General features: G+C 37.0%; 11 protein-coding genes and 1 non-coding gene across 22 annotated transcripts; 11 read left to right on the forward strand and 1 right to left on the reverse strand.

The window, feature by feature from the left end:
• Nucleotides 1-22,255: 22,255 nt before the first annotated feature.
• On the forward strand, nucleotides 22,256-32,536 carry c07h4orf54 (chromosome 07 C4orf54 homolog). The gene is made up of 2 exons (XM_058781509.1): nucleotides 22,256-27,051; nucleotides 30,618-32,536. Exon 1 carries the CDS (start codon nucleotides 22,632-22,634, stop codon nucleotides 27,030-27,032), a length of 4,401 nt encoding a protein of 1,466 aa, XP_058637492.1. The 5' UTR covers nucleotides 22,256-22,631; the 3' UTR covers nucleotides 27,033-27,051; nucleotides 30,618-32,536.
• A 2,484-nt stretch (nucleotides 32,537-35,020) lies between these two features.
• On the forward strand, nucleotides 35,021-38,879 carry trmt10a (tRNA methyltransferase 10A). Its single transcript, XM_058781516.1, has 8 exons — nucleotides 35,021-35,149; nucleotides 36,008-36,209; nucleotides 36,646-36,808; nucleotides 36,983-37,054; nucleotides 37,152-37,226; nucleotides 37,614-37,763; nucleotides 38,220-38,325; nucleotides 38,434-38,879. The coding sequence occupies exons 2-8, from the start codon at nucleotides 36,022-36,024 to the stop codon at nucleotides 38,685-38,687; spliced, it is 1,008 nt and encodes a 335-aa protein (XP_058637499.1). The 5' UTR covers nucleotides 35,021-35,149; nucleotides 36,008-36,021; the 3' UTR covers nucleotides 38,688-38,879.
• A 1,578-nt stretch (nucleotides 38,880-40,457) lies between these two features.
• nectin4a (nectin cell adhesion molecule 4a) lies at nucleotides 40,458-56,697 on the forward strand. Of its 2 annotated transcripts, XM_058781510.1 has the most exons (11): nucleotides 40,460-41,455; nucleotides 44,972-45,184; nucleotides 45,720-45,887; nucleotides 46,888-47,166; nucleotides 49,554-49,671; nucleotides 51,664-51,815; nucleotides 52,214-52,373; nucleotides 52,488-52,563; nucleotides 53,346-53,402; nucleotides 53,624-53,794; nucleotides 54,751-56,697. In XM_058781510.1, the coding sequence occupies exons 1-11, from the start codon at nucleotides 41,407-41,409 to the stop codon at nucleotides 55,189-55,191; spliced, it is 1,884 nt and encodes a 627-aa protein (XP_058637493.1). In that variant the 5' UTR covers nucleotides 40,460-41,406; the 3' UTR covers nucleotides 55,192-56,697. The 2 variants fall into 2 exon arrangements, with proteins under 2 accessions (XP_058637494.1, XP_058637493.1); XM_058781511.1 differs by lacking the exon at nucleotides 53,346-53,402 and having other exon boundaries at nucleotides 40,458-41,455.
• A 1,568-nt stretch (nucleotides 56,698-58,265) lies between these two features.
• Nucleotides 58,266-76,622, forward strand: coro1b (coronin, actin binding protein, 1B). Of its 4 annotated transcripts, XM_058781515.1 has the most exons (13): nucleotides 58,266-58,406; nucleotides 58,481-58,552; nucleotides 58,652-58,698; nucleotides 60,083-60,288; nucleotides 60,416-60,538; nucleotides 63,203-63,332; nucleotides 65,140-65,321; nucleotides 66,512-66,631; nucleotides 68,026-68,130; nucleotides 69,548-69,693; nucleotides 70,807-70,864; nucleotides 72,035-72,343; nucleotides 75,167-76,622. In XM_058781515.1, the coding sequence occupies exons 4-13, from the start codon at nucleotides 60,085-60,087 to the stop codon at nucleotides 75,287-75,289; spliced, it is 1,500 nt and encodes a 499-aa protein (XP_058637498.1). In that variant the 5' UTR covers nucleotides 58,266-58,406; nucleotides 58,481-58,552; nucleotides 58,652-58,698; nucleotides 60,083-60,084; the 3' UTR covers nucleotides 75,290-76,622. The 4 variants fall into 4 exon arrangements, with proteins under 4 accessions (XP_058637498.1, XP_058637496.1, XP_058637495.1 ...); XM_058781513.1 differs by having other exon boundaries at nucleotides 58,481-58,698; XM_058781512.1 differs by having other exon boundaries at nucleotides 58,306-58,554.
• An 869-nt stretch (nucleotides 76,623-77,491) lies between these two features.
• On the forward strand, nucleotides 77,492-81,332 carry si:ch211-119e14.1 (cilia- and flagella-associated protein 251). Of its 3 annotated transcripts, none has more exons than XM_058782459.1 (2): nucleotides 77,492-77,581; nucleotides 79,287-81,331. In XM_058782459.1, the coding sequence occupies exon 2, from the start codon at nucleotides 79,289-79,291 to the stop codon at nucleotides 79,901-79,903; it is 615 nt and encodes a 204-aa protein (XP_058638442.1). In that variant the 5' UTR covers nucleotides 77,492-77,581; nucleotides 79,287-79,288; the 3' UTR covers nucleotides 79,904-81,331. The 3 variants fall into 3 exon arrangements, with proteins under 3 accessions (XP_058638442.1, XP_058638441.1, XP_058638444.1); XM_058782458.1 differs by lacking the exon at nucleotides 77,492-77,581 and adding an exon at nucleotides 77,669-78,341 and having other exon boundaries at nucleotides 79,287-81,332; XM_058782461.1 differs by lacking the exon at nucleotides 77,492-77,581 and adding an exon at nucleotides 77,673-78,387 and having other exon boundaries at nucleotides 79,287-81,332.
• Nucleotides 81,333-81,535: 203 nt separating this feature from the next.
• trnaa-cgc (transfer RNA alanine (anticodon CGC)) lies at nucleotides 81,536-81,607 on the forward strand. Its single transcript has one exon. It is a non-coding gene; the product is annotated as a tRNA-Ala (tRNA).
• A 264-nt stretch (nucleotides 81,608-81,871) lies between these two features.
• Nucleotides 81,872-99,447, forward strand: dtx4a (deltex 4, E3 ubiquitin ligase a). Its single transcript, XM_058782943.1, has 9 exons — nucleotides 81,872-82,198; nucleotides 83,372-83,589; nucleotides 85,826-86,804; nucleotides 95,224-95,285; nucleotides 95,408-95,569; nucleotides 95,945-96,006; nucleotides 96,147-96,467; nucleotides 96,642-96,731; nucleotides 97,564-99,447. The coding sequence occupies exons 2-9, from the start codon at nucleotides 83,379-83,381 to the stop codon at nucleotides 97,789-97,791; spliced, it is 2,115 nt and encodes a 704-aa protein (XP_058638926.1). The 5' UTR covers nucleotides 81,872-82,198; nucleotides 83,372-83,378; the 3' UTR covers nucleotides 97,792-99,447.
• A 1,858-nt stretch (nucleotides 99,448-101,305) lies between these two features.
• Nucleotides 101,306-106,338, forward strand: msantd1 (Myb/SANT-like DNA-binding domain containing 1). The gene is made up of 3 exons (XM_058782944.1): nucleotides 101,306-101,577; nucleotides 104,385-104,659; nucleotides 104,739-106,338. The coding sequence occupies exons 1-3, from the start codon at nucleotides 101,317-101,319 to the stop codon at nucleotides 105,025-105,027; spliced, it is 825 nt and encodes a 274-aa protein (XP_058638927.1). The 5' UTR covers nucleotides 101,306-101,316; the 3' UTR covers nucleotides 105,028-106,338.
• Nucleotides 106,339-106,810: 472 nt separating this feature from the next.
• Nucleotides 106,811-144,221, forward strand: rgs12a (regulator of G protein signaling 12a). Of its 4 annotated transcripts, none has more exons than XR_009272128.1 (19): nucleotides 106,811-106,916; nucleotides 108,024-109,928; nucleotides 111,101-111,202; nucleotides 126,760-126,778; nucleotides 128,392-128,561; nucleotides 128,771-128,863; nucleotides 129,589-129,732; nucleotides 129,832-130,014; nucleotides 130,562-130,706; nucleotides 131,266-131,354; nucleotides 131,663-131,869; nucleotides 131,962-132,035; nucleotides 132,312-132,438; nucleotides 134,130-134,220; nucleotides 134,672-134,715; nucleotides 135,092-135,206; nucleotides 135,423-135,509; nucleotides 135,596-135,661; nucleotides 139,307-139,369. XR_009272128.1 is itself a non-coding variant. In XM_058782602.1 (18 exons), the coding sequence occupies exons 2-18, from the start codon at nucleotides 108,132-108,134 to the stop codon at nucleotides 143,800-143,802; spliced, it is 4,098 nt and encodes a 1,365-aa protein (XP_058638585.1). In that variant the 5' UTR covers nucleotides 106,811-106,916; nucleotides 108,024-108,131; the 3' UTR covers nucleotides 143,803-144,221. The 4 variants fall into 4 exon arrangements, 2 of the variants coding, with proteins under 2 accessions (XP_058638585.1, XP_058638586.1); XR_009272129.1 differs by having other exon boundaries at nucleotides 135,586-135,661; nucleotides 139,307-139,357; XM_058782602.1 differs by lacking the exons at nucleotides 135,423-135,509; nucleotides 135,596-135,661 and adding an exon at nucleotides 143,564-144,221 and having other exon boundaries at nucleotides 139,307-139,765.
• Nucleotides 144,222-145,456: 1,235 nt separating this feature from the next.
• On the forward strand, nucleotides 145,457-151,225 carry znf16l (zinc finger protein 16 like). The gene is given in 4 exon segments (XM_058783622.1): nucleotides 145,457-146,277; nucleotides 147,511-147,693; nucleotides 148,311-148,620; nucleotides 148,622-151,225. Coding segments are annotated over 4 exon segments (1,581 nt in total). The 5' UTR covers nucleotides 145,457-145,586; the 3' UTR covers nucleotides 149,019-151,225.
• An 8,156-nt stretch (nucleotides 151,226-159,381) lies between these two features.
• sstr1b (somatostatin receptor 1b) lies at nucleotides 159,382-170,308 on the forward strand. Of its 2 annotated transcripts, none has more exons than XM_058782277.1 (2): nucleotides 159,382-159,640; nucleotides 167,401-170,308. In XM_058782277.1, exon 2 carries the CDS (start codon nucleotides 168,065-168,067, stop codon nucleotides 169,178-169,180), a length of 1,116 nt encoding a protein of 371 aa, XP_058638260.1. In that variant the 5' UTR covers nucleotides 159,382-159,640; nucleotides 167,401-168,064; the 3' UTR covers nucleotides 169,181-170,308. The 2 variants fall into 2 exon arrangements, with proteins under 2 accessions (XP_058638260.1, XP_058638261.1); XM_058782278.1 differs by lacking the exon at nucleotides 159,382-159,640 and adding an exon at nucleotides 165,543-165,641.
• A 20,651-nt stretch (nucleotides 170,309-190,959) lies between these two features.
• On the reverse strand, nucleotides 190,960-194,311 carry cd248a (CD248 molecule, endosialin a). Its single transcript, XM_058783659.1, has one exon. The coding sequence runs from the start codon at nucleotides 194,095-194,097 to the stop codon at nucleotides 191,932-191,934; it is 2,166 nt and encodes a 721-aa protein (XP_058639642.1). The 5' UTR covers nucleotides 194,098-194,311; the 3' UTR covers nucleotides 190,960-191,931.
• Between the last annotated feature and the right edge of the window lie 55,769 nt (nucleotides 194,312-250,080).

The following is a 250,080-nucleotide window of genomic DNA, read 5'->3' on the forward strand; positions in this document are numbered from 1 at the left end:
TGCTTATCAAGTTACTTAAATTGATATCTATATTTAAAAGTGCTATAGAAAAAAATAGATTATTAGTATTATTTGTAATGTGCTACATACATTCTTATTCTTCTTATTAGATAGATAGATAGATAGATAGATAGGTAAAACGAGATAGATAGATAGATAGATAGATAGATAGATAGATAGATAGATAGATAGATAGATAGATGATAGATAGATAGATAGATAGATAGATAGATAGATAGATAGATAGATAGATAGATAGATAGATAGATAGATAGATAGATAGATAGATAGAATGTTACAACGAGATAGATAGATAGATAGATAGATAGATAGATAGATAGATAGATAGATAGATAGATGATAGATAGATAGATAGATAGATAGATAGATAGATAGATAGATAGATAGATAGATAGACTAAAAAATCCAATTGACAAAATTTTGGAAGGCCAAAAATATTTAACTTGAACTCATTTTATTGCTTGGGCTTAGTTTGAGAAGACATATTATATTAAGTCTGCACAAATATACAGGTGCTGGTCATATAATTAGAATATCATCAAAAAGCTGATTTATTTCAATAATTCCATTCAAAAAGTGAAACATGTATATTATATTCATTCATTACACACAGACTGATGTATTTCAAATGTTTATTTCTTTTAATTTTGATGATTATAACTGACAACTAAGGAAAATCCCAAATTCAGTATCTCAGAAAATTAGAATATTTACATTTGAGTTTCAATTGATAACCATCCCTACAGTATAAATTCCGGTTATCTCTTGTTCTTTGAAACCACATTAATGGAGAAGACTGCTGATTTGGCAATGATCCAGAAGACGAACATTGACGCCCTCCACAAAGAGGGTAAGTCACAAAGGGTCATTACTGAAAGGTGTGGCTGTTTACAGAGTGCTGTATCAAAGCATATTAAATGCAAAGTTGACTGGAAGGAAGAATTTGGGTAGGAAAAGGTGCAAAAGCAACAGGGATGACCGCAAGCTTGAGAATACAGTCAAGCAAAGCTGATTCAAACACTTGTGAGAGCTTCACAAGGAGTGGACTGAAGCTGGAGTCAGTGCATCAAGAGTCACCACGCTCAGACGTCTTCAGGAAAAGGGCTACCAAGCCACTTCTGAACCAGAGACAACATCAGAAGCGTCTTACCTGGGCTGTGGAGAAAAAGAACTGGACTGTTGCTCAGTGGTCCAAAGTCCTCTTTTCAGATGAAAGTAAATTTTGCATTTCATTTGGAAATCAAGGTCCCAGAGTCTGGAGGAAGAGTGGAGAGGCACAGAATCCATGTTGCTTGAGGTCCAGTGTGACGTTTCCACAGTCTGTGATGATTTGGGCTGCCATGTCATCTGCTGGTGTTGGTTCACTGTGTTTTCTGAAGTCCACAGTCAACGCAGCCATCTACCAGGAAATTTTAGAGCACTTCATGCTTCCTTCTGCTGACAAGCTTTATGGAGATGCTGATTTCATTTTCCAGCAGGACTTGGCACCTGCCAACACTGCCAAAGGTACCAAAAGCTGGTTCAATGACCATGTGTCAATGACACATGGTGTTACTGTGCTTGATTGGCCAGCAAACTCGCCTGACCTTAACCCCATAGAAAATCTATGGGGTATTGTGAAGAGGAAGATGCGATATGCCAGACCCAACAATGCAGAAGAGCTGAAGGCCACTATCAGAGCAACCTGGGCTCTCATAACACCTGAGCAGTGCCACAGACTGATCGACTCCATGCCACGCCACATTGCTGCAGTAATTCAGGCAAAAGGAGCCCCAACTAAGTATTGAATGCTGTACATGCTCATACTTTTCATGTTCATACTTTTCAGTTGGCCAAGATTTCTAAAAATCCTTTCTTTGTATTGGTCTGAAGTAATATTCTAATTTTCTGAGATACTGAATTTGGGATTTTCCTTAGTTGTCAGTTATAATCATCAAAATTAAAAGAAATAAACATTTGAAATATATCAGTCTGTGTGTAATATAATATACAAGTTTCACTTTTTGAATGGAATTAGTGAAATAAATCAACTTTTTGATGATATTCTAATTATATGACCAGCACCTGTATATATTAAAAACATTACATGAATGGCTATTTTCAAATCCAGTCAACATTCAGAATGCTAAATGTTGACTAAATAAAAACAAATCCAGCCAACACTGAGATTATTCTGCACGTGCACGAGCCTGAGTGACTTTGCGGGAGAAACAGCGCCACCATCTTGTCAAGTTCAGGCGTCAGGTAAGTTGCACTAAATAAATGTTTGTTTTTTTTAGACTAAATGTAACAAAAAAATCATGCAACATATTCGATTTATTTGAGTGGACATTTAGAAAGTGTTTTATGAGTTGTATATTCGAAGAAAAGTGGATATTTAAGTGTAAGTCAAGTTCAGGCATCAGGTAACTCAAGTGGCACTGAATAAATATTTGTAACGTTACTGCTGCAGTCCGTAAGTTTTGCCTCTTTGTCTCCATCTCTGTTTGAAAACCTGGAATTGCAGTTAATGTAAAATTCTTTTAACCCAAAAAGCAAACTATGCTCCCTTCGAACTGGTTGTCTTTAAAATACAAATCTTATATAATCCCAGGCTATCTGTAATCAGAAGCACATTTAAAACTGGGGGGCAGACAGGGGCCACTTGTACTGTTAGGGGGCACAATTTTAAAAGTCATCTTAACCTACTTTAAGTATTATTCATTCAGTCATTTTTCACCATGTCATGTATCACTGCAATCTCTAGAAGTAATAACAATTTCATCTAAAATGAATGTTTCATCCTGTTTCATTTATTTGACAAATAATTTTGTATTGTAGTGTCAGAGGCATCATGCACTCATTATTTTTGAGGGGGCACGAGTGAAGGGGGGGCTTGTCATGTGACACACAACAGCCACAATACCACTGTACAACTGATATGTGACCCTGGACCACAGAACCAGTCTTAAGTCGCTGGGGTATATTTGTAGCCGAAAATACATTGTATGGGTGAAAATTATTGATTTTTCTTTTATGCCAAAAATAGGACATTAAGTAAAGATCACGTTCCATGAAGATATTTTGTAAATGTACAACAGTAAATATATCAAAACGTAATGTTTGATCAGTAATATGCATTGCTAAGAACTTAATTTGGACAATTTAAAGGCGGTTTTCTCAATATTTTGATTTTTTTGGCACCCTCAGATTCCAGATTTTCAATAGTAATATCTCAGCCAAATATTATCCTATCATAACAAACCAAACATCAATGGAAAGCTTATTTATTCAGCTTTCAGATGATGTATAAATCTCAATTTCGAAAAATTGACCCTTATGACTGGTTTTGTGGTACTTTTCTTTCTCCATCAGGGTGTGGCCAAAGGTTTCATTGGTGCTTTGTCATCGGTGCAAGATTTCAGATGCAACCCAGTCAGTTCTTCCAAGGCACCAAACACAAGACCGCTCCACTGCAACTACATACTGTGTGTACCCTCAAGACTAGGAGTTTATTGTTTTCATTCCAGGTAATATGTGTAAATGTTTAGAGTTTTTACTACAATTATAATGTGTTTTATTGTTCTCAGTGGCATCTACGCTAATATTAGTCTGTTTCTTTCCTATTCTGAGGTCACTATAGCCATCAGATCCAGTCCGTATCCAGATCAGATGGTGGATCAGCACCTAGAGACGACCTCTACAGCCCTGAATGTCAGCGGAGACCATGTCAGCTAGATGTGCTCCAGAGACAGACCTCCTCCGAAGACCTCGTTGGCCACGAGAATCAGAAAAGTCCTCTGCTCAATCTGACCTGTGTTGCAGCCTAGAATTAAATCACGCCATGCTGGTTTCGTCTGGCCAGAGGAGAACTGCCCCCCGACTGTGCCTGGTTGCTCCCAAGGTTTTCTACTCAATTTCTGTCACCGATGGAGTTTTGGCTTGCTTAATTGGGGACGCTTGGCTGTTTGCACAGACATTATTGGAAGAGATCTGAACTGGATTATGTCAACACTCAATCACCAATGAACTGATTTTAACTGGAAAAATGACTTGTTATTGTCCTCTTGCAGTATTGACAAACTATTTTCCTGTTTGACTCTGTAAAGCTGCTTTGACACAATCAGTATTGTATTGTAACACCTGGTTCATTTTATTATTTTTTTTACTTCTGCCTCATTTTAAAGATGTAATTGTGAACAGTAATAATATTTGTAAATGTTTGTTTGCTAACATTTTGTTTAGCTTGTTTAGTTTCTTAGTTCATTAGAACTAGTGCAGTTGTTTTACAGATGCAATGTTTGTTAACCGGAGCTTTAAAGGGATAGTGCACCCAAAAATGAAAATTTGCTGTTAATTTACTGACTGTCAGGCCATCCAAGATGTAGGTGACTTTTTTTCTTCATTCGTGTATGTTTAGTTTGTATGAAAATGTTATAAATGAAGATTGTTATTAAATAAAGGCTATTATGTGTTATAATGTGTGTGTTTTTAGTGATTGATAAACATCAGTTAATCATTTTTAATCATTTTGTTAAACTATAAAAATATATGTTTATGCAGTTCCCCAGCAATTTCTTATGATGCCCAAATAATAAATCTTAGTTGAGGTAACATATAAAACACATGGAGTAAACGATTAAATTTTAATTGACGTAACTTGCTGTAGTTTTCTAAATGTTTGACCAATTAAAACATTTTAGTTGAATGGACTATAAAACTAGTTCAGTAAAGGTTGAGCCAACTAATAAATAACAATTCAAATAACACTTTGAAGTCAGAAATTGACTGAACGTAAAATTTCTGTGGAACTATAGTTACTAAATAATTAGTTGAAAACGCTAGAAATGTTTTACAAAATCTCAACTAAGCCCAAGCAATAAAATTAGTTCAACTTAAATATTTTTGCGCTTCCAACATTTTGTTAATTGGATTTTTTACAGTGTATAGTTAGATAGAACTTTTACTTTATTGTTACTTTACAGTTATATTTGACAAATATAATATAGCGCAAGAATGATTTTATCCCTTGACATTCTAATTTTTGAATTTGAAATCTTTGATGCATTCAGCAATCATTTTAGTGGTCACTCTGTGCTTTGATGGCTCAGAATTACCTGTAAAACCTGGTTCTGAGTCAGTGAGAGAATTCAATCCAGTACCCTGATGTTGCATGACAAATTGGATTATTTGTTGGATCTACAAATGCAGAGTGAGAAAGTGGCCATGAGAACTGCAGAAGAACTATAGACGTGTGTGAGAGAGATGGGGTGGGGGTTCTTTATAATCCATGTCATGCTGTCCCTCCCACCCAACACCTGTTCATTACTTCATAAATCTGAGCCATGAGCCAATTAAAAGACCCACAGCAAGTTAGATACCAGAGCTTTGATGGGTTTGGGCACAAAAAAAGTATGGAAAAAAATGTCCCAAGCGACATTTTGAGAGAGACAGCTTTTCTTTTGGCACCATCTGTTAACACACAGTAAAGTTATTCACTCTTCAAATGCCTTATTAGGTCAAAATCGTCTTCCTGTTGCATAAATTGAGATTAATAAGTGTCTACCTAATTTCATTATAATTTACAAAGATTAATCTTAGAGAGTTTTATCTGATTTGAAAAGTTTTTTTTCAACTGTGGCTCCTTCAAGTCCACCATAAACACTGCTCACGTTCATGGAGATAGTCTCGCACGGCAGGTAGTCTGTCTGTGTTTGAGACACACCAGAAGGAAATCATTGTGTCCCCTTCTTCTTTTCCTGAAGCCTTCTAAATGACGAAGAACAAGAGGGAGGGGAAAAAACTGCACTACTTTCAGGATCCTGGATTAACTTAAGCCATTTCACAGTGTTGGGTGGGGGTTCACAGTCAGGACGAGCAGCGGGACATCCTGTTTGAGCTTCCAAATACCATTTCCTCCTATAAAATAGAGGAGAGACCTTAGAAATCAGCTCCCACGGACATAGCAGTACATTTGTCATCTTCCTGGCACAAGTCCGAGGACCAGAGAAAAGATGCAGCAGAACATTTGAAAGGAAGTTAAAATGGCATAAACTACGTCATTACAAGGAAAGGAAGGTGATAAGTCCTACAATTCAGGATTTTACAGCTTTAAGTTACGTTTCCATTTCAAAAGCCATAAACTGATTTATGCACCAGTGTTGTGTACCGTTCATATCTGAAATTCTGAAACTTGAGATGAATTTCAATTACAGTAGCAAACACACTGACGTGTAAAGACAATTATCAATCAGAAATTCCTGGTAAATTTCACTATTAATTGCAAAGACATGGCAAGTAACATATTAAAATAAACTTGAAATTTTGAAGTAAATTTTTACAGTTAAAATTTTACAGTGCAGAATGCAAAATTTTATGTTAATCGAAAATGATAGAATTTAAATGATGAGATTTTTTATTAAATACAATTAATTATAATGAAATAAAATTACTACAATTCATGTGAATTAAATTATAAACTAAAATTTTATTATGACATTACTATTAAAATCAATAATTATTTTTAATCCAATTATTACACACGTATACATATAATTGTGGATCATGGAAAATCTGGGAACTTGAAATTAATTTCAGTTTATTCTTAATATATTATAGTCAACAGATTAGAATTTTGATGATTTTGATTAATAAGTTGTCTAAACAATGTTTTAGAGAAATATGTAAAAGAAAAAAATTCAGGTCGTAAATATTCAAAATTAGTTATTATTCATGTCCTATAATTTCTTTTGTGTGTGTGTTCTTTAGCATAATTATGAGTAGTAGTAAATTCCTCATCTCGTCTTTCAAATTCTGACGGAATATATTGATTAAAATTCCAATTCATCAGTTCAAAGTGAGACAATTGTTAAATTCTGAATTCAAATTGTTAAATTAAGCATTAAAATGTGCTTGTTTATCTCTCTGCTTTGGAGAAACTCCTTGTGAAAATTTTAACTGAAACCACATTCAAGCCTCACAGTTACACTGGAACAAAACCATAGCAAATATTTGTCCATCTGTGTAATCTGTCGGTTCGCTCTGCATGGTCGTCATGTTTGGGAGTAAGTGGTTTACGCGGGAAATTAATCGAGAGAGAAAACCAAAAAAAAGCCCCACCCCCAACTTCTTATTCTCTGAGTGATTTTGTCCGGCAAGCCTTTAATCCTCCGTTGTGCGTGAATGTGTACACAGTGACAATAATTCAAAGGTCTCCTATCATATGTTTTAGCTTAGTCATACCTGGGCCTCTTTTTCAGACGTCTGTTTGGTTTGACCTCTCTGCCACCTCCTTGTGAAGAATTCTGGGTGGCAGCTATGTCACTGGAAAGGCATACAAATTAGTTTTTTCCAAAAAATCAGATCGAGTTATATAAAGAACAAAAGTAAGCAGACTTCAAAGTGATGCAGAAAAAGGGAGGGATGTGAAAAGGGGGACGCGTCTTCGTTTAGGCTCCTCATGAGAGGATCCGAATATGGGCACGTCGAGCGTTCCCACATGACCAGGTTTCCAGACGGCTGAGGATCTGATTATTATTTGGTTATTTATTTCTTTACGTATTTCAGCCCCTGGTGAGCCCCCGATGTGGGCCGGGACCCTTGGACTTGAGCCCAATCCCAACCTGCTCTTTCATTGGGCCAGGGAGACGCTTTGTTCTCCTTGATGGAAGTTGGGCGGGCCAGTGACCCGTGACCCTCAGCCGGCCCACCCGGCTGTGAGAGTGCGCAGACACTCTCCCTCGCACACTCACAAAGCTGCACTTGCTAAATCCTCCTCAAAGGAGGGGACGGGGGGCCCTGAGAGAATGACCAAAAAAACACTTGTACGTAGACACAATCTGGTTACGATGGGAAGTAGACGGCTTTCTTTCTTTCAAAAACGCTTCACAGATCTTGCGTATGTCTGCTTTGGTTTACAAGACCCCAACAAATAGTGACATAAAAACATTCATTACACTCGGACATCAAAAGAAAGAACTGACTGCAAACTGAAAGTCAACCAAACTTACTGTGCGTTCAGAATTGAATTTAGATTTTTTTTACACTCCTGAATTTGAACTGAAAACTGAAATTCAAAGTCATGTAACTGCAAAAAGTGTCCTTTTTAACTAGAAAGGAACAGTTTGTCAAAACAAACTTTAAATAATGGCTTCATAAGTTAAATGAAAAAAAAAAAGTAGTTTGATGTTTAATAAATACATTTAAAGAGTCTTGAAGTTTAGGTTTTATAGGCCTTACAGACAGACAAACATATCTGTTTTTAAATAAATTTTTTATAAAAATGTGTTAATCATTTTACATTACCAAGTACGTTACCCTTTCAAAAGATACACCTTTGTACCATATTTACCTCTAATGGATGCATATTAGGTACATAATCCCTCAAATGTATATATTAATACCTAAATGGTACACGTCTGTTGAAAAAATGAAATGGAAAAAAAATTTCATGCTTGGTGTGTGTCACGAATCTGGTCTGCACTCCCGTTCATTCACCACTAGAGGTCACCCGCTCACCACATGGACTTTCACACCACACATCACATGGACTCCATTTCCCATCATTCATTGCACTAACGACACACACAGCTCCTTGCACTGATCACACACAGCTGATTCCCATTAGCACACAGTATTTAAGCCACGGACTTTCTCTCCCTCATCGCCGAGTATTGTATGCATTATTGCTGCCCTACACCGCCTTGCCTTGCCTTGCCTTGCCTTGCCTTGCCTTGCCTTGCCTTGCCTTGCCTTGCCTTGCCTTGCCTTGCCTTGCCTTGCCTTGCCTTGCCTTGCCTTGCCTTGCCTTGCCTTGCCTTGCCTTGCCTTGCCTTGCCTTGCCTTGCCTTGCCTTGCCTTGCCTTGCCTTGCCCCGCCCCTTTGGATACTGTTCACCGATCGTCGACCCACGCTGGTTTCTGTTTACTCTTTGTCTCGCCCATGTTATACCTGTTTGACCCTGCCTGTTTTGACCACGTCTCTTGTCAATAAAAGTCTGCACATGGATCCGCACGTCTCACGTCTCGTCAGCCCCGTAACAGTGTGAGGCTGTTTTTACACTTGCTTATTGTTTATAATCCCATAACAGTGATCACAGTTATTAAATTACAGGACCAAAAGTTTGTTTCCAGTTCAATGACACTGAGTAGGCAGTTTTATTAGGAATTAATCTCAGTATGTGATTTTGTGGTGCTCAAACCTGCACCACAGATGTTGCATATTGGCAGAAGTGCATTAGAGCAGAGTAATTTCATTATACATTTGGAGCGCCAATCGAATGCAGAAAAGTTAAAATTTATCTTTTGCTTCTTTCCAATATTAAAAAAAACAAGCTTCCTCCTTCATTTCAGGGATCCAGAAGGAAAAATCTCTTCTTTTTGGATCCCATTCAAAGCTTTTTCCCAGCAAGCTGACAAATGGCAGATCTCAAGCTCGTTCTCTCTTCATATCCACAGAGCAACAGATTTGACAGGAAAAAGCCAACCACTGCCAGTTACTCTATTGGGCGGGCTCGCTTCTTAATGAATTGAGGACATCTGTGCTCCTAGCCAGCGATGCATCAGATGAAAGTCAGCCTTGCCACCAAATGGAAGCAATCATTTCTACTGGAATCCGCTGGAAGGTACAATAATGTAGATGTGATGCACTCTGTCTGTTGTAAGAGTCATATTTCCCAAGCATGAAAGGCTGACTAGGGCAAAACTGATGGAGGATGTTTCAGTTAAGCCTGTTTGACACGCGCCATCAATCACTACAAGCACAACGTGGCCTCACGATCGCTGGTGTAAACGTCCAGTTCAGTCTTATCTTCACCCTGACCGCGCTGATATATTTCATTACAAAGTTAAGCAAGAGCACAGATTAAAGGAGGAGTGCAGTGGGATTCAATCATGTCCAGGGTTGCAACCTCTTGTCCTAGATCAGATCCACACAGCTACTAGACTGAAATGGTTTGCCTTTAAATCAAAATTAAAGTAGTGCTATCATGCATGATGATCATTTCAAAACGGATTTATCTTAGGTATAAAGCAAGCATGTTACACAAACAAAAAGCAGACTAGAACAAATAAATATTCAAATAAAATAAGCAATTGTGTGTGTGTGTGTGTGTGTGTGTGTGTGTGTGTGTGTGTGTACTGGTATTCACTACCTTATGGGGAACAAATGTCCCCCAAGTACAGTAATACTAATACCAGTAAATTTTGACCTTGTGGGGAAATGAGAAAACAAGCTTATAAGTCATACGGAATGAAGTGTTTTGAAATTTTAGAAATACAGAACGTTTTCTACAATGTAAAAAGTGATAAGTTGACTTAACTTAAAAAAATTGTAAATGATAAGTAAATAATTAAAAAAATAAGTTAATTGAATTGTCAAGTTCACTTAACTTTTAAAAAAAAAAATTATGTTCTTAATAATTTTAAGGCAACGGGTTTCCTCAATTTTTTAAAGTTAAGTCAACTTTCACTTTTTACAGTGTGTGAGGGGTAGGGTTAGAGAAGCCTAAGGGGATAGAAAATACAATTTGTACAGTATAAAAGCCATTATACCTATGGAATGTCAATTCAGAATTGTTAGATAAAAAATGGAAAATGATTAACCAATCAATCAATAAACCAATTATAACTTTTTATCTTATTCTGACTTTTTTTTTTTTTTTTCTCAGAATTGCAAAATATGAATTATTCCGTGGCGGATACAGTTTCATCTCTGGTTTCATAGCTGAATTCGTATTGCTCACCTAAAGCTGAAAAACTGGCATATTGTTGCCAAATATCGATTATAGCTAATGGCAAACTGACTCAACTAAATCAAGTTAATAAAAAGTATAACATAACTGTATATTTTCTGTTCTCTGAAATAAAACAATTTATGAAAATTCACAACGTATATTCCTCTAAAAATGTATTCCTCTGAAAATCCTCAAGGGGGCAGTGTTTTCATGAAGGCTTATCTGATTTAATATATTCATGTCAGTAATCCCTTTTGACAGTCAGCATATTGATTGCTGTTAAAATTTTCCATCATATGGATGTATTGCTGAGCTGGAAAGTCATTTTGTGAGCACGAGCTCCAAATTATATTGATCTATTGTGGCTCAAGACTGTGTCCTCAAAAATGTTGTCCCTAACTGTCCAGTCACTTCCTGCTGTCTCTCTGAAAAGCCATGAACTAATCAATAAGTACTGTTTAACAGCAGTTTGTCCTGATTAGCTTCCAAACAGATTTTCTTTTTCATTTTTTAAAGAACAATGACAAGGAAACAGTTGTAATTTGCTTAATTGAGATGTAGTATCATTTTATATTTGTTATATTATGAGGAAACTAAATAACAATAATCAATGTGTATAAGGGTGGATAATTAGTCTTGATCTCAGGCTCACTGTGTCTGAAACTCTGTGTTCTCCTCAGAGAAGTGCTGAGTCATAAAGAGGAGATGTCACTTTACTCTTGCTTAGGTTTGCAATTTATGGGGAGGGAGGAAGAAGCATATTCGTCTTTCATCTATCATTTGAGGTATGACTTAAGACTGGTGTCAACAGTCACAAAAAACTGTTAGCAATAGTATTTTTTTTATTATTATTATACAGAAAACAACAGATAAAGAGCATTTACAGTGCTTACAAAAAGAGTTTAGACACTTACAGTAAGAAACACTTAAAAATACATGCCATTGCATTAGTCAACAAAATTTTGTCTTATGTAATTCAATATCTACAACCTTCAAAAGTTTGTGTTTTTAAAGAAATTAATACTTTTATTCAGCAAGGATGCATTAAATTGATCAAACATGAAATTGAAGTTATTTACAAGGTTACAAAAGATTTCTATTTTATATAAATATTGTTTTTTGAACATTCTATATCCTGAAAAAACAAAACCACAGTTCCCACAAAATATTAAACAGCACTGTTTCCAACATTGATAATAATATCAATGACAATATCAATCACCAAATCGGCATATTAGAATGATTTCTGATAGATCAAGGAGCTGAAATTGATCAAAATTGAGCTTTGATATCAAAGGAATAATAATAAATATGATAAATTAATAAACTGCATTTTTATCCATATAATAAAAGATAAAACAGTTACTTTAAATTGTTATAATATTTCACAATACTACTGTGGTTTTGATCAAATAAATGCATACAAGACGTCTTTCAAAAACATAAAATATCTTACTGTCTGCAAACTTTTGAATGATATATACTCTCAGAACACACAGAGTATATAGATAAGAGAAAAAAAACACTTTTGGTTATTATTTATTAAGTTATTTGGTTTATTTTGATTTAAAACCCCATAAGTAAGGTATAGAAAGAACAGTCATCATGTAGCTGTAACTCTGGCAGAAGACAGTTTTTATTAAAACACATATATTCCTTTTTTTTTTTTTGTAACCCGGTTAAAGATACTTTGAAATAGAGTTATATTCATACCATTGATATACTGTATTCACCTCAGGGGCTTCTATTAATCACTAGTGAAAAGATAAGTGGAACCAGTCATGTTCCTTTGGCCATCAGAAGAAAAGTGGTTGCCATAAATACAAACCATCTTGATATCATACCACTTATTTACTGAGCGATATGAAGTTATACCCCTTGAACAAGACAGTTCAAGCCAAATTGCATCTCTAACCGATCATGTTGCCCTTTGTAAATGTAATGAATTGCAATAGCAATAAAAAAATAAAATAACAATGTGTTATTGCAAAGTGCTTCAGTAATGTATATGAAAGGGGACATTTGAGCATCGGGGTAAACAGATAAATGTTAGTGAATAGATTGAGGTTAAATCTAATTGGCTCCAGTATGAATCTGAAAGCTTCATGCCATTGGGTTTTTTGTGTATCTATCTGTTTGTTCATTTACTTAAAATTAGTGTTTGATTATTTGATTATATAATAGCACCTTAAGACTTGTTTTTATGAAATGTGTCTGATCTAATCTATGCATGCTTATATTGTACAGAAAAAAAACACGCTTTATCTTGTATCACGCCACATTAAATTTCTCCCCCAAATATGCTGACACGAATGACTTATGTCATCTCTGAAGTGTCTTTGTGGCTATTTCTGTTTGCTGAGGTAATGTAAAACAAACAGTCAGTTGTTTATTCTCTCAGTGGCTGACGTATGTGACTGCAAGCCCCCAAATAAGATCTGCAAACACTTCTGACCTTAAACAAATTAATTCCTTTATAATGACAGTCTCCCAGAAAACAAATGTTCCAGAGAAAGCAGATGGGATAAGGAAAGTCAGAAGTCATCAAGCTAGGGCCTGTAGCCTCTGTCCTCCAGACCTGCATTACAATCTCATTCTCTTATTCCTAATGCATCCCCAACCTGCACTGAGCCAATATTTCCCTGTCACTCAGGAAAAGAGCCGATGTGCCCTACGACTGCAGAACTTTCTGGCCTGCTGCTGAGTGAGTTACATCAGGTCTTGTTGCTGACTGTGGCAAATTCACTATAAGTACCTCTGAATAAAGCAGACAAGCATAGACTGTGGTAGTGAAGTGGCCTGTTAGTCAGAGAAAAGATGCAAATATCTGCATAGCTACACTCAATAAAAACTGTATATATATTGTTTGAATGTTTGGAATAATAATACCCCCCCTTTTTTACTTTCATTGTTTTTGAAAGACGTTTCTTATGTTCACCAAGACTGCATTTATTTAATCAAATAATTGAATTGGTGACCATCGTATACAAAGACAGTCATTCAGTACCATCATTAACAGTGGTATAATCCATGGAAACAGTCAAAATACTATACTTTACAGAAGGTCAGGTGGGAATGTGAACTCCTTAGGACTCGACTGCCCTCTAGTGGTGAAGTAGGAACACTATCTGTAACACCTGTCCACTATGAAATCGACAGTAAAACAGTAAATGCATACACTCTAAAAAATGTTGGGTAAAATATGGACGAACCCAGCGGTTGGGTTACTGCTCAGAAGGTTGGGTTAAGCATTTAACCCAAATATTGGTTGAAAACAACCCAGTATGTGTTCTGTCCAATATTTACCCAGCATTGGGTTGTATTTAACCCAGCATTTTTTAGAGTGTATCATTTACTGTTTTTGACTGTATTTGATATAATATTATCAGTCAATCAAAAATATGCTGTACTCTGAATGGATGCAGCTTTTGTCACATTCATTAAAAATCTTTATATATACACATAACTAAATGTACATCTCATTCTCAAAATCTGATATTCATTCATATTATATATATAACTAGAGCCCAAGCAATGCATAAACAGATGCAGATAGCCATGTAGCCAGCTGAAAGATTTTATTATTAAAGTTCTTTTTTATTATTACAGAATTAGCTGAATGATTAACTGATCTAGATTAGTAAAAGGAACAGTTCCCGAAAAAAATGAAAATTAGCATTACACCACTTACTCACCAATGGATCCTCTGCAGTGAATGGGTGCCGTCAGAAACAGCTGATAAAAACATCACAATAATCCACATGTAATCCACATGACTCCAGTCCATCATTTAACATCTGAAAAGCAGCATATTTGTAATAGACAAATCCATCATGACATTTTTAACATCAAACCATTGCTTTCAGCTAAAATACGAGTCCTCTGTCCATAATTGCTTTCTCTATTTAAAAAGTGATGCAGTCTGAATCAGGAGTGAAATATAAATGTATTTTGATGTGAGAGGACAACAGCACTTTTTCACTGGAGGAAGTGTAATGGACTTGTATTTTGGCCAAGTTAAAAGCCTTAAAGGGGTAGTTCACCCAAAAATGAAAATTCTGTCATCATTTACTCACCCTCAAGTAGTTCCAAACCTGTATGAATGTCTTTGTTCTGCCGAACACAAAGGAAGATATTTGATGAAAGCTTGTAACCAGGCTGTTTTGGGGCACCATTGACTTCCATAGTAGGAAGAAAATACTATGGAAGTCAATGGTGCAAAACAAAGACATTCATACAGGTTTAGAACTACATGAGGGTGAGTAAATGATGACAGAATTTTCATTTTTGGGTGAACTATCCCTTTAAAGTGCCCCTATTATGGATTTTTGAAAATTACCTTTCATGCAGTGTGTAACACAGCTCTAAGTGAATGAAAACATCCTGCAAAGTTTTAAATCTGAAAGTGCAACTTGTATAAAGTTATTCTCTTACAAAAGAAAGAGTCGACTTTTTAAAACGAATCCCAAGCCGTTTCGTGTTGAAGTCAACATGAAACATTAGCATAAAGCCCGCCCACTTGTTGGTCTTTTCGCGTTGGTCTGAATGAAAATGCAAATTCATTCTTTCCCACTGGTGCCGCATTTGGAGCGGTAAAAAATAGTACACAAAGCAGCATTGCCCTCACAAACACTGCCCTCACCTTGCATGCATGTCAACCTGTTGTTGGGGACTCCCAGAACCACAATATGAACCTTTCAAAACCCATAATAGGGGCACTTTAATGATCTATTTATTTATTTCTTACAAACATGCAGCTTTTCACATCACAAGATGTTCATGATGGAGTTGTGTGGGTTACTTGTAGATTATTGTGATGTTTTTATCAGCTGTTTCTGACGGCACCCATTCACTGCAGAGTGAATGTAATGCTAAATTTCTCCAAATCTGTTCTGATGATGAAACAAACTCATCTACATATTGGCTGGCCTGATGGTGAGTAAAATTTAAGCAAATTTTCATTTCATTTTCACTATTCCTTTAAAATGACCCACGATTCTACCATTTCAGTCTGACACAACTCCTAAATAGATAGATGATATAAGTCATTCCTTAATAGCAGCACAGAACTGTGACATGACATCAGTCAAGTGTGTATGTGTTTAGGTCAGATTTTGCCAACATTTTGGGGACCACAAAAATAAAACCTGAAGTCACCTATTGAGGGACAAGCCCACAAGGAAAACAGCTTCATAAATATACTAACTTCTTGTGTGAAGGTCAGTGCGAGAGTGTGTGTGTGTGTGTGTGAATAATGTCTGGGAATCAGAGATGAAGCATTCCTGCCATCATTTTGTGTTTTGATGACAGCTCACTGTATCTTTCCGTCTGTCTGTAAGAACACCCACAGGTCTTGCGTGCTTTAGCAGACCAGACACTCAGCAACATAATATCTATTTTAATTTTCAAGAAGATTATCAACAATGTGCTTTTTAATGATACCGATGTAAAAGACTAAAGGTCATTGCACACACTGAGTCCGAAATTTTCACATGTGTTTTTCCATTTTTTCGTATTTGTCATCCTTTCCTATCAAAATGCATGCTACGGATGCGAAAGACACAGAAAATCAAACCTGATCTGGTATTTGATGTATTTATTTTTTAATGTGCGAAAATTTCAGACTCAGTGTGCAATGGGCTTAACGCTTAAGGCAACAACAATAATATTTGACACTTTAATTATTTTTTAAAGTGCTAGCTGTTAATATAGCAACTAAAAGTGCCTTACAAACATTCATATGACACCTGATTTTTGCATTAGATCTGAAAGCTGAAAGGTTAGAGTGTCACTGTTTGATCATTAACTGTGGTTGACCTTTTAATGCTGTAAATTTGTTTTACAGAGCTCCAGATATACACATATAGTGGACACTCGTCTCACAGCTACTAAAAAGTTGTGAAATGTGACACTGAAAACTAGACCAGTCCGTCGACTTTACTATCACATCACAGACACATTCTGTGGCAGAGATCATTTGCTCTTTATGGATACTCATAGAATAGAGTTTCTGTGCAAACAAAGTCTCGGTTGCAAGACAGACTTAATATAGTTCTCCAGACAACCGCTGCATTCTGGCAGGAAGGCTAATGTGCAGTTGACTGCTTCAAACTATTGCATACATATGAAGGGAACCACTGACAGACAGGGCAATAGGGAAGGCCAAATTTAAACCAAGTTGTTAGGATGAATGACCACTCCTAAATGTAATAATCTGGCAGTCAACTAAACATTAGATACCTTGGTTTCTAAGGAAAAGCAAAATACAGTTTGTTTGTGCAAAATAATTAAATTTTTTAAACAATGTTACCAGTCACTTAAAAATCATTCAGTGGGCCATATTTTATAATTTTATTTTATTTTATTATTTAAAAATATTTTAATTATTATTTAAAATATTTTCATTATTATTTTTCAATAAATATATGTTTAATTTCTTTCTCTTTTTTTTTGCTAAAAATGTTAAATATTTCTAATATATTTTATTAAATATATAAAAAATGACAGCATAAATATCGTAACTATAACTCAATGTATTTAGGCTGATTTAGTGTTAAATATATCAGATAGTTGTCACGTGTCGGCCCGTCTGAGTTCCTGTTTTTCCTTATTTGGTTAAGTTCCTGTTCTTGTTTGTTAACTATCATTCATTGTCCTCACCTGATTTGAATTATGTTGTTTGCTCTTTTGTTCTCTTCCATTTATAAGTCCTCAGTTTTCCCCCTGTATTTGTCTCGTCTTAATGTTATTAAATGGAAAAGTGGGTTTATGTTTATTTCGTTCTCCAAGCCTTTTCTTTCTATTTACTAAAACCACATACCCGTGACAATAGTCTAATAAACATGTTAATAGCTTAATACTCAGTGTGTTAGACTGATATAAAATGTTTGGTGGTTACCACCGAAATAAATTTGTATTAAACTTTCAGTTACACTTTATTTTCAGGTGTCCTTGTTACAGTGTAATACCTTTAAGTATGGAGTAATATTAATTAACTACATTTACTTACTAGATGGTTAGGGTTGGGATTAGGATTTGGCTTAGGCTTACTTGCATGTAAATATGCATAATTAATTGTTATTATAATAGTACTGTACGTACATGTAACATGGAATTTGCTGAATGTTTCGCCGCCCTAGCCCTCCGGAAGCATCCTTTTTATGATTTCGCTGGGGAATTCTGCAATCTGGCCGTGGCAACGGCGTGGGATGACGCCACCTTGATTAAGCTGTTCCGGCTCAGAGCCAATCTCCACCGTCCACGGGATTGTGTTGGAGAGAGGCTGTTCGACTCCCCCTCGTCAATCGTCATCCCCGACACTCTCCAGCCCGCCGCCGTTCGCAGCCACCGCAAACCCGCCGACAGAAGTTAAGGCAAGCCCGCCAGTGCCTGCTCCTCGCAAGTGCCCGCCAGTGCCAGCTCCTCGCAAGAGCTCTCCTGTGTCTCCGCTGGTCCCGTCCAGCTCTCCTTGGTCTCCGCTGGTTCCGTCCAGCTTCGCGCCACCAGAGCGCCCCCAAGAGTCCGCGCCGCCAGAGTGCCCCCAAGAGTCTCCGCTGGTTTCATCCAGCTCCACGCTGCCAGAGCGCCCCCGAGAATCCGTGCTGCCTAAGCGCCCCCTAGAACCTGTCCCTCCAGAACGCCCACCAGACTCCTTCCAGAGGTGGAAGGGCCCTAATTTCACCCTTAAAATTTTTGGGGGATATACCCCTGAGAATCCTGCTCCGCCATGGTCGCCCAAGCTCCCAGCTCCGCCATGGCCGCCAGAGTCCCCTGACCCACCATGGCCGCCAAGAGTCTCCTGTTCCGCCCTGGATGCCTCCCCAGTATCCCTGTCCTGCACTGGCTTCCAGGGCGCCCCAACCCCCCTCCCCGGTGGTAGTGTTACGGCGCGGGACGCGCCTTCCGGGAGGGGGAGGTACTGTCACGTGTCGGCCCGTCTGAGTTCCTGTTTTTCCTTATTTGGTTTAGTTCCAGTTCTTGTTTGTTAATTATCATTCATTGTCCTCACCTGATTTGAATTATGTTGTTTGCTCTTTTGTTCTCTTCCATTTATAAGTCCTCAGTTTTCCCCCTGTATTTGTCTTGTCTTAATGTTATTAAATGGAAAAGTGGGTTTGTTTATTTCATTCTCCAAGCCTTTTCTTTCTATTTTCTAAAACCACATACCCATGACAATAGTCTAATAAACATGTTAATAGCTTAATACTCAGTGTGTTAGACTGATATAAAATGTTTGGTGGTTACCACCCGAAATAAATTTGTATTAAACTTTCAGTTACACTTTATTTTCAGGTGTCCTTGTTACAGTGTAATACCTTTAAGTATGGAGTAATATTAATTAACTACATTTACTTACTAGATGGTTAGGGTTGGGATTAGGATTTGGCTTAGGCTTACTTGCATGTAAATATGCATAATTAATTGTTATTATAATAGTACTGTACGTACATGTAACATGGGTAACAAGGACACCTTAAAATAAAGTGTTACCAAACTTTCTTGCAAGGGCTGCAAGAAGGGCTAATGAAAATTCATGTAAGTTACACTGACCTGAATTCATTTGACCCGCAGAGAGGCCTTACCTTAAACACTCATTCTCACTATCATTGACATCAATTTGCAGAACAAGCTGGAAATCCCCTGCCCTGGCTCTGATCAGCACTGCGGTGAATGATGAACGACTGCATACAGATGGTCAAACACTCAGTGTCAGGATGAGTGTCAGGGTTATCAGTGAGATACTCTTTCTAAGATCACAGGGTACTGAACTCTGCTCACACCACCTGATAAACCCTTAACACGGCTGCTGTGAACTGACTGCAAGTGGTGGTATAAACAAGGTGTCTTACCACCGTTAAGGGGTGACAGTTTTAAAAGAAGTCCTTATATTGTATGTTAACAGAATCACAGGAAAGGAGAGTCCCAACGAGTCCATGAAGAAGCTCTCAGACTACATTAGATTAAGACATTGCAATCCAATGATGAGAACTTACAGCGCACTTAAATTAATCAAAGAAAAATTGGCTGAGAATGTAAGCTGTATTCGGGTGTGTCTAACTAATCAGCTCTAAACTGTGTGAACTGACATTTGATGATTAATAGATGACATGATTTAACACCTGTTGGATTAATACAGCCACTGAATGTAACTGTATCTGAACATGCTTGAGCAGACAGGAGCCATTTAAATAGCGCACTAAAATTACCCTGTTTGTGGCAGCCCGGTATACGCATGTGTGCGTTTGTGTGGGCATTTATTCCTAAAAAATACAACAGTACATAGAATGCATGAAATATAAAATAGCAATCACTCAAATAGTCCTTCATAGCAAGCTATCCCATTTTGTCAGATGGTGTTGAGTTGGTAAAGAAGGGTGTTTAGTACTACAAACTAGGTCAGATCTCAGGCTCAGTCAGTCGTATGGTGGTCTTCTCATTCAGCCTATATACAGTTGCTGAAGGAATGTAACACGATATACCAGTCTGAAATATTTGCTAGTCTTTTCAGGTCTCCAGCAGGTCTTATTCTACTGTATGTGCTGCATAAACAAAGCAAAAGTTAGAACAAAGTTAGAATGGAAAAGCAGGTAAACATAAATTTGGAGAAGAAATATAGGGTATATATTAAAAATAATTTGTTTTAATGTTAAACACAAAGGATATAGTATCAAATCTGTTTATATATATATATATATATATATATATATATATAAACTTAATTGTAAATATTTATATTTTAATCTGCCATAAATTAGTCATAGTGAATTAATGCCATAGTGCAGTGGTTCTCAAACCTGTCCTGGAGTACCCCCAGCCCTGCACATTTTGTATGTCTCCCTCATCTATCACACCTGATTCAACTCATCAGCTCATTAGTGGAGACTGCAAGTGCTGAAGTGGGTGTGTCAGATATAGGGAGACATACAAAACGTGCAGTGCTGGGGGTACTTCATGGAGGGGTTTGAGAACCACTGCCATAGTGGACTGTAAAACCTAATTGTGTAATTGTAAAACAAATGTTATTGAGCTTCGTCGGCAGCACATGACATTGTTCTACACTACAGACATAGAATATAGCCTTCTATATTAATATTATATGTTAATTATTATTATAAATATTAAATATATTATTTCATCAAGAACTGATGACATGTGTACAATGAATGCAATGTAACATGCTTTGGATAAAATCATCTGCCAAATGTGTAAATGTAAGAAAAATCCCACACCTAGCACTGATTAATACACAAAAAAATTGACACTCTTTAATATTCAATATATGTTTTACTGTAAAACCTTCACTCCACACTACAGCAGAATAAGTAAATATTTTGATATACAGGCTTTTTTCTCAGATTTAATCTGTATGGGAAAGGAAAAGATGAATGTGAATAAGGTTCTTAGAAAACTTCAAGAAGACTTGAAATAAAATAGCCTGCCATAATATTACACAAAACAGCATGTGTCTATAAACACATTTAGCCTCTAACCCCTATAACAAAAACAACTATTTACTATTTACAGTACATATAAATCTGCATTCCTTGCGCAGGTCTATTTAATTAAATATTCATATTAGACCACTCCCCCAAACACCATAGGCAAATGAGAAAAAAAAAATCGGATTCATTTTTTTAAATCGACAAAAGTTCGTTCAAACGGAGAGAATACAAATTAAAGCACATTATTGTTTAGTTTAACTGTGAAAAATATAAATAAAATATGATAAATACATTTGGTAACACTTTATTTTAAGGTCTCTTAACTAGTTGCTAATTAGCATGCATATTAATAGAATATTAGCCATTTATTAGTAGTAATTAAGCACATATTAATGCCTTATTCTACATGACCTTATTCTACATCCCTAATCCTACCCAATACCTAAACTTAACAACTAACTTACTAACTATTAATAAGCAGCAAATTAGGAATTTATTGAAAAGTCATAGTTAATAGTTAATAAGTGTTCCTTATTCTAAAGTGTTACCATACATTTTAGAACAAATTCATTTTTGAGTGCATACTGCTGGAGGTAGGCCTATTGTTTACTTCAAAGGAGCTGTCCAGCACGACTGTGGTGCTGAGCTTGCTCCAAAAACTGTTTTTATGCATGAAAACGAAACCTTCCACAGAATTATGGCGGGGAAAAGAAATTGGTTTTATAAGAAGTTATTGGTATACGCAACACTTCATTACGCAAATTCTTCACCATCTTTGGCAAAGCACTGTGATCAACTGTATTTATCAAGGCCTCATCTCTGACTGTGAATCCATCTCATATTCGTAGCGCTGCAACTCCATTTAGAGCGTCAACATTTCCATCACATGACTGAGAGCGATTATATGGCTGTGACATATTTCTTTTGTTGGGTTAAGGCGGTGACACGTCAAAAGCGCACATTGTTGAGCGAGAAGCTTAAGTAGGATTCATTTTTAGCACAAATGTTGTGTCGGGGGAGTCAGCCTTGTCTGCTGTATGTAACAAAACACGCTGAACATAACATCCTGGTTTCTAAAATAGCCGTTTTCGCATTTCGTCATCTGCTCTAAATTTGCAGTCATATGCATTTTAAGTGACAGCGCGCGACACAACAGGCTGTGTCATGGACCTCGGGCTCCGTTTGTCTTCAGAAAAACGCCTCGCGTCGCATCGTTACGGGAATATTCATGACATATTCTACGAGAAAGTACAGTAGGCCGACAGTAGTGTGGTTTGCCTCTCTGAAACGAGGTCGCGTGAACGTGTAAAATGACGGTCTCGGGTGAGGAAGGCAGAGCAGAGCCACAACTTCACTAGGATTGGACAACAGGCAGTGCAGTGGGGATTCCTGGGGACTGGTGTCTCTCCTAAAAGACTTCAGGTTGTACAACCACGGCTTTATCCCCAACAAATCAAATGGCAGCTTCGGAGAAAACACTTATTTATCGGGAAGACACCGATTCGTTTAAAAACTTTCTTTCCAAACAGGACATGCGCCTGATAGCCGCACAAGAAGAGTCAAATTATGTGGATCTCAACGACCTGCTGGAACTAAAATTGGATGATACAAAAACAGTGAAAGTGACATTTGGAGACTCGGGTGAATTGGCAATACTTAAAAGCATTAGTGGCATGAGAGATTCACATGGAGAGCACAAACCTTGCACTGAAAAAGTAAATGAATCTACTGAACATAAATGCACACTGGAGGAATGCATGGAAAAGTCGAGCTCTTTTGAAACAGCAGCTTCGGAAATACCTCAAGCCGATAAAAACGACACGGATTGTACCGAGAAAACAGAGCAAAAGCTCAGATCCCCAAATTTGGAGACGCAGAGCCCAGGAAGCAATAACCAAGAACAATACAATGATGTTTATATGAGCAGCAACAGTTTATCGGATGATGAGGTCACTGTGGTGCTTTCTGGTCACGGCACGCCTGAAATCTGTGAAGATGAATCGCACTATATCACAACCCACGAAATCCAGCTTTTGGAGTTGGACCACGATGTGGATTACGACTTTGAGACGGGATCCAGCTGGGATATCGAGGACGATCTCCAGGTCTACTCGTTTGTCGATTATGCGTCTTTTGACAGTGATGAAACGATTGGTGCAAAAGAGGCGAGTATGGAAAGCAACCAGGCTGATACGAGCGAAGCAGTGGTCAGCAGTAAGCATGAAAGCAATCACTGTGACGCGGACAAATGTGCCAGCTCAGATGAGAGTCTGTCAAAAAAGCAAAAAGCAGCTGGGCATATTCACCTGTCAATCAAAGCAACTTCCCGCGCTGTGAACGAGCCAAGCAACATCCAAGATCAAGTAAAAGGCATAAGCCGCTATGTTTTGAGAGGAGTGGATGCAAGGGGAGACAAAGTGTGTGATAACGCAAAGTGTTTCATTGCTGTGCCGGGGCGCTTGCACTTTGGCAGCAAACTGAAAAGCAAAGATGTGAACGAGTATTCCAGCGGTGCGTCCAGCGCGGTGAGCGAGCTGGACGACGCCGATAAGGAAGTGCGCAATCTCACAGCCAGGGCGTTCAAAAGTTTGGCCTATCCATATTTTGATGCCATAAACTTTAGTACTTCTAGTGAGTCTTCTGCTTCAGATCATGGGCTGGGAATCAACAGGTGGTCGACGTTTGTTGACCTAAAGTATGGCCAGGGGAGAGATCAAAACTTAGTAGCGCATAAAGGCTCCACGTCCAATTTCCATTTCGCCAAAAAGAGTGACGGTAAGGAGATAACGGGCTTGACTTTGACCAGCATGCGAGCGCCCCCCGTTGAGATATTTGCACTGAACGGCAATTTGGTGAGCCGCAAAAACGCATCGTCTACCACAAAAAAGACTGAGCTCATGGGTAAGTTTTCACAGGGGCAAAGTGGCCTCATAAGACTGACCGAAACTCTCAATTTTCGATGCAATGTCAAATCCGGGCAGCCTGTAAACGAAAGCACTAGAAGATCACGTTCCACAGATGAAGTTACAAACACCTTGCCAAGCGCTCAAGGGAGTGAGGCCAGCAAGCGACCCTGCAATGCAGAAGAAACCATGGAAGACACACACAAGAAAGCCATATTCGCATCGAGTCTCCTCAAAAATGTCATTTCTAAGAAAATGCAGTTCGAGCAGGAGCGCAAAATGGAGAGGGGCGAGATATGCGAGGCGCACCACGCGCCCTCTCCGTGCTTCGGGACGCACGAAGCGCACAGAGAGAAAGCGGCCAAGAAAAATTCCAAAGGGCTGCAAAGGCAGAGCTCGAAATTCTCAGAAGCCGACTCCGACTTCACGATCGTCTGCGTGGACGATCTGGGCGACATAGTAGACGGTAATTCAAGCGATGCCAAAGACGACGGGCGCAAAGAAGAGCCTTTGACGAGTGCATCAGAAACTAATTTAGAGTCGGCGAATGATACTAAAAAAGGAGCATTCGAAGCATCCAAAAGCACGCTGCTTCGAAGCCAAAATAGCGCGTTCAGATCGTGGAGGGACGGCGAGCTAGAGTTTCAAAAGGAACATAAAAACGACAAAACTCCTGAGGAGAAACTGCTCCGCGAGTGTCCGGGAGAAACCAGCTTCAGCGTCGATTCGGCGAGCGGCAAGCACACTAAAATGTCACATTTGTTTGTGCCAAGCATACAGCTTCCGTCCGCGGAACGGGACCTTGGGAAACCGCCGCCGAATGTGAATTCCTCCACGCACGATCAAGCAGAGAGCGGAGCTATGAAGTGGCGTTCAAACACGCTCTATGTGTCCGACGCGACGCGCAGCGCGGTGACAGCGAAGTCGCCCGAAATCAAAATAAGTTTGCGGAGCGTTAGGGACAACAAAAGCGACCCGTTCAATATCGCGAAGCTACTGACTCCCAATTTAGGCTGCAAGACAGCTGAGGACAACAGGTGTCAAGCGCTCGCCGCGGCTTTCAAGGGTGAGTCGTCTGACAAAGTGCCTCACTTTATAGTCAGAGACATTAGAGATAACAAGGGCAAGCTACAGACCCCCATTCACCAGGTTAGAGACGTGCGTAAGCTGGTTAAGAGCTCATATCACTTTGTGTCTTTAGATAACAACGACAACAAATCCAGCCACTCGACTTATGATGGAGAGCACAAGATATTAAAGCAGAGTCCTCATCTGAACTCAGCCTCTCTTTCACCCATAGTGATTAAATGCCAGTCTGTGAATACAAATAGCAATGTGAAGCAATCTGGAAATTTAATAGACCCCCCCAAGAGACGATTTCCAGAGGATATAGTTGAGACCGACAGGTCCTCCCCTCACGTTGCTGTAGCTAACAGGCTGCCAAAGCAAGAAGTGCCAGCCGGAGTGAGAATTGAAACAAGCACACGAAAACAAGATAAATCGAGCGACACAGCCGAGAAGAAAACCGAACCCAAAATGGCCAACCAGGCCGCTTTGGAAAAATTGCAAGCTGCTGTCAAAACGATGGAGCAGCTGTATGTTTTTGACAAGAACGAGTGGAAGAGAAAAAAAGAACCACGGCCGATAACGGACAGCCATGTGCTCTCGCTCATTACTAGCGAGGAACACAGCGTGGAAGAACAGGAAAGCAATTCTAGCTCCACTCCCGCTGATAGATTGCTAAGACGAGATTCAAACTCAAACCTGAACGAGATGCCACCTAAAAAAGACGACAAGTCATCAACCACTCCGATCGCCCGGGAAGAGCGAAACGGCCCTAAAACGCTCATGCAGTTCACAGGAACACCGTGTAAAAACATCAGCCAGAAGCCATTACCCACAAAAGCACCACAAACGCACGTTGCATCACCAGCATCTCTGAGCTCCAAGGGCGTTGCAACTAAATCTCCAAAAATACCCGTTTCCCTGAAGATATCTCAGCCGAAACGTGTACTAGAAGAGAGGGAGCGGCCGAATGGCAGTGAGACCGAGTTTGCCCCACTGCAGTTCACTTCCACCGCAGATTCTGAGAATTACCTAACCATACCAGTGAAGCCTCAAGCAACGCCCGCCATAAAGCCAACCACGTCTGGATTGGGCAAAACAGCTGTTTATACAATCCCAACTGCAGGAAGTAAAACCCAAACAGCCAGTCCGCCTTCTTACCTGGTTCGCAGTGACACCAGAAGCTATCCGTCACCAAACCGTTCATCTTTTGTGATGGAGACACGGTCCCCAGATACCCCTACCGCCACTATTTACCACACACCCCTGCCTGTCCCAATGCAAGCTGCTCAGCCTCAAGTTATTTGCTTCTCCCCTGTGGTTCAACCCTCCCCCATCCCTACAGATCACTTCCAGGCAACCCAAAGAAAGATGCTGCTGGATCCCACCACGGGAAACTACTACTTGGTGGACACTCCAGTGCAGCCATCAACCAGGCGTCTCTTTGACCCGGAAACCGGGCAGTATGTGGACGTCCCCATGCCGCAGCAGCCTCCCATGACCCCCGTCCCATTGCCAATATCCCCTCTCGCTCTCGGCCCAGGAGCTTACGGCCATACTTACATGTTTTACCCGGGATACATGCCAACCACCATGATCCCCGCACGCACTATTCAGTCCCAGCTCTCTATGCAGTCAGAAGCAGATGATGGGGATAAATCCCATTTGCACATGGGACAGCAGGAGGATGGAGCTTACATGGAGAGCCCTTATTATATGCCATCTGGGAAGTCGTCGCAAACCACCTCCATGGCTCAACATGTTAAAACCAGCAGGCTGGCCAACAGCAAGCAGCCTGTCATCAGCATTACCTCCCAGCAAGGGCCAAGGATCATCGCTCCCCCCTCCTTCGATGGCACCACCATGAGCTTTGTGGTGGAGCATAGGTAAAACCTCACTCACCTACAACGTAAGTCCAAACTCTTTCTTTTTTTTTCATCATATCTGCATGCACTGAGCATTTTTTTCACAATGGTAAGGGATTTTAAAGAAATCAAAAAAACAAAAAAAACAATTCCATACATTTAAAGTGAAAATCCTTTGTATGAAAATTATCATACAAAAATACTAAATGGCAATGGCAATGTCTTACTTCCTAGCTAGACAACACGACTTTCTTTATATCCATAAGACATTTTTTGTCACTAACCTTTTGTTATAGCTTGTTTTAAATCTTTTGAATGTCATCTTTAAAATGTTTTACAGGAATAAATCAGTTACACTATCTCATACTGAATACCCTTTTGTAAGTTAAAACTTAAATATTTTGGAATTGCAGTATATACTTACACTGTATATAATTAATTCAAGCAAACCATAGAAGTTATATATCTGAATTGATTATTAAGAACTATTCCAGGTTTGGGAAATAATTTTGCTTTTATTTGATTGTTCCAGTCCAGAAAGTATTTGTATTGTTTAACACAATGTTAGGCTATGGATTATATGGGTAAATTAAAGGGATAGATAGTTCACCCAAAAATGAAGTTTGAAACTTGTATGAATTTCATTCAAAACCGAATAAAAACAAATAAAAAAAAAGCAAAATTAAATGAACAAAAAATAAATGAACAATAAATGTACAATAAATAACCACAAATTAACAATAAATATAAATGTAACAGTAAATCCTCTGATGAAAAACTTTGAGTGTGCATGTTCCTGTCACATCTAGCTACAAGTGTTTCCTTATAGAGCTCTTTTTTCTTTCTGGTCACAAGGGGTACTGTTTAATGTAATCTTAATTGCTTTTTTTAAATATAAAATGACATTGATTTGAGGGGCACCTGCTTAAGTGTCTGATTATATTACTTGCAGCTAGTAATGGCCCTCTTTTGAATAACTGTTTTTGTCAAAACAACATTAGACCCCCTTTGACTTTCATTGTATGGACATTTTTTTTAAATATTTTTTTGTTCTGCAGAAGAAAACAATGTCATACAAGTTTGGAATGATATGATGGTGAGTAAATAATCACAGAATTATAATAAATGGGTTAACTATCCCTCTTAGGTTCTCATAAGCCAAAAAAAAAAAAAAGTTTTCTAATATTTCATCTTAATAAAATAAGACTTAAGACCTGTAGACATAGCATTGCCATTTTGCTGTTTAATTTTAATTACTTAACTTCAGCAGTCAAAACTGAGATAATTAATATATAAGAATTGCCTCCCAATGACCATCTTAGAAGAAATCAATGCTTCCATTATGAAGAAAATGTATCTCCTTTTTTTTGGCCCTGTTTACATTTAGCAACTTCAGATTGAACTAATACTAACCCAGAAGCAATGAAAAAATAATGGCTCTTGCATTGTTGGAAGCTAGTAGCCATCTGCTCTTTTAGAGTGTTGGGTTTAAATTTGCATTTATGCATTTTGCAGATGATTCTGTACAAACTAACAGTGAAAGCTTACAGAATTGCAATGCATTCAAGGTTTGCATGGCTTATGAGTTAGAATCGGACACATAACCTTAGTAAGACTGTAGTGTACAGAATTTGGTGGACCCACATTGCCACAGTGTTATTTCTCTATTCACTCTCAGAAAAAAAACAGTACAAAAGCTGTCAATGGGGTCGTACCTTTTCAAAAGGTACAAATACCATCTAGGTACTAATATGCACCTTTAAGGTACTTATATGCACCCTTTAGGGGTAACTAAGGAACAAAGGTGTACCTTTTGAAAAGGTGCCACCAAGTGACAGCTTCTGTACCTTTTTATCAAGCTTTTGTACCTGTTTTATCAAACTTTTCTGTTTTTTAATGAAAGATTTGTTTTTTATTTATGAATATTTTGTTTAATGCTATTTGCATCTTATAAATAAGTTCAACTAAGGAGTTATATGCTTTACACTAATACACTCAGAAAAAAAGGTACAAAAACTGTCACTAGGGAGGTATCCTATCAAAAGGTACTAAAATGTACACTTGAGATACTAATATGTACTTTTAAAATACTAATATGCAAGTTTAAAGTACTAGCAATTTAAGGGTAAATAAGGTCCGAAGATGTACTTGTTAGCTTTTTTTTTTTTTTTTTTTTTACACTCTAAAGAGCTTTTTCTTACACTCTAAGAAAAAAAGGTACAAAAAAACTGTCACTAGGGAGGTATCCTATCAAAAGGTACTAAAATGTACACTTGAGATACTAATATGTACTTTTAAAATACTAATATGCAAGTTTAAAGTACTAGCAATTTAAGGGTAAATAAGGTCCGAAGATGTACTTGTTAGCTTTTTTTTTTTTTTTACACTCTAAAGCTGCATCCCAAATTGCGTACTTATGCACTATTTATGACGTTTTGTAGTATAAATAGTGCGTTCGCACTGAAAATTCCAAAAAGAAAAAGTGCACTTTAAATACCCGGATGGTGCACTTAAATAACTGAAAAAATGAAGTGTGGAATGTTGAACACTTCATGCTGTCGCAGCTTTAATTACGTCGCGAAGGGGGTGGGGCTATCAGACTCCGATTATTAATGACAAAATAACCTTATATAATTCATACACTACATGGTTGAGTGCATAGTGCATAAGTACATAGTGTATAAGTGCATAGTGTATAGTGTGTCATTTGGGACGCAGCTTAAGAGCAACAAAAAAAACTGTCACTAGGGAGGTATCCTATCAAAAGGTACTAAAATGTATACTTGAGATACTAATATGTACTTTTAAAGTGCTAATATGTAAGTTTAAAATATGTACTGATTAGGGATAAATAAGGTACAAAGATGTTCCTTTTAGCTTTTGTATCTCAGGGTACCGCTCCAGGGACAGCTTTGTACCTTTTTTTTCTGAGAGTGTACCATGCGTATACTGTTTTGTTTATATGAGTATAAATAAAAATGATTTTATGTTAATGTCTCCTGCTGTTAATGTCATAAAATAGCACCCTCAAAATACATGACTACTGTTCTATTTCCTCAAGAGCTACTGTATGTCTATGGTATGGATAGTGTTAAGATGGGAGGGTGGCATGGCGTCTGCCCGTGGGCAGAAGGGAAGAGGCGTGGCATTGTTGGCATAGCAGTGGGAGGAGAGAAAGGTCAGCCAGTTTGTGGCATGTGTTTGTGCTGATACAGTGTTGTGCCAGCTGCTGCTGGATATCAAGACTCCTCGTCCTGAGATGCTTGGGGCGCGGGCAGGTCACCTTTTTATAGGACAGCCTTATGTTAAAGGGAAAGACCCAGAGGCGGGCCAGAAGCTTTGCCTGAGGGATATTATACAAACAAATCAGCGGGCGTGCGATCGCACGGCGCTGGGGAGTAATATGAGATGCCAAAACTGCAAAATTTTAATGACCTATAATCCAGCTATTAGCGAGCGGATGGTTTTAGAGACACTTGGAGATCATGCTTGATTTTAAGTACGGTCTGAATAACTAACCGGTTAACTGATAACTGTGTTCGCATTGCTCACAGAAGAATGCTAGTGTTAAATTTAGTTTTTAATATCATTCTTGTTTTGTTTTATACAGGAGCCACATGACGTCATCTTTTCACTGATTTAATTTTTTTGCTGAACTCATTTATTATATTTTGGAATCTCCTTCATTATCTTCATCAAGAAATCGCACCTCCTTCTCCCATTATTATTTGTGGGCCGCTTGTTTCTGCTCATTATCCCATTTGCTTTATTTTGTGTTATTAAACTGTTCTATCTGCTTCTCAAATCTTTGTGAAAGTGGATGGATTTTTCTGCATTGGAATTTTTTTTTTTTGAAAGTGCATTTACTGTATGGGTTACTGTAAAAAAAAAAATCCCTTTAAGCACCTTTAGAATAATGTCAGTCAAATGAGAGTACAACAGCTAGGGATGCACAGATAATAAAATTCATGCTATGGATGTTAACTGATGAATAGCCAATATTACAACCTTTTTATACTATTTCATCTAAATAAATTGAAAACAAAAGACTAACAACTAAAATTGGTAACACTTTATTTTAGGGTCTCTTAACTAGTTGCTTATTAGCATGCATATTACTACAATATTAGCCATTTATTAGTAGTAATTAAGCACATATTAATGCCTTATTCTGCATGACCATATTCTACATCCCTAATCCTACCCAATACCTAAACTTAACAACTACCTTACTAACTATTAATAAGCAGCAAATTAGAAATTTATTGAGGGAAAAGTCATAGTGAATAAGTGTTCCCTATTCTAAAGTGTTACCTTAACATTTTTCATTTTAAATGCTTTAAGTGAATTTAGGCATCACACCAATTTAATATACAGTATAAATTTATATTCATTTTGAGATTTGGTAAATATTTCATTTAACAGTATTATTAAATTATGTGTGTTTTTTCAAGACTAAATTTGAGTGAGCATTAGATGATGTTTAAGGAAATGTAAAATTTCTAATGTGTGTACACAACTATATAGCCAATATTGGCTGATATACTGTATATCCAATATCAGGATATATATAAAACTGTCTCTATTATAAATAGGCACTTAAATTGATACTGTTGTTAAGGCTGTTAACAGGTTCTCTATATAAAACACACAAAATTTCTCCTGCTATCCGTCATTCCTTGACTGAAGCTCTTCTCCTGACCTTGAATCTCAGCATTCATCCTTGAGAGGTGTTATGTGAAATAAATGGATTGCATTACAATTTTATATTGTATATTTATTATTATTATTATTTACTGTTGTTGTTTTTCTGCTGGTAGTGCATAAACCACCTCATTTAAACACACAAAAATGTGTGGATAATGTGGTGAATGGGATGTTATAGGGGACTGTGTTCCTCTATTATCTCACAGTACCGGTATAGTGTGAGTGTGTGAGAGAATGCGTTTACCATTTCATTTTGATTTGGTATTACAGTTTCATCCCTTTTGGCTGCAGTGACACAGAATTAAGGTCAGGCGAATTGATTTCAGGTGAAGAAATGACAGATATTAGCAGAAATTCATTGTATTTTTAATACAGAGACTGTTATACAAAACACAGTGTACGAAATGTAGCTTTAGACAACCTGTTTGGTGTCATATCAAATCACCAGGGTATTTTTGATTTAAGGAAAAATCAACTATACCTCAATTTCAAAAGAGTAATCTGTACACGCTGAAGGGTATAAACTATTTAAACTGTTTGTTTTATTTTTTTTATTTTTTATTTCAGTCAAAGTGTAATCTGAAATCTAATATTTTGTCTTATCCTTGTTATATGCCTAAGATATATAAAATTTTCATTACAGTAATTGTTCACCCAAAAATGGAAATTTGCTAAAAATTTACTCAGGCCATCCAAGATGTAGATGAGCTTTTTTCCTTCATTGGAACAGATTTGGAGAAATTTTGAAATTTACATCCTCTGTTATGAATGGGTGCCGTCAGAACTTGTGGATTATTGTTTTTACACTGTAAAAAGTGATAAGTTGACTTAACTTAAAAAAAATTGAGGAAACCCATTGCCTTAAAATTATTAAGTAAATAATAATAAAAAAAAATAAAAAAAAGTTAAGTCAACTTGACAATTCACTTAACTTATTTTTTTTTAATGATCATTTACTTAAAAATTTTAAGGCAACAGGTTTCCTAAATTTTTTTAAGTTAAGTCAACTTATCACATTTTACAGTGTATGTTTTTTAACTTTAATTCTGACGGCACCCATTCACTGATGAGAAATGATGTAATGCTAAATTTCTGTTTTCAAATCTTTTCAATACGAGCTGACAATTTTTATAACTGACATTATTCTGAACCTTTTAATAACAGAGGCAATACATTTGGATCCACTGTTTTATCTTTTTTGATGCACATAGCTTGTTTTTAATAACTCATGTTATAGTATACTTGTGAATTCATTCATTATTTCAGCTGTTGGAGCTGCTGGCCAGTCCGTTAAGCTGTCATTAAGAAAGTTTGGTGTGGCATTGTCTTCAGATTAATAAGAGTATCATTCAGTGCATTTAATTTCAACTGAAAAAGCTAAGTTTACTCAAAGGTATTTTTTTTTAAATAAATCTGTGAAACACAACAGCATAAATATGTGAAAATGTATTTATTTGGTATGTGCTCTATGTTGGTTTTGTTTGGTCTGTGCCAAAGATGTTAAAAGAGCTCCTAGTGATGTAATCAGGAGTCGCTTAATGTCATAAGACAACATTTGAAAGTTGAATGTTCCTGTAATGGCCATTGCTTAATCATAAGCAATCACTGTTTTAAAGGCTACACCTGATAAATAATGTTTAAATGATGACAAAGTTATGTTGCAATGGTTAGAAGTATGTGTGAAGATGGATAGGCGGCATATTGGATGAGAATACGCATTACAGCGTTTTAGAAAGAATAAAGACTGAGATTCAAAACAAGGGAGAAATGTTATCTGATTTGACATTACAGGAAAAATAATAAATAAAAAAAGTTCTTGATATCATGATTTTGTTGTTGTTGTTTCTTCCTTTTATTTTTTATATTTATTTATGTATATTTTTTTATTTTTGAGAATGCTACTTGCAATATGCAATATGCACCTAATAGACACACAATTTTTAAATATAATTTGTTAATTTTCCACTGAGTGCTGTAGGTGGACGTCGTGGGCCCATATCAGTTGTTGTTACTAAGCATAATGGCATTAAAAGAATGGCTCTGGCAAACCACTCCTAAAACTGTTTGCCAACACAATCTATCTGTCAGCTGCACAAAGTATTTTTACCATCCATAGTGGAGCTAAGATGCATATTAAGAGCTCCATTTAAGCTCCCTGACAGCAATATATTTAAAAGTCTATATAAAGTGCCTACGATCAGGAGAATTAATATATGGGAAGCAACAAATCCATATGCTAATATGTGTTGCAAAGTGCTAATGTGAAAGGTGATAGTCTAGTTAAAGGTCTGTCACACATTCCTAGGGAGCAATGGGAATGTTAACTTAAATATTAGTGGTAACTCTACTCAGGAGACATGCTCTAACAGCAGTGTTCTGAATTTTAATTCACTAAATTTTAATATTATTTTCTATTAACGCATTTTTAGATGTTCTCATTACAATTTTGTTTTTGTTTTTCTTGTAGACCACAGCAGTAGGTAGCAGGTAAAACAAACAAAACTATAACGGCAAAAACATGTTATTATTAAATTAAATTTTATTTAATAATTAAATTTAAAAAATACGTTTTAATTTAAAAAATGTAATCTAAATTAAATTATCTTATTACATTTTTTTTTTTTTTAAATGCTAATTCTGAAGTTTTTGAACGACATATGTGCAGACAAATTGCATGCTAATTTTTGTCTTTTCTCTGCCATTAAAAGCACTGTTACCATGTGGCAATGTGAATGCTATAAGGATGGCAGAATATTTCAGTTAGGCCACCTGTGCATGAAACATAATCTAGTGTGACATTATATGCTAGGAGGGTATTTTGCAAGCCATGCTGTGAACAGTCACACATTCCATATCATATTTGTGTTTAAGATAAACAACAGCACAGAAAACAATATCTGCATTAGCTAGCATAGGCTAACTATTGTTGCTTTATGGTTGACACCAACCCCCCTTTTAAAAAAAAAAATCAATTTTCTTTAAATCTTAAAGGGGATATTTTTAGCATCATAAAGCATTTTCCTCAGAATATCTGTATAGCTGAACTTTATAAAATACCTCTCTGTTAAATATATGTTTCATCCTGAATGTTTTATTTCTCTGTGGAATAAAATAAACATAGGCTACTCCATGTTTCTTGTTAGATAGGCTAATAGTTTAATAAAATTACTGATCAGTATGAACTTGAAGTAAGTGTATATTTATATAGAATACACGATATATGATTATTCACATCATTATGTCAGATTCAATGCCGTTCTTTTACCGCAGAAAAACGTGAAAATGATTGCGGAGATTTCAAATGCCTAAATGCCCTTACTTGCCCTCACCAACATGGCGAGCTGTGGACGTTCCACGCTGAACGAGTCGCTTTTAAATGACGCAGCATGTGAGAGCACGAGATGAAAGCAGCACTGCAAAGACAGCAGTTTAGAGGTAGTTTACACTTTCATATATGTAATTCTGCTATTCACAGTTATCACTGTTATTTATATCAGACATTTTACAACGTATGTCGGCATGCTCGTTTAAAGGTCCCCTGATGTTTTGCCTTATTTTAATAGACGTACTCTGAAAACAGCTGATGTTTGTCAATTTATTGAGATGTAGCTATGTTACGTTAACATGGGTTGCATGTTAAGTAATATGGAAGCAGTACCTTGATACAATAACATGACTGTCAAGAGCTCATGATACTGCAGGGAAAATATTTGTAATTATACTGACAGTATCATGGGCTTTTGACTGTCTGCAGGGAAAAGTAAACATTAGGATTGAGATCTGCCGCCTTTGATAGAAAAGCTTCTTTTAGGTATCATAGTCACACATAAAACGCGCATACGGTGACTAAAGATTGTGTCAAAAATTGAACCAACCCGTGTGTGTGTCGGTGTGTAGCTGTTAACTTGTTTGTTTGAGTAGTCTTTGGAATGACGATTCATTTCAGTTACTCGAATCTTTTGAATCGGTTCACTTTAAAGATTCACTCACTGACCAGTGTGTCCCCATTTGCGTGAGTAATAGCCTATTAGGGGACACACTGGTCAATAGGTAATTGAACCATTCTCTTAAGAAGTAACATCTTATTATCCTTTATTGAAATCTTCCTACCTTCTATTATAAGGCTCCTGAAAAACGTTTAAGCATCTTCCCCCTCAAATGGCAACAAAACAAAATAACAAGCCCGAGTAAATTATGAATTTCAACAACATTGTCAGTCATTTTTATGCGTTCATTTATTTATTTATTTAAAAAAAAAGCTTCTCAACATTTGTTTCATTGTTGCTGATCCAGGATCTTCACACTAGATGGCCACCGATATGGCCGATACACTTGCTGTGCAGGAGAGCAGCCATGAATGTGCAAACAATGACAATGAATCTGCAAAGGATGAAAATGAGACCGGACAGACTGGAGAAACTGAAACACTGTCTAAAAGACAGAGGAAGAAACTTCTTAAGAGTCAACAATGGGAAGAACAGAGAGAACTTCGCAAGTAAGTTGTGTAATTTTAAAATGATTTATATACTATTATAGTATTTACTAATATTTTGAATTAGCTTTTATTTGTATATTTTACGTTTTCATTTTTTTTTTTTTTTTTTTGTATATATTTCTATATAATTTTGATTCATTTTTATTTCAGTTTTAGTCATTTTAGAACTTTACCTTTTATGTCAGTTAGTTATCAAGGCAACATTTCTAATGTAAAAAAAAAAAAACCTACGTTTTTCATGTAATATTTTTGTTTTATTTTAGTTTTGTTTCAATAATATTTGATTTATAATCACCAAAAATTATACTGCAAGTAAGAATTCAAAATGATGAAACGCATAGTAAAACTCTTTTTCTCTATTATTACATGGCCAAGCAGTTCCTGCTGATAGTCTTTTATTTAATATGTGCTTTAATTCTCACTTGTTTATGTAAAGACAGAAGCGGAAAGAGAGAAAACAGCAGAGGAAGCTGGAGAGACAAGCGCAGGCTGAAGACGGAGTGGAGTGGACAGGAAAGAAGCGTTTGTGCAGGTCGGCAGAGCCCAGCTCTCTCAGACTGGTCATAGACTGCAGCTTTGATAACCTCATGGTGCTCAAGGTAAGACGAAGCCCAGTGCTTTTTAACTGCCATTATATTAACAACGTCAACTTCAGTCATCAATTTAATAAATACATTTGCATGCTGCATTGCATTGTTTACAGAAACACAAAATTACATCATTAAAGTTCAGTCACTGAATTAAATTAAGCTTATTTTTTTCCTGTCGCCTAGGATGTAAAGAAACTTCACAAGCAGATTCAGAGGTGCTATGCTGAGAACAGACGCACATTGCACCCTGTACAGGCAAGTGTTTCCCTCAAATAGATATAATATAAATGTGATCTTTAAGATCAAACTTAAAGGTGAGCGTTCAGTTAACACTACCATCTCACATTCTCAGTTTTACCTTACAAGTCATGGCGGTCAGTTAAAGCAAGTCATGGATGAAATTAACAAAGGCTGGGTCAACTGGAAGGTAAGCTGTGAAATGACACTACTAATAATGAATATTACAAATATTTATCAAATGTAATTTGACAAAAACAATAAAACCTATCTATTATTTTTAAATAATCAAATCATACTGTATATTTTTGGCTTGTGTGTACAAAATGCATATCTGCAACTGGCATTTTCAAGGATTTACATGGATTTATAATGAATATATAATTCAGTGTTGACAATGTTTTGTACATCGTTGAGCCCTTGCATCACCCACACAAAAAAAAAAAAAACTCATTAGTTCTCCACAAATCATGAGTCAAAGTTTGCAGCACTAGAATGAGTGTATTTGAGCTATGAATGTTGGATAATGGAAAGCAATGCCTTTAAAGCATCTCTTCTAAATTTCAATGTGGTGTAGGATGTCCATTTCGAGCCTGATGCATTTCATGAAATCATGAAGAAGGAGGACCTAATCTACCTCACCTCTGATTCACCCAATGTGCTACAAGAACTGGATGAGGCCAAAGCCTATGTGATTGGAGGTCTGGTGGACCACAACCATCATAAGGTGAGTGACTTATGAGAACTAAAAGAGGAAATTTACCCTACACCATCACTAAAAAAGATACAAAACTGTCACTGGGGAGAAACCCTTTCAAAATGTATTATGTACTGTATTTTTAGGGGTAAATAAGGTACAACGATGTAACTTTTTGGTTTTGTACCTTATGGTACTGCCTCAGTGACAGCTTTGTAACTTTTTTTTCTGAAAGTGTAGGTCGGTAAAAGGTCAGCATAATATTTACTTTCAAATCATGATGTTATTGTATCTAACGAAACTACTGAACTTGCATGCCCTGCTTGCATGGAGATTAAGATTTTATTTTGAGCTTAAAATACAGTGACACTTGTCATAATTTTTTTTTTATTTATTAATTTTTTTTTTATTATAATTTTTATGTTGAGGTCATTAAAAGTTTCACCTAAGCTCTTGGTTTTGGGGAATTCAAATGCTTTATTACAGGGAATCACATTTGGTCGAGCCCAAGAGCTTGGCATTGCTCATGCTCAGCTTCCTCTGGGCAGTTTCGTCAAGATGAATAGCCGCAAGGTGCTGGCCGTCAATCACGGTGAGATTCCCTCTCTCTAGATATCCATTCAAATGACACTTCCTCTATAATATACTACTTTTAAGTTTCCTAGTGGAAATGAACCAATCGTTTCCCCCCTTGCCACAGTTTTTGAAATCATCCTAGCATTCCTGGAGAAACGAGACTGGCAGGAAGCTTTCTTTACCGTTCTGCCACAGAGGAAGGGAGCTGTGCCAGTGGGCCGAGAGGGCGATGATGAGGAAGACTCTGATGAAGACTCGGACACAGAACAGCCAATCTCAGAAAAGAGAACGGACTCAAAGGACCAATCAGAAAGCAAACAGGAAGAACACAAACCTGTGCTAAACCAGTCAGATTCCAGCGAGCGAAACACGGCTTAGAGATATGTAACATTTAAGATGTTTAATGTTCTTGGAAATGTTTTAATTGTTTTTCTGATTTTTTTTTTTTTTTTTTTTAATATCTCAGTTTGAGATTTGAGATGCTTCATGCAAAGGTTTGGACTTGAAAGTGTTTTTGTTGAAACCAATTTCATGACAAAAAAATAATAATAATTAAAAAATAAGAAATTGCCCCTTTTTTTAGCCTTTTCCATTTAAAAACCAACAACAAACAATAATGTATAGATCTTATGAAAAAGAAAATTACAAAATTTCTTATTTTATAACAATGAGCTTTTTGTTCATTGTAAATGTTTAATATTTGATCTGCTCAAAGTGTATATTTGGTACGTTCTTAAATCGCAGTCCTGTACTAAACAGTATTTTTTTTAAATGTCTAAGTAATGTTAACTAAGAACTAACTAGGAAACAGACTGTGCATATTAGCTGTCTTTGCTGTTCTGCCACAGTGGGATTTGTACTTGTGGGCCAAGAGAACAAGCTCGGACATGGTAAGACTCAGATGTAAGCCATCCAATCTCAGAAAAGAAAAAGACACAAAGGACCAATCAGAGAGAAAAAGGGAGGTACATAAAACTCAGATTCCAGTAAGAGAGAAAACAGGGCAAATCTTGATCTTAAGTAGTTTTGTACTTTGTTGCTGTCGTATGTTTTTTTTTTTTTTTTTTTTTTTTTCAGCTTTATTGTCAGGTTAATGAAATATCACTTGAGCGTTTGAGATGCTGAGGTTTTTTAAAGCAAATTTGATGAGGAACTTTCCTTTTCAGTCTCAGACATTTAGATCTTATGTAGTGATGGTCTACATACGTATTGGTTTTTACCTATTGTTAGTAATCTAATAATATGCATCAAAAAAGAAAAAAATATATTATATCAGCTAATAGACCTAAATGTAGAAGACTTTAACGTAGAGTTAAATGTTCAAATAGTGATTTTTGTAAATCATGCTAGAGCATAAGTGTGTAAACGGGTTTCTGTTTTTAAAGTTTAGCATTGTATTTGATTAAAAAAAATACTCATATAGTCCCCTAGATGTCACTATACACCTACACTTCATTTTTCATAAAAATAAAGTTTCATTTCATAAAAAAGTAAACATTAGTTTGATTAAATAAAAAGAAAAATTTAAAGGCACGATGAGATTTAATAGAAATATCTCTTACTATTCTTGAATCAGTTCAATTTATTTTCATAATATATATTGATTCTTTTTTCAAAGGGTTTTTTCTTCCCTTTAAATATTTTAGTTTTTCAAAGTTCTTAATTGACACGATATTAGCACAGCATATCACAGACTGATTTTATTAGTATTCATTTTATTTTTTTGAAATAAAATTAAAGACCAAACATTAACATTTTGGGGACTTCCAAAGCATCTTATACGTTTATAAACAGAAATGCTAATCACAGAGAGGCTTGAATAACTGTCTTTTTCAGCTCAAACCCCTTGTTTGGAACACTATTCCGTTGAACTCTTTAGAAGTGCCTGAGGCTTTAACTGTTTTCAGGAGGGAGAACAGGTTTACAGTTTTTGGTGCTCTTTCCTTTAGGCCAAGAATGCAACCAGATACAGTGCTTCTGGTAGATTCATGCAGCGTTCGTACACATGCTAGTTATGTCAACACACTTGCGAAAATGAATCAGATACGCTGTTTTGTAGTTAGTTTATCCAGAAGAGTCTTACTGGATATTGGGAAATCTTGAACTTTTATTGGAGTGATGTCTGGTTACTGGACAGTTTGAGAAAATCACAAAGTTGGCTGTAGGAGGACTTTACATTTTAAAAGATACGTAAAATCATGTTAAGGTTAATCAGAGACAAATGATGAACTATGTTCTGAAAGATCTTTTATGAACCTGTAAGATATCTTATTTGTTCATTCATTTGTTCTGTTTGATTCATTTACACAATTCTTCAGCGTTCAGTGTCTCTGATTTTATCCAGAGGTTGTGGTAATCACGTGTTATCCTAACCCTTGTGTTTTTCACAAAAACATTATGACAGGGGGGGAAAAAAAACTGTTAAAGTGAACTCGACCATTAAAGATCTCAAACGATTAAGCAATTACAGAATATTAAACCAGTAGCTAGATTGAATCATCGGATTGGGAAGAAACACCCGGATTAAAAACTGGAAAGTTGAGTTGAGCGCGTAACAACATGTGCACGACTGCGCAATGGAGAGCTGCCTTTTCCAACAGGTGTCTGTAAGCAATTTCTTCTCTCAGAGCATTTTCACGCAATTTCAACTCGAGCGTCCGAAGAATAATGGAAATACTTCGGCTTTTCTCAACATGTCGTAGATCTTAAAATAAAACGAAAACACCATAAACTGGAGTAAAACTTTTGTGCGCTCCCGTTTGGATTTACGCATGGAGAAACGTTCACTTTTTATGGATATTATCCATAAACATTCGGTTTCATTTTTTGTGCTTCAAATGAATTAATCGATAGCTACATTAATTCTGAACGAAGAGTGATTTCGTTTTTATGCGCTGGGTCTCCACCACCTGCTGTTCATGTTTGGGAGTCTCCTGTTCTCCAACATCTCCCCACTGACATCTGTGATCGACTGGATTGATTGGGAACGCAACTAGCTTTTGAGATGGACACTGTTTTCGTATATTAATAATGACCATCGCATTGAGATCGCCAAACTGATAACCTGGACTCAGCTGAAAGTCTGAACTGGTGGACGATGAAGACAGTTTCATATATTCTTGCTGCGTTGATCATCTGGAACTCAGGTGAGACATTTTATATAGCCTAGCATATCATAAATACACTGCGAGTGCAGTTGGAAACATTTTTAAAAGTGTTGCAGGATTTGGGGTTAAACGTTTAGGAAAAGGGCTTCACAACACGTTTACGGTTGTCTGATATTACAGGAAGAACTGGTTCTGATGACAAACTGCGAGTGTGATTCAGTGTGACAGACAGGCGCTCCCTGCTCACGCACACACAGTGTCTTACGCGTCTTAAGGAGTGTTTTATGGGTTGATGAAGTTGTGAGAATAAGGGTGTGATGAATTTGAGGGTGTTGTCAACGTTACTTACACTTTTGAGTGTTTTTGATGGCGTATGAGCTATTCATAAAGTTGTGTGTTAATGTATGGTCAGTGGGTCTGAGTACATGATGTAATGTGATTTATATACATTATTACATTTTGCTTTATCAACTAGATCCTAGAACATCATTCCTACTCTGATATTTGAGTTTAGGGTCAGGTTTAAGGTTATGGCCTTAAAACAATCCCGTCAAGTTATTTTGAGATTTGAGACTGATATTGTTTTAAATGACCGTTATTGTAGTTTCTAATCATTGTAAGGGTGCTTAAAGCTCAGTTTTTCCAGACAAGCATTCTTATTACTGTTAATAGATTATGACCAATTTCCAACCCTGGATATATATTGAACTGCAAATATCTATGAACATAATGTATTTCTTGTTCATAGATGAGATTTGAGACTGATATAGTTTTTTTTTTTTTTTTTTTTTAATGATCATTTTGGTTATTATTTTCTGGGAATTGTTTTATTTCTACTTTTTGACACCAGAATGACTCAATTGTCATTATAGCCTACAGCAATACAAACTGTAATGTTTTTGTTGTTGTTGTTGTTTTTAAGCTGTTAAGATAAAAATAAAGCTAATTATCCAACAACAACAAAAAAATAAAAAATAAATAAATGCATTACCAGCAAATACTTCAAATATTTCTTATTTTAAAAATTCAATTTCTGAGTTAAAAAACAAATTCAAAAGTGTCTAAAATTAACGCACTAATTACATATTAATTAGAAAAGTGTGAATATTAGTAAAAATATTAGTCAAACCAATTAAGACTTTCTCTGCCAAAATTGCCCCCTGATATTAGAGGTAGGTTTAGGCAGCAAATGGCAATCCTTAAGGATGTTGACTCAGGAACTTGTCACACTGCGATAAATCATGTTGTGTGACAGAGGATCTATGCCAGAAATCTTGTCAACAAGTTTATGTCTGAGAGGCTTGTCATTACGTTTCATTGATGTAATGCTGTAGTCTTTGCAAACTGGACAATTGGCTGCCGCGGCCTAATGGTCAAGGATCTGGGTTACTGACATAAAGTTCAAGCTAGAGATAGTGACTCAGAAACTCAAGAAAATTATGGGGATTATAGCCAAATCACTGCCCTGAACTCTGATCCCAAAGCACGTGAAAAGTGCTTAACACTCAGTTTCTCCAGGCAGAGAGTCCCATTAAGTGTACAGTTATGAATGATTTCTGCAGCTTACTTGTTACTGCAAGTAACAATAAACATAATATATTTCTTAGTCATATGTGAACCTTATCAACTTAAAGCATCCAATAGATGTCTGTACTTTTATGTATTTTTATATATATATATTGTAATTGTGCTTGAAATTGCAAATGACACATTGCATTTTATTTATATTTTTATTTTATAATTTTAATAAAACACATATTATTACATTTTTGTATTTAAATGCAATAGTTCAGCTTATATTCACTCAACTTTGCATGCATGCACTTTGTATGTGAATGTTTGCTTATGCTCATCTGCTTCCCAAAAGCAATTAGCCCTGAGACACATAACGAGTTGAGCAGCATGTCTAACTCTCGTCCACAAATGCTCTTCCAGACACCTGTTTGTCTCTCACCCCTCTTCCTTTCTTTTTTGTTATCCATATCTATTCCCATGTCTGCTTTGCCTCTCTGTTTTCTGTGCCAGTTCAATAGAATGATGAAAAATGAAAGGTTCATGTTACCACTGTACTGTAGGTAACAGATGACCTCAGCCAATGTGGTCCAAATTTTCTTTTTCTGCAAGTATATTTCATACAGGTATATTTCTCTTAAAGGTGTTATTTCTATTTTTTAAAGCACTGCTTGAACTGCCTTGGGCTGTATGATATTCATGGGATGGCCTAGAATTTATTTATTTATTTTTTGGTCTGGGCTGGCCCTTTTACTTGTGGTCACATCATGCTATTCAGTTTGTGATGCCTTAGCTATGAGCGCTACAAGGAACTTGCTGTGCTGAATTGTTCCCAACACTAAATGCAAAACAGAGCTATACATTGTAAGAAATAATATGCAAAAGCGTAAAAAATAGCTTTGTTTTACAACTGCAGGACTAATTCGGTGATGTTGTTTTAGATGTTAAAGGTTAAATTTGCTGACCCTCAGGCCACTCAAGATGTTGATGAGTTTGTTTCTTCATTGGAACAGAGAAATTTGGCATTACATCAATTGCTCTCCAGTGGATCCTCAGCAGTGAATGGGTGCCGTCAGAATGAGAGTCCAAACAGCTGATATATAATCCACATGACTCCAGTCCACGAAATAATGTCTCGTAAAGTGAAAAGCAGCATGTTTCTGAGAAACAAATCCATCATTAAACAGTCACTTCTGGTCAAAATTAAGTCTATAATAACACTTCCTCCAGGGAAAATGTCAATCCCCTGTTGTCCTTCCACATCAAAATCCACCACCATTTTTGTTTTAGAACACCAACAGTTGTTTAGAACTGTTTCGGAATCTTTTTGCTCATAAACAGATCTTGATCTGTGCATATTTCACTCCTGATTCAGATGAGATGACTTAATTGAGGAAAGTAGTAATATGGATAGAGGAATCATATTTTAGCTGGATGCAATGGTTTGACATTCAAACACTGTAATGATGAATTTAGATGAAACGCGTAGCTTTTCACTTCACAAGACATTAACTGATGGACTGAAGTCGTGGATTACTTGTCAGATTACTTGTTACATATCAGCTGTTTGGACTCTCATTCTGACGGCACCCATTCACTGCAGAGGATCCATTGGTGAGCAAGTGATGTAATGCAAAATTTCTCCAAATCTGTTCCAATAAATAAACAAGCTCATCTACATCTTGGATTGCCCGTGGTTGTCTAAATTGTCAGTAAATGTTTATTTTTGGGTGAACTATTCCTCTAATAACACTTAATAAAGGAAACTGAGCTAATACATAAGAAATAATTACATATATAGTATAATACATAATATAAAATATTATATGTACTACTCATCCACCAATTCTTTTTATAGTTGCAACATTAATATAGAATTCAAAAGATGTGATTTCTGATTTTACAAACAACCTCCAACAGAGTTCATCCAATAGAATTGATTTCTTTTATCATATTGCTGTTGCCACCATATTATAAAAGCATCTCGAGTTTCTTATTGTTTTATTTGATTTAAACCATTATCTCTCTCTTCGTGTTTTTCAGCAGCCTGTGTAAGTGGAAAAAAAGAACATTTTCTGGAGCCCTCTGAGTCCCCCTGGGCTCTGAAGTCTTTGGCAGAGGAGGAAACGCGTTTACCCTGTCGATTCAATGTATCGAACAGTGAGATTAAGGTGGTGCAGGTGATGTGGATTCGAGAAAACTCAAATGGAGTTGAAGAACAGATTATCACTGCTCATTTCAGTGAAGGCCAGACAGGTAAAACTAACTTTTTTCTTTGCCTATTACTTCACAGACATCAAAACTTAAATAGTTTCAGATTTTTCAGAATGTAATTATTATATTCTTTCATTTTACTAATATTGTCACCAGAGAAAAATAATTTTTTAACCTCTTGGTGTTACTTTCCATTTCTTTGTAATTATTTTGAAGTTTAATCACAATTACTGTATGAGAATTGTTTCAAACTAAATCCTATACCATTTTTTCCCCACTGTGGGATTCTCTAGCTAAAGCAATATCCTCTATAGGCAGCTATGAGTCATTTCAAAAATGTTATCAGTTCTGCAGGGTTTAATCTGATTTTTGGCTGTTCCTTGAATCTGGTGCTGTAACTATACTTGTGCTGTCGGTTCTGTACTCATTTAGCATTCATTTACACTGAATCATTAAGCAGATGTTTTTTTTTTCAGTTTCACTTTTCATACAGGAGCCATTAGTGCAGAATTTCTTCATTTTTATTTCTTTTGAGATGAGAAGTCTTACCGTCACATGTCACATTTCTCTCTCGCAGAAAGCCCTGCATACACAGGGCGTGTTCGATTCGCTACCAGCGACCCAATAGCAGACTCTGCTCTGATTCTCATGGCCACACGCTCTGCAGATGAGGGCAAATACATCTGCAAAATCGCCACCTTCCCCGCTGGAAACTTTGAGACCGAGATTTTGGTCACAGTGTGGAGTGAGTACATTAATCATGGCTACATGGGCGAACAGAAAACGGCAAACTTTTGTCATACAAAACTCTGTGACTGTTCATATTTTATATATTAGCACAGTGGAAGATCACCATAAACCACTTTTGATTTTCAGCATACACTCTGGTCGAGATTGTATCTCATTTTGGTCAAGAACTGCCGACTTAAACAGGAAAAGGTTGTCTGACTAAAACCTCCCCACAGACTGCTGTGAAACCATCAGTCTTTTAACTCTTGTGTTCCCATAAGAAACTTTGCGTTTGTCATGGAAGTATTTTTTCAGTGCTTTTGGAAGCAAATGTGAAGTTTCTTGTGGGAATGCTGCAATGTAAAAAAAAAAAAAAAAAGTTCTTAAAAACTACTTTCTCCCTTTTTTTGCGAATTTTGCAAGTGAATGAAAAATGTTGTACGAGACAGTGCAAAAGCAATGAAATGTAATTTTTCCTTCCATATCATATTTTTATCCATCACCTTAGGGGAGTTTTTTTGAGTCTTATGTATATGCAGTGATCTGCAGCAGTTAGCGATAAAGCCCTCAGTGATACAGGACAAGGATAACGTAAGCCTTTGATTTTTTTTTTTAGCATTACCATTGTCATTTCATTCAGCGTCCCATTCATGTACAGAGAAAACCCGTTAACCACAAAACTACCACTGCTATGATGTATACAGTTATTGTTCTCAGAATAACACACAAGCATTGTCTGCGTCAATGGGAGAGATGATGGACGTATTTACCTGACAGTGTTCATTGTTGCTGCGATTACAAGATCATATAATAGCTGCTGCTTTCTCCTTCAGAAGTATTGTTTATGGTTGTGTTCAAGCAGACTGTTAGAAACAGGGAAAGTCACTCTTTAGAAAATTCTGGTAAAATATCTAAAAGTTTGTTTAAAAATACTGTCAGTACTTCATTGTAAAGTTTAAATCCTATTTATCGTGTTTTTATTTGTGTTATTATGTATCTGTCATTTCATTTCACAGCTAAACCCATTACGTCCCTGCAACCGTTCGTCCTGGTTGAGGGCCAGTCATTCCGTCCGGCCGCTATATGCCGTTCGGTGGCTAAGCCGATGGCAGGCCTCTCCTGGGACACCGATCTCGCGGGTCAGAGTCAGAACCGTAGCTCAGATGGTGAGGTGGCCTCCATCCAGTTTTCTCTCCACCCTCTCCGTAACATGAACGGGCAGAAGCTGGACTGTCTGGTCTGGCATCCATCGCAAAAAGGCCCAGTGAGGATCTCCAATAACCTTGTAGTACACTGTGAGTCCTGATCTCATAATTTGTTTATTTTTTGTTTTCCCCTTGAATTCTTATTACTATAAAGAAAAAATGTAACGCTAATAAAAATCATCCTGTTGAAATTAGCATGAACTGAATTCATTCAGTACAACGAATGCTTTCAGTTTTACTTATAAAAGTACTTTAAGAATGCAATTTCTTTAATAATATATCATTTTATTAAAAAATAAATAAAGACATATCCATTATAGTAATTATAGTGTTTTATTATTACCTTTTCACTACTAAAAACTGGGGAGAGGAGGAATTATATCCTTAATTATCATTTATCACTTATTCAAAATATATTTTCTTATTTCGTACGCTATAAAAACATGCTGGGTTTAACAACAACTATTTCTGGGTTATTTGGCCAACCAAATATTGGACAGAACGCATGCTGGGTCATTATATAGGGTTGGGTTAAGTGTTTGACCCAAATGCTGGGTTTTTTTTTTTTTTAACTCAACAGTTGTTAAAAATTACTGGGTTGGAAATTATAAATCACACCCAGAATTACTAGAGGCAACAGTAATAATCAAAAGGTGAACATCTATTAATCAGCAAGAACACTCATGGACAAAAATATAAGACAAATTGAAAAAATGTGCATTTAAAAGTAACCTCGGACCACCGTCTCGCGTTTCACTCGTAGCTGAAAGATGTCGTGACTGATTCCATAACCTGCCCATAAACAAACTGAGATTGGAGAACATATTTTAACATCAAAATAAATTAAATTCAGTATTATAATGAATAAAATCAGTTTGTTATATCTCATCCCTGTGTGTTGCATTACATAAAATAAAATCATTTACAGCACAGTATAGACTTCACAGATGAAATAAAACATATACAGATCTTTATTTCACCAATTAGGTGGCACTAACCCAATGTCTGGGTAACACAAAGACTACACTACACTGGAAAAAACAACCCAACAGGCTCAACCTTGTGGTTGGGTAGAAAATTTTTTTCATTTTTTAGAGTGTAGTGTTACAGACATTTCTTAAATTGTATCAGTTTTTTTTTTGTTTTGTTTTTTTTGCAAGTTTCCACAAGTACTTTTTAAAGGGCAAAGAATCATTAGTGCTATAGGTAATCTATAATTCATTTTGGCACTTGATGTCAAACCACTTGCCAGGTTATAAACACAAGCTGCCAATGTGCTTTCTCTTTAGAAGAATTTTTAATGTTGTCTTTACTGCATTATGATTGATGTATTATTGCGCCACAAGTTTTGTTAGAGCCACATTTTAAACATCACTGCCTGGATATGACTCAGAATGATTGTGAATTTCAAATCTAGATATCATTCAAACAATTGTGAATTTTATCATGTAAATGTAAAACGCCTTTAGTGTTTACTCAGCTTGTGAAATTTAAATATGATGAAACTGTTGTTTCTCCTGCATGCTGTATGTAACTTCCCTCGGATGTGTTATGACATGTGGACATCTGTTTATTGTCTTAATCGATACTATGACTACATTGTTTCTCTCTGATTCGTCACTACTGCTGCGGTCATAATAATGTCTTTGCTTTGGTTGATTGTAGGAAAATTTAAAGCAATAGTTCTCTCAGAATCAAAATTCAGTCATTATTTAGTCCTCTTCGTGTGTTTAGAAACCCATTTGATGTGTCTACTTCTGTGGAACTCAGTTGGAAAAATTCTCAAGAATATCCTGGTCGTCCTTCTTCTTGTTTTTTTCCCCCAATTCAGTTACAATGAATGAAAGGATGCAAAAGCACCATAAACCAAATAGTTGAAAGTCTGAAACAATATAGTTTTGTGTAAAGAATAGCCTTACATCTTTTATCCATAATAATGAAAGAGTTAACAATGTCTGAGAATGTGCTTTTGAGTCTGAACTATACAATGAATCCATTCATTCAGTTCACAGAATTAATCTGAATGATTCATTCACAAATCGGTCAGATCTGGTTCTGTTTGCAGCTCACTGACTCAGTGATCTTCTGCAACATTTAACGTCTTACTAGAATGGAAGATTATCCGTTAAATTTATATATGCACCATTTTATGATATTTATGGTGCTTTTACGTCAATTTTAAAGCTTGAAAGCCCCAGTCCTCATTCTATATCATTCTATATCATCATTTTAATGGATCTGCTTTTGTGTTCCACAGAGGAAAGAAAGTCATATGGGTTTAATTTAATTTGAATAATTCAAACATATGCATGTCTCATGATGCCAGTAATAGAGTTTGCACGGTGTCAACAAAAGGATCAGGTCAACTTATTGGTCAAACGGGAAGTTCATCACAAGTTCAAACAAGAGGCTGAAAAGTGAATTAGACACGCCTAATTGTAAAATCTTTTCATTTGTGTGCTCTTGTGTATGTACAGACCCTCCGAATGCATTGATATCTGGCTATGAGGACAACTGGTATGCTGAAATGCAAGGAGCCGCGCTGCAGTGCAGCGGTCAAGGAAATCCAGAACCTCAGAGTCTCAACTGGACAAGGTAAAACTCCCTGTCTACCTACATATATCAGTCTGTTTGTTTGTTCATCTTCCTGTAAGCCTGTCTTGTCAGTTTAATTCTGTTTCAGTTGGCTTCTCTTCTATCAGCATGCCAGAGTAATCTCTAGGTGTGGACGAGAAGGTTGTGGCCTAAATTCATGAGTGCATTTTTAATCTACTCTATCAGATAGATAGAATCTTAAGAAGTAATACTGACACTGAGAGGTCACTGAAATACACGACAGTTGTTTTTGCATTCGTGAACAATAATTAGTCACAGTCACACACCTATTTTTCGGCATTTTTCAGTACGAGTGACTAAGGGGGTGTAGACATGGACATTTAGATGATCACGCAATTCCTGAGACAAACATTCTCTGGTTTTCTCCTCCTCTCTGCCTCGAGTGGGGAAACCTGTTCTCTGGCTGCTCGGTGTGAATGCAAAGTAAATGAAGTAACTGTGGCCTGGTGTCGTGTTGCAACTTGCGCAGCAAACAGACAGAACGCATTTTCACACGGAGGGAGAGAGCGGGGGATGAGAAATGGCTGCTGAGGGGGAGATGAGTAGGTTTATGATGATGGAGAATTTACCTGCGTGCTTATGTGTGTCATCGGATGAATCTTACCACTGTCCACATGCAAATTGCGCCATGCTGTATGAAAAACATGGAACTTATAGTTCCTGGTATAAGATGTGGACAGAGTTCTTATTGTCTACGGAAACACTGAGCGGGCCTATTTGTGGTTTTAACTAAATAAATAGGTGTATAAGCTTTTAAAAAGGGGAGAAATTCACTTGGCTGAACTAAAAACAAAAAATCTGGCAGGTGTTAACACAGAGTTTGTTTGACAGCCCTCATTCTTAAGCACTATGCAAGGTGAACAAAACAAAGCTCTTAAAAAAACTGGATCTTGATGCAAAACCAATTGAGAACTACTACTTTAAAGCACTGTACGAAATTAGTTTTTATTTGTAATTATTTGTAATTTTTTTTTTTTTTTAAACAACACTATTCTGGCTGTATTGTGGACAAAAAATGTTTTGTGAGAAAATCACTGATGAACTGAAAGTGATACAGACCAGGGATATTTTAAGTTGGCATTCATGAAATAATCAAAAATCAATTTTTATGTACAGAATTCTTCAGTAAAGATTCAGTTGTTTTCAAAGTACAGTTTGGGGTCAGTAACACTTGAAAAATGAATATTTTTATTCAGCAAGGACACATTTTATTGATCAAAAGTGACAGTAAAGACATTTATAATGTTAGAAAATATTTCTGTTTCGAATAAATGCTGTTCTTTTGAGATTTGCTATTCATCAAAGTACCCTGAAAAAAAAATGCATCATGGTTTCCCCAAAAATATTAAGCAGTACAACTGTTTTCAACATTGATAGTGATAAGAAATGTTTTTTGAGCAGCAAACCAGCATATTGGAATGATAGAAGGATCATATGTGGACCATAAAACCAGTCATAAGGGTTAGATTTTTTTAAATTTATTTAAAAAATAAGCTTTCCATTGATGTATGGTTTGTTAGGATAGGGCAATATTTGGTCAAGATGCAACTATTTGAAAATCTGGAATCTGAGGGTACAAAAAAATCAAAATATTGACAAAATCACCTTTAAAGTTGTACTTATCAAAACATATTACTAAAAGTTTTGATATATTTACAGTAGGAAATTTACAAAATATCTTAATGTAACATGATTTTTACTAAATATCCTAATGAAAAGCAATCATTTTGACCCATACAGTGTATTGTTGACTATTGCTACAAATATACCCGTGCGACTTATGACTGGTTTTGTGGTCCAGGGTCACATATTAGAATTATTTCTGAAGGATCATGTTCTGGTATTAAGGACATTTTAAGTCAGTGTTGTGTAAATAATTAAGCACAAGTCATTTGTTATGTGTAGAATCCTAGACTAAAGATTTGAGGGTTTTTGATTGAGGGATTAAATCATATTTCGTTGTCCGCACAGGAAAGATGAAGCTCTACCAGAGGGTGTGACTGTGGAAGGAGGCACGCTGCGCTTTTCCAGGCCCCTGAGCTTGACAGATCAAGGACTTTATATCTGCACCACCACCAATAATGTGGGATCTGGAAAAGCTGAGATTCAAATAAAAATATCAGGTGTGTATCCCACTGGAAACCCTTCACCCAGGTTAAAGTGCAACGTGCTGTAATGCACAGTGCTGTCATCTAGTGAAAATAATATGCAACTGCATATCTCATAATCTATCAAACTGAAAGAATATTTCATCCAAAAATGAAGAGTCTGTCACCATTTACTCACCCTCATGTCGTTCCAAACCTGCATGATTTTTATTTTTTTTAATCTATGTAATGTAGGCAGATGTTAGGCAGAATGTACAAGCTGTTCTTTTTCATAAAGTCATTGTCTAAAAGAACAAAAGCACCATAAAGAAGTCTGACTCGTTCACACAAATGATGACAGGACTGTTGTAATTGAATATAATTGTAATTGAATGTACAACAAGTTCATAAGTTTTGTTGCATGTTTCTTTCAGAGTTGCCTCCGACTAACGCATCTGTGAACTACTTGATGATGATTATTATCGCTGGCGTTGCTGCAGTGATTGTTCTCACTCTTGTCATAGTGATAATTTCAGTAAACCGCTACTATAAGCGCAAAAATCAACAACTGGCTATAGAGCTGGTTGCAAAAAAGTAAGAAGATTTGTCTTTCTTTCTGAACATAGAATAATTTACATGACTGGTCTGAATATGAGAATTCCGGCAAACCTGTGCTTCATTCTGTGTCTGTCTCACTCTCTTTGCAAGGGAGGAAATCAGCACTCTGTCGAGACAAGCCTCATTTAGGAGAGTCAACTCAGGAAGCACAGACAACAGATACTTGGTAAAAATACATATGTACACATAGAAAAATGTTTATTGATAATGCAAGGTTTGGGGTCAGTAGGATTTTTAAAATGTGTTTTAAAGAAGTCTCTTATACTCACCAAGACTGAATTTATTTGATCAATAATGCAGTAAAAACAGCAATATTATGAAAATATATATGTTTTTTTTATCTTAATATGTTTTAAAATGTAATTTTATTCCTTGATGGCAAAGATGAATTGTTATATATGCTGATTTGGTGCTCAAGAAACATTTCTCATTATTATCAATGTTGAAAATAGATTTGCTGCTTAATATTTTTGTGGAAACTGTGATACTTTTTTCAGGATTCTTTGATGAATATAAAGTTCAAAAGAACAGCATTTATTTGATATAGAATTTTCTTGTGACATTATAAATGTCTTTACGGTCACATTTGATCAGTTTAATGCATCCTTGCTGAATAAAAGTATTACTTAAAAAAAAAAAAAAAAAATCGTACTGACCCCAAATGGTATGGTAATAAATGACATGTGTGTGTATATACTGTTTTATCAATTCAAACTTTATAATCTTCCGTTTATAAAATGTTTTATTTGTTTACTGCTTGTACTATTTTGATAATTGACATTATTAAATGTAATGTCATTCTTTTTTTCTTTCTTTTTTTTTACACATGGCTTAATTATGTTAATTTCCTATATGCAACAGCATATATGTGCACCGTTACTGTATGTATATTGCAGTATATTATATCTCCCTCCCTCTCATTTCACTGTCTCTGTCTTCTTTTAAAAGGACGACAATAATCCTTTAAGAGTTGAAGGGACGATACGCACAAGTCTCTCTTCACTGGTTTGTCACTCTTTTCATGCATCATTGCAAAAAACAGTATATATACCAGTCACATTCTGCAATTGTTTGATATGATATATATACTGTATATATATACTGTGTATATATATATATATATATATATATATATAAATATAAATATTTAGGCAGAACATTTCAGAATTGAATTTCGTTTTCCTCTCTCGCACACACACCAAAACCCAAAACGTTTACTTTCACAGGATCGTCCTCGCTCCAGGGATAGTCGGTCCACGCTGGGGGGGGTGGACTCACTCGGTCGCCCTGCAATTTATAACACATCCAAAAGAGGTCGAGACAAACTGATGGACAGAACTGAAAAAGAAGCTCGGTTGATGATGGAGTCTTATGAGATGGACAGTAACGTATCACAGGTATGAGATAAGTTTCATAAGTCCGCTTGTGCGGTTGATCTATATTGCCACTTTCACCTTAAATAGACCTTAAATTTGTTGAAAAAGAACAACAAATTGTTTTTCTGTTCTTTTTCAACAAATGGTCCGTGAATGAACGCGCTTAACCTTCCAAAAGAAAATGGTGTTCATTCACATCAGAAGAAATCATCTGAAATTAAATGGACACATTTATTTTCTCTTCATTTTATATAAGGTTTGCGTTTTTGCAACCATGCTAAATATTAGTATTTAATAATTCTGGGCTAGCTAGTTTAGGACTAAATGTTGGTTAGTAGTTATTGGGAAATGTATATGTCCCATACACTACTGTTCGAAAGCTTGAGGGTTTGAAAGAAATAAATACTTTTATTCTGCAAGGATGCATTTTAGTTTATTCTTTTGTCATTTCTACTCATTAAAGAAGTGTCAAGGTTTCCAGAAAAATATTAAGCAGCGCAATCTGTTACTAATACACTGATAATAATGAGAAATGTCTGAGCAGTAAATCAGCATATTAGAATGATTTCTGAAGGATCATGTGACACTGAAGACTGGAGTAATGATGCTGAATTTTTTTTTTAGCTTTGCCATCACAGGAATAAATTATATATTAAAATATAGTTTATTTTTTTAAATGTAATAAATAAATAAATAATTTTTAATTTATATTACATATCAGTTTATATAAAATGTGCCTTTATTTCTTTCAAATTAGTAACAGGACATCAAAATGTACCCTAATTTTATGACACCTTTTCTACTGTTTTACCGCCAAATTCCATGCAAATACTCTAATATGATCTGATAAATCTAGTTCTTAAAGCTTTAGTAACTCTCAACGGTTTAGTAATGCTAACACAGTTAACATAAGCTGTATCAAATAATTATGCATGTAAAACTGCTCATAATCACATGTTTACACTTATGCTATACAGGAAACCCAACTTCTCCCTCCTCTCCACCCCTCTTCTTATTCAATGGAGCAGGCTGTTGAAATTGTCCGGTCTCGGAACGGCAGCGCCATTCTCCCAGCAGAGGGGAGGCCGCAGTCAGGAGGAAGTAACAGAGGGGGCAGCAGAGGGCATAATTCGCCCTTGGTGTCCATGTACCCGACTCTTACGGATGAGGAAGAGGAAGATTCTGTCAGCCCTGCAGATTCAGGAGTTCACAGAGGTTTAATGGAGCCTGACGGTTTTGAGAATGGCGGCAGCGAGACGGCCAGTTCTCAGATATCTGAGGCGCTATCCAGTCATTTCGAGCGCACTAACGGCACGCTACGGCCCAAGTCAAAACCCAATAACATCCTGCTCCCAGCAAACACAACACTTTTCCTCATGCCGCATAGCCCAACTATCCACAAAGCTCAGATCGTTTAGAGTGTTTATATGGAAACGTCCATATAAACACAGCCGATATTACAACAGAAGGATGTGTTCCTCTGTAATTCCACTCGACAAAAGGCTGTCTGGACAACTAACCCAAAAATGGATCTTTTGTATGAACTTTTATATGACTACATTCTCAAGATGGCAAAAACATGGACCGAATGACCATCATCTAAACTCAAACCTGAAAAACAATACCAGCATTACTCAAACAGTCCCTCAAATAATTGTGAAATCCACTGTGTAATCTGGAAATGGGACGCTTGAGTATTAAGGGTCACAACATGTGTTTCAGGTGCAGATTAACTGGAATCCGCCAAAGTTGAGCTCCTCTGTGTGACCATGGAATTAAGATTGTTTTTTTAGTTTTTTTTTATTATTGCAACCTAAGGCTTCACTTGAATTGCTGTTGAGGGAGAAAATACTACATGAACTGTTTTCTGGTCAGTTAATCCTTCACTGTGACTTTTTGACCTTGATGTCTATAATCCAGAAATGTACAAATGCTGTTCTGACTTTTTGTTTGTTTTTTTTTTTTTGTCGTTTTTTTTTTTAATATGTGTATATTATATATTTTGACTGGAAACAACCAACTGCATGAATAGTATTATGAAGTACTGCATTACCTTGTTTTGATGGCTCCTGCGTGTTCACAGAATGTCATCGTCAGTGTAGGAGTTACACTGTCGTTGTTTACAACATTTATACTTCATTATATGTACTAGTGCTTTAAATGTATTTAGTTTTAACCCTGGAGAACCCAAGAACCCTTTTCTTATTTGGAAAATTATGAACTATGCATTAAATTACTGCTATAAGTTCACTGAACACAAAAATATCCACTTTTTCAATTTTAACCCTTTATTCCCTATTTTAGGATTAGGGCCAAATTTGACCCATTGGGCTTTAGGCGTATCATTTCAAAGAATCACAATAACAAACACTGTCAATGCAAACTATTTTAAATTTAGGAAAATAATCAGTCAACCACACAGCTACATTTAACAATGGTTTTTTTTTGCTTTATTTGTTGCATGTTAGAACTGGATTTCAAATGTACAAACACTTTGGCCAATGGAACACTGTGTTGATTGGTATTCTCAACAATATTTTCCAACATATCAAGGGAAACAAAGCGTCGAAAGTAAACCAGTGGCGTGTCTGTCGTGGCATCCTGGTACGACTCAAACTGTTCACCTTGAAAGTTCACGTCAGGCAACTCAAAGCCTTTCTTTCGCCAACTGTAAGTTTTTTGCGGCACGATTTGGCTCCATCTGTGGGCTAGCAGTCTCGGCAGACGGCACATCTTCATCGCTGGACGAGTCATTGGACGAGTCACTGTCTTGGGCAGAAGATTCACCACCATCACTTTCATGCGGTTGAAACAATTCATCAGAATCGCTATCGCTGTCCAATTCAGGGCCAAAGTCACTATCATCAGCTTCAAGTTGCTCCAATACTTGTCTTACAGTGATCTTTCTCTGTTACTTTCCCTGTCCTGAAAAGGAGCGCCATACTCCTGAAAAGATATACTACTTTATTAGTCTCTGGCCCTGTACTACTGAGGTAACTTAGTAAAATATATTATACAAATGAATTTATTTCAAGGCTTTAGCCAAATACAGGACTGTCACCATTCTCCAATGAAGTCACTCAAAGAACCAAAGGGTCATTTTTGACCCCACATTTTTTAACCCATACACCCAGAGGGTCATTTTTGGCCCATTGTTTTTTTAACTAGCTCAGAGTTGCTAATTTATCCAAAAATTATATAAAACATACTTCTAGGCATTCTGCAAGCTAATACTAAATAGATTAACAAAAATACACAATTTTACCAACCGCTGGTTTGCTGAGAAGACGATTTTGTTTGGGTAGGTTTCCAGCTCAACAAAACAGCATGTGGTCAGCCATCTTGTTACTACCACTCTGGCACTTGTGAGTTCAATATTCATCCACTAGGTGTCTCTATGCAGGGGCCAGAAGTGGCACTCTGGGTTTTTGAAGTTAAATTTGACAAAAAAAAATTTTTTTGTTAATTTTGGGTAGCAGCAATTAACAGCGGCCAAATTTGACCCTGTGGGTTCTCCAGGGTTAATAAGCGGGCAGTGTTACCGCAAGCTCCTGAGACACTCTTGTGACCTTTCTATCTAACAAAATATAAAGGCATGGGTCCTGATGGTAACTTCGGTGTATTCAATTCACTGCAGTGTATGAGGGTTATTAAATCAACCCTAATTACACTGCATGTATCTATGTTCGATGAATTTCAGAAAACACAATGTTGAATCGGGACATTATTGTTTGGTGCTTTTCAGCCTAAATTCAAACAGCACAATCTGAGGTGTGATAAGAAAAAATGTACCATATCAGCCATAATTAACACCAAAATGTTTAATAAAAATGTGGATACTGTGGTATTGGCCACCATTGTCAAAAAAAAAAGAGAAGGAATGAATAGATTATAATAATTTATGATGTTTCACAATATTAACAATAAGCTCAATAACAACTGTATTAACGATGGTATTTTGGTGTAAGCTAGTACCTTGGTACATTTTTATGAACTGTCACCCACCGTGCTTGGCTGCTGGTGCAGGAAACACATCTATGAGTCATTTTAGGAACGTTTGGTTTGACTTTTATTTTGAATTTCACCCTGCATTTAAGTCACAGGATGTTAAAATTCTTTTCACACCACTGTGATTCTGCATAAACTGCATTGCAATTAAAGTACTCAAATTTACAAAAACTGCGTCTAAATTTGGAAGAAGATGAAATAAATATTTGATACCTTGGAAATAATTAATTTTGTACTCAAATACATTTTTTTCTCTCCAAAAAGGCAAAAAAAAATGTTTTTTTTAATAGTTTTTTGAATTACTATCTTTTGCAAATGGACAACATGCAGTAGACATAGGCTTTGATTAACTCTAGTATAGTATATAGTTCGTTGTTTTTAATAATAAAAAAAGAATTAAACAGTCACAAAGCGCTCAGAAGGGGACTTTTATTTCGACAACAAGGCGTATCGACGTCCATTTTGATGACTGCTCACCATGGCGAGCTTCACAAATCGCTGCTTTTAATTCTAGGCACATTCACGGAGGAATTTACCATCCATCATCTTTTCTTCTTCTGCGGTGTCGACGCTCTTCCTGATTTATTTTAAGTTCCTTAACCGTACAATTTTGTTCAAAAGCTTTGTATGTCTTTTGAAAATATACAATTGTGCATTTGTTTTCCCTGATGATATGGATTAATTTGTCGATGCCTGCAGAAATTGCCTGGACATAATTGTTCCACCTGACCATGCAGAAAACCCCGGGATAACAACACACTGCAAGGATTAGTGTAGTTCATAAAGATCACTGCGTTTTTGTTTATATATATATATATATATATATATATGTCATATCTTATACTGGAATCGCTGTATTAATTTTAACAGATTTTTCTAAGAAAAGGAACAGGAAAGGAGGAAACCCTCAAGCAGAGGTACAGTGGACTGAATGAATAGCTCATGTGTCATTTATGTCATCAGCGCATTTTTGCGTTACATTTAGAGTGTGTTTCCGCATTTATGCGCTGACGGCCCTTGATTCAATTGAATTTAACTTAATTTTTAATTTTTTAAAATTGTATTAATTGTTTAACAATGCTATATTATATTATATAGCGTTGTTAAATAATTGTACAAAATAGTAAAATCTTTAAAAACGTTTTAATTTTAATTCTCTCTGTGTGTGTGTGTGTGTGTGTGTATATTGGACCACAAAACCAGTCATAAGGGTAAATTTTTCGAAATTGAGATTTATACATCATCTGAAAGCCGAATAATTGATGTATGGTTTGTTAAAATTGCAGTGGATGGAAATATCCCATGAAAACTCGTTCCTGGAAAGCACCTTTAGACCACAGTTCACAGCTTTAGGATTAACCAAGTTGTAAGCTATTTATAGTGGGATGTTTACGGTTTGTTTTACTGTTTTTGGCATGGCTTTATTGGTTCTAGATTTATCACATTAAAGACAAAAGGTTTTTAGGGAGGGTTGATTTGTCCAAATATAGTCTCATTAGAATGTAAATGTGTAATGGAAGGTAACGAACATCAGACCTTAAATGTTGAGGGTTTGTGGTTTCTGACTTGAGCTGTGTCATGTTCATCCCTCCCTGCACAGTCACAGACACGTGAGAGCTGCAGCCTTCTAGAGTTTCATTGGACAAGAGGGGCTCTCACTTTTACCTCAATACATAAGCCTATCTGACCTAATAGCCTAGTGCTCAATGGAACTGAAAAGTAGATAATATCACATTTTATGTCAAAGACCAAATTATTGGCAGCAATTCTGAGATTATGACCAAAAATAAATCAGGGTTTATATAATTAATTGGAATAATAATAAAGTATTTTATGCTCACCATATATAAAAAAAAAAAAAACAGCATTTTTTTTAAATAGAAATATTTGTAGCATTATACATATATATATATATATTTATTAATTACTTTTTTACTTAAAACAGTGGTTGATTTTTCTATACAGTATCTTTTGCATTTAAATCTTGTTTTAAAATAAATAGTGAGTATAACATAAAGACATGATTGAAGTTTGAAAATTTCCCATTGACTTCATTGCAATGTTTGAATACTGAATTGTGATTGGTCTTTTTTCTTGCATGTATTTGCACACCAAATTGCAATTGGGTTTTTGCTCTCTTATTGTTATTATACAAATAATCATGTCAATTTAATCTTAAAGTCTGTGTTATTTTATGATTTGTTGACGATTTATTTGCTTTATACCATACTCATGTAATAATATGCCATGATTGATTGATTGAATAATGACTAACGGTATATGTCACTATTCTTCCCACAGTCATGTCCTTCAGGAGGGGTGTTGTCAGGCAGAGTAAGTTCAGGCATGTGTTTGCCCAGGCTTGGAAGGCTGAGCATTGCCTCGATGATGTCAGAGTGTCGCGCGTGACATGGGACGGTCCACTGTGCGCTGCCAATCCCAAGTTCATTGCTGTTGTCATTGAGGCCGGAGGAGGTGGAGCCTTTCTTGTGTTACCGCTCGCCAAGGTTGGCATTCGTTCTCTCGCAATAACAATGCCTTAAATATGCCCTGAGGATTTACAGTTGGTATTTTACATTAGTTTGCATAATCAAATAGTTCTGCTCACATAGTTTCTGTGTCTCTTAACACTAGAGCGGTCGAGTGGACCAGAACACCCCGACCGTGTGCGGTCACGCCGCTCCAGTGCTGGATGTGCAGTGGTGCCCACATGATGACAATGTTATTGCCAGTGCCTCAGAGGACTGCACTGTCAAGGTTTGTTTCTTTCCCTTAAACGAAACCTACACGTCAATTACTGTCTTATGAATATTCATTGGGTGAATATAGCATCCTTGGGGATTCACATGGTATATATTGTTAGTTTTGTATTGTTAGTTGAATTTGAGTGTTTTAGCAGTTGGGTAAGTATTGAAATAATTATCTAAATATTTTCAACCTTTTATATATGACTTGAAATCATGTTTTATTTTTAGGAGGAATTGTCATTTGGCCTAAATATCCAAACACCAAATATACAGGTGCATCTCAATAAATTAGAATGTCGTAGAAAAGTTAATTTATTTCAGTAATTCAACTCAAATTGTGAAACTTGTGTATTAAATAAATTCAATTCACACAGACTGAAGTAGTTTAAGTCTTTGGTTCTTTTAATTGTGATGATTTTGGCTCACATTTAACAAAAACCCACCTATTCACTATCTCAACAAATTAGAATATTTAAGACCAATAAAAAAAATTTAAAAAATTTAGTGAATTGTTGGCCTTCTGGAAAGTATGTTCATTTACTGTATATGTACTCAATACTTGGTAGGGGCTGCTTTTGCTTTAATTAGTGCCTCAGTTCGGCGTGGCATGGAGGTGATCAGTTTGTGGCACTGCTGAGGTGGTATGGAAGCCCAGGTTTCTTTGACAGTGGCCTTCAGCTCATCTGCATTTTTTGGTCTCTTGTTTCTCATTTTCCTCTTGACAATAGCCCATAGATTCTCTATGGGGTTCAGGTCTGGTGAGTTTGCTGGCCAGTCAAGCACACCAACACCATTGTCATTTAACCAACTTTTGGTGCTTTTGACAGTGTGGGCAGGTGCCAAATCCTGCTGAAAAATTAAATCAGCATCTTCAAAAAGCTGGTCAGCAGAAGGAAGCATGAAGTGCTCCAAAATTTCTTGGTAAACGGGTGCAGTGACTTTGGTTTTCAAAAAACACAATGGACCAACACCAGCAGATGACATTGCACCCCAAATCATCACAGACTGAGGAAACTGAACACTGAACTTCAAGAAACTTGGGCTATGAGCTTCTCCACCCTTCCTCCAGACTCTAGGACCTTGGTTTCCTAATGAAATACAAAACTTGCTCTCATATGAAAAGAGGACTTTGGACCACTGGTCAACAGTCCAGTTCTTCTTCTACTTAGCCCAGGTAAGACGCCTCTGACGTTGTCTGTGGTTCAGGAGTGGCTTAACAAGAGGAATACGACAACTGTAGCCAAATTCCTTGACACGTCTGTGTGTGGTGGCTCTTGATGCCTTGACCCCAGCCTCAGTCCATTCCTTGTGAAGTTCACCCAAATTCTTGAATTGATTTTGCTTGACAATCCTCATAAGGCTGTGGTTCTCTCGGTTGGTTGTGCATCTTTTTCTTCCACACTTTTTCCTTCCACTCAACTTTCTGTTAACATGCTTGGATACAGCACTCTGTGAACAGCCAGCTTCTTTGGCAATGAATGTTTGTGGCTTACCCTCCTTGTGAAGGGTGTCAATGATTGTCTTCTGGACAACTGTCAGATCAGCAGTCTTCCACATGATTGTGTAGCCTAGTGCAGTGGTTCTCAATTCCAGTCCTGGGGGCCCCCTGCTCTGCACATTTTGCATGTCTCCCTTACTTAACACACCTGATTGAGATCATTAGCTCGTTAGTTCAGTTCATGGATCTCTCTCCAACGAGCTGATGATCTCAATCAGGTGTGTTAAGTAAGCAGAGCAGGGGGCCCCCAGGACTGGAATTGAGAACCACTGGCCTAGTGAACCAAACTGAGAGACCATGTTGAAGGCTCAGGAAACCTTTGCAGGTGTTTTGAGTTGATTAGCTGATTGGCATGTCACCATATTCTAATTTGTTGAGATAGTGAATTGGTGGGGTTTTGTTAAATGCGAGCCAAAATCATCACAATTAAAAGAACCAAAGACTTAAACTACTTCAGTCTGTGTGCACTGAATTTATTTAATACACGAGTTTCACAATTTGAGTTGAATTACTGAAATAAATAAAATTTTCCACGACATTCTAATTTATTGAGATGCACCTGTATTTTATGCACAAATTAAAACAGTAATATTGCGGAATATTTTAACAATCTGAAATAACTGTTCTGTTTTAATATATTTTAAACAATTATTGGAATTGTAAATTGTAATTAATTTCTGTGATTTCAGCACCCATTACTCTACTCTTCATGTCTCTTCATGTGATGCTTCAGAAATCTTCCTTATAATTCTGATTTGTTGCTCAGTTCTTATCAATTATTATTTGGGCTAAATTATTACTAGCGGTTCTTATTATTATTAATGTTGAAACTATGTAACCTGTGATACATTTTTCAGGGTCCTTTGATTAATAAGAAGTTCAAAAGTACAGCATTTATTTTAAATAGTAATCTTTTGTAAATATCTTTTGTCATTTTTTTATTAATTTAATGCATCCTTGGTGAATAAAAGTATTAATTTATTTTCTTTTTTTTAATCTTACCCAAAATTTTTAAATGGTAGTGTATCACAATTTCCATAAAAATATGAAGCAGCCCAACTGTTTTCAACATTGATAATAATAAGAAGAAATGTGTCTAGATTTCTGAAAGATCCTGTGACACTAAAGATTAACTTATGTATCTAAAAAGACATGCACTGTATTTTTGCATAACAGATTTGGCAGATTCCTGACGGAGGTCTGACTTCTCCCATGTCTGAAGCTGTTGTGACTCTCGAGGGCCACAGTAAAAGAGTGGGCATCCTGGCCTGGCATCCTTCTGCTCTGAATATCCTGTTGACTGCAGGTAAGCTCTTCCTTTGTGTATATACAGTCATGGCCAAACATATCGGCACCCTTGGTAAATATGATTAAAGAAGGCTGTGAAAATTAATCTGCATTGTTAATCCTTTTTATCTTTTATTTAAAAAATTCACAAAAATCTCACCTTTCATTGGATAATAAGAATTTAAAATGGGGGGAAATATCATTATGAAATAAATGTTTTTCTCAAATACACGTTGGACACAATTATTGGCACCCCTAAAAATTATTATGAGTAATATATCTCTGAAGTATATTCCCATTCATATTCACAATTTTGAGAATTCCAGGGTGATTATGAACATGAAATTATCTTTCTCCTTCCTGTTTCACAGAAATATAAATAGGAGGGAAAACAAAGCCCAAATTCCCTTAATCATCCATCACAATGAGAAAAACCCAAGAATATATTTCTGATGTGCAGCAAAAGAAAATTGAGCTTCACAAATTAGTGAAGTGGCTTTAAGAAAATGGGAAAAAATTCCCATTTCCACCATCAGGGCAATAATTAAGAATTTCCAATCAACATAAAATTCTCCTCGCTCATCCAAAAACAAACTCCAGCATATTCAGTTATCAGACACGACTGTAACTTCAAATGGGACTGCCTTCTGTGGTCAGATGAAACAAAAAAATTAGCTTTTTAGCAGCAAACACTCAAGATGGATTTGGTGAACACAGGGATAAAAAGTACCCCATGTGTACAATGAAATATACTGCTGTATTTTTGATGTTGTGGGCCTATATTTCTGCTGGAGGTCCTGGACATCTTGTTTAGACACATGGCATCATGGATTCTATCAAATACCAACAGATAAAAAATCAATAAGTGACTGACTCTGTAAGAAATCTTATAATGGGCCATGTTTGGATCTTCCAAGCGTACAATAATCCAAACACAAACCTCAAAAACAACACAAAAATGGGTCACTGAGCACAAAACCAAGCTTCTGCTGGCCATTCCAGTCCTCTGACCTGAACCCTGTAGAAAATGAGTGGTGAACTGAAGAAAAGAAGCACCAACATGGAGCTGGGAATCTAAAGGGTCTGGAGTGATTCTGGATGAAGGAATGGTCTCTGATCTCTTGTCAGGTGTTCTCTAACCTCATCATGCATTATAGGAGAAAATTTAGAGCTGTTAAACTACCAAACGGAGGTTTCAAAAAGTATTAAGTAAAAGGGTGCCGTTAATTGTGGCCAACGTGTATTAGAGAAAAACATTTATTTCATAATGATATTTCCCCCCATTTTAAATTCTTATTATCCAATGAAAGGTTAGATTTTTGTGAACTTTTTAAATAAAAGATCAAAAGGATTAACAATGCAGATTAATTTTCCCAGCCTTCTTTGATCATATTTACCAAGGGTGCCGATATTTTTGGCCATGACTGTATATATACTTTGCCGGCTCACGGTGCTTGGATTAAGTCTGTTCTGGCACACTCTATTTTTGGCGTGTGCTCTAATTCTGGTGGCTTAAATCGTTTATCAAGCCCTAATTTTGTATATTAGACTTGTTTGATGGTTTCGTCCACCTTCAAAGTAATGAAAAGACAATAGAGCTGTCAATAACATGTAAAGAAGTAACATAAATAAATCTCTGATCTAAAACTGGGCCACTTGATGCACAGATTGATTTAGAGGTTTGTGCACGACCAAAGAAAGGTGGCTTTGGATTGATTTGCATTGGCATGTAAATATCTGAGATGCAAATCTTAGTTCTTAAAGTGGTAAGATGTTTTTGTTGCTGACCTTTTGGCCAACTTTGGTCTTGTTTTCCCGTGTTCTAGGATGTGATAATGTCCTGTGTGTGTGGGATGTGGGCACCGGGGAGCTGGTGTACCAGCTGAGTGACGCCCATCCAGACCTGATATACAGCGTGAGCTGGAACCGCGAGGGCAACGTTCTGTGCACCACCTGTAAAGACAAAGCCTTACGAGTCATTGATCCCAGGCGTGGAACAGTCCTTAAGGTCAGCCTGTTTATCTCTGTATCCTAAAGTTTCTTCATCAGGGTTTTCCAACCAGGGGTTTGAGAGGAAGTGCTCAGACAGATACAGTACCATTATTCACAAGTTTGAGGTCAGATTTTCAAAGTTTTTTGGAAAGAGGCCTCTCATTCTTACCAAGACTGTATTTATTTGATCCGTTTAAAAGAAATATTATTTCTAAATAAAAGCACTGTTTTCTATTTTAACATATTTTAATATGTAATTTATTCCTGTGATGCAAAGCTGCATTTTCAGCATCATTACTCTAGTCTTCATTGTCATATGATCCTTCAGAAATCATTTCAATATTTGCAGCTCCAGAAACATATTATGTTCACTATATAACATATTTTTATGATTTCCCATTTTGAAAACAGTTGTGCTAATTAATACTTTTGTGGAAACCATGATTCAGTTTTTTTAATTCTTTGAATAGAAAGATCAAAATAACAGCATTTGTTTAAAATAGATATCTTTTGTAGCATTCTAAATGTCTTTACTGTCACTTAAATCAATTTAATGCATCATTGCTAAATAAACAGATTCATTTCTTTCAAAAGAGAAATCTTACTGACCCTAAACTATTAAAAAAGTGGCGTACAAACAGCAGATTTTAGTATGGTAGTTTGGATATTCCAAGTAGGCCAAGATGATACAGGTGAACAATGTAAACATGGACATTAAGTGCACCTGAGGACTAATAGGATTATTCTAAAAATGTTTATCGAGTGGCCTGACAGCTGCTGGAAAGAAGCTGCTCTTTAATCTGGATGTTTCTGCTGTTAGTGATCTCAGGCGTCTACACGAGGGCAGCAGCTGTTTTGTCCTGGGCAGGATATTTTGTCCATGATGAGCTTTTAGCATGTGTGATGGTCCAGTGGATTTCCAGGAATTAAACTGAGAGGAAATCTATCAAAATAGAACATGATTTTAATAATTAATTGTTTTAATCATTTGAAAGCATTCATATGCATTGGAAGATTATGGCCTGCCACATGTCACTGCAGTTCTGTTTGAGATATGACAGACTTGTTGAATAGAATATTAGTGGATTAATACTTTAAATACATTTTGTGGTTGCCTCTAAACATAAAAAGTTTCCAGTTAGTTTAGGCCTTGCTCTGTCCTCGTCTTCCACATATGTGATTTTTGTTTGACAATGTCACACTCAGGTGCGGGAGAAGGCTCATGAGGGCACCAGGCCGATGAGGGCTGTGTTTCTGGCTGATGGGAAAATCCTGACAACCGGCTTCAGTCGCATGAGCGAGAGACAGGTCGCCCTCTGGGACACGGTAAGAATCACTCTTTTGTTTTGTCAGCTAGAATTATCCTTTAGAGCCTGAGGTGAAGCATTAATCTGTTAATAGAAACTTGATTGATCTTCCCACTGTATGCTTTATGGGTAATTCCTACTAAAAATAACACACTACTATTCAAGAGTTTGTGATCGGTAAGACTTTCTTTAAAATAAATGTATTCAGCGAGGACAAATTAAATTGATCAAAAGTAACTGTAAAGGTATTTTTAATGTTACAAAGGATTTCTATTTCAAGTAAATGCTGTACTTTTGCACTTTATATTCATCAAAAAATCCTGAAAAAAAAGTGTCACAGTTTCCACAACGATTTTAAACAGCATAAATGCTTGCAGCGTTGATAATAATAAGAAACATTTCTTGAGCAGCAAATCAACATATGAGAATGATTTCTGAAGGATCATGTGACACTGAAGACTGGAGTAATGATGTTGAAAATTCAGCTTTTCCATTACAGGAATAAATTACATTTTAAAATATATTAAAATATTTTAATAGTTCACAATACTACTATTTATCAAATATTTTCTATCAAATAAATGCAGCCTTAGTGAGCATAATAGATTTCTTTAAAAAACATTAAAAAATCTTACCAACCCCAAACTTTTGAACCGTAGTATATTTTGTAAACAATACCATTTGATACAGTTAAATATACTTATTTTGATTGTACTTCTTTCAATTAAAAAGGAATTTGAACTCCGGTTTGCTACCAATATTCAATTTAAATTCCACTTAGCAGAACTCTCTAGAAACCATCTGAGCAATCATGCCCTAGCTTCCACTGTCAGAACCACCCATAATGCCTTAGCAACAGCTATATTATAGTAATGCCCAAGCTCATCCAGAACACCCAAGCAACAACCTTAGCAACCACTTGCAATGCCCGAACTACTACCACTTAGCAATTGCCAGCCACTCAGAAAACTTTAGCAATGGCTTAGTAATGCAAGTGCAAGGCACATGTAACCTTCAGACTTCAAATTGCTATTCAAATTGCTTTAACTTCAGAAGTCCCAAGTGACCTTAAAATGTCAAGACTTTTTCAACTTTCAGGCAAAGTTCTGTCAAGTCATCATTCAGTGTGTCTTGACAAGCTTGCATTTTCTAGTTTTTATTTTGTGGATGTGCAAACATTTGTTAAAACTCCCTCAGTTTAGCAGCTTCAGGACACATGAATAATCAGACGCTCACAAATGATCTTAGTTGACATAAAAACATCTATATATAGAGAATCAGCCAATCAATCAGATGAGCTTTCTGAAATATTAGTTGTTGCCTGTCTGGTTCAGTTATTGAGCATGAAATAGTACTGTATGTTTTGATAACCTAGTGTATATATTACTGTCTCTGTCTGTCTTTGTATTTCAGAGGGATCTTTCTGAACCAATGGTTACTCAGGAAATGGACACCAGTAACGGAGTTCTGCTTCCATTCTATGACCCAGACACCAACATGGTTTACTTGTGTGGCAAGGTAGGATTGCCCAGCTTTACCCGATCACCTTTAACTGCTGCACGACAGGTTTCTCCAGCAGCTCTAACAGAGATATAAACTTACACAGGAACATGCAGTTTACAGAAAACACGTCTGGCACAATCACTGCCTGCGGTAGTTTTCCTTATTTACATACAGCAAACATAAACACATTACCATTCAAAGGTTTGGAGTCAGTAAGATGTTTGTTAAAATCTTCTAAAAAATAAGTCTCTTGTGTTCACTGAGACTGTATATATAGAAAATATAATATATTTTAAAATGTAATTTATTCCTGTTGTTGAAGCTGAATTTTTAGCAAAGCTCATCGTTCTGAGAAGCGTTCTGATTGGCCTGCTATCCAGTGTGTTGTGATTGGCCAAATACCTCAAGCGTGAGACGGAAATGCTACGCCCCTTACCGTATTGTGACGGCGCGATGAGACAAAAACAATAAAAACCCATTATAAACGGGTTATAAATTATAAAAGGCTACTCCCAGGTTCAAGAAATAGTCCTCCATAAAATGCGCTGCACACACTCTAATATTTGGGTTGAACTGTTCTGGAATAGTGTTGTAAATACAACTTAACCACTGATTTCTAGTTGTGTCCTCTTTTGGAAGCCCAAACAAAGTAGTTTTGCTTTCACAACGAAACACAGCGTCTCCAGGACATGGTGCCGGCGGCAGCAACAATACTACAGCGAGAATAATTATTCCGCCTTCTTTCATTGCGTGTACATTTGGGCGGTGTTTTGCAAATCTCCCCACATCTTGACGTAGACATGTGGGGACGTGTTTGAATGAGCCGTTTTAGGGGGGCGTGGACGAGTTTTAACTTTTATAAAGAATATCTCTATGTTTTTGAGACTTTAGTCTTTGCAACTTCAGGCATCTTATCTATGCAGAAACCGCTTGTAACACTCCAAAGAGAAAGGAAAACTTGAAATCGCATCATATGACCCCTTTAATAACAAATGAACAGCATTTATTTGAATTTGACATTTTTTGTAACAATATAATTGTCTTTACTGTCACTTTTGAACAATTTAATCCATCCTTAATGAATAAAATTATTCATTTATTTCAAAAAACAAGTCGGTAGCACTTTATTTTACATGTATGTACCAGGGAAGTACACGTACTGTAAAATAAAGTGCTACCCAAGTCTTACTGACCCCAAATTTTGAACAGTTTTGTAAGAGATGTTGAATATATAAGAATGAAGTGGTGGTAAATGGCACAGTGATGGAATCAGATATAATATACACAGTAAATACCGTGATACTTTGATGTGGTACCATGGTACTTGTTTCTCAAAGGCATGTGTAACAAAAGTACAACTGGTAACTGATTAAATCCAGTGTTGTCAATGAACTGTAACACAGCTGTCTATCACTGTCTCTCTCTCTCACAGGGGGATTGTACTATTCGTTACTTTGAGGTGACAGATGAGTCACCGTATGTTCATTTCCTGAGTCTGTACAGCAGCAAGGAGCCACAGAGAGGTGCTGGTTTCCTAAGCAAACGAGGAGTAGATGTCAACAAGTGTGAAATAGCAAGGTGCAAGCTCAACTACTGTGGTACTTTAAGATGTAATAGTAATCGTATTTATCATTGTTTGATTTTGATGCTTTCTTTTTAATCCCATTTGAGTGTGAATTTGATTGCATTTCATTTGCCTTAATGAATGCCCTGAAAACATGTGAGTGGCAACTCCATCTTCAGTCTTTTGCTTAGTGCAAAAGTTGTTTGTTCTGTTTGACAGGTTATTTGGCCGGAATGTTTGACTAAGAAATATGAAACTGAGCAAATGGGAAGATAAAGAATAGTTCACAAAAAAAAGAAAAAAAAAAAGAAAATGTTTTCTCACCCACATGTGATTCCATTCTTTCTTCCATGGAACACACCAAAAAAAAGGAAGAATCGTATGCAACATACATACAGTATATTACTATTTAAAAGTTATAAATATTTAAAACTCTTTGAAAAAGGCTCATACTGTAAAAAATTAATTATCTGACATATTACAATTTAAAATAACGTTTTTCTATTTTAATATAATAAAATAGAAATAATAATTTTCAGCAACCATTACTCCAGTCTTTAATGTCACATGATCCCTCAAAAATCATTCCAGTATCTCTTGATCTGGTGCTCAATGATAATTTATTCATAATATTATATAATATATTATTATTATTATTAATGTTAAGTTCAAAAGAACAGCATCTATTTTACATAAAAATAGAAATTACATTTTAAATGTCTTTAATGTTACTTTTTGATCAAATGAATGCATGCTTGCTGAATAAAAAAAATATATATTTCAAAAGAAGAATCTTAAAGAACCCACACTTAGTGTATACTTCATGCAAATATTCTCTTCCATAAAACATAGGCATATATTGATAAGATGCTTTTGAGCTTAAAAAATGAACGATAAAAGTAGTTTATTCCACTCATGCAATATAATTCCAAATGTTTTGAAGCCGTACACTACAGTAGCTTTATGTGAGTAACAAACTGAAATAAGCGTTATTTGCTAAAAATCTTTCTCTTTCATTTTTATCGTTGAGCAAGAAGTCCAGATTAGTTCACACCTGCACTGATTTTTAAATAGCATCTCTCAAGTGCTTGCATTTATCTCCATTATTCTTCATTTTATTCCTCTAGGTTCTACAAACTGCACGAGAGGAAGGTTGAGCCCATATCGATGACTGTGCCGCGCAAGGTAAGTTCAGTCTGCATGTCAGAGCGACCACTCATGCAGCTCTGAAAGTAAAGTTACTAATTGTTCAGTCATTCCATTTTGGTATCTACAAGACCTTTGGTTCTGATAGAACAGTTGAATTTCTTTTTGAAATGCTGAGACAGGAAGTTCACTGAAAATTACCATACTAATACTCTCTTACTTGGGTCTCCCCATGTTGTAAAGCAGCCATCAGCCATATTGACTTTCCAAAAAATATGTTCAAATGGTGAGGATATGCTCATATTGACTCAAGTTGACATATTGAGGAATGACATCATCTGTTTTAAAACAAAACAATGGACAGACCCAAGTATGCTGGCTGATATTTGAAAAATCCTGCAGTAATACCATTTTGAAGTGTAAAAATTGTGTAATATTTATTTATGTCACTCATCACGCAAATTTACGGATGCTGTAACATATTCATTGCCACAGAAAATGAATTTGCTCAGTTTGTAAAATTAAACAAAAGTCATACTTCCTACACTTCAATTCACTCAAAAATGAAAATTCTGTCATTTACTCGTAAGAGAAAAAAGTCATACGGCTTTGGAAGTGACATGAGGATGAGAAAATGATGACAGAATTTCCATTTTTGGATGATCTGAAAGAAAAAACAAATAAAATGGGAAACTTGCATGAATTTACTATAATTGGCATATTGCAGGTATTTTTTTATTCTGGGTAATGCCGTATTGCTGTATTTTTGGAGTTTTTGTGAAAGAGGAAGTAAGAAAATGTTTTCAGCTGCCTCTTCGCAAACTACTCATTGGCATATAGACTTCAGTCAGGGAAGCACCATATTTAAGTTTTGACAGCAATGAAATCGATACTGTGAGGGACAGAAGTACAGTGCATTCAATGGATTGTAATGTTGTTTAACAACATAGTGATTGATCAGCTGACGAAACATCTTTGTAAAAATCTTCAAGTAGACAAAAACTCTGTAAAGCAGTTTTGAAAGGTTTTAGTTTAGAGAAAATGACATGATCTAGGACTTTTATACAGTGTGTGCCACTGTAAGTCTGTCCCTCACAGCCTAGTTTTCATCCGTGTTAAGTTCAATATGGCGTCTAACCTGATTAAGGTCTATTTACCAAACTGCATCCTCTGTCTAAATGAGTATTTTTTTTCTCCACCCACAATCAGTCCGACCTGTTTCAAGGGGATCTGTATCCAGATACAGCGGGATTAGAACCCGCTTTACTGGCAGAAGATTGGATAGCAGGACAGGACGCTCCTCCAATCCTTGTTTCCCTGAGCGGAGGCTACACGGCCCCTCCATCCAAATGTGGCACGCTCCGGGGTCGACCCAAACTGCTCTCTCAGACCAACACTAGTCCCACCAGCACCACTGCGCCAGCAAACCCTATGGCGGTTGAGATGGAGAGCGAGGGGCTGGACCACGGACAAGGAAGAAGGGATGTAGATGGAGGGATAGAAAGAGTAAAGAAAGAGGTGAATGACATATTTTATAACATGTACAGGTGCATCTCAATAAATTAGAATGTCGTGGAAAAGTTCATTTATTTCAGTAATTCAACTCAAATTGTGAAACTTGTGTATTAAATCAATTCAATGCACACAGACTGAAGTAGTTTAAGTCTTTGGTTCTTTTAATTGTGATGATTTTGGCTCACATTTAACAAAAACCCACCAATTCACTCTCTCAACAAATTAGAATACTTCATAAGACCAATAAAAAAAACATTTTTAGTGAATTGTTGGCCTTCTGGAAAGTATGTTCATTTACTGTATATGTACTCAATACTTGGTAGGGGCTCCTTTTGCTTTAATTACTGCCTCAGTTCGGCGTGGCATGGAGGTGATCGGTTTGTGGCACTGCTGAGGTGGTATGGAAGCCCAGGTTTCTTTGACAGTGGCCTTCAGCTCATCTGCATTTTTTGGTCTCTTGTTTCTCGTTTTCTCTTGACAATACCCCACAGATTCTCTATGGGGTTCAGGTCTGGTGAGTTTGCTGGCCAGTCAAGCACACCAACACCATGGTCATTTAACCAACTTTTGGTGCTTTTGGCAGTGTGGGCAGGTGCCAAATCCTGCTGGAAAATGAAATCAGCATCTTCAAAAAGCTGGTCAGCAGAAGGAAGCATGAAGTGCTCCAAAATTTCTTGGTAAACGGGTGCAGTGACTTTGGTTTTCAAAAAACACAATGGACCAACACCAGCAGATGACATTGCACACCAAATCATCACAGACTGTGGAAACTTAACACTGAACTTCAAGCAACTTGGGCTATGAGCTTCTCCACCCTTCCTCCAGACTCTAGGACCTTGGTTTCCAAATGAAATACAAAACTTGCTCTCATCTGAAAAGAGGACTTTGGACCACTGGGCAACAGTCCAGTTCTTAATAATAATAATAATAATAATAATAATAATTCCTTACATTTATATAGCGCTTTTCTAAGCACTCAAAGCGCTTTATATTGTGGGGGTCTCCTCATCCACCACCAGTGTGCAGCATCCACCTGGATGATGCGACGGCAGCCATAGTGCGCCAGAACGCCCACCACACACCAGCTTACTGGTGGAGAGGAGACAGAGTGATGAAGCCAATCAGCAGATATGATATCAGCAGATAGATTCTTCTTCTCCTTAGCCCAGGTAAGACGCCTCTGACTATGTCTGTGGTTCAGGAGTGGCTGAACAAGAGGAATGCGACAACTGTAGTCAAATTCCTTGACACGTCTGTGTGTGGTGGCTCTTGATGCCTTGACCCCAGCCTCAGTCCATTCCTTGTGAAGTTCACCCAAATTCTTGAATCGATGTTGCTTGACAATCCTCATAAGGCTGCGGTTCTCTCAGTTAGTTGTGCATCTTTTTCTTCCACACTTTTTCCTTCCACTCAACTTTCTGTTAACATGCTTGGATACAGCACTCTGTGAACAGCCAGCTTCTTTGGCAATGAATGTTTGTGGCTTACCCTCCTTGTGAAGGGTGTCAATGATTGTCTTCTGGACAACTGTCAGATCAGCAGTCTTCCCCATGATTGTGTAGCCTAGTGAACCAAACTGAGAGACCATTTTGAAGGCTCAGGAAACCTTTGCAGGTGTTTTGAGTTGATTAGCTGACTGGCATGTCACCATATTCTAATTTGTTGAGATAGTGAATTGGTGGGTTTTTGTTAAATGTGAGCCAAAATCATCACAATTAAAAGAACCAAAGACTTAAACTACTTTAGTCTGTGTGCATTGAATTTATTTAATACACGAGTTTCACAATTTGAGTTGAATTACTGAAATAAATTAACTTTTCCATGACATTCTAATTTATTGGAGATGCACCTGTATATATACATAAATCGATGTAGATATACATTTTAAATTTATATTAAAATAGATTTAGAACTGTTTTCATGATAGTGGGTATGTTATGTATGTAAATGTACACACTACCATGAAAACAATAATTTTCTGAAATATTTCTGTTTTAATATATTTTAAAATGTAATTCATTTCTGTGATGGCAAAGCTGTCACTGTTTACTGTTGTATAGAAGGCCATTTCTGCCATGAAATTTAAAAAAAGGTAATTGTGACCTATCACAGTTCTGAGAAAATAGTCAGAATCGCGAGATATGAAAACAGTATTGCGCGATATAAACTCAGAATTCTGTTTTTTCTTTCTGGAGGATCAGTGAGCGTTTGAACCTTCTGTAATAGTTGCATATGAGTCCCTCAATTGTCCTCAGTGTGAAAAGATGGATCTCAAAATCATACAGTCAATGTTGGAAAGGGTTCAAATACAAAAATGCTGGAAAACCACGAATTTGTGGGACCTGAAGGATTTTTCTGAAGAACAGCAGGCAGTTTAACTGTTTTAACAGTTTAACTCATGAACAACTATCACTAAACAAAAAAACAAAACAAAAAAACCCACAGTATTAAGAATCAAGTGTATGTAAACTTTTGAACGGGGTCGTTTTTATAAATTCAACTGTTATTTTCTCTTGTGGACTATATGTAAACAAACATCTTTTATGTGAAATATCTTATTCAGGTCAGTACTAAATAAACACTAACATGCATTTTGTATGATCCCTCTTATTTTGGTAAAATAATTAACATTTTGCAGATTCTGCAAGGTGTATGTAAACTTTTGACTTCAACTGTGTGTGTGTGTGTGTGTGTGTGTGTGTGTGTGTATAGATATAGATATTAGATCCTAATTTTAATATTATATGATGCCTGTTTATGGTAAAGCCTTAATGTTAATTTTTATGCTTAAATGTTAAAGCCCAAATGTTTTTCTTTCTTGTACAGGAGGACCAATTTTCTGATATCCTGACAGAGATTCGGGCATTGCGTGCTCTGGTTCTGGCTCAGGGTCACAGGATCGACGTCCTGGAAAGGCAGCTCGCCCGTATTGAGGATGGAGAAGTGTGAAGGAAACTACAAACATATCACAACACATAGCCTTACCCAGATTCAGAAAGCTTCACTGAAGGGTTATGGGAAATATAGTTCTATTACTGTGGCGCAGAGATGCAAAGACATAATTGAGCTTTGAGCTTTATCGGTACACTTTGGGTTTAAATGCACTGATATTACTATCCTAAATGCTGCTTTTAATAGGGCTGTTACATCAGGTACTTACTACTGCTAACTACAGACTTTGAAGTCTGAATTTGGTTGGGTCAATATTTGCATAAACATGCAAGCTTTAAATGAAAAGCAGATTTGATGATCTCTTGTAGCCTCAACATTTATAAATGCTTCTGCTTAATGAAAGTAGTTTGGATCTTGAAACCTTCAGGAAATGTAATAATCCAACATGCTGAATTGATTGCTTTCTTTCACTAAAGTTTGATGGTGCTTATCAACATACGTACTTTGACCAGCACTGTTCATGGGTTTAGCTGCCCTTTCTTCCATTTGTATGTCTTAACACACGTAGCATTGACTTTGGATGTTGTTAGAGTTTAATATGTGGATATGTGAGTAGCATGTGATAGAAACTGTACTTGGTGTTGAAGGAATTTGTGAGAGTTTCCAAAATGAAATGCAGGTCTTATAGGAAGAAAAATATCCGGGTCACATTTCACCCCAAAGGCAAAAGTATAATACATTTTCACCATTGATTTAAGTATATTCTGGATATTGTAATTATAATTTTGTTTCTGAATTAATCGATTTTGCTTATATTCCTTATCATTTTTTACCATATTGCAGTAAAAAAGTTGCTTTTATTTTTTACATTTAAACCAGAGTGAATTAAAGGCAGTATAACAAATACTACTATGATACATTAATGAGTTTTACAATATGGTAATCCAAAATATGCCTTATTGTCATGAAAATGCAAAAATCAAGATTTTCTTTTCTTTAAACCATGATTATCGATATATATCATTCCTTTGATTTGGGGTGGCCTGGACATGTTCTTGGCAGGTTTGTTGAGATTCATTCTGTACCTCTCGATGAATAATTGTGCTTCATTCCTGTTTGATTGAATCTGAAAAATAATAGTAGAATTATGTGATGTTGATAGGTTTAGATGGTGTTGTTTTTGTATTTGTTTTATTTTTAGTCTTTAATCATGGGCACTACAATCAGGGATGACTCAAACCGAGGGTCGACTCATCCTCCTCTGTGAATGATTTTCTTTAAGTCTAGCTTTATCAGCTGTATATGTTGTAAATTATCTAAGTATCCATGTACTTAAAACTTAAGTGCTAACTTAATCTGTTCTTTTTAATAAACGACATTCACCCATTTCTATACTGTGTGCAAGTTGGTTTTATCATTCATCGTATTAACAAGCAAATTACAGATTTTACCATCAGGCCTGTGGTTGAGGTCAAAACAAAATGTTTGGGGCTAATTTTAGAACTGAAAGGGTACTACCTTAGTGCTAGACAGCACTTTCTACTGTAATTTCCTGGCTAATTTGGAAACTAAGTAGTAGTTAAGATTAACTAAGGCTGATCTAAATTTCTAATACCTATATTAACTAGGGTTAATATAAAAGATTATGTCACGATATGACTGCAGCTTCGGTGGTCTTGTGCAACAAAGTCTGTATCAAGGCTTTTGTTACATTGCACATTGCTTCTCTGCACTGCACAAACAGTGAGGCATTCTTGTTTTCATGGTTCATAGCATCTTTAAACTCGACATTTAGAACAGGATGTGGTCTAAGAGAGACTTGTGCTTCATCGCACAATCTCTCGCTAAAGGAAACTATGTTCCACTCAACTCTTCCTGTGCGGACTCCATATACCAGATATTTTTGCACATGCTTTCTTTTGAAATATTTGTGTTTAATAATAAAAGTTTCAAAATAAAATGATCATTCTGAAATTCAAGCCAAATTTATTATTATTATTTCTTTATTTCATTTACCTCAAGATTACCCACTAAACTGCTTTAAATTTGAGTAATCATTAAATAAGTCAATTAATTTAAAAAATAATGAAACAAAGCAATAAAGAAATATTGAAAAAAGGGTTTAAAATGTATATTTTACATAAAAATCAAAGTTGTCATCACGATCTGACAGTATAGACACCACCCACACCCTTGTAATCGCATATGACCTCTCTCTCTCGCTCTTGCTCTCTCTCTCTCTCTCTCTCTCTCTTCCCGCCCCTCTTTCCTGCCTATATGATCATGACAGATTTGAATTTTCTATTTTATGTTTTCCTGGGCTATGGGTGTAAGGGCAGTTGAATAAAGGTGAGTTATTGTTAGATTTTTAATGTGTTTTGTATTTATGATATTTATTGGCATGTGGTGTGTATGATTTTATTGACAATATTTATGAGCAGCACTCCATAAAATGTATTTTTAAAATGTATATACCGACATGCTCATAAATGACAATCACAGAGAACATGTTTTATATATATATATATATATTAATGTTCTATTTTCACTTGTGACCTCCATTGTAAATATGCAGTATTTTAGAAGCATAATATGTGTGGGTTTTAGGAAACATGTAATGCAGGTTGTTTCAAACACATAAATTTATTAGTTTTTTTGGGTATTTGTCATTTGATCCAATTTGGCACATGACTTTGGCAGATAGACGCATTTGCCTGTGCAAGAAAATTGCTGTGGTCCTTTGGGGCCGTATTTGAGCACATGCACAGCTGCATTAGTAAAACTTGTGAATAGCTGTTAAGTGCGGTTAAGAGGTTTGAAGCTCATTTATTTAGACATTAACCGGCAGTATTAGGGTGTATAAAGGTGTCACAGAGAAGTACATTAAGATTTTCTTTTGCACTGCAATAACGATGTGAAAAGTGATTTCCTGCCAATTTTTCAAAAGTAATGCAAGCTTGCTTACTTCCGTGCTACTGCACTTCTGAGGCTTTCCTTTCAAACAGTGCATGGCGGGAGCTGCTGGTCGTGTGGGCAAAGAAGCCACAGGTTATTACAGTCTGTGAAACATGTTGCATGTTGCTGAAAACCCACACTCTCAGACAAAAAGGTACAAAGCTGTCCAGGGCGGTACTCTGAGGTACAAAAGCTAAAAGGTACCTCTTTGTACTTTATTTACCCCTAAATAGTACATATAAGTATTTTAAAGTACTTATTAGTACTTTAAAAGTGCATAGTAGTACTTTAAAAGTATGTATTAGTACCTAAAGTATACATATTAGTACCTTTTAAATAAGTGCCGCCTTAGTGACAGTTTTGTACCAGCTAAAGCTCAAACACCAGGGTTATTATAGTATAAAACTAAAAACATTAAAAAAAAAAAAGTTACTTAAAATAAAAATAAATATTAATTTAAACCAAATTAAATATATACATTTTATTTCAACTACTTGCCAGAGCAACATTTCTCATTTTCATTTCATTTTCAGTTTAACAATGTACTAAAATAATTAAAACTAAAACTGAAACAAAAATTAATAAAAACTATATAGACATGTTGGGGGATCAGTAACTAAATAAAATGACAAAAACACGCAACAAATTTGCTAAAACTTAATCAAATGAAAATGGAAAGTACAAAAATAAAAACTTGTTTAAAATATTTATAGTATATCGACACTTTGCATTGCTATGTATTCTTGTACACTGCAAAAATTGGTGTAGAAACAATTTTCACTCAAAAATTGCTAGTAAATTTCAGAAATAATTGCAAAGAAATGCAAGTAACGCATTAAATGTGAAAAATTGAAGGTGAAAGAATTAAATAGTATTTTCTTGTAAAACGTATTCCAATAATCTTTATTTTCAACTTCAAAAAGCATTTTTACTGTGTACTGAGTCCAGAAATGTGCTTTTTACTTGTATATTGTGTTTAAATTCAAGTATAATTTGAAGAAATGTATTTCATATTCATATTTAATTAAATGCATCATTTGTAATTTTATAAATGTGTCATTTGATTCAATTATTGCATTAATTGTCCCTGTCTCTTTAGTCATGGGGTCAGATGAGAGTAATGTACACAATACCTCAACTGTCATCGCCCTCCTCTTCATATGGATCGTACTTGCTCTGGCTCTTTTTTACTTTTATAAAAAACTTAACGCGGACACAAATGGACAGTACACCGTCCAGCGCATGTTCTTCGCCCCTGGCGGCCTACGGGATCGATTGAGACAAGGAGTCGGGGTTGTGGAAAACAGACTCGGTGTCCGCATTTGGCCTCAACAGCGTGATGACGAGGAGAACATAGGAAGTCATGACGAAGAGGATGAGGAGGGTGAAGGCCAGGACAAACAGAATGACAGTTACACAGAGGAGGGAGAGCAACAGGAACATGATGACGACGGGGATGATTCTTCAGATGACTATTCCAGCGTCGACCTGAGGGAGAGGGCAAAGATGCAGATGGAAAAGAAAGAAGAGAAGGATGAAGCTGAGGAAGAGAAGGAGGAAAGGAAGGAGAAGGCAGCAGCAGCGAGAGAGGAGGATAAAAGTGAAGGAGTGAAGAATCCGGAGAAAGTGGAATTGCTTGTAGATCTGAAGCCGTTTACCAGTAGTGCAATTTGGTCTGAGGAGAACAAAGATGGAAATGACTTGACTGCTTTGTGAAAAGCACAGAGACATTGCTTTTGAATTTAATAGGCGGGAAATAAGGTGGCTTGGCCCAGTGAGCGGCACAAAACATTTTTATGACTATGAGTCAGTTCAACCCTGTAAAAGCCTGACATATGTTTTTTTTTTTTTTTATGTAAAAGTTTTTTGGACCTTTAGACAAGCTATTTGAAACAATTTAAAAAAAAAAAGCTTTCATCTGTGTTTTTGTTGAGTATCACGTTTGATACATCAAACTTTTATGGCTGATAAAAAGTATAGCAGAAAGTTTGGAAAAAGTATAGCGTGTAATGTAAATCAATGAGATGTTTATAATAGTATATAAGACTACTTGCATAAAATGCATATAAATGTGAGTTGTCACTCATAGTAAGATGGTATTTAAATGCTTGTTTGTTTATGATCCAGCCTCTGTAGTTTTGTATTTTGGGGGGTAATGCATGTAATGCAATATAAAGATGAGATATGAGATATGTACAAATAAACATTCCTCGAAGGATTGTTATATCATATTAGATATTCACATTTTAACATGATTTTTCTAAAAAAATGATGTATGGAAAATCAAGTAAACATAAGTTGATTTAGTCCAGTAAGTGTTCATCTTGAAATAGCCTGTTACTATTCTTACATTTACTTTATAAAAATCAGTAAAAGAAAATTCACAGTAAAAAGACACATGTATCAACCTGACAATAAAGGACTTTTATTTTCTAAAGAAACTAATTATCAATCAGAAGGCATATAGTAGAATGTGTGCAACAGGTTCTTAAGCTTAATTTTGATCATGTTGATAATTTAGAGGAAATTTGCATATCAAATATGAAACAGCAGGCTTTATAGGGTTAAAAGCCAGTAAAACGGTTCCACACCATTTTCTGTAAGTTGTTAGTTTTATCCACTTCCTGTAGTTTTCAGATGCTGACTGTGTGAAAATACATTGTGAAACTTGTTAACATTTGTGTGAGATGTAAATATTTTTCCATTAAAAAATATTTTCATGTCAAGACAGTGACTGTCAAAATTGTTTAATGTTTTAATATGACCACCCTGTAACCACTGATGTGTGAATCTCACAAAACCCGTCAAGAACATGTGTAGAGCATATCAAATCATGAGAAATAATATTTGATATCAAGAAAATTAAGTCATTAAAATGTCCATTGCGATGAATGTGACCTAGACGTAACATTTGCCCTTATACAGCATTAGGGCATCCAACCACCAACCATTTTGAGGCAACAAACCATGAACCACATCTCTTATCGTTGCTGGTCATTTTAAACAGGGGTTCGCGGTTTATGTCAAGATTACGATGATAATAAAGAATGCATATTTGCTAACTGTGTAAAATAAGACAATGGCGGGTTTTAAAGTCATAAATTGAGATGATACTTGAACTATGCCATTTAACTAAATAAAGTACAATCACACACTCAGTCCTGGCAATATTCCTTAAGTAATTAAATGAAAATAATGAATTAAATTTCCCCATATGCTACATTAGAGGAGCTAAAGCTCCATATAATACACATATATATATACCCATATAAGGCATATAAAGTGTGTATCAGTAGGTTATTTCACATTTTATAACTATAGCCAGGATTTCAGTGAGGGAGTACAGAGGGGGATGTAGCTCAGTGGTAGAGCGCATGCTTCGCATGTATGAGGTCCCGGGTTCAATCCCCGGCATCTCCACTTGCTTTTTCGTTCAAGAAAACAATAGAGGACTAATAAAAACATTAACACAAAAATCACTTTAATCTCATTGTATGCGATGACAATCGCTAAATTTACAGATTTTATGTCTATAGAAAACCATCGTCTGCACGTACATTTGTGAAGAGTTGGGGAGGAGACACTTGAGTCGGAAGTTGCACTCCTGCGCTGATCATTGGTCGATTACACGCCAGTGGGCGTCCAAATCGCACCACCATTGGTCAGTTCAGCCCCCAGTGGGCGTGGTCACAGGCAGACGCACGCAAACAATCGAAGAATCCTGCACATTCCTTACTGGAATAAGAATAAGATTTAAATGTCTTCACTTGGGAGTAGGTAAAACGAGTCTAGCCGTTTAGGAGATCTTTAACTGCGCGTTGTGTCAACTGTGCGTTTTAAAGCAAAATAATGCAATAATTCGATTAGCATTTTCCTCTGAGAAAAAAATCTGGGATCATTGTTAAATCGCACGGATACTTTTTTCTCAAGTTAAGATGGATTCGCCCAAGGAATTACCTCCTTCTTCAGCGATCTGAATGCAAACGAGTAAACACGAACGATCTCTTATTGGTGAGTGCTTGCATGTCTTAATTCGTCGCATTTGGGAGAAAACGGCCCTTTTGCTTCGCACTGTGCTTGCATCGTGCACGTTCTGTTAGAAAATATGGGTTGTGAGCATGTTATAATTGACAGATAAAACAAGTAACTGAGTCACCATCACAAAATGAACGGCTACCATTTTATATATTTTAAGAGCGGGAATAGTAATGATGGCGAACAGATTTAAAGATCTTCTTTGCCGATTCCTGTATCGAAGTATGGTCATTTTTTAAGGATGCAATGGAAGAAAATGCCTTACTAAAATGTCTTGCATGTAACAACATTCTGTGGCAAGCTGTTTTGACATTTAACATCTCTGTCTATTTTATATTACTAATACTTAATTTTATTATTAGTAAGTACTTCAACCGTAACTGTTTATTTTTCAGTATTACTAATACTTAATTTATTATTGGTTAATATCCTAAAAGTGAGCAGTAACGTCTACTCGTATCAAATTGCATATTTTGCTATTGAATTCTACAGGTATCTGTGGATCAGATATTGATTGTTTACTATTCACTCATTGGTTCTTATTCCAGTTGTTGCTAGGACCTGTTACAGTTTTTTTTTTTTTTTTTGGCACCCAAATAGTAACGAACACCTGCTTATTACACACCAAATTAGAGTGTATTCCAATGGTTACTTGTAACATATTAAACTTACTATTAAAGTCAATACATATAACCAGTAAAAAGAAAAAAAAAGTGACTAGTGAGGTGGAAATATATTTCTATAATCAGCTGAAATAGATACTAGGTACCAGTGTCTAATAATTGCATACTAGTAAAGCTGCAATAGGCAATGATACTAGTACTAAGTAGTAATGATAGTAACAAGAAGGAAAGAAATGCGTAATATGCATGTTATTAGTGAAAATGACAGGTGTGCCAGTCATCTTTTGTTTACTGATTGAAAAAAAATGCACCAGAAACAGAGAATATATAGTAGTTAGTTTAGATGAATTAATGTTAAATTGGCTTGCCATATCGTGCTGCATAACATTCCCTTTGTGGTCAAAAGCATCGCTTGCTTATAAACGCACCTGTGCAGAACACGGGAATTAGTCGCTGCAAAATAATGCACTAAATCAAGACGCTATCAGATGTCATTATTGTGGACGTGATTTTATTTCTCGCGTAGGTATGAGATGTTGTTAGCCTCGGCCGTGGTCGTCTGGGAATGGCTGAACGAGCACGGGCGCTGGCGACCCTACAGCCCGGCGGTGTCCCATCACATCGAGGCGGTGATCCGCAGCGACCCTCGCGGCGCCGGGAGCGTGGTGCTGGGCCAGGTCGACTCCCGTCTATCGCCGTACATCATTGACCTGCAGTCTATGCACCAGTTTCGGCAAGATACCGGTGAGAGGGAACGATATCCTACCTGATTTTATCATGCATCTTCTAGCACATCCATTGTATTTTATTAATTTGGTTCCTTTACTCTGAGATCAATCAAAAGCGCTAATAATCTCAGCTCTGTATTGTGATGGCTTGAAGGCAAATGTCTGCAGATGTTTGGGAAGCTCATTGTGCTATGAAAATGGTTGGGCTGGGCCTCAAAACCTTCATTTCAGCAACAGCCTCTTCGTTTTTCTCAAGTCAGATCAGTGATATCAGTTTTCAGCTTCATGTTTGTAATTCACATTTGTCTATGTGTCATCCAGTGTAGCGTTCAATTGGCTCTGCCATGAACTCTTAATGATTTTTGTCAATGCACACGAGTGCTTTGCTGGTGAGAAGGAAGGAATGATTTGAACCTATAACAAGGGGCAACGTGAAGCCGAAACAAAGGGGTGGATTGTTGGCTGTCAGAATTTTGGGAGTCTCCATCGCACATGCTGACAAAGACCATTGTGCAGGACAGACTAGACTTCATGGGAAGATGGAGGAATGGAGAGAATGGGGTTGGTGAAGGGTAGCGGCCCATCGCTTCAAAAACACGAGAGAGGAGGAGATGGAAAAATGAATGGTAGTAGAGCGAGGTCATGCAGGGGGGTCGGATGGATAACCTTTGTGTTGTTGGACTGTCAAATTTTGAGACTAATTGTACTGTAGCACAGTTCTCTTGTACTTTGGAATCTGGAGCAGACATAACAAGGCTTTATTTGTTTTTATTATGTCTGAAATATATTCTTGAGGTTTGCTTTGGAAAGACATAACAAAAGTTATCTGATGCTGTCGGTGTAGTGTCACAGCTGTCACTCAACTGTTGTAGCATCCTTGACATTTTAATATGCATATCTTTGCATTTGGCGTTGTTAAAGACTCATTTGGCTGAAAACCCAAAACTGAAAATAAAGTTTTGGTAATTGAACTCAGGGTGTCGTGTTCTCAGATTATAAATTAAACCAGGTGTAGTAAAGTTCTTCTGCAGCGAGCCACAAGCTTCTGCAACAAGCTTGATATCGCAGCCTAAAATATTACATGTAATGAATTGCTATTCTAGCATCGTTTTCAGTCTCTATGAACTATGTCCACACTGCTGACATGTTTACAAGTATGTCACTTTTTCACATTGTGTGCACAAAAAAACACACTGACACAGTCAAAATGCATCGGATAAGCTTTAATTTAACGGCACTGTTTTTGTCAATGATTTCAGGCCTCCTAAACTATTTCAGAAGAATTATTTATTTTAGGGCTGTCAAACAATTAATCGTGATTAATCACATCCAAAATAAAAGTTTGTGTTTGCATAATATATGCGTGTGTACTGTGTTTATTTATTTTTAAAAAAGTATAAATGTCTGTGTGTGTATGTGTTTATATACATAATAAATATACACAGTACACATATATTATACAAACACAAACTTTAATTTTGGATGTGATTTAATCATCTGACAGCCCCTTGTATGTATTCATTTATTATCGATTGATTGATTGAGGATATTTGGCTGAATATTTTTGGTTGCTGAAATTTTGGTGTAGTACTAAAATACGGACATCTAAAGTTTTCATTCTTGCTCTCCAAGGTGGTTCAATTAATAAAGATGACTCATCTTGTACGCGCATATACAATTTAATAATACACTCCCATGAATTTGTGTTCAGCATCATTCTGAAGATGAACACAAATGAAGATTTTGTCCACACAAACAAGATATTCATGCATTAAAAGTACAAGAAGACATTGTAAAAGGAATCCATATGAATCAAGTTCATCAGTTTAATCCAAGTCTTCTAAAGAGAGAAAAATGCTTTATATTATGAACAGATTTAATTTAATTACAAACAAAAGACAAGGAACATGTTATTAAACGTGAAACTATGTATTTTATTATAAAGCATACTCCAATAATGTTTTTATTTACAGCTTCAAAAAAAATCATTACATACATAGAGATTAAAATATAAACATTAAATTATAATATAAGCTCATAATAAAATATAGATCATTTGTGTTCCGAAGATGAACAGTAGTCTTACGGGTTTGATACAAAACGAGGGTACCTGGATGATGACAGAATTAAAATTTTAAGGTGAACCAATCCTTTTACCTTCATGTCCAATTTCCTGTTTCAAGGAAATACGTTAAGACAGGAATAGAAACTGTACTCATCAAACAACTTGACATCTCTGCTCTTCCTTACAGGTACGCTAAGACCCGTGCGGCGAAGCTTCTACGACCCGCGGTCGGCTCCGGGTCAGGGATGGGTGTGGGAATGGGAGAACGACTCGGGCTCATGGACGCCGTACGATACCGAGGTCAGCATCGCCATCCAGGCGGCTCGGGACCGGCAGCAGCCCTGGCTGGACTTAACGCCGCTGGGCTTCTGCTACCTTATAGACCTGCAGAGTATGACGCAGATCAACGGACAAACGCAGCGGCGCCGGCGCATCCAGAGGCGCTCAGACCTGGCCTACCCGCTCGTCTCCGGCCCGCTGCCTAAACCGCACGCGTGGTCGTCCGCTGGAAGCGGTGGACTCCTGGGGGTGGGCGTATCGGGGGTCAGCGGAGGGAACGGCAGTGCCTATCCCAGTGGAGCTCTCCCAGCTTCTGCTATTACTTCACTGGGTCAACCGTGCTCCTGCCAGCAGTGTATGCTAGTCTTAGGCGTCAAGACCCCTAGCATGGCACAAACTCTCGGGCGGAAGCCCCCGCCCATACCCAAGCCGCCGAGCCCAAAAGCGCCATCAAGAGGACACTCGTACTCGCTTACCCTGCCTCACCCTCCATCCCTGTCCCGAGTCCTCTCGCCACATAGGAACTCCACCTCGGGTGCTAGCGGAGGCTTCGGACACTCCCTCTCCCTGCTGGGCTCAGCCACTGCCGCCCTGTCGATATCCTCCAACCGTCCTCCTCCACCTGCTGTGCCGCCACCCCCGCCACCTTCTACCATACCCCACACGACCTCCGTGTCCAACCCTACTGCACCTACACCCTCCAACGCCCTTATATCTACAGTGACCACCTGCGCTCCCACACCCTCTGCTCGTGTTCTGGGTCCCGTGTCGTCGGCTTCAGCCGCTTGTGCCGCCCCGGTGCCGCCTCGCAGCAGTCTGGCTGGCCTTAGCCGCCCTGCCCTGCAAAGAATCGCCATGGCACAGTCACGGGCACTCATTGCATCAGGGTAAGTCATCACGTCTGGAGATCTCTGTGATTGTAAATAGAATCAGAAATAGTACTCTGTTGTTCTGGGGATCACGGCCGTTTCTAGATGGTAACGTTAACTGTGACAGCTGCGATTGTGAATCTCATGAGTGTTTCACAAAATGAGGTTTACTATTTTCCAGTGATCTACACTAGCCTTCAAAAGTCTGGGGTCAGCAAGATTTTTTCATTCAATCTTATTAAGCAAGACCTCATCAAATTGATCAAAAATGACAGTAAAGGTGTTACTGAAGATTTTGATTTCAAGTAAACGTTGCTCTTTTCAACTTTCTACTTCTCAAAGAGTCCTGAAAAAAAGTGTACAGTGGTGGCCAAAATGATTAGAACACTAGTATTTTCACCAGCTAAAAAATGGTTTTAAGTCAAAAGATAGATTGTGTCAGTAGGAAATATCAGTTTACATTTCCAAACATTCATTTTGCAATTAATTGTACTAATCCAGTGAGATTTGTGTTTGCACAAAGAGTCTGACAACAGCCAGTGCTCCACACAGAGATCTGATCTGATCATCATCCAGTCTGTCTGGAGTGACATGAAGAAACAGAACAAACTGAGACAGACTAAATCCAGAGGAACTGTGGCAACGTCTCCAAGATGCTTCAAGAGACCTACCTGCAAAGCTACAGTACTGTTAAAAGTTTTAAGCACTTTTGTAAAAATGCTGTAAAATGAGGATGCTGTCATAAATAGATTTTCTTTTATCAATTAACTTCTATTAACTAAATGAAATCAACGTTTGGTGTGAACATCCTTTGTGTATAAAGCAGCTTTTGCCCTTGGTGCACTTGCACATAGTTTTTCAGGTAGCTTTGCAGGGAGGTCTCTTGAAGCATCTTGGAGACGTTGCCACAGTTCTTCTGGATTTAGTCTGTCATAAAGTTGAGTTTCGCGTGAGGCCAAAAGTATCCCAATACAGAGATTTCAGCTTTTTGCAGAACAGAAAGCCCTTGGTTTGAAAGTTACTTCGAAACTGTGCTTCATGGATCGTTACACTAGTTACGATAGATAATTTGACCACATTTTGCTTGTGCTTGCATCTTGCAACATACTTGTGAAGACCAAATTTTGTGTTTGCACCTCTGTGTGAAACAAGTGTGAGATTGTAAAATGTCTTGGCTTGATTTCAACCTCTTTCACTTCAAATGTCAAAACCTTGAATATTTACAGAAAGACTGTCACTCTGGAATGTGTACACAGAGATAGTTAGCTCAGATTTATTGCTCTTTTCAGAAAACATTTTACTTAAACTGCTGTAACATAAACATGACATTGGAAAACTGGAATCCAATATGTCCCATGTATTGATTACTAGTACATTTGTTATCTTTGTATGCGGGCCTGTGCTGTGATGTGAAACGGTTTCGCTTCTGTAATAGTTTATTTTTGAAGAAAAGGAACTTGTTTTTTCAAGAATACTTGAAATGTTGACACATTTAGGCCTGTTAAAAGAAAGCAAGTTTTATTTAGAACTGCTGGCCTGTAGTTTAAGGCTGTTTTTCTTAGCGCTTGGTCAAAACCTGAACCTTAACCTGAACCTGAACCTCCCCTGCTTCCACTCTCTTTTCTCATTTTACTTTTGGGATCGGACCTCTGTACTTGGTACGGCAGAATTCTCCCACGTCCTACTTAAAATTTAACATTGGAATGGCACTCAAAGTTGAACATCCAACATCAGAACAGATCAATCAATCCCAACTTTAATTTGAAATAATTTCAAGACAACTAAAGCAGAGGTTTATCGGTTATTTTCAAGTGGAAGTGGAAGTGAAAGTGGGAGAATTCGGTGTTAGATGTTGTCTAGAATGCAGCACAACTGGAACAATTTGTGGTTGGAAATTGGACATTTAAACTTGAGTTTTCCCACCTTTGTCTTCGTCTGGAACAGGGTAAAAGTTTTGAGGATCATAAGATAAGATAATTAAAAAATATATATTATGTTATTTTAAACTACTGTTCAAAACTTTGGGGTCAGTGGGATTTTTTAAATGTTTTTGAAAGCAATGTTTTTCCCATTTATGCTCACCAAGGTTGCATTTATTTGATTAAGAATACAGTGAAATATTGTAAAACATGATTTTTATATATTTTAAATCAAATCAATTTTTGTCATGGCAAAGCTGAATTTTCAGCATCATTACCCCAGTCTTCAGTGTTTCATGATCCTTCAGAAAAAATCGAATATGTTGATTTGGTGCTTAAGAAACATTACTTATTATCATCAACATTGAAAACCGTTATGCTGCTTAATATTTTTGTGGAAAACATGACAATGCATTTTTCAGGATTCTTTAAGGAAATTGAAAGTTTGAAAGAACATTTAATTTCATTTACATTTTTTCATTTTGCAGATGCTTTTTTTAAAGCGACTTCCAAATGAGGAATACCACAAGCAATTGTAAAAGACATAAATATTTGAAATTGAAATCTTTTGTAACATTATATATGTCTTTGCTGTCACTTTTGATCAATTTAATGTGTCCTTGAGTATTAATTAATTTCTTTCTTTTTTTTTTTTTTTTAAATCCTGCCAACCCAAACTTTGGAACGATAATGTATGTCACATTGAAAAGCTGTGTGGTGGTCTGTGGGTTCCATGTGAGAAGGCAAGAGAATAGTTAATGAAAGGAAGCTTTCTAGACATAGCTGGTCGATGGGAGTCCACCACGAGTGTCAACAGGTCAGTCTCGTTCATTAGAGTCCCCCTCCTTCTTTCTGCCTGTTCTCCCTGTTCCCCGTTCCCAGGCTCCGTTCATTCCTGGGGGCCCCTTTAGCTCCATTGTGCGAGTGTTTTGGAGAGCGTGTGTGTGCGCTGAGTGTGTATCCAAGGCAACCTTTGTTGGCAGTCGGCAGCTTGGGTTTTGTATTTGCAACACAATGCAGTTAAAGGGGGGGGATGTCAGTGGAAAGACAGAGGAGGGGGATAAGATTCGGTAGTCTGTGTGAAGGAGGTTTGGGAATAGTTGCTTGATTGAGCAAGTGTTTGTTTTGAGTGTGTGTGTGCGAGTGTGAGACTCAGACGCTGTCCTATAGACACAAACGTCTGTCTCAGACACTGGAGGAGCGCCGGTTTAAGTATATGCGTAGTGGCATATGACTTGGATGAGGAATGAGCCATGAAAAGTGAAGTGAGCCAACAAACAACATATTCAGCCATGCTCTGGCATACTGATAAGTCACAGGATGAGGTTTAGATTTTTACAAGCATGCTGAATCATAAATATATTATTCCGCAGTTGCTCAAAAGTGGAAAAAATGCTGTTTTTGGGATTCTATCAGAGAATCCTGAAAAAAATGATACATTGATAAGAAGAAATGTTATTTGAGCACCAAATCAACATATTAGAATGATTTCTGAAGGATCAAAGACTGGACTAATAATGCTGAAAATTCAGCTTTGCATCACAGTTATGAATTAAATTTTGAAATATATTCAAATAGAAACTAGTTGTTTTAAATTTTAGTAATATTTCACAATTTTGCTATTTTACTGTATTTTTTTATCTATAAATGCAGCCTTGGTGAGCGTAAGAGACTTTCTAAAAACATTACAAAATCTTCCCGAACCCAAACTTTTGAACTCTAGGCCTACATTTGGAAATATCAGAAATATTTCAGATTGTGCACTATTTTTAGGTTAATATGGCACAAGTGCTTCTGTCATTGAAGTGAAAGCGGATAAACCAAATTCTATTTCTGGAAATCAGTATTTTTCACTTCAATTTATGCAGTCAAATATGTTTTAAATCCAAAATAGAAACATTTTTGCCTGTGAACCCATTGTGTATATTTAGATTATCATATAATTTAATGAGTGTTGATAGACCAGGCGTTCTCATTTCTTGTGCTGATATGTTTAAAGGAATGCTCCAGGTTAAATACAAGCCAATGTTCCTTACAGCATCTGTGCAAACAAACAAAAATGATCTTTACAGTAATGCACCTACAAAGTCAAATGACCAGAATAAATGCACAAACATATAAAGGATATGTGAAGCTAGTGTCATGAAATAACTTACTAACATGGTAACTTTTGCAACATATGGGTTTCGTTTGCCACTTGAGTCACTTCCTTAAAATTGAATGTGAACGCTAATGGCTTACAGACCTCCTTGACCTAAACCCTGCACATATGTTTTTATGAGTTATTACAGATGAGATGATTTTATTTTTTATTTTTTGTCTTTTCGTGCCTCAGATGCAGATCCCTGAGCAACAGGTCACAAGTGTTTATATATTTAATCCACTAGAGGGCGCTAGAAAGAAAATTCTCTCTGTGTTTGGACAGTCTGAGAATTATATTGCACTTCTAGATCTTAAAAACAGTGTAGAAAGCTATATTGTTTAAATGTTTTTCATTTTACCAAGTAAAGTATGCAAATGTATATTTGTTTTGTTCCTACACCAGGACAAGTGTGATTTCAGCTGGTCAGTTAACAGATGTTTAGCTGATGGTGAAAATGATTAGTTGTTTGTGGTAATGACTGCACATTTGTTTGTTCTTTTTTAAATTCCGTTTCACTTGCGTTTCTGCCACCACTGAATCGTGGCTTTTCTGATGGGCACCGATTATCCCCTTGAGCAGCATTTTCACTTCTTATTTCAGTCATGCTTAGTTTTTTGAGGTGGGTTTCGGTCTGTCGTGGGTGTCGTGTGAAAGCAGGGCTCCCATATGGCACCTGTTGCTGGACGCTAATTGAGCCTGACGTCACTGAGGAGAAATCTCTTTCTCTAATATGAACCTTCACCTTTAAACCTCCTTGATCTTTTCCATGTACACTTGCAATGGACACAGTAAACAATCGTACGTTCGTTCTCTTTGTTTAGCACATTAGTAGTAGAGTTAAGCATTACTCTCATGGTACTGGCTTGAATTATAGTTACGGAATATACACAAAATACACCAAAACCTGCTTTTTTTAGCACAGAATCAGTTATTTTCATATTTGGTATACAAATAGGCCAGTAAGCACCATGATTTTGCTGATATAGTAAATAATGAGAGGCTTGTGTGATTTGTTCGAACTCAGTTGGATTGTTTTATGGTGTATAGAGAGAGAGAGGGTTAAAAGTTTAGTTTTTTTGTAAATGGAACCATGTTAATATTATGCTTTTGGGCATATACTATGGTATTCTTTGAAGTACCATGCACATAATGTGGTACACTACTTTTCAGAAGTTCAAAAATGTTTTAAAAAGACATTAATACTTTTCTTCAGCAAAGATGCGTTAAATTGATCAAAGGTGACGGTAAAGACATTCATTATTTTACAAAACATTTCTATTGTTTTCAACATTTATAATAATCGGAAATGTTTCCTAAGGGAGCAACATATCAGCATATTAGAATGATTTCTGAAGGATCATGTGACACTGAAGACTGGAGTAATGAGGCTGAAACAGAGAAACGGGGATAAATTACATTAAAATATATTCAAATAGAAAATAAATGAGAATACTGTTCACAATATTACAGTTTTACTGTATCTTTGAAATAAATGCAACCTTGGTGAACATAAACAATTTATTCAAAAAAAAAATTTCCATCCCATTTCAGCTTCATGATTTATATAAAATAACATGGTATTACCATCTGATCCCACAGTATTTTAATAAAATGTGAAGCTCACAGAAATGCCTATAACAGAAACAAAAGTGCAAGCAAATGGGATTCAATCGACAGTGCTTCCTTCAAACAAGCTGAAGAGTAAAAAGGATTGTGACCAGATCAAGGTCAAGGGTCGTGTCAGTGAGTTTTTTTCATCAAGCTAGCAAAACCCCTTGATGTTAGAGATACCTTGCCTCCTGCCCTCTCCACCTGCTCCCTGTTTCCTCTCCTTCATTGCTGTCTTCATGTTCGTTAGTAAGTGACTACATCTGGCCGTGGTTTGATTAGGTGAGTTGTGCTTACGCCTGCAGCCATATGGGTTTTATGTTAATACCACTAGATTAGCCAGCAGCAAACGTGACTGAGATTTGCCGGTCTTCTCTTTTCACCCCCCACCAGCACATCCGTGTCAGCTCCCTGTTCTCCCTCCTCTACTAATTTTTCATCTTGATGGTGGCACCGTGTCCTTTCGCACCTTGCCGAGAACGCATTAGCTGATGTTGGCACACTGATCTGTGTCCCAGTGTTTCGCTTGTATAACCCATAAACACACTCCTGCTTGCACGTACGGTCACAACGCCACACTTCTTTCGTTTATTCTGGAAGACTCTTCAGGTCAGTGTGAGGACTGACAACACAGCTGTTCAGGACGGACGTAATGGTTAATGACTGTTATGACATCATGGTTTATCCTCATTCCGTTATCAGCATCATAAAGATAAACTTTAGCACATTGATAAAGATTTTCCCTCATCACTTCTGCTTTCCAAACATCTCGTACCAGGATTGGACCGTTACAAAACAATGGTCTTGAAGTTTATATACTGAATGAGTAATTCTCATAAAAACATGTCCAGGTCACATTTCAGAAGAAAATTATACCAAACTGTCATTATTTTAAAGCATGCAGATGTTTTACCTGAAGTTCCATTGGTTATTCCAATTATAAACTCATAATTGTAACTTTTTTTTTTTTTTTTTTTATGTGAGTGATTTGGTTATTTTTGGATTTATTTATTTATTTTTTTAGGTTTTTTGAGTGTTTTTATGATTAAAAATTATAGGTAACTTATTTATATATATATATATATATATATATATAGACAGACGGACACAACTTATACTTTATATATAATTAATATTATTACTACTAAATAAATATACATGTGTGTGTCTGTACAGACACACACATGTATATTTATTTAGTAGTAATAATATTAATTATATATATATAAAGTATAAGTTATGTATAAAGTAATAAATAAATATAAATCATAAAATATATTCGTATAAAATATATTTTGTGAATTTTTCACAGTTGCTCCATTTATTTGATCAAAAACACAGCAAAGAAAAATAATATTGTGAAATTATAATTTAAAGTGTTTCTGTTTGAATATATTTTAAGATGTAGCTGAAGTTTTTTTTTTTTTTTTTATTAACAGTATATAAATATTTATAATGTAATTTCTAATTTATTTCTTTTGAATTTGGAGTGAAATAAGACCCCCGGCATGTTCTTGACAGATTTGGTGGAATTCATCCATATATATCCTTGTGTCTGTGTGTGCCCATATACGACCAAAACGTTTGAACTCGTGCAGGACGCACACATGGTATGGTATGTTTGTGTGTGTGTGTGTGTAAGCAACTGTCTTGCACTATGTGCCAGTGTGATGGAACCTTATGGCGGTGTGTCCGTGTGTGACGTTGAGAGGTAATCCCGGGTCTCTGTGACGTGGATCACCTCCTTTCCTAGCTGCTCGTCAACAGATGGAAACTCGAGGATTAGCACTATAAGAGCGACGGCTGACAGAGCGAGGCAAGACAACCTCATCCAACAGAAGAACAACTCGCAGAAAGAGATCGGGGATATATGTGAACAAAACTACATTGATTCCAGGCTCTCTAGAGGGGAAAACAAATCAATCTGACTACAGAGACTGCCAAACATTCGTTGAAGAAGTTTGAGAGCAGAATCCAAACATTACTCTTGAGTGTTTTCTATTAGACTCGATTTTTCCTTTGGATATCATCGGAATAGTTGAGGCATGACTGTTATCAAGGTCAAACAGTGAGTATCTTTGAACATGTTATTGTCTTGTTCATTCAGTAATTGGTAAGCTAATAGTTCTTTAATAGTTTTTAACAGCCAACCTTTAATTCCTTAATTATAAGGAAAAGTTAGAAAAGTTTCGAACAATAGAATACAGTGTCATTTATCAGTGGTTATTGTCATTGGGTTTGGTTTTTAAGTTTAACATAAGAACAGTTTTACCTCAGTTGTCTTTAGTAGTAGTTTTTGGTTGTTCAAAATATCGCTGTTGGTTAACTTTTATAGTTTACCTCATATGTTTTGTAATGTTGAGGTGAGATGAACTGGAAATGTTTGACCAAGTACACTCTGGCAATCTGAAAATCCCCACATATGGACAACAGGTTGTCTGGTCATGTGAGGTTTTGATGTGCGGCACACACTGCTGTTGTCTGCTGACTCTGTGCCAGTTTTGTTAGTGGCAGCAGCAGGTTTGACAGAAGGTGTGACCTGGTTTACATACCGCAGCGTGACTCGGCATGTCTGCAGGTCAGGATGGGGATGATACGCAAGCAGGTGTAGCTGTGACAACAACATGGTTATTTCTGTTCGGATCTAGATTATGATTATCGATAAGACCATGGAGGTGTGTGTGTGGGTGTTTCTGACTGGAGAGAGGTTGCTTGCGTAGTGGAAGCATGTGTTTCATGTCTTATTTCTTTTTTTGTGTCTTTATAGAGTCCCCACCGTCCCAGTGAAGAACTTAAATGGATCCAGTCCTGTCCATCCAGCTTTGGCAGGTGAGAAACAATATGCAAATAAGTTATAAATAGTGACTGTGATGATTAAATATAGTAACATTTGGGATAATTGAAGACAGTGAACCTAAAAATAGATGAAATGGTCTCTTCTTATTGGATAGGTATCACTGGGATTCTAATGAGTGCCGCTGGACTCCCGGTCTGCTTGACCCGCCCACCCAAACTTGTGCTCCACCCCCCACCTGTCAGCAAGAGCGACATCAAACCTGTGCCAGGCCTCGGCCATTGCTGCCGGAAAACTACAAAGAAGCAGGCCCGCAAAGGCAAGGAGCAAAGACTTTGTTTAATGCAAATTACAATTACTTTAAAAAAAAAAAAAGAATATATATATTTCAAAACACAATAAAAACATTGTATTAATATTGTGAAATATTATTAATAATAATAAAAATATCACAGAAGTGAAATAAAATTTCACACTATTATTGTTTTACTGTATTTTTAATCAAATAAGTGTAGTCTTAGTAAGCATAAGAGATGTATTTCAAAAGCATTAAAAATCTTTATTCCAAACTTTAGACCAGTAGTGTATGTATAAACAATATATATAACAAAATATTAAAATTTTATGTATCATGTCACATCTTTATCTTTCTCTAAATCCTTATTTGATTGAACTTTTTCTTTCATTTGAGCAGGTAGAACTTCAGAAGAAGTTGTTAGAAGATATCTCCAGAAAGTCCGCAACCCACCTGAGGAGGTAAATATACATGATTCACGTTTAAAAATTATTTTTTATCAGTATGATATAATCATTTTAATTAAAATATAATACTTATTTTTAATGATCTTTCATTAGATTCATTAAACTTGATTCAATTATTATTATTTTTTTTTTAGGATTGTACCATCTGTATGGAGTCTCTCTGTGGCCCATCTGGCTATAAAGGCCCAGGTGTCGGTGGCATTTCTCGAGCAGAGTCAGTGGGTCGTCTATCTCAGTGTGGGCATCAGTACCACCTGCAGTGCCTGGTGGCCATGTACAACAACGGCAACAAAGACGGCAGCCTTCAGTGTCCCACCTGCAAGACCATCTACGGTGTTAAAACGGGCAACCAGCCACCAGGAAAGATGGAATACCACGTCATTCCTCACTCCCTTCCTGGACACCCTGACTGCAAAACCATCCGGATAATCTACAACATACCCCCTGGCATTCAGGTAAGACTCTTAATTTAGAGCTTGTTTAAAACCACTGCGCTGCACAGAGCATTCATTCACATTGGCATTTGTGCCACCTACATCATGTTGAGCTGCTGCAGTGTTATATAATGGCTTGCATACATTATATAACCATAATGTAGGTCTAAACGGCTCTGTCTATGATTGTTTTAGGGTCCAGAGCATCCCAACCCCGGGAAGCCCTTCACAGCCCGTGGATTTCCAAGACACTGCTACCTCCCTGACAGTGAGAAAGGCCGCCTGGTGAGTCTCTAGACATTGGCGAACACAATCTCTTTCATCCTCTTACAGGGTTCCTGAGTGTCCTCCAAAATCTTACATTTAGTTAGTTTTATCAGAGTTGTACGCAAGGTTGTAAAAAGACTATATAGTATAGGAATAGTTCACCAAAAGATTGAAAAGATTCTGTCAAGCTGTATGCATTTCTTTCTTCTGTTAAACACAAAAATGTTGGTAACCAAACAGATGCCGGTAGCCATTGACGTCCATAGTATTTTTTTTTTCTCCTTGCTATGGAGGTCAGTGGCTACCAGAAACTGTTTGGTTACCCATATTCTTCAAAATATCTTCTATGTTCAACAAAAAAAAAGAAATTCATGCAGGTTTGGAACATCATAAGGGTATGTAAATTATGATTTTGGGTGAAGTATCCCTTTAAATATATTAGATAGCATAAGAAAAGTGCACATACTTGCAAAAGGTCTTAAATTTAGCTATAGAAAAATAGGAATCGCAATATGGCTTAATGTGTTATTAAACTTCAAAAGGCAAAGATTGAATTAAATATAAATTAAATACAAGTATAAAATGTAATCTCTCTCTCTCTCTCTCTCTATATATATATATACATATAATTTATAATTTTGACTCCTGGTGCTGAAACGTGAAGGTTATAATAATATAAAAAAATTTAACTTTTTTTTTTTTTTTTTAATTAGACATTTTACAATGTAGGATATAAAGTCTTTAAAAGGTCTTAAAAAGCCTTTAGATACCATGACTTACTCCTCTTCTTACTTAACTTCAACATTTGAGGTTCTTCAGCTTCTATTCTAAACAGTTCCTGCTCTGATAGGTGTTGAAGCTGTTGCTGGTTGCTTGGGACCGCCGGCTGATCTTCTCAGTGGGCACATCCAGCACCACGGGCGAGACGGATACGGTCATTTGGAACGAGGTGCATCACAAGACCGAGTTTGGCTCCAACCTGACCGGCCACGGTTACCCAGACTCCGGTCACCTTGACAACGTCTTGGAAGAGCTGAGGGCGCAAGGCATCACTGAGGAAGAGTGTCTGAGGGACTGAAAATTCAAGTCGGACAACAAAGACTGAATGTTTTTTTGTGTTAGTGTTGCCAAATCTGAATTCAATTCCCAGCTCTTGTTTCTCAGAATACCTGAGACACTTTCGAAATCAAAAAACACGAAGTTTAAAGGTTTCTAAGTCATCATCGCTCAGTTTTTTTCAGTGATATTAGCCCTCCTACTGCTAAAGGAATTGTACAAGCCTGTCAGAAGTGGGACGGCCAGCTGCAAGAGCTGTAATTTACAAACAACATTGCACTGTGCGTGATATTGTGGTGGAGCCGTTGTCTTTTTGAAAATTCCTGTTAGCGTCCTCCCCACAGAAACTAGATTTGGTACGGTGCAATTTTGTGGCTAGTGGGCTGCAGACATGGACGAAAAACCGAACTGCCGGTGTCTGTTCAACCATTTAATGTATTGTAGTTCTGTGAAGGGTACGCAAAACAAAGGTACTTCTGTGCATGTAGTTGTATCATTCGGTGCAGAGGCGATTACGTCTCTGTGTAACCGAGGCCGCCACTTGTTGCTAACTTTGAAGCTCCAGTTGCAGTTTTAGATGCTGGAACGTGAATGTTTACTGCCTAATAGTGGCACTTGTTAACATATACATTCCAGTAATAACCACGGTATTTATTTGACGACATAGTTTTCGAAATGTTTGCAGTATTTACATTAACCACTTATATTTGTACTTATTTTATTGTATCTTACATTATTTTATAATGTCGAAACGAGAAACCTGCATTGTCATTGATTTTGGGAAGAAACCAATCTCTGTCCGAGGACTGAAAGAGACATTCAGTGCAAACTGCTTTGTTGATCAGTATTAAAGAAATGTTGAGCCAAGATGAGATTGGAGGCCCAACGGATGGACAACGCACAAATTTAGTGAAAACTCATTTCTTTGTGATTGGATTTGCTGTCGGAGAGCGAAGAATTACGAACAGGGCCTGTGCGCCAACTGAGCCAAGCTCAATTATAGTGTGTTTGTTTTGTTTTTTTATCACCAGTTTAGGAACCATCAAGGTTTAGATTCTCCAAAATTGAAGGTGTGGGCCTTTTAAATGGTTACGAAGAGCAACTAACCTACCCTGTTAAGTCCGTTGAAGTTGTATCCTGTGGACAAACTATCTCCGGTTGCCTTTCTGGTCGGTTATCGGTAGGTCTGTGGTGGACCTGTTTACAAAGCTGTTGAAGAAACGACTGCATGTATGTACATGCAAATGTGTAAGCTTACATTTATAGTTGATGTGCTGTATGTATGTGTTTTATGTACACAATTCTTTTCCCCCTGCATCCAGAAGCATGTGGAAGTAAATGAGTATTTCTTTTTCTTGTATAATTTTTTTATAATATACTTTTAATTGATTTAACTTTTTCTTATAAGCTATTAGGTTTTTTTTCCACTGTGAAGTTTTTAATTCCTTTTATTGCACTTGTATGATTTGATTTATTGTCCAGCCAAGTTCCTCATGATAGTTGCTATGGAGACAACAGTGAAAATGGCACCGCTGCCAGGATGAAAACTGTGAAGACAGAGAACGGAGCTAGGAGAACTAATGTTGCTGTATAATATAAAATGTACAAAACAACTCTTGCATATTACATAGCTGCTGGAATACTGAATAAATATTAAAGGCACTCAAAAAAAGAAAAAAAAAAGAAAAGAAACGCTGGTTTGGGTTCATTTTTTTTCCCGCAGCTCAATCTTAATTTTTTTTTCTCTCACATTAAAAAATGTGGCCCTTTTTGCATAGTTTACTTGTGTGAGTCAGGCACTAAATATTTGACTCAGTAGGGGGCGATGTTCAACTAAAATAATCAAAAGAATAGAAGGGATCCGCACTTATTCTATGGCCTATGACTGATAAAAGTACCAATATATAACACAATTTAATGATAGCAATTTTTTATGCACCATGCTGTAAATATTAAACAATTATTTTCCATAATTTCACAAAATGTGCCAAAAAAGCATTATTACTTGACAAGGCTGTTGGTAGACAGCCATTTTACTACAATATTCTCAAAATGGCCCAAAATCAGCACTAGACTGTCAAGATGGCAATAGGATGGGCTGCTCTCTCTCTCTCTGAATTAAAAATTTTATCATGACACAAAATTAACAGACCATCTGGTCCCCCCCTAAGACCAGGGCATTTCCTCTACAGGCAGATGATCCAGCTTGTTAATTAATGCTTTCATGTTATACGTGTTATATAACCCTGAGTCTGTATCAGAACAAATTCAAAGAGCAAAGGGTTTGGTGGTATGAATCTTAAAATATGTGTGTGTGTGTGTGTATATATATTTAATCTAATACTTAATCATTTAATCTATCTAGATAGGTTTGGTGTAAATCTGGTTCCAGCATAGATAGATAGATATAGATGTTTTTAATATATATTAACTGGTGTAATGTGGTTTAATGATTATGAAGCCAAACTGTCCTTCCCCATAATGTATATCTGTGCTCATGTCAGTCTGGAATGTCTCCAAATGTCTTTTAACAGAGTGAAGTTGATGTGAAGGTGATGCGTCTAGACAGATGGGCAAAGCACATAATGCGGTTAACACTGAGTTAGCCATAAAGAAGCACATGCACCGTGTGTCATCTCAGCTGGTAATCTGTCAAAAGATAACCCTGCCCCCCAAATCACTACCCCCAATATCCTGTCCGTGACCCCCTGTAGCTTTGCTAGAAGATCTAGTAATCTGAAACACTCGGGTGCGGTCAGAGTCGAGGAAGTGTTTGAGGGCAAATGTACTGTGGTAAAAAGGGCTCAGGGCCAGAGGGGTAATTGCGCTAACCTAAACGAGTTTCGTGCTGCAACGTGCCTGCAAAATGAACGTGCATGTTTCCAAAACCTTTTTAGACCAAGTTTAAAGCCAAATCGGTCTGACTGCTCATTTTTGGATCTGACATCAAAACAACCTCATTGTCTTTCTCAATTTTCTTGTAGTTTTAAAGGCATTATATCAAGTGCAAATACACTTTCTCTAAAATGTCCCTCTAGCCCCTTCTCTATTAAAAGCTTTTAAGCTCATAAATGCTCAGACTAAGTGGTCTGGAGAGAGGCCGGTTGCCTGGGCAACAGCACACTCTGCCGCTTTAGGTCCCCAGAGGAGTCGTATTTCACATGCAGATTTTCTGCCTGCCCGACCCACTTTGTTGGCTTTCAGCTAAAAGCTTTTTGCTGCAGACTGACAGAGACAAAAGAGTAGAGGAGAAGGGGAAGGGTTTGGCTAGAAGAGGAGGGCCTTAACGGGCTGTTGCCAGGGTAACTTGACATCATGCTGACGAACTTCCCTCTTTAAAAGCTTTTAAAGCGATTGCTCCAGCCCTCCAGGTTCCATTTTGAGGCCTCTTAACTAAGCATGGGGGGAAGGGCAGCAGAGGCCTGTCTCTCGCACACACAAGCACATGCTTGAGAAAGCAAAGTAAGGCCAGGAAAACAGACTGCACTGAGAAAGAACCGAGCTTAAATCATAAACCCAAGCGAAAGGTACATAATCTGCTTTTAAAATGGCCTCTGAGGACCTCTGCTTTAGTTACACGGTGCCGGGCTCGAACGAGAAGCACAGGAGGGCTCGTAACTGGACGGATTCTGAGATGAAAGCTCTTGTGTACATTTGGGAAGAGTATGTGACAGAGCTAAAGAAGGCTAAGCGCAATGCTAAGATCTACGAGACAATGGCTAAGCAACTTTACGAATTAACTGGCGAACAGAGACACAGGGAAGAGATTAAGATGAAGATTACCAACATGACTTTCCAGTTCAGGCAAGTAAATACTACACTATCTATATATCTGTCTATCTATCTATCTATCTATCTATCTATCTATCTATCTATCTATCTATCTGTCTGTCTGTCTCTCTGTCTGTCTATATCTATCTATCTGTCTGTCTAGCTATCTATTTGTCTGTCTGTCTTTCAATTTGAGGGCCAAAGATCATATCAATAATCTGTTTACCATTGCACAAGCGTCTACTCTTGCTACTTCGTAAACTGCAAGTGTATTAAATTAAGATAAATCCCCAGGTATACTTCGTTTTCTTAGTTTCGCTCAGCTTTGCGCACAAGTCTTTCAAAGCGTACCGCATTGGCTTTAAGCTCGGATACAAGCGATCTACGCATGCGCACTACCTACTTGCGTTGCATGCGCATTGCGTGTGCGCTGTTGTTCGCGCACAAGTCTGCGCTGAAAATCAGGCTACACGCGGCAGCAGCGGACTGTGCTGATGATGAAATTTACGTCAGACTCAGTGTCCGCAACAAGCGAAGTATGCATGCTTTCGGTTTGAGAAAACAGTGAGGTATATTAGTGATGGAGGAGCGCTTGGAGGACGGCAATGCAGTCAAAACCATTCAAAAACGAAACAGCGTGCCAGTTTGACAATCTCAAGATATCGAATTCATGTAGTAAACAAACAAAGACCGCAAATACACAAAAACACACCTCTAGAGAAACAAGACAACATAAAAACAACGTGAATCAAATCAAAATCACTTTGTCACATCGCAGTAAACACAAATGTTGCGGTGAGTAGGCTAAAGGTTTTAGGTGCAGTGGTGTGATACATATTCATAATAAACACTATAAAATATAGCCCACACAAAGTATACAATGTACACAATAGTGATAGTAAGATTCTACACGTTTTAGTTTTTGTGGTTTATGTTGCAGGCTCCATAGATATATGAAGCACGCTCATAATATAAATTTATATTACGTTTATTTAGAGGAACAGGAATTTTGACCACTGCATGTGAGATTTATTACTGGCCTTTTTTATACCGATTTCAGCTATTGTAGTGCACTAAACAACTATGGGTAAGTGTTTACAACAGCTTTTAAAAATAGTAAAATTTATCTAAAATATCACAGTAATATCACAGTAATCTTGGTCCATTAGTGCAGATTAGTGTGGTAATGACTTGATTCTAGCATTTGTGAACCGTTCTCTTACAACCCTGAAAAAAAAAAAAAAAAAAACCTGTGAAAAAATGATTTCACCTTGTAAATGTTGTTGTAGGAGGCCTTCAATGCAGAAATAAATGGGCTTTTACATTTTTGACATTTTAGTCAGTTTCTAGGGAATTGTTGCTAATATTGCAACTTTGGGCTCTTGGGTAACACAATTTCAGTGGTTTTACTCATGTCTGAACAAATGTAGAGAACATCTAAAGGTTCATTTGCAGGGTGTAATGCTTCAGTAACCCCATAATAACAATAGTCTATATATATATATATATATATATATATACACACACACACACAATAATGATTTTTTATGGACAAAAAACATTTATTATAAAAATATGTTCAAATTATATTTACAAAACCTGATGAACTGAATGAAAGCTTTAAAACATTCATCATGACTTGGCTTTAAAACTTTCTTCTCTTGTATCAGAGTCCATCTCAAAGTCACTGTACCCATTTTGCACGGTATCAGTGATATCAGTGATGTCTCATCACGCATATGATGAGACAGTCTTTCTTGCCTGGTGACATTCTAAAATAAAAAAATGAAGAAAAAAAAAAACAATGATTATTTTCCAGGCTAAAAATATCAGTGCAAATTAACCCCAATCATACTTACACATTTTAAAGAATTCACCCATTCCACAGGATTCACACAATACTGTCTGATAGTGTATTGTGTTTTTTAGTTATCATGCTAATAGCACTGGTACCTCCCACATTCCAGAACATTATCACCTATTTTTGATACTGTTAAGTGCTTGACACAATCTGTATTGTTAAAAGCGCTATATAAATAAAGGTGACTTGACTTGACTTGACCTGTCCCTCATGCAGCAAACAGATATTTAGGCAAAGAAGCAACGCCTAGAAAAAAACAGGACATTTTATAAATGATTAGATACAAATAAAATATTGCTACACAAATACTTGAAATCATTTATTCTTCAACTTGAACTTATTTAATAATCATAAAATCTTGATTGAATCTCAAAAAGGTAACAAAACAAAAAAAAGAGTAAAACATGTGAATGATCAAAAGCAGTATGTTTCTGGCAGTATTTTTTTTTTTCACGTGGAACAAGTGAGAAGCACAATTCATCCATGTAATGTCCGAGGTGCACAGGCAAATTTTGCTACCCCTTTAACCCAGTGTTGTAAAATTATAATACTGACATAACAAGCTCAAAATCTAAAATGATCAATGCATTCAACAATACCTACATGATCTGTCATTACTAATCACAGAACAAAAGTATTTTAGGCATTTTACTTACTTAAATGTAGATTTAGTTGAATGTAGATTTATCTAGTCCAGTAAAACAAGATGTTTCATGGGAAGTTTGCAGGTTGTGTGAGTTTAAAATCTAGCATCCAATAGCATTGCAAGGGTAAACAATAGGACCAATTAGTTGTGTAAATGTGGTCTTAGAGGGGAAAAAAACATGAGCAGCTTTATTTTAGTCAAGCTAAAACTAATGTTGTAATATTATAACAGTGGGCCTTACAGGGTTTAAGTGAATTTTTACAACAATATGAGACAATATGAAGTAGTACTTGGTGCACAAAAAAATACTTTAACAATATCTTTTTTTAACAGGAAGCTGAAGTACACAGCAAATGGAAGCAATGCTACACCTGACTGGCCGTACTACAAATCTATTGAGAGGATCTTGTCAAAGGTACCAGACCATGCCCATATGAGCCCACCGAACCTCTCGACGTCTGGCCCGTCCACTTCTCAACTCGAGACTTCTGTGCCCCAGTCAGCTCCGCCAAGTGGGTTTCTACCCGAGTACACTGGTTCCTCAGAGGAGAGAGAAATCAACGATGAGGAGGAAGGCCTAACAGAGAACTCAGAGAGTTCTTTTGAGACCAGGTAACATGTTCGATCTTATCACAGATCCATTTCAAATTCAAAATTGTGCAATTATAAATGCATGGCTGTCCATCTGCAGGTCCCAGCCACATAAGAGGAGGAGGCTTTCGCATGTGTCACTGCGCCGAAAGAAGCTGCGTGTCCTGGATGCAATGCTGCAGGAGCAACGCAGGATAAGCCGCGCTGTTGAGGAGGCATGTCACGAAGTTCGCCGCGTTATGCATCAGCAGAACTTCCTGCAGGTGCAGAGCCTCCAGCTTCAGGAGCGAATGATGAACCTTCTGGAGAAGATGATTCCTGCTTCGTCTGCCCCTTCTTGGCCTAACCCACCAGTCTCAAAGGGTTTAGGAACACCTACAACTGAGTGACAGGACCTCAGATACGGGATATGGACCTTTTTTGTCTGAGAAAGTGTTGCTATATGCTATCTAAGTATAAAAGTTATAACCAACTAGTTAGCTGTACATTTTAGACCTGTTTAGGCACTGTTTAGTCTTCTACAATAAATATGTTATTCGAAAATGTTGACAGATGTAACCTACACAAAAAAATCACTATTTATCTCATTCAAACTATCTGAATCAAAATGTTGTTCTCAAAAGTTAAATGGTGATTGTTATGTGACACAAAATGTGCTGTTTATGATATCTGATTTATTTGATTTCTAAATTGATGTGTTAGTTGCTAGGAATCTTGGATTCTTGGCTAATTATGTAGACAATGTAATGTCAGTCACGGTTGACTGGCATCAAAAAGATTTCAGATTTCTTTTAAGGCATCCTTTAAAAAGATGTTCAGGTCAGACAGATAACACTAAATGGTTGGTGATAATGTAAACTGAATTAGGCTGACAAGGATTCAAAATGGTAGAGGACAAGCTTAGTCTAGTTAGCAGTATTACAGTTCAGTGTTACGGTGTTATAGCATAGCACAATTTAGCAAAATTACTAAATGTTACAAAATGCAGTTGTTTTGGTAGCAGTTTATATGCTGACACTCATATTTAGCTTAGATCTGTTCAAATAAACAAAAATAGGAAAAAAATGCTATTCGCATAAAATGAGTACAATACACCCCTTTATGAATTTCTGAATTAAACGTAATTTTGATATTTTTGTGTCAAAAGTGTCTAGGTGGTCCAACTGTCCGAAGATTGTAAAAGAGAAAAAAGTGTCATTAAAAAGTTGAAATTCTTGAGGGGGGAAAAACAAATAAATAAATATAAAAAACAAATTATTTATTTATTGGTATCAATTGTCTGTCAAATTAAAGTTAGTGACTGAACTTAAAATAGTACGGCAGTACCATTTCTGCAATATTTTTAAGAACTTGGCACGTGAGTTTTTCAAATCTCCTTTTTATCATCTCAGACTATCCTTATCTGTCACTTAACCTTAAAGACTCCCAAAAGTAGCCAGATAGATTGAACCTGACTTGCACCCAAACATTATAATGGTTAATGCACCACCACATGCTCTTTAATTCTTCTTAATGTTCAGGCAAGATAGTTAATCCTTTCTGCTGTGCCTTAAATTGTGCACATGGTAATTAATAGCAACAAACAAATATGTACAATGTGTACAAATATGTGTACAAATATGAATTTGATCACCTCTCTTCTTTGCCTGTGATGAACTGGCCTGTCAGGGCTTCATGAAAGCTAGCAGTTGATAAGAAGAAAGACGTTAGTGCTCAGTGACCTGGGTGTGGTGTCATGAATAAAAACCAGCATTTTAAAAAATGCACTGCAACTGTAAACTTGTATTTTAACCTTATATATATATCTCAAATTACTGTATTTCAGAAAGATTACACTGTCTGAATGCAACTTTAAGAAGCCGTTTTTAATCTTGCCATAGTTCACATGTAGTAGCTGCATTTGTTTTAAATACTTAATGTGTCAGTGAATGCTATTTAACACATATACGTTAATTCCTACTGTCGAAATAATCGTCTACTATTAAGTGCACTCAGTCACAAGCATCAGTATTAGTAAATAGTAAACATTAAAGTAAAAACAGCATGGTTTTTCCATCCGCCAATGAGAGCGCCGTATATATTTGAATATTGAACATGATTGACACATCTGTCGACCAATGAGAGAGCTGATATCAGTTTGCAAACGTTACGGTGCCATAGCGACAAGAGAATGACGCTTTGTATTCCCAACAATAGTGAATGGCAGTGGTTTAAGTCCGTCGCGCGAAGGGAGTTCCGAAATAAACCAAGAAAAACTTTGGAATTAAAAAGAATGCAGGTAAGCGCCGATGTATACATTTGTTAATAAATAAGTGGACTTTAAGTGAAAGAAGTACGTTTGGAATGCAAGTTTGTTTACATATGCTGTGAATGAAAAGTGTTTGGCAGAGCCCTCAGAGCAAATGGATAGTTTTGTATCTATGTCTTTTACTTTTTCAAAAAGACCGTTCACGTTTATCATTTTGACTTTTTGTTTTTGAAGAAATGCTATTAAATCAATTTAATTTGTCCTTATTTCACCATTTGAGTAATTTTAAGTTTTTCCACTTAGTTATGCGTTGTGAATTTTTAAAAATACAAAATGCAATTCGTAGAAATGTTTAAAAATATCATGTTTAATTTAATATTGTTTAAATAATAAAAATATAATATTATGTATTAAAAAATATTTGTAAATGTGATAAATAAACATCACATGTATGTGTGTGTGTGTATATATATACATACATACAGTAGTCAAAATTTTAAGTGGATCAAAACCTTTCATCAAATTTTTCCTAAAACCAAATCAATACCCGTTCTTGTTTTAGGACAACTTTGATGTTGACTTCTGTAATGTAATGAGTTCAGAACACTGCATGAAATAAAATGAAGAGATTGTTGGTTTGTAATTGATTATAATTGTTTAAAATAATTTAATAATACTAATAATAACATGCCACATTATGTGTATTAAATAAAATACAATTTAATACATTGTATATCCTTGTAATACATTTTGTATTGTTGTAGTTTTTAAAAGATGATCAGAATGTTTCATCAGATTGATGCATTTGTCTTTATGTAAAAATGAATTCTTCAAGTTTGTGCTACAAATAATAAAATACGGGTGGGGTTGAAAAATAGTCTCCCTGCAGGCCACTGCTTTAAAATTCGGTATGTTTTTTTTTTTTGTGTGTGGTCAAGGTTTATATCTCTATTATCATTTTACATATTAGAATTGAGCTGCTTTTCTGTTTATCTCTGTGAAGCTACTTCGACACAATCTCTATTGTATTAAACGCTATAGAAATAAAGTTTACTTGACAAATATTTGCCTTTTTAATAACTATTTAAACAAATGAAAAGTCTCATATTCTAACCTTAGTCATTTTACTCCCCTCAGGTCTGATCCTTAGCAGTGCAGCAAGATGATTGTTCATGGTTGGAACTGTATCTGAACTAAACTACTATACCAGTACAAAGTACTACTATTGTGAGTTTCAGCACCAAAATGAGAGTTCTGAAGCCAGCTGAGTCAACTATGAGGCTTTCGGATCGCCCCTCCAGCCCGGCGGTGCGCAGGGTGGAGATGGAGCGTGGCAGAGCTGGTTATGGATTCACCATTGCCGGCCAAGCACCTTGTGTCCTGCGGGGAATAATCAAAGGGAGTCCGGCGTACAGTGTCGGACTGCGGCCTGGGGACCGCATCTTGCGTGTGAACGATACAGACGTGTCTGAGGCGTTGCATGAAGTTGTGGTGAAGCTGATTGGTACATCTTCACGATCACTGTGTATGCTGGTCACATCAGGTGACAGGCCTCCCATTGCCTCCTGCTCCAGTGACGAGGAACTGGGTTGTCAGAGTAAAGGTAAACTGCCGTGGCTCAATCCTGGAAAAAAGGATCCTTTCCCTAACAGTATGGACATGAGGGAGCCGATGCTTCAGTCGGTTGGAAGTTTTGATACTGTCTTTGAGATCTCTGATCAGGGCTCCATGACCGCCCATCAAGACAAGCAGAAAAAACAAAGACCTTTGTCTGAACCAGATATGTCTTATTGGTTGCAGCAGCGTAGGTCAAATAGTCTTTCACAGGATGACACGTCTCGAGTCGTAAGTGAGGATTCTGTGTTTTCAGACCTTCAGAGTCAGAATGACTTTGTATCTGACTCCAGCATTCTGAACGTTGCAATGATTGTGGGATACATCAACTCCATGGAACTGGAGCTAGTAACGTCACAATCTGAGGAGGAGGCATTGCAAGCCATCCGTGAATGCATCAGTCAGATTGGCATTGAGCAGAAGACCCATTCGCTGGTCCTGATGAGGGTCAAATGCAACTGCGTTCAGCTTTGTGACGACCGAGATGTCGCTCTAGCATCTTACTCAGCAGAGAACCTGGCACTTTGTGTCATTTGCACGGAGGACAGCAGGTTCTTTGGCCTTGTCTCGGTTGATACGACCAAAAATATCGATGCTGGGATGCAGACAAGCACCCTGAAGGCATTATGTCATGTGTTTTTCATAGATCCGGAGCTTTATGAGCACAAGGAGCACCAAAGCATCATAGGGCACTTTGGTATTCCCTGCACTCCAGATCCAGACACTCAAGGCTGTTTGGAGTTTCCTCAAACTCCACACTCGATTTCTCACTTCGTGTCCGTCCTCTACACCGACATGGGGGACTATATCGAAAAACTGAGACTGAAACTTGACAGCGAGAATCCTGAAGAAGAACCACAAAATGCACGTAACAATGGCAGTGGCAGTGACAGCGGGATCGGAAATGCTTCGCCGGAGGATAGAGACAATCTCAGTGGCCAGTGGAGCTTCACATCTCCAAACATTTCCAACCCACCACCATATTATTCCCAGCACAGAAACAGTGCACTTCTCAAACCGGAGTGCAGGTGCCTTCTGTCCGAACCGCTAACAGGAGCTGCTCAACCTGTGACTCAATCAGGTGTCTCAGCCAAGGCAGACAGTTCAGCTTTTACTCCTCTTCCTCTTAGTATGCAATCTAACTTGCCACCTAAACCGAGAACCAGTCAACGCAGACCTTCTATTGGCTTAAAGGCTCGCTGGCAGAAGTCTCGTCCCAACAGCATTGAATGCTTGGTGGAAAGGGACAGCAATGGGCCCACAAGTAAAAGTTGCATCCTTCCACCCGCTATGGAACAAATCCCGACTCTCCGATACAAACCACTAGAAGATCTCAAACATCCTCAGAGAATGAACTTCACCCCACAGCTTGAGCTGACCTCCAGGTTCTTCAGCAGTGCAGCCAAGCATAAGGATGGGGAAAATAAGGTCAGAATAAAACAAATCTCTGATGACTTGGTATCTGAATCTATTCTAATACTACACTATATATAAAACCTTGGTCTACATTCAACTATGCAGTTGCTAAGGTGTTTTGGGTGGTTGGCAAAATAATGTAATTAACCGTATGTATAAGTAATAATAATAGTGATGCTTAAAACAAAATAATTTACAATATAATATTACTGTGGGCTTTTTACAGCTTGTCCACTATTGTTTTGTGAATCAAACGAGACAATCTTTGCTTTGTCTTTGCTGTCTGCACTGCGGTCAGTCTTATGGCAGGTTTATTGCCAGTTTGCCACCATGCTAAGTTAAAGGGCTTAATACAATGAGCCAAGGAACAGATGGTGCTGCAAGTAACAGGCACAGCAGATGGAGCTATTGGGTTGATTAGTGCAGTTCAATATGATTATGCTGGATGGATCAGCTTTAGCTCTATTAACAATGTCGAGAGTCACCTAGCAACAATTTGTCAGCCATGTAGGGGAACAGAAGAATATTATTATTTCCTTCCTTTCACTGATGATTTATCGCTAGGCATCTGTCTCCCTCTGACATGTCTTGCCCTTCGGATTTAATTTTGAAGCCTAAATCAATTATGTATTGGAAAGTTTCTTTTTTTGATGCAAACGTATCTAAAATTAATAAATAAAATTAAACATTTTATTTAATAATGCACATAATAACATTTTAACCTATTGTAATGTCAGTGGTGTTGCTGTTTAAATATCAACGATTATGAAAGCACATAAAAAAATATCAGAATTTAAAAAAAAGCCATTTTGCATTTTCAATGCAGTTACCCTGATTTCCTGTTTACAATCAATAAGATAATGTATTGAAAATATTAGTAATTAATTAATATTATGGTCAATGGTAACATTTTTTGTTTTATGTTCCTTTATTTTGAAAAATTCCTATTGAACTAAAAATGAATTTTAAATTAGGAGTAACACAACTGATAAAAGAGCATGGTAGCCAATTGTAAATTATATAGTAATTATTTTTTTAAATTCTACAATTATAGTGTGACCTGGAATGAAATGAGTTTTTTTTATTTATATAGAAATACCACTGTATTTAAAACCCACCTTTGCTATGCCAGTCACGCTTATGAAACTGTAACTGTAAACTCTGATTAATATTTTTCTTCTCAGGGGTCTTTATTTCGGGCACTCACAAGGGGACGTTCCTCTGTACGAAGACCATCAGGTCCCGCTAAACGACTCAGTTTGGCTCATTCACTTAATGACCTTGAGGTAAGATATAGCATTTTCTGTTTTGCCTTCAACATCATACTATTGCGCACCCACATCATACTATTAAATCATAGTTTCTGTAAGTTTTGTATTTGCTGCAGTGCTCATGCCTCATATGACGCATGAAAACAGAGATACAGGTGTGTTTAATTGTTTAGGAGGGTCAGTCAGACTGTATTATGCTCTAAGCCAATTCAAACTCCTGCTTCTTTCACTTGAGAAACTCTTCGCAAACCTCTTTTCTCTCTCTAAATACACAGAGTGGCCTTTGTGGTGTTGCATTATTCTCAAGCACAATCGTGTTTTTCAGTTTTCAGTAGACAAGGCTAACCATGAAACTATTGTAAACACGTAGTACTCTGCATGATAATGATGGTACCATTAGTATCCTCTCCCAAATGTAAAGAAGCCTTTATGTGGCTTTACTATGAGCTTCAACCTTTTCATTCAAAATAATAGTTCAACGGCAAATAAAAACTATTTACTATTTCTACTAAACTATTTCCCCCTCGTGTCTTTTCAACCCACATGTTGCTACTTTTTGAGAAACAGATTTCTGAAGTCATGTGGTAGCTTTGTGTGACAAACAAACGTAACTTTAATTAGCTTTAAGTTCCTATTCCCTGAAAATCTTCCTTTCAGTTACTAACATGACATGATGCATGAATACACCATTATTATTTTAGTCTTCAGTGTCACATGATCCTTCAGAAATCATTCTAATGTGCTGATTTGGCAATCAAGTAACAATGTTGAAACATTTCTGCTTAATATATTTTGTGGAAAACGTGGAAACCAGTTTTTCAGCAGCTATTTGAAATCATATTCTTTTGTAACATTCTAATGTCTTTACTGTCACTTTTAATCAATTTAATGCATCCCTTGCTGAATAAAAGCTTTAATTTCTTTAAAAAAAAATCGTACATGCCCTAAATCTTTGTGTATATTCCACAAGTCAGTTAGACTGAATCTGTGGTGCTTTTTTTTATTTGGGGGTGGGGGTGGAAACAACAACATACCAGTGAGCAAATGATGGCCATTTTTGTTGTTGGAGGACCTATTACTTCAAATCTTGGTTTTGTTGCATTCTTCAAACAAAACTGTTGCGAGGTTGAGTACTTTGCACTCAACAGGCTATGCATACATTTCACACCTTTAAATATTATTTTGTGCTCACTAACGGAGTCGTGTGGATTTTAACCAGCAAATTTCTTGAGGTTTGAAGCTGGAAAAGGTTTGTCACCTCTCCAAGTGTGGAATCTGAGAGGAGTAGGATTTCCCTTTGGCTTTTCCTGGAACTTGAGGCAGCCTTTTTCACGGACCTAATGCCCCTCTGGTGGTCAGGCAGACTGGAAAGTGTGGTTATGAGAACATCAGTCACGCTGGTGCTCACCAGGAGAACAAGAGCGAGAGGGAGGGGATGTGAAATGGAGAGGTTTGTTTGGTTGGAAAATGCCTGATCTAAGCATGTTTTTTGTTGCCAGATAACATCTAAATGAAAGGCCATTCAGCTCATTTCAGTAATGAACTCAGCAGTTTTGTGCTAAACTAAAGGAGCTGGAACAAACTCAACCTCAGTTTTTTAATATTAAAAAATGTATTTATATTTTGTAACCTGGTTATATGTATATAACTCTGACAGTGACCATATGATGGTTTTTGTCTTGTTGAATCTAATCTTAGTCACTGATAGATTGTAAATTTGCTTCAGCAATCTCTTCTGTACACTAATAGAATACAGATTCATTGCCTGACGCAATTCTCAGATCTGTATGTCCTGATATCAGCAAAGAAGGAAGTACACCACAGTACACTTTAGAACACCATTGAAGTTTTCTATGGAGCGGTAACAGTTTTATGGAGTAAATATGATGCATCCTTAATGACGGCCTCAGACAGCACCTCTCTTAGCACCAAGACCGGGCCAGGCATCTTGATTAAGCTGAAGAACTGTTTTGGCAGCTCTTATCTTGATGCTACTTCCAGCACACAACTGCATAGAAGATTGCTGCTACCACTACGCATTGATAAAGTGTGTTGTCGAGTCCTGCACACAAAGAGTTTGTGTTTATGGCCCAGTATGTGGAGCTCTACTAGTATTCAGCAGCAGAGGAGGCCTGTATGCTGTTGAGGAGACTGGACAAGGAAATAATCCCAGTTTGGACTTTATCATCTAAACTATTATCAAATGCTAATGAACATAATTGCATGCTGTTGCCGCTGATAGTTTTATAGCACACGGTAGATTTATTTCCCAAGCAATTGGGATTTACAGCTGATTTATAACAGCTGTTGGTTTGTATATCAATGATGAAGAAATTTAATGTTGTGGAAAATCCATCCAGTATTGTTTTTTCGTTGTTGTTTTTTCCCCAAAAACTGTTAACAGATAAATAACTTGTAGCTCATAGTGCGAGTGACAGATATGAAAACTGTAGCTCCATTGTTACAATACAGAACCCTCCGTCATAAAGTGGGACATGATCGCCTTTTCCAGAGTCGTTATAATGTGAGACCTACAAGGACCGAAGGTTTGGTTACCCTGCTGGTATGATGCAACTACACCCCCCAAAAATGATTTTTTATTTTACTGGATTAAAATGAGCCAGTGCATCACAATTTAACTTAATCTTATTGTTTTCACTGTATAATGAAAGTTTTCCTATTCCATTTGTGGTAAAAATTTTGGTTACATTTAACAGGGAACTTGATTTCTAGTTTCTAGCATGTTTTGCGTGTGATTGGATTGGGAAAGTAAATATTGACATTAAGTGTTATTTTATGTGTTTTTGAGAAAGACAAGAAAAAGGAAGGCTGGTTTGTGTTCTGTTATGTGAGGATTTAAAAGAGTTTCTGTTATGTTACAATTGTGCTGAAGAGTGGAGCTTGTGCCTAGGTTGAGGATACCTAGTGAGGATACCTTGTGAAAACAATGATCTGTTTTACTTTGAGCAATTACTGTGCTCATTGCATAACATATATGCTACATTTTAACATACATTTTAAGCTATACTAAATTAAGATAGCAAGTAGTTAACCTGTAAGAGATTTGTTTTCACAAATGTGGCAATTTTATGTTAAGAAAACATACTTTTTGATTGATGGCCATTCAAAATTAGCCTTGTGTTTTGTTGAATTTTTTTTAAAGGAAATGTATTTTATGTTGCTTGCCAGTTTTAATGTGCGGTCATATTTACTATTCAGTGCTTCCCACGGACTTACACTCTATGTGTGGTGGCACTTCACCTGGGGAAATATATGTAATAAAACAGCAGACTGGCTTATTGAAAAAGCTAATTAATTCTCTGCCAGCAGGAGGTGCTTTTGGAGCAGCAGAAATAGCAGTTACTCTTTTAACAGCTGTACACAAAGCAGTGCTGCGCACATGAGCGCTGCATTATCAAGCATTATATAGGAAAGATTAAATTAAAATGACGTTGAAACTTTTCTGACAGTTGGTTACCTTCAAAGCAGAGAATTTGTTTTTATCAGTGACGGAAAAATCTGAAGGCTGTCCGTCACTTTGGCAGATTACACTGAGGGTGATCTATTGTAATTTGTAACCGTAATTCCCACCCCTGTCCAGTTGTTGGCGAGTGCGCTCCAGTGTGGCAGCAGAGCGCAGGATCATCAGCTCCAAAACAAAAGTAAAACTATCACGAGTCTTTTGCCATGCCTTTGATTACGCGCAGGCGAGTAACCATTTTTTGCTCACAAAACTTCGCTGATGTTACCTCACCATTACTGAAAGCTCATCAACAATTGCAGCAAACCCACTAATGAATTGCGAAGTTGAAATTGATGCTCCATAATGTGACAAAACGTCGAGAAAATTCAAATTCATAAACATTTTCTTCAGCCCACTCTTATCTAACGAGAATTTCTGATAGATGTATCCAGTTCTGCTTTTAGTAATTCAGTTCACAGTATTCATGCTTGGTTTCAAACTAACCTGACTCTTTTCACAGTCACACTCACCTTAAGCATTCCTGTCTGTCAGATGCTCCAGCAGAGCTTTCTCTAGTGCATGAGAACTTTATGTTAAGAAAACTTTATGCAAGTGAGAGAGTCAACATGCCTCAAATTATGAACTTACTGAATCTGAGAGTCAATGAATGTGTCCTAAATTAAATCAGATTTTTGAGTTCCTTATTCAAATCAACATGACTGAGGGAGTGAGGGAGTCAGTGGGAGGAGAATCTGTCTGAAGTGCAGAGTGAAAGGAGACGGGAGGAGGGAAAAGCGACGAAGTGCAGGAGGGAAAGTCAGACAGGCTGAAATCAGGGACAGAGCTGGAACTCAAAAGACAGGCACATTCACTCCAGCTTCATCCTGTGAACTCACAGAGCGTGCGGCTGAATGGACATGTTTATTTACACTGGGTGTCTACAGGAGCGCTGAGGACTAATAATACTTACTAATGGAGCCAACTTTAACTCTTCACTCTGCTGTAAGTTTCCTTCTGTAGTGACTGCATCTGTTTTAGATAAAACTCTGTGCATCAGGCTTGTTCTTCATATAGTGAGAATAGGTAGTTTTTAGAAATTCATTGTCCTAAGTGTTTCTGTGCTTTGACAGAAGCATGTGTGGTCTCGCTTTGGAATCTATTGGTCGGTTTGGAGTGACTCCCTGAAATGTTTGGTGAAATCTTTATACTTACTAAACTTTAAGTAAACCATACTTGAAACGGATGACATCAGTGCAGGATTTCTCAACTGGACTAAATCTTTCCTCTTGTGTCTTTGGGTTGGTCTTCTACAATGAAACTGCTTTGTTAAATTTAGCCTCAAGCGATCTGTCAACACTTCTCGAAGTGTATTTTCTTTCACACACCTTGCTGTCATTGCAAGACACACAGTGTAATGCCTATGTACAGATACCATTACCTTATTTGTTGTTCTTTCTTTACGTTTTATATATGTTTATATGTTGACAGTTATCTGTGAGGTCACCATTATGACTTAACATTCAAATATCTACTCCCAGATGAGACAAAACATGTCCAGTCCTTTGACGCAAGTCTGTGCTTGGTGTTCATTCTTCTTGGATGATTTTCCTCGTCAGTATTTGTCCTTATTCCGTGTGGTTTGGCAGTTGCATTGCGGATTCTTTAAGCAGAGGCCACCTGTTCTGCTAAAGGGCGATGTTTTCTTTCTCTAGATGCGTGGCCTCCCCGTGCTCCCAGGTCTGGTAACCCAAAACCACAGGCTGTGTGATTGTTCCTCTGTCTAACAGAAATGCTTCCTTTGACCTGACCATTCACACAGAGGATGATAACTATAAAGTTTTAATAGTTGTTGTAATTTTATGAGAATAGGTAAGTCCACACAGATGCAGTGATAATGTCAAAGGGAAACAATGTGATTGGACTCGCTTTCAGAACGATTTTTTTTTCTAGATGTCAAAACCATTGACAGCCAAACAGATTTGAACTTTCTTTAAAGCGCTTGAGCAGATGTGCTTATTTTGATTATGTCCATTGGTGTGGATGCTTATTACAATACTGTTATTGTTCGTGGTGTGAATGGGCTTTAATACTTTTTAATAGGTATGCCAAGCTAGTATCTGCAAATTCTTGATATTTGCAAGTGTGATGTGTTCTATATCAGTGGTTCTCTCTTGTTCAACACAATATCCAAATATTATAATTTGTATTAAAATTAATTATTCAAATAATATTCACCAGGGGAATGTTTTCCCTTTTTTTTTTTTATTTAGATCAAGTAAAAAGTTTTTTTTTGCTATTTCCCTTTTGCGTTGCAGGGGAAACACAGTTTGTCTGAAACATAGAACATATTTCTTACAAGACATGGCATTGCAAAATGTTTTATGTTAATGTATTAATAATAATTTATTAAATAATCCTTTGACCCCCTGGTTGAGAACCACTGCTCAGATAGTGAAATGAACAATAAGTGTGTTCAGGCATTTTCTGCGTGAAATGAACTCCAAGGCTAACACCTTTCTCACCCTCACCTTCACCTGCATTCACTGTATCCACCTGCTGCCCCACAGCCCTCTCCTTCACCCAAGAGCTGATGCATCTGAAGATAACAGCATGTCTACACTGGGCACGTCTGTTACTTTATTGTGTCCGGTGTAGACAGGGTGTAACACAATAAATAATCACATGAAAGCTTTCGAGGAGTGTCTGGCTCAAATGGACATACACCACTTTTGCTCATTAGTGATGGTAGAAACTAATTGTTTCAAGACATTGACTTATTCACATGAAAGATTGCAAGCTAATATAAAATGTTTGATGTGGGTTATACACAGATTTTTGTTTATTTTTATTTGTTGGAGGACGCAGCCAGGGGGCTAATTTTCTCTCTTTAGCTCAGCTTAGTTTTTCCTGCTTGAGCCATTTAGCAGCCATTTTCAGCTGCGTGTTACCCTTCATTATTAAACTTTTCGAATCAGCACTGTATGCATCAACAACCTTCAACAACTGCTGGCATGGATCATGGCCTGCCATCATTTACATTTATGTATTTGGCAGATTTCATGTAAAATAAAATGCATTAATCACATTTGTCAGTTAATCAATTTTATGATCTCAGTTTTAGTGAGCTGCCTATATTGCTGTCTCCTCTGTAACAAAAAAACATAGAAAATCTAATTTTTAATTAGATTGAAGTATATGTTATTATCGGTACTTTTTATTGAATAAAATATATTTATAATAAAAAAAAAGATATCTTTGAAGGCAGAATTCCTGAATATGGAACCCCTTAAAATACTATCTAGGTAGGCAGCTTGCTAAGTTTTTGGCCCTGTTTACACTAGTGCGTTTTTTTATTTTAAAATGAAAATGATCCTCGTCTACACTGGCGTTTTCACTGCATTTCAGAAACGATCTCCGTCCATACTACACAACCTAAAACGCATGTCACATGGCCATTGATGCACATTGGGCATGCGTGTAAAAGTGTGAACAGGAAGCTGGTCGCTAGTCACTGTCAGGTACAACAATGAGCATGATGTTATTGTTTACATGGTCGACCGATTCCATCGTTTTCTAAAGTCTCCTTTTTGAGGGTTGAAAACGCCAAAGTGTAAACGACAGGCTTAACCATAGCAAAAGTTATGCGTTTTAAAATGAAAACTCACTAGTGTAAACATAGCCTTACTAAGCTATAAAGAACATCGATAGACTGATCTAAAAACCTATTCAGTCCCTTTGCATTTAAAAAATGGTTCTTTGAAAATAAACCATGAACTATTTCCATGATTCCCAAGCCTGACTCAGTCATTTAACAGGTCGGCTCCTTCCAATACTCCACGATAGCTTTGAAAGCGGTTGGCGGGTATACACTTGGTCACAGGGAACTATTTTTGTCAGGAAAGAGATCTACCCGCTTATAATTATGAGTGTTAGGTTTCAGTTTGAAAGACTACTGGTCCGGTACAAAGCGAGGGAGAAAAGAGAGAACGCTTGAAAGTGTATTTGGGTGGGGTCATGGGTTAAGCTTAGATGATGATGGATGCTTTTCCTCCAGGACTTACCCTTACACAAAGGAGTGGAGAGATGTTTATCCTGTGCAAATCACAGATGCAAATGTGGAACTGTGTAAACACTCTCAGATATGTCCCTTATGGGCATTTGTGTTCAAGATTTTGCGCTACAAATTTGATTATGATCATTAATTGGAATTGCCTCATGAAAAATAGTTCTGGCAAAACTGAGAAAAAAACCACAATATTTTTACAACTTTTTAACCATCATTAGTGTTGTTGGCCATGGTTAATATTATTCTGCTATTGGTCTAAACTTTATATAGATATTTAATAAAGTTTAGATATTAAAGTAAATAAACTTAATGTGCATAGCCAAATATGCAGACTGCAAGTTAATCTGATACACAGGATTCACTTTCACTGATTCACAAAAGCAGTTTCAACAAAAACTGGTTTACAAACTCCTGGTTCATGCACTCTGATTGTGGACACAAAAACATCAATGGAAACTAGAAGGATGACTGTAACTATAGATCGCAGGTTAGATACTGTACTGTATTGTAGTATATTGTATTGTAGGATGTTCTGTCCAGAGGCCAAACATTCCGACACTGTCCTCCAGTTGTGACCTTTTATACGTTGAATGTGGTATCATTTACACCTGGAGACGATCCAGTCATTGTTCCTCATATGATCCAGGTCAGTGCGAGTTTTGCATTTTGTCCTGATGATTGTAAGGACGGTCTTGCACAGGCAATGTATTCAAAGAGAGTGGTTAAAATATTGCTGTGGTTCGTTTTATGGTTGGGAAGAGAATACGTGGCCTTGGTAAATGATGTTTTGTGGTTTCCATTTTGCATCTGGTTTTGTTTTTCGTCCTTCACTGTAATCATGTGGTTTCATTGAGATGTTGCTGCTTTTTATTAGGTGAATAGCAAACCATGTGATGTTTTTTCTTTATTTAAAATTTTCTGGGCTTAGAAATCGATGAAAATTGGCAGCTAGTATAATGAACACTTGATGTAGACACATTTTGCTCGAGCAAACCATCTTATCAAGCTTTCCCTTCCTCCGTCGGGCACAAAGGAAGTCTCCTCCGACGTCTCTGATGTTATTTTCAGGCAGTTTGTTGTCTGCCAGAGATAAGAGGAAGAGATTTGTTTTGCCCCCTTGAAAATGACTCTGGAATCATATTTGCTTTGCTGGGCTACAGCTTCAACTAAACTTTAAAAGTTACAGTAGGAGGGTGTTCATTCGGTCAGTTTATAAAGTCAGATCAAGCCTGCTCACCCAACAGAAGGGATACTTCCTTAATCTGGAGCTGTTCGCTGAGAATAAGCGGAAACTAATATTGTAAATCTACAGCCCTCTTTATCTCTCTCTCATACATACACACCCAACCCACATACACACATTCATGAGCTCACAGTCTATTCTCACTCAGAAACATACACACCAGCCCAGTCTATATAGAGCTGGCAAACTCTATTTTTTCCTACCACAGAATCCCTAAATGCAGTTGAGAACTGGTTTGAAACCAAAATGAAGAAGAAAAATAGCATATAATATAATAACCCTTCCCTGGTAGCTTTAGTCTGGGAAAGGCCCACACATTATGCCCCGTGCTAAAACATCTAAATTTATCTCCAGACACTTCTTCAAATAATCATTCACTTCGTCAACAGGATTGCCGATGAAAATGCTTTTTGATAGTGATTACATCGATGATAACGAAAACGATGCACTATATTTAGTTCAGCATATGTAAATGAAAATAGCGATATGATTTAAACTTCACTTTAATGCTTTAATTCATTAAATGTATTAATTGTTACATTTTTTAATTGTTTTTAAATAAATCATGATATCATTTTGTATTTTCATTATTTTTTTGTCTTATTTTGATAATTATTGTCACTTAGTGTTATTTTCATAAAAATTGTAACAAATTAAAAAAATATATATTTCAGTAAATGGTACAATGGGCTGAAATGAATTAATATCACATGACAAAATATTAACTGAATTTATGGGACATTCTTTGTCTAATGGACGAAAACTAATTCCCTCACTAAACTCCCAAAAAAAATTAAAACCGGAAGAGGTTGAGGAAGTATCAGTTAATATCACAGGTTAGTTATGATGACTACAGCAGAAAACATTCTGCTAGTCTGTAGCATATTGTGGTTTGTTGGGGGCTGACTGAACCTGTACAAACAAGACTTTTTGTGTTGCCATCTGATCCTGGGTGGAGATTTTCAGGTATTCACATATACACACAATCAGCCACACATGCAGTTGCAGTAATGAACCCAAAATCACAGACAAAGAGGAGAAGCCTCCTGACTATGAGTCTCATTAGGAGACTTTCCTTCAGGAAAAAGTGTCCCCCAAGAGCGGTGAGTTTGTGCTACAATCTTTTTCTCAGGTTTCAATCGTGTATTCTTTCTTTTTTTTTCCAAATCCAAATGATCGGGCTTGGTTTGATCAGCTGCTTTACTCATTAGCTGTTTTATCTCATTCCTGCACTCCCACACTGAGCAGCTGCGGCAGGGAGTCTCTGGCTCAGCTGGACTTGAGACACAGTCGTTTCACGCTCTGATGTTTCCACAGTTGTGTGTCTGGACGTCTGTCCTCACTAACTTACTTTAGTTTCAATTTAGCTAATTAAAATGAGTTACAATGACACAGTTGTTGAACATTTAGTCACAACTTAATTGCGTTGCATTTAATTAATTTACATTTGTACATGTGCATTTATAATTGGCCATAATCGGATATACAGAGTCCAGAACAAAATCTGTACATGTAGTAGATTTAATTTGATACTTTACTAAATTAAAGTATGATTACATTTGTTTTTGACATTTAAATTGTAAAATATATTAAATATTTGTATTTATATTAATATTTTAAATGTTTTGTTTGAGTGGTTTCATCAGCGAAGCAAATACAGTGCACATGGATATAATCCTATAGATATCTGTTAAAAATATTATTTTTTAAAAGAGCAAATATGCAAGTTATTTTTTCTACTGAAGTTTATTGAACATTTTAAGTGTATTCTCACCTGAAATTGTGGCTCCTTTTGATTAGTCTTTGTCTTAATATGTATTACAGTTTAAACATGTTATGACAAGCCAGGATATTTTGTTTAGACCAACTGCTTGCCTTTTGTAATGGTGTTTTTATCTGTAGCCTAGAGATAGTGTACTCTGGCTGTGGGTTTTGTCTTCCTTTATCAACAAATGTCACCAGAAGAAGCTAGAATGTGTTTGTTTGAGTTCACAGAACATCCTGAATGAGAAGAAAGACCGTACTTGACAGCCTAGAGGTAGTGTAAACTGTTTTGAGTGAAAGAAAAAGAAACTCCTACATGTAAATCCTCATCAAAATGCTGATATAAACCAGTTTTATTTCTTGGAGGTTAAAAGGGCAAGTCGTCACCTCACGTAGTCCAGAAGGTGGAAATATAAATAAAGCGAGTCTCTGCAGCTTTTGCCACACATGTAGTTGTGGCTAAGGTTGATTGCGTAACATCAGTGGAGGTGTGAAGATTCACGAGAAGAAGGGTGTTTGGCAGTTGTGCAAAGACAGAAGAAAGTCATTTATGGTTGTAAGGAATATTTGAGGCAGTATGTGTGGCCTAGAAATGCAATGAAACTGTTTCTACTTACAAGGCATAGGTATTACTCATACTTGCAGGAATAGTTAACCCAAAAACTTACATTTTGTCAACATTTACTTGCCCTCATATCATTCCATACCATTTTCTTTCTTCTGTTGAACACAAAAGAAAATATTTTGAAAGTCATTTGGGTCAAAAAAAAAAAAAAAAGGACCCCATTGACTTTCATTGTATAGACAAAAAACATTGGATGGCAGATGATGACAGAAATGAGTTTTTTGGTACCAGCTGGATGATACTTATGGATACCTAGGGACCAGAATGTCATAGTGCATGGTAAAAAATGGTAAATAAAACATTATTCATTATAAATTAAACATTAGTGGAAGATATATTACAAAAAATACTATTTCAGTATTTCTACTTAAAGAATTCATGTTAAATTCAATGCGTTGCTTGCCGTTTCTTTGTCATTATTTTTGAAATTTATTAGCAATTTCTTTGTGAAAATTGTTTCAAAGCAAATATTTTTCAAGAAACAACTATATACACACAGAAGACAATTTGGTGTAGAAACAATTTTCACTCAGAAATTAATAGGTCATTTCACAAATAATTACAAAGAAACAAATAACAAAACTGAACTTCTGTTTTGAAGTAGAAAAAGAGAAATGTATTTTCCAGTGTACTCCAATAATCTTTATTGTATTTACGTCTATGAAATATCATTTTTAGAGTGCAAGGCTGATACACAAACACAAGTTTGAATCAAAGAAAGAAAATGAGCCTCATTATGGCTTGATGATATGCGGTGAGATTTTCCCTTTGCTATTCTAGTGAACATGTTTTCTTCTAAACACAGAAATTACCTCATCATTTCCTCTTGAAATACATAAATACAGTTCCTTGGTTTTACTTCTCATAAGTTCCAAAGCATCTGATTGGTTCACAAAAACATCACTCAGTCACGCGGCGGGTCACAACAACCAGATGTCTGTAAGCCACCGCTGAACCCTGCCACGCTGTACGCCTACCAGATTTTGCTGCTGAGAAACCCTGTCTAATAACACGTTTGCTCATGGGAGCGTGTGATATATATATAGAGCGCCCCTGCCTGAGACGCGTGTCATTGGTGGCCTCACAGTCTGTGGTCTGAGATGAATTGTTGCCATAGTGTTTCTGACCAAATACACCAGGGTGGTGGCACAAACCGAACGGTATTCAGGCTCCACCATTTCATAGCTTCTCATTTTCTTCCCTTCTTCTTTCCTCCCTCTGTTTCCCATTACTAACTTCATCCCTCACTACAATTAGAAGCATAGAAGAGGCCACTTCTGGTCTTATAAGGAGTGAGGTTTACAGTGGGTTTGGTAAATCATTGTGAGAGAAAGTCTTTATCTAGGGGTCTCGGTTTGAGATTGTCACAGTTAGGACTCATGAATCATATAGTAGACTCTAGCTCGAGTTGTTCAGCGTGAGCAACATTTTAAGACACATTTGCACTTTGAAGTGGCCTGGAGGCTTGTGGTTTTTCAAGGCCGTCCCTCTTGTGTCTGTACGCTGTGTTAAGAGCATTCTTGGACTGGGATGTGATGGAAAAAAGACACATTGCAGATGAGGCTTTAGCAGTGTTTTCATATGTTCATGTTTATAGAATGCTACAATATTTGTATATTGTTCGCTTCACGTCATCTTCCCACTCATTAAACTATGACAGGTCCTTTACTGCAAAAAGACGGTCACTGCGACACTGTAAAGTGATGAAACTACGACGCCATGTGCTTTTTAAAACCATTTTCATAGGTTTCGCATTATATTGTCTGCTCGGAAAATATGTAAATGCACATTCCCAGTAGCCGCAGCTGTATCTCTTCTAGCCTTAACGATATTCATTGTTTGAATTTCTTTAAAAATGACACAATTTAAAAGCTGAGGGTCCTGAGACCTTGTTAGGTAACCTGCTCTGTCTTCTCTGTCGGTGTGTTGTCAGTTTCCTCTTTGCTCTGCGATGTATTTTTCACTGCGTGAGAACATGTGTGTAGTGATCGACATTGTTTGTCGATCATGGCAACAGTAACAGTAACGGGTTTTGCGAACGGGTAGGATTAAGGATTTAGGTCTTGCAGAATAAGACATTAATGTGCTTTTAAAGTAATAATAAACAGCCAATATGCCAGTAATAGTCATGCTAATAACCAACAAGTTAATAGTGAGAATTGGACACTGAAGCGTTGCCAATATTCTTATTAACTCACCAAAGTATTTAAAGTGAGAAGGTTACATAAAGAGCATGCATTTTAAAGTTAGACTTGTTAAATCCACTATAAATGTTCTACAGTCTATACACAGTATTAAGTTCAATTACATAAGAAGTAACAATAAGAGTAAACCCTCACTTTAATTTTTCAAGGGAAAAGTAATTAAATTACTGTAACTACTTAGTTACATCCCACACTGATAGCAATATAATATAAATCTAAAAATCAAGTAAAAATGTTTTATATTTTTCACAAATGTTTAAAAAAAATGGTTGGAAGCACTTCATGTTCTTATTTGACTTGTAACATTTTTAATAATTTGAAGATTCTTTTCTGTCTTATATCATCACTAAAGCATCCGTGCTTAGCACTTCATGTATCACTGGTCAAACCCATTATAAGATAACAGAAAGGTGTCCTTCACATAAACCACAATGAATCAAGTCATATGTGTCCGCTTTTGGCTGTTCTCCATTCTACATTCTCAGAATCCTTGTCTTTTATTAGCATATAAATAGCTCTCCTTTAGTCATGTTGATAGTGTTAGAAGAGCTCAGATTTGATAATGGTGACGTACTGGGACTGGAATGTGCCATTTCTGAAAGCTGATGAGCTGCTATTTTAACACGTTACCATTAAAGACAGATATGAATACTCCTTACTTTTGTGATTTCAGCACAGCTAAATGACGACATAATTACAAACAATGAAAACCATTTATTTATTTATTTACTCCATTCATTCATTCATTGTCTTCATTTTAATATTATTTCTTTTTCTTAAATTTTTTTTTTATTTCTCTTTAAATGATTTTGACTCATCCCTCAAAAAACATGTTTACAATACTGAACACATAGTGGAAGTCATGGGGCAAGGCGTTGCTCCAGAATAAATGTTCCTATTCCCAAATATTCCCATTATTTAAAAAAATTATAAATGCAATGAAAATACAGGTATCAGTACTCAGTATTGGCAAGTACCAGAAATAAAAGTATCGGTATCGGCCTGTTCTGGCAAAAATGATATCGGTACATCCCTACATGTTATTTATACCAAATATTATATCTCATTTTTAATATATAATATGTGCGTATGATAATCTCATCTGCCTAGAACAATATTCCCAAAAAGCATTAAATTTTGTAAATGTAATTGCTCATTTCTGATTTGCCCGTTAGACGTCCATTGTAACTGCATTACTGTTGAACCTGGAACATTCCTTTAATGCAATGAGCGCATCTGTGTCTAGAAGGAAAGATTTTTTGGGCGGCTGTAAGTTTGGCATTGGTTTAGTGGGGAATACAATGAAAAGTGCCTGCGGCTGAAATGAAAACTCTCTACACAACAAATCCGTCTGGTTAAATGGCACCAGACAGAATAGTGCATGTTCATACATGATATCATTTGGTAAACATTGTCCAGAAGTTGTATGAGTCATGAATCTGATTCTATCATTTTATTATGTTCCAACAAAGTACTTCTATCTCCCATCTTCACATTTGTAAAATCTCATTTGTATTCACCTCACAAAAGTCTCTGTTCCTTTGTGTGTCCGTCTGCTGTCCCAATAACTGCCCTCATTCCGTTACACTTCCTCCCACTGAACAAACACAGTGTGTGTTTGTCCATGTGCTTTGCTCCCAGCCTGCACACACACACACACACACACACACACACACACACACACACACCTCTGTTGGTCTCTGGGATGCTGATGTTAACGAATAAGATAAGTTATTATATGGTTCTACTATATTGGTCAACTTCCACATACCTGGGACTTGCATATTGATTTGCATTCTTCTTCTCATTCAGGTTTCCCTCCATGCTGAGAGATGCAGGAGTGTTTTTATGACCTGAAAAGCTTGACTAAAGCTCTTTGTTAAAGTTATGGTCTTTGCAAGTGTCTGGGCAGGCCTGGGTCAGGTCATTTGATGTGTGTGTGTGTTTTTGTGGGCGGTAACTGGAGCAGAGGTGCGAACAGCTGCGTGTTACTACACACAGCTACATCAACGGCCATAAGTAAAAACCCTCCCCTCTCAACAAACACATATTACACACATTCAGTTAAGATGAGAGAGGCTGCAGAGATGTCTGCAGGCATTTTCTCCAGCTCTGTAACTTTACCTCTCTCTTCTTTTTCTCCTCCTTTACCCCACCGAAGTCAGGATGGCAATTGCTCATTCATGTCTTTTTTTCTTTTCTTTCAGTCGGCTGCTTCAGATGGAGGTGAGTACTCTGTTTCAACCCTTTTTCTAATAAGCAAAATCAATGAATTCAGGAAGTTGTTTAATGAATTTTGCTGACAGTTATCTTTATGTAGAGATTGCTATTATAAAAATATTTTAGATTCTGTTGTTCTGTTTGTTGTGTGAGCCTTTTGAAGTTTATTTGTGTAGTCTTAAAGTGTTACATTTGTCTATAAGGAGATGAAGGAAAAATGTTACAAGAGAAGTACAAGATCATAATTTAAGCAAGTGCACTTCATTTGTACACTGAAGCAAACACACCTTCTCCAATTAAATATATATTGATTGAGTTACAGAGCGGAATGTGTAATGAAAGTAATCTGAAGTTAAATGACTTTTAGGGTAATAAAAAACCAGTAAGATTTAAAAAAATAATAATAATAATAATAATTAATACTTTTATTCATTAAAGGATGCATTAAATAAATCAAAAGTGACAGTAAAGACATTAATAATTTTACAAAAGATTTCTATTTCAAATAAATGCTGTTCTTTTGAACTGCAAAAATGGGAAAAAATCAGTTTCCACAAAAATATTAAGCAGCACAACTGTTTTCAGCAATGATAATAAAAAGAAATGTTTCTTGAGCACTGTCAGTATATTAGAATGATTTCTGAAGGAGACTGAAGACTGAAGTAATGGCTGCTGAAAAAATCCAGCCTTGCTATCACAGGAAAGAAATGCATTTTAAAATGATTAAACATAAGTTATTTTGAAATAACATGATAACTCTGTTTGATATTACATTTTTCTTTAGGGACCTTACAACATATCTCGCACAGAAAGTTACACTTAAAGATTTTGGTTTTGGTCAGAGTGCACAAAGTTTTTGGGCATGTCAGAAGCAAAACACGTCAGTAAAACTGTCAGCAGACCAATGAGGATGTTTCCTTCAATTTGTCTGAAGGTGGTTATGACAGCAATATTTAGAGAGAAAGCTTTGAGGTTTGTCTGGACTTGTCTGGCGAAAAGCAAGGAAAACAAACATTACACATAGGGACCACAACTATTTGTAACAAAGATACAAAACAGCACAAGTTATATATAATCTAGCTTTACTTGCTTACAAATCACAAAATCCCTTATTTTTTGTATTCAAATCAGCAACACTTTAAAGTTTGCGATTTTTCTGATGTTAAAATTCTTCTAACCCTAAACCATAAGTAAGGCATTTTTACATTGATTTTCCCAAAATGTGGCTCTGTGGTCTTTTCAGCATTACTTAGTTTGAGCAAACCTGACCAGCCCAACAACAGCAACACTCGCTCAACCAATAGTGTGAGTTTGCAGTGAGACTGTTTGACTGACCAATTTCCAACTGAAGCAAACCTGTCTGAAAACAGTCTTATTTTTCAATTCAATTGGTAACAATACTGACTGAAATGATGCACTTTGATGATTCTTAGTATTTATCCGCATATTGTCATCCTAACATGAAAAATCATTCCCATTCCTCACCTCATGCCACAGTATTAAAGACATCTCATCTCAGAACAGAGATGTGATCTTGTTTTAGTGATCCAGACCAGAACAGTTCAAGAATCTGAACCTAAATCATCTCAAGTCTCATATCTACTCTTTGCCTTGTCCAGAGCGTAGCGGTCTCGAGCGTCATGACTGCGGCAGCGTGAGCAGTTTGGAAAGTAATGGTAGTCTGCCCAGCGTCACCAACCATTGTCGCTTCTCAGAGCGCCGTGTTGCATCATGGGCCGTCAGCTTTGAGCGTTTGCTCCAGGATTCTGTGGGTGTCCGCTATTTTTCTGTAAGTACTGGAGAGTGTCTTAGACATTTGCTTATTGTTAACTAAATACAATTCTTATGGCCCGTGAGCTTTTGACAGGCTTGCCTTTGTGTATATCAGATTGATGGTTTGTGTTGTTTCATTTGTTGACACCATATCATAAAGCAGAAGTGTATTAATGTCACAGGATAGTAGTTTAGAACCAAATGTACTTTTCTGTGTTCCTGCAGGAGTTTCTAAAGAAGGAGTTTAGTGAGGAAAACATCTTATTCTGGCAGGCCTGTGAATGCTTTAGCCAAGTTCCAGAACATGACAAAAAGCAGGTAATCATCTGTAACACATACACAGTTCCCTCAGTCATACATATTCAGTCATCTTGCTCAATGACACTTAAAGTGATATTTCACCCGAAAATGAAAATACTGGCATCATTTACTCTCCCTTATGTTGTTTGAAATCTTAATGACTTTCTTCTTCTGTGGAAAAATAAAACAAGTATGAAAAGTAGAATATCTTGGTTTCTCAACAACAAAAAAATCATAAAAGCACAACAAAAGAAGTCTGCATGATTTGTGCACTATATTCCAAGTGTTTCAAGCAGTTTAATAGCTTTGTGTGAGGAACAAACTAAAATTAAAAATGAAGGGTGTCAGTGTATTTTAGTATTATTTTTATACTGTTACAGTAATTATTCATATTTTGAATTATCTCTTATTTTTATATTTTACATTTACATTACATTTAGTTATTTAGCAGATGCTTTTATCCAAAGAAATTACAAATATTCTTTTTATTTTAAGTGTTAGTAATTTTATGTGATTTTGTTATTTTTATTAGTTGGAGTTTGTTTTGTATTTCTATTTAGCTTTAATTTATGCTTATTTTAGTTTTAGTAATTTTAGTATTATTAAAGATGTTAAATTCAAACTTTTTAAAAATAAAATTTCAGTTAGGCAGCCTAGTTATGACAAGTTAAATGATGAAAGAATTCTCTTTTTGGGGGGGGTAGGTTTTTGATTGTATTTTAATCATAGTTGTTGTTTTTTAGCTGTCCCAGAAGGCCAAAGAGATCTACAATTGTTTCCTTTCAAGTAAAGCTACCATGCCGGTGAACATCGATAGTCAAGCTCAGCTTGCTGACGATGTCCTGACAGCTCCACAGCCTAACATGTTCAAACAGCCACAGCTGCAGGTCGATGTACACATGATTAAACTCCCACATTCACATAGCAGTTGTCATTGTTTGACTGAGCAAACCTAACCTTCATTAAACCTTGACTCATCCCTGCAGATCTTTAACCTGATGAAGATGGACAGTTATGCTCGGTTCCTGAAATCCACTCTCTATCAGGAGTGCATGCTGGCTGAGGTCGAGGGCCGACCTCTCCCTGCCCCCTGCCCGATTCCATGTAGCCCCGCCCCCTCCAAACACAGCTTCAGCTCTGACCGTTCCACTTTCTCCACACCTAAGAAGGTACTAATCTCACTACAGCAGCAATATCTCAAGAAAGCTTTGTGGCGGATAAATTATGAGTAATATAATAAATGCTTTTGGTTTTTGTTTACACCAGTTCTTTATTAGTTGTCCATGGTTGCCAAGCAACATTACCATTTGCTGTGTTAATATAGAGCTCAGCTGTTTCAAATGACATGAACTACCTTCAATTTTAATGTAATTAATTTATTTTGTTATGAAAAAGTCATTAAATATATTAACAATATTAAACAATCAAACCATAACAATATCAAAATATTAATATGAAAAAAAAACATGTTTTTCATTTTTATTATTAATGCTTTTCAAATATTTGTAATACTTTAATATAAAATAATATACTGCAGTTTACATAATAATAATATAAAACAATACTATAAAATTTTGGCCATACTGCCCACTGCTTAGTTCCATACTAGCTGTACAGAATGCATTTAATGGACTTAATGTATGCTGACATTTCCTATAGCTTTAGCCTGATTCACTGCAATAGTTTTCTGTCTGATTGTGTAATGTTGTGTTACAGGAAAATAGGAGGCCCAAAACAGGCAGGTCAAGTGATGACCTCAGAGAGAAACACTCTGATAAGAAAAACGGCTTGTTTTCCTGGTACAGATATCCAAGTATTGGGAAAGGACAGAAGAAAAGAGATGCATCAGATTTACCTTACAGTGAGTCTGAAAACAATATCTCATCAGCAATTCTTTAATTTCCTCTATATATAACATTGCATATTTCTGTAGATCTGACCCTCTCTGCTGTTGATGTAGCAATGAGCATTGATTATGCTCAATAAGCTGACGGTGTTTAAGACATGTGAACACTATAAAGAGTGTTCCTTCAACAGGAAAGGATCATAAACAATTTAACAAAACTTGATCAACCTTGAGTGACACCTTTGCTTATTCAATGTGTTTTGTAGCTTCTGTGGAGTTGATTTTTATGTTTCAGTATTTATTGCGTAAATTAGTTATGTCATTTATGTCCACAGCAACCAACATTTTTGTCAGTGTCCATAATTGAAGAAACACCCTTTTGTTTGACATCAGAAGCGGAGAAAAACTTCCTTAATTTAATATATTGATTTCATGTGACAGCTTTTCTTACAATATGTTTATTTTTGGTAAATATTTTTTGTACATTGTAAACATATGAACCATTTTAATGTATGCTAATATGTGATATGTGACATCTGCTTTGTTTTGATTGGTTATCCATATGTATGGACAGACTGTAATGGGCGGAGAGAGTCTCAGGGTTCACTGTCTTCTGGTGCGAGTCAAGAGCTCAACACTCCGTCTTCCGGAGGAAAGAATGAGGTAAGAGGATTGGGAGGTAGGGAGTGCACCATTTAGGACACTAGGGAGTTACAACAATACTTAGACATTAGATATGCAAGGGTAGGCTTTTTCAGCAAATCAAAGCAATAATTGTGATCATGCATTACTGAGAGTTTTACAGAGTGCTTCGTTAATGAAAATAATCAGAATATACAAATTTTCCACACTTCCACACAAGTAATTTGACATAATAAAATTCATTAAACTGTTTACAGTTGCCAGGCAATGTAGCAACTTGGCACATCAACAAACTAACTTTTGTTTTATAATGTTTTGTATGTGTAAAGCAGTGTGAGCTGAAAGGTTCTGGTTCTGTTTGGGAAAAGGACAAAGAGCGATGTAGCAGGACGTGTACAGTAACGCTACCCGACGGCTCCAGCTGCTCCATTCCTCTTCGACAGGGTGCCTCCATCAGACAGGTGCTGCTAGAGCTCTGTCAAAAACAGCACATCAACCTGGCTGCTGTCGACCTCTTCCTCACCGGAGGAGAGAAGGTAGAGAGACCTTTCACAGCTTTTATAACGTCTCCTTTAGTTTTTCTGTGAATGCTAAGATTTCTCTTTTCCCCCTATTGTTCCCTGCTTAGCCTTTGGTGTTGGACCAAGATAGTATAACACTCAGCTCCCGAGAACTTCGTCTCGAGAAACGCACTTTGTTCAGGTACATTTTGGTATTATCATCTCTCTTTCACACAGACTATCTGGTCATCAGTTGAAGGTTCATGATAATCCCTAAGTATATAATGACCCAAATATTTGCACCCAAGTGTAGTTATGTTGACTTTCATAATCAGTAGGAAATGCTCTTCAATACCAGCATGATCTCTTCTCTCCAAGAGCACCATATGTCATAAATGTAGAAAAAAGACTACCAAACCAATGTGTGCTGTGGTTGCCACTAGACTATAAATAAATCCACCCTGTTTGTTATTTTCAGACTGGACCTGGTACCCATTAACAGATCGGTTGGGTTGAAAGCAAAGCCCACAAAACCTGTGACTGAGGTTCTGCGTCCTGTGGTTGCCAAGTATGGACTCCATCTTGGTGACTTGGTTGCAAGAATAGTAAGTGATTGACTGTGACCAGTTACACATATGGCTGGCATACGTTGTGTATTTTTGCTGTGCATACTGTCAGTGCAGATCTGAATTCAGTCTTTATACAAAAGATAGCAATGGCTCATCTAATCTGTAATTTAGATTCTTTTTTTAAATGTTGTCAAATTTAAAACAATAGGATCCTGATGTGAAATGTACATGCAGCTGGTTCGGTCTCATGGGTGTGGAGTTATGTGGTATAGCAGGAACGCTGCAGTTTTTCCCCTCTTAAACGTCAAACAGTGGTCATCTGAGCCAGCTTTTAGAAGTTAATGGAAGACAGAACTAAGCAGAGAGAAATGACTGTAATGGCTTGAAACAAAGCCACCTCCCAGCTCCGCAAAGCATGAAAGCTAGTTTATTTTTAGCCAATGGTCTATGAAGCTTTTACTATATCACAGAGCACAGACGTTCAGCATTAGCCTTCAAAAGCATTGAAGAAGATCTATGTGACACATAACTGAAACTACAGATATAAAGCTAGGCTAAAAGCAAGTGCTAACATTTCAGTCACGTAGCTCAGTTTAGTACCTAAAGGAATGTTCTGGTTTCAAAACTAGTTAAGTTAAAAACAAGCACAAGCTGTGTTGGTGGTGCAAGACATTCCAGAAGATTGAAAAGCAGAAATGTGCAGCTTGTATTTTTGTTCAAGTGCTTATTTAAATTCTTCCATATAAATAATTTGTGTTATTTGAGCTATAAAGTTGTCTAACTAATCCTTAAAGCAATTGGAATACTGTTCAGGGTGCATAAACCTCTAGTCTTGCATTACCGTAATTCTTGTAAATGAAATTTGCACATTTAAATAGTACTTTGTGGATAGTAACATCATATAGTCACAACAGGATTTGAAAAATAGCAAATTGTACACAGACAAGGTTATTAATACTGGCATTACTAGCAAGTGACTAGCATATCGCTAGCAGGTTTATAGCATGATTAGCATGTTACTAGCATGTTGCTAGCAATTTAATTAGCAGTCACATGTTAACATGTATAATGTTCAAGTATTATGAGCAGGAGTATTCAGTATTCCATTTTGGTGTGAGAAACTGATGCAGAAGATTCAGTGCGTGAGTGAACTATTCACGATTCAGTTTGATTCATTTTTAATTTCAGACCTTATTGTAAACCCGTTTGACTGATTAGATCAAAAGAGTGATTTATTTGTGACTGTAGCATCACTAGTTTTGATTCTAAACAGCTTGCAGAAACCACTAATGATATGATTGTTGGAATATTATAACATGGGTAACATGATTATGAGGTCGATATATTGTAATCTCCTCCATCAGAGAAGGATTTATCAGTAAATTTATACTGGGGCACCACTGTATTTCACTGGGGCTTGTGCCTCAAAAAGTGTCAATTGATGCCCCTGATAATGGGTACTGTTTCAAAACAGTCTTATATTTTATTTTAGTGCCCCGGTGCACTGTCTGGTCCCATAGTCTTTGTCCCATTGTGAGTGCATTGCTGTACACACTGAGAGATGCACAGAAATAATTTTCTGTGGTTAATCAAGCCTTAAATTGTATTGAAACTGGATCAGTAAGCTGTATTTACCAACGAAAGAATAACTGCCATCAATCAAAATTAATTTGTAAAGTCACATTTCTTGAGAAAAGAGTCTAATGCTAAATGTTTAAAATTTTTAGAGTGGAGAGACAGAAGTTCTCGATCTTGGAGTGCCCATATCTAACCTTGATGGCCTACGAGTTATACTGGAGAGGGCTGATCCAGCCAAAGGTACACACAGACATTTTGTGTTTTCGTGTTTTATTGGAACTTTTCATAGACATAATGATTTTTATAATGTGCAAACATATTCTATCCCCTAAACCAGCGGTTCTCAATTCCAGTCCTCCCTACCCCTTACAGGAAATTTTGTGCATTTTTAGATTTTCAAAAAAACAGCATTTAGTATGTTTTTTAAGCCTTTTGAATTACGGGGACATAGGCAGTGTCCTCATAAACCACCTTCAAATTGTAATACCTCTGTCATACCCATGTCATTAAACAAATTTGTCCCCGTAAACCACAAATACCAACCCACACACACACATGCACGCACACATGGCCTTGTTCTCCAGTTCTCCTTGTTCTCAAGTTCTCCACTTCTCTGATAATATCAAGTAATTGTGTTCAGGGTCATTTCAACATTCCTTTGGGTAATTGTTTTGTTGTACTCCTCTACCAGACAAGTATAAAACACCAGCTGCCAAGAAAAGTCTGCCAAGAGAGGTGAGAGTGACTTCAGTAAATACAGTAGTGTGCGACATGTCATGCCTGCTTCAATCCTCTAAATATCCAATATACTCAAACTGTAGCCATCATGCAGAAACTAAATGCATCTTAAGCTAAATAACGTTCTCTTTATGTTACTAACTCTAAGCATGCATGAATGTGGTGAGCATGAACTTGTGGTTACATGTATGACTTATGTTCGTGCTATGTTTTGAAATATCAGTGTGCAGTTGAAATGGCTTTGTACACTGTTCAGACATGATTACTATTATATAAAGGGAATAAAAGCTTCATAAACATGTCAGTTTATAAGACATTCAGCCCAAGATTCATTCATCATAGCTCATCATATCTGTCTTTACTGCACTGCTAGAGAGATGAAAGCTCGGCAGGAAAACCGTCGAAAGGAGATGGTGAAGACAAGCATCCCCGGACAGCTGCATCAGAGAGGAAGAAAGGGAAAAAGAATCATATAGATGAAGCAGAGGGTACATATTATCTACTTTTCACTGACTTTTCAGTGTTTTCTTGTCAATTGTTTTTGTCAAAAAGTATTTGAGGACTTAGAACCTGCTAAGACCCAGTAGATAAAGAAAGTTTGCCTCAATTGTTAGCTTAAAAAGAGTTCTGTCATGACAACTCTTGGAGGGATTGGCATGGTAATGTACATGACAATGTTAATGTATTTGGTCTTGGCGGAATAGATCTGCTACGCTGTTGCTGCTGCCGCTGCAGAGCAAGTTCTGAGACTTGCTACTGACAATACATCCACAACATGCTGCTGTGAGCATGTAAGAAATACTGCTGCTGCATATATAACACATATGAATAACCCCCACATAGCATACATGAATCACCTTGTAGCAGATCTATACAGGTGGAGCTGGGGAAGGTGAAGGGTTTCTGAAGTACTCTGCTAACTGCTACAGCAAACAAAAGCCAGGTATTTGAATATTGAGCAGTGAACTCATTAGCTATTGATACAGGAGAAAACCAATCAGCTGTGCCATGCGATAATGATGTAATTAGGTAAGATTGAGTTGGACCTATCGGACTGCGCCATCTATGTTTATCATTTCGCTGTGTGTATTGTGTGGACTGCCTAATTTAATACAAAAATGAGCAACCGTAGACAAGTATAAACTAAGTGTCATGTTAGCAGTTTACATTATATGCATCAGCGAAATATTTAGCATATTAGCAGCAGCATTTAGCATCTGTGTTTAGCATACAGCTGGAGCAAAGGCAGTTTAGAGCATGTAATCGCTCTGAGGACACGCCAATAGTAACGGACATGAAAACAGGTAAAACAAAATAAGCATTATACTAATAAATAAGGTGCATTAAAAGTCCATAAATACTTGATTAATATGAATATTTTAATTAAAAACGTGTCTCCACGTTTTTTTTCTTCAATAATAATCTAGTGCATTTAATCTATTAAATAACAGCAGAGTGAGCGAGTTTTGGGATATGGTAAGATTAAAGGGTTACTCCACCCCAAAATTTTAATTTTGTCATTAATCACTTACCCCCATGTCGTTCCAAACCCGTAAAAGCTTCATTCATCTTCGGAAAACACAATTTAAGATATTTTGGATGAAAACCGGGACGCTTGGGACTGTCCCATTGACTGCCAAGTAAATAACACTGTCAAGGCCCAGAAAAGTACAAAAAAACATTGTCAAAATAGTCCATCTGCCATCAGTGGTTCAACCGTAACTGTTGTGTTTTATGTTGTAGAATAAAACGTGAAAGTATCTTGAGCTTGTGTGAACCACAGGGCTTATTTTAGGGGTTTTAACCAAACTCCCATTCAAAAAACCCATTGAATCTGGGACGATGGAACCGGAAGTGTTAAAATTAGGGATGCACCGATACCAATACTGTTAACGGTATCGGGCCCAATACTGAGCTCCTGTACTCGTACTCGTTAAAATGCCCCGATACCAAGCGCCGATACCTCACAGCATGTGATAAGTAACATATTCAGACAAAGAAACAGGACAACATGCAGCAGAATGGAGTTATTAGAGATTAAGGATGTCTACGAAGCAGATGTATGCAATGAATAATGTTAAAAATTCAGTATTAATGCCTTTATAGCTGATGTGCGCGAACTGAAAGTGGATTGAGCGTGCGGCGGCGCAGATGCACGAGCTTGTCGAGTGAATATACTTTTCTCACAGACATCACTGGAATATGAAGGACTAAAAATGACATAAGGAAAAATAAATAAATAAATAAATAAAAGTAGAAATAAATAAATAAATGCATAAATAATAGTGAAAATAAATACATTTTGGTAATATAAATGGCTATTTCTGTATTTTGCATGTATTTATTTATTTATTTATGCATTTCTATATGTATTTATTTATGTATTTATACATTTATTTATATATTTATGTATTTATACATTTATTTATATATTTATTTATTTATAAAAAAAAATTATTTATACATTTATTTATTTATACATTTATTTATTTCTGTATTTCCACATTTCTACATTTATTTTTCCCGGCGCCTGTATGCTAATTGAGTGGGGGGTGCCAACATCAGTCTGAAGAAGGATTGGTTAGAGCGATGTGATCGAATCTACTACTGGAACGTTTGTAGTTCGGTCGGATATGTCAAAAACAAGTAAACAAAACAATGCACAAGTTACTTAACGGTAGGGAGGGAGGGAGGGAGGGAGAGCGAGATAGAGTGTGCGCGCACTTCTGTGATCTTTATTGATGTTCGCTCACATAGCATGCATCACTTGGATTAAAACTGAATCGTAAATATAAGACAATTTATAGGGGCATTCACTATAAAAGAAATAATTTATTTTCAACCTTAAGCATACACGACTTTCTGGCGAAAGTGAAACTAGCAGCCTGTGTGAAATGCGCTAGGCTGTACTGTCCCTCTCATTCTGCACCAGTACAAATACGTGCGAGCGTTGTGCATGTTTTGCTTGCTTCATGAGTGTTTCTGCATTAGAAAGAAAAGCAAAGAAAAACATGACTTCTATTTCTGAAAATATCACAGTTAGGAGATTTATAACGAGTGGTTTCCTGCATTATTACAGCAAAACGCGTGATTTTAGCAGCTCTAATGCAATTTAATTAAAGATGATGTACCATAGAGCAAAAAAAAAAAAAAAAAAAAATTAACAGTGAAAGTAACAAAAACTTGTAAAATACATTTTAATGTGCATAATTAAGTGTGAAAATAACCGAAGGACATACAGTCAAAGCAAAAATTATTCAGAGACCAAATATAATTTTTTATATTTTTTACTAGTGGGTGCAGGACACTATAGTTCATTTATGTAAGTGAGGATAGCAAAATAAAGTAAACTGTGACATATTATATCCAAAAAAATTTCATACAGTGGACTACCAATAAAATTGATACAAATTTGGAACCAAAAATTATTCAGACCGAGTCTGGGAAAAAAACTGAAGTTCAGGTTTGCATGAACCTGGTTGACAGCATGCCCAGGAGACTACAGGCTGTCATTAAGGCTAAGGGTTGCCTGACAAAGTATTGATAGTTGTGTAAATATTGTCATACTAACAGCTGTCTGAATAATTTTGGTTGATTGTAATCCATCACATACCTTTCTATCAAAGTTATCTGATATTATCGAGCTGAATTTGTTCTGACACAGTTTAACTCTGAGTTCTTGTCATATTTTACTACCATAAACTATAGCGAATAAACGGTAATAATGTGAGAAATTTTGAAGGTGTCTGAATAAATTTTGGTTTGACTGTATCTATTTGATAAATTAAGTAAAAAATTTTTTTTTTTTAAATGTATAATGTTACCTTAAAGTATGTAACATTATACATACTCTTTTGGTTTCTGTACCCAATATTTAAAAAATTTACAAATGCAATGAAAATATCGGTATCGGTACTCAGTATCGACAAGTACCAAAAATAAAAGTATCGTATCGGGCGAGTACTGGAAAAAGTGGCATCCCTAGCTAAAATGCTAACTCGCTTCCGGGTTTTTGCCTACAAAGTGACATCATAGTTCCACCACTCTATTTGAATATTGAGCAGTGAGCTCATTGGCTACTGATACAGGAGAAAACCAATCAGCTGTGCCATGTGATAATGTTGTCATTAGGTCAGACTGAGTTAGACCTATCAGACTGTGCCATCTAGAGTTTCATGCCAGAACAGAAGACATTTTTCTTTCTTTGAAATGGATTGATATTTTCCAGTGTTATTTCAGTCTTATTTATAAAGTAGTTATTATAGTATTTATTATTTTCTTTTTTTTAAATGAAAATTTAAATTTAATACATTTGGGTTTTTTTTCCTTTTAATTTTTAAACATTTCTATTTAGCTATAATTTATTTTCATTTCACATTTAATTTGAAAATTTAGTACTTAAACTTTATATACAATGTATTATTAATCATATAATATGTATGTAATATAAAATTGATGATTTATTTTATATTATTTTATTTTTTTATGTTCTTTTTAACAAAAACTGTTGTAATAGTTTAAGGTTTTGTTAATAATAATTAAATTTTATATACTATTTACTTATTGGTTAAATACTCTTCTTTTCTAGAATTTTTCGAGTTGTTGAGTCGTGCTCAGAGCAGTCGTGTCGACGACCAGAGAGGCTTGCTGAGGAAAGAAGACCTTGTGCTCCCTGACTTTCTCCGTGTGAACCCTGATCCCGAACCACAACCCCCTGCCTGCTCAACCCCCACCTCTCATAAACCTGGCCACACCACCACCACCCACAAACCTCCTAAACCCAGCTCCTCAAACGGACACCCCCGTGCACCCAGCCCTGACTCGCCCCCTTTCACCGCCCCACTCTCCCCCATCCTACACTCCTCTGGTCTGCAGGGTCAGGAAGAGGAAGAGCTGGGTGACCTGACTCTTGTGGGGGAGGGTGACATCAACAGCCCTAACTCCACTCTGCTTCCGCCTCCGCCGAGCTCTCCGCCCCCTTATGAGGGCAGCTTACCTGAGGCCAACTTCACTCCTCCGGCATGCTTACACAGGCATCCCAGCCCAGGTATTTCTCCCTCCTGACTAGCTGTGAGTGTGGCTGTGTGTGTGTGCGTGTCGTGGGTGGCATGTTTGAATGGATTCATGTAATGTTAAAAACACACATCCCAAATTCACCTGACATACACTTGATAGTATTGATCTCACTAGTGTTAACTTCATATTTATACACATACATTACCGTTCAAAAGTTTGGGGTTTTTAAAAGACGTTTCTTATGCTCACAAGGCTACATTTATTCATTAAAAAATTTAGTGAAAACAGTAATACTGTGAAGTAGGGGTGCTCCGATTGATCGGGTACCGATCATTATCGGCCGATAATCGCTTTGGGATGTTTGATCGGCCGATCTCAAGCTGATGACGTGCGTGCCGTGAGAGGTTTGGCACGATATATGCAGCGGCACCATCTCAGCCTCTGTCCGGCGCAGATGAAATAATTATAATGCTGAAGGTGAGGTACAATTCATATTTCTTCATTAAATAACTTATAAAGTAATTTGACACAGGAATTGTCACTTGCACAATCGAGGCAGTGTCGCATCGTCACTAAAGTTTATAAATTGCTTTTATTCTTAATTCTTGCCAGTGTTTAACCATTCAGCACTCGTGCGCCCTCCTGGAGACTGTACGCTCGAAGCTCACACACATAACGCCAGGACAGTTTCGCACATAAGTTACTCAGTTTGCAGTGCGTATGCGGTGCATATTTTTTCTGCGCTCATGTTAACGGATCAGAGTGGTTGTGGTCCGCCAGTGCGTCCCAGGAGCGGTGCGTCTGCAGCAGTGCAGAGATCGTTTCCGCACCGAGTCTATCTTTGCTGTATTGCACGTACTGAATTAAAGTGACAGCGCATTGTTTGCGGTAAATATGAACATGGATTGACACAAAAATGTAGTAATTACACTATAAATGCATATAATTAAAGTCTACTGTGTTTCACAGTCAACACATAAGTTAATTTAGAATGTTTGTGATAACATAAGAAAAGTAGTTACATGTTTTTTCACTTGCTTGAGCAACTTATATAAGTCTAGAAGTAAATGCAAAAGTAAAAAGCATCGAATAATGTGTTTACATTAATTGCCTTTAAACACGTCTATAAACACTGTATTACTGTCAAAAAAAGAATCACAATGATAAAGCATTTTCAGTAACAATCTTTGGATTTGAAATCAAAATAATGGATTCATGTTATGTTTGTGGTAAACAGATGGATCAGTAGTGCATTCCTGTGTAAATTCAGGCTTGTGCTGTGTGTAAGCTTTTCTGCAACAATTGCACGATTGTAAAAACAAAAATGCACTGGATGATCAAACATTTAGGTGAGATAAATGTATATTTTTGAAAAATGTCTAAAAAATGCCCCCCCTCCACCCCTCAAATTAAAATAAACCTCTCTCACAAGAGTCACCTAAGAGAGGAATTCCCCCATTTTCAAAAATGAAATTCAGGCACTGAATAAATGTCTGTAATCGGTATCGGTGATCGGTATCAGCAGATACTGCTGTCTGTGATCGGCCTCAAAAATCCTGATCGGAGCACCCCTACTGTGAAGTATTATCACAATTAAAAATAACTTTCTTCTTCTTATTATTATTATTATAATGTTCAAAACAGTTGTACTACTTAATATTTTGTGGAAAGCATGATACTTTTCAGGATACTTTGTTGAATAGAATTTTTAACAGAACAGTATTTATTTGAAATAGAAATGTTTTGTAACATTGTAAATACCTTTTATTGTCACATTTGATCAATTTGAAGTTTACTTTTTTTTTTAAAAATCATACTGACGCAAAATTTTTGAACGATGGTGTAGCTGTGCTTGAAATGGAATGCTGGTTTACTGCATATGTACTATAGACTACATATGCAAAAGTATGTACTATAAACTGCCTGATGTTTAAGAATAGTATGTGAAACTATGGATTATGCACTTATAAACATTGTGACATGACATTACATTTGAATCATAGCCAGTTTCTCTGTACTGTAGACTATGAAATGTGTATGTGTTGAAAACTAAATTTATAAGGCATTCATTTGTCTTACTTGTTTTGACACACCTTATGAAAATAAGTAGATCATGTTGTAATCTGAAGTGTTCACATGAGCGTATCAAGACTGTGCTGTTTACAGTGTTTCTGAGGACTGTAAATAATCATTTACAAATCTCTCATATTCCTTTTTTTGTTCATTTTTGACATTTCCTTTTGATACAAACTGTGCAAATGTGTCTCTACCCTCCTAATCATTGCCTAAAATGCGATTCAACAATGCTGAATGTGAGTCTTTAATCAGAGTTGTTCTGGCAGGATTTCACAATACACTTTGTAAACACCTTAAGATTCAAGCTATATGCTATGCTCTCAAACAGTCACATTGTTGATTTGCTTGCCATCCTGTTTCCTTTGTAGTGATCATGTTGATTCTGTGTCAATCTGATTAGATCTAATAAATGTTAGCAAAATCAGTCTAGACTTGCCTGTGATCTTGTTTGTCATCCCTTTACTTTCCTGGTGTTATCATGTTTCTTTATGCTCCTTTCCTTACTTTTCTGCATCTGAACTTTTTTCATTCATGATTGCCTTGATTGCATTTGAAAAACATACTGGAACTTGCTCTTCCAGATGTCTGCAGACTTGAAACCAGTCAAAACCTCAAAGCATGTTTTTGCACAAAAATGATCTTTCCAACCTACTGGAACTTTTAAATTAAGATGACTGCATGAGATGCATTAGTAACCTATCACAGCATGAACATGAAGAAAGCTCTTCCATCTTCCATCTGTCTGTTAACAGTGATCATGGACTAGAAACATTCTACTCACATCTAATTCTGATTCCTCTGTAGATTTGTTATACTAATTTTTACACTAAACCGGTTGCTGCAATACTAGGGAGTAGATTCAGATACATGAATAATAATGATAGTAAAAAAAAATTTTTTTTTTTAAAAAGCAGCATATTTTTCATTTTTTCTACCAAAAAAAAAAATGCAACTTTTCAAACATTTTATAAAGACACCATCCTAAAAGAGTGCTTGTGCTGAGTATTTACCAGTGAGGACATACTGCCACCTTATGGTTGGATAGTCAGTATCAAAGTAAAGTTACTCACATTTTCACTATTCATTAGCATTATATTATTCATAATAATGGCCTACAACATGCTGTCTCATATTCAATCTGAACTTCATCATCAATGTGTTAATCACCTAAAATATTTATCCAGTATTCGAAAGCATTCCCATGTTCAGACTTAAACAACGCTGTGATAATCATGTCAATAAATCAAGAAGTAATTTGCAGAGAGTTTCAAATGCAACTTAAACCTGACTTTCCTTTCCCAATGAATCAACCAAAATCTGATTCTGGTTCCCAATTCCCAAATGTGACCCTGGGTCACAAAACCAGTTATAAGTAGTAATTACACTAATACATTCTATGGGTCAAAATTATAGATTTTTCTTTTATGCCCAAAATCATTAGGATATCAAGTAAAGATCATGTTCCATGAAGATATTTTGTAAATTTCCTACCGTACATATATATAAACTTAATTTTTGATTAGTAATGTGCATTGCTAAGAACTACATTTGGACAACTTTAAAGGCAATTTTCTCAATATTTAGATTTTTTTGTACCCTCAGATTCCAGGTTTTCAAATATTTGTATCTCGACCAATTAAAAATCAAATTAAAAAATTACATTTATGACTGGTTTTGTGGTCCAGGGTCACAAATTCTCTCTGTATATTCCTTTATATGTGCTATACTGACTTGTTTGCAAACTTTTCTCCAGGTACAGAAGGAAACACATGCACTTCAGCTGTCAACAACCATCCCCCTTCAGCAGCCCAAGTGCTGGACAAGGGGGTCACTCTGGAGGACAGCTTCGAGGGTTACGTAGCTGAGCTTCGCCAGTGCCAGAACAAAATGAGAAATGGCATTTACCCCTCCACAGAAGCACCCCGTCCCCTCAGCGGGGTGCTGGAAGTCAACGAGAGTGACACAGTGCAATACAAAGCAACGTTTGTCTGAAGGAAGCTGCTTGCTGGACATTTTCAAAGACTGATATGGAGCCAAAATGGAAAATATTGTGTATGTTAATAATGTAACCTAAGATTGAAAGGGTTATTCTTTAATATTTTGTAACTTTAGACCATTCTTTATTTAATGATTATGATAAAAAAAGAAAAAATCTGTGTTCAGTGTTAGATTGGGATCATAGTGCCCATCAGAATATCAGTGTAACTAGCTGGAAAATTGTAGTGGGAGGAAAATGCAAATGGTTTCAGTAGTTATAGTGGAATTTAGTCCATCAAGTCATATTAATTCCTTTAAATGGAACGTTTTGTTTTTTTCAAGGCTGTCTTGTACTGTAATTTTGGAAAAACAAACACATCTAGACTTATGTTAAAACATTCAGTTTTAAAAGACACAAATGGATTAATAATAATTAAAAATGCATTTAAATGTTTATTTTTTTGAGTCATCTGTTTTGTTCTAAGTGTGGGGTTCACTGTGTGTTTATACTGTAACTATTTTTAACATTTTTTTTGTCATTAGTGAGGTAATTTTCAATCTTCAAAGAGGAACATTTAGGAGAAAGATCAAGAGCACGGCAAATTACATACATATTTGCATGCATGCAAAAATATTTGCTGAAAAGTTCACATCGAAGAACAGCTGAAAATTGGGAAAAGAACCAAAAACAGTAAAACGAAGCAAGTGAGCTGTAGTAGTTGTACAGTTAGTCTAAAACACGTCTAAAGAGCGACATCTAGTGGCCATTATACAAAACAGCATTTCTCCTGCTTCAAAAATCAAACAAAATGCTTGAGGCTTCTTCATCATCTTCTTCCTCCAACCTGCTCAAACAGACCTTTCTAATTTTCTATACTAGCGATATACTATGTTGTGCCTGCTTGATTTTTAACGGCACAACTAATCTTTGAAGACAAATATATGAAGTGTAATGACAAATTATGTAGTTTATAGACTACTTAGTAGGCCTATAAAGTATTAAACTAGCCTGCCTATTTAAGGATGCAGCAGTAAATCATTAAATAACCTCGACTTCATAGTTTATTGTATATATGTGACCCTGGACCACAAAACCAGCCATAAAGGTCTTTTTTCTTTCTGTTTTTTTTTTTTTGAAACTGAGATTTATACATCATTTGAAAGCTGAATAAAAAATCTGAGGGTGCAAAAAAAAAAAAAATCTAAATACTGAGAAAATCGCCTTTAATGCTGTCCAAATAAAGCCCTTAGCAATGCATATTAATCAATTTATATATATATTTATTTATTTATTGAAGTTTTGATATATTTAGGGTGGGGAATTTACAAAATATCTTCATGGAACATGATCTTTATTTAATATTCGAATGATTTTTGGTATATAAAGAAAAATGTATCGTTTTGACCCATACAATGTATTTTTGGCTATTGCTACAAATATACCCGTGCTACTTATGACTGGTTTCGTGGTCCAGGGTGGTCCACATATTGTCCACCGAACACAGTAAAAGACAACCAACCAACCTACCTACCTACCTACCTACCTACCTACCTACCTACCTACCTACCTACCTACCTACCTACCTACCTACCTACCTACCTATCTATCTATCTATCTATCTATCTATCTATCTATCTATCTATCTATCGGATGGCTCTGTAGGGGGCGCTGTTTATTTTGTCAACTTCCGAAGTGGGAGGAAGTTCGTCTGGTGTTCTATGGTGTCTCTGCTGTATCCTCAGTGTCCAACGCGATCAAAACACTGTCCCATCTGCGCTGAGTGCCTGCGCTCTTCAGCATGAGCCGAAAGAGAAACCACTGCTATATGGAAACAGGCCCGTCCTCGGAGTCCCAGGCCGCCTTTATGGACAACGCGGGGTCCTTCAGCCGAGACGAGGAGGATTTGTCCGAGCTCGAGCCCGACGAGCAGCTGGTGTGCTCGGTGACCGAGATCACGGAGCACCTGGGCAGGAACATCACGGTGGTGCTGGAGTCCGCGCTGTCCGAGATACGCAAGCTGGTCAGCGTCCGGATCAGAGTCCTAAAGATGGAGCTCCGCGAGAAAACCGACGAGATCGAGCTGCTCAAAGCCAAGCTGGAGTCGACGGAGAAAGACGGGAGGGGGTCTAACTCCAGCAGCCTGGACTTTAGGAAAGCAGAGCATCAACCGGGCCAGAAACACGGCGCCGACCCGAAGAAAGCCAAACCCGGGACGCCCGTGGTGAAGAAGGAGAACATTAACGCGATCTGCGACTATCTGATGAAGGATAAGAACCAGCGGGGCGCTGCTGAAGTGGAGAGCGACCACAGCAACCAGGCCTTTGGGTCCGAAGCGCAGCCGCACGCGTCTCTGAGCCTGTGGACGGACAGCGGAGCCGCGGACACCGACGCTGACACGGACATCTTCAGCATGCTGCCGTCCGCGAGCAAGCGCATGTATGACTATGAGTGGATGACAGGAGTCGAGCTCAACTCAGCTGAGTTTAAAGGTACTGCTTAATCATATAACCTAGAGCAGGGGTAGGCAACGTCGGTCCTGGGGTGCCGATGTCTTGCAGAGTTTAGCTCCAACCCTCCAACCCAAGAACCCTCACCTGCCTGTAGCCCTAGTAATTCTGAAGACCTTGGTTAGCTTGTTCAGGTGTGTTTGGGGGTTGGAGCTAAACTCTACAGGACAGGTTGCCTACCCCTGACCTGGAGTATTGTAGACACGGACTGTAGTGTGCATGTAGTTGTTTGTAATATGCATTGTCGAATGCATATAGTGTGTATAATATGCATGCATTATAGTATATAGACGAATATAGTTGTTTAAAGTATGCATGCACTGTAGCATGTATATAGTATGCATGCCATGCATTGCAATATGGATATAGTTTTAATGTATTGTGGTATAGCCTACGTTTTCTTTTTAGTATGTATCTAATTGATTGTAGTATGTGTTCTAGTTGATATACAGTAGTGAACATTTGAAGTGGATCAAAAAAATTCATCAAAGTTGCCCTAAGACAAGAACGCGTCTTGGTTTTAGGACAACTTTGATGAAAGGTTTTGATCCACCTGAAATATTGACTACTGTAGTATGCATGTTGTTGCACATAATATGCATGCATTGTGTCTTATGTTTGCACATATATTATAGTGTGCATGCGTTATAGTATATAGATGAATGCAGTTGTGTAAAGTATGCATGTGTATAGTTTGTATGCTGTCTTTGTAGTATATATGTGGTTGCATGTAGTATGCATGCATTAAATGCGTGTTTGTAATATGCATTCATTGACGTATGCATTTAATTAATAAATTACATGCATTGCAAAATATATAGATGCATATATTTCTATAAAGTATGCACTCATTGCAGTATGTATATAGATGCTTATAGCAGCAATGTATTGCTTACATGTTTTATACGTTCTTTGTAATATATGTTTAATTGCACATTGTATGCCCATATATGCATGTGTTGTGGTATGCATGCATACATGTTTTATGATGTTGTTGCTGCAGTATTTTATGTATTATTTTCACGTCACAAATGCTCGTCATATTTTAATACACTACATCAAATTTAATTCTGCCTCGCTTCAGTTATACATTTAATTCATAGTTAATGACTGCTGACATGTGAAAGGTGTTTGAAGCTAAAAAAAATCTAAATTTCAAGTTCAACATCATCTGAATAAATTAACAGTTATCCATGTATTCCTCTGCTTCTTTAGGTGATACTGAAACAAAATGTGAAGATGTTCCCACTGTGGATGACGAGGATGAAACCGAAGACTCTGAAGGAGGAAGAGGAAGTCTGAGGTCAGTGTCTGACCATTTTCCTCTGGACACTCAGGGCTCCCCGCAGGAAGACAGGAGCAGCCCGGCGGAGGACAGTATGGACAGAATGGAGCCAGGTCAGTGTTTTATAAGAAAGAGAATGTTTCAGTTTCGGTGCGAACTCTACATGAATGCAGCTGGGAAGCATTATGTGTTGTGCACCTCTGACCCTGATGTTAACATTTAATTGATCTTTATCTTTTTTTAATTTTTTTTATTAAATTCAATACTTGATCTTTACCCTTAAACTTGTTTACTGTGAGTTTTTAGTCCTAGTCTTGAGATAAAAATATATTTTAAAAAGTAATTTATTCCTGTGATTAACTCCAGTCTTCAGTGTCACATGATCCTTCAGAAATCATTCTAATATGATGATTTGGTGTTAAAAAAAAAACAAAACAATGCATATTTTTCAGAATTCTTTGATGAAAATAAAGTTGAATAGAACAGCATGTGTTTGAAATAGAAATATTTTATGCATAATAATAATTTATCATTTGAATACGTCCTTGCTAAATAAATTTTTTTTAAAAAGATCCCCAAACATTTGAACTAGCGTGTAGGTATGACAACGTTAGTATGTATAAAAATAGATGCAATGATAGCAACCTTGTCTTTTGTGTTCTTTTTCACATCAACAATCCTTTTGATGTGATTTGGAAATATGAATTGATTTACTGACCATCTTTTCCAGGTCAGCAGTTCTCCTCTCACACCTTCATCTGCCCCTTCTGTGGAACCCTTTGCCCTGACTCCTCTTTCCTGGAGGAGCACATCAAACTCATGCATCACGACGAGAGCACTCTGCAGTCGGCCCCGGGCAGTTCTTCCTCTCGCGGAGAGGGCGACTCGGGCGAGGCAGGCCGAGCTCTGGGAGGTACAGAAAGACCTGTTGGCCGGGGGGCACGGGAGAAGAAGGTGGAGGGCGGATATGAGTGCGGCGACTGCGGGCGCCATTTCAACTACCTGGGCAACCTGCGGCAGCACCAGCGCATCCACACTGGCGAAGCCCTTCGTTTGCCCCGAGTGCGGAGAGCGTTTCCGGCACGCCGCACGTCTCAAGAGCCACCGCCTCAGCCACAGCGGAGCCCAGAGCCCCTTCCCCTGCCCGCAGTGCGGGAAGGGCTTCCCAGTGCTGTCCGGACTGAAACGCCACCAGCGAGTGCACACGGGAGAGAGTCCCTACGCTTGTCCCCAGTGCGGACGCAGATTTAAAGAGCTGGGCAACTTATACACACACATGCGCATTCACAGCGGCGCTACGCCCTACTCTTGTTACCAGTGTGGGCGGAGCTTCAGGCATCTGGGCACATATAAGAGTCATCGCTGTATGCCGGCTACCCAGTTAGCCAGTGGCCACAGTCCAGCATGGGCACAGGAAGACAAGGTGCAAACCGGGTAACAGCCGAGTGACAGATGTTTACAAAAAGTGGTTTGATAGTTCCTCGACTGCTGGTTCAGGATCCATTTCAAGTCCGAGATTTGAGAGAGGTCGTTATGACAATAAAACAACATCAGGTTTCATCGTAAATATGAAGCTGTATGAATAAGGACATCTTTGTCATTCAAGTTAGTTAACGTCATCTTTAACGGTAACTTGCTGCTTGTTAAATGTTCGTTTTTTGAAACATTTTGCAATAATTTCTTCCAGCGTCAAACATAAAAGGTGTTTGAGTGTCCATACACAGTATTTCAAGACTGCACTAAATATCATTTGATGTGTTTTAATTGTTCATTTTTTAAAATTCAGATTTTTTGTAAAAAGTGATTCTGACTCTGTTTAGAAACAGATAACAGGGCCTCAGGGCCAGATTAACAGAGTGAAATATGCCTTATTTCTAACTAATTCAACAATAGTGAGTCTTTTAAGTTAAATAATTATATATTAATAATGATTCAACATGACATTCCCTTACCCTTACAAAAAAGTACCATAGTGTGAGATTGTAATACAACATTATTTAGATAAATACCTATTGTATTGAATAATTTCCATATCTCATGTACACTATCATTCAAAAGTCTAGGGTCGGTAAGGTCAAAATGCTCAAAAATACAGTTTAAATGGTAATATTGTGAAATATTGTTACAATTTAAATACATTTTAAAAATGTAATTTATTCGTGTGATGGCAATTTTACTCCTTCAGGATTAATCTAATGTGCTGATTTGGTGCTTAAGAATCATTTCATATGATCAATTTTGAAAACAGTTGTGCTGTATGTTTCTGAAAACGGTGATACGCTTTCAGATTATTTAATTAGAAATGGGTTTTTTTCTCATTTTTAGATCAACTTGATGCATCCTTGTTAAATGAAACTAGGCTATTCCTAAAAACAAACAACAACAAAAAAACACTTACTGACTGTAAACGTTTGATAAATTGTGTACATCGCAGTTGGCAACTGATGTTGAAAAGACGTCAACTTGACGTTAAAAACAGGTCAAAAAACAGGTCAAATATGCAAATCAAACTGATGTCGAAAACTTGACATGACATTGATTTGATGTAAATTAAACGTCAAACATATATTGGCCTACTTATACATTAAACCAGGCTTCCTCAAATCTTTCCCTGGAGGGCCAATCAGCTGCAGAGTTTAGCTCCAACCCTGATCAAACTCACCTACCTGTGATTTTCTAATGATCTTGAAGACTCTGATTAGCATGCTCAGGTGTGTTTGATTAGGGTTAGAGCTAAACTCTGCAGGAGTGGGCCAGATTTGAGGATGCCTGCATTAAACCAATATCAGAGTGGGATTCATTTACTGTTTTTACCCAATTACCACTGGAAGAAATTGCTGTTGTTACAGCATCTTGATCAAGTCTTGACTAATATTTGACGTCAAATTGATATCAAGGTGCCAGCTGAGATGGTACTTAAAAGAATACCATGGTATGCGTCCAAATCCAATCATTAGTATCTAATAAAGTCTGATCATAAATGCCTGTGAAAATGTGTAAGATAAAACGGGAAATATTATTTTATATATTTACAAGTTACATTCTAAGTGTTATTATGGTCGCCCAGCATACAACTAATGTATTTTAATATAATTGAAAGTTGGTTCAAAATCATGATACAGAAATGATTAAGCTCCATTCAGCACTGAAGTGTCATTTTGAAAAGATACAACAAACCTGTAGTCGCGAGTGTGTGAGTGCTGCCATCGTGTGGATGACTTGTGTTACTGCACCACCGGTACAGCGTATCTGTGTTTTCAATTTGTTTTAATTATGTGATCGCACTATTAACTTTTTTAATTTATATTAGTGAATTTGTTTATATATGTCTACCTGTATTTTAACAACTTATAAGTTTGGAAAAATATACCTGAATGAAAAAAAAAAAAACATGGATGTGTCATTCACAAATGAACCTGGACACACTTAATGGAAATGACTAAGTTTCTTAAGTGTTGGAAATACAAGCAATCCATCAGATTTATTTACTTTTCCATAGCGGTGATCTCAAAATAGCCTGAATATTACCGATTAAATAGCACAAAAAAGGTACAATTTGTCATTTCTCTACCTTGAATGATCTGCTCAAGGCAAACTGTACTGAAATAAACTGAAGTGTAACTAATAAATACTCTTAAGATATGGTTCAAGTTGTTTTATGTATTTGTAAGTAAGCGGTTGTTGACACCATGACACGCTATTGAAGCACATTAAATATAACACTTGTGTATGCAGTGATGTGTTTGTTTTTTAACCTGCATTGAAATTGCTATGGACCCAAACAGGTATGGAGTGCTCTTGACAGGTTGAATGCTTTTGCGGTCATTCCTCCTGTAAATGTCTCTCAGAAATGCATGAGAAAACATGACATTTAAGAGAGACTGTGAGAAAGAACATCCAGACAACTATTTTTCTTTATTAGAGGGTGACAAGTCTCCGTCAGTAACCACGACGCCTTAATAACACACTGCCAGCTGAACTTGTCATTTCTCCAGGAGATTGCAGGGCTGTGTGACTGCAAGACTATTTTCTAGGAAAACACTTTGACGAAAAGCAACAAATTCTCACACAGAGATTACAAAAGTTGGCAACACAAAATGAATTTTTGATTATAGATGAAATCTAAATTATGGGAGTAATATATATTAGTGATAAAACAAATCTACACTAAACTGTGCACTTTTAAGCAATTAGTAATTAATTCAAGCTTATACATATTACAGTGTATCACAGTTTTTCATAAATTGGTCAAAAGATTCTTCACAAATTGACAAAAACGGTTTGCTTTACATTTAGCAGACGCTTTTATCCAAAGCAACTTACAATTTGGGGAATACATCAAGCGATCCATCTTAAAGAGGCAAATAGACACAGGAAGTGCTCATAATACCAAGTTTCAGGCGTTGTTCAAATAAGTAAAAGCTAGACTGGGTTTTTTTTAGGATGAGGTCAGATGGTGATGAAAGAGGTGAGTTTTCAGCTGTCGCTTGAAAATTGTCAGGGATTCAGCATTCTGGATAGGGGTGGAAGATCATTCCACCAGCCAGGAACTGTGAATGTAAATGTTCTGGAAAGTGATTTTGAGCCTCTCTGTGATGGTACCACGAGGCGTCGCTCACTAATAGATCTCAGACTTCTGGAAGGAATGTAGATTCGTAATGGTGAGTGGAAGCAGGCAGGTGCTGAGCCTGTGGTTGTTCTATATGCAAGCATCAGTGTTTTGAACTTGATGCAAGCCGCAACCGGGAGCCCAACCCGATCCAGTGCAGGGAGATAAAGAGAGGTGTAACATGGGCTCTTTTGGGCTCATTGAAGACCAGAGTGCCGCTGCATTCTGAATCATTTGTAGAGGTTTGATTGTGTTTGATGGAAGTCCAGCCAGAAGAGCATTGCAGTAGTCTAACCTTGAAATGACAAGGGCCTGGACAAGAAGTTGTGCAGCATGCTCCGTCAGAAAGGGCCTGATCTTTCTGATGTTGTCTAGTGCAAAGCTGCAAGATCGATCAGTTTTTGCAATGTGGTCTTTAAAAGTCAGCCGGTCATCAAAGATTACACCAAGATTTCTGACCGACCTTGATGGGGTAATTGTTGATAAACCTAACTGGACGGTGAAGTCATGCTGTAGAGTCGGAGTGGCAGGGAAGACAAGGAGCTCAGTCTTTGCCAGGTTGAGCTGTAGGTGATGTTCTTTCATCCATGCCGAGATGTTCGCCAGGCAGCCCGAGATCAGTGCAGCTGCCGTTGGATCATCTGGTTGAAATGAATGATAGAGCTGTGTGTCATCAGCATAGCAATAGTAGGAGAAGGCAAGTGCCTTTATGATGGGTCCCAGTGATGTATATGGAGAAGAGGAGGGGTTCAAGAACTGATCCCTGAGGAACCCCATTGACCAATTGATATGCTTTGGATACCTCTCCTCCCCAGGCCACCCTGAAAGACCTACCAATGAGATAGGATTCAAACCAGCGAAGTGGAATCCCAGTGATGCCCAGTGATGAGACGGTGGACAGGAGGATTGGATGATTCACAGTGTTAAAAGCGGCAGATAGATCCAGCAAAATAAGAACTGATGATTTGGAATCAGCTTTTGCAAACTGCAAAGCTTCAGTGACTGACAGTAGCGCAGTTTCAGTTGAATGGCCACTCTTAAAACCTGACTGGTTAGCATCCAGTTGGTTATTCTGTAAAAGAAATAATGATACCTGGTTGAAGACAACTCGTTTGAGTGTTTTCGCTATGAATGGGAGGAGAGAGGCAGGTCTGTAGCTATCTACAAGTGAAGTGTTTAACCCAACATGCTTGTTTTCATTGAACAAACTGTAAAAATTAATTGTGCAAAGATCACAAAAATTCAAAAAAAAAAAAAAAAAAAAAAGTGAATACCTACCTGGAGTCAACTAACCTAGGGACAAATTTACATAAAAATGTATCATATAGTCAAATTTATATAAAATGTATTCATTCATGTATTTAATATAAAAAAATAAAGCTGGAAAGGGTTACAAAAGAGATTAAATTGTATTTAACTGTATTTTTGTAAACTATTTTTGCATTGTTTTATTTTTTTTTGTGTTCTCAAACAAACAAGCAATTTTTAGAAATATATAATAATATTTTTTTTCAGATCATAAGAAACAAATTCAAGTGTGTTCAAACTTGGTTGTATGTGAATGCTATAAAAAGAACGTTTTCATTATTTGAAGCAATAAGCACTTACTGGCCAATAGTGGCATTGCAGACACAATGTAAACACCTGGGCTCTTATTGTGGAAGTGAAGGGGATTTATGGACTCCTGATGTGAAGGGGGTCTAATTTTATCCATCTCATGAGACCACATGTGTGAAATGTTTGCTTTAGACACATTAGGAAAGCAGCCATATTCATTAACTACTAGTAGCGTTGCTAAACAAAACCTCACTTACCTGCAGCCGCTTTCCATCACAGTGAGGGCTGGAATGGGAACAAATACATAAAAGGGCTTTTCACACTTTGAGTAACTCCAGGTTCTTCTTTTAAAGCAAATTAAACCAAGGATGAAGCAACATTTCACACTTGTAATTTTGAAATGGGACTATACAGTATCACATACAGTACAATGATACTGACAACGCAAATAAGAAGATGCTGAAAGTCATTAAAAAAAGAAAAGCCCACACATGCTCAGAGTTATTTATAAATTCATAGTTTAGTTGGATTAGGTCAAATAAATATAAAAGTAGCTTTAATTCAACTTTATTAGATTTTCAAATTTCAGTTCACCTAGGTTTGTTTATGTTATATGATTGTCACTATGCCAGGTTAGAGATACTATTATAGTTTTTATTAATATTTGGAATTCTATTTTCTGTTTTAATTTTAGTTCATTTTCAGTTAAAATTTTAGTTTTCTGTTTTCGTCATGTGTATTTATATTTATTTATTTGTTTTAAATATGTCTAGATTTATTCATTTTATTTCATATTTATAGTTATTTTAGCATAGCAATATAAATTAAATGAAAATGAGAAATGTTGCTTCCCCAGCTGGCACCTTGATATCAATTTGACATCAAATATTAGTCAAGACTTGATCAAGATGCTGTACCATCATTTTAAAATCAATTTGGTCTGCAATTCCTTCCAGTGGTAATTGGGTATAAAATAGGACGTTAATCCCACACTAAAATTGGTTTAGTGTATATGTAGGCAAATATGTTTAACATTCAATTTACATCAAATCAACATAATGTCAAGTTTTGGACATCAGTTTAATTTGCATTTTTGACCTGTTTTTTTTTTTATTTATTTATTTATTTTTTTTTTTAAACATCAATTATGATGCCAATTTGATGTCTTTTCATAACATCAGTGGCCAACTGGGATGGCAGCATGCCCTGAAATAAAATATTTAATTTTTATTTATTTTTCGTTTATTTCCAATAAAGTTGATTTTATTTCAAGTAACAAAAAATGTTTTATGGTGTTAGTTTTAAGACTATATTGCATTACGTGTATACTAACAATATACTCTGTGCACTACATTCAATAGTATGTTAAACATAAGACTGATTGTCATCAAGGTTGATTATTTTCAGTGAACTGGTTCACTACTGGTGATTGCACTAAATAATTTGACTGATTTGATTGTAACAGTTAACAATTCACTGATTAAATGATCTGGACAGAGAGAGTCAAAATGAAGAACCTGAATATGTAACAACCTTGCTTATGTTTGAAGTTTGGATTTCTGATGTATCATGTAAACTTGTTAAAAAGTGTAAACACATTTAGACACCTAATTGTTGTGTAACCTTGCTGTTTACACCTTTGGAAGGTTCTGATTTTTTTTTAACCAAGGTGAAGAGATGTTTTGTGCACCGACATGCATTACTATTGTTTTTTTTTTTTTACCTGAGTGTATTGAAGGCATGAATTATTGGATTGCTGTACTTCCATTCAATGTTGAATTTTCACCTACACACCAACACAAGCATCACACAATGACAGGACCGAGATCAATTTAAAGCGTGACTGCTCTATGCACCGATGTAGGTATGAATGCTTGCACATCAGCGCTCCCATGGTTCAGCTACATGGACATATTCAGCTAAAAATACACCATAACATCTATTCCTTTGCACTCAATATCAAAGGACATGTTCATGTCTGTTAAAAACCATAATTTTCTGCACCTGACTGCAGTTACACTCCATTAACTGATACTAAATCCTCAGTGGTGCATCATCATGCCACATTGGCAGAGCAATCATTTAAGGCTGCTTTCTAGCCGTCATAATTGTTGAACTTATCTGATAGAATCCACTGGAATTGTGTGGTATGAATACAATAAACCAGACCATAAATGTCAGGCTTGGTTGATTTCACACTGAGCATGAAGGCCTTTTCTTTATGCCATTATCTGTAGGACAAAGAGAGTGCCTTTGCATTGGGTCTTGTTTTATAAATGTGAGGGGTGTACTCACTTCTGTGAGATACTGTATATGGTGCAAATATGGTTTTATAAGACACATAAAACTAACACAATGTAAGAGACAAGGTCAAAGTTTCAGTTTAGCTGTTATCCTATGTTTCACAACAGACTATCGGAAGCAAGTATTCCAGAAAATAAACAAAGAGAATAGGTTTACTCTTACAAGAAAATCTAATTTCAGTCTTTCTACTTGTAGTACTTGTACTTGTAGGTGTAGTAGCATTTTTTCAATATACAAAAAGCAACACCAATAATTTCTCCCAGTTTTCCACAGACAAGCATGTTATTTGTTTCCTCTTGGCATTTCTAGCACTATACATTGTGGAATCATAAATGAATTGAGGTTGTTTACCAAGGTAGATGATGAATATTGAAGTGTTTATCTGAAATTAGTAATAAAATTCAACCAACCACCGGAGTTATCTGCAAAAGTCAGAATTCTTGTTCTCAAATGGCATTCTTCAATTAAACACAATGCATTCATTCAACTGAAAGGGGTTTGATGCATGCAAACTAGAATACATTTGGGAGCAACAATAAGAGTGGTTCCGCTGGTTTCCCGTAAAAAATCTAATCTTCAAAGGCACAATTAGGACATGAAAAGTCATCTGCAAAAACATGCTCTTCTCACAAAATACACCCGTCGTATATAATGCAGCTTTGGCTAATAGATAGAAGTAGACAGAATCATTAATCCTTTGCATTTTCATGCATTTCTGGGAAATCTGAAAGGTTACCGCTGAGCATAATCGAATGTATTTGCTTTTAATATTTCAGTAAGCCCAAACACGCATTGTGTTCTTTGGGAAAAGCGCTGATAATGCCATAAGCCTGAAGAATAGACATTAACCTATGTCAAGAAAAAATGTGCCATGATTCATTTTATGAATTAATGATGAAAAATTAATGATGAAAAAAACTTCATAAACTATAACAATACACCTCATTAAACCTGTACCTGATATTAGCTATTCATTTTAATGAAATATCACATTACTTCTCATCCTTTTAAAATAATCTAAAAGGCTTGAGTAGATGAAATGTCTTACAAATTTTTCCATCACTTCTCTGTAAATTCAGACCTTGAATTGACAGTAGGAAGTTAATTAGTTTTTTCTGGAACCACTTTTCATTTAAACTAAATTATTTAAGTGAAAGCGTCAAAGCTATAAAAGAGATGTGATGTTTGCAAAGTTCCCTTCCTGTAAGATCAGGCACTTGTGCTCAAACAAAATCAGAATAACCTCCAAGTTATAATTTAATTAAAATTCTGTTAAATTCAAATCTAAGCGATAAGTTACGTTAAGACACACATTATTTTTAGGTTATGATATATAAAATAATACTATATATATATATATATATATATATATATATATATATATATACAGTGAGGAAAATAAGTATTTGAACACCCTGCTATTTTGCAAGTTCTCCCACTTAGAAATCATGGAGGGTCTGAAATTGTCATCGTAGGTGCATGTCCACTGTGAGAGACATAATCTAAAAAAAAATCCAGAAATCACAATGTATGATTTTTAACTATTTATTTGTATGATACAGCTGCAAATAAGTATTTGAACACCTGAGAAAATCAATGTTAATATTTGGTACAGTAGCCTTTGTTTGCAATTACAGAGGTCAAACGTTTCCTGTAGTTTTTCACCAGGTTTGCACACACTGCAGGAGGGATTTTGGCCCACTCCTCCACACAGATCTTCTCTAGATCAGTCAGGTTTCTGGCCTGTCGCTGAGAAACACGGAGTTTGAGCTCCCTCCAAAGATTCTCTATTGGGCGCCCCCTAGAATCCGCGCTGCAAGAGCGCAAACCAGAGCCCGCGCTACAAGAGCGCCACCCAGTGCCTGCGCCAAGAAGGCGCTGCCCAGAATCCGTGCTGCAAGAGCGCCCCCAAGAGTCCGCCCTGTCCGAGCGCCCCCGAGAATCCAAACAAGGACGAATATCCCTTAACGCTCTCAAAAATTTTGGGAGGGGGCTATATACCCATCCTTCTGTTGGCCATAGTGGCCATGTTCCGGGCTTTAGCCAAGGCCGCCGGAGTCCCCTGATCCGCCATGGCCCTCGGAGTCCCCTGACCCGCCATGGCCCTCGGAGTCCCCTGATCCGCCAAGGCCGCCGGAGTCCCCTGATCTGCCAAGGCCGCCGGAGTCCCCTGATCCGCCATGGCCCTCGGAGTCCCCTGACCCGCCATGGCCGCCGGAACCTCCTGACCCGCCCTGGATGCCTCCTCTGTATCTTGGTCTCCGTCCTGCTCCGGCATCCAGGACGCCCACCCTCCCGGTTGGAACTGTTACGGCGCGGGACGCGCCTACCGGGAGGGGGAGATACTGTTACATGTCTGTCTACCCTAGTCCTCGTTTCCCTTATTTGGTTTTGTTCCTGTCCTCATTTGGTTTATTATTGTTTGATTGTCTCCACCTGAGTTTGATTATGTTGTTTGCTCTTTTGTTCCTGTTTCCTTTATAAGCATTCAGTTTGGTTTTCTCCTTTGTCAAGTCTTAAAGTTATGTAGTGCCCAAGTGAAATTAAATATCGTGATTTCTGTTATTCCTGAAGGAGTATCCATTATTAAAGTATTTAAGTTTCGTTCTGTCATCTCCTCGTACTTCTTGGAAGACACGACCGTAACAACTCTATATATATATGTATGCAAAGCTATACAGCAGAGGGGAGGATATTAAAAAAAATAATGCAACATTTTACCCTATGTCACGATCATATGTCATATTTTGCCCATGCAGTTTTTTGGGTGATTTTCTGTTTGTTACTGTATAGGTAAATAAAAATATGAGAAGAAAGAAATTGGCACATCAGAAACAGTATCGAATAATGCAACATTTTAGTCTGTTTTCACTATCATACAACCATTTCTTTACTGATTTTTATGTTTGCTACTGTAAGAGTGAACTTGCAAATGAAAAAAGAGAGAGAAAACAACTGGCACCTAAGACTATCATTTTTGACAGAACAAATACACTTTCCCCAGTTCAAACTGTCCACAGCTGTCCACTGTCGTTATCTTGATCTATTTGTTACATCCTGTAGACAACCAAAAAAACACCTACAAAAGAGTGATTTATTAAAGGATAGTTTGAGTTTTAACATGCCTCGGCACAATAGGTTTCAGGTGAAAGTAGGCGATCAATCAAACAATCAAACTGGACAGATATACCCAGCATGAGGGAAAAGAAATGAGAGCTGTTTGTACTGAAAATAGAATAAATGTGTATGTAATGAGACAGAAAGATTAGAGGGAGGATAGAGAGAGAGAGAGAGAACATCAGCGCACAACCACTGGAATCAAGGAGAATATGTGAAGGCAGCACAAGAACGAGGGAGAGAGACAAACAGACTGATGGAGACAGAGAGAAACTGAGTGATAGCGGGTTGGTGGGTGTACGGATGAAAGAGCTGGAGACCAGAAGATGCTTCAGCTTTGTGAGTGTTTCCAGCATCATGAGGACGATACAGAACAAGCTGCACAAACAGACTGACATATCAGCAGCTTCCTCCTGATTTAAATCAAGCAGGATCACTAACCAACACAACTCTACTCATCTGGATCACACCAGGTAAAAAAATACAGTATTTGTACACTACATACAATTTAAATGGAAATGCAGATTGTTGAGTTATAGTAAACTAAAAATATAAACAATTTAGCGCTGATTTTTTTTCATTCAAAGACTTTCAGGTTTTGTTACATGTGAGGGAAATAACATTTATGAATGATTCTGATTTTATGTCTATGGAGTATGGAGAACTGTATTGTCCACAGATATAAAATCATTCATAAATGTTATTTCCTTCACACATAACAAGACCTCAAAGTCTATATTGGAGAACATGATGTTTTAGATCTGTAACTGCGTGTGAAGAGGGGAGAGAGAGAGAGCAAGCAGTTTTCTTCATTCATACAAAAGCATCAGAAACAGGCTTACACACAAATACATCAAAAAGAAACAACACATCATCTAAAATATGTAAACACTATAATAATACCCAGTATGAAAATATGAGTTAAAGGAAACACATTTCTGTCCCAATTTTGAAGAAGGAAAAAAAAAAAGAGGGGGGGGGGGGTCTTGATTTATTATTTTTATTGAATTATTATTATTATTGAGCATGATTTATAATTTTTTAATCCTATTAATTTTATATAAAATATACTTGGTTATATATCATATATGAGGGACTATCGGAAATGTAACCTCATAAATGTGTAACAGAACTATATATATATATATATATAGTTATATATATATATATCATATAAAGTGGCCATTATAACAATAATTTGCTTTGTACACTGAAAAAATGAGGAAAAACAAGTGAAAAACAGACTCACTGGTAGCTGCTTTACATGTTTGTTTGTTCTCACATGTTTTGGCAGTTCTGTGGGGAACCGTGTCTGACATTCCATTGTTGTGAAAATGAGATAAGTGTGAGATATTATTCATGATACTGTAATCTGATTACAGTCCTGCAGTTTTGTTTAACATCTCAAAAAATCTTAAGTAACTCTCTTGTATATCATTGAATCACTGCTGTAGTTTTCACCAGTATGAGCTGTGTTATAAGTGGACAGTATCTTTCATATGTCATTCTCAGCTATTATCAGTAATAATGTGTGTTTAAAGCAGCACTTCAGATGCTTCAGTATTTCATCACCATCACAGAGAGGAAATAAAGGGACAGGTGATACTTCTGACCTCTTGGAAAGATACTTGTCTGCAGGATTTGAAGGAAATTATATATTTACTATTATATAAACGTAAGTAGAGCCGATCCTTTTAAATATGAAGACATTTTCAAAGTCTGAATGTTAACAAAGCTATAAAGACATTTTAAGCGTTCACAACTCAATCACATAAATCTGATTTTAAAATAATTTATCAAGACCTCAGAAATTATGAACAAGATATTGCTTTTTATTTTTATGTAAACTGCTATTGATAATGATGTTGACTTTATTCTTTATTTAAAATCAGTTAATAAAACTTTGCTAATTTATTTTTGCATATATAATAATAGCAGACTTAGTGGTTCATTAGTAGTTCATTTTATATATAAATGTCAAGTAGGTTTAGCTCAAAACATCTTTAGCAAAAACTGACAGACGTCATATATTATAATTATCTGAGCTCATTTAACACGGCTGGAACTTTAACGGTATAAAATTGCTTTCTTCTGTATTTGAAGATTGAAAAATAATCTGTGCTGCTTAAAGGAAGGGTGCAGAGCAGAAATGTGACGTGTCGTTTCACTGTACCGCAGGAGGTCTGGCTAACCTGATTAATTGAAAGTCTCATTACACTGACTAACTGTGTACAAACTACTGGCAGGTGCTGGGCAGGCTCACATCGACCTCTAATGATGTTCTGTTGAACTAGAAAAGATCATTTAAAACAAACTGACAAGAAGGAGCTATTGAATAGCTATATAAGGTGAAAATGGAAATCTATTGTGTCTGTAAAAACTCAACAGACAGATAAAATCAGTCTCTGACATCTTAACACAAGCAGAGAGAATAAAGCATCCCAGTGAAGTATCTGATCTGTTTATCTGCTGTTCTGTCTCCATGAGTCACATTAATCGTCTGCTCCAAGGACAACCTGAGTAAACATGAGTATAACTTTCTCTTTGTACAGTTCTATCAGATTGTTACATTTGCAATAGTCCCTCATATATATATATATATATATATATATATAACCAAATACATATTATATAAAGATGAATAGGACTGAAAAATGATAAATCACGCTCAATGATAATTATAATAATAATAATAATAATAATATATATAAATTAGATTAATAGTACTGAAAATAGGACTGAAAAATATGCATCATAATAATAATAATAAATATGATTCTATTTACAGTAACTATATGTGTGTGCATTTCTAAATACAGTGCATTCAGAAAGTATTCAGACCCCATTCACTTTTTTCAATTTTGTTATGTTGCAGCCTGATACTACAATTGTTTGAATTAATTTTTCCCCCTCATTAATCTACACTCCGTACCTCATAATGACAAAGTGAAAAAATAATTTTAGAAATGTCTGTAAATTTATTAAAAAGAAAAAACTGAAATATCACATTTACATAAGTATTCAGACCCTTTGCAACAATGCTTGAAATTTAGCTCAGGTACCTCCTATTTCTCTTGATCACTGCTGAGATGTTTCTACACCTTGATTGGAGTCCACCTGTGGTAAAATAAATAGATTGGACATGATTTGGAAAGGCACACACCTCTCTATAAAAGAACTCACAGCTGACAATGCATATCAGAGCGAAAACCAAGCCATGAGGTCAAAGGAACTGCCTGCAGAGCTCAGAGACAGGATTGTATTGAGGCACAGATCTGGGGAAGGTTACAAAAAATAAAAAATAAAAATTCTGCTGCACTGAAGGTTCCCAAGAGCACAGTGGCTTCCGTAATTCTCAAATGGAAGAAGTTTAGCAAAACCAGGACTCTTCCAAGAGCTGATCGGCCAGCCAAGCAATTGATGGAGAAGGGCCTTGTCTAGACTGGTGACCAAGAAGCTGATGGTCACTCTAATTGAGCTCCATGATCATATATGCAGATGGGAGAAACCTACAGAAGGACAAACATCACTGCAACACTCCACCGATCTGGGCTTTATGGCGATGTGGCCAGACTCAATCCTCTTCTCGGTGAAGACACTTGAAAACACACTTGAAATTTGCAAAACAGCACCTAAAGGACCCTCAGAATCTAAGAAACAAGATTCTCTGGTCTGATGAACCTCAATTCCAAGCATCATGTTTGAAGGAAACCAGCTCTGCTCATCAACTGCAGAGCAGCATCCAAAAAGTAAAAGTGTGCTGGTAGCAGCCTCATGTTGTGGGGGAGTTTTTCAGAGGCAGGGACTGAGGGACTCGTCAGAGTAGAAGAAAAGTTCAGTGCACCAAAATATAGAGAGAGCCTTAATGAAAACCCAGTCCAGAGTGGGCCGAAGGTTCACCTTCCAACATGACAACGACTCTAAACACAACACAGCCAAGGCAACACAGGAGTGGCTTAGGGCCAACTCTGTGAATGTCCTAGAGTGGCCCAGCCAGAGCCCTGACTTAAACCCTATTGAACATCTCTGGAGAGACCTGATAATGGCTGTCCACCGATGGTCCCCATTCAACCTGACTGAGCTTGAGACGATTTGCAAAGAAGAATGGCAGAAAATCCCCCAATACAGGTGTGCTATGCTTGTTGTGTCATACCCAAAAAGACTCGAGGCTGTAATTGATGCCAAAAGTACTTCAACTAAGTACTGAGTAAAGGGTCTGAATACTTATGTAAATGTGATATTTCAGTTTTTTCTTTTTAATAAATGCACAGACATTTCTAAAATTCTGTTTTCACTTTGTCATTATGAGGTACGGAGTGTAGATTACTGAGAAAAAAAAAAGAATTTAAACAATTGTAGTATTAGGCTGCAACAACAAAATTTTAAAAAAGTGAAGGGGGTCTGAATACTTTCTGAATGCACTGTATATAATATACAACACAAAATAAATAGGCCTACAAGAATCAATTATCAGTTATGATTATTACATCAACAATAATACCAACTGTATTACTACTACTATTATTAAAATAAACAGACAGACAGACAGCACCTTGTCAAACCCCAAGGCCATGCACTTTACAATCAATGTGCATATAAATCAACCAGCAGATTACAAGTGACCGATAATAAAATAAAATATTGCGGATCATATAGTTCAATGCTCTGTGAAAATAAAATCTGAAAGTAACAAGCATTCAGTCTGATCTTCATTGATCGATCCTACAATATCAGAAACAATATTATGTATTGATAGTTTCACTCTATGTCAATAAAAGTGTCTACAGCAATTTTGCAAAACTGAATCACTCTTGTAATCCAGTGCAGACCTCATGATGTTGCCACAAGGTGGTGTCTGTGTGTTTGCTAGGAAGTTTTCTTAACAAACGCTCTATTTAAATGCACATCAGAATGTGGTTTCATCAATCACGTTCACATTCATTTTCTCTTGTAGCTGCACACTCACTAAATAAAATCCCCTCCCTCCCCTCCCACATCCAGTACAAGAGTAGAGTGGTGTGAGGCACTGTAACAGAGACGTGACATGCGTACAGATGCAGAAATGAGCTCGTTTAATATCCCCCGCTGCAGCTCGTGTTTTCTGACTGATTCTGTGATGGTAAACTGGTGCCGTGCAAGCAACACAATAAGCCATTGCTCTCTTTCTGCCGCCAGTAGCAATGTGTGCCACAAATGACCCAACAAACTGTTTTATTATGATGAAGTTACGACCTTTGCGTTATTAATGGGGTGTGGAAATTACATTAAAATTTCAAAAGACAAAAAGTAATAGCTTAACATCACAACACATGACCTCAGAGAAGAAAAGAAGCAACAACAGTATTTTACCAAAGGAAAATGTCCAAAAATGGGGTGTGGGAAAATTTTGGCTTCAAGCATCATTATAAATATGCACATGAAAAATCACGTGCTAATGCTTTTACAAGCAATTTTTTTTTTAAATCTTATAGATTTACATGGAGGCATACCAGCAGCCATATCTAGGGCCAAGAATGTCATACACTCCTTATTTGGGGTACATATTAGTGCTGCCCCAGTGATAGCTTTGTACCTTTTTTTTTTCTGAGAGTAAAGATTGATGGAGGGCTCTTTTGGCTTCCACCAGTAAACACTCACTTAGCAACCTTCCAGAAACACCTATCTTATCACATAGAAACCATTTGATTTGCATTACTACAATGTAAAAAATAAATGGTTGAGAACAGGCAAATTGTAACCACAAATGAACCAAAAATGAAAATTCGGTCATCATTTACTCACCCTCAAGTTGTTCCAAAACTGTATGAGTTTCTTTCTTCTGTTAAACACAAAAGAAAGTATTTTTGAAGAATTTTGGTAACCACACAGTTGCCTTCCATAGTATTTTTTTCCATATTGTAGAAGTCAATGGCTACCAGCTGCTGTTTGATTGCCAACATTCTTCAAAATACCCTCTTTTTTGTGAAAGAACAGGTGAAAGAAAGGCCAGGGCCGGCGCTAGCTATACAGAGCAGGCGATTGCCTAGGGCAGGGGTGTCAAACTCAGTTCCTGGAGGGCCGGAGCCCTGCAGAGTTTAGTTGCAACCCTAATTATCACACCTGATCCAGCTAATTAAGTCATTCAGGCTTATTTGAAAACTAGATGGTTTGTGTGTTGGAGCAGGGTTGGAACAAAACTCTGCAGGGCTCTGGCCCTCCATGAACTGTGTTTGACACCCCTGGCCTACAGCCTCGGGCTTTGAGGGGGGCCTCCAAAACCGTAACATCCCCTATAAGGCAGTCCATGGACAACAAAATGCTAGCCTCATTGTTCATTGGATATTGTTGAATTGTCACTCACCTACAATTAAACCAGTTAATGTTGCCGTTTCAAAACGGGTCCCGCCTCTGAATGTTTGCCGTAATGAACGCATCCTTTAGGTGCCGAAGCAAAAGGCTAAATAGGCATGCAAAGAAGCACAGCTCCTAATGCAGGTGTGTGAGTTGTCATCATTTATTTTGGAGTGATTGCAATGTATTCTAAATATAAACCTGTTCTGTCTATCAGCTTCGTTTCTGGACCGATCATTCACCAATTTATTATGAGTTTAAAAGTGCACAAGCGACGCTTTGAATTTGCGCATACAGTAAATGACATCGCGTCGGGAGCTGACTAGCAAAATAGCTACAAAAGTAAAAACAAAGATCTTTGTATTCAAATTCAAAAAGCAAACACACTAGACCATTTTTTAATGTTTCAAAAAAAGTACCTCAGATGTGTGTAACTTCTAAATTGTGTTGATGTGTAGGCTATTTAAGGTAGCAATACAATACGTAGGCTAAAATCATATTTATTAATATTAAGAATATGACAATATCATAGTTAATATTGGTTAAATGGGAGGGAGAAACCCTGTCCATACCCAGCTAGGGGAAAAAAATTTATATATAAATGCACTGATGTTCATTTACTGAAGTGGTATTCAGAAACTGTGAATAAATTACTGCAAAATAATCATAATTTTATCATGGCTATAGTTACATCCTCAACAAACAAAAATAGATTACCTTGGATAAAGTTTGATTAATATGTACGTACAGTACCGGTTAAAAGTTTGGACACATTACAGTTTTTGAAATAAGTCTCTTATGCTCATGAAGCTATACATTTATTTGATCAAAAATGCAGGGGAAAAAAACAATAATGCTGTGCAATAGAAAAGTAATTAAAAAAATAAATAAAAATAACAGCATTTATTTAAAATAGAAATCTTTTGTAACTGTCACGAATCCGGTTTGTGGTCTTCCGTCCACTCGCCATCGGAGGTTGCCCTTCCATCATATTGACTCTGGCACCACACAGACTGTTGCACGTCACACTGGACTGCATTTCCCATCATCCATTGCACTGATCACACAGTTGTCACCAATCACACGCTCACCTGAGAGCTATTACACACTCTATTTAATACCCACTGAGATCCTGTTCAGATGGCCGAGTATTGTCTAGCGTATATCCCTTGTCTAGCGATAGCTACTCTACGGAGCCATCCCACGCTTGCCCTAGGATTACTCTTGTGCCTTGTCCGTGCCATATCCGTTTGCTGTTATTTGACCCTGCCTGTGTTTTTACCATGTTTCATAATAAAAGCTTGCAATTGGATCCGCTTGCCTCACATCTCGTCGACTCCGTTACAGTAACAATACCGTTCAAAAGTTTGCAATTCAATGGGTCAGTATTTAAAAAAAATAAATAAATGAATACTTTTATTCACAAGGATGTGTTAAAATGATGCTGTAAATTCAGCTATGACTCACAGAAATAGATATTTTAAAGTATGGTAAAAATAGAACACCATTATTTAAAGTTTCACAATATTATAGTTCTTTCTGTATTTCTGATCAAATAAATGCAGACTTGATGATCATAAGTGACTTCTTTCGAAAACATTAAAAATAGTAATGTGTCCAAACTTTTGACTAAGTAAAAATATACAAATTTAAAATGAAATGTTGTATAAATACAGTAAAAAGGTTAGGAATCACATTTGTTTCAAGTGCTTTTTATTGGGGGTTGCCTAGGGCCTCTAAATGTCTAGAACCGGCCCTGAGAAAGGCATACAGATTTGGAACAACTTGAGGGTAAATTATGACAAATTTTAAATTTTTTTTTTTTACAGTAATCACCCCTTCAACCTTATGATTGACATCAGTGCCTTTAACTAACATGTTTTATTTTTTAAATTTTTTATAGATCTTAACGACACCTGGAACAAAGGAATACCAGCGAAACAAAGCAAACTAAATATATTACACCTAAACTCCTCTAGCATCTCTCTTTTTTTGAAGGTACGATTGAACAGCTTCAACTCCAGATGAACTAATCTTGATTTAACAATATGCTGTGGATCACGTTGTCCACTGGGAGGCTGTTCTTGCGGCAAGAGCACATGGAGAGTAACGTCGTAATACTTTGATTCACTGACTCGATTTCTTTTTAATGAGCTGGAATACCTTCTCTCTGCCAAGAATGAGAAGTTGAATGATGCTCAGCGGGCCATGCCCTTCAACACCTGCACACTCTCATAGACGAGCACAGGTTTGCTTCGAAATCGAAGAGGAATGCTCATACTTAGAATTCTGCAGATGCAACAATTCTACCTTCGGATTTCAATTTTTCTGCTTATTATCTCCGAGTTCTGAAGGAACTGGAGTCCCTTAGGAGATGGAGATGAGACCCATGTGAGGTTGTCAGGTTGGTCATAAAGCCTATTGGTTTGGTGCAAAAAATTTCAAGGATATTTGAAGGTTGGAGAAAAACAACACTTGTGACTGTTTGAGAATGTCAAAATTCAGAGCAATATTAAGACATTGAGTGACTTTTGGAAATCACATTTAGAAAGTCAACACAACAAAAAATGGCAGAGCTTGCTGGATACAATGGCAGCGAGAGCTTTGTGTTCTCAACCGGTCTGCCTTTCAACTCTACTGGTGACTATGAGTATTACGAACCCGAACCCGATGCCAGCAAGATCATCATCCCCTCCATCTATGCACTGGTGTGCTGCGTCGGCGTCACAGGAAACGCCATGGTCATCTACGTCATCCTCAAGTACGCCAAGATGAAGACAGCCACCAACATCTACATTCTCAATCTCGCCATTGCGGATGAACTCTTCATGTTGAGCGTCCCCTTCCTGGCGACCTCAGCCGCGGTGCGTCACTGGCCGTTTGGCTCGCTCATGTGTCGTTTGGTTCTCAGCGTGGATGGCATCAACATGTTCACAAGCATCTTCTGCCTGACCGTGCTGAGCGTGGACCGCTACATTGCAGTAGTGCACCCAATCAAAGCGGCTCGCTACCGTCGCCCAACCGTCGCCAAAGTAGTCAACGTTTGCGTGTGGGGACTTTCGCTGCTTGTTATTCTGCCCATCATCGTCTTCGCGGACACGGTTCCGGCGCAGGATGGAGGAGTGGACTGCAACTTTCTATGGCCTGAGTCCTCGTGGTCAGAAGCGTTTGTGGTCTACACGTTCCTACTTGGTTTTTTGCTCCCCGTGGCTGCCATCTGCCTATGCTACTGCTTGATTGTGGTGCGCATGCGAGCGGTGGGTCTGAAAGCGGGCTGGCTGCAGCGACGGCGCTCTGAAAAGAAGATCACACGCATGGTGCTGCTGGTGGTCGCCGTTTTCGTGCTCTGCTGGATGCCGTTTTATATTGTGCAGCTGATTAGTGTGTTCCGCAAGCCGCCGGACCCCATGGTGACTCAGCTATTTGTCATTCTAAGCTACGCTAACAGTAGCGCCAACCCCATTCTCTACGGATTCGTGTCGGACAACTTCCGCCGCTCGTTTCAGCGTATCATTTGCTTTCGCTGGCTGGAGAACGGACTGGATGCTGAGCAGGTGGACTACTGTGCTGTGGCTCTGCGGCGTCAGACCACATGCGGCCCACCGGACTTTCCGAAGGAGTGCTTGGCCTCTGACATGGTGTTTCGTAATGGAACCTGTACCTCTCGTACAACCACTCTGTGAGAGGGTATTCAGTGAGAGTCTTAGAGTTTAAAGGGATAGTTGACTCAAAAATGAAAATCATTATTTACTCACTTTCATTTCTTTAATTTTGGGTGAACTGCCCCATAATCATATCATTCATTGAGACATGAAGTGCAGTACTAATTGGCAAATGATCGTTACATTGTCTCATAACATTGATTTTTAAGAAACATGAACACAGAGGGAGACCATTCTGAGCAGTTGTAAGCACAATTACACATTTGATCATTTCATTTACATTAAGTTAAAATTATTACAGTTCCCCAACATTTCATAAACATGGTAATTCATACATTTCTTGTCTTACATATTCAGATATCAAATATAGGTATCTAAAGAGATGAGGCAGTCCAGTGCATCTGTATAGATGTTTGTTGAATCTTTAAATATCTTTCATTTCTAACTGATGTGTAAACATTGTTTTAATTCAAATATGCTTAAGGGAATGGTTAACGTCAATCAAACACCATGATATGGTAATTAGGATACATAAAGGTACTCCTTATGAAAGTGTGGTTGAGCAAAATTTCATGCTCAAAATCCAGTCACGTTTCCTCACGTGAGAGAAAAAGGATGTTATGTCTCAGTTTGCCTTTAAATACTACTGAATGTCCATCGAAAACTCTTTTTATGTGGTGAAGATTGGCCAGCAAGACCTCATATCCCCCATACTGTTAAATTTGTGATCCTTATGTAATAATGTTAATTGTAGATTAATTGTGGATTAGTGTTTATATGAAACATATGTTTAAATGGTTATATGATTAGTTTGTGGATTCTAATTCTGTGTACTTCTGAATGCACAATATCACCATAACAAAATATTCCATTTGTTCTTGCTTACATCATTATTTACTTCATGTCAATGCCCAAATTTGACTTAGTTTACCCTGCTTTGAAACTGTGTTGTGGGTCCAAATTGTTGATATTTTAAAGTAAATTAAAAAAGACAATAAAAGTTGAGTGAATCTGGTCAGGCGTCTGCTATTTGTCTGGAGCAGTGCTATTGCATCACATAGTGAAGAATTCTTTCAGTTGCAGCAGCATGATGAACAAGGTGCTCGCTGGAATCGTAATTAAATTCACTCGAACTTGACACAGACGGATCCTTAAGTTTCAGACAGGAGGAAGCTAGTCTGCCAGCTTTCAAGCCACTGACTAAAACCACTGTTATCTGTGCTTGTTGCATCATTCTCAATCACTTTGAGGCTCTCCATCTGCTCAACCAATTCATTGCCATGGATTGGTTTCAGTCTAATGACAGCTGAAATGACTCAGATGTGGAAGTTTGCCCATTCCTTTCCCTTAACCTTATGACACGAGTTTGCTCAATGCATTAACTCTTCTTTCAGTATGGAAGAGTTGCTGCCACACACAAAAACAGAAACTCTGTGAATCCAGCAAAAACAGCTGGTTCTGTTTAGTGACATGATTCATTTTTATTTCCTGACAGAAAAAACTGCCTCTAACTAGCAAGAAATGTACACAGAGGTGTAGTTACTTTAGGCTTGACCATTAGAACATTTCATGGTCAAAGCAAACATCCTAAAGAGACTTAAAGTAGAAGTGGATATGCAGGTTTCATAATTTACCATGTGTTCAGCCAATAAATCAGGCCGGCCACAAACAAATGAATAAACCACAGAAAAGCAGAAAACACAAATAAAGAACATGTCAGAACATGCATTGTTTTCATGATGATGAGAATACGGAGGAATAAGCATATATTTTTTTGTCTGCATGCTCCACAATTACGTGTGCACATTTTCACCTACAAGGAATGTGCATTTGAACTTGCGACCTCAATTTGAAGTCCTATCAAGTTGCATGCAGTGACTCATAACTACTTCTTTAGCACGTGTGGTGATGCAGCCATACAAATGTTCACTTTTAATGCAGACAAGCCATTCGTGCACTAAAGCATGCACAAAACATTAAACTAGCATTCTTAAAACAGAAGTCAGCTATCTGGTCACTATACTGCAGCATCAGTCAGAAAAGACAGTGCTCCCAAATGAACCTCTGAGTAGAAACACATGCATGCTTTACTGCCTCCCTGCTTTAGCCATTATGTTTCATAAACACATTTAAATGCACTTTGTAAACACTGAACTGAGCTTCACAGCCGAAAGATTAACTAAAGAACCCACATCATTTGAAATCATCTACGGCAGGTGACTCAAATCACAGTGTTAATATTACTGTCAGCATCGGCAAAGTCAGAAACCAAGACACATGGCCACAAGAGTGAATAAATTACTAGAGACATCTGGGAGAGAGCAAGAGAGAGAAGGGGGAAGGGAGAGATAAGAATGGAAAGAGAATAATAGCAAGTATTTATTATTGTTTATAGCATTGCTGTTAGTTAGTTAGTAGAAAAATCTGTTTATTCATTTCATGTTACTATTTATTAGATGACAATAACCATATGCGAACATCTCACAATGGCTGAGTTTCTTCCATTCAAACATTGTCTACCGGACAACATTTGCGGTTTAAAATAGTTTACTACATACTTGTATGTAGTAAACAGTTCACATACATACTTTGCCTGTGAAGGGAAAACTGAATTTTCAGCAGCCAATATTGCTTAAATATTGCTTCATATTTTTATGCAAACCATTGCATTCAGGATTCATTTTAATAAATAGAAAGTTCAAAAGAACTCCAAATGTGCAGTAAACACTTTTTCACAGTGCACCGATTATAATTCACTGCCATTGTTGAAATGTTCCTTATTCCGTTTCCATGCCAGTGTGGTACCTGCCAAGCAGTACCTTTTTTTTTTTTTTATCCGACTACGCCACCCCCTGATGATAGGCAGGAGGAACCACAAATCTTTCTCTGAATACAGTGTGGCTAACTCAGTTTTTCCCCACACAGGGACAGTCAACAAGAGGCAGAGATATAAATGTATCACAAAATTTATTACACTTTAGTACACAAAAAATGTAAAAGGTTATTAAGAACGGATCTTAAAAATACTGCGATAAATGACTGGTGGAGTTTTCCTCAGTCTAGGAAGGTCGGATCAGCCAATGCAAAACCCCTGCTCAGGAGGCCCCTGGGGAGACAGAAACAGGAGACAGCAACCCCACACCAGTCGAAGCATGCAACACAGCAAGCACTACACACTTAATATCTTTAGATACCACTACAAAATATCACACCGTGTCGTAGCTACAAGTACACACCAATACAGGGTCTCTCCCAGTGTGGTTCCCCGATGAGAAGGGGCAAAGCATCAGTGTGGATCCGGCCTTGTACAGGGATGGCCTATGCAGAGAACATGGTTAAGGAGGAGAACCACCAGCATTAATGGCCACAATTAGTCAAGAAAACAATACACAATAATACTATGAATGTGGCACATGAGTAGTAGGCCCAAGGGCAAAATCACAAATAATCAAACAAAACGAACAACAACAGGAAACAATAAAGAAAAATATATTAATCACAGAAAAACAGTGGCTGGCCTGGTCCCCTTTCAATAGAAACCAAGCATGTTAGTTGCCAACCTCATTAAACAGCATAGCATAGCCAACTCAAACATAACTAGAAAACATAGGCCTACTTTTCAATATGCTCAACTGTCCCACAGCACATTGACACAGCACGAAAAAAAAGATGAATATTCCGTTGCTACAGACAGAGAAAAGCATTAAAACATGTCCCAATGCAGGTATACAACATCCAATGGAAAGTATACATATTGAGGCATTTACCAGTGCAGCCCAGCAGCTCGGGTCACACTGGAGGTGATCGCATAAATGTTAACCCTCCATGCAGAAGCCTGTGTCCTCCGTGAAGAGTAGACAAGCGCTTCTAGGATTACCCTAATAAAAATGAAATAAATAAGTATTAAAATGAAATGGCAGTGATTAAACATGCTCTACCATGACAAATCACACCTGCATGAAAAGGGAGCCCAACTCACACAACAGTGCCTAGCATCAACACAAAAGAGAGTCTGACTTACAGCCAGCAAACACTTATCACTTCCTGATTAGTCATGTGACCTCCCAGAACATCATGTGATCCCAGGTATTGGGTGAATGTGATGCAGCTGTATTGTGTGTCTGCCTGTGTAGATCCCCACACCAGTAAAACCTCTGAGACCAACCTCTGAGAAATCTCTTATCAAACTTTAACAAGGTGTTCACTTTTACAAAACTTTGCTTCAAATAAAAGTTTCTTTGATTCTGGGAGACTGCATTGCTGAACTACTTTTATTAAGGTGAATTTATAAAATGTATAAAAATGTGTTGAAACTGCAAACTATTATTCATTTTTACAATACACAGCCTTCTTTGCCTCATGCCAAATCCATTTGGAAGAAATATGGGGCATAAAGTTCTGTTACTGAAACTCTCTTTCACACTGTCAGAAAAAAACGTGCAAATATTGTAGCTTTAGGGTTACAGCACCTTGTCACTGTGGCAGTTCCCTCAAAGGGACACCTTTGTACCTTCTTTACCCCTTAAGAGTGCATATTAGTACCTTTGAGTAAGGTAGCAATATGTACTCTTACTGTATTATTATGAACCCTTAAGGGGTAAAGAAGGTACAAAGGTGTCCCTTTGAGTGTGCAGCCCCAGTGACAAGCTGCTGTACCCCTAAATATACAGTAGGAAATTTGTACAGCATCACAACATTTTCTTGGCATGAAGCAAAGAAGGCTGTGTATTGTAAAAATTTTTTGCAAAAAGAAACTTTTGTTTTTTTTATACAGCCTTGATGAAACTTTTGAACACACAGTTGCACATACAGTATTATACATATATTCCATAAGACAAAATGACTAAATTTACATAAATTATACTGTTTAAGTATATACATACCCTTGGCTGATATCATGCGTCGCCTTCTTGTGCATCTATGACTGTTTCTAAATAGCCTTTTGTGAATTGTGTCTGGTTTGTCATAAACTTTCAAAAAGTATAAGTGTAAATTAAATTATTTTGTCTTTTGGGATATACCTTATGTAAAGGAATGGAAAAATAAAACGTAAAATTAAAATGTATTATTTACTCAAACTGGGATTGTGTGTGTGTGTGTGTGTGTGTGTGTGAGAGAGAGAGAGAGAGAGAGAGAGACACCATACATTTAAAAATTATTAATCCTGATCTTTCACGCCACTTTTCTCCAGTCCATATACTTTTAAAAGGGTGGCTAGGATATTTCACAATTTTGTCAAGTCCTACAGGTTCAGAATTTGTACATAATGAAAATCTGAATGATGCTGCAGGAGGTATGTAAATATATGAGAAAAGAAATGTACACCAATGAAAAGAATTGAACAAAGAAATTAATATATGAGGATGAATGCGACAGGATGGTGCTAATCATATATTCAGTGCTGCCACTGAGACCTTTTACTGTTGATCAGGATGGACAGAACTAATCACACTGAATCCCCTCAAGGGCCCACACAGGGTGGCTGGATTGTTAAAATAATGCCCACAGTGCTGAGCGTATATTTTGACCAACAACTTATTGCCCTCAATCACAGAAAGGTCAAGTTGGTCGAGCCTTTTAACTTCAGACCAATTATAGAAAGCCTGAACAAATTTTAGCATTTGGATGTGAAAAGCAGTGTACCTTTGAGATACGGTGGAACTAAATAAGGTCTCTACAGTATCTGAGTGAATTTTTGAATCAATGCCAAGGCCCATTACCAAGTGATCTCATAGCAACACTTAACTCTTCTGCCTTTAAGGCAAAAATTAAAGGCAGTATGAGTCAGTGAATTTATCTTCTAGCATGTAGATGCTCAGTCCCAAGGCTTCAGAATCTCTCTAAAGCTTAACTGTAATTGGAGAAATACAGACTTAATGGAGTCAAACGAGCCAGCAGCCTTCTCATTGCTATTTCTTCTGAATATTAATTGAACAGACATAAAAATTCATACATTCTAAAACATTAGCCCTACATATACCTTTAGGAGCATGTTACATTTTCTTGGAACATGATTTCTGCAATGTTAATGCAAAACTATGATTCCCTTCGGGCAATTAACATGTGTTCTTTGTTCTATAAATTACATGAAACACACTGAGAATCATTAAAGTACCAGAAACTATTCCAATTTCATTTACTCTATATCTCTAAATGTCAACATAGGAGTAATTTGACTGCAAACTATTATTTTCTATTGCAAACATTGCCTCTCACTGTCAAATAAGCTTTATGCAAATGTTAAATGAAAGTGGACAACATTATTTCATTGAATTAAAGAACCTGAAGCAAGGTTATGAAAGAAACATGAGGTGACGTTAAAATAATGATATTTTAATGTGACTGCAAAAAGACCAACCTTCAATGCATTTATAATGAGAGGTCTGAGGTGGTTATCACTGCTAAAGGACCTTGATTTGACAGAAAGATTATTTAAACAAAGTTATGGAGTATATATCATATGCTACTGTAGATGTGAATAGAACAAAATCATGCAAAAAGCTTTAAAAGTCCCTAGCACATGCTTAGCAACGCCTCAGCAACCACCAAAAACATCCACAGCTACAAAAACAGATATACAGTGCTGCAGCGATGACATATTTTTGTAGGCCAACCCGAAAGTTGGCATCACCCTGGTTCCCATGACAAAAAAAGTGAATAGCATTTTTCCACTAGCTTTTGGATTATTGCCGAAAAATAAGCTCTGTGACCAACAAATGTTTATGATCCTTACACATTGTGTTCATCATGTTAATCTTCATAATCTTCACACTGACAATAAATAACACCATGTTTGCATGACTTGTCCGACAACTCTTTCGGTTTTATTTAAAAAACATTTTCCCTGAAATTTCGAGTTTACTTGTTTAGCCTAATTACGTCTAATGTCTCCGACAACCTCTAGTCCCATTCAGCCCTTTGTTAGCAAATACCTTTTTCAAGACTTCCAAAATAATTACTAAAATTACTGGTATCACTGATATAAAATAAAAGTGAAAATATCTTTGAGTTAACGACAGACCTTATTTCAGGCTTTTAAACAAAAACCCATTTAAAAACCCCACTGACTTCAGGACAATTAAACCGGAAGTGTTAAAAAGCTACCTCGTTAGGTTTTGGCCTGCAAAAATACGTAATCCCTGCAGCACTCTATTTCAAGAATGAATAAAATTCAGTTGTTCTATAGCCACGCTTCATGTTCATGAAGGCTTAGTGTTTGGTGTGGTATTGTAGTGACACTGGCTTCAGTTTTAATGACTCAACAAAAATAACTGATCCGTGATATCACAACTGCTGCAGTCATTTTAATTACTGCCCACACTAATCTTCTTCTGCCTTTATTATGCTAATGAAGTTTAAATGTGAGGCTAGATTGTTTCCTTTATAAAAATATTTCTCAAATGTGAGGCCATTTTCTCTTTGTCCTTTTTTTTTTTATCAACCAGTTTTTGTTCATCAGCCATGAATGAAGCAGAACCGTAGATGAATGCTGGCTGAAAATGTGCACAACCCCAAGGGACCACATGGAGGAAACATAGGACACAGTCCATCACAGTGACATTTCCTCCGTGGTCTACAGCATGAGTATAACATTACCGTTAAACACCTGCCACACTGCTAATGTCTATTGTGTGTATTCTGGAAAGATTGTCCCCAAAAATGCTTTTTATGCGTTTGTAGCAACAACTGTTATCAGCACAAATGATTCGATGCGACAGCAATTTCTAAAGCTCTGGGGCGCAGTGATATTTTTCCTTGCTACATTATGACCCCTCTTCCAATGTGTCAACATGACACCATCTAAAACAGAGTGAGAACAAAAGCACCTTGCCCAGTAATATTATTAGAATAAAGGTCAAGTAGGAGCTCTTGTACTGTCTACATGTCCTTATCATTTTGTCAGAGGTATGCGGGCCACAGTGTGCAAAAAAACATTTCTGCATTGCAGACCTCTCCGAGACCCCTGAGGTTGGGTGCTTGAGAAACAGATCACAGGGAAGGTGGCAGATTATGACAGTATGATTGATAGAAACGGCTAAACATAAAACGGTGCACAAAAATGAGGGCAACAACCTCAATTTCAGACAAGGCTCTCCTGTACTGTAAACAGGACCGAGATTAAAGAAGAGTTCACATCAATTTTTCATCATTTCGTAAATGTTAGGATACGGATGGACCTCCTGTTTAAAGCATTTTCTTGGAAAGCGAGGTCAAAGCACGGAGCGTTAGTGCCGCAGGAGAAGATCGTTTAAAGAAATGGTGATTTTATGACACTCCCACATCTGGTTTCACCTAAAGCTCTAATAACCTCCATTATGTTCCAGTGAAGTTTCCAGAGAGTCGTTTAGCAGGAATTAGTAAGACAAACTGGGGACCTCCACCAAAAGGAGTGAATCCAAATACCTGCCATAAATATATAGTGAAGAAGAGAATCTTTTATTCATTCCTTATTTTCAGCCTCAGTGGAGTCAATTAGGAGAGACAAGCTGAGGATAATGTATTGTGTTTAAATCTCGGATGATAGAATTGGAAGGATGATATGATTTAAACATTCTTTCCTAAGTAATATAGTCCAGCCAGGTGATATCTATTAGAAACGACTCACTTTACATAGTCTTGGCTCACCGCTTCATATTTCCACCAATAAGTGGCTACTGTCACAGATCCGCCCACAGCGTCATCCACACCAACCACCTACACCCGTTCGCAATCACCGGAGTACTGATTACCACCTGTCATCACTTACCTGCTCGCTATATCAAGTCACTCACCACAATCCTGCGTTGGTTGGTCTCAAGGTCGTAAGCCTGGCTCACTTCCCTACTCACCTCTTGGATTGCCTGGATCCTCCGTCCTGTAAGCCTCACCGACCGACCGATCACAAATGTGTCACTTTGAGTTGGACGAAGTCACTGAGTTAAAGGACCCCTTTGTTTTAAGTTACGTTTTGTTTGAAATCCTTCGGGATCAGTTTATGTTTGTGGGAAGGAAATAAAAGAAGTGTGTTCCCACTAACCCTGTGTTTGCCTCTCCGTCCAAACCTGACAGAAGACCAACCCACCAAAAAGGAGTAATTGGACGTTGTTAAACTGAGATGGAAGACCAAGCTCTTCCAACACCGGACCCATTCACCGAACTAGTTCACGCTCTCCGCGAAGCCCTCCAGCCTCCTCCGGCCCTCCCATCTCCTTCCGGGTGCCCAATGGCCAAACCTACCCTCTACTCCGGCGATGCGGCCACCTGTAGTGGCTTCTTGCTTCAGTGTTCCCTGTACTTTGAGTTTCAACCTCACCAATTCCTGAACGATCGGGCAAAGATAGCTTTCATCATGTCCCTGCTGTCCGGAAGAGCCCTACAGTGGGCTGAGGCGCTCTGGAATTCACACAGCCCCGTCGTGCGGTCACTGGGTGCCTTCACCGACCATTTCAGTGAAGTGTTCAGCCATACAGCCTCCTCCATCTCCGTTCACGAAGAGCTCTTTCAGTTACGACAAGCCAACATGTCCATCCATGATTACACCGTGAAGATTTCGCACTCTAGCCGCCGGCAGTGGGTGGAACGAGACAGCACTTCGCCGCCTATCGACGGGTCTTGCACCCTCCATAAAACAGCAGATGTCTGTTATTGAAGACTCAGTGGGCTTGGAGGGCTTTCTCCAGAAATCGTTGCACATTTCACAACAGTTAAATGCTTGTCGCTCGGAGACTACCCCAGCAACCACCTCACAAGGATCGGTCCCACTTGTACCGGAACCCATGCAGGTGGACCGGTACCACCTATCTCCGGAGGAACGGGCCCGCCGGAGAACCCACAATCTTTGTATGTACTGCGGCTCGGGAAGTCACTCCCTGGTAGCCTGCCCCGTTCGCCCCGCGAACTCCACGGTGAGTACGGTCCATCTTCACCCTGATGTTTCCAAGATTCCACATAGTGATGCTCTAATCATTTACCTGAACCGATCCTTTCCAGTTAAAATCCTCATTGACTCCGGAGCCGCAGGAAATTTCATCTCTTGACCAGCCTCCTTCAACTCCAACTACCCGGCTCCGAGTACTACATCCCACCGGATTTCCACCATACAAGGCAAACCGTTGAGCAAAGGGCTGGTACGCCACCACACTCCAGAGGTCACGCTCGCGTTGGACACTTTCACGAGGAACAAATCTCCTTTCTTATCTTGGAGGAAGCCATTGTGGATGTGGTGCTGGGTCGTCCCTGGCTCGTAAAACATCATCCAGACTTGCATTGGAGTTCGGGAGAAATCCTTCGTTGGAGTGCTTCCTGCTTTGAAAAGTGTCTCCCCAGTCTCCCGGTACCTCGCCAGTCCGTATCATCTCTCCCACTCAACTCCACCACCGTGAGAGCCCTACCACACTTACCTCGGTCAAGATTCCCAGAGCCTACCTCCCTTACCAAGACGTGTTCAGCAAAACGGCCGCTACTGCCTTCCTCCGCACAGACCCTGGGACTGCACCATTGACCTGTTACCCGGGGCCAAACTGCCTAAAGGTCACGCCTATCCCTCTCAATCCCGGAACGCATCGCCATGGAAGAATATGTGAGAGAGGCGCTACAGCAAGGGTTCATCCGTCCCTCCACATCTCCCGCAGCCTCCAGCTTCTTCTTTGTCGCCAAGAAGGACGGGGGCCTCCGCCCATGTATAGATTACAGAACGCTCAACGCACAAACAGTCAAATTCGCCTATCCCTTACCACTGGTCCCAGCTGCCTTAGAAGAACTGTGGGGCCCGAAGTTTTCACCAAACTCGACCTCCGCAGCGCCTATAATTTAATCCGAATACGGAAAGGAGATGAATGGAAGACAGCCTTTATCACGCCCACCGGCACTACGAATATCAGGTTATGCCGTATGGCCTTCGAACTCTCCATCAATATTTCAGAACTTCATGAACGAGATCTTCCGGGACATGCTCAACCGATTCACCCTCATTTATATCGATGACATCCTGATCTACTCTTCCACCCTCGAGGAGCACCAAGACCATGTTACCCAAGTTCTCCAACGCCTCCGCCAGCATCAACTGTATCTCAAGCTCGAAAATGTGAATTCCATCAAACAAAGATCCATTTCTTGGGATACATCATCGACGCGGATGGAGTACAAATGGATCCAGCCAAGGTGAAAGCCGTAAAAATTGGCCACAACCATCTTCTATCAAGGAGCTCCAACGGTTCCTCGGGTTCGCCAACTTCTATCGACGTTTCATAGCCCATTATAGCCATCTGTCAGCTCCTCTAACCTCTCTCCTCCAAGGAAAACCGAAATCCCTTACCTGGACGCCTCAAGCGATGCAAGCCTTCCAAAGGTTAAAGTCCTCCTTTGCACCGCTCCAACACTCACCCATCCAAACCCCAATCAACGCCGTGGTGGAAGTGGATGCTTCGACGGTGGAATTGGCGCGGTCTTGTCGCAGCTAAAAGGCGAACCTCCAGTGCTTCACCCTGTGCCTACTTCTCCAAGAAGATGTCCCCAGCAGAACAAAACTACGACATCGGGAACCGCGAATTACTGGCAATCAAACTAGCACTGGAGGAGTGGCGGCACTGGCTAGAAGGCGACAACATCCGCTTGAAGTGATTACTGACCACAAAACCTCCAGTACCTTCGCGAAGCCAAGCGCCTAAACCCCGACAAGCCCGCTGGGCCCTTTTCTTCACTCGATTCAAATTCACTATCACCTATCGTCCCGGCCACAAGAACCTCAAGGCCGATGCTCTGTCCCGCCTGCACCAGCCCGACCCATCACCCGAACATCCAGAACCAGTCCTGCCACCCAAAATATTCGCTTGCCCCATCATATGGAAGGTGGATGACCAGATCCGTGCTGCCACTCAATCTGAGCCTGCTCCGCCGGGAGTTCCAGAGGGGAAGCTGTACATACCAGCCACCTTCCGTCTCCCCCTTCTGGACTCTCTACACACGTCTCCGGGATCCGCCACCCGGCCACAACGCACTCTCTCGCTCCTTCGGAACAAGTACTGGTGGCCCAACATGAACCAGGACGTTGCCCGTTACGTCCGAGGCTGTGCCGTCTGTGCCATCACCTCGACCCCCCGTCACTTGCCCGAGGGAAAACTGGTCCCCCTGCCGATCCCACGCCGGCCCTGGTCCCATATCGGAGTTGACTTTGCCACAGACCTACCACCCTCCAACGGATCTACCACCATTCTCGTTGCGGTCGACCGGTTCTCTAAGGCCTGCAAATTGATCCCCTTACGAGGATTACCCACAGCCCTCGAAACTGCGGAAGCTCTCTTCCAACATGTCTTCCGGAACTTTGGCCTGCCCGAAGATATTGTCTCCGACCGAGGGCCTCAGTTCACTTCCAGGGTCTGGCGTAGTTTCTTCCGGCTACTAGAGTCTCTGTCAGTCTGTCCTCCGGGTATCACCCACAGACCAACGGCCAAACGGAACGGAAAATCCAGGAGATTGGGCGCTACCTGCGCGCCTATTGCCATCGTCACCAGGACCACTGGAGCAAGTACCTACCCTGGGCCGAGTACGCCCAAAACTCACTGCGGCAAGAAACTACCGGTCTCACCCCATTTCAATGCTTGTTAGGATTTCAACCTCCGCTCTTCCCTGGACCGGAGAGCCTTCCAAGTCCCGGCGGTTGACTTCTGGTTTCGAGAGAGCGAAGAGTGTGGGACACGGCGCATGTCCATCTCCAGCGGGCAGTACGGAGGCACAAAAGACATGCAGATACCCATCGCCGCCACGCCCCTATACCGTCCGGCGACCGAGTCTGGCTCTCCACTCGGGATATTCGCCTCCGTCTGCCCTGCAAGCTAAGCCCTCGCTATGTCGGTCCCTTCCCTATAATAAGACGGATAAACGAAGTCACCCACGAGCTCCAGCTCCCAGCAACTTACCGCATTTCACCTACCTTCCATGTATCCCTATTAAAACCATTCACTAATCCCGTTCTCCCTCCTTCCGCAGAGCACGGCACCTCCTCCTCCCGAGGCCGACCCCAGTGGGACCATCTACAGAGTCGAAGAAATCCTAGACTCCCGTCGACGGGCGGCCGACTCCAATACCTGGTGGATTGGGAGGATTCGGCCCGAAGAGATCATGGGTAAACCGAGAGGATGTACTGGACCCCTCGCTTCTTTCCGACTTCCACCGGTCGTACCCGACCGCCCTGCCCCAAGAGGACGTGGTCGCCCTCGCCGTCGGTCCCGGCGCCAGGAGACGCCCGTGGGGAGGGTACTGTCACAGATCCGCCCACAGCGTCATCCACACCAACCACCTACACCCGTTCGCAATCACCGGAGTACTGATTACCACCTGTCATCACTTACCTGCTCGCTATATCAAGTCACTCACCACAATCCTCGTTGGTTGGTATCAAGGTCGTAAGCCTGGCTCACTTCCCTACTCACCTCTTGGATTGCCTGGATCCTCCGTCCTGTAAGCCTCACCGACCGACCTATCACAAAAGTGTCACTTTGAGTTGGACGAAGTCACTGAGTTAAAGGACCCCTTTGTTTTAAGTTACGTTTTGTTTGAAATCCTTCGGGATCAGTTTATGTTTGTGGGAAGGAAATAAAAGAAGTGTGTTCCCACTAACCCTGTGTTTGCCTCTCCGTCCAAACCTGACAGCTACATTCCAGCTCAGATAATCAAATGATTCCTCATGATTGGTTTACTACATATTTCCATAGTTGAGATACTGTTTATTGTTTCACAGCTGAATGAACATTTGTCTTGAGCTATTCATTTAATCAACTGAATCTAATTTGACAAGAATTTTTCTGATGACTTCCCAAATAAGAAAATGTACAAATGACTGAGCTCAATTTTCCATACTAGCTGAGCCGCATGGAATTTACATACACACAAAGACACCTGAGGCAATCTTTCAACCCACTGAATCTAAACCGAGCGTAATGATGATCAATAATTTGCTTTCAGGAGATGCTGGTTGTGCTAAAAACCTGATGGGTTGTGACTCAATTCGTCAGTGTATCTGTTTTATGCTTATTTTTTGACTGCCAAACCACCAACTTCAGCAGCTGACCTTGAATCCATACAATATACTGATGTATGACTCTGATTGTATGAGCCTCATTCAAGTGACTGTAAATGAATATAAACACACACCTGCGACCACACATTCATTTTTAATCTGCCAAGTTGTTGCCTGGAAACTGTAAACAGCCTACAGTTAGTAAGCTGAAAGAAGAATCGTTTATTATGACAATTATTAATTCTATATTTAACTGATGAACGTTGCTAAATATGATGATATAATACAATTATATAAGCAATAAAACAGCTTAGAAAAGATCTCTTCTGGTGATTTACTAAAAGAAAAAAATACAAAAGGATTTGAACAACAAAACATACTTCATTCATTTGTGTCAGTGCAGTTTCTGTTTAGTCACAATTTGGAATTCATCAAAACATTTTTTTCCTCTCTCTTGTATGCCATCTTTTTGATTTGTAGCACAGGCTTCCTGAGGAAATCGCTAAGGGTTCGATGACGTTATTCATGATATTCATGCATTAATGTGCTGCATCTTGTCTCCTTCCTTATTCATAACGACATAAATAATGAAATTTCGAAAGACTTCAATTTAGAATAAAAAATACATCTGGGTTTGTCATTAATAAATAGAAAACGTTGTAGCTCAGACAAAAGCTCCATAGGATTCACCTGCAGCTCCATTTATGTGATTGTCTAGACAGGAATTACAGGGAAATATCTGCACAGGAAATATTAGATTTCACCACAGATGTTGCTTCACTTTAACTATCTGCGCCATAAATTATTAATATATCTTTATGAAGTTTTATAAACCAGACAAAAGCATTCAAAAGGCCTTAGACTAGCATGTAATCAGATATCTGGCAAAGTAATGACTATGGATTGTTAACTGCAGGGTAGAAGAGGATCCCCCGGGCCTCATGCCAAAAGAGATCATTCTAGAATTAGAATAGAATTTATTCACAGTAGTTGCTCCCAAGGAACTCTGATCGCCAAGACTGAGCACTGTAGGAGAAAAAGGGAATGATATATAAAATACATATTTATTACTACATTTAATCACTTGCACATTCACTTTCATATCACCCATATGACGCCCAGTTTCTCATCTCTTGTTTGCTATTTTCATATCTATTGATTTTGCATTATGCTAAGGAGTTAAACATGGTCTAAGGTCACTGACATAGTCTGCCTGTCAGACAGACCAGAAACACAAGAGCAGAACAGCCAATCTTACTATCTCTTACTGTTACACTACAAAGGTTTGTGTTTGATGGGAAGGTCATTTGGTCACTTAACCTTTTCTCTTTTCAATCCAAGACTCTGTCCATCATTGAAGTGTTAACTTAAAATGAATGAATAAAAACCTGCCGCCATGGATTGCACACCCAAAAATGGAAATTTTGTTTTCATGTTTTTCCAAACCTGTATTTTTTTCTGAACACAAAAGAAGATGAAGATAAAGCTTAACCAACACAGAACAACATGAGGGAGAGAATATGATACATTTTTGGGTAAACTATCCCTTTAAGGTTTAGGAAAAAAATAAATAAATATGAGAACCTGTATTCTCTTAAACCTACTTTTACGTATATATAGCAATGCAACATGGTCTTAACGTGGTCATAATCTGTGATATATAAAAGTCATTGCAGTCTACTGATACTAAAACCAACTGCTCATAACAGCTCTTCACTTACAGGACATTTTCTTATAAGGCATCATATTTTTATAACAGTAAACAAAAAGAGATGGAAAACAATTTTCCTATGGAGAATATTTCTCTGGATTCTTAATTGAGTGTACTAATTTAAAGAGCATCACATCGATCTGAATCTGAATCATTTCTATGAAAACAAAAGTACAGATATATGTAAAACCATTTTTATATTATCCATAATCTACACCACAATATTACTTTACAATTGTAAATATTCTTGCCTTGTGCTTTGTTTGCTCTACACACTCTGGTATCCTCATATTTTGTTTGTTTGTTCCTTCATTTATCTACACATGAACTCACTTGAAGATAATTTTACCTGAAGAATCAGCTTGAGGAAGTGACGTAAGATTGGATAAAGCACACAGCTGTGAACTAAACTGACAAGACACCTGCCAGCTTTTCAAAGCACTCAACCATTTCTCAGTATCTCCAGTAGCAGAAAGTGCTTCACAATGAGAAAACTATTTAAGCCAATGAATCATCAAATGGCTTGCAGTAGGCTTTTTCACAAGTTTTTATTTTTTTCATGAATTATCATTAATGATTAGTATTCAGGTGATGTTGCCATTACTTTAAGTCAACAACTACTGCTCTCCACACTGTAAAAAAAACAAAAATACAAGTTGAGCCAACTTAAAATTTTAAGGCAACCAGCTTCAGCAGATTTTTGAGTTTGCTCAACTTATTTTTGTGGGAGATTCTCAAATTTTTGTTGTATAAACTTAAAACGACAAGTTGAGAAAACTCAAAAATCTGCTGAAGCTGGTTGCCTTAAAATTTTAAGTTAGCTCAACTTTTTTTTTTCTTTTTTTTTCTTTTTTTTACAGTGCATGTACATTTTGAATAGCAAACATATTTATGTGTGTATCAATGTCATTTTAGTATAATTGAGATACTATTATCAATTTTTTGGTAATACTTTGAGTTAGATTTTATTTTTATATTTTCTGGTTTTATTTAAATTTTAGTTAAAATTTTAGTAATTTAGTTGTGTGTTTTTGTTTTTATGTCTATATGGTTTTTATTATTTTTATTTCAGTTTTCGTTTTAGTTATTTTAATACATCAAGTTAAACAATATAAAAAAATATAAACTTTTTATATAAATATAAACATTTTGCTAGTAACTTATTTCAGCTTCTAGCTGAAATAAAAATGTTTAAGTTCTGTTTTTTATATTTTATTTTACTTCAGTTAATTTACTACATTGGACAAAATACACTCATGTCTATTAGAGTAAAATTGCTATTGTTACAATGTGCCATGGAAAATAAGGCTGATTTTTAAGGTTGATTGACAGATCAAAGGGTCTGCTTGGGAAAGCCCATGATCTGCACATCTGCTCAGCAGCTTGTGAAAACAGATAGACCTTGAACGGCATGAACCGTATCTTCAAAAAATCTAATTGCAGATTTTAATCCCTCTGTCCCATAAACACAAGATATCACAAGGTGTTATTAGTACTTTAAGAAGCCAAAACAGAACGAGAAACAGGATTGGGGTGTTGGTTGACTTTCCTGAAAACAAAATGCTTTGAGAATCGCAGCCCTCACTGGAGTGACTTGGAAAGAGAAAGTGATGCTCATGTTGGATCAAAGCACTACTCAAAGGGAATTTCATGATCTTTGCGAGTAATCCAAGAGCTTTAGAAAAATAGGGCATGACTGCATTTTGTCTGATCTGCTTCATTCTGCAAGGAAAACTGTAAGAGCATGCAATGTTTCAGACATCCTACAATTGACTGATGAAGTTTTTGGGCATGGAGGATATTTAGATTTAGTTTAAATGCATATTAATTATGCATATTACATCAGAAACATAGTCTGCCTTTTTGAGAGATTTAAAAAAGATTCACTTGAGAGTGGATTATAAAGTTGACTGATGAAAATCCACATCTACTGAGCAATTTAAACTCCATAGGAAGTCATCGATGGATAGTGCACACACAAACGCTGACAGATATTCAATATACACCCGGTGGCCATTTTAAAAGGCATAAGGATTGTTTCTAGAATTAAAATATGAAGCTACAGCATATGATGCACCAAAGTGGGCTGCTCACAATTAAATGTACCTGATAAAATTGCCACTTAATGCATATTGCTGAGAAATAACTGTGAAGTACGGTGGCCGAGAGAGTTCAACATGCTGCAACTACAGAAAACACATGCAAATAGAAAAAGCACCAGCAAATCAAGAAAACATCTTCATCGGTTTGACAGCAGGTGCTGCAAATGCTCACAACATAAACAAATAAACCAGTTTCTTTGTTTGGTTGTGTTGTGAGTATTTGCAGTGCGTTTCTGTATTTGTTTGTGTTGTGAGCATTTGCAGCACCTGCTGTCAAACCGATGAAGATGTTTTCTTCATTTGCAGGTGTTTTTTCTATTTGCAGCGCGTTGAGCTCCCTTGGCCACTGTAACACGTCCTGATATTGCCGAGTTAAACGTGTTCCTGGGTCAACATATTTTGTTGACCCTGGAACAACATTTTAATCCAAAAATATAATCTTAACCATGTTCCTAGACCTAAACCTAAATTTACCCATGAGTAATCCCTAAAATCAGAGGAACTGATAGATGAATTACACTGATGTACAGGCACCAAACACCAATTGTAATCCTAAACTTCACAAAAATTATAAACTGCATGGTTCTTGAAATCTGATTGGTTAATCACAATGTTGTTCCAGGAAAACGTCGCACTCAGCAATATCAGGTTGTGCGGCCACCGTCGTGAAGTCTTATCACACATTTCTTGGTGCACAGATCATAAACTTTCACAGAAAGCAACGTCTCATTTCGTCTTATTTTTGCAGTGCCTTTATAGCTGCATTTACTCACTCATATACATAATTCATGATGTTAAAAGTCCTTTGGTTAAGGAAGTATCTGCCAAAATGTAAATTTTTATATTTCAATTCAATTTACTGAATGCTGTAAAACAAAGATTTCAACCTAATATGTGAAAAGCCCAGTTTGAGGCGTCTGTGGTGTCGTGAAGAGATATTCGGCCTGGCTCCATATTACTGTAATTGGATAGAAGTGCAAAATTCACAATTCCCAGAACTCATCTCTCTATCCTTCTCTGAATCTTCTCTTAGATTCCCTGGCTACCAGATCCTCTTTTTTCTTCACACTTGGAGTCCTCAAATTTCTGACACATTGCATTTTCACACATGACTGACCACAGAACAAACATTAGAGCAGGCAGCCAAGCCAGTCCATAAGGATACATGCTACGATTTGCTTATATTGGCCACATACAGCATTGCCAAGACTCGCCTGTACGTGACTCGTTCATATTGCCAGCAAGTTTACAGAAAGTCTTACAGCTGAACTGAACATTCGGATATGAACCAATAAGAACTGGAATGAGGAAAACGAACAGAATGAAGGAAAACACCTCGACATCAAACACACTCGTGAATATTTTCTTACGCACGATTTTAAACTTCTAAGACATGGTAGTACTGGAATTTGGGTCATTTCTAGGTGACAAATATTGCTAGGTTTCTCTATACTTTATAAAACTTTGGTACTCTCTGTCCCAGTACACTGAGGTATGCCGAACACATTTGTCAATATTCCATGTCTGACAAGATATGGAATGGCGGACTGAAATCATGGGGCGTATTTAATGAGCCATATCAGCCTCTATAGGTGCTGGAAACGAGGCATAAGATGACTTAGGTTCCTATAGGTTGAGTGGAATGTAGGAACGGTGCCCCAATAATAATTCTTCCTTAATTAATACAGCTGACAGGTTGTTTATCGGGAAAGCCAGGAGAGCGTAAGACTGGTTATGCATGCAATCAAACACACGCAGACACACAGCTTAGCCAGTGATGCCGAATACTCTTTGGAATACATAACATAAATCGGTCCATTCCCTCTCCTAATGCACTGCTGAATTTAAAAGAGGTGTCTGTGGAATGTGGAATGAGGAGAGGCCATGATATACTCCAACATTTTTCTTTGAAGAGTCTGTTGCTGAAATCTTTACCCAGCTGCTTATCACTGTGCTGAATGTGAGCAAGCCAGAGGGCACAAAGCAAACACAAACAATCAGAAAGCCTTTGAAATAAAACTCATTAGTGCGAGCATTTGTTAAACTGACATTAGTAATTATAATGGAAGGTTGATTAGAATATTTAAAGAATTATTTGAAGAATTAGTTAAGAAAGCATAATGAGTCCTAGCCGTGGCTATAAATTGTTTTGTATAAATTGTTCCCAAGAAATTATATAATCATGAAATTATGCTTTTTTTATTTGCATAAAGACAATTATGTGTATCAGTTACTGACATTTAGCCATAATGCTTTTTTTATTCGTTCTTTACATAATTTGAACAATAGTGTTATGATCAGTTACAGAATTAAAGATAAGTACAGTAACCCCAAAAGTATATGGACACTTAAGTCACACATAAAAATGTATGAATGTCACAGAATTATAGACAACAACATTTACTTTAAAGCAAGATATGACTCTGGTTTGCTATCCTTGTGGGGACTCTCCATAGGCGTAATGCTTTTTCTACTGTACAGACAGTATATTCTATTGCCCTACACCAACCCTACACCTAAACCTACCCCTTACAGGAAACTTTCTGCATTTTTAGATTTTCAAAAAACTTCATTCTGTGTGATTTATTAGCTTGTTTACCCGTGGGGACCTCAATTTAGGTTCTCTCCATAGACATAATGATTTTTATACTGTACAAACTGTATTTTCTATCCCATTACCCTAACGCTCACACAAAACTTGCTGCATTTTTAGATTTTCAAAAATATTTTTTATGATTTATAATGTTGTTTTCTTATGGGCACCATCAAAATTTGGACAAATTGGTCCCCATAACATATAGGGAATACCAAGTACACACACACACACACACACACACACACACACACACACACACACACTTTTTAAACAAAACAATTAACAAAAATGTGTTCAAAATTTAGTTAAAAGAATTTGGACACTTTCTGGTTGCAAGGACACTTTAAGACCACTTTGTCTAAAGTGATAGCAAAATGTCTCAGTTTTGATTAAAAATCCAGCATCGGTTGTTAGCAGACACCTGTTGCAATGCAATTTTGAGACTTTTAGAATCAAGATAGTTTTGCAGGGGCACTAGCTGTATCACCAAGGCTGAATTTATTTAAATACTATCACAATTTAAAATAACTCTTTTTTTTATTTTAACATATTCTAATTTGTAATTCATTTATTATTATTATTGTTTTCAGCAGCCATTATTCCAGTCTTCAGAGTCACATGATCATTCTAATATGCTGAATTGGTGCTCAAGAAACATTTCTTATTATCATCAATGTTGAAAACAGTTATGCTGCTTTGCATTTTTGTGGAAACCACAATGCATTTTTTTCTTTGATGAACAAAGTTCAAAAGAACATGATTTTTTTTGTTTACTTTTGTAATGCTGTTGAAGACTTTACTGTCATTTATGATCAATCCTTGCTGAATAGTATTTATTCGCTATTATTTACTGACCCCGAACTTTTGAATGGTAGTGCATCTGACCACCCAAAGATGAATCTAAAGTCATCTCACACAGAACTGTAACCACAACAGCAAAACATGTAGGAAGCTGTCAGTTTTCAAGCGATTACACCAGAGTGCTTTTCCTGTGATGATGTGAAGGCTGAGCACGCCAATTATCCACAACACTGCATGACAGTAAGGAGCTCTCTGATGTCTGGCCAGATTTATCTGATTGGATAATCAGCTGGTACTGAGTACAGAACATCTGTACTTTTATAGTACCACCGTCGATCACAGAAAGCCTCTCAGTATATATGTGGAACAAGGGAGAAAAGAAAGCGAGGAGGAGATGAGAAGTGTTGAAAGGACACATTAAGAATACGATGGAGGCTTAATTAGTTACTTTTATAGAACTGAGTAAACCCTTACCATATCCTTATTCTTACCCTTAAAAAGCTGCAAATTATACAAATTAAACCACAACTTGCCTATTGATTTTATAGGCATGCATTAGACAAATATTGCTTGTCTCAAACAGTGAAGACACAAACCTTTAAACCTTATTGAGCACTTTAATAAACAGTTTTAAAAAAATAAAGTGGTAATCAGAGCAGGAAGTTTGGTGGTTTGTGGCTTAAACAAGTTTATCTGTACCTTACCTTCACATAACCTCAAGAATATCAAAACATAATACTGCAAACGATCAAGGAAAGTCATTGGTACATGATTGTCTGACTGCTATTTTGACATTTCATAAGGCTTGTGAATTATGACCAACTTCACTCTCATAGTGTGGCATAATGACCAGACTGTCCACATGCATGCTAATCTTTAAAGGACTGATTTCAGAGCAATTTTTGTCAGATTACTGTCATTAAACATACAATGCTTAGAAAGCATTTTCAAATGATCTTGTTACAAGACTTGTTAGGCAGAGTTTGGTAAAAAAAAAAAAAAAAACACAATAGAAATACTTTTTTCTTGGTCTGGATCAGAATGAATTCACAACAGGGAATACAAATCTTGACACTGTCAAAATGGACTGGAATTATGGTTCCTTAGAGAACAAATCGATTAAGACATGACTCTCTTGAATGACACAAACAGCTATTCAGATGGAAGGTTCCTTCAAAATTAAAAATAAATAACCCACATTACTCAACCAAGTATCCTCATCTATTAGGTATGCTCTCTTAGTTGCCATGTGATTGTTGAGCAACTGTTTCGCAAACTAAGAGATCAGTGTGACCAACAGCAGAAGAACTTTTATTGCGTCTTGAGGACAGCAGAGAATGAGGCTCAGCGGTTTTTAGAGTCATTCCTCCTTGCCCCCCACCTCCCATTTCTTGCTTAGCAGATTGTCCAGATAAACATCCATAAATAATCATGGATTAAAAATGTCAAAGGGAAAGGATGGGGTGCTACCCTCAATTCATCAAATTCCTCTTGGACCTCTCGCTACTGTGAAGTTACAAAACAAAGTTTATTTACATTTTCACACTGTCATGTCACAGTCCTTCTTGCTCAAACATGGGATTTAGTTACGCTACCAGATATGTCAGCAGCCGCTTTGTCACCAGCACCGGCAATCCAGTGATAGCAATCGCTAGTGTTCTTGTTCTGTGGTTTAACTGAGTAGCGAGTACAATAGATAATGCCCAGGACCACCATCACCACAATGAAGATGCAAAGTGGCACTAGCAATCCAATAAGCAACCAGCTGGTTCCTTGGCTCTGGTTACTGCTGTTGTCATTATCAATAATGACCTCCTCTATTCCTCGTGACTGCACTGGGAACAGGGTGGAAGTTTGTTTCCCTGGACCAAAAGTGGTTGATTCATCATCATACATGTCGATATTGTCATGGTCTTGTTCATAAAACTCATATTCTCCAAAAAGGTCGAGAGGGTTCTTTGTAGTTTCCTGTGTCTCAGGCTTTGTTTGGGTTGAGCTGAACCAGAGCCAATTCCAAGCGCCGCCTGAGGCTGTGGAGGAAGGGAGGACTGTGGGAACCGTGGTGCTCTCATCCTCATAATAGTCTGGTGCAGGCGTCAGAATTGCTGGTGGAAAAAAAGCATTATGAACTGGTTGTTCTGGATTAAGGTCACCATTAACATTAATGACCTCAGGGGAGCTTTCAGTCGGTGTAGAGGTTTCAGGTTCCTCTTCAGTTGTCGACATCAGGTCTGTTGGAACTGTCTCCACATTGGGCAGCTCAGTCTGCCAGTTCCAATCAGAATCAGGTGGAGGGTGCCATGGGTATGCAGGATCCTCTGGCTCCCAAATGGGGTTGTGAGTAATCCATGGGTTGGAGACAGTGGTTGAGGGAGTCTCCACGTCCTCCCCGATGGGTCTGCAGGAATATTGGTCAGATTTAAGTGTATAACCTTCTTCACAGTAGCACTCAAAGTCTCCGTCATAATTGATGCACATCTGTTCACATGTTCCTTCAATTTGACATTCGTCAATGTCATGACATTGACTCTGGTCCTCTCGTAATGGGGCAAAACCTTGATGGCAGTGGCAAATATGGGAGCCCAATGTGTTCTCACATGCATGCTCACACGGGTTGTCCAAACACTCATCCACATCTTCACAGGCACCCTCTTCATCTTGTCGGTAGCCATCCCGGCAGCGACACTCAAAGGTTCCAGGAGCATTTACACAGATATGCTCACAGGGACTCTGTAGGCATTCATCGACATCTACACAGCCTCGTTCATCAGGTGCCAGCATGTAGCCATCAGGACAAGCACAGCGGTAGCCATCCATCACACGCAAGCACTCGAACTCACATGGAGCCCCATTGCAAGGGTCGGACGGAAAGCAACTTACCCCATCCTCAGCCAGGAGAAAGCCATCATTGCAATCACAGTAATAGTGCGAGTCATCCTCAACGCAGAAGTGATGGCAACCTCCGTTGTCTTTATCGCACCAGCTTGTCTTAGGCATATCAGAGCAAAAAGGTGGTTCCCTGTTCCAGCCAACAGTTCCATCTTCCTTTTGTGTGCACAGAACTGATTGATCATCCTTAGCAGGACAAGGTACAGCTGCAACCGACCCATACGGGATATGTGTTAAGAGGGTACTCAGCAGGTTAAAAGGGGTACTATACAGTGTATTCCCACCTCCCTCACTAGCAATAGCTGTACACATGCCTTGGAAGCTGTACTTGCACAGGTAGCCATCCACTGAAATCGAACAAGCTCCGTCCTTCCATTTAAGATTATGCCCTTGCTCATGGGCCGCAGTGCTGTAAGGCATCACCACACATCGTGGGGATGAGCAGGTACTGGCCGAGTCCTCTTGTAGCCAGTTGGTGTACTGGGTGTCCTGATCTCCAGTGACCCACGAGAAGCCACGCAGGGGTCGGGTGGGGGAACATTGTCGGGGTTGTCTCTGAAGGCCAATCCAGATATTTGCCTTGCCTCTGTGGTGTTGTCTCAGTTCCACTTTCGAGAAGAGCTCCTTCACTATTGCTGCTTCCTTTGGATGCCTGATGGTGGCCAGGTTCCCTCTGTGTTCCTTGCAGCTCCGCCATGCCTCCAGGAAAATCTTGCGCTGAAAATGGAGCACAAAGCACCCATCCTCCCTGCAGAGTGCATCCCGTTCTGTCAAGTCCTGAGTCTGCACCCCGTAGAGGCACAGTAGTGAGGACAGCAGAATAACACAAAGAACTGGACAGCCCATACCTCACACCTACTCTATTTTCTATTGTACTTTCTTTCCCTATTTAAGGAGGATTTCAGGGTGCTAAAATACAGTTTAATGCCCTAGTTGCCCATTCTTTTTCTACTTGTACCTGTATTAAACTTTTCCCTTCTTTTCCTCTCTTTCCACCCTCCTCTCTCTGTCCTGTCCAGTGGTGATCTGTGCCTAAGCTGAGCACTTACAATCTCACCCTTGACGTTCCAGCAAGAGAGAGAGAGAAGGAGAGGGAGGGTTGGAGAGATGGAAGGAGGGTAGGAGTGACTGAAGAAAAGGGGGAGTTGAAAAAAGATGTTTTTGGCACAGGCAGAACCAGTGTGTGTGTGTAGTTTGGGGGGACTGGGGGGAAGTGCAGCAGTCTCGGTTCCTCTTCACCAGAATGTAACGTATGTTTCTCATAAGTGTGTATGGAAATAGTTTGGGACTCTGCTCCTACCACACGACCCCCCGCAACCCTGACTCTCCACCCCCACCAAACTCTGAATGCCGGATAACTAATAACAAACTGTAACGCTTATTTTTTTTTTTTTACCCATGTAAAACGCTAGAGAAAATTTAAACAAAGGCTGTGTCTACTGTAACACTCCCACTTACATCTGTCAGCACTTTCTATTCCAGTTTTTCTCTGATCTTTCCTCTTTTTCACAGTTTTTCTGGGCATTTGGTCAGTCCTTGGATTTGAGCTGTGGTTCTGTAGGTAATGTGTGTTATCATGACTTATAAAAGCTATTGTGCACTTAAGCAGGTCCCCACATTCCCCACTTCTTTAAAAACTGGCCTATAAAAATGAAAGACAAAAACATAAAAAGACAAACATTAGTATCCAAGTAAGTTATTATCCAAGTACGTTACTTTATTTTACTAATACATTCTATTTGATGAATGAATTACACACAAATTGTTGAGTGGACTATAAGAGTGATTATAAATTGGCAGTGTGTATTTTTTCATAATAGTTTCACAATGTCTAATAAATATTGTTGTGTAAATACATATTCTTCAATGAACGACCATGTTGAATGAAACAAGTATTGTTCATACCTGACTACTGCAACGTAAAGTCAAATTACCTAAAAGTCCGCCAGCTGCCTGTGAAAACACACCAACATCAACAATCACTGCGCGCCGGAACAATAATAAATCTAGCTATGCTAGAGGTTAAAGTATCCACAGCCGTAAGGAACAAACTCAGGTCTAGTTTTGTTATGAAAACAGAGAGGAGGAAAGACTGGGATGGGGTCTCAGTCTGTATATGGTCGCAATGGGGATAACGTTCTGTGGGGGGTTAAATAGGAACAGCCTGATGAGGAAATGGCTGGATTTCTCAAAAAGATCATTAAAAAATCACTCTTGTGAATGAAACACAGGTGAAGCACATGTCTAAGACAGCTGATAATATTAGATAACTTCAACGCTGCACTGAAGTAGGGTCAGTGTTTTTTTTAGAGAGAGTTTATTTTTCTTGTCTTTTATTTTGGTGAAAAAATCATAAAACTTGACATAACCTTATACCAAGCAATTTGACTCCTGTTGTGGCGATCATTAAAAGTAAATATCACATCATAACATTTTGGAGTGGTGTCTAAACGTTAAGTGATCTGTAATGGATTTTTTTTTTTTTTTCAGTCAACATGCACAATGATTCACATACACAATGCAAAACTTAATATCAGTAAACAGAGATACTTCTAACAATCATAATAAGAGCTTGGGGAAATCTATTCAAACACTACAGATGTTCTACCAGAACATATCTATCATTACCATGGAAACACTCCATGTTCAAAATGCAATCATGGGTCTATGTAATAGCTACACTTGTCTAACAATCTTTAGCTAAATGAAACATGAATTAAAAGAAAACAGTTCCAAGAAGCTTTTGTTACAAGATTTCAAGCATGTACAGTCCTGCAAAGTCATGATAATAATAAGAAAATTGTATAAAACCAACCTGAAGATTTCTAGGAAAAATGGCGTGTGTTTTAAACACCTTACTTTACTCATGCTCTCTTTTCATCTCACCAACAGTGCTGATGTACCTAACCTTCATTTCACGACTCCATATCCAAGGTACACTGAGGTGAAACAGAGGTCAAATCTGCAGGACAGCGCAGAAGATCCTCAGGGTATTTTTTTCATTTATTTGCCTTTATTTTTTCCTGGAACCGTCCAGCCACCACCTGTAAATCACATTTGCTCTTTTCCACTCTCAAGATCCCTCATTCTTAATATTGTCTCAGGTCTCATGCTGCTTCCACCAACCCTTCATATCATGCTGAACTGAATCCGGTCACCCACTAGCTGCTCTGTAAACAGTTTTCCTAATTCTTGCATGTGATAATTACACGAATTAGAGCTGTGATTACGACTGAGAAGAGAATGATGAGATGTTATACGTGCAACAGACATTCATGTCTTCACATTTCAAGCTTGCTATTATGCTCTCATGCTGTTGCCAGTGGTCATGTATTTGGCAGCAGTACAAAGTAAAAGCAGACGTAATGTTATCAGTTTTAAGATACCGATGCAAATGGAAGCCCCATACAGAGAGTACTACAAACTCTAAACACTAATCAGTCCACACTCTTAAAGACAGCATTCCACAAAAAAAAAAAAAAAAACCATTGTGTTATATGTTACAATGACTTTACTGATCAACATTCATAGCTGTGTTTGGAAACAAGGATCTTGATGCAGGATGTATAGTCTTATGTGTCTCTGTTTGACATTTAAAAAATTCATAATTCAGTCTTTGACAGCTCTTATGGAAAGCCCTCTCTCTGAACCATGATAAGTCTCAAATCCAATTCAGCTGAAGCGGTCATACTAAAGATACATTTCTGGGTCAGGAATTACTTCCACATACACAAGCATAGAGACACACATGTATGTGGATCACATACGGCACGTTCAGACACTGTGCGTAACGTCCGTGGTTAAGTATTACAGTATCTGGAGGTCTTTTGATTCAGATGAAAGGCTGACTCAATCACAATATTATAGAGGAACAACAAATTCACACATACATAAACACTGTCCTCCTTACTGATATCAACTCTTATCTTAGATGGGAATTATAACACCTGTATCTTTTAATGCTTAATGTATGTTTCAAGAAAGCCAAAACATTAGGTTTACAGTAGATTCTCATCCAAAATACTTGGAAGAATTATTTCACCAGACAATTTTACTCTGTCCAAAAAGCAGTTTGTGTTTGGGCAGATTTCCACAACATTAAACCCAGTTGGCCTACTACTGTTGAAGTCAGCATGAAACAAAAATTCACCCTATTTATTTTCTAAAGGCATGTTACATATCATATTGTGAACAATTAATCTGTGCATATCTTTCATTTTTAAAACCTCATAATGTTCTGACCTCGTAATGTTTTATATAAATGTATAAAAACTTGACTGTCTGGTGAAAACAGCAGACTACTCTCTAGTGACATATGCAAAACTTCTACAATCATTTATGCTGCCTTTACATGCTATTAGAAACTTCCCACTTCTGAAGTTGTAATTATGAATTTGTTGCCGGAAAGAACAGGACTCATGGAAGACTGCCCATTTGTGATTGCATTCTCTGAGGAAATCTTGCTAAAGCCAAAAGATATTTAGTCAATAATCCAACAGGTTTTGAACAAAATGTAGCCATTCATTGGTAATGATATAAACATTTACAGCACAATCTAGCTTACTCACGATTCTGAAATTTCAGTCAAATAAATGCTATTTTCACTGTGTTCAATACATACAATATGCATCAACTGGTTATTTATATGTATAAATATACATGTAACAGCAAGAGAAAGCAATGTAGATGTTATGAGAAAAATAAATACAACTTTACAGTACTACAGCTATGTTTATTCCCTCCCCCATGTTTCAAGTTTATGGCCCGCCGAAATTGGAAACTTGGATTTCAAAAAACTTGAGTCTTGAGAGGCAGTTCATATCCATTTTCCAACTAGGAAAGTCATATTTACAATAATTCAGATAGCACGCGAAGGCAGCATTAGTCTGCTTAAATCCAACCTTGCAAATTCACATTTATTTGCCTCCATTTTGAGTGAAACACCCAATTCTCAAAATCCAATCAACAACCGATTAATTGAACCGAGTCCCCGCCTTATTTTTTTTCATTTTCTACAATCTGTTAAACTTAGATGCATGTTTTAATGTGGAAGAAAAGATCAGTTTCTACTTCCGTTTCATTGCAACTTTAAAAAAACAACAAAAAACAAAAAATGTTTTTGTGGGAACATTAAATATTTTCTCATAGTAAACTGTAGACAAGAATGCCCTTTAATGAAACCAGTCCTTAGAGTTTAAAGGCTCAAAACAGACTCTGGTGGTCACAGTTAAAAGACTATGAGTCTCTATTAGCCCTAACTCAACAGAACACACACGAAGAAGTTAAAGCAGAGTGGCTTTGATGCATGATGCTGTTCTAAATCCACCAACTACAATCTGGCCCTGGTTATGAGAGTGAGGAGAAAGTCTGATTAACACTGGGGTGAGTGAAATGTCAGAGTATTTGTGTACCCTCCCCTACACCCCTCAGGGCCAAAGCTCTTACTATCCAGAGCAGGAAAATAGACCCAGACTGAGGCCCAAAAACAACCCCCTCTACTCCACGAGTCTCACTGTGTAACATAATGGGTGTATTGACTCAAGAGTCAAGAGAGGTATTCAGGTTCACAGTGCTGGAAAGCTATATTTTGAATTGTGCAAGAAGCAAACGTGTTATGTGATATATAACACATTTTGCGATTTATGTGTTTGTGTTTATACAGCCTGATCTCATTGGCATTCATAGGAATTCAAATGTAATGTTTGCACATACATTTTTGTACATCTGGATATACACTGAACCATACAATATGGATGTACTGACAGCATGTAAAACATAAAGGTATCTACTTATTCACAGCTTAAGAAATGTAAAGATCTTTATGAATGTTTTGTATTTGTATTACAAATGTATTTGATTATATCTACTATTTATTTACTATACTATTATACAGATATTTTTTAGTCCCTTACCTCACCACTACTCTAAACCTAATCACTCAATATAATATGTATAGGCAGATAAATGTACAGTGACAATGATTTGACATACAGTGCATTCAGAAAGTATTCAGACCCCCTTCACTTTTTTCAATTTTGCAGCCTAATACTACAATTGTTTAAATTCATTTTATTTCTCATTAATCTACACTCCGTACCTCATAATGACAAAGTGAAAACAGAATTTTAGAATTGTCTGTACATTTATTAAAAAAAAAAAAAAAAAAAGGAAATATCACATTTACTTAAGTATTCAGACCCTTTACTAAGTACTTAGTTGAAGTACCTTTGGCAGCAATTACAGCCTCGAGTCTTTTTGGGTATGACGCAACAAGCATAGCACACCTGTATTGGGGGATTTTCTTCCATTCTTCTTTGCAAATCCTCTCAAGCTCGGTCAGGTTGGATGGGGACCATCGGTGGACAGCCATTATCAGGTCTCTCCAGAGATGTTGGATAGGGTTCAAGTCAGGGCTCTGGCTGGGCCACTCTAGGACATTCACAGAGTTGGCCCTAAGCCACTCCTGTGTTGCCTTGGCTGTGTGGAATGGTACTCTGCAGGTGATGAGCAAAGCTGGTTTCCTTCAAACAGGTGAATGGAGCAAAGATTGTATGTATATATATATATATATATATATATATATATATATATATATATATATATATATATAAAATGGTACATTGTAATGTAAATGTATATATATATATATATATATATTTGGAACAGTAAAGACAAAATTGCTCTGTTTGCTGTGTAGTCAGGAAATGTCACATTTTATTATTGGGTGTTTCTAAGTGATCAGCTGTGTCCTGTTGCATTAATTCTTCAGATATTAAAAGCAGGGAATGTGTCGTATCAGTTATGTTTAGTTTAGTTTAGTTTATTTATTTATAAAGCACATTTAAAAAAACAACAGGAGTTGCAACCAAAGTGCTGTACAACAAATATAAAACAAAGTAAAAACATACCCAATCAAGACAAACAAAGGGACAAATAAAATTGTACACCCTCAAACAGAATTAAAACATACAGAATAAAAATGGGTTTTCAACGCAGATTTAAACAAAGAAATAGAAGGAGAAGATCTTATGTGGAGGGGAAGACTATTCCAAAGCCTAGGTGCTGCCACAGCAAAAGCCCGGTCGCCTTTCATTTTAAAATGTGAACGAGGAACTGAAAGAAGAAATTGACTAGATGACCGAAGAGATCTAGAGGTGGAATGCAGAATGAGGAGATTACAGATATACTGAGGAGCATAACCATGTAAAGCTTTAAAAACAAAAAGCAAAATTTTAAAATCAACACGAAACTGAACCGGAGCCAGGGTAGAGAAACGAGAACCGGGGTAATGTGTTCACGTTTTCTGGTGCCAGTCAATAATCTGGCTGCCGCATTTTGCACCAATTGCAATCGGTTCAGAGATGATTTAGGCAGACCCAGATAAAGTGAGTTACAGTACAGTTATATCCATTGCTTCTGCATTCTGAGTCGATGATGACACACACAAACCAGGATGAAGACGAGGGAGCTGATTTTGAGAGAAAAGTAAGCAATTTGGATGCTAAAAGAAAAGAGGAAGTCAGTTAGAGCTATAGCAATGACAGATATATAGCAATAACAAGGGGCATGGAGAAATCAATAGTTTGGAGACCACCGGATACATCAGCAGCCAACAACGACCTGATCAGCTGAGAAAACAACAGTAGTTGATGACAGTCAAATCATAAAAGCTGTGAAAATGAACCCTAAAATACATGTCTGTAAAATCACCAACAATCTCCAGAAAGCTGGGGTGATGTTCTGACAATCTACTGTCCTCAGGAGACTTTGACACAGAATAACAGATGCTACACAGCAAGATGCAAACCTCTGACCAGCTCCAAAAATAGAAAGGCAAGATTAGAGTTTGCAAAAGTCAGTGGAATTTTGGAACAGAGTTTTATGGACCAATGAGACAAAGATGAACCTTTATCTAAGTGATGGGAAAGCAAAAGTGTGGAGAAAAAGGGAACTGCAAATGATCCCAAGCACACAGCCTCATCTGTAAAGCATGGTGGAGGTGGTGTGATGGCATGGGCATGCATGGCTGCCTCTGGAACAGGCCCTCTCAGTTTTAATGATGACTTAATGTTTAATGGCAGCAGCAGAATGAATTTGGAAGAGTACAAAACCATCTTGCCTACCAATATTCAAGAAAATGCCACCAGATTAATCAGAAAGCATTTCACATTGCATCAGGAAAATGACCCAAAACACTGCCAGTTCAGTCAAAGAGTTTATAAGGGCAAAAATATGGAAAGTCTTAGATTGCCCAAGTCAATCTCCAGATTTAAATCCGATTGAACATGAATTTCAGACTAAAGGCAGAAACTCACCAAAACAAGCAACAGTTGGAATTGGCTGCATTAAAAGCTGGGAAAAGCATTTCAAAGGATGAAACCAAGAGTCTGGTGATGTCTATGGGCCACAGACTCACTGCTGTGATTACATGCAAGGGATCTGCATGTAAATAATAGCTTTTAATCTTTTAATCTGCCTTAAATTCATCCGTCCCAATACTTATGCTCACATCAAATAGTGGGATGAACTCTAAAAGTGCTGTCCTTTTTATTTGGCAAAACATGTATGTGTTGAAACAGCTAATAATGAAATGTGACATTCTGTACTTTTGTCTCATATTCATCTTTTAATCATATTTGCAAATGTCTTGACTCCACAGCAAACAGAGCAATTTTGTCTTTACTGTTCCAATACTTATGGAGGGCACTGTATATGTGTAAAATATATAATGGTATAATGTAATGTATATATATATATATATATATATATATATATATATATATATATAAAACATCTTACTATTAAGGCTTGGTTAAGTGATGAAATCTATCGTCAAATGAGGTAAATATAGTGTCATAGTTAATTAATGCCAACGATTACATAAAACAAAATCAACCTATTACATCCATGAATTCAATATTCACTAAGAACATAAAAGGATTAGTTAAAGGATTATTTGTAGTTAAAGGATTATTTAATCATACACAACAAATTACTGTATGTTTTAAATGCTGTCATGTAATGCCATACATTTCAGTATCTACACAAATGTATGAAAATGTCTGTATGCTAGAACCACACTTTACATATCAATAACTATGATTACTGATGAGATCATATTGGTTTATTTTTGGCTACTGCTGTTGTCAAGAGAAACTATTTATGTTTAAATTAACCAATTGCTGTCATGTTCTTTCAACATTTATTTACTAACCAAAAGAAGGGCTGACAAAAATATGACAAACAGAAAACCAGAATCAAAAACAGCATCATTAAATCAGAAAGATGACATACTGTAAAAAAAAGAAAGAAAAAAAAAAGCATTTTAATTAGTGCCGTTTTTATAGCATTTACTCAGGACACTCTAAACGTCCTTAATTGTGTTTCTCATGTATTTCTGTTCTTGAGGTCAGTGTTTAGTCACCAAGGGAGTGGGTAAATGGATTTTCCCATGCTATCATTTCTATACATCATTACTTTTAATGAAGCTAATAGCAATGAGCCTCACTAACAACTCGTTATATATGATTGCACAAACACTTAACGCCATTAATCCCAGTCAGAGAGGGGGTTTCCATCGCTGCATTCAGAATAGCAGCAGAGCCAAAACTCTGAATCTTAATTCAGAGCAGGATGCAAACTATTTCTATAATGTGGAACAATGCCAAAGCATATTTTTAACACTGTCTATCTTTCTATCCTGCTCTCTCTCCTGATTATTCTCTTCAGAAAACAGCAAAGACTACAAATCCTTCAACAAGCTCTCCAAAACCCTTCAGGCTTCAAAAGACGCACCAGTTATAACTTCAGCTCAATCAAGACGCATTTACACACACACATACACAAACTATCCCTCATCAAAACATGAACTTACTGTTTATGGTCTGTTCAGTATAGCAAATACACTAAGTGTCCTGCTGATGTTTTCATATTTTGTTTAAGAGTCTGTCACCCTAAATGTACTTAAACATTCATCATTCGCTCAATATATCAGATAAAACAAATATACATAAGATCTGGTACATAAGGACCCATTTATAAAGGGCTATAATATATGTTTTTAGAGCTTCATAGAGACAAATGGAATTTATTTAAACAACAATGCATAGCAATGGATTTCCAGCTTAAGCAAATAACTTTAAAAGCTGGACACAGGAGATTTTCTGCTCCTGAAAGAGCTTTTAAGAGCCAGAAAGATGAGAGGAGCTATAAAATAAATATCAGACACTAAGAAGAGAGAGAATTGGTAAAGAGAAATGAATGAGGCAAATAGGACAGCCGTGTGGAGGAACATGTCAGAAAGAGAGAGAATAAAGCTTTTTCTCTTTCCATCAGACTCTTCGCCATGCACAGACTTTTCTATATTTCCCCCAGTCACACAATTTCACAATGCAAAACTGAGCAGGCTTATAAATTTGTTCACTGTATACTAGGCAATTTGTAATTCTATTATTTTAATGAATTCATTTTCTGGTGGGCAGCCGGCTGGCGGAAAACGTCATTCACACAGTATGCGGTTTCATTCACTGAACAGAATACATTGTATCTGTGCTCTGCAATAGATTGTGTTTGAGGCTATTAGTGGACAACAAAAGCGATTTGCTTTCATGGAGACAGACATACCCTAAACCCAGCTTACGGCCATGATGACAAAAGCTCTTTGAAGTTACAGAAGGCTAACTTATGTCTCTTGGTGAGACTATACACGTATTCCCATTTGTGATGCTTTCCTTGCCTTTAATGAAATGTATGGCAAAAACCTTCCTGTAGGCAGAGATGGGCACAAATACATCATTTAAATGCAAATACAAGATACCGTGTGGGAAAATGTATTTAAATACAAATACAGTATTTTGTATTTTGAAATTGAAATTTTGATATTGGCCATCCAGTGAAGTAACACTATTAAAGGGATAGTTCACCCAAAAATGAAAATTCTGTCATCATATACTCACCCTCAAGTAGTTCCAAACCTGTATGAATTTCTTTGTTCTGCCGAACACAAAGGAAGATATTTTGAAGAAAGTTTGTAGCCAGGCTGTTTTGGGGCACCATTGACTTCCATAGTACGAAAAAAAATACTATGGAAGTCAATGGTGCCCCAGAACTGCTATGTTTCCCACATTCTTCAGAATATCTTCCTTTGTGTTCAGCAGAACAAAGACATTCATACTGTTTTGGAACTACTTGAGGGTGAGTACATGATGACAGAATTTTCATTTTTGGGTGAACTATCCCTTTAAGGCCTATTTACACCAAGAACGATAATATACACTGAACAAAATTATAAACGCAACACTTTTGTCTTGGCCCCCATTTTTCATGAGCTGAACTCAAAGATCTAAGGCTTTTTCTATGTACATAAAAGGCCTATTTCTCTCAAATATTGTTCATAAATCTGTCTAAATCTGTGTTAGTGAGCACTTCTCCTTTGCCGAGATACTCCATCCACCTCACAGGTGTGGCATATCAAGATGCTGATTAGATAGCATGATTATTGCACAGGTGTGCCTTAGGCTGGCCACAATAAATGTGCAGTTTTATCACACAGCACAATGCCACAGATGTCGCAAGTTTTGAGGGACCGCTAACCGCGCCAGAGCATGGAACAGTTAATTTACTATTTTTGTATGTGCTACTGTTATCATTATGACAGCAAAAATCTTTATAACTACTTGGACATCACACTTTTCAATTAATTTAATTTCGAGTACATTTAGATTTATAATGGGTCTGGTTCTCATCTTATTGCTGCAAATTCCACCATTAACCTCAGCTGCCTCTGTAATAATCCTCTGATATCTGTCTGTTAGCGAAAGGACAATCGCGCTTGGGTTTTAGTACAAGGCAACTGTGCCTAGTGTGAATCATTCCTTATTTCCTTACAGGAATCCAGAAAATGTTATTACCCAATTCTCGATGGCAACATACAGCTGCAGCTCACATGCATGAAAGTGGCATGTCTGAACTAGTGGATACAGGAAAACATGATTTCTGATTGGCAAAAAAGATTCTATGTACAAAAATACAAAATACATTAGATTTTTTTAAAAGGTATTTAAATACAAAATACAAAATATTATTTGAAATACTGCCCATCCCTGCCTGTATGGAGGATGAAACTGCAACATGTAAAAGTACAAAAGCAGGCCTTTAATTACGTTTTTTAATCAAGTTTAAGTCAGCATATACACATTTAAGAAAAAGGATGGATTAAATGGATCAAAAGTGCAGCAAGTACATTTATTATGTTAAAAAAATATATATTTCAAATAAATGCAGTTCTTTTGAACTTTCTACTCATCAAAGAATTATGGAAGAACTATCACAGTTTTCACAAAAATATCAAGCGGCAGAACTGTTTTCTAATATTTCACAATATCACTGTTTTAACTGTATTTTGATCAAATAAATGAAGCCTTGATGAGTATAAAAGACGTCTTTCAAAAATACATATAATAAAAAATGTCCGACCCAAAACTGTAGGGTTTCGAGAGATGAAAATATTATAGAGAATTGTGAGTAAGCTCTTATGACTCTGGCCAGTAAGCAACCACAAACCAACCATCCAAAACATCCTACACTCTCAGAAATAAAGGTACAAAAGCTGTCCCTGGGTGGTACCTTTTCAAAAGGTACATGTTTGTACCTAAAGGCTCCATTTTGGTACCTTAAATATACATATTAGTACTTAAAGTGCACACGTTTGAACTTAATAGGTACAAAAGTGTACCTTTCGAAAAGGTACCACCCCAGTGACAGCTTTTGTACCTTTATTTCTGAGAGTGTAATAAAAACCTAATGATGCTATAGCCACACCCACAGCAACACTACATTGTTTTTAAAAATCTTATTTTTTTCTGTTACATTATTAAATTTGAAACACTTTCGAAACAAAAACGTGATTTAGGCAATTTATAAATATTTCAAATAATTATGATCATTTTAAATGTCCTCACAAGCCATTTTCTAACATGTTTCCCAATACTTGTGAGGACATTTTCAGAAATATGGCCAAAAAGTGTAATGCTTTTCAAAAAGTGCAGCCAAACCTGTACACGCACACACACACACCACAAACATTATTGCTGTGGGAGGTTTAAACCTCATGTTTTAAAAATGAACAAAGCAATATTGTTTTATTTATGTGTTTGTCTCCCTCACTCACACACAGACACTCATTTTCTTCTTCTCACTCCCATCTCTTCTTCTCTAAACCTTCGTCTGGCTTTCAGATCAGCAGGCTCTGAGCGTCTGCAGCAGTTAACCCCTCCTTATCTACAGCCCAGAAGTGAGAAAGTAAGAGAGAGAAGATATCCTTCTTTGTGACCTCTCCTCCACTGTCCTCCCTTAGAGGTTCTGATGGAGATAGCGCATGTGTCTGCAATTCCCAAAAGATGACAGATCTAGAAACGCTTATGACCATCAAAACCTGCTCATGGAAGAACAATAGATCCATTTCTGGCTCTTGTTCAAGCCACGCATACCTTTGCTTCTCACTCTCTCGAAGGAGAAAAAGAAAGGAGAGGGAAGGGTGATGGAGTTCTTCCCTGCAAGAGACTTTTGAAATTGATTTCTATAACATGATATGTTACCATTTGGAGACAGTGGGTGGAGGCACCATAAACCATATGACTTTTCTACATTATTTAGATGGATATGGCACATATATGGGTTAAACTGACTATCCTGCTCCAGTTTATAGTTTGTCCTACAGTAAATTAGATCGGTCTGATCGCTTTCATATTGTCTCATTGTTTCATTTTGAACTTCAGAGTAACTACAGTAACATATAGATTTATCTCATAACATGCAGGGTTTCATATTCCTTTAGTGCACATGAAAATGATCAAAGTAGAGATAACCAACCCTGACACACTTTATCAGAGTCATGCTCACTGTGTTTACATTCAAATCCCAATTCAAATGTTGTTTTGATTTGACTGCCAGACGGTCAGCTGGCTAAACAAAACAGCTGAGGCAGAGCTCTGGGAAACAGGGACACACTCCTTATTTTTCTGACAATCAAATATCTGCCCTTGTGAATATATATACTTTCATTTATACTTTTTTTTTAAGAGCACTTAAGAAATAATATACTTTAAAAGAATATACTAACAAGCGCTAACTGAATGAATGCTTTTTTTTTAAACTTAATTAAATGTTAATTGCACTAATTTATATTAAATGCAATTAGCTGAACTTCAGAGTGCTTTTTGACCCACTTAAAGTAAATTTAAAGACTAAATTTTTATGTAAATTCACAATTACATATGAAGAGTTCAGATGCAAAAGCCTCTAAGTGCCGTCTGAAATTTTCATCTAAAATGAGCATTTTTATCAGGCTCCTATGTTTAGGTTCAGTCATTTTACTCTTAATGGCAATGTATAGGTCATTTTCTATACAATTAAAGTGAAATAACTGAACATAAATATAGGAGGGCGATTAAAAATGCTCATTTTAGAAGAAAATTCCAGACGGCACTTAGAGGCTTTTGCATCTGAACTCTTCATATAGAGTTAACTCATTAAGTAATTACTTCATTGTCTTTGAAAAAGCATACTGATGAATGTACTGACAAGCATTTATGGTAAACTACAATATACTTCAGTGTCTTTTCTATTGAAACGTTATATGTTATGTATTTAAATATATTTGTAAATACATATTTGTAATGGTGAAGTTGCTATTTAGTGCATTTAAAATAGGCCTATACTAACTTTAAAAGTTATATCGTATAACACACTATAAACAAAATTAGATATAATTTTCATTCTACCAAGCACGATTTAGTAGTTATTTGTAAAAATGTACAGGTTATTATAGCACCACCTTGTAAATGTTTTCCACATAAATAGGTACACATACTTCTTTATACAAGATGTATGAACAGATCCAGAACTGTTCAAACATAATTTTCATAACAGTAGACAATTCGGCTTTGACGTTATAAGTTATTGTAACTGATTGGCTGCTGGTGGCCATGTTTTTTATTGTAGCTGATTCATATTAGAGGGAATATTAGGATGTCCACCAGACAAGATGCTTATGAATTTTCAACTTCATCGATAATACGGTTATGGCATTCATAAGGATTTTCAGTTGTAGCGTCCCCTATAGGTGTAATTTTGATGTGACTTGGCATGCTTCCTAAGAATGTCCTGGTCTATGCTTGTGCAATTATGTTAAGTTTGGATATTTCTGGATGTTTGGAGCTATACAGTTCTTATCAAAATAAGTGTACTTCTTTAAAGCACAAAAAAAGTTATTAAAATATTTAAAATGTACTTTACTGTAAAATGTAAAAAAAAAAATTAACATTAAAAGAACATTTTTAAAGTGTGCTTACTGTAAGTGTGTTAAGGAACAGTCATAAAAGTGTACTGTTATTAAGTACACTAAAGCAGCTAATTTCAATAATATTATATTCACCTTAAAATACAGTTTTAAAATATATATTTACAAATACAGTGGGTACGGAAAGTATTCAGACCCCCTTAAATTTTTCACTCTTTGTTATATTGCAGCCATTTGCTAAAATCATTTAAGTTCATTTTTTTTCCTCATTAATGTACACACAGCATCCCATATTGACAGAAAAACACAGAATTGTTGACATTTTTGCAGATTTATTAAAAAAGAAAAACTGAAATATCACATGGTCCTAAGTATTCAGACCCTTTGCTCAGTATTTAGTAGAAGCACCCTTTTGATCTAATACAGCCATGAGTCTTTTTGGGAAAGATGCAACAAGTTTTTCACACCTGGATTTGGGGATCCTCTGCCATTCCTCCTTGCAGATCCTCTCCAGTTCTGTCAGATTGGATGGTAAACGTTGGTGGACAGCCATTTTTAGGTCTCTCCAGAGATGCTCAATTGGGTTTAAGTCAGGGCTCTGGCTGGGCCATTCAAGAACAGTCACGGAGTTGTTGTGAAGCCACTCCTTCGTTATTTTAGCTGTGTGCTTAGGGTCATTGTCTTGTTGGAAGGTAAACCTTCGGCCCAGTCTGAGGTCCTGAGCACTCTGGAGAAGGTTTTCGTCCAGGATATCTCTGTACTTGGGATACTGTACCTGTACTGCATTCATCTTTCCCTCGATTGCAACCAGTCGTCCTGTCCCTGCAGCTTAAAAACACCCCCACAGCATGATGCTGCCACCACCATGCTTCACTGTTGGGACTGTATTGGACAGGTGATGAGCAGTGCCTGGTTTTCTCCACACATACCACTTAGAATTAAGGCCAAAAAGTTCTATCTTGGTCTCATCAGACCAGAGAATCTTATTCAGGTGTTTTTTAGCAAACTCCATGCGGGCTTTCATGTGTCTTGCACTGAGGAGAGGCTTCTGTCGGGCCACTCTGCCATAAAGCCCCGACTGGTGGAGGGCTGCAGTGATGGTTGACTTTCTACAACTTTCTCCCATCTCCCGACTGCATCTCTGGAGCTCAGCCACAGTGATCTTTGAGCTCTTCTCCCCCGATAGCTCAGTTTGGCCGGACGGCCAGCTCTAGGAAGGGTTCTGGTCGTCCCAAACGTCTTCCATTTAAGGATTATGGAGGCCACTGTGCTCTTTAAGTGCAGCAGAAATTTTTTTGTAACCTTGGCCAGATCTGTGCCTTGCCACAATTCTGTCTGAGCTCTTCAGGCAGTTCCTTTGACCTCATGATTCTCATTTGCTCTGACATGCACTGTGAGCTGTAAGGTCTTATATAGACAGGTGTGTGGCTTTCCTAATCAAGTCCAATCAGTATAATCAAACACAGCTGGACTCAAATGAAGGTGTAGAACCATCTCAAGGATGATCAGAAGAAATGGACAGCACCTGAGTTAAATATATGAGTGTCACAGCAAAGGGTCTGAATACTTAGGACCATGTGATATTTCAGTTTTTCTTTTTTAATAAATTTGCAAAAATGTCAACAATTCTGTTTTTTTTCTGTCAATATGTGGTGCTGTGTGTACATTAATGAGGGAAAAAATGAACTTAATTGATTTTAGCAAATGGCTGCAATATAACAAAGAGTGAAAAATTTAAGGGGGTCTGAATACTTTCCGTACCCACTGTATATATATATATATATATATATATATATATATACTCTACATGAACATTCAGTACAATTAAGCACACTTCTTTTTCACAAACCTGGATACATTTTGAATGCCTTTCTATTACTAAAGATTTCAGGAGCTTTTTCAGACAAAATGGAAAGATAACTCGTAATAGCTTTTTCACTTTCCAGATAAAACAAAACTGTGCCTACTTTCCATAACAGCATACAAACACAGATAAATTAACTCCTGCCTCCCCTTTTTCCCACAGCCGAGGTCCCGGCAAAGGTGACCTCTTAAACCTCTTTGCTTTTAGCTTTCATACCAAAGACCCAATTTTATCAGGCACACCCATTATAAGCGTAGGAGTGCCTCTGAAAATATGAGACACAACACAACAGCATCTACTTTAGGACTGTACAAACACTGAACAAAGGGGAGAATGAAAGGCATAAACATCTTGCAATGCTCTTCACAGACCAGTGGATGAGAACTGTAAAGCCATTACAGCTAAACTGACACTGACCAGTCCACTTTGCCAGAGTGTGGGAACTAAACAGCAGAGCGGAGACCAGTAAAGTGCTGTCACGTGTCACAGCCGATGACCTCCCTGGGTTCTGTAATGATTGCCTTTCTGTAATTTGCTGAAGGCTTTTAGTAAGCCACTAAAAAATGCCATTGCTTGTGTCGAAACATGATTTGTGTGTGTTCATTTTTAGCTTTTTGCTGTTAGGTGTAATGCATGAAAATGCACAGTTAGCTGTGCATTAAACGACTTTAATGCACATTTAAATGCACTTCACATTTTTGGTATCCACGTCGTGCATTAAAATCGTTTAATGCACAGCTAGCCGTGCATTATCCCTCACTTAATACTATACAGGGCCATTGAATGCTTGAATCTGATTGGCTGACAAACGTTCTAAGGTGAGTAATTATTTTCAGGGAAACGCATGGCAAACATAGTTCTAGGCAGGTCTTGACCGCATTACATGTTCATATGCCAAATGATTTCCGTTATTTCAAAGGTCATTACAGCGTAAAACAGCAAAATAACCAAAACCCACACTGTAAAAAAAAAAAAGTTGAGCCAACTTAAAATTTTAAGACAACCAGCTTCAGCAGATTTTTGAGTTTTCTCAAGTTTATAAAACAAAAATTTGAGAATCTCCCACAAAATTAAGTTGCGCAAACTCAAAAATCTGCTGAAGCTGGTTGCCTTAAAATTTTAAGTTGGCTCAACTTTTTTATTTTTTTTATTTTTTTACAGAGCATAACAAAGGAATAAATATAGCAAACCACAGAATAAAAACGACAGATCATTTCCATGTTTTTCCACAAAATTACATTTTATTGTGTATGGAAAGCACACACTCTATTTCTCCCGCTCTCCCTTACAGACGCTATTCTACTCTATTCTATTCTTATCATTCCAAATACATGATGAATTAAAGGAAAATATTAAGTTGTTTGTGCCATTTGATTGTATGTGCACTTGGCGGTGTTGTGGTTGATTTATAAAGTGTAATTGCACAAATAGCCTCAAATGTAAATTGGTTTGATACATCTGAAAGAAAGCCTCCATTTAAACAGTGAGACTGAAAAAAATGAAATGGATAGCCATAGTAGAATATCCTGCTCCAATAGGAAGCCACTGTACGGCAAAGTTTATTTCCAACCTGCTTCAGCAAACCTGTTTATGTATTTTCAAGCAGTCCTGAAGAGCTTGATTAATTGTTTCAGGTGGGTTTGATCAGAGTTGAAGCTAAACTCTGCAGGACAGTGGGTCCCCAGGAGCAGGATTGAAGACTTCTGCTCTTAGAAATTATTTTTTGTGCCACATACTAAAATCAGGTCACCACTGTCAAAAAATGGTGTGAAAAAACTGAATATTTAAACAAAATCAGTAGAGGGCAATGGGAGTAACTTTTGCATCACCCTACTAAATTTTTCCACATGCAGGGGGAGAAAAAAAAAATCATACTTTCATGAGAACTATAATGTGGCAAGAAATGAGCCACATCCTTGGGGATGACAGTGATTTGGAATAAGGTTTGTGAGAGGAAATGCCAAAGAAACTTCAGAAAAAGGACAGTTACTATGATATAGATGGGAAAAAGTGCATGGGTTAAGGCCACTGCTAAATTATTAATTAGCTTAGAAAACAAAATTGCAGGCTGATAGCTTTCAGTGACTATGAAATGTGACCAAATACCTTCACAATAAGATAATTATAAGTACGCAGTCTGTAGAAACTGCTGTAAAGACAGCACTCAAATGCATGCAATGACACAGAGAGTTTCCTAAGGAGTCCTAAATGGATTAGCAAATTCAAGATATACATCTCTTGCTTTTCATTAAAATGAGAATAGCACATCCACTCTGTTATATGCACAAAAAAAAAAATCTTAATGCATTGCAAAATCTCAAAATATTAGAGAACTTAAAAAGCATTCCTGATTTAAAAGATGTTCGTTGCTTCCTCACACAGTCTGAGAGGCGAGACCCAACCCTGTGCTGAATTATACCTTTGAACATTTCCCAAAAAAAAAACTCTTAGTCTTTATATTTGAGAACAAAAACACTTGCCAATTTCCTTCATCTCAATGATTAGCAAAGGTCAAGTCATTCGTTAATGTGGTCCCTCTTAACATTCATGAATATGCAGTTCATCTTAAGGAAGATCAAAGCTAAAGTCACCACCACTATCTTTTCCTAGGCTGTTATTTCAAAGCCTCATTGAAGAACCATTGATCCCACCATATTAGCCATTAGCCCAGTGGGGTCCCTTGAGGTTCAAAGTCAAAATTTCAATTTCTTGTCAACATCTGAAGACTCCATCGCTGCCTAATACTTCACATGAGAACTAATGGATTCTTGGTGGAGAACAAACAACAAGAAAACATCACAGATTAATTTTTTGGGGGGGGGGGGGTTGGGTTAGCCTGCTAGCTTGCTGCTACTCATTTCCAATTAGTTCTTTGCTGGTGTCGTACGTCTTGCAGTGGTAAACTCATTAAAAATGTAACACAGTGGAAAATTATGTGTATGTGAACATGTGTGTATGTATATAAATCATCTCAATGAATTTCAATATTTAAAAACAGCAACGGGCATGCATACTCTTGTATGTAGCTTAAAAGCAAAAAATAAAGCCCTATTCGTCGGACTGGATTAGTTTCACAAGGGTAGATGGAGTAATGTTAATTTACCACAGGACGTCTGTAATATTAATGGCCAATTCGCAGGGGATAAGAAATCTCAGTAAAATTACCAGTAATGGGAGGAGTGACTCGATTTACGCACCGCCGTCACCGCCCTGTCATCATGTTCATGCTACATCGATCGATTTATTAATTAAATTATGATTGGATTCTGTTTGCAATAGGAACTTACCAAAAGCTAACAGAAGTCACGTGCCTCTAACAAGTGCTTTTGACCTTCTTTTTGATCTGAATGGTATGCATTGTCATATGCAGAAAACATTCAAGGTTTGCCACAGACTTGTCCCACCGCCTAGAACGCAACTGAATGATATTTACAGAATTTTACGTACATATTTACAGCTGGTCTATTCACATGGGATTAGTGTTACCTGAGGTAATTCTTCCGGACCTTTTTATGGAAGGTAAAACTCGCCGTAATCTTTACTGACATCGTCCGTAATGATTACTGAGATGGCACATTCGGACAGGACTAAAATCACTGAGAAGCTCTGGTAAAAATGACTTTACCCCAGCTCTCCATGTAAAACTAATCCCGTCCGAATAGGGCTTAAGTCATGCAAAGTTGTGGAAGTTTAAACAGGTGTTGACTATCAACCTCAGATGGCCTCTGTGAACATAAAGCACTCCCAGAACATCCAAACTGTTCAAACAAAGCCCTGAGTCTCAAGGGAAACAAACTGGGCTACAGAACTTGTAAATCTAATTAGGACTCACAGCAGCACTCTTATTCTTATCCAATATATGTCTAGACTAAAACATGCCTGATATTTCCAACCAAACTGTGGGTTTAGTGTTCAGCATTCCTCCGGGAATGACCCATGGTGCTCCTCTAGCCTCAGATATAGCCCTTCTCTGGACGTTTGATCTTTGTGGAACAGAGAGGTCCTGAGATGAGACAAACATGACATCTTGTCACATGGATGATGTTCTCCGGAGCAGCTGGATGTTCCTGTAGGTCAGCAGTTAAATCTCACACAGAGAGACCGAATGATTTCAGATCCCACAGTGGGTGAATGGTGCTATTGTTTCAGCTGAGGTGAAACCCAATCTTTGCTTCCCAGTACACCACGAAATATGCAGGTCTCTCCCTTTCTTCCACCTCCACTGGTCTTCCTTTTCTTTCTGTTTTCCTGTAATCTAAGTGATGCTGCTATTAAAAAAAGGCAAATCCATATACAGTATTTTCATGGTCTAAACTTTTGAGTTGTCTTGACTAGTTAATCTTAAAGTAGATATATAACATTTAGCATCATATCCACTTCAGATGCATTTTTGAGGGGCATTCACAAAAGATGACTTTTTATACTGTAAACAAAATGAATCGCAACAGAATGGCCTAGTGGACTCGTTTTGCTCAGTTTCAAATATGACTTAAAACATGCTAACTTAAAAACCCAATGCTTTTGTAACAAAACACTGAAAAGTGGTGAAACACAACGTTTGCTAAAAACAACCCTAGTGAAAAAGAAGTGTGCTTAATTGTATTAAATGTGCACTTGTGTACTTCAAAGCTCAAATGTATTTAAAAAAAAAGTCATCACTTGCAGATAATAAAAATAATCCACTGAAGTGTACTTAAAGAGTATACTATCATGACAATGTTCCTCAATGTTCCTTGTTGTAATAGTCAAAATAAAAGTTTTTAAATACATTTTAAATTATTGTTTAAATAACGTTTTGCTGTGCTTTAAAGAAGTGTGTTTATTCTGATGTGTTGACTAGCTTATTAAAGTACATGTAAATTACTTGCTTATAATTTTAACTCAATATAATTTTAACTTAATAATATTGCATTTAAAGCTAATATATAGTAGATTCAGCTGTACACCTCAACTATATTTCAAAGGCAATAATAGTAAATATGAAATTACATATAACAATGTAGTTAAGTTTTATTTAAGTGGGTTAAAAACACTCTGAAAATAATGTAAAATAAATGTCAGAAAATATTACACTGAGTGATCACTATATTATTTCTATAATTAGAACTCTTTTTATAAGTATACTAAAGTATACTTCTTTTTCACAAGGGTAGATCAATATTACAAAAAACTTTTATTGCACAAAAGTATCATAGCTCTCATACTGTGTACATCGGGTGATTTGAAATACAAAAGAAGCTGTCTTTAAAATATTTGTTACAAAAGCGATTATTTGATAGCTGCAGTGGAGGTGCTTAAAACGGAATGAATTTAGAGACACAACTCCTCAGAGAGAGTTTCAACACTAACAGCAGGCTAAAATCCACTCAGAAAAGTTCCTCTTCAAAAGCACTGTTATGTAAAATATTAAAGTTCGAACAAAAATGAGAAGGAACAAAATGAAGCAACAGTGTCGACCTCATTAATTCATTGGTCATTTGGTGACTGACCAGTCGACCATCCAGACCCATCCTGCGCTTCTATTAATTTTGTTCCTGAAACGAAGAGTATAAAAATAACAACGCTCAACAACTGTGCGCAAACCAACTGAAATCCCTCATTTTTTTTCTAGCTTAAGGCTGAATGTGTTCCCTGTTGTTTTTTGCTGTTTGTTTAAGTGCCAGGAATGCTCCAGGAGTTGGGATCCTTGCTGAGCCAGTGATGTCTCATCAATTGTTTCAGATCTCCTGCTCTGGGGGAATAACATCATTATCAAAACAGATCAACACTTTAATGAGATATGAAATACTGGACTACCCATCACCAGCATTGACTGATTATCCTCTTGAACTGTCAAATCTAAGACATACAGCTTATCGAATGAGGTACACCAAAAGGAGGATGACAATTACACAGAAAGAATCCTTTGAATCTCTCCCGCAGAACTTGGATGTTGCTTACAAAACAGCTAGTTCTCCTATTTGTTCCTGACATAATTAGAGTGAAAGAGAAGCTGAACAAGCACCAGAACAAGCACCCTGTCATCCGTCCTGATTCTGCAAGATCTTTCAGCAGCGCCTGGCACTGAAAACTACCAAATCGTCCTCTCCACCCTCCACCCTGTAGTGAAATGACACTACGGCTTATGCAATTACATGGTTCACATCTTACCTGCAGCACAGAAACTACTAGATCATGGAAATAATTCATTTTATCCAAAACCACCAACTGGAGCACCGCAGGCATCAGTGCTCCACAAAGTTTTAACCTTTCATTACTTCTTCTGTTATGCTAATGCAAGTGATGATTAATTAATTCTGACTTTTCCACCACTGGACTATCAGATGCCCTTAAAACCAAAAGTCTGGCAAGCTTTCTGGATGGATGAACAGGATCTAAAGCTATAGCAACCAGAACTTTTTAAATGACTTTTTAAAAACCAGGTCAGCCATTATCTACACTGCAAGAACCTTGGTCATTCTCACGGGTAAAGACATGCAGATTCCTCCTGCAAAATAACGAGTCAGACCTTTACTTGCCAGGGAAGCTACTCAGATTCTGGTACTGCAACTCATTCCTGGCTGATCTCCCGGCATACGCAATCAAACCCTCTGTAGTTCTTCTAGAATGATGCAGTCCAGCTGATATTCAGCTTGGAAGTACTCTCAAGTCACAGCTCTATACTTTCTCAACCGCCTCCCTATCTCTTCTAAGATTAAAAGTCTAGCAAACAAGTCCACCCTTCCTATTCCTGTGTTTTGAAGTAATCAACCTAGGCTCATTGAAAAAAAAAAGAAAATGCCACATTTATACAAAACTCAAAAAACGTAACTATGCATACAGTATAATTCACTGCAGTTTTTCCAACTTGTATTCCTTTTCACACAAATTATGATTACAGGGTAAGATAACTGATTAATAAACATTTATTTTCATGTGGTTACTTGTACAATATTATGACATCCAAAAAAAGCATCACATAACCAGCTCCATGCAAATCACTTTTGCGATGCAGTAAACTCGCTCAGCAGCTCACCTGGTACAGCAATGTACTTGTGATAAGGAGCACTTCAATACAAATCCCATTAAATCACAATAAAAGAGCCCGACTTGTGGAAGCAAGCTAAAATGTCATGGTTGATACATCAAATGTGTTTTTCTTTCACATTTGCTTTTGTTAACACTGGCGATAAGGTTTCGGTAGGGTTTAGCGTAGATGGAACATTATTTTAAAAACGATAGAGAATTAACCGTTTAGCGCAACTCACCAGATATTTCATTGCTGATATGTAGAGAAATCAACATAATAAAATGCTACCAGATTCACATTTATCTGTATTGGAAAAACCTTAACTCATTTTTAGTATTACTCACTGGACATTTCAGTCAGTAATAAAAATAAATAAATAAAATACTGTTAAACACAAATCAGGCCATTGCCTATAATACTCATTCAACTTCATTATTAAACATACAACTACATTTTAAGGTGCATTCAAAATGCTCAAACCCATCTGATGTTGTGTTTGGAAAATATTGTTCTAATTGGGTACAAATGCATATAGTCAATATCATCTGTTCTAACAAGCATTCTTCAGTCATGACTATATTCACAATATAGTACATTCTCCCATAACTTATAGATAGATAGATAGATAGATAGATAATATACAAAAGTATATCTTTTAGAGTATACTGCCCAAGAGACAAGCTTTTTTTTCTGACAGTGTATATAAGCTATTCATGTACCTGATGTAGCTGAAAGTACTATTCATGAAAAACTTATTTTCAGTGCAGGTTAACAATACATTGATCCATTAGCATTCAAGACGCAATGCAGCCCACGCAAAATATTATGTTTGCATTATATATGCACCACAATCGGTCTCCCTCAAATGAAGTGTTGATGTCAGATATTCATTACATTGTGGAGTACAAAGATAAGTGATCAAGGCATTGATACAGACAATGGAAACCTGTGTGTTGTATCCTTTCTTGTCAACAACTGTGTCCTCATGATTTGTCATACTGCCAGGCAAACATGCACAGCGTCCAAAAACATCAGATGATTCAGATAAAACAAAACCTCTTATCCAGCGGTCTCAGATGGAGTGAACAAAAGATCATGAACAAATGAGAAGGGGGGGGGGGACATGCCTGAAAGGACCCATGTCAAACACAGAGGGTTGGTGACATACCATTAACATGATTATAAGCTGAAGGATAAGTGGAACATTGTTCAAACTAAAAATATTCCTGGCTTGCATTGTGTATAAACTAAACTAAAATGCATGTATTGGTCTCTCAATAGCCATTATAGTACACTTACGGTTCACCATTTTCCAAGCATAAATGTTTCTATAATTTTTGCATGCAATCGTCATTCAACTTAATTATCAAATATGCAAATATTTTTTAAAGGTGCAATCAAAATACCCTTGGATCTCTGAGGGCTTTCTGATGTTGTGCTTGGAAAATGTTAGAATAAAATAGTGTACTGTTTGCTCTTGAGGGACCAGCACATGCATGTTATTTTTGCCTATGCAATGCAAGCCAGACAGGCCAAAAATAAAACAAACAATGCCAAAAACCTTTGGGATTCATTATATTTAATTAAATATATATATATATATATATATATATTTACGGCAAACCAGCCATACATATCAGAATGACAGACAATCTCTATAAATAATAGAATCAGCGAAGAAGGGTGTGGAGCAACTGCATCTCAGCGCTGGAGGGATTTTTGTTAGTAAAATGTAGTATATCATGTATATATGTAGTAAAAAAGCTAGAAAAGATACACTTTTTTTGAAAACAGCTGAGAAACATGGTTGATTTAAAAGCGTCATGTTATTTACTCTCCAACACAGCTAATCTTGACCCCAGAGAGTATAATTATATCAAACAGGAAGAGTATAAAAAGTTATTCTTATTTGCATAACATAATTTTTAGCAAACATTTCAAAGCAAAGCTGTCAAAGCTATTTGATACATCTTTGCTTTGTAATGTTCCTATAGACTTCAGTATAACACAAAAACAAAATATCCAGGTAAATTACATGGTATAGAATTACAGAATTGCTCAAAAAAACTAAAAAAAAAACTTAAGAAAAAAACAGTTTCAGTGCTTCCTAAGTCAAACCCTGCATAACATTCAACATGACTGATGCCTGAGGTAATGTTAGTAATCAAAACCTCGAAGCAGTGATCTGTGAGCTTCATGATCTTCACCTCTAGGCATGCCGCTGCAGGTAATGTCTGCCTAAATCCTACACTCAAAAAACAAGTCTGTCTGAACTTAATTCAGTTGTGGGCAGCGGTTCCACACATTGGAAATGTTTTTTTTGTTTTTTGTTTTTTATATTGTAAACTCTCAAATACCTTGTGGAATGGAAACATACAGGAATTAACTAAACCTAACAAAATTAGACCTGTCTAACTCAACTAAATCTCTTCCCGCACATGAAGGAGGTTGCTGCCTTGCCTCTCACTCACTCACCACAGCTTCAGTGTTCGTCCAAGACACTGGTCTCTCATGGAAAGGCGAGCTCTGCATTTAACGGACCACTTGAAATCCTTCACGGACCACCAGTGGTCTGCGGACCACAGTTTGAGAACCACTGATTGAGTATAAACACAGATAGATCAAGCAAACTTCTACTTATAAATGCAAACTGACAGCACACAATGAAATTGAGTAAACAAATGCATTATCTCATCTGAATTAAGCACATTGAGCAAGAGCAAAAAAATGTACTTATTGAACTGTTCGGAGTGCATCACCACACTAAGTACAACACTGAACCGCGGCCAAAAACTCGAGGCTACATGGGAGGTCTGCTACATACAGAGAGAAACACGCACTCCGAACACCCTCTAGTTACAAATTGTCTCTTTTCCACACTGCAGGATGTGTTTACAGACATTCAAGCTCATTCTCAAGCCTTAAATTCATACAACGTGCAGGAAAACTCCAGACTGACTTGTTAGTTTGTTCGGTTGCCAGTGGGAGGCTGTTTATTGCGAGGAGAATGAGCTTGTGTTGTATTCTCAGTTGTTTAAGTGTTTTACACCTGTATGACTTAAAAACAACCAATTTCTCAATGTTATAAGGTGAAAATGACTCCTTAAATGAAATACAGAAAGAACCTGGAAGTTGTTAAAGTGTGAGGACGATTGCTACATTGTGAACTCTAGCAATACTAGCAAACACTGTGTATGCATCTTAAACTATAGATTTATACATTTTTACATTTGCATAAAATTATAGATTTATACAAACTATACATTTCTTAGATTAAATATACGTTTTTTAATTGTACTGACAATGAAACCAGAAAAAATATACTGTAAAGGGCAGGTATACAACAATGTGAATTTACTTTTAAATTGTAACATATTTAGAGAGAAGGTTAGCATGTGCAGGATGACGATGCATTAGCCAATGAGTCATTATAAAAAAAGAATAGAAAATAGTTTCATTAATGTGAAATACTAAATAAACTGTTCTATTTCAAGTGAATGTTGACAATTTAGTGACAAAGTAGAATCCCAGTAAAAGATTAATCTGAAAGGTAAATTTATTCTATGACATATACACACTGTAAAAAGTGAAAGTTGACTTAACTTAAAAAAATTGAGGAAACCCGTTGCCTTAAAATGATTAAGTACATAATAATTAAAAAAAGTTAAGTGAACTTGACAATTCAATTAACTTATTTTTTTAATTATCATTTACTTAAAAATTTTAAGGCAACAGGTTTCCTCAATTTTTTTAAGTTAAGTCAACTTTCACTTTTTACAGTGTGCAGGTATATAAATATTTAAATATTTGATTGCCCATATTTTAATTGAAGATGTCAAAATAGCAACACTATGAATGCAAACCAAATGATTTCGCTCAATTAGCCGTAATTCATGGAAATATTGAATAATAACCCTAATAATCACATTAATTACTAAGCTAATTACTAACCCTAATAAATACATTACATTAGTATTAAATTTAAAAATAAATAAAAAATAATAATAACACTAGTAGCAACATGGGCATCTTTTTAAACTAAAATAAAAACTATAATTTTTACTCCACAAATCTAAAAAATATTTATTTGTCCGCAAATCCATCATTAACAAATAGACACAAAAAAATGATTTTCAACATAATACAAATGTCATCACTACTTATCAGACAAAATTAGACCAATTGCCCTCAAAATGGTTTTGACTGACAAAATCTCACAAATGTTGATATTTAGATGAAATGACAAAATTGTAAACAGCACAGCCATTCATCAAAAGTGTTGATAATTTGTGGGAAAAAATTAAGGTGGTACTATAACATATAGCCATATCTCAACTGCCTATATATATTATTATTTATTTTTTTTTTTTTTTTCAAAAAAGTAACTATATTATCCACCAGCTTTTTATAAAACATTGGATATATGAATAAAACTTTAAGTATTTAAATGCATAAAGGCATGAAGATCTTAAGATATCATAAACATTATCATCATGACTTTCTGTAAAGCTGCTTTGAAACAAAGTGTATTTGTTGTGTGAAAGTGTGAAAAGCGCTAGCTATAAATATGACTTGATAAAAAACTGGCCAGTGAAGAGAAGATGATGTGATCAGCTGTACCATTTGACCTGCTCCAATAATTTTTAAGAATGTGGAAAATTTCATGGATGAAATTTGAGTTTGCTATGGACAGTTTGGGCGTTGACGTATTTATAAACCCAGGAGAACGTTGCCAGATATCCATGAATATTTTGATTGTGGTGAAACCATGCTATATTTCAAAGCTGTAAGCACGTGGACAAGTCCAAGAGGAAAAATAAAGAAAACAGTGCAAGAATCTCACAGATTTCAGCATTCAGTCGAGGCCGCAGCACAGCAGGCAAGATGCTTGCAGCATTGAGTAACAGGATCATCAGTAGGATTAATGAGATTCTAATGAGAACATGCATATGCACGTCGCCCGGTCCGTGAGGGGAAGTGAGGCTGGGTGCGGCTCTTCGGGGTCTGAGCTATGACTCATCCGCTGGTCCCTGGTAACGGAGACTCACAATGTCATTGCTTCCACAGATACCAACGTCTAACATAACCGGAGATGACTACACTGTCTGAGCCAAGGTACAATTAATTAGATCAGACTCTGAGCTCACAGGCTGCAGGGGGTCAATTCATGACGCAGAGAAAGCCTGAGAAGAAAGCAAACAAGATACTTGGGTCAGCTGAGAGAATGCAGGTTAAAAATGAATAAATTAATAAAAATGAATCAGCTATGTAGTATAGCAGGCAAGTATGCAGTCATCTGTACATGCATTGCAAATATTTCTACAATTAGACAATTGTTACTATTTTCCACTCTGTAGAATAACAGTCATCGTAACGCAAATGGAAGTGTGGGAACTGTGTGCTGACTAAAAACGTTAAGCAAATTCAAACTATCTTACATCTGATCTTCTTCAAAGGAGCTATCCTTTGTCTACATTCCAGCTCCACACACTCAGGACTTTTCTCAACTAACTACACATGTTGTCTGCTTTTCCATCATCATCTGGTCCAACTCATCCATTAAAGAAAAACAAAAAACAAAAAGGGGGCAAGCATAAGGACTAAAATTATAAAAATGTATCAGTCATTATTTATCTAAACATTTCAAATGTAATCATGTATCCAAGCCACCCTCATCCATTTCCTGTCCTCTTTCCACTGTCATATAAATAATTTGAGTCAAAACAAACAAAGGGAAAAAATCTGAACAGTTATTTTCTCATGAAAAAACAAGCAGAAAGTTTGCTTTAGGCGTGTGTTACAAAATTTCTGTACATTCTAAATACTTACTTCATCTCATTAGGTTGGATATCTTACTCTTTTTAATGTCTTTTGTAGATTAGTTGTGAAGAAACCAGTGTTGGGAAGGTTACTTTGATAATGTTATATGTTACAGATTACAAGCTTCCTAATTTAAAACATAATAAGTAGCGTAACTATTTGCCTCTTTATGATGAATCACTTGTTGTATTCCTCAATTGTAAGTCGCTTTGGATATTAAAAGCACCTGCTAAATGAATAAATGTAAATGTAATTGTAACTATTTCAGTTACTTTATTAACTGTTTTAAGATGCACCTACTTATTCTGAAATCATTTAAAGCAGGCAGGGTTTACCATACAGTAGGACTGAACACTAATTACTGTCAGACATTTAAAATCCTTCATCTCTTGAATTAAGACTATAATAATTCAACTTTAAAGCACAGCCACCACAAAATCAGACTTTAGCACCTCTTTTTACTTTGAGACCATTCTGAGTTTAAATACATATCTAAAATCATAACAACAAATAGTAAACATTAATACAAGAAAAATTCAATTGTAATCAACATTTTCATAAGTAACTTATTTAATTACACATTTTTTCTCAGCAACTGTAACAGATAACAGTTAAATTTATTTTGTAATTAAATTATGCAACATGTAACTAGTTACTCCCCAAAACTGGAAGTCACTAATTATTTTTGTCCATCATATTCTGAATTGTTTTGTACATTTTTTACAAAAGAATGTCACTTTCCAGATAGACAGACAGAACAATAGATTGATCAATAGATAGAAGGGCAGCTAGTACGATAGATGGAATGATAGATAGATATATAGAAAAATAGATGGATAGAACGATAGATGGAACAATAGAAAGTTTGACAGAATGATAGAATGATAGATAGAACACTGGATAGATAGATAGAACACTGGATAGGTAGATAGATAGATAGATAGATAGATAGATAGATAGATAGATAGATAGATAGATAGATAGATAGATAGATAGATAGATAGATAGATAGATAGATAGATATCAAAACCTACGTACACTGAGTAATATGTTTAAAGTTGGCTCAGTAACGTTGTGCTATTTTACACTGTTTTCCTTTTGCTTGGCCAGAGATAAAGATTAAAAACACAGATAAAGTGGAATTTGTTGTGTATTATTTGATGCTGTTTCAAAAGCATAAATGGGTCTGTGGTCCACATGGATTATTGCTTATGTGTGTTTGTGTAATGTCCAACTGTTCTTCTTTAGCACTAACTAAAACCATGAGGCCTATAACGATGTGCAGCTATTGAGCACCATAAACAGGGTTTTGTATTTCAGGTTCATCGAAGCCTGCACTCAATTCAAATAGATTTTGACTGACTTTAAAATGTTCTTGTTTTTATGATAATGAACCAATAACTGCCTGTTTACATTAGTGGTGAAAGTAGTGATGGAATGGAATAAAATGGAGAGATGGATGAATGGATGAATGCAAAATGCTGATTTTACATTGATAAAATATTTGAAGAACAATAGCTGTTCCTAGAGGGACTCAGTCCTACTGTGCTATTCAAATGGAGTGTCAGTGATGCATTATTCATTTGCAATTATGCTTCATTTTCCTAGCAGACTATGGTTATCAGTAGTAATTTGCACTGTATCCGAACAGCACACTGCTCTTCATGCACAGGTTGAGACTACGCAATATTCAATCACTATGAAATCGCTGTTGCTCTTGTATTTATCTGTTAGAAGAGACGGGCACAAAAAATGATCTAAAAATACATTATAAACTTCAGCACCTTGATTCATGTATATTACTTGGATGAGAAAACATTCATCCTGTGGTGTTTGTTGAAAGTCAGGGAAGTGGATTACTGCTTACCACTTGTGTGTTCTGCTTGAAATTCATCATTTGCATGAAAATAAAATAAAATACCATTTAGTGTTAATAACAGTGTTGCCAAACGCATAACATGCAAGAAACATATGGTGAAAGTGAAAGTGACGTGACATGTGGCCAAGTATGGTTACCCATGGTTAACCCATCCTAAGTGCTCACACACAGTAGTGGACACACACACACACTGTGAACACACACCCGGAGCAGTGGGCAGCAGTCTGACTCTCTAACCATTAGGCCACGACTGCCCCCGTGTAATATATAAATCACTGCAATAATCCTTCAATCTTAACATTTTTGACTTTTGACTTTTTTTTTTTTTTTTTTAAGCCAGGCAGTGTAAGTTGTGGTTATAAAAAAATAATAAGTAGCTATGCTTCTGATAAGAATGATCAGAAGACCATGAAGACACCATGAACAGACAACTGTTTGACTGCAAAAATAAGGCATTACATTTCTCAAGCAACACCTACAACATGCTGTATCACTATACACTTTTATTCTAGAGCAGTGCCGTCATTAAAATCACATGACCTTTAACAAAAGTTAATGTTTGAATGAGACATCTAAACCATATACATGAACTCAGTATACATATAGAAACATTGAAATATATCAATACTTCCACGAATCTAATCCCGAAAGCTGAAATATTCCCCTTATCCCGTACTTCAAATGTGAAGTAAAAATGTGACCACACAAAATATATGTCCATTTTTGTGAAATGAATTTAATGAAATGAAAATGGCATTCATCTTGCATCATTAAAGCTGCGGCAGCAGAGGTAATTGTCTGGTTTAGGGCTGTGATCTTGTGGTATTTTTGGCTATTCTGAGTGACTTGGAAATATTACGTCTTACATGAGAGTGTGTGGCAGAACCACAAATTGCTGTGATGATAGCCCAGTTCAACCATTTCCTCCCACCGCCGAGCCTTTATCCCTCCAAACACCGCCAATCTATTACACACATTCACTTCAGCACATACATACTCTCAGAGGAGATGTAGTGGTGGAGTCTTTGAAGTTGCATGCGGCCGTAGTATCGTATGAAAAGATGTCAGCTTGACTTTTAGGAAATGTCTCATTATAATTTAACATCATATAAAACTTAATTCTTAAACAACTGAACTTCATAGTAAAACGTATGAACCAGTTTCAGTGTTATTTTAGTATTATTTACATACTAATATTTTGAATTACATTTATTTATTTATTTTTTTCATTACAGTTTTAGTAACTTTGTTATGTGCTTTTGTCATTTTTATCACTTTTTAAAATATATCTATTTAGCTATTTATTTTTATTTCGGTTTTAGTCATTTTAATACCTCAACTTTATTTCAGCTAGTTGCCAAGTCAACATTTCTAAATGAAGTTACATAAAATATAAATATTAAATGAAAACTTAAGGGAAAATTAGAAATGAGTATCTAGTAGTCCCACTGTGACCCTTATGTAGGCAACTACAAATGAGTAAAATTAGAAAGCATCTGAAATAAAGAAAGTCTGAGCACTAAAATGACTGAAATTAAAACTGAAATAAAAAAATTATAATAAAAATGGCAAAAGCACATAACCAAATTTCTAAAACTTTAACAAAAATAAACATGCAAGCTAAAAAAAAAAAAAAAAAAAAAAACATAATACATTTTAAAAGACCAAATAAATGATGGTAAAATAACACTGCACAAATCCTTAATTCTAAGCTGATCTTCCTAAGGTAAGCATCAGTATTGCTAGCAACAGATATCTACACAAATACAGACATAAACACACGGTTACATCCCAAAAAAGAGCAGTGGTCCCATAACTAAACATTCTTTATCTCAATGTCTCATACAGAGTTCTGGGAGATGTTGCTTTTCTTTGTTCTGGTGGGGTAACTCATGAGTGGGCTGCACTACAGGGGTTCTGGGACAAAAGCAAGCCTTGATTTTGGTATCCAGACTGGGACTGTTTATCATGCATTCCCCATGAGAAGGCTGGTCTCATCCCCTCTGGCCATTCTTCTCTCAATAATGATTACAATCTGGACAGCCACCACCACAATCATTTGATTTCTCCACTCGTTTGTGTAGGAGAGTGTTGCTCCCACACTTAACAGTAAGTTTGTGGAGACAGGCTATGATGGTTGGAGCCATGTTGCCTACATGATAAAGGTCACTCTGGGGAACTTCCTGTTTAAGGTCTGACTGTTTGCATGACATGGAGCGTTACTATCTTTTCGAACACGTACATATGGGAACTGTTAGCCAAAAATCACAAGGGAAAGCAACTGTAAAAAAAGAGAAAGGTCCTTGAATGAGTTCCAACTCCTCATCCAAAAGATTTCATTAACACATTTTATTATATTGTTCACACTAATGTGCAAATTCAGAAATTTTACAATGTCTGGGCAGATACTTCTGTGGATCACATTAAGAAGCTGGCAGTGGGTGGACATATCTTATTGTGAAAAAAACAATAATGGCAATAGTATTAATATTAATTATGTGAAATGGTGATGCCTTTTCAAAAACTTGTCTCTAAAATGCTACGGTGTTTTTGGTGTTTGCTCTATGGACTTGGCTCATGTTCATCCCTCAATGTAAAATCAATATAATTTTTTATTTACTGCAGATTTTAATATCTGCCAGGCATAAACAGGAAGTCAGATAACTCTGAAAAGTAATTCCACTCCTCTCCTCAACTAGACACACAATTTGAGGCATTATTCATGTCTTAGCACAAACAGTGCAGCATTTAATACTTGAGTTACGGAGTTTTTAGAAATAGGAGCAATAGCAAACAGGCACAATTAATGAATCTTAAAAAGGAAAATCTGGTATGTGCTTTATTTGGACTTCATTTTGTCTTCTGTGATCTCATGACGGAGTAATGAGCTCTAGAGATAAAAATGCATTAATTCCTGTGAGAGATGATTCTAAACTGAGAAGAAATCTATCCACGCTAAGTAAAACTTTATGAAGCAGAAAAAGATGAAAAGATTTGCTTTTAGCTGAATTTGTCTTTCAGTTGAATTAAATATTGAAGATATTGTGTTCTGTACCAATATTTTTCAAAGGTTTATGAGAAACACACAAATTTCAGTCGAGATTTAACAAACTATATATATATATATATATATATGTATATATATATATATTAGGGGTGTCAACGTTAACGCGTTAACGCATGCGATTAATCAAAAAATTTTAACGCGTTAATATTTTTTTACCGCAGATTAATCGTTTGATAAGGTTTGACTCCAACTTCTTCCCGTCATCGCAGCGCGGAAGGTTATCTATCATTGTGTGATGATAACAGCGAACCAGTGTTGCCAGGGTAGCAGCATAAGTGGGCTATTTTGAAAATACAGTCGCGGGAAAAAAATCACAGAGCCATGGGTTGCGGTTTTTTGGGCTACTTTTATAATGTACGGCGGCCGCCCAAAGTGTATATAGACAAATAAAAAATAGATCCTTTTACTAATGTGTATTATACTTGAAATGTATCCCTGGCAACTTAAGAATGGAGAGGCGGTTGTAACATCACAAACAACGTGAGTTTCAGCAGAGCATACATGTTAAGGCTTTTACACAGCAGAAATAAACATGACAACAGCCACTATAGATTATATAAGATAATAAACACACGATTACGATAGATATGGTCTGTATGTGATTTTCTTGAGATGAATGTGTGCATCTGGAATGCTAATTGTGTAGCGACATAAAAGGCTATAAATAGCATATTTACAACAGTAAACGACCAAAATCCACATGTGATCGCAAAAGGAAGTTATTACAAACACTCGATGGTGGTTTGAAGTGAGTTCTGAGTAAAAGTGTACTATTAATCTCATAAATTGTCTTACGTAGCATGTTAGCTCTAATGCAGCTGCAGAACAGGTCCAATTCTTCTTCATAATGCATTTGGTCATAATACTTCACGTAAGATAGCAAGAAATGTTTTGTTGTATTTATTTAGAAATACTTTTGATAATAGTTGGGTAAATGTATACTGGGATTGAAGCGATGTGGCTTGGTAAACGTTTTATTTTCAGTTTAAAGGCTGATAATGGCTGAATAAAAACAAAAGAATAATAAGGATTATGTCTCATACCTGGCGGAAGTGTGAAAGGTTCTGTTTCCTTAAACTAGTTTGTCATGCATTTCTTTTTCAACACATTTACAGGTAAATCCTAGTATTTTAAATTTGCGATTAATCATGATTAATCACAGTCCATGACTGTGATAAACGCGATTAAATTTTTTAAGCGATTGACAGCACTATTATATATATATATATATATATATATATATATATATATATATATGTACACACATCATACATACATACATACATACATACACACACACACACACACGTCTGGTCAGCTATCCTTGTGGGGACTCTCCATAGGTGTAATGCTTTTTCTACTGTACAGACCGTATATTCTATTGCCCTACACCTAAACCTACACCTAAACCTACCCCTTACAGGAAACTACAGGCATTTTTAGATTTTCAAAAAACTTCAAGTACACACACACACACACACACACACACACATATATTGCAAAAATATTGGCAAATCATGCTGGATAACATTGATCAGCAGTCCATGCTAGCTCAAGTGCATTTTGCCATTAACGGTGAAAAAATAAAATTAATTTCTGAAATGTAAAATCAAAAAGGTTTCAGAAAGTTTAGTTAAACTTTTCACTGAAATTATTATACAATGTTGAATAAACTTTTATTTATTTATTTTTATTTGTTTTAAAGATCAGTAAGATTTTTTTTTATACTTGTATTCACCAAGGACATTTTAAACTGATCAAAAGTGACAGCAAAGACTTATACATTGTTATGAAAAAATATGTTTCAAAACTAATAATAATAATTTGTTGAGCACCAAAATAGCATATTAGAGTGACTTCTGAAGGATCGTGTGACACTGAAGACTGGAGAAATTATATTAGATATTAAAATATATTTTAAAAAAAAAAATACTATTTTACTGTACTTTTGAATCAAGTAAATTCTTTCAAAAACTTGAAAGGTAGTGTACAAAAAAAGAGAAAAAAATCATTGAGTGGTATTGCACTTCTGACTGCATCATACACAAGATAAACCATTTCGTATGCATGCATGCAAATAAATAGATGCCCTAACCTCAAAGCAACACGTGTACTAGAAAACCAGAAGAATGACACAACATGCACATATAAGATGTTCCTGGTCAGAGCGCCCGGCATGATCTCTTCTCACGCTCTCCCTCAGCTTCCCAAAAATACTGCAGGAAGCAGAAGGGTCACACTGGACGGGTCAGGGAGGAGGGCGGGTGAGGGCAGCAGTACGTATGCTTACAGATGTATGTGTGTGTGTGTGTGTGTGTGTTTAGTAGACGTGTATGAGAGAGAGGGCTTCATTTTCTCACTGCGTATTATTTTTAGTGCTTCCGCTTACAGACTGCGAATCAAAAACAACAACATACTTATATCTTCCACCCGCTTACAGATCAAACTACTTTCATATGAATATAACAAGATTATCACATTCACATTTAAAACTTCAAAACACCGGGGACCTTGTACATCCAACTTGTACCAGCTTTGGCCTGGTTTTCTTGCCTCTGGCTGGTTCAGCACTACATGCCTTGCTTTTTTAATGCCTCACATATTAGACGATATACATACATTTATTGGAAAATAAGCAAGGAAAGAGGGAGAAAAAAGAATTATACAGACAGACATATATATATATATATATATATATATATATATATATATATATATATATATATATATATATATATATCAATCAGACACACACAGGGTAAGTGGGCGTGTGTGTTTATTATTATTATTATTATTATTAATAATAATAATAATATTGTTGTTGTTGGTGTTGTTATTACTACTACTACTATCATTATTATTATTATTACTATTTGTCCTCTTCCTGATCCTCCAACCTCCCCGTCTCTGATGAATAAGTTTATTGTTAATATTGTTATTGTTGCTACTATTACTAATTACTAATTAATACTATTATTATTGCTATTTGTCATCTTCCTCACCCTCCTACTTTCCCTCATTTCTAGCAATTTCATTGCTATTATTATTATTATTATTTATTTATTTATTTATTTTATTATTCATATTATTGCTACTACTATTACTATTATTACTTATCTTCTTCCTCATCTTCCATCCTCTAATTTTTGTTATTAATGCTATTATTATTATCATTACTATTACTGTCATTATTACTATTACTATTGTGGTTTTCTACTAGTGTTATGTCTGTTGTACTTTTCTACGTGTTCCTTTGTTTATATACTTCCACCCCCCACACCCAGTCACACACACACACACACTTACTCACTCACTCACTCACACACACACACACACACACACACACTCACTCAAATCATGTTGGCGGTCATGTACTTTTTGTTGACCTTGGTTATTTTGTATTTGATTTGTCACCTGTAAATAGTATGTCTGTTTGCATAATAATAAAAAATAAAATAAAAAACTTCAAAATACCAAATAAACACAGAAATATGGCGTTGGTGTCTCAAATCACCCATATATGATAATAAACCATGCACTGTTTACATATATGTTAAATTCGAATTATTAATAGTGCAATACATTACACAAGAGGATACAAGTCTCTCAGAATATACACAACAGTCATATAAGGAAGATGTTTGATATAAAACTGATGTTGGCAACTCTATTAAAGCTTGAATTATAGTTTCCTGTTCTATCGAAGGCCCCTGAGAAGATATAATGTGGCCCTTGTGCAAAATGCTTACAGATTTTTTTAGGTTTCTAGCTTGCTTAGTCCTCCTTAAATGGACTGTTCACCCCAAAATGAAATTTCTGTCATTTACTCTTCCTCATGTCCTTCTAATCCTTTCTTTCTTCTGTGGAACACAATACAAGATGTTTTGAAGAATGCTGGTAACCAAACAGCTTCGGTTCCCATTGACTTCCATTGTATTTTTTGTCCATACAATTGAAATCAATGGGAACAGAAACTGTTTGGACACCAACATTCTTCAAAATATCTTCTTTTATGTTCCACAGGAAAGAAAAAAAAAAAAAAAAGTCATACATGTTTGGAACAATAAGACATTGAGTAAATGACAGAATTTTCACTTTTGGGTGGACTTTGCCTTTAAGATTTCTCATGAACATGTATGTCATACAAGATAGAAGAGAGATTTGTGGCCTTTGTGAAAAAAAAAAAAAATTATATATATATATATATATATATATATATATATATATATATATATATTTGTTTAGCTCATTAGTCTGTGATTTTTTTTTTAGCATCAAAAGCCTGAGAAAGTAACAATCTGCCTCTATATTTGGACATGTTGTCCTTGACATAGCACAATCACGCTGTGTCTGAAATATATCGACTGATATGGAGACATAAAACACTTCGGGAACCCAAACTGGAGGAACACAGAATCAAGCATGAGCTGTAAGTTCAGGCAAGAGGTTAAATCCAATGCATCCTTATAAGGAAAAGCTACAGCCCCCCTCTGAAATGACTTTCCACATAGGTCGCATGTTGTAGGGACATTGCGATGCTCTGACACTAGCGGGAATTCAAGGAATTGTTTGTTTAGAAAAAGATGGTGGAGCTGGGGAGAAATAAATAAGAAGATATGGCATTAATACCCTGGAGGAAACCTGTATGTGTGTGTGTGTGTGTGTGTGTGTGTGTGTGGAAAAGGGGAAAGGGAGCGGACATTGCTCTGACTTATCCCTTGTGATTGTGTGACATTTTTAGGGTTTGTCGGTTCTGCATGCTTTTCACACTAGGTCTGATTAAATGGAAATAAAGCGATCTCCACACCAGAAGGGACATCAGATACAGAGAATCTAGGTGCATTATTACTCTGAACACAATATTAATATAGCCTGCATGGAAAGTCTCATGTTTTCACGCATATACGGGAAATTGATTTTCCTGAAGTATGTTCTGTACATATGCAGGTTTGTACAACAAAAACATGACTTTGACAGCATGGTTGTGTGCCATGCAGAACTCCCTCAGAGAATTCGGGGGGGAAAAAAGACGACAACAACAAAAAAGTACAATAAGCAGCATAACCATTTCAAACACTGGTAATAAGAAATTGAGCAATGGAGCAAAACAACATTTTACTTTCCAGCTCTAAAAGTTGTAAAGCCTAATCCAAAACAACCAAAATTGAATCAAAGAAATATGATTTGACAGACTCAGGAAAGACTGATATTTGCTTTGATACGCCATCACTGCGTTTGGGGCTTGTATGGGTTAATAAAAGTCAAACTAACCTGGCCGTGACCAGAAAACCCCCAACTGACAGTCAGAAGATTTAATTTGTGGAGATTAGATGTGATTAACCTCATGCAACTAAAACCCTGAGATATTTTCATTACCTGTCTGTTCTGTGTTGATAAATGCATTGTGGCGGTAAGAGAAACCTCACAATCCTGTTAAAGATTCACTTCGAGACTGAAAAGTAACTTCTGATCCCTGACTCATAGATTTACGGTCAAACAAAAGTTTTGCTTTTCAGCCTTGAGATGCTAACATGCTTTACATTCCTCTATAAAAAGCCACATTCTAAAACAAGCAGTGTTGGGCACGTTACTTTAAAAAAGTAATTAGTTATAGTTACTAGTTACTTCTCACAAATAGTAACTGAGTAAGTAGCTGAGTTACATCATTATAAAAGTAACTAATTACCAGGGAAAGTAACTATTGCGTTACTTAAAAAAAAAAAAAATAATAAAATAAAATATGTCAAATAACTTGGATGCCCCCAATATTAAATATGTTAAATGAAGGAAATGGACACTAAATAGAATAAATTATTATTATAATACATTGTACACTAATCTACACTATTTTAATGTTACTGTGTTACTGTGGGACAATGTGAGAGACACCTATCAAATTCAATATATTATTGTAAATATTATCAACCCTCTATGGGCACCTTGGCAATCGAATCCATTACTAGCCATTGGCTAGTAAATTTTTACCATTGGTTAGTTTACTTACCAGACTAATATTGATTATCTGATATACTATTTTATATCATATACAGTGTGTGTGTGTGTGTGTGTGTGTGTGTGTGTATATATATATATATATATATATATAGCTTATGTTTGTAAAATGGCACAGTTTATTTTAAGTATCTGACACTTAGCATCAGTCAGTCAAGCATTATAATATGATATTATGATAGTTTAGCATTATATGATAAACCTTTAGTAATTAGAACAACCATGTATGAATGCATATTTGTCATGTTGACTGAACTTAGGACTGGCGGTGGTGCTTAAGATGTTGTTTGTCATTTAGTGTTTCTATTAAAAAGGAGGAAAACTAAAAATAATAGGCTAATGATAAGATAACAAAACTACTACGAATTCTACTACTAAAAATTATATAAAACGCACTAAGGATTAATGAGCTGCTGGGTTCATGAAAATTAATCACGTTGTGTGTATTCGCTCAAATTGATTTGCTGAAATCAAAACAGGGACGATAATAGGTGAGCGCCAGCCAATGAGATTGTCGTTTGCGCATTAGTTCCGCCCACTACAAGAGAACCCGGCAGTTCTTAAAAGCTGAAGAATTACAAAGGAACTCCGTTATTTTGACAGGAAAATACAACAAAAAATATCGTTTACATGTAGCGCATCAATTCTGCCTGTTATGTAAGACTCTCTCGCTCTGTATCTTTCTTTGTGTGTGTGAGACAAAGCGACGGCGAGGTGTGCGCCTTCACACTAGAGTTTACGGTACGTCAAATACAGGTACACTGTGCATCCATTCAGATGAACTGGAAAATTAAATTATAGTAATATTATAATAAATTATAATAACGCCGCATTTTATTGTCAGTAACAGCGTTGTAACGGGGGAAACAGTAATTCGTTTGATTACTCGTTACTGCAAAAAATAACGCCGTTTATTTATAACGCCGTTATTCCCATCACTGAAAACAAGCTATGCATATACATTCAATCTCAAGTCACAAAGCTTTAATGAATGTTGTTTAACCACTGATGATGGCAATCTACTCTGATTACCCACTTGTAATGGCTTAAATACCTTTGCTTGAGTAATTATGCTGCTGTGAACGAGGCCATGGAACAGAATAAGTCTGAGAGAGTGCCTGTGAGAGCTTCCTAATGAATGCAGATGTGCCCACTGATGTGGGTTTAATGGTCCATGATGCAACACACAGCTGCAAAGGCTACAACTGACCTCCCCCTTTTGATGGTGTACATATAATCACAAAAAACAAGTTTTCTCATGGATTATGCAGAGAGGCTTGTCAGACTAGAGGGAATCGATTATTTATAGGTGCAATGCCACCTGAATTATTCATATACGTGCCAATCTGCTTGAACAGTAAAGATCTCAAGAATAAAATGAAACGGAGTGGGTTCAACATGAGGACAGTGATTGCAACTTTTATCAAACAAAAGGGGCTTAAATTGCATAACAGCAGAAAAGACAATTACCACACTGAAGTGTCACTTGTTCAGTTGCACCCTAGAAGTGCTCACATTTCTAAAGTCATAGCAAAGCTATGTATGTTTGGATTTCCAGTAAACCTGAAAAAAAAAATGAACTTCTGAACTCCTTATATGACATTTTTAACTGACTAATATGCGGCCATTATGAACATAAAATATATTACATAGGCCTATAGTCTATATGATGCAGTAACAGTGTGACTGCAGAACCATCCTTGAGAAAAACACTATGAAAATGATATCAACCTGAATCAAACCGCCATGTCTAATGTCTATAGCGGGATTCATCCAATAGCATCACTGAAAGAAAAACTAAAATATTCAAAAATATATTTATAAAATGTAAAATCCACTGTGAAATCAGCCATTATTAGCATAGCCAGTATACACACCTCTGACTGCAGATCAGCTGTATTATATATTATATTAAGTATTATATATATTAAGTTTTAAAAACAGTCATATTTAGCTACGTCACTTATAGTTATGCTAATGAGTACTCGGCATGAGTAAGAAGAATAAAATATACATTAAAATTGTAAAGTTACTTTAAATTTTAATAATATTTTACAATATCAAATAAATGCAGCCTCTTACTGACCCCAAACTTTTGAACGATATTGCACATCTGTAAAATCATTGCCCTTTTGAAAGTAGTTTTGTGAGACTAAGTGTGTTAACCTTTAGCCATGTGAAAGGTTGCTTTATTTGGATGGAAAGCATTGAGAGATGAGTATCCCAAAGGCTATTAAAACACTTGCAAAGAATTATTATCTTGTAAGACAAACAAGCAAGCAATGTCAATGAACTTCTCTAGAATTGCCAAGGACAATAAATTCTGGCCTTGGAGGTGGGAGGTGAGGGTGAATGAGGAAACTTACGGAGAATAAGAGATGGCCGATGAAGCACAGGAGCAACACGTTCTTGAATCCCCAGGTGACCCTGCAGGCCCGATGGGCAGGTGAGTAATGAGGTTACTTGTCTGCATATGTGGGAATCAAATTCAAAAGCGACTTATACAAACAACGGCCTTAATGAGTTCACTAATGAAGGCAGGGTGTGAAGCAGTGTCAAAGGAGCTATCGGATCTTGCACAAATACACAAACCTTTGGTTTGAGCCAAGGGGTCCCAAAGGATAATAAGAGGTGCATGCTGGGAAGACCAACTGTGTATCTGTCAAGCTGAGGGGACAGAGGTCGTCATCAGACCTGGCAGCTTCTAGCATTCTAGCATTAAACAGGGACAGTGCTATTTTGACCTGAATACAAGGCCAGCAAAATGAACACAGAGAGAGCAACTTCTGAACATCATCGAATAAAACATCTATAAAATCCACTCTTTCAAGGATCCTTTAACAAGATCAACATGAGGAAATAATTATTACTAGAGAAAACTAAAAGTAATGTAAAGCGTATGTGTAGCAGTAATTGATATCTCAGATATTTTCTTTCCACGTGATTAGAGATCTGCAGGCTTTTTTCAACAATAATCTGACCATCGGCCCCACTACAACAATAATCTGAATGTTTAGGCACCATACAATTGTGGTTATATAGATATTTAACATATCCACTTCATAGATATGAAAAAAATAGATGTGAAAAAAATAATATATCTTATTGTATTAACAAATACAGCTTATTAAAATAACATATTGTGCTGTCTGCAGTTATTTTAGTATCATTGAGATACTATTATAGCTTTTTATACATATGTTTTAATAAGTTCGTTTTAATTTTAGTTAATGTTTTTATAATGTTGATGTGTGTTTTTGATATTTAGTTGTTTTATTCATTTTTAGTTTTCAGTTTTCCGTCTTAGTAATTATTTTAATACATGAAGTTAATAAGCTTTGACAACTAGCTATAATTATTTATATATATATATATATACACACACTGTATATATATATATATATATAGTGTGTGTGTATGTGTGCGTGTTTATGGTTTTAGTTTTTAAGTATAAAAACCCTGATTTTATGATCTCAAGAGTTTAATTGTATAGAAAATGGATTTAAAACGTGGATGCAAAGCAGAATGTCAGATTCATATATTTGTTTGAAAAACAGGAAATCACTTATTGACATTATAAACATTATAAAACAATACAATGTTCATTAATAAATCAAATGATAGAAATCTGTGCACTAAATTCAAGCTAAGAGATATCTTTTGGTGAAATTCTGTTTCAATATCTGGCCACAGACAGTAAAACAACAGCTCATAGATAGAGCAAGTCTGAATCATGGAACAAACACTGTGTTTCAAAGATCTCACTCCAAATAAAATAGTCAGTGTAATACTGAGATCCAATGAAGATGTTAAAGTACATCTGTTTCTTGACTTATAAGTGCATTATAAATAAAAGCTACACAATTAAAAACAGTGAAATGAATATGATCTTCTTGGGAAACCATCTCAAGGCCTCGTCTCACTTGCAACGTGATTGATTCTCATCTTTATGTGGTTTGTTTTGGTGCTTGGTAAGATACTTGAGACCTTGCTTTGCCGTTGAGCATGAAATGCTTTGTGGTTTAAAGCCCATTTTGATTTCATAAAAAGACGTTTGTTTAAAGGATCTAGAGGATTTCTATAGAATCGTGACTAATCTCAGTCTGCACAGTTCTAGTAAACAGATACTGAATCGTTTTATTTCAGTTAAAGGTGAGTTGTTGATGAGTCACATTGATGAATGTTAATTTTTTTCAAGTGTTTTTAAAGTAGTAGCTATAGGTTAGATGCAAACTGACATCTCACTGCCAGTCAAAAGTCAGGACACACCTGCTCATCCTTAATTGTTAGTATTATCACATTTTAAAATAATAGTCAAAGTCAAAACTATAAATGAACACAAACTGAATCATGGTTGCTGCTCCCTCACTATCCACTAGTATAGAATAAAATATAAACAAATAAAACTAAATAAAAATTTGTAACATACACAAATACGTTTCTTGAGCAGCAAATCAGAACATTAGAATGATTTCTGAAGGATCATGTGACACTGAAGACTGGAGTAATGATGCTGAAAAATTCAACTTTGCATCATAGGAATACATTACGATTTAAAATATATTAAAATGTAAATATTTGAATATTATTTATTTTAAAATACATTTTAATAATATTGAAATTTTTGATCAAATAAATGCAGCCTTGGTGAGCATAAGAGATCTTTCCAGCCCAAACTTTTTAGTGTTGTGTGAACACACACATACTTTAGGATATTTTACTTACATATTTCTTAAAATATTGTTTCACAAAAAAAGAAATATGTCACTTCTAACTAGCGAATTGCTCTTTGAGTATACTATATCCAGGATTTCAAGGGTGTCATGTTCTCCAGCGAACCCACTGAGAGTGACTCAAAGTAAAATATGCCAGTTCAAAGAGTCTTGTGTAAATCAAATAAATTACAGTGTGCCTTGAGTGCTGGGAGTGCCTGAGATGTCTCTTTGACACTTTTAGCCTCTGCGTGTGAGTGCGCTGTGCTATCAAGAGACAGAGAGAGAAAGACAGGATGACGAATACGTGAGGAAGAAAGTGAGAGTGCAAGAGATAAAGCAGGAGTATAAGAGTGACTGCTGATGAGGGACAGCTTCCCACTTCCCAACAACCCTCTCCAGTGAAGCTCCAATCAGAAGCATTGCTATGATAATCTGCTCCAGATGTTGACCTGTGTAGACCTTGCTGCAGGCATCTCGAGCTGTCGTCATAGACTACCAACACATTTACACTCACCAGGGGTCATTTTTAGCTAGTACGGAAATCTGAAGTTCTGTGATTTAGAGCGGCAAGTAGTCAAAGGGGACAGTGAAACGACAGAAAGACTTTTATTAACTTTCCTGTTAAACTAGCATATCTGTCTAAAAGGTTGAAGTAGCTCTGAAAAAGGAAGTAGAGAAAACTGACAAAGATTTACATTTTAAATTTCAAACTGTAACTTCTGTAACGCTACTATTAACAAATAGAATATTAAAAAAATAAATAAAATGCATACAGGTTTCCCTCCATCTTCCATGGACCCCTTTCACAGACTGTGATGATGCATTTCCACAATTATTTACATCAAGCAAATCCAGCAAAGTTCTTTATTTAGAATTTTTTTTATTTTTTAATTAATCTTCATTTATAATACTACACTTTGTGTTTGGTTTAAATGACAGAAAACCAGTTATCGATGCTGTGTGAGTGTTTTTACGGCTTACATAAATCAATCTCTCTATATTTTTTTCCTCTTTTGTAAGGTGGTAGAAATGCTTTCATGGATGTTTTCTTTTTCTATTAGAGCAAATGGGAACACAAAAATTATATCTGTTGTAATTCCACCGACTTCCGCTTCCGATAGGCTCGGAAATGTGAAAAGGGTCCATTGGTTTTTCCCTTAAAATAGTTGTAAAATTACCTCACTGTGACTTGAAAAGTCATTTCTGCAGTTAGTTACAATGAACTAAAAGTTACAGTATGTTTTGACAGTACAAGTACAAAAGATCAAGGGAAATTTGAATCTGCATAATATGACCCAATTAAAATTAGATTTCCTCTAAACAATTATGCACATCAGCTTAAAGTCTATTCCAATTTTATCTTGAAAATCATTTTAAGCTTGATGACACTAACTTCTTATCATGACCTATATCTAGCAAACACAATGAAGAGAGATATATAATATTGTTTTAAACTATGGGCTATCAACAACAGTAAAGAACAAAAACCTCAGAAGACAAATACAACAACCAACAGGGTAAAAATGACAACTATTTCCATGTTTTCCACCTTTTTATGTACAGAAATTGCGTTTTCTTTCTCCTGTTCTCATTCTTAGATGCACACACGCGGAGACGCGGATAAAAACTTGTTGTCAGCACTGCCTTGCAAATTGATCAATAAAATAGTTTTGCAGCTAAAAAGCCACATGACATTTCTTAGCAAGGTTCTTGAAGCAGTTCAACTTAAAGGGGTCATATGATGCTATTTTAAAGATCATTATTTTGTGTATTTGGTGTAACAGAATATGTTGACATGCTTTAATGTTCAAAAAACACTTTATTTTTAAAATACTGTACATTATTGTAGTTCCTCTATACCCCGCCTCTCTCAAACGTGTCATTTTCTACAAAGCCCCTCCTTCCAACAAGTGCAGTCTGCTCTGATTGGCCAACTGACCCAGTGCATTGTGATTGGCCGAACACCACAAGCACGCGTCGGAAATGTACCGCCCCTTACCATAATCGCGAGCTTCAGCTTTCAAGTTAGTTTTATCAGTCCAAGCCCGAAAAGGGAACAGGAACAGAGTTACGTGACAGACACAGTGATGATGCTCCTATGTATTTGCAGTACACAAGCCACAGTTAAGATGATTTCTGACCGGCTGTACACTCCGCTGTGATGTGACCCTGTTCCCCTCACACATGCACACACACACTCACAACCAGGGCTGGACTGGGACAAAAAATCGGCCCTGGCATTTTTTGGTCCTGGTGGCCCACCATATATATATATATATATATATATATATATATATATATTTTTATTTATTTATTTATTTTTTTTCATTATTTCATTAAGAAGTCTCTTCTGCTAACCAAGTCTGCATTTATTTGATCCAAAATACAGCAAAAACAGTAATATTGTGAAATATTTTTACTATTTAAAATAACTGTTTTCTATTTGAATATATTTTACAATGTACTTTATTCCTGTGATCAAAGCTGAATTTTCAGTATCATTACTCCAGTCACACGATCGTTCAGAAATCATTCAAATATTCTGATTTGCTGCTCAAAATACATTTATTATTATTATTATTATGTTGAAAACAGCTGAGTATAATTTTTTTTCAGGTTTCTTTGATGAATAGAAAGTTCAGAAGAACAGCATTTATCTGAAATAGAAATCTTTTATAACATTACAAATATCTTTATCATCATTTTTGATCAATTTAAAGCATCCTTGCTAAATAAATGTATTAATTTCCATAATTTCTTTCCCAAAAACAAAACAAAAATTATACTGACTCCAATCTTTTGAATTTTGTATTGTATAATGTTACAAAAGCTTTTTTATTTCAGATTATTGCTGATCTTTGGATCTTTCTATTCATCAAAGAAACCATTAATAATAATAAATATTTCTTGAGCAGCAAATCAGAATATTAGAATGATTTCTGAAGGATCATGTGACACTGAAGACTGGAGTAACTATGCTGAAAATGCATCTTTGATCACAGGAATAAATTACATATTAAAATATATTCAAATAGAAAACAGTTATTTTAAATAATAAAAATATTTCACAATATTACTGATTTTGCTGTATTTTGGATAAAATAAATGCAGGCTTGGTGAGCAGAAGAGAATTCTTAAAAAAAAAAAAACATTCAAAATCTTACTGTTCAATAACTTTTGATTGGTAGTGTAGATATGTATCATCTAGTTGTTTTGAATAATAAAAAAACGTCAGGTCTGACAATATCGTGTCTTTTCGAATTTAAATCTAGATTTATTCACATTGGCCCATGAAAACCTTTATGAACACACTTAACATGACTTGGCCAAAAAATCGCGGTGGACGAATTTACGTTTTATTAAAAAGTGTTTGCGTATTCTTAACTAATGTCGCGCGCACACAGGATAGATGCCTGCCTCCGTTGCGAGTCCCTATCAAGCACTTTACCGATTTAACTGCTCTCCTCTCCTCCTCCTGCCTGGCTCTTTACGCCGCATCACTCACTGCAGAGCAAGCCTGTTCTTGATAAAGCTGCTGTGAAAACGTGGGAAAAGCCGACGAGGAAGAACTTGGGGTGAAGCATTCTTTACATAGGTGGAGCAAAACACTTCATGGCTCTATAGCGCATTGTGATTGGGTGGTTTACACTGTCAATAGAGGAGACAAACCAATGGGCCACTGGCTGCTCGTAGTTCCTGTGTGATGGTCCTAGGCAAAAAAAATAAATAAAATAAAATTCTGTCGGCCCCTTCAGTGCGTCGGCCCACCGGGAAAATGCCCGATTACCAGTCCAGCCCTGCTCACAACGTGTTACGTGCAAAACTCCGCATTTGAACAGTCAATAGCAAATACTTGAACTAATAACAAAACATACTTACAGTCGCTGATTCAGAAGCGTCAGATTGTCATAGCAAAGTCGGAATTGACCCTTTTTTTTTTATTTTTTTTTTTATAAATAGCCTTCGTGCATAGCCAGCCTTATACTCTACTAGGTTCATGAAACTGTCGTCCATAAAATGCATTGCACAAATTCAAACTTTTGGAAGGCCAAATAAAGTGCTTTTGCTTTCACATAGAAACACACAGCTGCTGACATGGCTGCATCAACACTACAGCGGTTACTGAAACCATGCCTTCTTTCCTCGCTTGAACATTTGGGCAGATATTTCAAATATTTCCACATCGTGACGTAGACATGTTTGAATGAGCCATTTTATAACTTTTATAAAGAATATCTCTTTGGGTCTTTGCAACTTTAGGGATCTCATCTATGCACAAACAGCTTGTAACACTCCAAAAGAGAAAGGAAAACTTGAAATCGCATCATATGACCCCTTTAAAGATTCGCTAGATGCTGCTGCTGCTGAACACAGCTGAGAGACGAACAGACACGGGTATTTACACGCACTTAATCTCTCTCTCTCTCTAATAACTGCATAAGCCTGCACATCAATAGCACAAGTCTCTGTTATTAGCTCTGAAAAGATGTTCTGGAATTTGCAATGGAAGGTTTGGGATGAGAAACGTAAGAAATTACTTCAACACACACAAGATTTCAGGATGGAAACATGACAGAAAAATCATCTGACCAATGTATTGAGGTGGTTGTGACTCCAGGCCATTAAAATTAGGCCTATTAGAGAAATAATGCACTCCCGAAGTGGTAATATGGCCACGAAGCCGGAGCCTATTAATGGAACGGTTCTTTGTTCTCAAAGAAAGAATTACATTCGATCTTTATTGACTGAACATAAGCGCTTATTGCGATAGAAAACACGGTTTCAACTGATTACGAAATATTTTTGTTTGCTGGGGTGGTAATATATATTAATAGGGAAGGGGGGCCCACAAATTTGTTTTGCCTATGTCACAATAAGAGGTAAATCCGGCCCTGATTACACCCCTAGCACAAATGTGACAGACACCATAATAAATGTGCACAAACACACTCCAAAAAACACACACAGAAACATCATTACTGGAACAAAACCATAATACCCTGACACACAGTCTAAAGTATTGCACATTAACTGATGTCACCTTTTTTATTGATATTACTCTAAAGCATTGGTTTTCAAACTTTTACTAGAGTAGACCAACTTTAACAGCAATGAAAAAAAGGCAGTCCACCTAAAACCCCACATGCATATTATTTGTTATAATGTGACCCTGGACGACAAAACCAGTCTTAAGTGTAAATTTTTCGAAATTGAGATTTATACATCATCTGAAAGCTGAATAAATAAGCTTTCCATTGATGTATGGTTTGTTAGGATCGGACAATATTTTGCCGAGATTCAACTATTTGAAAATCTGGAATCTGAGGATGCAAAAAAATCTAAATATTGAGAAAATCGCCTTTAAAGTTGTCCAAATTAAGTTCTTAGCAATGCATATTACTAAACAAAAATGAAATTTTGATATATTTACAGTAAGAAATCTACAAAATATCTTCATGGAACATGATCTTTACTTAATATCCTAATGATTTTTGGCATAAAAGAAAAATCGATAATTTTGACCCATACAATGTATTTTTGGCTATTGCTAAAATATACCCCAGCGACTTAAGACTGGTTTTGTGGTCCAGGGTCACATATGAAATATTTATTTGTTATTAATGAATTAGACTGCTACTTTAAGCTGCTACTAACTGAGAGGTTGAACTGAACACGTTCAGTGATGAAAAACATAAAGAGAGATGACAGAAACACTTTAACATCACAGAAAACATAAAATTAATCTTTACACAATTCACAGATTGTTGTTAATCAATTAGTGAATTAATCTGACATCATTCATAATGATTTATTTAGGGTTTTTTAGTCAGCAAATCAATTCACTGGCCAATCAGAATCCTAAATCAATGTTGTTTTTCTGGAACAATATCATATGAGAATTCAAAGGAGTAATTAATTCATGTAAAACATTTTTCAGCAGAAGCACAGGCTGTTCCCTCTGTGTCTCAAGAATTAATTTATACCATGTCTTAAGGGCATTTGCAGTACAAAAGAAAAAAAAAAACACAATATTTTAGATTTGACTCACTGCAATCACTATGATTTATCAGTGACAGCATTATTATCCAATATTGCCTCACCCACTATTGTGCCTCCTCTTGAATAAGATATAAATTGTAAAGATGTGACAATACATGTTTATAATAACAATGGAAATGTTGTGTGAGATATGATTCCTTGTCATATGTTATTTGTGTTGTTATTGAGGACAGATGCTGCCATGATCTTTAGGATATTGCATTTAATATATCAGACTCACATAATAGCCTTTCTCAGGGCAATTTAAAATGCCAGCCAACACTTGTTTCCAGATTTCTATACTAGGCACAGCAGTCATTATGACTTGAGGGGACAAGACACCCCACCCTCCACCCCTCCACCCCTCTCTGTCTGGCAGATAATCTATTTGGGGGGTTGTTTTGGTTGGCCTCGTTGCAAAGAACAAGAAATTGTAGCCAGCTGTGTAAACTGACAAGTTTAAGACCCAGCGGAAGACTGAAGACTGTGCACTGAATGAACAAAAGTGTTTATTTATGGGTCTTTAGGACTGCAAAAGAAAAGACACTTTTAAATTCAGCAATGAATCACTTCTTTGCCTGTTTTTTGCATTATTTTACTGTATGCTGACAAGCTGCTCTGCAAATTACAACAGCTGTAGCTAATGTCTAAACACTATTAAGTTCTTCACTTTTACCATATTTCTATGACAAGAGTATTCCCATTCATCTCAAAGGCAGCTGCTCAGCTGCTGTATGTAACGCTGGAAGTACACAACCTGGAGGTTGCCATCTTTGATTCATGGCTTGCAAAATTAGTCAGTCTATACTGAATTCCTAACAGAAGACAGGGGGAAAACATACAAAACTGTTCAAACTGATTTATTTTAATTTTTTTAAAGAACTTAATACTTGTATTTGGCAAGGTTGCATTAAATTGATCAAAAGTGACAGTAAAGACTTTTTCATTATTGCAATTTTTTTTAATTTCAAATTAATGCTATTCTTTTGAACTTTAAGAATAATTGTGGAGGGATCATGTGACACTGAAGACTGAAGTAATTGTTGCTGAAAATTCATCTTTGCCATCACAGTAATCATTTACATTTTAAAATACATTAAAATAGAAAACAGTTATTGTAATAATATTTCACATTATTGTTTTTTACTGTATTTTTGATCTAAAATAATGCAGCCTAGGTGAGAATAAAAAATAACCATTTGATGCCTTAGGCAACTAACCATGAATAACATTTTACAGCATTTTTAAAATCCATGTTTAAGTTCATTTATTCATAATGTACATTCGTATTTTTCAACTAATGTTAATGTATAGAACCTTACTGTAAAGTGTTTTTTTCAGTGCAATACATGGCTACTTTTGAATGGTTGTCAATGGAGAATACAAAAATGCAGAAGTTCAAGCTGTAGTTTTGACAGCGGTTGCAAAATGATATGTTTTGTGTCATATGGAGGACTTTTGTTGACAAATAAACAGAGATGTCTGGGTGCAGATAATATGGAAAAAGATTACACATTGTTCATTTACATATACTATTGACATTTCAGCATTACAGTGCTGGCTGAAAATCAGCAAACATATCCTTTTGAAAAAGAAGCTGTAGTAGTGTCCTAAATAACAATGCTCATGGTGAAAATGTATTTTTAGAATCTTTGGCTTCCATTTCATAATTCAGTGTTCTTCTGCTAAGTGTAATTGTTTTCAGAAACAATAGAGCAGTAATGTGGCCTCTTACATTCTTAAGAAAGAATTTAACCAAAAAATTGAGGTCACACTTTGTATTTGTTCTCGTAAGAAATACAGTTATTTTGTAACTATGTGTATGTAAGTATACATTATAATTAGTGGTGTTTACCAAGGCAACTGTTCCTTTTTTGTACATTTTATGTATTTGGCAGGTGCTTTTATCTTTAGTGACTTACTTTTCATTCAAGTCAAGCATTTTATCAGATCATACATTCAATGGGAATTAAAACCTTGGTCTTGGTATTGCTAGCGGCATGTTGTACTCTTTGAGCTACAGGAGCACACACCACTAGTATCATGGTGACAGCTTTTTGCATGCCTTTTTTTTATAATTCTTTTTTTTTTTTATGAATAAAAGCAGAGGTTGCTGTTATAACAGTAATTCTTTTTAGTATAGCATGAATACTATAATTAGGTATTAGTCTACCATCACACTGGTTTTGAAAACATGCATAGATTGTGCTCTTCTTTTGTTTGTCAGTCTTCTTTAAAATAATTAGTCTGTGGAAACTGGGTCAGGAACTTGTGCCAGATTCAGCATTCAGACAACTTTTGAAATGTACACAGTACACACACACACACACAGAGCAGGAACAAACCGCCTCCTCCATCTCTCCTATACATTTTCTCACCCATATTTATTACACTTTGGTAAAGATCGTCTCTGTGCCATTTGTAGTGAATGATAAAGCACAGAGTTCTTTCTCTTTCTCTCTATCTCTGTCATTATCTTTGCTTGTCATCCTTTCCCATAAGGTTGCCTGCAATGATCTTTTCAGCTTGAAAGAAATGCTTGTCCAGGATTTTTATTATCTAACACACCTTCTAAGTTGTTGTGGTCATAAGAATTTTTGTGCACACGAAGCAGCTTTCTTTCCAACCCAGACTCATCGGAAAAATCGCTACAAAATGTTGCTTCTTGCATGTTTTATGACACTAAAATGTCCAGTGAGTGGCATTAAAAGCATGTTCAGTTTTCCTCAAAATAGATGAATGTATACATTGGTTGCTGTCTCACAGCAATTTGGACATTAAATATCTGATGAGTGGGCTAAAAGGTTAACACTCTATTGTGTGCCATTTTAGTCTTTGATATTTTTTTATTAAGTATCATCACTCACAGGCCTTGTACCCAAGCGCTTGCCATTACAAGTGCAGTGTTGTACCAATTAGCTGCCTACCGAGCAAGTTTACTACACGTCAGATCAAATCATGCTCTGTGGTACATGTTGGTGTTTTACTGCCACTAGTGTGCATTTCAGCTGGAATCTGCAGTGAATAGTTAGGTTTTTGCTGTTTTTAGAGGCATGTTTTTGCAATGAGCCCATGTTGTTTCTTTCATTCGTAGCACAGATTGTTTTATTAAAAGTCAATCTTGTTGGTGGTGAATTCCCCATTTAAGATTACTTACACTGCAAACACAGATAACATTGAGGAATTGTTCTTAGATTATCAGATGATTATGCCAGTCACACAGTGTCTGTGAAAACAGGAGAATTCTTGGTACAGCTGCACAAATGAGCATCATAACCCATCATGACAAAGTAGTTATCTGTGTGTAAGAGTTAGTAGATACAATAAGACAGCACATATGCTTAACATATTACCTTTCACAGTAAGTGTCACATGTTATAGTCATAGCTCGTGATCACTCTCATGAGCAGGGTGAAGGTCCTTATTGAGCCATTATGTGTTATGCAACTTTTAAATTCTTAAGTTATGACATCTATCAGGAGACAATCCTTGACCCTACGGTTCAAACAATTAGAGCAATGTTTTGAAATTGTCACTAGTGTAGAAGTATTACACAGATAAATATCAGGGTTTTTTAACCATTTTCTGGGCATAACCTAGATCATTTTCCAGCTAAATGGTTTCTAAAATAGCACTAGTGAACAGATAATCATTAATAATAAGTATCCTTGCGGCTGCATGTAAGTGTCAGACTGATCCAGCTTCATTTGCATCCACTTTCCGCATCTGATTGCTGATTGGACGATGAGAGGCGGCAGAAATGTGCTATCCAGTCTCAGGAGTAATTGAACGCAAATGCATCTATGACTATTTCTCCAGTTGGACTTTCACTGGTCAAGTCTCCTCAGCTGTAATCACAGTGGTTTACGCACATACACATAGTGTGTGAAGACTGCAACACGCACAATCAGGCCGGCTGCGAGTGGGCATGGCAATTATGTTGATAACAATTACTCTGTGTGCCTGGGGTATGCCCTGAACGTGCACAAGTGGTTGATTTGTGTGGGCATATCAGGGCACAGACTAACACAGTGGAGGCCACGGTGTTTGCTGATCAACTACAATAAGCGCAAACCATTTGCATTCATGCCGAAGTCCTAAAACGAATTTAAAACAAGATGAATTGTGATTACGGTCACTGCTCTTGTGGATTTACAGTGATAGCTGGAGTCGTGCATCTCAAGTTTAATTCTAAAACTGACACAACAGAACAAGACCCTTGACATCCACAAAATGTGAATTGTTTGGAGCATAGATCTAGATGACTTGAAAGGAGAGGAGAGGCCTTTGCAAAGGAACTATTTTTTTTTCATGTTTATTAAAAACATCCTTCATAAATTATTATAATATCCTGGTTTGGTGTTCAATAAACATTTCTTATCATCATCAGTGCTGAAAAAAGATACTTAATACATATGTGGAAACCATTATATGATTTTTTCAGTATTCTGTGATAAATACAAAGTTAAAAACAGCATTTGAAATACCGTATTACTCTTTTATAACGTTATAGGTCTTTACTGTCACTTTTGTTTCAACTAACGTTTCCTTGCTGAATAAAAAGATAAGTATAACTTATACACACATTTTTAATATATATATACAGTGGGTGTTTCTCAAACGGAAGGCTGGATCCTACCGAGGCTGCGTCCTTCCTAGTTCAGTCCTTCAGAGTCTTGTAGGCTAGACTCCTCATCGGCATATAAACGCTAGAATGAGACGCTCTAGTAAGTGCGCGTGGCTACGTTACATATGTTCCCGCCCTTACCGTCAGGGCACAAAAACACTAATAAAACTTAGTTTTGGAAAAAAACCTTTGTATTACAAATCTTTATATTATTTGGCTTTCTATTAATGCAATACAATGAAAAACCGCCATCTATGACCTCCCTGTGGCATAAATTATTGGCAGTTTAGCGTTTAGTAGGCTAAGTAATTTACACCAAAACAAAAGATAACATCTATCCTTTCATGTCCGAAAACATTATTTTTCTCTTAGATTTCATAATAAATTCAGACAAGCTCAGTACTGACTCGTTTTTCGTCAGTTTATTTTCATGAAATGAAATGGGTACAAAGGATTGTGGGTGATTGAAGGTCGCGGAGGATACATCCCATGCATCCTT

This window comes from Onychostoma macrolepis, chromosome 07 (genome assembly GCF_012432095.1).
Source record: "Onychostoma macrolepis isolate SWU-2019 chromosome 07, ASM1243209v1, whole genome shotgun sequence".
Lineage (NCBI taxonomy): Eukaryota > Metazoa > Chordata > Actinopteri > Cypriniformes > Cyprinidae > Onychostoma > Onychostoma macrolepis.

What these genes read in the sequence shown, in the direction of transcription:
- cd248a (XM_058783659.1), bottom strand. Translation starts at nt 194,097, where the DNA reads ATGGGCTGTCCAGTTCTTTGTGTTATTCTGCTGTCCTCACTACTGTGC.
- sstr1b (XM_058782277.1), top strand. Translation starts at nt 168,065, where the DNA reads ATGGCAGAGCTTGCTGGATACAATGGCAGCGAGAGCTTTGTGTTCTCA.
- msantd1 (XM_058782944.1), top strand. Translation starts at nt 101,317, where the DNA reads ATGGCCTCTGAGGACCTCTGCTTTAGTTACACGGTGCCGGGCTCGAAC. An exon ending in TGACTTTCCAGTTCAGGCAA is followed by an intron (nt 101,578 to 104,384) that starts GTAAATACTACA and finishes TTTAACAGGAAG; the next exon opens with CTGAAGTACACAGCAAATGG. An exon ending in GAGAGTTCTTTTGAGACCAG is followed by an intron (nt 104,660 to 104,738) that starts GTAACATGTTCG and finishes GTCCATCTGCAG; the next exon opens with GTCCCAGCCACATAAGAGGA.
- nectin4a (XM_058781510.1), top strand. Translation starts at nt 41,407, where the DNA reads ATGAAGACAGTTTCATATATTCTTGCTGCGTTGATCATCTGGAACTCA. An exon ending in TTTCAGTGAAGGCCAGACAG is followed by an intron (nt 45,185 to 45,719) that starts GTAAAACTAACT and finishes TCTCTCTCGCAG; the next exon opens with AAAGCCCTGCATACACAGGG. An exon ending in CAGAGTCTCAACTGGACAAG is followed by an intron (nt 49,672 to 51,663) that starts GTAAAACTCCCT and finishes TTGTCCGCACAG; the next exon opens with GAAAGATGAAGCTCTACCAG.
- c07h4orf54 (XM_058781509.1), top strand. Translation starts at nt 22,632, where the DNA reads ATGGCAGCTTCGGAGAAAACACTTATTTATCGGGAAGACACCGATTCG.
- coro1b (XM_058781513.1), top strand. Translation starts at nt 60,085, where the DNA reads ATGTCCTTCAGGAGGGGTGTTGTCAGGCAGAGTAAGTTCAGGCATGTG. An exon ending in TGGTTTACTTGTGTGGCAAG is followed by an intron (nt 68,131 to 69,547) that starts GTAGGATTGCCC and finishes TCTCTCTCACAG; the next exon opens with GGGGATTGTACTATTCGTTA. An exon ending in TAGAAAGAGTAAAGAAAGAG is followed by an intron (nt 72,344 to 75,166) that starts GTGAATGACATA and finishes TTTCTTGTACAG; the next exon opens with GAGGACCAATTTTCTGATAT.
- trmt10a (XM_058781516.1), top strand. Translation starts at nt 36,022, where the DNA reads ATGGCCACCGATATGGCCGATACACTTGCTGTGCAGGAGAGCAGCCAT. An exon ending in ATAACCTCATGGTGCTCAAG is followed by an intron (nt 36,809 to 36,982) that starts GTAAGACGAAGC and finishes CCTGTCGCCTAG; the next exon opens with GATGTAAAGAAACTTCACAA. An exon ending in TGGACCACAACCATCATAAG is followed by an intron (nt 37,764 to 38,219) that starts GTGAGTGACTTA and finishes GCTTTATTACAG; the next exon opens with GGAATCACATTTGGTCGAGC.
- dtx4a (XM_058782943.1), top strand. Translation starts at nt 83,379, where the DNA reads ATGTTGTTAGCCTCGGCCGTGGTCGTCTGGGAATGGCTGAACGAGCAC. An exon ending in AAAGAAGCAGGCCCGCAAAG is followed by an intron (nt 95,570 to 95,944) that starts GCAAGGAGCAAA and finishes TCATTTGAGCAG; the next exon opens with GTAGAACTTCAGAAGAAGTT. An exon ending in ACAGTGAGAAAGGCCGCCTG is followed by an intron (nt 96,732 to 97,563) that starts GTGAGTCTCTAG and finishes CTGCTCTGATAG; the next exon opens with GTGTTGAAGCTGTTGCTGGT.
- rgs12a (XM_058782602.1), top strand. Translation starts at nt 108,132, where the DNA reads ATGAGAGTTCTGAAGCCAGCTGAGTCAACTATGAGGCTTTCGGATCGC. An exon ending in ATAAGGATGGGGAAAATAAG is followed by an intron (nt 109,929 to 111,100) that starts GTCAGAATAAAA and finishes TTTTCTTCTCAG; the next exon opens with GGGTCTTTATTTCGGGCACT. An exon ending in GAGGGCTGATCCAGCCAAAG is followed by an intron (nt 134,221 to 134,671) that starts GTACACACAGAC and finishes CTCCTCTACCAG; the next exon opens with ACAAGTATAAAACACCAGCT.
- si:ch211-119e14.1 (XM_058782458.1), top strand. Translation starts at nt 78,182, where the DNA reads ATGCAAGCTTGCTTACTTCCGTGCTACTGCACTTCTGAGGCTTTCCTT. An exon ending in CCACACTCTCAGACAAAAAG is followed by an intron (nt 78,342 to 79,286) that starts GTACAAAGCTGT and finishes CTGTCTCTTTAG; the next exon opens with TCATGGGGTCAGATGAGAGT.